The 288,358-nt window shown below is 35.4% G+C and overlaps 10 protein-coding genes and 2 long non-coding RNA genes across 17 annotated transcripts; 5 read left to right on the forward strand and 7 right to left on the reverse strand.

Moving 5' to 3' along the window:
• Positions 1–7,794: 7,794 nt before the first annotated feature.
• Positions 7,795–85,900, forward strand: LOC123542802 (protogenin B-like). Of its 2 annotated transcripts, XM_045328804.2 has the most exons (20): positions 7,795–7,977; positions 16,138–16,479; positions 31,757–31,901; positions 33,036–33,196; positions 33,665–33,796; positions 35,208–35,345; positions 40,577–40,731; positions 43,005–43,131; positions 45,396–45,533; positions 48,671–48,817; positions 50,716–50,910; positions 52,193–52,312; positions 53,474–53,659; positions 60,814–61,060; positions 63,323–63,450; positions 65,690–65,995; positions 67,110–67,224; positions 69,311–69,509; positions 71,197–71,340; positions 74,425–85,900. In XM_045328804.2, exons 1-20 carry the CDS (start codon positions 7,821–7,823, stop codon positions 75,385–75,387), a joined length of 4,245 nt encoding a protein of 1,414 aa, XP_045184739.2. In that variant the 5' UTR covers positions 7,795–7,820; the 3' UTR covers positions 75,388–85,900. The 2 variants fall into 2 exon arrangements, with proteins under 2 accessions (XP_045184739.2, XP_045184740.2); XM_045328805.2 differs by lacking the exon at positions 65,690–65,995 and having other exon boundaries at positions 7,797–7,977.
• A 7,673-nt stretch (positions 85,901–93,573) lies between these two features.
• Positions 93,574–135,436, forward strand: LOC123542761 (cytoplasmic aconitate hydratase-like). 2 transcript variants are annotated; one of them, XM_053531402.1, is made up of 23 exons: positions 93,574–93,635; positions 95,510–95,605; positions 96,717–96,885; positions 97,416–97,553; positions 104,627–104,812; positions 111,524–111,593; positions 113,142–113,325; positions 115,015–115,154; positions 117,423–117,594; positions 118,145–118,245; positions 119,162–119,290; positions 119,898–120,045; positions 121,893–122,028; positions 122,865–122,949; positions 123,617–123,773; positions 124,422–124,486; positions 125,834–125,893; positions 126,906–127,010; positions 128,560–128,702; positions 129,081–129,228; positions 129,861–129,983; positions 130,557–130,742; positions 132,432–135,436. In XM_053531402.1, exons 1-23 carry the CDS (start codon positions 93,617–93,619, stop codon positions 132,549–132,551), a joined length of 2,880 nt encoding a protein of 959 aa, XP_053387377.1. In that variant the 5' UTR covers positions 93,574–93,616; the 3' UTR covers positions 132,552–135,436. The 2 variants fall into 2 exon arrangements, with proteins under 2 accessions (XP_053387377.1, XP_053387379.1); XM_053531404.1 differs by lacking the exon at positions 104,627–104,812.
• Positions 98,243–125,755, reverse strand: LOC128551070 (uncharacterized). The gene is made up of 2 exons (XR_008368598.1): positions 125,347–125,755; positions 98,243–99,819 (listed from the first exon to the last, which is right to left on the reverse strand). It is a non-coding gene; the product is annotated as an uncharacterized LOC128551070 (long non-coding RNA).
• A 2,604-nt stretch (positions 135,437–138,040) lies between the features above and the next one.
• On the reverse strand, positions 138,041–140,559 carry LOC128551108 (uncharacterized). The gene is made up of 2 exons (XM_053531516.1): positions 140,042–140,559; positions 138,041–139,545 (listed from the first exon to the last, which is right to left on the reverse strand). Exons 1-2 carry the CDS (start codon positions 140,377–140,379, stop codon positions 138,189–138,191), a joined length of 1,695 nt encoding a protein of 564 aa, XP_053387491.1. The 5' UTR covers positions 140,380–140,559; the 3' UTR covers positions 138,041–138,188.
• Positions 140,560–148,287: 7,728 nt separating this feature from the next.
• On the forward strand, positions 148,288–185,361 carry LOC128551142 (cytoplasmic aconitate hydratase-like). Of its 2 annotated transcripts, none has more exons than XM_053531609.1 (2): positions 148,288–148,468; positions 185,136–185,361. In XM_053531609.1, exons 1-2 carry the CDS (start codon positions 148,343–148,345, stop codon positions 185,253–185,255), a joined length of 246 nt encoding a protein of 81 aa, XP_053387584.1. In that variant the 5' UTR covers positions 148,288–148,342; the 3' UTR covers positions 185,256–185,361. The 2 variants fall into 2 exon arrangements, with proteins under 2 accessions (XP_053387584.1, XP_053387585.1); XM_053531610.1 differs by lacking the exon at positions 185,136–185,361 and adding an exon at positions 149,305–149,461.
• Positions 149,664–152,345, forward strand: LOC128551143 (uncharacterized). Its single transcript, XR_008368649.1, has 2 exons — positions 149,664–150,393; positions 151,667–152,345. It is a non-coding gene; the product is annotated as an uncharacterized LOC128551143 (long non-coding RNA).
• Positions 153,048–159,478, reverse strand: LOC123542172 (uncharacterized). Its single transcript, XM_045327871.2, has 2 exons — positions 158,165–159,478; positions 153,048–157,678 (listed from the first exon to the last, which is right to left on the reverse strand). Exons 1-2 carry the CDS (start codon positions 158,500–158,502, stop codon positions 156,322–156,324), a joined length of 1,695 nt encoding a protein of 564 aa, XP_045183806.2. The 5' UTR covers positions 158,503–159,478; the 3' UTR covers positions 153,048–156,321.
• Positions 171,687–174,296, reverse strand: LOC123542914 (uncharacterized). Its single transcript, XM_045328962.2, has 2 exons — positions 173,784–174,296; positions 171,687–173,553 (listed from the first exon to the last, which is right to left on the reverse strand). The coding sequence occupies exons 1-2, from the start codon at positions 174,119–174,121 to the stop codon at positions 172,212–172,214; spliced, it is 1,680 nt and encodes a 559-aa protein (XP_045184897.2). The 5' UTR covers positions 174,122–174,296; the 3' UTR covers positions 171,687–172,211.
• A 3,830-nt stretch (positions 185,362–189,191) lies between the features above and the next one.
• Positions 189,192–212,273, reverse strand: LOC128550958 (uncharacterized). The gene is made up of 4 exons (XM_053531156.1): positions 211,699–212,273; positions 209,674–211,017; positions 190,629–191,034; positions 189,192–190,497 (listed from the first exon to the last, which is right to left on the reverse strand). The coding sequence occupies exons 1-4, from the start codon at positions 212,034–212,036 to the stop codon at positions 189,679–189,681; spliced, it is 2,907 nt and encodes a 968-aa protein (XP_053387131.1). The 5' UTR covers positions 212,037–212,273; the 3' UTR covers positions 189,192–189,678.
• A 24,345-nt stretch (positions 212,274–236,618) lies between these two features.
• On the reverse strand, positions 236,619–239,576 carry LOC123542430 (E3 ubiquitin-protein ligase TRIM33-like). Of its 2 annotated transcripts, XM_045328295.2 has the most exons (3): positions 238,993–239,576; positions 238,156–238,507; positions 236,619–237,498 (listed from the first exon to the last, which is right to left on the reverse strand). In XM_045328295.2, the coding sequence occupies exons 1-3, from the start codon at positions 239,328–239,330 to the stop codon at positions 237,151–237,153; spliced, it is 1,038 nt and encodes a 345-aa protein (XP_045184230.2). In that variant the 5' UTR covers positions 239,331–239,576; the 3' UTR covers positions 236,619–237,150. The 2 variants fall into 2 exon arrangements, with proteins under 2 accessions (XP_045184230.2, XP_045184229.2); XM_045328294.2 differs by having other exon boundaries at positions 236,619–238,507; positions 238,993–239,575.
• Positions 239,577–243,533: 3,957 nt separating this feature from the next.
• Positions 243,534–252,071, forward strand: LOC123542716 (uncharacterized). The gene is made up of 10 exons (XM_045328679.2): positions 243,534–243,665; positions 243,851–243,902; positions 244,491–244,585; positions 245,654–245,725; positions 245,997–246,096; positions 247,566–247,660; positions 249,143–249,211; positions 249,872–250,034; positions 251,268–251,581; positions 251,892–252,071. Exons 2-10 carry the CDS (start codon positions 243,851–243,853, stop codon positions 252,030–252,032), a joined length of 1,101 nt encoding a protein of 366 aa, XP_045184614.2. The 5' UTR covers positions 243,534–243,665; the 3' UTR covers positions 252,033–252,071.
• Positions 252,072–256,072: 4,001 nt separating this feature from the next.
• On the reverse strand, positions 256,073–273,956 carry LOC123542639 (fibropellin-1-like). 2 transcript variants are annotated; one of them, XM_045328574.2, is made up of 13 exons: positions 273,887–273,956; positions 271,660–271,730; positions 269,704–269,786; positions 268,994–269,065; positions 266,467–266,569; positions 262,869–262,963; positions 262,474–262,542; positions 261,593–261,761; positions 261,223–261,333; positions 259,573–259,683; positions 259,096–259,146; positions 258,003–258,113; positions 256,073–256,243 (listed from the first exon to the last, which is right to left on the reverse strand). In XM_045328574.2, exons 2-13 carry the CDS (start codon positions 271,724–271,726, stop codon positions 256,128–256,130), a joined length of 1,158 nt encoding a protein of 385 aa, XP_045184509.2. In that variant the 5' UTR covers positions 271,727–271,730; positions 273,887–273,956; the 3' UTR covers positions 256,073–256,127. The 2 variants fall into 2 exon arrangements, with proteins under 2 accessions (XP_045184509.2, XP_045184508.2); XM_045328573.2 differs by lacking the exon at positions 273,887–273,956 and adding an exon at positions 273,687–273,880.
• Positions 273,957–288,358: the final 14,402 nt, after the last annotated feature.

Raw genomic sequence — 288,358 nt, forward strand, 5'->3', positions numbered from 1 at the left:
ATGCGTTGGCCCAACGTTGGGCCAACGGCAGACTCTTCGTTGGCCCAACGAAGATTTCCGACGTTGGCCCAACGCCATTTTGCTAATTGGCGCAACGTTGGCCCAACGGTTGGTACACCGTTGGCCCAACGACTGGTATCCTACACTCATCGTTGGCCCTCCATTGGGCCAACAACTGATATCCTACACTCATCGTTGGCCCTCCATTGGGCCAACAGCATTCTTTCCGCTATCATCGTTGGCCCAACGCCATTTTGCTAATTGGCGCAATGTTGGCCCAATGGTTGGTACACCGTTGGCCCAACGACTGGTATCCTAAACTCATCGTTGGCCCTCCATTGGGCCAACAGCATCTTTTCGTCTATCACGGTTGGTCCAACGTTGGGCCAACTCTGTTTCTTCGTTGGCCAAAGATGGATGCCAACGCTTTCCCAACGATAACGAAATTGAAAAAAAGACTAAAACTAGCATTGTTTAATACATGTTTTATTTTCAAAAAGTTGTGATTTTGTTAACATTTAGCAAAAAGAAATCGAACATTTATTTAAAGTTTGTTTGCATTTTTCCTGAAGAAATATAACAGAATATTTCATCACTACAACATGTAAAATACTGATTCCAGTCTTTTATAAATTTAAATATTTTTCTTATTTCAGTCACTAATTAAATCCTACTAAAGTGAATTACTGTCTGTATATTAACTCATTATATATCCAAGTTCTGTTTGATTGTTTTCTTTTCTCACTGAAGTTGCAGCTTTTTATATTTTTATTTTTTCCTGTGTTCCACAGTGCTAGGCACTCCATTATTACTCCCTTGAACAGCACCCTGTAAAAAACACAAATCATAAAGTTGTTTAAACCATCTACGTCAAATTGATAACAATAACTAAAGAAATGCACATAAGCCTCTGGACATAAACTAAGTAAAATGTATGAAATTAATTTTTGTCTGTATTTAACCGACAAAAATATGTTAGAATTAAAAAGAAAATGAGTTATTTTATTTACAGAATTTAATACTCAACACAAGTGTCATCCGCCAGCTTTAGATATAAGTATTTAACATAATTATGTTCAAGTCATATGGATATAACATGCATACAGGATATAAAAAGAAATTCTGTATAAGATTCCACAACTTTATCAAAAAATATTTAAAAAAAAAAATATATATATATAATATTCTACTTACAGTTTATAGCTGGAAGACCGGGTTTTTGTTAAATCTAGACCTATCACATGTATAATAGTTTCCTTTACTTCACATGTCTATAAAGCTAGAAATTTGGCCTAGAGAGTAAAATTAACCACATTTTCTGGGATTTCTTACATAACTCGGGTTAACGAGAGTTCATGTTCTGGAATATTCAACAGATTTATTGTAAACATTTTATGATTGTATAAAATTAGATATTTGTTATAGAGTTAGTAAGGGATTTTTCAATACTTTTTTCACAATTTTTTCAAGGTAGTAGATTTGAAATAGTTCAAAATATCATTACGGCTGCAGATAAGTTTTTAGTTTAATTAGCCCAAATTTAACTGATTACGAATTGGTGCAGAAAAGTGTTTAATAATTAATTAAATATTGCATGTTACACCTACACAACCTGTGTTTACCTGTGGGGGCTTGTGATAAAACAGTGACCTGTAAAATATACAATTACTATATTATTTTTTCTAATTGACCAACGCTGGGCCAACGTTGGGCCAACGATGTTTTCTCTGTGTAAGTCTTCCTCTGAAAATCAATATCGGGCCAATGCAGAGATATCTGTGACTGAAATTTAAAGTTGGTTCAACGTTGGCCCAACAGATGTATTTACAATACTTATTAATCATTGTTGGGCCAACAGTGGCCCAACAACGATTATCCTTTGACGGTTTTCCGTCGTTGGCCCAATGACTTCATGTTTACAGGGGATGTAGTACTGTCATTTACCCGGAAAACATAGAATAAAGCCTGGATTCGGCGTACGGAATTTTATAAATTTGTGGCAACCTGTGGGTACATTTATTACAATGGCACTATCATTATCTTTCTAAAATTAAAATATGATGTGTTCCATCCAAACGTGAAGAAGTACCTTAAATATATTGCATGGTTCTGTTAATTGTATGTTATTCTAACACGATCCGATTCATTTTCCTATTAAACAAAGAAGGCAGAAAACAGTGAATTATTATACAAAAATCACTGTTCTGACGTCACAATTAAATACGTCATGGCGTCAAATGGCATAGCGGCGCGCTGGAAAAGAAACCGATTGAAAACGGGCAAACATTTAATGAATGTCGTCAAGGATGTACTTAAAAGTCCTTGTTTACGTGTTAGAATCGAAATAATATATCTCATTTAGTGATTTGCTCTTGAATAAATCATTGTTAGTCGTTCAGATGCGTATTATAATTCCTCCGCATCTGAACTCCAAACAATGATTTATTCAACAACAAATCACTGGATGAGATATATTATTTCTTAAATATAAACTATAAATATATTCATATTTTCAAATGTGAAATTCGGATCTAGTATATCTCTGAGATATGGCCTGTAGCTTGTATCCGCTCATATTTGTGTATGTTCGAATCCCCGCTCTGCATATTTTCCACGGTATTAATATACTTGCTTTGCTTTCATTTTGCGAATGTTTCTACTAATGTTTGCCACTTGGGCATTTTGGTTCTTGTGAGACATATCTATGCGAAATTTCTTCTTTAGAAAAGTTTAAGCAAGGGATGCCCGAGTATGTATACACATGTGTAATCGAGATTATAAGATATGGTTGTGAAACCCTTCACAATTTCAACAAAAAATATACAATATTTGAAATAATGAATATATTATCGACAACAGTTATTGTGACCGTGCTCACTGTTCGAGGTTTGTTCACTTTTGCACTATTGGTTACAATAATATCAATTCCACTGATCATGAGAACTGCAAATTGCAAATATGATATAGCCTACAGAAAAACAGTCCATAAGACGAATCTTGGACGTTTCGACCCCAAGACATTTCAACCCCAAGACATTTCAACCCCAAAATTTAATTTTCTTGGACAATTCGACCCCAAAGACATTTCGACCCCAAGACATTTCGACCCCTCAGAAATAGTTGTATGTTTTCATTTTATATTTCTTCCATTTTACATATTTTAGAAAATATGAATATATAGATCTATATAAATATTCTATTTTTAAATACATGTCAGTGAATAAACCGCGCTGGTCGGAAAGGATCGGCCGTATGTTTATTATTGGAACTAATTGAGTTATTTCTTCATGTTATTTTGATAATCTTAGAAGAAAATATATTATGAAAAAACAGTTTTTAAAAGAATTATATCATGTTTATATACGAATATAAAAACGTTTACTGCATTTATTGCCAAAGCACGAATAATGTCCTTTGATTAGTCCTGATAGAGTTTGATTGGATTATCACACCTATTGATTATATCAATTAATCAGTATATTTGTAAGCACACACAAATGACATGTGACAAACAATGTCTAACAAGGTAAGTGCAGTTAAATATGATAAGCTTTTATTTAATTTAAAAGCTAACAAAATTATGGTGATTGTGGTTCATCCACGAGTGCGCAAATTTCCCGTGCGCTCAACAAATTTTCAACTTCGTATAAAAACGTTTTGTGCATTTTATTTTCCTTTTGTAAATTAATTATTTATTTGAGATATGATTGAATTCTATCATAAACCCTAAAAATACGATTTATTAAAGAAATACCTGTGTACATTAGAATATTTTAGGACATGGAAATTCCGAATGTACAAATTTCCAGTGGGCACGCCGATTTTCAATCATGTACAAGACGTAACGCGCAGAAGTATTTTAATTTCCTTTTGAAAAATAATAATTTATGATCTATATGTTTGAATTCAGTCACAAATCACTTCAAAAATACCATTTGCTGAAGAAATACGGGTGTATTTCAGTTATGGCAATTTCCCGCGTGGTCGCCGAATTTCAATCTCTTATAAAATCGTTTTGCTTAAAGAATTTTATTTATCCTTCTGAAACTTATTATTTATATTATACACGAATGATTTCTGCAATAAACCCTACAAAAATACCATTTATTAATAAAAAAAAAAGGGTGTATTTCGGTAATGGAAATTTCCCGCGCGGTCGCCGAATTTCAGTCTCGTATAAAGTCATTTTGCGTGAACGCATTTTATTTTCCATTCGTATTTTATTCATTTATGATATAAATGATTGAATTATTAAAAAAAAACTTCAAAAATACCTTTAACTTACAAAATACAGGTGTATCCCGGTTATGGAAAATGTATTCCGGCGTATCCCGGTTTTTTAGGTGGATTCCGGTTTAATGTGTGACCGAAATCGCTTGAAGTTGCTTAAATCATACTTTTAAAATCATACATTAAATCACGTGTATTTGCTAAAATATTTAATATAGAAAAAAGTAATACGGCTGTCACATTTTCTTTACAGATATGAAATATGATAATAATTTTTTCCCCGTTTTTAACAGAACAGTACTCACATATTCTTACATTTTGCAGAAACGGGGATTTCGTGTTTGATATTTTACAACTGGAAGGAATGTCGTACATAGAAAAGAAAAGAGCAGTTTGTAAATAACAAAAATCATATTCTGTAAAGCAAATACTTTATGTGTGCGTCAAAATCGCGTACGAAAATAACATTAAATGCGAAAATAAGCAATATGTTGTTTAATTTCCTATTGTTTTCCTTACATTTTCGCCCAAATTAAAGATAATGTTGACACATGTTTATAAATATCCGATGTCACCACAATCGCTTGTTAATTGCAATGCGCACTGCAGATAAATGCACACCTGGGACCGTATTCATAAAGCATCGTAATTATAAGTATAAGAAATTGATTATTTACTTAAGTATTACTTAAGTAAGAAATTTATTTTACTTAAGTATATTTGTTATTCATAAAGCAACTTAATAAGTAATTCTTGGCTTTTATTGTGAACGAAAACATTAAAAAAACAACATTAATTTCAGACAGATACAACATGCAAAATTATGTTTAAAGTGCTTTTATCTGAAAAACAACACTTTAATCGTACTCACGACACCAGTTTGTTTTCTGACTTAAGTTATTTCTTACGTATCTTAAGTTTAAGCTGGTTTATGAATAGGACTTAAGTTTTTTACTTAGACTTAAGCTGAAATCACCCTAACTTAAGTAAAATCTTCAACTTAAGTCAAAACTTATACTTAAGATGCTTTATGAATACGGCCCCTGCTGTATATCAACAAACAATTAATCAAGGTGTGATAATCCAATCAAAAGATTACGTGTTTCTGATTATGATTTTAAATATCAATATAATGAAGATGATGACATCTTAAACTTCTTTGAGTTACATTATAATTATTTATATTTGGTTGAATCCCATAGAAATGAGATGCATATATCTTTCGAAAAAAAAGTCAAATAAAGATGAATAAATAAATAAAGAGGTATTAAAGATGTGACTTTATTAAAGTTATTTTCATAATTAAAATCGGCGAAATCGGCCCATGATTTAAAAATCTTTTCTTTTTTTTTTAATATAGCCGTGTACTAAAATAGTCTTTAAGATGATTTGAACATATAAATAAACACCAAGTATGAAAATATGTTATATGAAGGTTATTTTAAGATAGATAATCAGAACGATTTGTTCATAAATTATTTACGTAATAAACGCGGTTGATACATAAATCCCGTTATTTTAATAATTTATAAATGATGATTATTTCGGTATTGTTCGGTATTGTGAGATAAAAATCACTCATTTTTTCATATGCAGGCATGTACTTATATAGACTTTAAGAAATTAAAAAAAAGAATTTTAGAAAATAAAGAAATTTAGACAAATAGATCTATCTTCTGGCTCATTTTTGTAAAAAAATCTTATTTTCGCGAAAATAACCGTATTTTAACATTTTAAATTAAATTGGTAATTAAGCATTATTACATTTTGAAATTGCTCAATTATCTATAGATTAAAGCTTAATTATAATAATGGCGGCATTCTTAGATGTTTTCAGGCATATCATTGAATGGGGTCGAAATGTCCAAGGAGTTGGGGTTGAAATGTCTTGGGGTCGAATTGTCTCTTGGGGTTGAAATGTCTTGGGGTCGAAATGTCTTGCTAGCCATAAGACCAGCTTTCATTTGTAAGATTGCTTGTTTGTATGCAGTATATGATTCAGAAAGAAAAAAGATAAAAAAATAAATGTATCATTCGAATGTGTTGCCATTGGCCTTTCCTGGGCAGTGCCAAATGTGTTCCTTTATCCGTTCGTTTTATCCTCGCTGTAAGCCTGTGTACTTGTGCGTGCATGTGTGCGTGTTTCTATTTATGGTAGGTCTATTTGGCGATCTGTGTCTCTGGCTGTGTTTGTTGTTATAAAAAAAAGCACACAAATAAGTCTAATATTTCAAAAACGAATTTGATAATCTCATTAAGATGATATTGCTCAAACGAAGAACTTTCAATAGACATCTAACCTCCTCATGTTTTACATTTTATTGCATTTTTAGCATTTGAAACATTTTAATTTTTACGGTGTCGAATTTGAATTGTACGCTCAGGCGTTATAGGCGTATGCCCAAGTATCCCCCTGCGTACACATAACAAAAGTTCATAAAATCTTTAAAAAAAATCTTTAGGAGCAGGACTCAACAATGTAAAATAATATGCGAGATTCAATTCATGAAAGATTTAATGAAATGTTTATACCCCCTCCCCACCTCCACACCCATTACATCTAAAGCCATGTCCTAAAAGATATAGCCTTAACTGTCACACTACCTTAAAAGCTAACTCTGTATCTATTTGTTGTTTTTTTTTTTTTTTGATAAATGCTTAATGTACAGGATCCGCGATCCAAGCCCCCACGGACAAACAATTGCCTATGACAAGGCGGGTTAAATTTCTTTTTCATAGGCCTACAATTACATCATAATTTTCACTTCCTTTATAGTAAAATTGATGATTATCATCCTATGTAAGAAGTTGGAGATTTTTCATATTGAACTTCTAACCTTCGATTAATTGTTAAGTTGTTGTTTTTTTCTCGACACAAAAAAAAGAACAAAAATAAACAAACAAAAAAACGAAAGGGGTGTGGCTGAGGTTGTCCGCCTTGGTGGGAAGTTTGTCCGGGAGATTTTTGTCCTAATTCCATACCCGCATGAAAATATAAGAAACATGAAAAATGATGCTAAATTATCGATTCTATACAGAATGAACTGAAATTTGGATATATTCTGTAGGCCTTCAACAAATTGACCAAGAGGGTTTCGTCCTTGGGAAAAAATCCCGTGCAGTCCCGCTCAAGGCTGTTATTTCATTAAATAATTAAATAAATGTCATTAACATAAGTTATGAATGCCCTTATTTAAGTTGACTAGTGCATTCGCTTACGTAGTGTTGTCATTTCTCCTATATTTTCCATTTTCTATTCTTTCTATTCTACTTGACCTAGATACCCTGACAGTTAGCGGGAACGTTATAACTAAGCCAGCGACCTCAAATTGTATCTGCCGCTACTTTTATTGGTTGTTGTCCCTATTGAATTCAATATTCACTGCACACAGCATTTTCATGCCAAGGCAATAGATCTATATATACTCATCAGCATTTTGTTCCTATTTATTAATATATTTATAACGTATGAAATGCTTTCTTGAAACAAAATGAAACAAATAGTTTGTAAATTTATTGACTTTAATACGCGGGAGTACATCCCTGCCCTGGAACAGCCCGGCGCTGTGTATTGAATGTAAGGGGCATTTATGTACACAATACGATATAGAGGCCATCTTTTACGAAAAAAAACTTTGTGTTGTTTTGTGCATAAAAATCGGCCTGATGAATTCATTCACATGGATAAGTTATTTATTTATATATTTGCCGTTTGGACGGTGACACATTGGGTCCCAGTAATACGGGGTAAGAGCTTTTTTTCATCATTTTTCTACTGTTTATCTCGCCTATATCGAAAAACATGGCGTACTAAAGGTTAACCTTTTAGAATTATCGGTCGCGTTGACCGATGTGATTTTTCAGAAATTTCATTTACAGCTTGTAGTTGGTCGTGTTCTAATATGTGATAATAGAAAGTGTCTTTGTTAACTGGCATAAATGTACTTGATATTTTTGACCCAGTTACATATAGTGGGTTGTTTTGAAGCGAGATTTTTTTTTCGCCTCAAAGCCAAGTCATTCTGAAGATGTAGAGTGAGGGGCCCCATGTGGGGGAATATCTGAACTATCGAGAAATTCTGTAATCTATCAAGTTTTTAAGAAACAGATTAACCCCTGTTTAATTGCAATTCTGTTCAATATTCTATCGATGACCTTAAACAATGAAATTTTAAATCTGCTTGGTTTAGTAAAAATGGTTTGTTTGTAAACAACGTAGGATGTGTTCATAAAACCTGGTGATATTTATTTATTTAATAACATCAGTTACAAATTTGCCTGCTGTAATTGGGTACACGTCAAAATGTACTCAAACCAAAATGTACTTTAATGGTTAAATGGAAATGTTTATGTTTATTTTTTTTTAGTTTCTTCCACCCTAAATTTTTATCACTATATAATATTCTTTCTCTTTATGATTTTGATGAGCAAAACGTCTACGTCCCCGCAAGGGGTTTGACGGTTACAGAAGATAGATAGAAATGTAGGCTACCCAAACAAGTTGAGATGCTGTACAGTAAATGGGCCAGTTAAAAAACAAAACAAAAACACATAACTGCTTTTTTTGTTTGTTTAAGAATTGCTGTTTTTTTATGTTTTCAATGTTTAATTGTTATTCTGAAGTAATGCTGCGGTGGGTAAGATTTAATTAAGACCGACAAGTTAGCAAGCAAGTGTACAATGTAAGCTCATGTGATCTTCTGAACAGAATAACCAAAAATTCAGATTATTACATACTCATTTACTGAAAGCTCATTAAGTTTCAGTTGAAACATTAGATTCTTCAAACGAATTCTTGTTTATTTTTTCAATAAATAAGACTCTTTTTGCAGAAGATTATATTAAGTTTAGAAGTAGAAAAACGAAAAAATGCCAGAATAATTTCCCTTAAAGATACGATCAGAAATTAAACATTATGCAAGACATGAAGTATTTTGCAGTTTCAGATTTAGAATGTTACTTCGAAATGATGAAATTAACTGTGTCTTTTTTTACATCCATTGTATATATTATATTATATACAGTCAAACCTGTGTTAAAGACCACCTCTGAACAGAGACCACCTGGCTCTAAAGACCACATGTTTTGTTTCCCATTTTAACATTTACAGTGTAGTCTAACCTGTGAATAAAGACCACCTCCCAATAAAGACCGCATTTTGGCTCTCCCAAGGGTGGTCTTTATAGACAGGTTTGACTGTATATATCTTGTAGACACTTTTATATTTCAAAATGCCCAAGCTACAAGCTGGCTAGTGTTATATTTTGCAGCAGGTTCATACTAAGGCTTGTATTTTCTTAGACATCCAGAAAGGGAAGAGTTTATGTTGCACCACAGATCAGATCAAATAATGTAGATCAATGTGAAGACCAGCTATTCAAAATGGCCTGTCATTCATAGCAGACCTGTCTGTCAATCCGTCTCTAGTCTGAAAGTCAACTTTGCAGGGATGAGAATTTTCCACGCATTCGCGCATTTCCGCAGTTTTTATGAAGCCCTAGACCATTTTTGAGATCAGTATAAATCCAAGGAGAAAATTTGAGGGGAGGGGGGTGGGCGGTACCCTCTAGTCGTTCGACGATTAGCGATTATTCCTTTGCTGTAGTTGTATTTTGCGGCAGTCGAGCACCTGCTCAAAGGGAAACAACTCGTTACGTTAAGAGTTGTTTCCCTTCGAGCAGGTGCTTGACTGGTTTGCGTTTTAATACCTTTGAACCCACTGATTGGTTGAAAATAACTACAATGTTGTAAACCAGTCAAATATCTTACGGAAGTGAAAATTTTCAACAAATCGAAAACATGAAGAACAAATAAACAATCCACCAAAATGTCGTACAAAATATTGACTAAGTGTGACAAAGTTTGGATTAAGGATGTGGAAAGCAGTGTTAAAAACAAATTTGTATGGGGATGGATGGATAGAGAAATTGAGATTGTCGTGAACAATGATCGGAAAAAATTCAAAGTGTCCGACTTCGTTAGTAAAATTGACATACCTGGCAAAGCTCTGTGTACATTGTGTGACAGCTTAATTGCGTATATGGTGGAAGAGGTGTAAATGCCAAGAGAAGCATTTAAATGTATGGAAAAGGCCTTAACCCCTATAGTTTTCCGGGGGCTTTGCCCCCTGGTCCCCCATCAGGGTTTCACCCCTCGATCCTGAATGGGGGCCCTATATGGCCCCCAAACCCCCCACATAAATTTTCAGAGATTTTTGATTAAAGCCATTCTCATCCCTGACTTTGATAGTAGATGAAATTGAAATATGAGGTCATAACATTGGGTTGACGTCCATTCATTTTACAGTTTTTGATTTTCAGAGTGACCTTAAGACTTACTATCATTATTTACCGTTTGGACTAGTGGTTTGTAACTTGGCCTCCTAAGTGGAACTGTAACCATGTTAACTGCCTAATTCCACATTCTCATACGCAAATAACACTCAGATTTCTTAAGAAAAATTCTCTTTCGAACGTGATTGTGGTTTACCCTGTCAAGCCATTTCGTAAACCTTTGGGAGGTGATGTTACAGCCCAACTTACTGCAAATTTTTGGCTTTAAAATTTTTTATATGTAAGCTGGTATCTCTTTCAGCAATTCATAAGAGGGGAAAGTTCTATGAAGCAAAATTGTTGCCCGTTTCTGTACTTGTTTATGTCATTTTGTTCATTCAAGTAACATTGTTTTATAAATCATCTGAACTTGATCTATAGCTATTTATAAATGTCTCCCACCACACAGTGATGTGGGAGACATATTGATTTACTCCAGTCTGTCTGTCTGTCTGTGTGTGTGTCTGTCACAAAGCTTGTCCGCACTCTAAGTCGAACATTTCTCATCCTATTTTCACCGAACTTGAACAAAATGTGTTTGACCATAAGACCTCGGCCAAGTTCGATAACTAGCCAAATCGGTCCAGGCGTCTTGGAGTTATGGCCCTTGAATTACCAAAAGTTGGTCTTTTTACTCTTGTCCGCACTCTAATTCGAATATTTCTCATCGAATCTTCACCAAACTTAAACAAAACGTGTTTGACCATGAGACCTCGACCAAGTTCAATAACAAGCCCAATCGGTCCAGGCATTTTGGAGTTACGGCCCTTGAATTATCGAAAAATTGGCCTTTTTACTCATGTCCGCACTCTTAATCGAACATTTCTCATCCGATCTTCACCAAACTTGAACAAAATGTGTTTGACCAAGAGACCTCGGCCAGGTTCGATAACTAGCCAAATCGGTCCAGGCATTTTGGAGTAACGGCCCTTGAATTATCGAAAAATCGGCCTTTTTACTCTTGTCCGCACTCTAAGTTAAACATTTCTCATCCGATCTTCATCAAACTTGAACAAAATGTGTTTGACCATGAGACCTCGGCCAAGTTCGATAACTAGCCAAATTGGTCCAGGCATTTTAGAGTTACGGCCCATGAATTACCAAAAAAATCCGTCTGTTTACTCTTGTCTGCTCTCTAAGTCGAACATTTCTCATCTGATCTTCACCAAACTTGAACAAAATGTGTTTGGCCATAAGACCTTACCCAAGTTCGATAACTAGCCAAATCTGCCCAGGCACTTTTCATTTATGGCCCTTGAATTACGATTGGATCCACTCATCCAGACCATTTAATTGGATCCACTCGTCTAAAACATCTAGAGAAACTAACATTTTTCATCATCTAAGGGGCAGTTGTGGGAGACATGCGCTTTTCTCAAAAACATCTCTAGTTTTTATTGATTCCACATGACCAATTTTAAGGGCCGGCAAAGCTTAAAATAGAAAAAAAGCCTTTTAACAACATATTCTCATGAACTGTTTGATTCTTTACCAAACTGGGTCACATCCTTGTATGGACCTCTCTCAGCTTTGTGGAGATGCAGGGCTTTTCCCCCTATAAAGCTACCTCCAGCAAAAGGAACCATTCCCAAAGCAAACAGTTATGTTTTTTCCTCAAGTCTGAACTAAAAATTCTCAAATGATTGTTCGCGTTCAGGGTATTGATGTTTTACAATTGTTTTGCTACTTTTGTAAGTCTAAAAATTTGTATCAATTTAAATTAACAGTTACTTTCCTAAATTGATAGAGAAAAGGCTGGAGGTGCTTCTGTTTTGCTCCTTTGGGGCTATTTGATAGAGTTTAAATCAAATAATTCTTTATTCTAAAATGCTTGTTTCTGTTATAACACACTTAGGCTAAAATGACAAACAGAACAAACTAGAACGATTCCTTCAGTTCAGAATAAAATTCGATAGACAGAAATTTAATAAATGCTTTTGAGACTTTGCTACATATTTTATGGGTCACACATTAAACCGGAATCCACCTAAAAACCGGAATACACCGGAATACACTTTCTATAACTGGAATACACCTGTATTTTTATAATTAAAGGTATTTTTGAAGGTTTTTTGATATAATTCAATCACATATATCATAAATAATCAACATACCAAAGGAAAATACAATACGTTCACGCAACGATTTTATAAGAGATTGAAATTCGGCGACCGCACGGGAAATTACCATAACCGAAATACACCCGTATTTCTTCAACAAATGCTATTTTTGAAGTGGTTTATGACTGAATTCAAAAATATATATCATAAATGATTAATTTTCAAAATGAAATTAAAATACTTTTGCGCATTACATTTTGTACATGATTGAAAATCGGCTAGGGCACTGGAAATTAGCATATTCGTAAATGAATTCCCATGCCCTAAAATTCTCTAATGTACACCCTATTTCTTAAATAAATCGTACTTTTAGGGTTTATGATAGAAATCAATCATATCTAAAATAAATAATTAATTTACAAAAGGAAATTAAAATGCGCATAACGTTTTATACGAGGTTGCAAATTTGTTGAGCGCACGGGAAATCTGTGCACTCGTGGATGAACCACAATCGCCATAATTTTGTTAGATTTTAACTTAGGTAGGTAAATTTCTTTCGAGTTTCGATTTTTTGGTTCAAATTATTTCAAAATAGTCTTTTTAGCTCATCTGATTTTTTGAAAAAAAAAATGATGAGTTATTGTCATCACTTGAGCGGTTGTCGGCGTCGGCGTCTGCGTCGGCGTTGCCTGGTTAAGTTTTATGTTTAGGTCAGCTTTTCTCCTAAACTATCTAAGCTAATATATTGCTTTGAAACTTGGAATACTTGTTCACCATCATAAGCTGACCCTGTATAGGAAGAAACATAACTCCATCTTGCTTTTTGCAAGATTTATGGCCCCTTTTGTACTTAGAAAATATCAGATTTCTTGGTTAAGTTTTATGTTTAGGTCAACTTTTCTCCTAAACTATCAAAGCTATTGCTTTGAAACTTGGAATACTTGTTTACCATCATAAGCAGACCCTGTACATCAAGAAACATAACTCCATCTTGCTTTTTGCAAGAATTATTGCCCCTTTTGGACTTAGAAAATCAGTTTTCTTGGTTAAGTTTTATGTTTAGGTCAGCTTTTATCCTAAACTATCAAAGCTATTGCTTTAAAACTTGCAACACTTGTTCACCATCATAAGCTGACCCTGTACAGCAAGAAACATAACTCCATCATGCTTTTTGCAAGATTTATGGCCCCTTTTGGACTTAGAAAATATCAGATTTCTTGGTTAAGTTTTATGTTTAGGTCAACTTTTTCTCTTAAACTATCAAAGCTATTGCTTTGAAACTTGCAACACTTGTTCACCATCATAAGCTGACCCTGTACTGCAAGCAGCATAACTCCATCCTGCTTTTTGCAATAATTTTTGCCCCATTTGGACTTAGAAAATCATTTTCTTGGTTTAGTATTATGTTTAAGTATACTTTTCTCATTTATAAACTATCAAAGCTATTGCTTTAAAACTTGCAACAGTTTTTCACCATCATAAGTGGACACTGTACATCAAGAAACATAACTCCATCCTGCTTTTTGCAAGAATGATGGCCCTTTTTAGACTTAGAAAATCATGGGTAGGACACTATTTCTATTATACAAAAAAAATCAGATGAGCGTCAGCACCCGCAAGGCGGTGCTCTTGTTATGCTATAATATAATATTCCTTTATGAAATATTGTGTAACCATATCAGCTTCTTTAATTTGTTATTAAAAGCGAATGTGCATAAACTGACAGGTAAATGTGTCAAACGATAATAGCGGATATCCTACCTCTATGATTATTTATGATATGTATGATTGAATTATATCAAAAACCCTTCAAAAATACCTTTAACTTAAAAAATACAGGTGTATTCCGGTTATGAAAAGTGTATTCCGGTTTTTAGGTGGATTCCGGTTTAATGTGTGACCGTATTTTATTGACTAAAAGATTGTATTTTTTTGGGACGAAAGCTTCCTAAAATGTACAAAATCACTTGAAAGATTTCTTTCTATTGTAATTACCAACTAATGAAAAACATTCTCTAAATTTCCAAAAGTTGACATAAATTGGGAGGCATGCAGCTTTTACTCATTTAAACAGACAGATAACGGGAACAAAGAGACCTGCGAACTGGGAAAGAACAGTTACCCAACAAGTCTTTTTAAATTGATTAATTGATCCGTTATTGATAATGACATTTTGGGGGAAAATCTAAAGGTGTTAAAGCTAAGGATTTATAAGATGTCCTAGTTGCAGTGCTCGAAAGGGAGATGACTCTGCAATGTTTTTACTGCTTGGTTTTGAGGCAAAAATAGTTGTTTCACATCATGCAGGATGGTAACATACCATGAACTATTTAAGTATTAAGTTTGTGTGTAGGGGATTCTTAGATTTTTGATAAAACGTCATAGTCAATCATTTTCGGTCATATAATTAATATTTGCAGCCAGTTTCAGATTTATGCACTTATTTGATATTATGCATATATCTGTCTGATATTTGCTTTAGTGTGTAGAAATTAAACATTAATAAGCAACACAGTTTACCAGGGTTTCTTAACGCTCTGAAAGTCACTAGCATCTTATTGCAGAAACAGTCTTTTATAGAGTAATTCTAGACCAGTTTTGGTTAAAGTTTTGTTAAAGAGTGTCAAAATGCTTTGCTGCTTTTGGAAAATCTGAAAGCAGTAGAATCCTTCGTGTTGTGCACCTAGATTAACAAAAATCCATTATATTTTATTCAGCTTACTGCAGCGATTTTTTTTCCTTCTTTATAAAGTACTGGTAAAATGACCTTCTCCCAATTTAAAGTGTTTTTTTTTTCTCAATGTCCATTAACCCTTAGCCTGCTGGCGGCAAGTGATTCTGCCTTTGCGACCAGTGCAGACCAAGATCAGCCTGCACTTCCATGCAGTCTGATCACTTCCGTGCAGTCTGATCATGGTCTGCACTGTTCGCCATTTAGTCAGTATCTGTTGGTAAGCACCCCTTTTAACAGTTAATGGTACTGTCCAAATTGAAAGATGGACAAGTTCATTATAGAAATTTAGCAGGGTAAGGGTTAAAAAAAATCCCAAAAAGACAAAGAAAAATGGTCAAATTGTTATTAAAGTAGATTGGTAATTTATTGACTTGTATGCCAAACAGACCCTAACTTTGCAAATATTAATGATTGCTTGCAATTCTATGATAAGTACAGGCCTATCTGGGGCTTATATTACTGTTGGTTAGAAAAACCGAATGACACCAACAATTCCCAAATTGAGAAAAAATGCAGCGATTTCTCCCAGTTCAGTCGGTACTGGACCTTTTTCCAAAGCGTCCAAAAAAATCGCTGTTACAGTGTTCCAGCTAGCATTTAAAGTTGGGGTTGAAAGCTGAGTTTTTCTTGCTCTTTTGCACCCCCACACTAAGAGATATAAAACAGCTGTCTCCAAAACTGGGGGTGCAAAGTACCATTCTGGGGGTGAAACCCCCCCCCATTTGGGGGTTTCTGGGAACACTGTGTTACTATATGTGTAATGTATTCAATCTGTTTTCAGGGGTCGAGGCAGGGGACCTAAAAATTGGTTTGGCATTACGCCAGGGGCAACCTGCTAAAGTCATTGCTCAGAAGAACGGGGAACTTGTGCTCAATTGCTCTGTAGAACATGATACGGACCTTGGTGTTCTGACCCTGAACTGGACGAAAGATGATGCCCCAGTCGAGTTCGACCGCCGGGTTCAGAAGCTGCAAAATGGTTCCTTGTTTATAAGGCGAATAATTCATCGTCCGAAAAAGAACTGGACGGATGAAGGCCGATACAAATGTTTTGGAACAATACAGAAGGGGAATGAAAGAGTTGGACGGGTCATCGCTCGTGATGTTCACGTGCAAGTTGCAGGTGAGTTGCGCAAAAAAGAAATTTTTTATTTTACTAATTTTCTAAAAATATGCAGGAAAGCTCTACACCATTTACGATTTCTTTTGCAAGTGAGAGACAATATGTTTGGCAGTTGGGCATGATAGCTTATGGAAATTTCCCAGAGTTTTTCAATGGGTAGTTCCATAAATTTCATAATTTGCTAATTACAATATACCCTATAAAAACTCTTTTACCTGAATGTTAGTTATAGAAGTTGGAGGAATGGGGCTCAAACTTAAGACACCTGATTTACCATTTGACGACTATGTCTGCTCTCTCCGAACATAACACAGTTGCAGTGAAATCATTTAATTTCGTGGGCATGAATTTTCGTGATTTTGACCAAAATGGCTAATTCATGGGGATATGAATTCATGGATTTCATCTTTTGAAGATAAAATGAAAGGAAATTTTATTTGTTTGTTGGCACTTAATTTTGTAGATTGACGCAACCATGAAATCCACGAAAATATGTCCCCCATGAAAATAATTATTTCACAGTCTGTTTTGTATGCAAAATGAGCTACATGTACTGAAATTTTTCAAATAGTTTTTGTTGTCACTCTCTGCGTCACGAAAGCGCAGGAGCAGGTTTCTAAAAAGGTCATATATCAGTGGTTGGACTACAATTAAGACTGCAGTTATAGTGATATTACTGATTTATTTCAATGACATACGGTCAAAAGTTGTTGTCCCTAAGACTTTGAAAATGTCCCCATATTTTCCTTGCCAAGAGACTTGTGTCCCCACCATTTTTGATCCTCGGCAGAACACTGATTAACGTTGCATCATTCAACTTGCATGCAAGAATATCTCTAAAAATGCTAGACAAAATATTTTCAAACTATACAATCATGTACATCATGAGATAGGGTTTTCCTTACCAGGTAAAAAGCGTAGGATTACGTGATTTTTTGCAGTCATGTCCCCAAAAATCTTCAGGAGTGCGACCCCAGTGTCACGCAAAAAGTCCTTCGATAATTTCTTTCCTGTAGTTCTTCTTCCTTAGTTTAAAAGCAAGATGCTTTATACAGTACATTTTAATGAGCGTCTATGTGACTCGGATATCTTTTGGACTGGCTATCGTTTTCTTTGCCTTAAAACGGTTCTGTAATGTAGGAAACGCAGTCAACTGAAGTGACTCATCAAAATATGGAGTCGAAGAAACTTTCTTCGCAGTCTACGCCCCATTTTGCGAGTCCTGGTTTACGAATTGACTTTCACTGTTTTTATTCCATATTTTGTTGTTCTACAATACAGGACAAAACTAGTTAAAAATTGTCAACAATATTGAAAATGTCCCCCAAAATCATGTGTATGTCCCCTAAAATGCAAACCTAAGGGACATCATGTCCCCCAAATGAAAAATCCTAGGGAAAACCCTGATGAGATGACCTCACACTTCGTAACTCGGGTAACATTTTGGCAAAATTGTGCTCCTTTTTAGCTCAGACATTTTGATGAGAGATTTACATGTAAGGGTGTTTCTCTGAATAGTAACTGTTGTAATTTGTACCAGATGCTTTCAAAGTGTTCACAAGTCATAACCATTTTTGAGCTTGGTTCCTTAACTCCAACTGAAGTTTACAGAATTATTCCCCTTTGTTTTGGTAAAGCTTTTGTTTGGTTGATAATTATGATGTGGAATGGTTTCATAAGTCCATCCTGCTCTTGTTTTAATTTGGATTCTGTTTAAATCAGTTTACAGGAACGTTACGTACGGTAAATTAAAACAGCTTAAGACTGCACACTAGGACAACAAGATAGATATAAATACATCTCATTGACAAGTTGTAAAATAGTTTGCTAACAAGGCATTGTTCCGATGATCCCAGCACTAATTGGTGTTAATCCCCTGTCAAACACGCATTATTCTCGGTTCACGGGTTTAAAACATAATCAGCGGAGCACAAAGGGGTACATTGTAACATAGGCCTGTTTACAATCAAGATAAATCCTGTAATGATAATAATATGTTCATATTGACTTTTGTGTTTTGCCGATTTCCGTACCGGGCTTTGGCAATAAAATGTTGAATAAAAGAAATGTTTGTAGCAGAAACGTATATTGATCATGTAAATAAGATTGTAAATATATATTTGTAAAAAATACAAATATGGCATTTTAGTTGCCTATAAAAGGGTTTAAATATTGAAACCTGGTTCTTTTTTAACTGTTCTGTTACAGTCTATAGATTCAAATTAAAATACTGGTATGTTGATTTCCAGGTGTATCGTAATTTCCCAGTTTACGATTCTTGCCATTTGGATACGAGATTGATAAGACATATTCCAAATGGTCCATGTCAGCAAAATGTATCCAAATTTAGATTTATATCAAGCATTACTGTAAAGACATATTTTCCATTAAAAGGAAACTCTTATTTGTTCAAGACGTTTTACCCTCCTTTTTAGAATTACTGCTGTAACCTTTAGCCTGCTAAATTTCTATAATGAACTGGTTCAATTATATTCAATTTGGGCAATACCATTTATTATTCAAAGGGGTGTTCACTGAAAAATTTACTAGCTGAATAGGGAACAGTGCAGACCATGATCAGCCCAATCTGACTAAAGTACATCTCCTATTACGCTACGCATAGGATCTGACAACGAGCTATTGATGGCCTCGTTCTGACAACCCTTCCGCTAGCCAATCAAAGGCTAACTTACAACATTCTGCAAGCTTTAAAAAGCCTTGGTTTTTGATATCAACAATTTTTATGTCGAAAGATGTCAGATAGCCGGTTAGCTCAGTCGGTAGGGCACTTCCTTTGTAAGCGAGAGGTCCCGGGTTCGAGCCCTGGATTAACTGCAAATTTTTCTTACTCTTTGACATTCGAACAAGTTGTCTGATTGGTTCAAACAAAAATAGATTTTGCGAAAATAAAAATAGCAATACTGGAAATCCAAAATATACAGAAGACGAATGTGAATGGGTCGTTCTCAGATCTTCGTTTAGAAGATCAAGTACTTTAGTCAGATTGATGATCAGCCTGCATGGATGTGCAGGCTGATGTTAGTCTGCACTGGTCACAAAGGCAAAAACAATTGCCGCCAGCAGGCTAAAGGTTAAAAGGAGGTTCCAGGGCAGATAGAGCGTGTCTCCTCCTCCTAGTCTTATGGGATTAGAGAAACATGAACCTTAAAGTAATTTCATTTAAATGTTGGTGCTTTCTTCACAAACAGGAACATCTTCACCATATTTTGTTTCTAATCTTATTCACTAATAGTTTTTCTCCACACATTAATACAGCATGATTTCCCTTTCCCTACCCAAAGCTTTGACTGAAACTGCTATAAAGTACACAGTTATTTGTTTTCAGCGAATGTTGCCAGTTACGTGCACAAACTTAGTTGATACTATTTTTAGTTTGCACAATAATAATCCGTCACCTCCGTGCAGAAACAGGGTAACCACATCAATGTAAAGAAGTACATATCCAGTTTTTGTGCCGAGCTGACGAATATTGGGTTAATTATCAGCTGTTACATGCTGGAAATCTATTTAAAAAATTGCGTTTTATGCAACAATACAATTTGTTCTTCCAAAACAAGGCTTCAGGGCCGGCATTTATCAATTTTTTTTTGTTTTAAGTCTAGATATTTTAGTTTCAGGCATCATTTGTTTTTGCAGAAAGTTCTTTGTGATTAATTTATTATGATTAATTTGCGGAGACTTTGCATGGGGCTGTAGATACATGTAAAATGTTCCATTAAGAATTAGAACTGGATGTATTAATTACAGTGTTTTTCATCCATAAATAATAGAGGTGATTGTTCGCCATCGACCCATTGTGTCGGTTCGCCGTAAAACCCAACTCACTCACTCACACGCCATCGACCCAGTTGAAAAAAGGGTTAGTTTTCCCCATTTGTGGCAGAGAATCTTCCCAAAATGTACTCCCTCTCCCCCCATACCTTTTATAATTGAATTTGTATTATGCCCCCTCCCCCTCCCACCTCCCCTGATATCCTAATGAAAAGCCCTTTGTATTGGAAAAAACGATCTAAGCCTGAAGTTGAAACAGCAATGTGTTTTTTTCCAATGGTTTGACAGTAAAAAAAATGAAGGTCTGTAAATTGGGCTGAATAAACTAAGATACTATGGTTGGTGAATGCATATTTCGGAGCCCAAAATTGTTACAGTTGTACGTTGATCATAACAAATTAAATTTTATTTATATCTCGGTAAATTCTTTGGTACTGCTATGTTACTTTAATCTATATTGGCCATTGGTTGAACTTTGGCCTTCAGTTATTATGTCACATCTTAAATCTTAGAGTTGACTTTATTAGTATTGTTTATTCTGCCTCAAAAATATTGCATAATCTGGTTTATTGGGTTTTAGATTTGATAAAGGTGTTTAACCGGGTTTGGTAGTGTGTAGTTTTCGATACATTTTTGGTTACAACTCTAAAAGTCAGGGCTTTGTTAGTGTCTGGGCAAGTAAAAGTTGATATAGAGCAGGTAAAAATTGAATTTTTATTGACTTTCAAAATGGACCTGTTTCAAGTACAGTCGACACTCGGTATGTCGACTCGGATATGTCCAACTCGCTTATTTCAAAATTCCAGCTATCTCGACGACATTTTCAAGTCCCGTCCCAAAAAAAAATTCACAAAATATCATTTTAAGTCAAATTTCGATTATCTCGAAGTAAAATGTTCGATCCCTTGGAATCTGAGACGCCGAGTTTCAGCTGTAGTTATATAATTATGAGTAATTGCTGTTCATTTTAACATCACTGAAATTATAAAAATTACATAGGGCAACAAAAAAACTGTCTGGGCAAGTAAAATTAAAGGCAAACTTACCTTTAGAGCAAGTTTAAAGTGCCATTTAAAACCCTGAAGATAAGTTGTTGGCAAGGTTTAAAGCACTGGGTTATAATACAGTACTGGTTCCCAGTTCAGTAACTAGCACCAAAGGGAGAGTGCATTATAGATCTTTGGTGTTCGGTTACATTGTGTCTGAAATCATGTGTCCTCCATCTCTGATTCATATGGAGAAGTTGACAGTTACTGGTGGAGAATGGTAAATACTGGTAGAGAATCCTGGGGAACACTTCGGTTAGATTAACTGCCTGCCGTTACATTACCAAAGAACCCCCACAAAAATGGCCTTAAACTAAAACAAAACAATAACACTCATATTTAACATAGTGAACAGGAACCATAATGTGACTTCCTTTTACAGAAGTTTTTGGGATTTAATAATGCCCTCTCTTGCCTTGATAATTACAAAGGATGACTGCCTCACTTGCCATGACAGTATCTAGGAAAAACTGCCTTTCTTGCCTTGGCAATTTCTAAGAATGACTGCCTTTCTTGCTTTGGCAGTTTCTTAGAATGACTGACTTTCTTGCCTTTACAATTTCTAAGAATGACTGCCTTTCTTGCCTTGACAGTTTCTAGGAAAGACTGCCTCACTTGCCTTGACAATTTCTAAGAATGACTTCCTTTCTTGCCTTGATAATTTCTAAGAAAGACTGCCTCACTTGCCTTGACAGTTTCTAAGAATGACTGCCTTTCTTGCCTTGACAGTTTCTAAAAATGACTGACTTTCTTGCCTCGGCAGTTTCTTAGAATGACTGTCTTTCTTGCCTTGATAGTTTCTAAGAATGACTGCCTTTCTTGCCTTGACAGTTTCTTAGAATGACTGCCTTTCTTGCCTTGACAGTTTCTAAGAATGACTGCCTTTCTTGCCTTGATAGTTTCTAAGAAAGACTGCCTTTCTTATCTTGCCAATTTCTAGGAATGACTGCCTTTCTTGCCTTTACAATTTCTAAGAATGACTGCCTTTCTTGCCTTGACAGTTTCTAGGAAAGACTGCCTCACTTGCCTTGACAATTTCTAAGAATGACTTCCTTTCTTGCCTTGATAGTTTCTAAGAAAAACTGACTTTTTTTGCCTTGACAGTTTCTTAGAATGACTGCCTTTCTTGCCTTGACAGTTTCTAAGAATGACTGCCTTTCTTGCCTTGACAGTTTCTTAGAATGACTGCCTTTCTTGCCTTGACAGTTTCTAAGAATGACTGCCTTTCTTGCCTTGATAGTTTTAAAGAAAGACTGCCTTTCTTGCCTTGACAATTTCTAGGAATGACTGCCTTTTTTGCCTTGATAGTTTCTAAGAATGACTGACTTTCTTGCCTTGATAGTTTCTAAGAAAGACTGCCTTTCTTTCCTTGACAATTTCTAAGAATGACTGCTTTTCTTGCCTTGACAGTTTCTAAGAAAAACTGACTTTCTTGCCTTGACAGTTTCTTAGAATGACTGCCTTTCTTTTTTGCCTTGATAGTTTCTAAGAATGACTGACTTTATTGCCTTGATAGTTTCTAAGAAAGACTGCCTTTCTTTCCTTGACAATTTCTAAGAATGACTGCTTTTCTTGCCTTGACAGTTTCTAAGAAAAACTGACTTTCTTGCCTTGACAGTTTCTTAGAATGACTGCCTTTCTTGCCTTGACAGTTTCTAAGAATGACTGCCTTTCTTGCCTTGACAGTTTCTTAGAATGACTGACTTTCTTGCCTTGACAGTTTCTAAGAATGACTGCCTTTCTTGCCTTGATAGTTTCTAAGAAAGACTGCCTTTCTTGCCTTGACAATTTCTAGGAATGACTGCCTTTCTTTCCTTGACAGTTTCTAAGAATGACTGACTTTCTTGCTTTGATAGTTTCTAAGAAAGACTGCCTTTCTTGCCTTGATAGTTTCTAAGAAAAACTGACTTTCTTGCCTTGACAGTTTCTTAGAATGACTGCCTTTCTTGCCTTGACAGTTTCTAAGACTGACTGACTTTCTTGCCTTGATAGTTTCTAAGAAAGACTGCCTTTCTTGCCTTGACAATTTCTAGGAATGACTGCCTTTCTTGCCTTGACAGTTTCTAAGAATGACTGATTTTTTGCCTTGAATGACTGACTGCTTAGAGTAAAAGTTAGTCTAGACACTAGACTGATAATAATGATATTTCTACAATTTTCAATTTTTTGTCTTCTTTCAATTCATTGAGACAAAAGCCTGTCTATTGAAGAGATATTTTCTTAGAGATTATCAAGTGACTGTGATATTGGACTTTAGGATTTAGACTGGCTGTATTCACAACATTGAAAAAAAAATTAAAAACAATATCATAGTCTAGGAGCTAGACTAGGTAAGAGTTAAAAAAAGAGAGAAATATGTCAGTTTTATATTAACATGTATAATCAAACAAAACAAACTAAAACTATTCCTTTAATGTGGATTTAATATGGACATGTTACTGCAAATCAAATCTAGTAGTTTCAGAAACTATTTACAACTGCCAAAGTTTGATTATATACCTTTAGTAAACATACCAAAATTGACCTTAAGTTTACACTGTTGATCATGGTTATGTGATTATAATACCCAGTAGGTCAGTAACCTCATTCCTCACTCATAACTAGAAGGCCCAGCACAGGGAATCGGAGAGAGACCTTGAGTTGGAAAATATTCATGTGATACTTCATGCCCTTAGTGTTTATTCCAAGAATGCTTAAAACCTTTAGCCTGCTAAATTTCTAAAATGGACTGGTCCATCATTCAATTTGGGCAGTACCATTTATTATCTGAAGGGGTGTTCAATGAAAATTTACTGACTGAATAGCGAACAGTGCAGACCGTGATCAGCCTGCACGGACGGCCCGGCTTGGTCTGCACTGGTCTCAAATGCAGAATCACTTGCTGACAGCAGGCTTAAAGGTTAAGAAATTACTTCTCCATTTGAAATTTCCCATATTTTACATTTTGCAAGTTTTCGTAAGTTCATGAGGTCAAGGTGACATGAGAATGTTAATGTACTCCTTACAAATCTGTTTTTTTTTGTACTTCAGAACCATTAGTTTAATCATAATTTTATTGTTTATTCACACCTGCATACATTTCATTTATACACACATCCAGATAAATACATACAAATGGGTTGGTCCAAAAGTTATCCCAATGTTATCTAGGGCCGTCTCCAGGATAGGCTCAGAAGTTGTAATGTGTTATGGTTGTGTGATTGACTGTTGTAATGTGTTATGGTTGTGTGATTGACTGTACAATTACAAGATTTTAGTAAACTGCCTATTGTTTAATATTTTGAAGAATATGCATTTAAAGACCTGCTCCAGTCCTACCTTTTAACCTTAAATTGTCACTGAAAAAGCATGGAAATCCTGACTATGAACTACGAAATAAAGTGTGGCACATGGCTGTTAACTGTTACCTACTTAATCATGGGTTGCATACACACAGTAGAATTTGAATAACTGCGGAGCAGGGCTTTAAAAGAAGTTAAATAATTATTTGTTTAGATAACTGCTGTGAAATCATTAATATTCGTTGGGGACTAATTTTCATGGATTTCATGGCCGAGTCAATCCACGAAATTTAATTCTAACGAACAAGTAAAATTCCCATTCATTTGATGTTCAGAAGTTGAAATCCACGAATTCATATCCCCACGAAATTTCCGTTTCGACCAAAACCACGAAACCACGAAATTTCATGCCCACGAAAAGTACAGAAAAAAGAGAAATAAACAAACACACAAATGTATCATTGCTCAGTTTTGTCACTTCTAAGATGTTATGGTTGCCACTTAAGTTTTCTAAGATAGTTTGTACTACCTGTGCTTCTTAGTAAAGCAAAGAAGGTTCATATAACGGGGATCATATAACCAGGGTCCAATTCAGCTTCATTTACGAAAATGACACTGGTGTTGATAAAACAAGTCGAAATATGAACTCTAACATTACTGTATTATTTGTTGTATACATTAACAAGCCCCTGTTTTCATATTCTCTTTTGTAAAATTTAAATTTTAGCCTGCTGGTGGCAAGTGTCTGCCTTTGCCACCACGAGGGTTCAACGCAATAGGGGCGTATCTACATATGTTTAGACCAAAATCAGCCTGCAAGGATGGTCTGCACTGTTCGCTATTCATTTAGTACATTTTCTGTGAACACCCCGTCGTATAATAAATGGTACTGCTCAAATTGAACGATGGACCATGCAGTCTGTTTCAGAAATTTAGCAGGATAAAGGTTATGAACCACATAATTGCCACTGTGAGGGAATATTATGTTCTCATGGTTCAACTGCAATTAAGACATAAGAAATCTTATCAGGGGACAAAACTTTTTGAAGAAGACTTCCTGCCACATATGCCTGCAGGACTAGTGGCTTACCATTGTTTCTCGTCCTGCAAGAGTTAACTAGTCAGGACTGCAGTTTTTCGATGTGGGATATTTTTTTGCACTGTTCATGTACAGTGTATCGAATGCTGCACCTGACAATACAGAAAAAAGGTGCATAGTTTGTTTTACGTCATGAACTTCATAGCAACAAACGAGCACCTGCAAGTAGAGACTTGCTTCCTGTGTCATTTCGGATGCGTGATACATGCAAAATTTGAAAGTAATGGCCAATGAACAATAACATTTTGGAAGGGATACATGTTCATTCGAGTGAAGATGGTCTTGTTAATACAACATTCATTGCGTAACGATTTCTAACCCCAAAAAAAATGTATCTGTCCCCTGCTTATTCAAGAAAGTCTCAGAAGAAAAATGGACTGTTTCAGTACATTAGAGTATATATGTCTCCCACACCACTGTGGTGGGAGACATATTGATTTACTCCTGTCTGTGTGTGTGTCCATCCATCAGTCTGTCACAAATCATGTCCGCGCTCTAAGTTGAAGTTTTCTCATCCGATTTTCACCAAACTTGAACAAAATGTGTTTGCCAATTAATCCTCGGCCAAGTTCGATAACTAGCCAAATCGGCCCAGGCACTTCAGAATTATGGCCTTTGAATTACCAAAAATACTGATGCCTGTGTTAAGGTCTTGGTGCATGGTTGACTCAGATACATAATGGTGGTATGCCAATCTAGATGATTAGGCAGTTGTGGGAGACATGCCTTTTCTCAAAAGCAGCTCTCGAGTTTGTCTAATATTAAAAGCACATTCCAATTTCTTGCCCAGCCCAATGATCCCAATTTTCAATGAGGCCGGGCTTGGTTATGCCAGACAGTATTCCACGTGCAAAAAATTATGAATTATATTACATAATACAAATATCCATATTTTATTCCCCAAAATGAATGTACTGAAATTAATAATGACTGTAAAGTACAGGATAATTGCAGCAGTTTTGAGTTACTTCATGTCAAATACAAGTGGCCTTATCAGGAGAACCATTAATTATAATTAACATTTCAATGACTGATTCCACTGGTAAAAAGATTAACTGAAATACTATTGAAAAGTGGCCGACTTTTGTTTTTCTGTAATAAAATTATCCACATAAATAAATTATAATACTTTGTAATCTTATGGCTGTTTTTTTTCGTAAGCAGTATAAACTACTATTATTATAATACAATAAGCCTGCAATTTAAATCCTAATGCAAGAAAAATAAATTCTGACATAATTGGTGACAGAATAAGAGTCTGATGGCAGTTCATGAGATCACCCTTGTTTGGTGTGAAATATTTTGGTTTCAGTTAAAATTACTTTTATTGGTCAACTTTAAATTAAAAGTTAACTATCTGGAAACCTTTTTTGCCTGCTGGTGGCATGTGATTTTGCCTTTGCGACCAGTGCAGACCAAGATCCATGCAGGCTGATCATGGTCTGCACTGTTCACTATTCAATCAGTAAATTTTCAGTGAACACCCCTTCGAATAATAAATGGTACTGTCCCAAATTGAATTTTTAGAAATTCAGCATGGTAAAGATTTGAAACTGACATAACATTTAAACTTTCAGATGACCGAATGAGAATATAAACAGGTCAGAATAACTCTGTCTCACACTCATCATGTATTTAGTTTATTAATTAATCAACAGCATGCAGTCATTTAAAACTATGGCTTTTCCTGGTCAAATAAAAAATTGGGCCTGTTGGGACAGGTCAGGCCAGACCAGACCAGTGATAGGTTAAAATATATACAGGGACTTTACCCATAATTTAAGTTTACTTAGTCCATAAATAGAAAATATGCACTCTTATAATACAGTAACCCAATTTCCAAAAAAATAAGAAGTACTATACACTTATGATAAATATCAGCTTTAAAACCCATAAAAACTGGTGTGTTTAAAAAAGCGATATTGTTATTGTATATCGTTATTCCCGTACCCTCTATGGAGCCTCACGATGTTTTTCCTCACCAGGTCAAGAAAGTTAGAGTATAAGATGGTGGTAATTATTGGCTAGTTGCAGTTTTACTCAACTTGTTTTTTTTATAGGTGAATGATCAACCATTATGACCTTGTTTTAAAGTAAAAATATTTGTAAATCTGGTATGTCTTTACCAGCCTTAAGGCTAATAGTGATGGGGAGGAAGGTTGTGTTATTGGATTTCTAGATTTTTACGTTGATTTTTTTTCTATGCAAGTTAAGCGTATAAAACATTCGGTCCAAAAATAGAAACAGGGCTGCCATTTTGTATAGCTAGTGAGCGTGACCTGGTCATTTCAGGTCATGTGGGCTGAAGTCATTGCCGAGTTTCTATTGGTCAATAATCGGCTACATATAGAATTATTGGTTGGTTGTTGACCCATCCCAAATATCAGATTCTACAAGGGTTGGTTATTATCATAAATTGTGTTAGAGGTACACAATAGGGTTGAAACAGTTTATCAATATAAAAAGTAATAGTGACAGTGTACCTTTGACCGAGAAATTCCTGTAGTGTTTTCTCATTCATTGTTATCATTTGTTATTAAATCTTGATGGTAAATGTTTGATGTGTGTTGTTAAGTATTCATGAATGATTTTTTAAAAAACATTTTAATATCCACCTATTGATCTGTTTTGTTGTATAGAACAAACAATATTTTAATTAAAATGATAATAAGGTAAAAGATTGAATGAGTTGGGTTTTTTTAATGAGAAATCTTTGAAAAATATGTTTGTTAATTTAATATTTAATAAGGAATATAGAATACTATAGTATACAAGTATATAAAGGTTACTATTGGGAACATCCTTCTTCTTGTCGTTCGCGGTTGGGAACATCCTGTTTAAATTGCTATTTTAACTTTATCTATCTGTACTTGTCATATTTTTTTTTTTTTGAAAAGATGGAACATAATATGTTCTGTTGGGAACAATCGTTTTTCTACTTCATTGAAATTTTAAAATGTGCTGTTTTTAACTGAAGCATGTTAAGTACAATGTGGATATGATTGCTTGCTCCGGCCAAGTGGTTAATTAAGGTCACTTACTCGCTTTGGTTGAGAGCTCTAATTAGGGGCCTTTAGCCCTTAGGCAAGGAAGCCATCAAGCTATAGCTTGCAGAAGTTCAACTGGTCTACCTGCCATAAGGCCGGAAAAAATGCCTGTTTGAGCGCTTGGGGTCTTTTTTTTCAGCCATTCGTTGAAGATTTTGTCTGTTTGACAGTGTTACTTTATTATGACTAAAAAAAACAAGCCAATCATAGCAGATTCAGGTTAAAGTCTGGTGTCAGATTTCATATAGTTTTATGAACATTTTTTAGAGACTTGCAGAGTCAGAAATCAAAATAGCAAAATTAATGGTACCAAAAATGGTAAAATGTGACGAAATTAGCAGAGTCACACCTGTTGATAGGAATGTCATATCCATATAATTATGGTGTCTAGTTGGCTATACTCTGGTTATAATTGGAAGTATTTCATGTTACTTTCATGTCCATCCTTTCTCATTTAATGTTTTTTTCTCCACTTCAAGCTCATCATTTATACTGAAAAAAGCCTTAATTGCAGTAACTGGTCTACCTTTGTATTTCAGTATATTATTAATTTACCTAATCTGGAAGGTATTCTGGTTCTTGGAGATTCATTCATAAGGACTGTTACCCATGATTTAGACTTACAAAGTTTGTTGAGATCATCGATAATTTCTTAAGAAAACTGTTTTCTCATCTCAACAGAGATAAGAGATATTGTATGGCGGGGGTGGGGGGGGGGAGGTCTCCATGGGCGAGTGGTTAAGGTCACTGACTTCATATCACTTGCCCCTTATCAACGTGGGTTTGAGCCTTACTTGGGGCGTTGAATTTTTCATGTGAGGAAGCTGTCCAGCTGGTTTACAGAGGGTCGGTGGTTCTATCCAGGTGCCCGCTCATGATGAAATAATGCAATGGGGTGGGGGGCACCTGTGGTCTTCGTCCACCATCAAAGCTGGAAAGTCACCATATGACCTATAATTGTGTCGGTGCGACGTTTAATGCAACAAATTGTAAGTTTTTTTCAGAAACTGCTATTTGAGAGGATTTAATGGCAGAGGTATTTATTTTAAAGGACTCTAAGGAACTGATGCCAGTCTGGCCATGATTTTACACCCATGAAAATTATGATCATGATTGAAAGTGGCTGTTTAATAGTGTAGACTCAAAATTCTGCATAATTGGACTCCAGACCTGGGGATTAAAGATAAGTTCTAGGCTGGACTTGGCAAGGGAGGAGATTCAGGGTGGGCATGAAGGGTTTCAGCAATACACTGTACAGAAGATGACTTTGGTTAGTTTGAATAAGCCAGAATTTCAATAAGTCATTGAATCAGTACACAACTTTTTTTGTCATTAATTATTCATCACTAGAACCAAATACAAGGCAGATGCTTTTCCAGAAAAAACCCTGGTATTTCAATGGCTTCAGACAATAAATACATCTGCAAGTCAGAGATTTCATGTAGGGTCAGGGTGCAGGGATTTCACCCTTCTATAGTGATCAGAAGCCATGGTTACTTTTTCTATAGCAGATAAAGTTCTAAAGGGCCACCTCGACATTGCAACTTTCAACTTTTACTTCATCGATTAGAGAAACCCTGTTTACTGGTTTATTTTCACATTATTCATGCGTATTAAACAAATAAATTCTGTTTAAGACTATAGTTGAACTTTGTTGGCATGAACTCGAATGTTAGACTCTGTTAGAATGGGCCTCACTGTTCGTGAGAGGAACCGAAATGTGCAACACCCCTCACGCCCACGGGAACTTGGTTAATGAACCCCATGGTCACAATGGACCAAAAAGTACAACAGCACTCCATTCTTCACTAACTTCATTCTTTCTCGATTCTTTACTCGATTTTTTTGTTATTGTATTTCGCTCTCTTTTATAGTGAATTAAATAGTAAAACATTAATTAAGGAAAAGGATGAAAAAAAACTAAAATACTTCAACACTTAATTAAGTAATTCTGGGAGAACTGTCCAAAATATTTAAATCACAGTTTTCAAGAAAAAAGGAAAGACTGAAGCAAACAATTGCAAAATTTCCACGCCCTTGTAGGAAAAGTGTTGTAAGAATGCTGGCAACAGAGGAATAATCAATTTATGGAAATAGGTTACAACACTCATTGGAGGAAGGTTTTTCTTGTAATGGCTTTTTTTCCAGGGCTGCTTTCAGAGTAAATAGTGCTTGGGGTATTCTGAAGGGAGAAAATGTCATGGCTATTCTTGTATCCATACCTTAAAAATGGAAATGAAATGAATGGACTAGTTACTGCTTATTCAATCAGATCTGTAGCATGTTTTTGTGTGTGTGTGAAGTTTGGCTTTATTTTTTTTTTTATGAGATACGGATATTGTTTTAAGTTAATAATTTTTGTGGGGGACTAATTTTTGTTCTTTCATCAAACTACCTAACATAATCATAGTGAACAAATTGAATTGCCATTTGTCTTAAAACCACACATTTGTGTCCCTATGAAATAGCCAAACTGTTGGCCAAAATTACAAAATGTCTTGCCTATGAAAGTAAATTACACAGTATAATATGCCATTCCAAATTTCTCAAGGCGTGGGAGTAGGAAATTTTGAATTTATAAGAGATCTACATTAAATGTTGATATCATTCATGAGCAAAAACAACTTTATGCCTATTTTCCCTGCTAAAGTTGTTTTATACAGAAATTGCTGCTTATATGCTAACCAAGACGTTCTGAAAGTTTTATGATATTTCACATACAAAAGGAACGGTTTTCTTTTCCAAATCTGCAGAAAAATAAATATCCTATTTTATAACAATAAGGCATTCAGGGTGGCAAAATCTGATTTTGACTTGAACATTATGAATGTGTGGTGAAATTCTACTGAACTGTATAGGCTTATTCAAGTCAGACAATATATTTCACCACCACTGCCGGGGCCGCCATGTAAGATCCTTACCAGCTAATAAAACAACCACTTTTTTCCGTCTAGTATAAGTGAAGGGAAACTAAAACAGAACACTAATCATTTAACACTTCTTTATTTTCAGGGATGGAAAGAAAGTTTACTATAGAGCCACAGCCACAGACTGTGCCTAAAGGCGGTGTTGCCAGGTTCCAGTGTAAAATTCAGGCGATTCCACCTGCCATGTACGAATGGCAACGCGACAAAACTGTTCTACCTCAAAATGATAGGTAAGTTTAGTTTTCTGTATTTTGGAAGCTCACACATTCGGCTCAGCAGCGATGGGAGGATTTAGTTACATTCTTGTAAGACCTGTGCGGGAGGTCGCATCACACCAAAGACGTGAAAAATGGTTGTAGTAGGTTTCTCGCTTGGCAGTCAGCATTGAGAGGGTAGTTCTAGGACTGGTCGGCCTCGTGTCAGTGTAGAGTAACTGGGTGGGGTATCATGTTAAGTGTCTACAATGCGATATTCCTGTGAGGAGTACAAGAAAGTTGGGCATTGTGCTCTCTGCTTGAAGTAGACACTGTCATGGACTGGACCACTACTGAACCACTACTGAAATGGAGTCGATTAACCCTTACCCTGCTGAATTTCTGTGATGAACTTGTCCATCTTTCAATTTGGACAGTACCATTAACTGTCAAAGTGCAGGCTGATCTTGGTCGGCGCTGGTCGCAAAGGAAGACTCACTTACCGCCAGTAGGCTGAAGATTAACATACAAAGTTTGCAACAGTAAACTAACTTGATCATGGCTGTTTATTAATTTACAAAATGCAAACATAACTTTAGAAATAAAGATAAGACCCAATAAAAAAATTAGTGCAGTTACACAAGGGTGATACCAGGTAACAGGTGGATTTAGAATGCAGGAAAGTATAGATTTGATGTTGATAAATGTATCCTATTTCTAACACTTCCCTGTTTGTCTCCTGTTTGGTACATTTTCTAACACTTCCCTGTTTGAAAATGATTTAATTAGATTAACTTTGTCATATTTTATTTATTTCTAAGGTAATATACATTTAAATAATGTGAAAGGTGTCAAAATTCAGATTTATTTGTGTAGAAATGATGCTCTGTGATATTTAATTGCCTGTTGGTTTCAAGAAAAAAAAGTCCATATTAAGTCCTTTAATAGTACAAAAAAAGTACTTGAATAGTACTTGCATTTTTTCTTAGATCTGCAAATATTAGTAGTAAAAACATGTGCTATCATTTCAAAAGAGTTTAAAATTAATGCTCCATATTGTTTTAGCACTTTGTACTGATAATTGTAATCCCCAAAACAGTAGATACCTAGTTACTTTAACTGAAACTGGTTGTAATTAACAAAAATCTTTTTTTTTTCTTTTTTTTTCAGGTATTTAGTATTAAACTCAGGTATATTACAAATCACGGGTGTCACAGAATCAGATGCGGGTCTTTATCGATGTTATGCTACTCAGGGTTTACTGCACGAGTTGCCAGGTCATGATATAGAAGTAAAATACAGCGAAGAAGCACCATTAATTGTTGTCACAGGTATGGAGTTTTAATTTCTCTTGATAAATTAGGCCCTTCTGTACTTCGTGGAGTAAAATTATCTTACGCAATTTTTTTCCGTTGTAAATAAAAAAGGCAATCAAAATTGTAACCGATAATACAGATGGAAATTTTACCAATCCTACAGACCTACAACTGCATAAAGTCACATATTTCAGCATAAAAACCCAGCAGGTTTCTGTGTGACAGTGAAAAAAAAAATAATGAAAATTTTATCAGACTTAAGTTGGCAAATCTAAAAAGTGGAAATTATAAAAGTTGTTGCTCGAAACTCGTGCATACCTTTTATACAACACAAGATGGGTCTGTGAAAAATTATATGAAATTGCGATTTACTTACTAAGGTTGTAAGAATATGGCTTTTTTTTCGTGGTCAGAACTAAGAACTGTACAGTCAAAATATGATCTGTTGGCATTGTCATAGTCTATGTATTATTCTTTTAACAGATCCTGTTGGAAAGGAGGTGAAAGTTTTCTCAAGTACAAAGAATACTACAGCTCTTGTACGAGCACCGGCTCTTCTCGAATGTCTCGTTCAAGGGTTTACGGGTCGGGTTGAATGGCGGAGAGGTGACGACAGTAAGTTTGTATTTTTGCACTTGTAATTATTTTTGTTTTCAGACATTTTGCTCAGGTGTGTTTTTATGACCACCCTATGTCTGTTGTACGTCTGCGTCAGATTTTTACTGTAACATCTTCTTCTCTGAAACTTCTGGTCAGAATTGCACCAAACTTGGTCTGTAATATTCTTTTTATCAATATCATATGTCAGCTTTTCCTGCCGAAATGTAAAAAAATTCTGCTTTCTTTAACTCTATAAACAAGTCGGTTTGAACAAGGTCTCCTATTGTTTAAACGACGTCGACATCAAAGCTTTATTACACTAGTGTGTTACCGATTTAAGTATTTTAGTAATGGCTTTATTTCACTCAAACATGTGATAAAACAGTTTACCTTATCTGGCCTGCACTGCCACTGATCTATTTGAATAGTTCTTTTTGTGAACTACTGCTGAAGTCAGTTCCAACAATTACTGTCAGAGATTTAAGAAATGATATTATAGGAAGTAACTGAAGCAAATGAAAATCTGTGTGATTTCCCCACACTATGTCAGATTTATGTTGGAAATTTCAATTTTTGATGGGTAATCATACTTGTTTCTGGAAAAAGGTTCAGTTTTTGTCAGGTAATTAAAACTTTTTTTCTGAAAATAGGACTTCTGATGAAATTTTCAGGATAAACAGCTGATAGAAGTAACAGTTACACGTCAACATGCCAAATTGCATTCAGTTTATGAAGTTAGTCTCTTGCATAATTTATTTCAATGCTTCTACCAAAGATGGCTGTGCTGAGTACTAAAAACTATGGTTGGCATGAGCTGGGCTTATAATTATATAGAGAACACTTGGAAAATTATCTTGTTCAATTTCAAAAATGATTTCACATAAACCTTTCCTTAGGTGACATTCTGCCAGAAAAGTTAAAATCATAAATATAGCCCCAGAGAAACATGTTTGTTCTGTCAGGTTAGCGATCTAGGGCCATCATAACCCTCTTATTTGAACAGAACATGTTGGCGTTTCATGTTTCTTGTTTATGATGATAATTACGAATGACATAGGTAAGAAAATTACAAACAATAACTGTGAAACATATCACGTTCCAGCGTTTTCTCGGAAATTTTGTTTTTATGTTTTCTTTCTATGCCAAGGATATTTTAGTGTGTTAATTTAGTCCATATTTGGTTAAGCAAAGCTGAAACTTCTGGGGTAATTTGTCCGCTTCCTTTTCTTTCCAAGTTCAGAAAATTTATATTTATTGAAACCTCTCTGTCAAGAGCAACAACTCAGTAACATTTTTACATGTTGTTGGTTTTTTTTTCTCTGCTTTAGAAATTTAGACATCTTCCCTTTTAAATTCACATGGCAAGTCCTGCAGCTGTGAGATGTAGATTTTATTATACAAGAAAACAAAACTATTTCAATTTCAGAGCAATTGATACAGGCAAGCAGTCGTATAGAACAAATTGGGAACAATCTGCGCTTTGTCGAGACTGAATTATCAGACAGCGGAAAGTACGAATGTGTCGCTGGAAATGTCAGAGCGCCAATGACACTTAATATCATAAGTAAGGATACAGTTTTATGACAAATAAAAAAGAAATAACCCTGAAAGTCAGTACCATCAGACTTACATAAGATTGGTACAGGTGGTCGATCACCTGATGCAAGAAAATAAATTATACTCTTGGAAAACGTGAGATTGATGTTACCATAAATTGTCAGTGTAACAGTAAACCAAAGATCTGTTTAAGGCAATGACCTCCAGATTTTGGCTAAAAAATGATCTTTCTTTCAGATTGAAGTTTGGTCATATTATGAACATTAGAATATGAGTTTTTGTTTCTAAACTATTTTAAAAATTCCAAGTCAAGGAAAAAAGAACCAATACCGCTAAAAAGGATTTAGTGTTCAATGCGCGTTAAATATAGATATTTATAATTGAGGAAATGTACCTCCAGTAAAGCGTTACAAACGCTTTAAGATTTTCATTGTATTGAAGTAGTAAAAACAACTAATTCTTTTGTGTTTATGTAACAAATAGTCTTGTCAATAATTAAGTTTCAATGCATTCTTAAGAAATACAGCATTAATTTCCAGATATCTAAAAAAAATCTTATTTTTAGCTCGACTATTCGAAGAATAGTCTAGCTATTCTACTAACCCTGGCGTCGGCGTCGGTGTCGGCGTCGGCGTCCCACCTTGGTTAAGTTTTTGCATGCAAGTACATACAGCCATCAATTAAAGGCATATAGCTTTGAAACTTATTTTTTCTTTTTCTAGGTCAATTACCAACCTCTCTGGGTCAAGTCCCATAACTCTGACATGTATTTTGAGCAAATTATGCCCCCTTTTGGACTTAGAAAATTTTGGTTAAAGTTTTACATGCAAGTTACTATCTCCAAAACTAATGCAGATATTGATTTGAAACTTCACATGTGTCTTCGGGGTTATAAAACTAGTTGATAGCAGCAAGTCCCATAACTCTGACTTTCATTTTGGCCAAATTATGCCTCCTTTTGGACTTAGAAAATTCTGGTTAAAGTTTTGCGTGCAAGTACATACAGCTATTTCTAAAATGCATATAGATTTGAAACTTATTTTTTCTTTTTCTAGATCAATAACCAACCTCACTGGGTCAAGTCCCATAACTCTGGCATGTATTTTGGGCAAATTATGCCCCCTTTTGGACTTAGAAAATTTTGGTTAAAGTTTTACATGCAAGTTACTATCTCCAAAACTAATGCAGATATAAATTTGAAACTTCACATGTGTCTTCGGGGTTATAAAACTAGTTGATAGCAGCAAGTTCTATAACTCTGACCTTCATTTTGGCCAAATTATGCCCCCTTTTGGACTTAGCAAATTCTGGTTAAAGTTTTGCATGCAAGTACATACAGCTGTTTTTAAAAGGCATATAGATTTGAAACTTAATTTTTCTTTTTCTAGATCAATTACCAACCTCACTGGGTCAAGTCCCATAACTCTGGCATGTATTTTGAGCAAATTATGCCCCCTTTTGGACTAAAAATTTTGGTTAAAGTTTACATGGAAGTTACTATCTCCAAAACTAATGCAGATATTAATTTGAAACTTCACATGTGTCTTTCGGGATATAAAACTATTGATAGCAGCAAGTCCCATAACTCTGACCTTCATTTTGGCCAAATTAATGCCCCTTTTGGACTTAGCAAATTCTGTTAAAGTTTTTGCGTGCAAGTAAATACAGCTATTACTAAAAGGCATATAGATTTGAATCTTATTTTTTCTTTTTCTAGATCAATTACCAACCTCACTGGGTCAAGTCCCATAACTCTGACGTGTATTTTGGGCAAATTATGCCCCCTTTTGGACTTAAGTTACTATCTCCAAAACTAATGCAGATATTAATTTGAAACTTCACATGTGTCTTCGGGGTTATAAAACTAGTTGATAGCAGCAAGTTCTATAACTCTGACCTTCATTTTGGCCAAATTATGCCCCCTTTTGGACTTAGAAAATTCTGGTTAAAGTTTTGCGTGCAAGTACATACAGCTATTACTAAAAGGCATATAGATTTGAAACTTACTTTTTCTTTTCTAGATCAATTTACCAACCTCACTGGGTCAAGTCCCATAACTCTGGCATGTATTTTGAGCAAATTATGCCCCTTTTGGACTAGAAAATTTTGGTTAAAGTTTTACATGGAAGTTACTATCTCCAAAACTAATGCAATATTGATTTGAAACTTCACATGTGTCTTTCGGATTATAAAAAGTTATAGCAGCAAGTCCCATAACACTGACCTTCATTTTGGCCAAATTAATGCCCTTTTTGGACTTAGCAAATTCTGGTTAAAGTTTTGCGTGCAAGTACATACAGCTATTACAAAAGGCATATAGATTGAAACTTATTTTTTCTTTATTTAGATCAAATTACCAACCTCAACTGGTCAAGTCCCATAACTCTGGCATGTATTTTGGGCAAATTATGCCCCCTTTTGAATTTGAAAATTTTGGTTAAAGTTTTGACATGCGAGTGTCTACTCCAAACTAATGCAGATATTGAATTGAAACTTCACATGTGCCTTCGGGTTATAAAACTAGTTGATAGCAGCAAGTCCCATAACTGATATGCATTTTGGTCAAATATAGCCCCCTTTTGAACTTTAAAACTCTTTTGATATTTAAAACCTTTTGGGTAATAATTTTCCTGCTTCTGGGACAATATTTCGAATAGTCGAGCTTGGCTGTCTTACGGACAGCTCTTGTTTGTTTTGGAACGATCTGGAGGCCAGTGCCTTTAAGTAAGACAAAAACCTGAAACAGCCATTAGAAATAGGAGAAAAATCTCACTATTTCTCATGATTACTAGATAAAATTATGTTTAGCGATGAAGATTCACACTTCACTTGAAGTGTCGAGGACATTATTCAGGTGAAATGAGGTGTCACAAGAAAACACAAGTTAAGATTCCGTTGTATAGTATGCCTTTGGATGAACCAACAAAGAAGTTTTCATATATCAGGGGTCTAGCTAGGTCCTATTTTTTGGGAGAAGTCACTTCTCCCTCAGGCTGATTTAGGGAGAAGTGGGAAGATTTGCCTACCGCAATGCTGTTGAGTGATTCGAAAGGTGGCTGTAATTTTCTTGTTTTTAGATTAAGAACTTTTATGTGACTATTCATATTCTTAGTTTAGATCATTTCCTATACAGTGGTTATTGTTTCGTTACAAAATTCTGAAAAAAGTCGTTTTCAAAATGAAAATTCAAGCCGATGCTGTAAATCTAACCTGCCGGTTTTTGGTTATATCTTGTATGAAATGTTTATTATTAACACCGAGTCACCACCTCGGTGACCAGTATCTAACTCGAATAAAACTGAAAGTAAACTGTGTAAACTAGAAATACAAATTCAAATCAGTTCATAGATGGAAGTCAATTTAATGTAGTTAATACATTACTTTTTGTTCTTTTACCATAGATAACAAATAATTGGTACAGTAATCCATTATGGCATGTTAATCACATTTTTTTTACAAAAACTTTTATTTTTGCACTCGAACATGTTGACAATAAACGCAAAGTGTCTAAGACTTAACCGCGTCGCTAATTGGCTGAACACAATCTACTGGTGTATCGGATAATTATCCCCCGCCAAATGGGAGGGGGTATTGAAATGGGGTGGGCAGTCCTCTGCCTCCGTCCGCGCGATTTCTCTAACTACAGTAGAATTTCAGAACTAAATAAACATGAACAACATACGCGATGATGCCTCATTTTTTTTTTTGATTGGTCAATTTCCCTCAGAGTATTCCCTTGATTAATAAAAAATGCTTCTGCAGCCATTTCTCAGAACAACAAAATTTCATCAAATTTGAATAGACATGACCAAGATACTGCCTGGCCCGTCAAGTTTTTTGATAGTCATTTCCCTCAGATTTTTGCCCTTGATTAATGAAAATGTCGCTGCGTCTTTCTCATAACTAGCAGTAGAATTCACAACTTGAATAGACATAACAAGATACTGCGACGATGCCCTTAATTTTTTTCATTGTCAATTCATTTAGTTATTCCTTTAATTGTTTAAAATCCACAGAACTGTACATAACAAACCAACCATTTGGAAATTTCATAAATCTTCCATTCTTTTCCAGCACATTTATTAAAACATGGATTTGTGTACCTACACCTGTCACCACTACAGGCACCCCCTCCCTCCACCCCCCCCCCCCACCCCCATTTTTTTTTTTTTTTTTTTTTTTTTCATTTTCGTTTTCTACCATATTTATAATCACATGTAACTGTTGTATCCTCCCCCCCCCCCCCAAACAAACTATCAATTTAATGTATTAATACATTACATGTCGTTACTTTACCATAGAAACAAATAATGTGTACAAATTCCAATTTAATGCATGGTTAATCACAGTTTCTTTAGCAAAACATTTTTTTTGCACTCGAACATGTGACAATTAAACGCAAAGTGTCAAGACTTACGCGCCAATTGGCTGAACACAATCGACTGGTGTATCGGATCATTTGATTTGCTTTCACACTTCTTGGGAGAATCTCGCAAGTACCTGAAGTAGGCGGAGCTTAAATTATGCTATCGGCGTGTGTTTGTATATTGAACTCTTATTTTGACACTGTGAAAATTGCCAACAGCCCGGAAAGCGTTAATTAGCAAGTGCGGATATTAAAGAAAATCGGGCGACTTGCATTTCACTTTGAGGTTAGATTAAAGTTTGAAGTTCCAAAGCGCCTTTTTCGCTCAAGTCGCCCACTCGCGGGAGCCCTGATATATGTTAAGAACAGACCATGTATCTGTATACCCAGGACAATCACTTCTGTAAAGTCACGAATTACCAGAAGTGTGACTATTGTTATAATTAGCCCTATGAGTCTATAAATAGCCCTCTTAGTCTGACTGGTTGTGCATTATGTCGGGAATATTTTACTTTGCAAACCATAGTCTACTTGAAATATAACAAACTCTAAGCATCACAACTAAATCCAGTTTTGCAGTACTTGGTACTGGCAAGTAAGTTTAACCTATGAACGACATGTTACCTTATATTTTGGCTTATAAGACGCACTTGCCTATAAGACGCACCCCAGCATCGGACATGCAATCTGGTGTTTCTTTTAATTTCCTTGTTTCCACGCTAATAAGGTGCTTCCTACTCTTTGAACTGGAAATATGATTCCTTATAATGCTGCTTATAATTGAAAATATACAGTATGCCGGTTGAAGGTATTTTGGCTATTCACCATTTGGAATATCGAATTTTTAACATTTCAAATATTTTAAATTTCAGAAAAGCCTGTCATTATGGAGATAAGTCCAGGCCAGAGATTTCCGAGAGCGCAGTGGATATACTTGGATTGTCGCGCTGATGGTCACCCTAAACCAACTATTAGCTGGTTAAAAGATGGCGTCAAGCTCGACTTTGATCCAAAATATAATTACAGGGTAACTGTTTTACTATATCTGTATGTCTGTGTGGTTAGAGAAAAATGCTAAAGATAACATCTTAACCTTTAGCCTGCTGGCGGCATGTGATTCTGCCTTTGCGACCAGTGCAGACCAAGAACAGCCTGCACATGCGTGCAGTCTGATCATGGTCTGCACTGTTCGCTATTCAGTCAGTAAATTTTCAGTGAACACCCCTTAGAATAATAAGTGGTACTGCCCAAATTGAATGATGGACCAGTCCATTTTAGAAGTTTAGCAGGGTAAAGGTTAATGAATAAAAACTAATTTGAAAATATATCATTTCCAAAACCTTTCCATGTTCTGTAACGTAATAAAATGTATTAGCGGCAGATGGCCATTTCACTCTGTAGAATACGAGTCATGTTAAAATTAGCTGAAATGTCTAGGTCAGCAATTCTTAAATATGGAAACATCTGACACCTGAGGCATCTGCTGTCACATTGACAAAACAGCAAAAAAGGGCCTGATAAATGACAACTAGATTCGAAAAGTTCACATATGTTCAGTTATGGACTCCATTGGGATATTTTTCCATGCACAAGTTTTCATCGATAAAAAGCTGTCATGTCGTGTTCAACCCCAGGTATTTTTACTGTAAGAAAGGACTAAAAATTGATCACTCATTAGCAAAAAAAAAGAAGAAACAACATAAAAGAAAAGCAGTTATAAAGAAAGAAAATACATACTTCTAAACAAGGTGACGCCAGCGCATGAACCCTGAATGTAGACCAATAAAAATGCGATCTGTTTTCAAGTTTAGCCCTTGTACTTCCATTTTCATTACTTGAGGGAAAGGCCTTTGAGCCTGACCATATTTTTACCTGTTATTATTGGGCAGCCTCAACAGAGTGGTAAAGATTGCCGACTGAATCCCTTTTTCTCGCCGATGTAGGTTTTAAACTTTGCGTTATGTTGTAGAATTCTTTAAATTGAGAATATCATCCAGAAAGCTTAAGGAAGGTTAGTGGTTCTACATTGGTGCCCATCAGTGTCTGAAATAATGCTTAGAGGGGCACCTGAAGTATTTCTCCACCATCAGAAGGTGGACTGTTTCCATATGACCTTTAATCATTGAGGTGTTAGATCCTGCAAAGAATTAAACTGATTCCCAGGCCCAGTATTGGGAAAAATTATATGCAGATTGTGATAGGATTGTCTCAGGCCCAGTATTGGGAAAAATTATACAGTCTAACCTGTACTAACGGTCACCTCCGATCAGCGGTCACCTCCGTTCAGCGGCCATTTTATGATGCCCCCGACGGATTTTCCTCTATTTTATCACTTTATTCAGCGGCCACCTGCCGTCCGCGGCCAGCGGCCACCGAAATTGCCTCCCGACCGCCGTATTTAACCCCTTTCAGCGGCCATTTTTCTTCCAAAACGAATTATTTTTAGGCAATAATCGCCGAAGATACCCGATTTTGAGAAGCACGTGGTTGCTAAGTTTCGCGTGACTTCACCATAAGAATGACAAAATGACATGAGCTTCTCAATTAAAACTGATAACCAAAGGTGTAATCCCCTTTTGTTATGATCAAATGGCCAGTAATTATCGGCAATTAACGTGTCACCTCGTGTCAAATTTGTTGTTCACAGTTTGACCTCGGTTAAAGATAATACTCGATAATTAATTAGTAGCATAATATTTGTGATTTTTTATACTTTTGTCATCAAAATACTTTTAAATTTATACGAAATTGTGTTTGAAAAAATAAAAATAAACCGCTCTATCTTTTACGGAACGTAACGGCAATCTTAGATTAAGCGTAGACAATAAGCGCCGAGAGTAGCGTCCCTTACCAAAATGGCGAAAATTGTAAACAAACTTGTTTCGAACTTGGAAAATTGTCTGTAACAATTTTTGTAGTAAAAAAACCACGCCGGAGTTTTAGATTGCTAAGAATACCATTCGTATTGCGAAGGCAAATGCACGTCATTGTATCCTGGTAAAATAATAAAAGAAAACCTAAAAAGAAATGGGCCTAAAGGCTATAGACTGGTCAGAAGTCTGAAAAATACATATACTGGCTGCACCTCCGATCAGCGGCCACCTGGCTTAAGCGGCCAAATTGTCTGCTTCCCTTGGCTGGCTACTTAAGACAGGTTAGACTGTATGCAGATTGTGATAGGATTGTCTCAGGCCCAGTATTGGGAAAAATTCTATGCAGATTGTGATAGGATTGTCTCAGGCCCAGTATTGGGAAAAATTATATGCAGATTGTGATAGGATTGACTTGTATTTTTTTCAGAAACCAAAAGAAAACCAATTAGCGATCACACTGAGCCAGCCAGACAACTCTGGATACTATCAGTGTTTGGCCAGTAATGAGGCAGGATCTGTATCCGCTCTTACAAGGGTGCAAGTTTTTGAACAAGGTAGGTAATATTTCTTTATACCTACATTTTAGCTCAGCCGTTTGAAAAAGTAGGGTTCACACAGTATCAGGGTCAAAATTACAGTGAGACGTAAACACTGGTTCCATGCTTGCTTTCCTGAGTGATGTTGGCATCCAACAATTTTCAGTTTTCTATTTTACAGTTGTCAAATTGTGTTGTTATTTTGATAAAATGTCACTGATAAAGTTCCCATGATTGAGGGATGTTGACAGAAAGTTTGGAACAGACTTGTTTCATTCACAGAATTTGGATATTGTTGACAAAGTTACAGTTGGTGACAGCACAATAAAGAACATAGAGCTTCACAGCTCCTGGCAAACCAGTGACAATACGTTTCTTACCTCCTGAACTCGGGTTTTGAAAGATGAGATCTCATGGAAGCTGACACACTGCTCAAAATATTAATCCTAGAAATATAGAAAAATTAGTCTGGAAAATAAGGAAGAGGTCTTTAAAAAATCCTGAAATGTTTGGTCTGTATCTGTATAGGCCTTGAATTCCTGATTTGGTTCAGTTCTTGTATGTAAGCTGATGTCTCAGAAACCAGTTATGGGAATGGACTGAAAACTTCACTCACTTGTTCATTTTGATGAGCTGACATGCATTGTAAATCACTCTCCTCGTCGTCGTCCGTCCGTCGGTCCGTTAACATTTTCTCGTTATCGCATCTCCTCAGAAACTACAGGGGGGGATTTTGATCAGATTTTGTCAGAATGATGTATAGGGTCAAATATAGCCCCGCCTGGGGGTCACATGGTTTACATAGACTTATATAGGGAAAAACTTTGAAAATCTTCTTGTCCAAACCACAAAGCCTAGGGCTTTGATATTTGTAATGTAGCATCATCTAGTGGTTCTCTATCAAGTTTGTTCAAATTATCCCCCTAGGGTCAAATATGGTCCTGCCCCAGAGGTCACATGATCCATATAGACTTATACAAGGAAAAACTTTTAAAATCTTCTTGTCCATAACCTACAACATTCAAATTTGGACCACATGTACAGTTTTGAGTGGCTAGATGAACTTGACATGAATTGACATCAAATTTGGACCACATGCATAGGTTTGTGTACTGAAAAAAAACTTTGACCTTGACATTGACCTAGTGACCTACTTTCACAATTTTGAAGGTACAGGCTTTAGATTTTGACCACATGCATAGTTTTGTGTTCTGAAATGAAATTTGACCTTGATTTTGAACTAGTGACCTACTTTCACATTTTTCAAGCTACAGCCTTCAGATTTGGACCACATGCATAGTTTTGTGTTCTGAATTGAACTTTGACCTCAATTTTTATGTAGTACCTACTTTCACATTTCTCAAGCTACAGCTTTCAAATTTGAAGCACATGCATAGTTTTGTGTACCGAAACTTAATTGGTCACTGAATCCAAGGACTGTGATGACCTGGATTCTGACATAGATACCTACTTACAGGATTTTGAGCTAGTCTTGAAATTTGGAACATTCAAAAGTGGCTCAATGGTAGATGCCAAGATCACTCTGTGATCTCTTGTTATTATAAGAAATCCATGAATGTGCTGTAAGGTATAATAACAGTTACTATAAGAAATCCATGACCCTGCTGTAAGGTATAATAATGGTTACTATAAGAAATCCATGACCCTGCTGTAAGGTATAATAACAGTTACTATAAGAAATCCATGACCCTGCTGTAAGGTATAATAACAGTTACGATAAGAAATCCATGACCCTGCTGTAAGGTATAATAACAGTTACTATAAGAAATCCATGACCCTGCTGTAAGGTATAATAACAGTTACGATAAGAAATCCATGACCCTGCTGTAAGGTATAATAACAGTTACTATAAGAAATCCATGACCCTGCTGTAAGGTATAATAACAGTTACTATAAGAAATCCATGACCCTGCTGTAAGGTATAATAACAGTTATTATAAGAAATCCATGAATGTGCTGTACGGTACAGGTTTTTGGAGTGAAACAGGCGTGAATACATGGACCTCAGGTATATAAACTAGCTATTTATATTTAGGGTTCCAGGCTGTCAGAAATAAATGTTTTACATTAGGTATATGGGCATTTTATCCACCAATTTAGGGGCCCAGCCCAAAATCTAGGGGCCATGGGCTACTGGGCCCCTGCTAATTTATATCCCTGGACCTTAAATTTGAATTCATGGCCCTATGAAACAACTATTTTGACTTGCAATATGTAATTTTGTGCTGATGAAACTAAAAAGTAGCATATTATTTTTGCAGCGGATTCACCAAAAAAGCCGACAAACTTGACAGCTGTGGAAGTGACTAGTACCTCCATTTTGTTGACCTGGCAACCTGCTAAAGCCGCAAAGAATTCTAGAATTCTGGCATATTCTGTTCATTATAGAAGAGATGGTGGTAGGTTTCAATTCTTATTTTTATACGCCCGTTTGAAAAACGAGACGTATTATGGGAACGCCCCTGGCGGGCGGGCTGCTGGGCGGGCAGCGTCCACAGATTTTGTCCGGAGCATATCTTCTTCATGCATGGAGGGATTTTGATGAAACTTGGCACAGTTGTTCACCATTATGAGACGGAGTGTCATGCGCAAGAACCAGATCTCTAGGTCTAAGGTCAAGGTCACACTTAGAGGTCAAAGGTCAAATTCAAGAATGACTTTGTCTGGAGCATATCTTCTTCATGCATGGAGAGATTTTGATGAAACTTGGCACAATTGTTTACCATCATGAGACGGAGTGTCGTGCGCAAAACCAGGTCCCTAAGTCTAAGATCAAGGTCACACTTAGAGGTCAAAGGATACAAGAATGAAAACTTTGTCCGGAGCATTTCTTTTTCATGCATGGAGGGATTTTGATATAACTTGGCACAAATGTTCACCACCATGAGACAGAGTGTCGTGCGCAAGAACCAGGTCCTAGGTCTAAGTTCAAGGTCACACTTAGAGGCCAAAGGTCAGATACAAGAATGACTTTGTCCGAAGCATTTCTTCTTCATGCATGGAGGGATTTTGATGTAATTTGGCACAATTGTATACCATCATGAGACGAAGTGTCATGCGCAGGTCCCTGCTTTAGAATTACTTCCCTTTGTTGTTACTATAAATAGCTTAGATTGTAACTTTTTCATTACTAGTCGTAGGGAAAAATCGAGACCACTTTTCTGTAGTACAACATGCATGTTACATCCAATTTTGAGGTGTATTTTGACCAATCTCTACCTGGTAAGGATTTTTGTGTGGACTTACAATTTTTTTTTTTGGATTTTTTTTTTTTTTTTTTTAACTTCCCTTAGTTGTTACTATAAATAACTTATAGTGTAACTTTTTTGTAATTGACCGTAAGGAAAAATCAAGAACACTTTTCTGTGGTACAACATAGATGTTACTTTCAAATTTTATGTGTATTTTAGGGTATCTCTACCTGGTAAGGAGTTTTTATGTGGATTGAGAAAAAAACATAATAATTACAATAATTACTAAACAACCACAAAATTTAAATTCCATTTGCAAATACAGGTGCTAGAGTAAAGAAATTTGCTGTGACGGGCGTATATTGTGACATTCTGGCACTCTTGTTAGTGTATGTAATCATATGGAAATTGTCTTATCTGACTATGAAATGGTATGAAAATTGTATGACTAAAGAAAAGGATTTAAAAGCCTGATAAGATGAATTTGGTCAGAAATTTACGAAAAATGTAAAGTGCACAGCATGTGATACAAATAAAACAAAGAAGTCAAGAATCTTAAGTCCACTGAGAAAACTTCACGGAAGCCTTCAAATAAGCTTTAAATAAGTCTCCTTTTTTTAGCTCACCTGTCACAAAGTGACAAGGTGAGCTTTTGTGATCGCGCGGTGTCCGTCGTCCGTCGTCCGTCCGTGCGTGCGTGCGTCCGTCCGTCCGTAAACTTTTGCTTGTGACCACTCTAGAGGTCACATTTTTCATGGGATCTTTATGAAAGTTGGTCAGAATGTTCATCTTGATGATATCTTGGTCAAGTTCGAAACTGGGTCACGTGCCATCAAAAACTAGGTCAGTAGATCTAAAAATAGAAAAACCTTGTGACCTCTCTAGAGGCCATATATTTCACAAGATCTTCATGAAACTTGGTCAGAGTGTTCACCTTGATGATATCTAGGTCAAGTTTGAAACTGGGTCACGTGCCATCAAAAACTAGGTCAGTAGGTCTAAAAATAGAAAAACCTTGTGACCTCTCTAGAGGCCATATATTTCACAAGATCTTCAAGAAAATTGGTCAGAACGTTCACCTTGATAATATCTAGGTCAAGTTCGAAACTGGGTCACGTGCCATCAAAAAGTAGGTCAGTAGGTCAAATAATAGAAAAACCTTGTGACCTCTCTAGAGGCCATATTTTTCATGGGATATATATGAAAGTTGGTCTGAATGTTCATCTTGATGATATCTAGGTCAAGTTTGAAACTGGGTCATGTGCATTCAAAAACTAGGTCAGTAGGTCTAAAAATAGAAAAACCTTATGACCTCTCTAGAGGCCATATATTTCATGAGATCTTCATGAAAATTGGTCAGAATGTTCACCTTAATGATATCTAGGTCAAGTTCGAAACTGGGTCACGTGCCTTCAAAAACTAGGTCAGTAGGTCAAATAATAGAAAAACCTTGTGACCTCTCTAGAGGCCATATTTTTCATGGGATCTGTATGAAAATTAGTCTGAATGTTCATCTTGATGATATCTAGGTCAAGTTCGAAAGTGGGTCACGTGCCATCAAAAACTAGGTCAGTAGGTCAAATAATAGAAAAACCTTGTGACCTCTCTAAAGGCCATATTTTTCATGGGATCTGTATGAAAATTGGTCTGAATGTTCATGTTGATGATATCTAGGTCAAGTTCAAAAGAGGTTCATGTACGGTCAAAAACTAGGTCATTAGGTCTAAAAATAGAAAAACCTTGTGACCTCTCTAGAGACCATACTTGTGAATGGATCTCCATAAAAATTGGTCAGAATGTTCACCTTGATGATATCTAAGTCAAGTTTGAAACTGGGTCATGTGCCTTAAAAAACTAGGTCAGTAGGTCAAATAATAAAAAAACCTTGTGACCTCTCTAGAGGCCATACTTTTCATGGGATCTGTATGAAAGTTGGTCTGAATGTTCATCTTGATGATATCTAGGTCAAGTTTGAAACTGGGTCAACTGCGGTCAAAAACTAGGTCAGTAGGTCTAAAATTATTAAAATCTTTTGACCTCTCTAGAAACCATATTTTTCAATGGATCTTCATGAAAATTGGTCAGAATTTTTATCTTGATAATAACTAGGCCAAGTTCGAAAGTGGGTCACATGAGCTAAAAAACTAGGTCACTGTGTCAAATAATAGAAAAAACGACGTCATACTCAAAACTGGGTCATGTGGGAAGAGGTGAGCGATTCAGGACCATCATGGTCCTCTTGTTTTTTCATGTCAGTGGGCTTATACATGGGTAATGTTAACTAATTGAGCCGTAATCATATGATCTCTAGAACTATGCCTATTGTACGTCTTGTGTTCTTTCAGGTCCAAGAGAAGAAGTTGTGACACCAGTAACAGAAATTTACCTAGAAGGGCTTATACCATTTTCTGAGTACATAATCTACGTCTCTGCGTATTCCAGCACAGCAGGTCCCCCTTCAGAAAACCTCATCGTTAAGACATTAGAAGATAGTAAGTTTTTACGATTAATTCAAACAGACATTAAAAAAATCCTCACCTTGTGAGTCACTGGTTTCCTGCAATCTGACTTTACTGTATTTATCGTGTCGTTCATTATGCCCCCTTCAAAGAAGGAGGGGTATCTTGTTTTGCAGATGTCAGTCGGTTGGTATGTAGATCAGTTGGTTTCCAGATGATAACTCAAGAACGCTTGGGTCTAGGATCATGAAGCTTGATAGGGAGGTTGGTGGTGACCAGCAGATGAATCCTGCTGATTTTGAGATCAGTAGGTCAAAGGTCAAGGTCACAGTGACCGGAATAGTTAAACCGTTTCCAGACGATAACTCAAAAATGCTTGTGCCTAGGATCATGAAACTGAATAGGGAGGTTGATCATGACCAGCAGATGACCCCTTTTCATTTTGGGATCAAAAGGTCAAAGGTCAAGGTCACAGTGACCCGAAACAGTTAAACTGTTACAGATTACTGAATGCATTAAGGGGGGCATTTCTTGTTCTACGAGCTCTTGGTAACCCTTAGCATGCTGAACATGATTGATTCTGCCTTTGGGACCAGTGCAGATTATGATCAGCCTGCACATCAGTGCAGTCTGATCATGACCTGCACTGTTCGCCATTCATTTAGTATCTCTTTGGTATTGACCCCTTTTAACAGTTAATGGTACTGTCCAAATTGAAAGATGGACAAATTCATTATAGAAATTTAGCAGGATAAGGAGAACCATTCAAACAAGGTAGTATTTTGCAGTGGCCGTAAAAAAGAGAGATACTGTGAAATCATTAATATTCGTGGGGGACTAATTTTCATGGATTTTGTGGTTGAGTCAATCCACGAAATTTAATCCCAAGGAACAAGTAAAATTCCCATTCATTTTATGTTCAAAAGTTGAAATCCACGAATTCAAATCCCCATGAAGTGGCCGTTTTGACCAAAACCACGAAATTTCATGCCCACGAAATTAAATGAATTTACAGTAACACAAGATATTAATATATCTTGGTCTGACTGGAATAGTTCAATTATCTCTGGCAGAAAGAGTTCATGAACTTTTGAGACATTAAAACGAAGTTGTAATAAGGTTTTTTTCTATTATTCATCAACAGAAATCGGTTTATACCATCATAACATGACACAAAGTAATTTCAGGTTTTACTGAATTTCCAATTGGTGTAGTATTACTGCAAATTCAAAGATCTCTCCAAAAGGAATTTTTAGACATACTTCCATGGTTACCTCCCCTGAATACTCTGTTGTTATGGTTCCGCAAAGTTTTTTGTGCAGCAGCCGATAATTATATGTTAAGTTGATCATTTGAATGTTATACAAAAATAAATGGACAGAAACATTGTCTTTTGCTCCGCTCTATGACTACTATTGTGTGTGTCTCTGACTGTCAGAATTTTAAAAATAGTTGCAAAAATTGCACACTGTGAAATGGGACCTGAATAGGTTGAATGTCTAAAACTATCATGAACACATCATGTTTCATTTCATTTACTACAGATGCAGATGCTTATGGATTTTTAGGTATTAGGTACCTGTAGGTGGAGGAGGATGTGACTCGAGTTGGATTTGAACTCTCTACCTCCTGTTAAACTGACTGCTGAATATTTTAGCCTTTTGCCTGCTTGTGGCAAGTAATTTGTCTTTGCGACAAGTGCAGACCAAGATCAGCCTGCACATCCGTGGAGGCTGATCATGGTCTGCACTGTTCACTATTCAGCCGGTAAATTTTCAGTGAACACCCCTTTGAATGGTAAGTGGTACTGGCCAAATTGAATGATGGACCAGTCCATGTTAGAAATTAAGCAGGCAAAAGGTTAATTTCTATAAAGTTGTTATGAACAGAAATATGCTCCATTCACTTTAAATTTAAATGATTGTTTGTAGGACCTAGTAGGCCACCCGTCATCACATTGGAACCTCAGGTTAGGGCTGTACAGGTGAAGTGGGAACCCCTTCCACATAAATACCAGAATGGTATAATCTCACAGCACAAAATTTACGTGCGCCAGAGAGGTGCCCCGACCACAGAGAGGATCGAAACAGGAATCAGTGGAACAGCTACTTCGTACTTAATCACAGGTATTGTTTGTTGGTTTATTTGCTTTATTCAGTTTTAAAACACAGAAACACATTTCAGGGTTCCAGCTGTTGGTCGTCAATGGCGCCTAATGCGACAAAAAATAAATTTTGATGCCCAAAATGTTCAACAGACAAATTTTAGTGGGGCCAACAAAAAAATATGACAAAAAATTGGCAATTAGAATTTTCTCACAATGTAAAAATCTTACATTGTGCACCGAAATCGATGCAAGGTAAACGTCGCGCGTGATGGATTATACATGATGTGTTGTTTATTTCACCTGTATGACACTTGGATGAGTGTTTTCAGTAGCTAGTGACATTTTGGGGGTCAAATTATTTGTATAATTAGATTAACTGACGAGTTTAATTACCCAGCTGATTAGATAATTACACATGCATTGGTTAATGTTGTTTGTAGCAAAAATTAAAACAATGATTTTTGATGTCCCTGAGGCTGTTGAATGAAAATTAATTTCTAAATGATTTATATAAATTTTAATAACTATATACATGTTTGTTACTGAATGCCTGTAAGTAACTATTAAAGAGAAACTGACCCAGAGGAAACCCTGCAATTTAGGTCAGATGCCTACTTTCCAAGGTATCTCTGGCAGGGATGGGTACCTTGGTAGATTCTCTGACACCTCAAGACAGCTCGACTTACTGAGATGCCTCAGTACACCTTAGTAGACAGACACCTTAGTAGATTTTCTGACTCTACAAGAGAGCTCGACTTACTGAGTTGCTTTTGGCAAGCTTAAAGATCATTCATTGTGTCTGAAATTGTGTGTCATCCACCTCTGATTCGTGTGGGGAAGTTGGCAGCTACTTGCAGAGAACAGCTTTGTAGTGGTACAGGATCGAGAAACTGGCTAGGTTACCATAACTGCTCGCCATTACATAACTGAAATACTGTTGTAAAATGGCACTAAACCCAAAAGAAACAAAATAGCTGCGCAATGAGAAAATCAACCTAGTGGGTTTGCGACCAGCATGGATCAAGACCAGCCTGCGCATTCGCGCAGTCTGGTCAGCATCCATGCTGTTCGCTAACAGTTTCTCTAATTGCAATAGGCTTTGAAAGCGAACAGCATGGATCCTGACCAGACTGCTTGGATACGCAGGCTGCTCTGGATCCATGCTGGTCGCAAACCCACTATGTTGGTTTTCTCATGGCGCGGCTCATTAATGATTGTCCAAATTCATAATGCTTTGTTGGATGTCCTGAATGTATATTGTTGCTCTTGGTAAGTGTTTGAACTGTATTTGTAATTTGCAGGTCTTGAATCAGAGACCGAGTATGAGTTGCGTATGTTGGCAGGAACGTCGGTCGGCTACAGGGAGACCTTCACAGAGGAGCAATGGCCGTGGGTGTCTGTGACAACACTCAGCAATTCCTGTACGTAGTTAAGGGTTGTTTTTTCCCTAAAGGGTGTATGTGGAGTTGTGAACAGACTAGGGGAAGGGATGGGAGTGTGCAAGGACTAGGGAAGGGAAGGACTGGGTGTGTATTTGTGCAAAGGGAATTATAAGTTGTGTTTATTTTTTTTGTGGGGGGAGGGGGTGGAAACTGCATTGATTTGAAAGACATTTTCTGAGGGAAAAGACACTCTCAAATGGCCCCTGTTCTAGAAAGAAAACAAAATCTTGCATTATACTTGTTCTCTAGATGGTTACATTTCCACTATGTGCACTGAGACAAAGGACCATATATAAGATTTCAGATTACAAGGTGTCACAAGTATATGTTTATATGTAGACAGACATACAAGCTATAGCAGTCTGTTAGAGCTATATTTAAAGGCCCTTGTCTTTATTTATTTAAAGCTTAAAGACCTAATACCTGTTTGATCTGTTAATTTCATGAAAAACATCCTTCTGATGTTCTTTTAATGCAGAAATATCATCTTTGTTACTTTTTTGTCTCGAGGTTGTTTAGTGGAGAGGGCTTCAGTATACATGATATTGTGAAGTCATTGTTATTCATGGGGAGGGGAGTGTTGTAGGGGGGAGGGGAGGAAGGGGGACGGGTGCGGATACAAATTTCATTGATTTTATGGTTGCCTGAGTACACGAAAATTTAAAAAGAAGACATTAATTTTATCTGCAAAAGTTAAAATATTTAAATTCATTCACCCTGAAATAGCAATTTTGCCCCAAACCATGAAATTTTATGCCCATTAAATAGAAAAATTTCACAATATAACATTCATTAGAAATTTCATCACACTGAGCTTATTAGGTGACAGTCTTTTTCCCATGGTGCAGTATTTTCCCGTTATACCTCTGTACAAGTATCTACCTTTGTAAGCAAATTTTTTTTTCAGTTTTGGCTGCAACAGAGAAGCCATTTTTTGGCTACAAACTAACATGAAATCGTGCATTTTAATTTTTAGAGATGAATTAAATTCACAGTTAAAAAAAATCAAAATTGTTTAAGTCCATGAATATTGTTAATCCACGATTATTAGTAATAGTAGTATCATAGTACAGTATTTTACTCTGATGTTACTTGATTTTTTTTTTTTTAAATATTTAACATCGTTACTTCTTTTCACAGATGTACTTGCCCCAAACGTGCAGATCACACCTGTCAACAGCTCGGCTATCAACGTAACATGGACGTATGCAGATGCATACTCTATCAAACAGTTTATTGTTCAGTTACAGAAGATACCCGCTGGGGAAATACTGAAGAAGGAAACCCTACAAGCTCAATACAGGCATACAGTATTTGCACAACTTGGTGAGCTTTGTCTTCACTATCTACAAGAAAATCATTGTGAAATCATTCATATTCGTTGGGGACTAATTTTTGAGGTTGAGTCAATCCATGAAATATAATCCCAACGAACAAGTAAAAATCCCATTCATTATATGTTCAAAAGTTAAAATCCACGAATTCACATCCTCACGAAATTGCTGTTTTGACCAAAACCATGAAATTTCATGCCCACGAAATTAAATGATTTTACGGTATTAATTTTGATTAAACCATACCTAGTTAAATTTCTGTAATTAACTTGTCAATCTTTCAATTTGGACAGTACCATTAACTGGAAAAAGGGGTGCTTATCAAAAAGATACTGAAATGGCAAACAGTGCAGATCTTGATCAGACTGTAAACTTGATCAGACTGCATGGATGTGCAGACTTATCAAGATCTACACTGGTGGCAAAAGCAGAATCAGTCATGTTCAGCATGATTAGGGTATAAACAGTGAGAACAAAAAATGATTAAACAATGAAAGTATTAAATTTTGTTCATTTAAAATTCCTTTTTTTGCAGGGGTTAGGTGTGTGGGGGCGGCGATGGGATATGAATTTGTTGATTTCAGATTTTAAACTCAGTCTGGAAACCAGGCGAACTTGTTTAGAGTAACTGGTTAAAGCTATATACCAGCAACCTATATACTGTCAACCCATGTAAATCAAAGAAAACTGGCAATCTTTGATTTACTTCAGTGATAACAAACAGTTCCTTGAACTTACGAATTATATTATTCTGTTTGATTACATTTATTGGATAAAAGAAACAGATGTTGCTAACTTTCTGATGACACTACTGAGCGCTTTATCATTTTAGCTTGTCTTGTTTTATCAGAATGCTTTTCTTGATGAAGTCCAGATTACTTTTAAAACTGGGGTACATACGGCCAGAAACTAGGTCACTATGACAAATCATAGAAAGACCTTGTTAACACTCAAGAGGCCACATTTTCAGCTACTGTGAAATCATTAATATTCGTGGGGGACTAAATTTCGTGGTTAAGTCAATCCACGAAATTTAATCCAAATGAACAAGTAAAATTCCCGTTCATTTTATGTTCAAAATTTGAAAGCCACGAATTTATATCCCCACGAAATGGCCGTGTTGTCCAAAACCACGAAATTTCATGCCCACAAAATTAAATGATTTTACAGTATATCATTATGAATCAGTGTCAGAATGTTTTGTGTTTTTAGCCCACCATCATCAGATGGTGGGCTATTAAAATCACTCTGCGTCCGTGGTCCGTCCGTCCGTCCGTCCGTTAACAATTTCTTGTTATCGCATCTCCTCAGAAACTACTGGGGGGATTTTGACCAAACTTTGTCAGAATGATGTATTGGTACCCTAGTTGTGTCCCCCTGAAAATCAGACTGGTTCAACAATTTATGAGTGAGTTATGACCCTTTGTTTATTTCTATAATTTATATAGATTTATATAGGGAAAAACTTTGAAAACCTTCTTGTCCAAAACCACAGAGCCTAGGGCTTTGATATTTGGTATGAAGCATCATCTAGTGGTTCTCTACCAAGATGATTCAAATTATTTCTCTGGGGTCAAATATGGCCCCACCCTGGGGGTCACATGGTTTATATAGACTTATATAGGGAAAAACTTTGAAAAACCTCTTGTCCAAAACCACAGGGCCTAGGGCTTTGATATTTTGTATGTGACATCATCTAGTGGTCTTCAACTAAGATTGTTCAAATTATACCCCTAGGGTCAAATATGGCTCCGCCCTGGGGGTCATATGGTTTACATAGACTTATATAGGGAAAATCTTCTTGTCCAAACCACAAAGCCTAGGGCTTTGATACTTGTTATGTGGCATCATCTAGTGGTTCTTTACCAATTTTGTTCAAATTATCCTCCTAGGGTTAAATATGGCCCCGCCCTGGGGGTCACATGGTTCATATAGACTTGTATAGGGAAAAGCTTTTAAAATGTTCTTGTCAGTAACTACAACATTCAAACTTGGACCACATGTATATTTTTGAGTGGCAAGATGAACCTTGACATGAGTTGACCTTGATTTTGACCTAGTGACCTACTTTCACATTTCTGTAGCTACAGCCTTCAAATTTGGCCCACATGCATAATTTTGTGGACTTGAAAAAACTTTGACCTTTATTTTGACCTAGTGACCTACTTTCACATTTTTGAAGGTACAGGCATCAAATCTGGACCATATGCATAGTTTCGGGTTTCAAAATGAAATTTGACATTGATTTTGACCTAGTGGCCTACTTTCACATTTCTCAAGCTACAGGCTTCAAATTTGGACTACATGCATAGTTTTGTGTACCGAAAAAACTTTGACCTTGACATTGACCTAGTGACCTACTTTCACATTTTTGAAGGTACAGGCTTCAAATTTGGACCACATGCATAGTTTTGTATTCTGAAATAAAATTTGACCTTTATTTTGACCTAGTGACCTACTTTTACATTTCTCAAGCTACAGCCTTCAAATTTGGACCACTTGCATAGTTTTGTGTACTGAAATGACCTTTGACTTTTACATTGACCTAGTGACCTACTTTCACATTTTTAAGGTACAGGCTTCAAATTTGGACCACATGCATAGTTTTGTATTCTGAAATAAAATTATGTCTCCCCCAGGAGACATATTGTTTTTGCCCTGTCCGTCCGTCCATCCGTACGTCACACTTCATTTCCGAGCAATAACTGGAGAACCATTTGACCTAGAACCTTCAAACTTCATAGGGTTGTAGGGCTGCTGGAGTAGACGACCCCTACTGTTTTTGGGGTCACTCCGTCAAAGGTCAAGGTCACAGGGGCCTGAACATTGAAAACCATTTCCGATCAATAACTAGAGAATCACTTGACCCAGAATATTGAAACTTAATAGGATGATTGGTCATGAAGAGTAGATGACCCCTATTGATTTTGGGGTCACTCCGTCAAAGGTCAAGGTCACAGGGGCCTGAACATTGAAAACCATTTCCGATCAATAACTAGAGAACCACTTGACCCAGAATGTTGAAACTTCATAGGATGATTGGTCATGCAGAGTAGATGACCCCTATTGATTTTGAGGTCACTCCGTCAAAGGTCAAGGTCACAGGGGCCTGAACATTGAAAACCATTGCCGATCAATAACTAGAGAACCACTTGACCCAGAATGTTGAAACTTCATAGGATGATTGGTCATGAAGAGTAGATGAGCCCTATTGATTTTGGGGTCACTCCGTCAAAGGTCAAGGTCACAGGGGCTTGAACATTGAAAACCATTTCCGATCAATAACTAGAGAACCACTTGACCCAGAATGTTGAAACTTCATAGCATGATTGGTTATGAAGATTAGATGACCCCTATTGATTTTGGGGTCACTCCATCAAAGGTCAAGGTCACAGGGGCCTGAACATTGAAAACCATTTCTGATCAATAACTAGAGAACCACTTGACCCAGAATGTTGAAACTTCATAGGATGATTGATCATGAAGAGTAGATGACCCCTATTGATTTTGGGGTCACTCCGTCAAAGGTCAAGGTCACAGGGGCCTGAACATTGAAAACCATTTCCGATCAATAACTAGAGAACCACTTGACCCAGAATGTTGAAACTTCATAGGATGATTGGTCATGCAGAGTAGATGACCCCTAACGATTTTGGGTTCACTCTATGAAAGGTCAAGGTCACAGGGGCCCGAACATTGAAAACCATTGCCGGTCAGTAACTTGAGAACCACTTGACCCAGAATGATGAAACTTCATAGGATGATTGGTCATGCAGAGTAGATGACCCCTAACAATTTTAGGGTCACTCTGTTAAAGGTCAAGGCCACAGGGGCCTGAACATGGAAAACCATTTCCAATCAATAACTTGAGATCCTCTCGACCCAGAATGTTGAAACTTCATAGGATGATTGTTCATGCAGCGTAAATGACCCCTATTGTTTTTGGGGTCACTCCATTAAAGGTCAAGGTCACAGGGGCCTGAACATTGATAACCAGTTCCGATGAATAACTTGAGAACCACTTGACCCAGAATGTTGAAACTTCATAGGATGATTGAACATGCAGAGTAGATGACCCCTATTGATTTTGGGGTCAGTCTATAAAAGGTCAAGGTCACAGTGGCCTGTTCATGTAAAATCATTTTTATGCCCCCGAAGGGAGGCATATAGTTTTTGAACCGTCGGTCTGTCGGTCTGTCAGTCTGTCGGTCTGTCGGTCTGTCCGCATTTTTCGTGTCCGGTCCATATCTTTGTCATCGATGGATGGATTTTCAAATAACTTGGCATGAATGTGTACCACAGTAAGACGACGTGTCGCGCGCAAGACCCAGGTCCGTAGCTCAAAGGTCAAGGTCACACTTAGACATTAAAGGATAGTGCATTGATGGGCGTGTCCGGTCCATATCTTTGTCATCGATGGATGGATTTTCAAATAACTTGGCATGAATGTGTACCACAGTAAGACGACGTGTCTCGCGCAAGACCCAGGTCCGTAGCTCAAAGGTCAAGGTCACACTTAGACATTAAAGGATAGTGCATTGATGGGCGTGTCCGGTCCATATCTATGTCAACCATGGATGGATTTTCAAATAACTTGGCATGAATGTGTACCACAGTAAGATGACGTGTCGCGCGCAAGACCCAGGTCTGTAGCTCAAAGGTCAAGGTCACACTTAGACATTAAAGGTCATTTTTCATGATAGTGCATTGATGGGCGTGTCCGGTCCATATCTTTGTCATTCATGCATGGATTTTAAAATAACTATGCATGAATGTGTGGCACAGTAAGACGACGTGTCGCGCGCAAGACCCAGCTCCGTAGGTCAAAGGTCCTAAACTCTAACATCGGCCATAACTACTCATTCAAAGTGCCATCGGGGGCATATATAATCCTATGGAGACAGCTCTTGTTTGAAATAACTTGAGAACCACTTGACCTACAATCTTGAAACTTAATAGGATGATTGGACATGCAGAGTAGATGACCCCTATTTATTTTTAGGTCACTTGATCAATGTCACAGGAGCCTGAACAGTGACTTGAGAACCAGTAGGCCAAGAGTGTTGAAATTCAGCGGGATGACCGGACATGCCAAGTAGATGATCCTATTTGCAGCCAACCATCGGTGTCTCTTTGACTTTCGCTCCTGACCCCTATTGACTTCTTGCCTATAGGACTTTGCATTGGGGGAGACATGCTCTTTTTTACAAAAGCATTTTCTAGTTTGACCTTGATTTTGACCTAGTGACCTACTTTTACATTTCTCAAGCTACAGCCTTCAAATTTGGACCACATGCATAGTTTTGTGTACCGAAACAAACTTTGACCTTTACATTGACCTAGTGACCTACTTTCACATTTTTGAAGGTACAGGCTTCAAATTTGGACCACATGCATAGTTTTGTATTCCAAAGTAAAATTTGACCTGGATTTTGACCTAGTGACCTACTTTTACATTTCTCAAGCTACAGCCTTCAAATTTGGACCACTTGCATAGTTTTATGTACCGAAATGAACTTTGACCTTAAGATTGACCTAGTGACCTACTTTCACATTTCTGTAGCTACGGGCTTCAAATTTAGGACCACATGCATAGTTTTGTGTACCGAAACAAACTTTGACCTTGACATTGACCTAGTGACCTACTTTCACATTTTTGAAGGTACAGGCTTCAAATTTGGACCACATGCATAGATTTGTGTTGTGTACGGAAATGAAATTTGACCTTGAGCTAGTCAATAAGTCTTGAAATTTGGAACACTCAAAAATGGCACTTTGGTGGGCGCCAAGATCACTCTGTGATCTCTTGTTAAAACCTATATCAAGTTCAAAACTTGGTTTTCTGAGGTTTTCAGCTAGGTCACTAGGTCAAATCATTTAAAGTCATTGTTCACACTTTGTAGGCCACAATTTCTTCTTGATCTTCTTAAAACTGTTTCAGAATGTTTTTCTCTTTGAAATCTTAGTCAGGTTTAAAACTGGATTATCTGAGGACTTAAACTAGGTCACTAGGTCATATTATACAAAAACATTATTAACGCTCCAGGGGCCACATTTTCTACTTGATTTTCATAAAACTTTGTAGTGTTTGTCTCAATGATATCTAGGTCAAGTTTGATACTGGATTATCTAGGTAAAAACTAGGTCACAAGGTCAGATCAAAGAAAGACATTGTTAACCTATAGCCTGCTGGTGGCAAGTGATTCTGCCTTTGCGACCAGTGCAGACCAAGATCAGCCTGCACGTCCGTGCAGTCTGATCTTGGTCTGCACTGTTCGCTATTCAGTCAGTAAATTTTCAGTGAACACCCCTTCGAATAATAAATGGTACTGCCCAAACTGAATAATGGACCAGTCCATTATAGAAATTTAGCAGGGTAAAGATTAACTGTAAAAAGACCGCGTTTTCTTCTGACCTTCATAAGACGTGGTTAATGATCTACCTGATTTACATAAAACATGGTCAAAATGTTTGTCTTTATGAAATCTAGGCCAGACACGATACTACATCATCTGGGGTAAGAACTAGGTCAGGTGGGCGATTGAGTGCCTTCAGGACCATCTTGTGAATGCATTCACGTGATTTTAGAATTTTGTGAGATAATTGAATTTCGTGGATGTGAAATTTAGAGATTTCGACCAAATTGGCTTTTTCACGTGCATATGAATTTGCAGATGTCATATGTTTGAGATAAAAATGAATGGGAATTTACTTTGTTCTGGGATTAAATTTTGTGGATTGACCTCCATGAAAACCACGAAAATAAGTGCCCTACGAATATTGATAATTTTGTGGTATGACTTATACCATTGTTTTTTGAATAAGTAAGGACTAGGGGGCCTCTGTAGTTGAGTGGTTAAGGTCGCTGACTTCAGATCACTTGTCCCACACCGTTGTGGTTTCGAGCCTCACTCGAGGCATTGAATTCTTCATGTGAGGAAGCCATCCAACTGGCTTATGGAAGGTCAGTGGTTCTACTCAGATGCCCGCTTGTAATGAAATTATGCAAGGAGGGGGACCTGTGGTCTTCCTCTACCACCAAAGTTGGAAAGTCGCCATACGACCTATAATTGCGTCGGTGTGACATTAAACTAAACAAAAGAAAACAAGATTAAGAACTAAGGTTAAAATTAATCTGTCTTTCAGATGAGACTGCCTATTATGAGGTTAAGGTGATTGTACAGACATTAGATGGCCTGAAGTCAGAAGCAGTTGAGGAATTCAGTTCGTTAAACGTGAAAAAGCCTGCTGGTCCAGAATACCTGAAAGTGATAACGAAATCATCTGATAGCATCAGTGTAGAGTGGGAGGAGCCAGTATCTGATATTGAAATTATGTATTTTACTGTAAGATATAGGCAGACTGTAACAACAAACTACAAATTTGTTAACAGGTTTGTATTTGCCATTTATATGGTGATTTTGTCCTATTGAATTTTTGACAGTTTTGTGATGGTTTTATTTTTAGCTCATCTGATTTTTTGAAAAAAAATGATGAGTTATTGTCATCACTTGAGCGGTTGTCGGCGTCGGCGTCGGCGTCGGCGGGTTAAGTTTTATGTTTAGGTCAGCTTTTCTCCTAAACTATCAAAGCTATTGCTTTGAAACTTGGAATACTTGTTCACCATCATAAGCTGACCCTGTATAGCAAGAAACATAACTCCATCTTGCTTTTTGCAAGATTTATGGCCCCTTTTGTACTTAGAAAATATCAGATTTCTTGGTTAAGTTTTATGTTTAGGTCAACTTTTCTCCTAAACTATCAAAGCTATTGCTTTGAAACTTGGAATACTTGTTCACCATCATAAGCGGACCCTGTACATCAAGAAACATAACTCCATCTTGCTTTTTGCAAGATTTATTGCCCCTTTTGGACTTAGAAAATCAGTTTTCTTGGTTAAGTTTTATGTTTAGGTCAACTTTTTCTCTTAAACTATCTAAGCTATTGCTTTGAAACTTGCAACACTTGTTCACCATCATAAGCTGACTCTGTACAGCAAGCAACATAACTCCATCCTGCTTTTTGCAATAATTATTGCCCCTTTTGGACTTAGAAAATCATTTTCTTGGTTGAGTATTATGTTTAAGTCAACTTTTCTCATAAACTATCAAAGCTATTGCTTTAAAACTTGCAACAGTTTTTCACCATCATAAGTGGACACTGTACATCAAGAAACATAACTCTATTCTGCTTTTTGCAAGAATGATGGCCCTTTTTAGACTTAGAAAATCATGGGTAGGACAATATTTCTATTACACAAAAAAAATCAGATGAGCGTCAGCACCGGCAAGGCGGTGCTCTTGTTCTTCCTAACTTTTATTACTGGAAAGAGCATCGTTTACTAGGGTTGGATACCGGTTCCCGGTATCGGTACAATACCGAATAATCACTTCGAAAAGTACCGGTATATACCGTTTCGTAAAAGAACCGGTACCGATTTCGGTATTTCCATAAAAGTAAAAACAAAATTCTTACAAAATCTGCTGCAAAATAAAGCAGAAATTTAAGCAAATAGCGTAATAACGTGATCGACATTGTTTTTACTGTGATACCGCTCAGAGTAACCTCCCTTGACATGGAGAGCCAACCGTGCGAATGTTTCGTATGCTAAATATTCCCTGAAATACTTCTTTCCCCGTCATTTCAAACAACGTAAACCAATACTTAATTTCAAAATATATGACACTATTTTTCTTTGTAGTTTTCTTTTAAAACCAATGAAAAAAAATGATGTAAATAAAAAATTACGAGACTAAGCTGTAACCTACGTAAACAAATAATCGGTTTTCGCGAACCATTAGAAATAATGTTATTGTTGGAATGTTGGTTGTTTCAAGTGTTTTGAAGGTTGTTGTACAATTAAAAATGTGTTGCAAAGTGTTTCACTTTATAAACTTTACTAGTCAACCAAGTCGAAGATTATCATGAGTGAGAATGAGTCTGACTTGTTAGAGGGGTAGTTTGAAAGCTAATAAGTGTTCAGTTTAACAGTTCTAGACAGTACTGAGCTTTAAAAGCATTGCTACAGTGAGTGTATTCATAAATTTTAATTGCATAGTGAGCGAGGTATCTGCTCTAGATTTTTATTTTGGAAAACTAGTCTGTAAGATATGTTTATTTTTAACTCTTTCATAACCTAATACATACAACATTCCATTAACAAACTTAAAATGTTCATTTAACACAGCAAATTTTCATGTATATCTACTTACATAGGTGTATATAATACTAAGCGAATCATTGCTTATGTAATGTACTACAAAGCATGGTATCGGTATCGGTATCGTTAAAAATACCGTATCGTTTCGTTGGTATCGGTATCGGTATCGGACCGCTTCGTCCTTAACGATATCCTACCCTATCGTTTACTGTTCTTAGAATTTGTTTTTCCGATCCATATGCTTTTGTTCTTTAGAAACTTTATGTATTTGTTTATATGTGTATGCAGTAACGTATGCTAAAATCTTGAATAAGATATCCTGGCTGGTATACACGTTACAAGGGAATTCAAGTTGCAACATGGTATATGAAACAGTGAGTTGAAGACCAGTCTGAGAATACAGCCTGACCATTGGTCAATTTCAAATTTTTGCTGAGAAGTAACCAATCAGATGGTAGAGATTATAGACTTACAGATTTATTGTTTTATTGACAGTGACACTAACAGTGCGATGTTGGAGAATCTGAAGCCGTACACGGAATATGAGGTATCAGTACGCGCCAATGGCGAAAAACTAGTCAGTCAGTACAGCGAGAAAATCACAGTCTACACGGAATCTGGACGTAAGTTTAAAATTGATATTCATATTTTACATGTATTTATATATTTTAAATATTCTTAAGAGTGGGGTTTTATTCTTTTAAACTTTTTATTTAGGAAGTCTTCAGTTCGTTCGTTAGCGTGTGGTGGGTTGACTGCTCTACCTATATCTGTAATACTGTAAAAGCACATATTTTCGCTGGGTCAAAATTTCGCAAGTTTGAAATTTCAAGTATGTTCGCGAGGTTTAATATTCGCGAAATTGTAAAATGGTATCCTTCATTAATTTGAATTATACTAATAGTGTATATTTATGAGAGGATTAATTTTCGAGAGATGTAGGGCCTCGAGAATATAGCGAAAAATTAAACCCTTGCGAAAATTTCTCCTTTTACAGTTACGCCAATGAAATTCGGAGAGTCTGTTCAACATCAGTATAACATCAGTATCAAGCAAATGTTTTGATACTTCCATTATGTTTTATTAATGTAAATCATTTTCAAATTTATGAAGCTGTTCTGGATACATATGGCGAGATTCAGTTTTATATATTACTGTTATATCAAAGATATTTATGGGGAAAAATAATTTCCATGGACTTTGCAGCTGTGTCATTCCAAGAAATTGAATCACAATGAATCAAAGATATTTTCATTAAATTTGTATAAAAGACACTTGCTGCAGTTTCTTGTATAAGAGATGGGGCAAAAATTTCCCCAATAATAGAATTTGTTCAAAGTTTGCATATGAACACAGTTTCATGTTAGAAACAGAAAAATGCGAAAACAATCATAGGTCACAGTGCTTGTTTAGGAGTTATCTGCCCTTAGGACTGGATTTTTCTGCGCTTTTGCATATTCAAGGGTAGATAACTCCTGAACAAGCATGGTGACCTTTGATTTTTTTGTCATAATTCTGTTTCTAACATGACACTGTGTTCATATACAAAGTTTAAACAGATTCTATTATTGGTAAATTTTTTACAGAAAAACTGCAGCATACGTCCTTAAATATTTGAAATCTCTTATATCCACACAAAATGGTCAGTTTAGTTATAACCATAAAATTTTGTGCCAAATTTGAACAATTTGTTGCAGTGTTGATTTCTTTTTCTTTTTATTTTTTTTTTATTTTTGAAAAACGGGACATATTATTGTCGAGCCAGCTTGCGGAAGTGAAGACATAGTTGTCCAAATGGCTGTTCGGTGTATGTGCGTCCGTGTCTGCGTCCGTCCGGATTTGTTTGTCCGGACCATAACTTTGACATGCATGGAGCAATCTCGTTTATATTTGGCATGAATGTTAACCTCAGCAAGACGGAGTGTCATGCGCAAACTGCAGGTTCCTGTCTCAAAGGTCAAGGTCAAACTTGGAGGTCAATGGTTAAATTCAATAATGACTTTGTCTGGAGCATTTCTTCTTCATGCATGGAGGGATTTTGATGTAACTTGGCACAAATGTTCACAACCATGTGACAGAGTGTAGTGTGCAAGAACCAGGACCCAAGGTCTAAGGCCAAGGTCACACTTAGAGGTCAAAGGTCAGATACAAGAATGACTGTCCGGAGCATTTCTTTTTCATGCATGGAGGGATTTTGATGGAACTTGGCACAATTGTTCACCATCATGAGACGGAGTGTCACGTGCAAGAACCTAGAATTACTTCCCTTTGTTGTTACTATAAATAGCTTATATTGTAACTTTTTTATTACTGGTCGTAGGGAAAATCAAGACCACTTTCCTGTAGTACAGTATGCATGTTACATCCAATTTTGAGGTGTATTTTGACCTATCTCTACTGGTAAGGATTTTTGTGTGGACTTTTTTAAGACTTACTTCCCTTTGTCGTTACTATAAATAACTTATATTGTAACTTTTTGCAGTCATTTTTTATTTGGCATAAATGTTTGCCTCAGTGAGACAGGGTGTCATGTTGCCCGTGGGCATCTAGTTTAGATTGAATTTTAAAGTACAGATTGTGAAAAGAAAATTATGTGAAAGGCGAGAATATATAGCAGTGTTTCTTTCTCCTTCTGTGGACAGATCCCATATAAAGGACCTGTTCCCAATAACCAAAATCTTTATAAATTCCCGATTTGCTCATTTTCCGCTATTTGTATTACATATTTTCTTGACTATTTCACTTTGCACCTTTTCTTGACTCAAAAATTCCAAATCTGACCAGTTACGAACCGTTTCCCAAAAAAGATTGTTAAAAATGTTGTTCAGCAAAAGCAGTATGTGAACATGTCATACATTCCAGTGCCTTCGGAACCGCTGAGTGTACAGATACAAACTGTCAAGCCGGGAAAAGTTCGTGTAAACTGGCAGCCACCGGCACAGCCGAATGGTCAGATTAAATCGTACACAATCTTGTACACAAGCATGCCCAGTGAAACTGATGATTTATGGATTCGGGTCGAGAAAAACGGCTCAGAAAATACAGCCCAGATAACCATTACGGACATTTCTGGACAGCTGTACTATTTCAAACTGCATGCAAACACTGACCTTGGACCGGGAAAGACCACTCAGCATTTCTCGGTTGATCCATCAATACCCGTAACAAGTGAGTTTCTGTTGTACAGTTTGTTAGGGTATAGGAAAACAAGGGGAAAATTAGTCCTGGGAGAAAGTTGAGTCTACTTAATGCTGTTCCTTTTGGCTTTCTGGAAGTTTGAATTGGAAAATGATATCGTCCTTATGTTTCTGATTGTCAGCATGTGAATATGTTTTCCTACACAGTTTGCACCAGGGAAAAGGATGCCATACTTTGCTTTGTTGTTGTTGTCTACCAATTCACCCCCCCACCCCCCACATGGGGAATATAGTGTTTGAACCGTCCGTTCGTCAGTCCAGATTGCCTATAGCCCACATTAATGACCTCATTTACTTCATACTCTCAACAATCCTTGTGGCAAGACCTACAAACTAACCTATATATAGATGACATTGACCCTATATAATCTTCACCTTCAAATTTAAAAACGTATTAAGCAACATTTTTGGTCCTGCAGCCCTTATAAATGACCCAGTATATGTCGTACTCACACTCGACAATCCTTGTGGCAAGACCTACAAACTGAACTTTACCATCAGCCCTCCGTAGGCTCAGATTGCTTGCAGCCCACATTGCCTACAGTACACATTAATGACTTGATTTAGTTCATACTCATACTCAACAATCTTTTTGGCAAGACCTACAAACTGACCTATATATAAGTGACCTTGACCTTCATATGATCTTCACCTTAAACTTAAAACCTAAATAACAAACATCTTTGGTCATACATCCGGGGCAAGATTTTGCATTTTAAAAAGGCAGCTCTTTGTTCAATCATGTATTCTGATTTGTTGGGAATAGATACCTTGAGCATTGCTTAAGTACTTTGTCTGTCTTGATAGAAAGGGAAAGGAAAGCTACGAAAAAGCTAGGTCTAAGAATAAAATGGTTGCATATATTCTCGCCTGGAAGTTTCTTCTGACACAGTTGGTAGACCCATACCAATAGAAATCATTTTATTTCATCAGCATAAAATTTTGTTAGTTTGGGCTAAAACAACTATTTCTTTGAGCATTGAGTCCTGAATATCAAATTTTGAATGTAAATTTTATTATGTATTATAATTGCATATTATATTATATAATATTATATTGTTTAATCTGCATGATGAATTTTTCAGCTGGAAAGAGTGAAGACAACAAGCCTGAGGACCAGAAGCTAGGTATTATAATTGGTATCAGCATCGGAGTATTCTGTATCATCATCTGCATAATCATCATTTTACTGCGTCAAAGGTAAGTTTTGCCTAAATTTCTATAATGAACTTGTCTATCTTTCAAGTTGGACAGTACCATTAACTGTGGAAAGGGGTGCTTACCGAAAAGATACTGTTTTGAACAGTAAATAGTGCAGATCTTGATCAGACTGCATGGATGTGCATGCTGATCATGATCTACACTGGTCGCAAAGGCAGAATCGGTCGTGTCCAGCATGATAAGGGTTAAATTTTTCTGGCAGTTTGAGAAATATAAGCTTGTTTTCTTTAAGAAAGCTGGTAAATTTTCTGTACAATTATTCTGGTTGTCTGAGTCCTATAGGTTATTATACCCCCCACCAAACATGTTTGGAGGGGGGTATATAGGAGTCAGTTTTGTCGCGTCCCGTCCCAAAAACTATTATCTCAGTTATTACTAAATGGATTTGATTCAAACTTAAAATAGATGTTCCACCTTATCACCCACATCATGTGACACAAAGTGCATAACTCTGACACCAAGTTTTCATGAATTATGTCCCCTTTTACTTAGAATTTAAGGTTAATTTTGTTGTATTTTCACTATATCTCAATTATTACTAAATGGATTTGATTCAAACTTAAAATAGTTGTTCCACCTCATCACCCACATCATGTGACATAAGGTGCTTAACTCTGACATCAATTTTTTATGAATTATGTCTCCTTTTTACTTAAAATTTAAGGTTGATTTTGAGTATTTTCACTATATCTCAGTTATTACAAAATGGATTTGATTCAAACTTAAAATAGTTTTTCCACCTCATCACCTACATCATGTGACACAAGGTGCATAACCCTGACACCAATTTTTCATGAATTATGCCCCTTTTTACTTAGAATTTAAGGTTAATTTTGATGTATATTCACTGTATCTCAGTTACTACTAAATGGATTTGATTTAAACTTAAAATAGATGTTCCACCTCATCACCCACATCATGTGACACAAGGTGCATAACTCTGACACCATTTTTTCTTGAATTATGTCCCCTTTTACTTAGAATTTAAGGTTTATTTTGATGTATTTTCACTATATCTCATTCTGATTGGCTTAGAGCCAAAGGGAAGTAACCTTTTTTTAAACTTTTGTACTGAGTTTGTTCCCCTTAAATTCCAGGAATTAGTCTATTTTTAGAAATCCTATTTTTAGATTTTCAATATTTTTGGTATTTTTCTAACTTTTTTATTATCAGTCCTATGTAAAAAGTAAATACATGTTTCTGTGGTAACATGGGTCGGTAAGACTTTTTTGTATTATATTTTAGTGTATCTCTAATAGAGATTTCTTATATTTACCTCATCCCTCATCCAGGGCACATAATTATACTAGTATTACTTATATGTGGAAGCCCAGGATGAAGTACTCCAAAGATGAGTAAACTTCTTTTTAAGTATTAAGCTTTTTTGACATTTTTATATTATTTTTATTATTAGTATTTTTAAGATTACTTATGGTTGCCATTCTTCTGTGACAAGACCATATGGTGGGGGTATGAGTCACTCCTATGACAGTTCTAGTTGTGATTGATATTGTGGTGGTCCGAGACCTACAGGATAGTTACTTTATATTGGTCAGTAGGGTGGGACCAATAGGTTAGTTACTATATTGGTTCAGATGATCTGAGACCAATATGTTCAGTCATCTTAAGCTACATTTCAAACACTGATACTTGTGTTTAAGACCGAACAGACCAGTGGCCTTGCACTGATTTGGTTGCCTGAGACCGACATTTCAGTTTTCTTCAAATTTACCTGTATGAAGCCTAAATATCAGTGGTACTGGTATGATGTTCTCATGCTGAAATTTAGCATTTTCAGACCTTTATGTTGATATTATTCCTGTGGGCTGAGTTTATACAGGCTAAGTGTCTTATTCAGATTTAGCAGTCTGAGACCGATATATTTATATTCTTACATCTAATTGTCTAAGACCTAAAGGTTTGTTGCGTATTCATTTTTGTGGTCTAAAACCTGTAGGCTTTGTAATAGGCCTAAGTTATGGAATAGTGTACTTGTTAAGACAGTTAGTGATCCCTGTTGTGTTTTAGCTTTTACAAAGATAATTTTCTGTATACCCCCCCACAGGTGTTTTGGAAATAACAGCAATCCACAACCGCAAACACAGCCAGCTCGTTTCCACGGCAATGGACATATCCCAGGCAATGGAAACGGCCATGCTGTACATATGCATGAAAGTGAAGCAATGGTGGGCGGAGTAATGGAAATGGATGCTTATACTCCAATGCTGCATCATCTCCCAGAGAATGAACATTCAGACTCAAAGGTAACAGCAGTGTTTTTTCCCACCAATTTGGGAATGGGGCCAGGGCCTTTACAATTGGGAAAAATGCATTGGGAAAATGCCTAATTGGGAATTGTTAAGTCATATCTTCTGTTAAAAATTTCACATTTAAGAGAGAAAATGGCCATAATTTATCATTATGCATTAATTTAGCAACCTGTCTTGTGTTTCAAATGTTTATGGTTTTAGTTTTGTTTGAAAAAGTTGAAAAAAAAAAGGAAATATATTTAACTTTAGGAATTTTAGCCTTGAAATTGGGAAAAAAACATACTATTTGCCATTGGGATTGGGGCCCTATTTTGGCCCCAAATTGGCTAGAAAAAAAAACACTGAACAGCATATTTAACCTTTAACCTATGAAATTTCTAAAATGAACTGGTCCATCATTCAGTTTGGGCAATACCATTTATCATACGAAGGGGTGTCATCTGAAAATTTACTGATTCAATAGCGAACAGTGCAGACCATGATTAGCCTGCAAGAATGTGCAAGCAAATCTTGGTCTGCACTGGTCGCAAAGGCAGAATCACTTTCCGGCAACAGGCTAAAGGTTAAGAACAGTAAAATCATATTTTTGCAGGGCTAGAAATTTTGCTCTGTTCAAAACTTGAATCAGGATGCTTAGTAGAACGTTTGAGATAAATTTCCAATTTAAAAGTCATGATTTCTGTTTTTAGTAACACATTTTTATGCAGCAGATACACAGAAAATTTGATTTGTGAAATTTTTGGATTTTACTGAACAGAATTCAAGAACATTTACACCAACTTGGCGATTTTTTATGTGCGTAGACCCAGAGAAACAGAAATTAGTCCTGTATCTACAGTGTACTTTACGCTGTAAACTTTATATACAGCAAATGAAAAAATTACCCCAACAGCTGTTCCAGCAATAATATGCATGAAATGTTCGACTTGTGTTTAAAAATTTATTAAAGCAATATCAGTTGTGTCAAAGAAGTCTGTTGCCTCATTAAATGGGACATTGACCTTGATAAATGTGTCAGATGGGATATATATTGATCCTTGCCAAGTCTCTTTGTGGGTACAAGTTATGTGTATCATGTATTAATACACTTCATAGCAGCATTTAGTGAATATACATTTTCCTATCCTAAATTCACAAACCCACAGTGGTTGAAAGTTCTATAAAATTTCAGATGTAATATACATCCCTAAAACTTTTTTTTACAAGTAACTAACGACTTCTCCACATGATCCAGAATCGGAGGATGAAGAACTTCAGAAACATTATTTTCTGTCTAACCATCAAATAGAATACTGTAAAAGCGCATATTTTTGTGAGGTCAAAATTTTGCGATTTTGGAATTTTGAAATTGGTCGTGAAGTTTGATATTCGCAAAATTGTAAAAATGATATCCTACTTGAATTAGCATTATACTAATGGTGAATATTTACGCGAGGATTATTTTTTGTATGCTGTAGGGCCTCGCAAATAAAGCGAAAATTAAACCCTTGCAAAAATTTCTGGTTTACAGTATACACCTGGGTCAGGGAACAAACTTGTGACCTCTCTCTTCCTAGTCCTAATCTGTACCCACAGAGCCCACTGGACATGTAAAGTTAGATGTTCTGACTTTAGGGGAGCCTCTTCAAGCTGTACAAAATAAAATAAAAAAAGTAATCGGTGTGAAATATATCTTTTGCAGGGAGGTGGAGATAGTAATGTTATACTGACACCAAACGGTGCCAAGCTGAACGGGTTCGCATTGAGACAGAACGGTCTTGTGAATGGACAAATTCAGAACGGTCATATGACCTCATTTCTGGCTAGTCAGTACAAGGATCCAGAGGTAAATAGTTCTTATTTAGATTAACCTTTAGCCTGATAAATTACTACAATGGACTGATCCATCATTCAATGTGGGCAATGCCATTTATTGTTTGAAGGAGTGTTCACTGAAAATATGCTGACTGAATAGCCAACAGTGCAGACCATGGTCAGACTGCACTGCACGGATGTGCAGGCTGATCTTGGTCTGCAATGGTCGCAAAGGCAGAATCACTTGCCGCCAGTAGGCTAAAAGTTAAATACACATCAAATATCTGTGTGGAAATGGGGAATTATATTAGAAGTCAAAAGCTGTATGACAGTCTATTGGTGGAAAAGTTGATGTCATTTACGAATCACTTACTGTAAAAGCACATATTTTCGCAGAGTCAAAATTTCGCGAATTTGAAATTTTGAGTATGTTTGCAAGGTTAAATATTCGCAAAATTGTAAAAATGGTATCCTGCTTAAATTTGAATAATACGGTGAATATTTACGCGATGATTAATTTACGCGAGGACCTTGTGAATATAGCGAATATAACCCTCGCAAAAATTTCTGCTTTCACATCATTCTTCACTATCGGTATGTACAATTTCATGTGAGTAATCTATTCGGCTGACTCACTAAAGGTCTGTTTTTTAGCTCACCTGTCACAAAGTGACAAGGTGAGCTTTTGTGATCGCGCGGTGTCCGTCGTCCGTCGTCCGTGCGTCAGTGCGTCCGTGCGTCCGTGCGTCCGTAAACTTTTGCTTGTGACCACTCTAGAGGTCACATTTTTCATGGGATCTTTATGAAAGTTGGTCAGAATGTTCATCTTGATGATATCTAGGTCAAGTTCGAAACTGGGTCACGTGCCATCAAAAACTAGGTCAGTAGGTCTAAAAATAGAAAAACCTTGTGACCTCTCTAGAGGCCATATATTTCACAAGATCTTCATGAAAATTGGTCAGAACGTTCACCTTGATGATATCTAGGTCAAGTTCGAAACTGGGTCACGTGCCGTCAAAAACTAGGTCAGTAGGTCTAAAAATAGAAAAACCTTGTGACCTCTCTAGAGGTCATATATTTCACAAGATCTTCATGAAAATTGGTCAGAATGTTCACCTTGATGATATCTAGGTCAAGTTCGAAACTGGGTCACGTGCCATCAAAAACTAGGTCAGTAGGTCTAAAAATAGAAAAACCTTGTGACCTCTCTAGAGGCCATATATTTCACAAGATCTTCATGAAAATTGGTCAGAACGTTCACCTTGATGATATCTAGGTCAAGTTCGAAACTGGATCACGTGCCTTCAAAAACTAGGTCAGTAGGTCTAAAAATAGAAAAACCTTGTGACCTCTCTAGAGGCCATATATTTCACAAGATCTTCATGAAAATTGGTCAGAACGTTCACCTTGATGATATTTAGGTCAAGTTCGAAACTGGGTCACGTGCCTTAAAAAACTAGGTCAGTAGGTCAAATAATAGAAAAACCTTGTGACCTCTCTAAAGGCCATGTTTTTCATGGGATCTGTATGAAAGTTGGTCTGAATGTTCGTCTTGATGTATCTAGGTCAAGTTCGAAACTGGGTCAGTGCGGTCAAACTAGGTCATTAGTCTAAAAATAGAAGAAAAAACCTTGTGACTCTCTAGAGCCATATATTTCATGGATCTTCATGAAAATTGATCAGAATGTTCACCTTATGTATATCTAGGTCAAGTTCGAAGTGGGTCACATGCCTTCAAACTAGTCATGGGTACAATATAACAGAAAACACTTGTGACCTTCTAGAGCATATTTTTCATGGATCTATAGAATGTTGGTCTTGAAATGTTCATCTGATGATATCTAGTCCTAAGTTCTGTGGGTACGTAGCCATCAAACATAGGTCAGTAGGTCAAAATAGAAAAACTTTGACTCTCTAAAGGCCATATTTTCATGGATCTGTATGAAAGTTGGTTTGATATGTTCATCTTGGATTGAATATAGGTCAAGTTTGAAACAGGGTCATTGCGGTCAAAAAATAGGTCATTAGCTTCTAAAAATATGCAATATTGTGACCTCTCTAGAGGCCATACTTTTGAAATGATCCATAAAAATTGGTCACGAATGTTCACCTTGATGATATCTAGATCAAATTTGAAACTGGGTCCACATGCCGTAAAAAACTAGGTCTAGTGTCAAATAATAAAAAACCTTGTGACCTCTCTAGGGCCATACTTTTCATGGGATCTGTATGAAAATGGTTGATGTTCATCTTGATATACTAGGTTCAGATTGAAAACTGGGTCAAACTGCGGTCAAAAACTAGGTCAGTAGGTCTAATAATTTTAAAATCTTTTGACCTCTCTAGAGGCCTATTTTTCAATGGATCTTCATGAATATTGATCTGAATGTTCACTGATGAAATATCTAGGTCAATTTCGAAATGGGTCATGTGCGATCAAAAGCTAGGCCTGTAGGTATTAAAATAGAAAACCTTGTGACCTCTCAGAGGCCATATTTTATGAGATTTTCATGAAAATTGTGAGAATGTTCACTTGAAGTTCAAAACAGGTCACGTACCTTCGAAAACTAGATCATATAGGTCAAATACTAGAAAACACTTTGACTCTAGAGACATTATTTTTCAATGGTATTCATGAAAATTGGTCAGAATTTTTTATCTTGATAATATCTAGGTAAAGTTCAAAACTGGGTCACATGAGCTCAAAAACTAGGTCACTATGTCAGATAATAGAAAAAACGACGTCATACTCAAAACTGGGTCATGTGGGAAGAGGTGAGCGATTCAGGACCATCATGGTCCTCTTGTCTAACTCAGTGCCTGCCTTTGCCTGAGAAAATATCTAGAAAGGTGCCATACATCTTCTTGCTAGCATTAACCTTTAATTTCGGCATATGACGTAAAATCGTGTTGGTATGACTTAACGTATTCATAACAGAGACCTCAGTTAAAGTTACCATTATGTTTGACTTTTTGAAGGTTGTAAAAGGTGGCTTACAAATATAGGTGGGGTGGTTCCTGAACTGTTAATTGTTTCTTGTGGCATGGAAATATATTTTGATGTTGTGTCCCTTCTTACGTCTCACTTTATTCGTTACGGTATTTTTTTTTTCAGGAGAAACGTGGTCTAATAGCTGCCATGTTGGCGGGAAGTCACGAGCCATGTATGATGGCAAACGTAGCTGAGGAAAGCTTCAGCACGAGTCGGTACGAGGACCTTGGTTCACTAGACAACATTGACATGGGTAGCTCTGAAGATGTTATTCATAAAACATCTGGAAAGGAGTTGGAGAACAGTGGTGATGATAGCGGGGAAGGCAGCTTGACCGCTAGTAATAGAACATCTTCGGAATATGGGAGTTCTATTCCTAGGTCAGATACAACCGATACTGGTGATACAGTGGTGCATTGTGGGTCATCATCCCGGCATGATACGGGAATTGGTGGTGAGCTGTATACCAGTGTGAAAGACAGAAATGACTTGCCAATCGATATACCTCAGTCCTCGACAACGTGCGAGGACACATGTCATGATGGCGGGACATCGTTAAATGTTCAGGAATCGCGTGCAGTTTCGGGTTCAGTTTTACCTCATGATGGTGAAGATACGGTTATGTACTCACCACCAACCATTGCTACCTCAAATTCACTTTCTCAGGCTATCAGAAAGACTGACAATTCAGGGGCTGGTGAACCTCGCCGTGCCACTCGCAACGCGAGTGACGTGGCTGCGCCTCAGGTCATTTGTAATGGATCCTCACCAGAATTAAGTGCACAGTCAGAGAGGCGTCGACACCCTGCTACGAGCAATGGTGTTCCGCCTCAAATGTACACGCCAAGTGTGGTAAACGGATATCCCAGCAGTACTAACGGGATACCACCGCAAATGAACACTGCGAATAGTATGGTCAGTCGCCGACCTCAGGGACAAATTATTGGACTCAGTTCGGCAGAAAACAATCCCAATCAATCTCGGACCTCAAACGAGGCAGACTTTTATGTTGATTCGACACCTCAGGAGACTAGGCGGTCGGCAAAAGTCGACTCGTCACCTCGTAACGGTCATTTTCAAATCTAACTCTGGAATATCACAGATTCAAATAACAGACCTCGGATAATTGCACAAATTCAGTTTTATTGAACAAAAATGTTCTTATTTTCGTTGCCGCGTTTACCTCTTGTTGCCGTTACCTCATTATATACACATAGACCTGGACAGTTGTGCTTATTGCAAGGAATGTGACATTGAGCTCTCTTATATTCAGTAACTGTTATGCGGGTACTTTTAGATAATGTGTTTTCTTTTTTTAATTTAGTGTATTGCACATTATAACTATATTGTATCAGATGGATTTTTTTTTTCACAAAATATGTGCGACATTTATATATAACACAAGCATCTGAAGTGCTAGAAATATGTTTTTAAAGTGCAGAAATGGACTGCATAAGTGTATTATTAAGCCCAGTGTTTTATTAATATGTATATTGTTATTGAAGATGGTTTGTTTAATTGTTCTACATGTCAATTACGGTACAGATTTCGACATCGTTTACGGTACAGATTTTGACATTTTTTGCATGTAACTTGTTTAACTTTGAAGGGCAATTAATCATGTGGCAGAGGGTCTATGAAGTAATTAATCAAGTATGTTTGGAATAGTTACGTTTCTGTGAATGAGACATCTTGTTGAATCGTTAAAAATGCCAAATCTGCATTTTTGGCAATTTCAGAAAGAAAAAAAAATTAAAATGATTAAACCTAAGAATTTATACAGCATATCTCTAGGAAATGACAAATATAAGGTAATGATTTTATTAAATTAAGACTACCATCGATGGAAAAAAGAACTTGTAAAGAATCAAACTTATTTAAAATTCAGCTTTGGTATTTTGAATATACATTGTATTTAAAGACTGCAGAATTAATGGCAGCTATGTAGATTGTTGCTTTTTTTGATAAAAAAAGAAATAGTGTCAAATTTTGTGTAGGTTTGTCAATGTGAATGTAGGTCATGGATACGTCATGAAGAATACTGCCTGACCGAAGATGTGTAGAATAATTAAATGAATGCTATATGCTGTGTGTTCTGTGTTACGCGAGTTTTGGTACTTGTTAAGTATTTAAATATGTTGATATTATTTTCTCCCCATTAAGATATTTGGATTCATACACGAGATGAACGAAATATAAAACATCGCAAGGTGTTGATCGGCCCATGTACATTAACCCTTGTCCTGCTGAGTTTCTATAATGAACTTGTCGATGTTTCAATGTGGACTGTACCTTTAATTGTTAAAAAGGATACTTACCAAAATGATACTGACTGAAAGGCGAACCGAGCAGACCATGATGAGCCTGCACAGATGTGCAGTCTGATCTTGGTCTGCTCTGGTCGTAAAGGCAGAATCATTGCTGCCAGCAAGCTAAGGGTTTATGTAAATCATAAGCGTAGAAACATTGCATGAGAAAAGATTCTAAAGGACTTGAAAGTCGTTAATTATGAAAGTGTTTACTTGCAAATTGTAAAGGTTTTATTAAAAAGTCTGAAAAATATCTGGGATAGTGGTTGCTGCGAGACATGTTACATGGCTGATCAACTCCTTGCATCAAGAATGATCAAATATTAAATAGGGGAGAGAACTCTGGAGATGATTCTTCGAATTTTTGTGCATTGGTTGTCATGGTTACAGAAAAAGTTTTTGCTTAGAGAGTATCATCGAAAAATGAACAGTAAGCTAAGAAAGCAAAAGTTGTGTTGTTGGGGGAAAAAATCCTGTTTTTTTGTTGTTGTTTTTTTACAGAAATTTCATTAATTCTATCTTGATGTACAATGCAAATCTTAAGATGTGATGTTAAGTTACAGGCAAAGGAAAAATCTAAGTACCTGAATTTTTGAAGCAAACTGTTTCATTAATACTGACTAAAAAATCCTCTGCAGGAAAAATTTTGTGTTTGAGGATTCTAAAAATGTAATTTTGAATGGCTTCGGGTGTTAAAGTGACAACTGATGCACAGGGGGGAGGAGAGTTATTTTTAGAATAATCTGAAACCGGTGGAACTTCTGTTTTTTAGATACATTTAATCAAGGTTACATTTTTTTGAACTTTTTATGATAAAACTGCTCAAAGGCACTGTTCTTAGATCACTTATGGGAATCATATGAAAAGTTTAGTCTCTGCACCAAACACAGTTAATCGGAAATTGTGACCTAGTTAATAATCTCTAAACAGAAGGCATTTTGCTAGATAGTTCACCATAAATAATCTCTAAACAAAAAAGTAAATTTGTTTGTAAGGCAATACACCAAATTCTGAAGGAAATGTATTTTAGTAAGTTCTAAAAATAATTGCTATATTAAGTTCTGAAATAAATGCTTAAAAGTTACTATTATATATCTAAAGACTGTTACAATAGGCTTAGTATGTATATATATGTATATATATATATATCAATAATTAATAACTCTTTTATTATCTGAAATTAAACACTTAGGTTTGCTCTACAAGTACATATTGTGCAACCTCTATGGGGTGTACGCCACCAGTAGAGCTAAAATACATTTGTTCTTTGGTCTGCTATGCTCTATGATTTTTTCTAATTAGTTTAGAGACTATTTTTAGTATGAGGTAGTTTTTGGTTTAGAGACTATGTTTAGAAACTATTTTTAGAATGAGATAATTTTTGATGTAGAGACTACTTTTTTGTGATTCCCTACACTGTATATGTTCATTTATATTAACATTTTTAATGGAACACAGTTTCTCTGATATGAAACTTGAATGAAAATCTCGGTGTTTTTTTTTTTTTTAAGATATACAAATTAATTATTAAGGTTTTGATTTTAAAATTTACACTTGAGACCTTGAATTCACCCCTTTTCTTTGATTGCGTTGTGATTTTTTTTTACATGAATAAACTTTGAGCATTTTTAACAATTATCTTACCATGATCTGACTATGAAATTTTATGCATTTATACTGTTTTAAAAGATCTATATTTTAAATACTTACCTTTAGTTTAAAACAAGTTTTAGAACGAGTTTACATTATAATGGCGGGTCCTGTTTATTTTGATAAGTCACTAATTTAAATTACTGAGGTCTTGGAGTAGAAGTATTCTGTATTGACTTTTTTGTTTATTTTACGAAATGAGATGGTGTAGTTTTGCTCTTTAAGACCTCACTAAGGCAGATTTACCTCCTCTTTTTAACCTACATTTATTATATATACCATATGGATGCTGTTTTTCTGTTAAGCAATCATATTATATAACATGTATGACTTGATTTCTGTCCTACAATTTTTTTTTCTCGAAATATCAAGTGAAGATTTAAGGAATCTTAATTTTAGATTGAGTTCTTGGTGAAGTTATTTCAGGAATGGATCCAAAATTTCTGTCTGTGGAATCGCATCACCAATGTTACTATATATAGAAAACATTCTGCCAAAATCCTTCGGTAGGCATTATATATTTAACTCGAAAAGAGATATTTTACATGTTTTTTTCACATTTGGGCATTGCCCAATTTATACTTAATGGATTGAACTACATCACAATTAAAAGTACCTTACAGTCCCAAAAAGAGCAGTACAAGGACATAGCAAAAATTTGAATGCTAGACTTAAAAAATGATGCTGTTTTTACAATTTGTTAAAGATATTTTGCCCAATATTTCCATGCTTATTTATTCTAGGGGCTGCAGAGAAGCAGTTAACTTCATTTGAAATCTGTAAGTGTGAAAAAAGTGTCTGCAAGGTGCTTTTTTTTAGTGTGACCAAAGTTCATTTTGTAAGTATTTAGCATATGCACCCCAAGGGATCGGTACCTGGGAGTTACCCATGGGATCAGTACCTGGGAGGAATTCAGTGTATTTCTACCTCACTTGTCGCAACTCGTTCCGACTTAACTCAGGGAGGGAAGCATTTCAAAAGGAGCGAGATAGGTGGCATTTTTTTTTTTCACAGAGCTTTTCGCCCCCTTTTAAACAGGGCAGATGTAGCCCTGTTTTTCATCAGGGCGACATTAAATAAACCCCATTTTTACCAGGGCGGTACAATGGGGATTAGTCTTTTAAAATGTCAACACTGCATGTATTACATAGATAGAAGAAAAGAATTAAATTAGATGTTTTATGACCTTTTTGTGACCTTTTTATATATAACAGAAATATTAGCATGATTATGAACATGTCCGTCTTGGAAAGCTCATTCAGTTAGAGAATCTGATTTGCAGTCCAGGTGTTGAACTGTAAATCTTGTGAAGAAAAGTTCTCAGTAAGAAGTTTACCCGGGCCAAAGGTTATGAAAATGAATTTAAAGACCAGTTTAATAACCTAGCATCTGATCAGATGATTGTTAACTGATTCTTGAAATTGACCAATGACAGAGCTCTATTGTTAGACTGGTCCCCAAACTCGGCTTCTGATTGGTTGTGGTTTTTTTTTAGCACAGGTTCGAAATTGACCAATGGGAATACTGCATTCTCTAGCTGGTTCCAAGCCTCAGTTTACTAACAGCTGAGTCAGAATTATTAGGTTTAGTAATCAAGGGAACATAGTCAGATATGCAGATTGCTGTTCATGAACTAAAGTAGTTAAAAGATGTCTTCATACCCAAAAATGTAAGTGGGCAAATTCTTTTTCGGATAGGTACCCTTTTTCGGATGCATCTCATCTGGTTAGCTCTTCGAAGGAGGGACTTCATTTCTCAAACTTCATTTTACTCTCTGCTGATTGCAGAATATACATAGAATTATCTAAAAATTATCTGAACTATTTATATGTATGGCAAACCGGAAAAAAATGCATTTTAATAAAACTTCATTATTTTGTAAATAAATATGTTATCATTGACTTTTTTGTGAGTTTTTTTTTTTTCAAACCATTTCAGGGAAAGTCCTTAGTTGTATCATGAATGTGTCAATTTGTTGTTCCTTTATAATTTTAATGAAGAAATCAAGATTTTGTCAGAAATCTTCATTGTTCAACAAGTATTCTGGTATATGTGCTATCTTGTTATGGGGGGAAAATAAGCCTGCTCGTTTTTTCTCTTAAATTGTTGCCAGTTTGCTACTCTCAGTATTTTCCGGATTTTAAAATTCATGGCCATAAAAACTACTTTATATTTTCGCTTAAAAGAAGCATTATTAGGAGTCATTTTTCCAGTTCAGAGAGTGGAGAGCATTTCAAGCGTGTACTACAAGAAAATTAAAAGAAAAAGAAACCCTAGATTGCATGCCCGGCGTCCTATAAGCAAGTGCGTCTTATAAGTGAAAATATATGGTAAAAGAATATTAAATGCTAAAAACAGCGTTCATTTGACATTTAGACAATATTACGCTTATAAAAGATTCTTCTCAATGTTTATTTAGACTTCAAGGGCAGACACTTTTTCAGTTTGGTATTTTTTGTTCTTTTTGATAATCGGTTAGAAATTTTTACTGAAGTTATTGGTAATAGCACTTCCTGAAACTTACAGAAGTATGAAAGGTTATTAAACAAGATTTCCTGGTAACTATAGGGTTGTTTTTTTTTCCTAGGGCTGTTAAAACCAATTATGTTTAGTAGACAGTATGTCAGACCATGTGTACATTGGGATAATACTGATATATTTCATACCATTCCTAAAGTCAAGGTGAATTTATTTTTTATTTTTTTGCTATATTTGTTCATTGTGCATACTTGCGTATGGTAAATTCTGTGTAGGGTAAAGTACCAATATATTTTTGATTCGGAAATTAAGAAGCGAAGCACCTCCATTTGACACTAATATATTACCTCCCCCTTGCCCAGATTGGCACATACTGTAAGGATTCTTTCATGTGAGGAAGTTGTGGGACGGCTGTGGTTTTAGCTTTTGTTTGATCTACCTTTTCTGCAACAAGGTTAATCCCCTAATTTTTCACTTTGAATAGAAGACAGTGCAACTGATATTATTCGTCATTGTAAAAAGCTCGGAGGCCTTTAATATGAACATTTTGGATTTTCAAATTATGTTAATTAGTTTTGAATTTATGTTTTTGACGGAAGGTCCTTGGTTCTACCCAGGTGACCGCTCGTGATGAAATAATGCACTGAGGGGCATTCGGGGTCTTCCGCCACCATCAAAGCTGGAAAGTCGCCATAATGACCTATAATTGTGTCTGTGCAAAGTTAAACCCAACAAAATAAATAATTTTGATTTTGGTATTTTCTGTTATAAATTTCAGTCTGTTATGACACAGAAAATTTAAAAAGAAGTGAATTTGGACTATATTTTTGAAGGGATTACCGGTACTATAAAATTTTAGAACATCTATTTTAGCATTATATTAGCATTTCAATGCATATAACTTGTGAAATATCTGAATTTTCTTTTTGCATGTTTTTAATTTTGTCCAATTTAAAAGGTCATAGTTTATATCAAGGTCTCACAAAATTAAACCATCTTTCCCAAAAAACAAAACAAAACAAGGAAAACAAATCAGCAAACCCTGTAACTGATATGGTTGATCAAACAGTAAAAATAATATTTGAGGGGGTTAGGGGAGGGGGGTCATCCATATTTCGGGGTTTGCTTCTGCTACTACTATTTCGGATAGTCCCTGTATGAATAAACAAGAATTGGCATCAATAAGACAGACAACCCGCAACAGAAAATGGCAGTTTTATTAATGTACGATGTGTCAGATTTATCAGATGGTGTACTATTATATCATTGAATGACAGCCCTAGGGTGTTTTTTTTTCTTTCTTGTAGTTGTAAAACATTAAAGCATCTTTGTGTTTGTGTATAAGTATCATATAGTTTTTATAAATCATTCAATACCTACCTCTAATACTGTTTATTCATTTAAGTATATGGATTAGCGTAATGTGTACTCTGCATTCAGAAAATGTGCATTCTTTCTAAGATCTGATTCCTTTCAGATGCAAATTTTTTTTTTCTGTATTATGGTACTTACTGAGCGCACCATTACTTTAACATACATGATAGAATTTGATTGAGGGAAAAAACTTATTTAGGTGTGTATGGAGCACGCCTATATACTCGGTTCCAAAAGAAAGTGTGCACTTTTTAAGTTTAAATATTTAAAAAAAATTCCCCGACGTTTTTGTTTCATTTTTTCATACACTAACTCTCAGGTTTAACTCAGTATCTAAAATGCACACCAATTTGTTTACGAACTGATTTAAATTTTGGTACCAAACATAAGTTTCCATGAAAATAACCGAGAAAAAATAACAGAAAACTAAGTGCACACTTTCTTTTGGAACTGAGTGTATATATCAAAAATACTTTTTTTTTCTTTCTTTTTATTTGAAATCTGAAAAAAAAAATCTTTTTAAACACCTGACTAGAAATTGAAATTGACCCATAATGCAATGCCATTTGATTTGTGACTGGGTGATATGAAAATATATCTCAGAATATACTGGTTTTATGCAATATGTTCACCACGCCCATTTTCTCTATATTTACTGTAAATGAGTCGATGAATAATTTTCCTTAGAATTAGAGGTTTAAGAATTTCATAATTGTCAATTGTTATTTATACGGTAATTGATTCCCTGAAGCCTGATTTCGTTAGGATTTCTTATATACCTTTTACGGTAATGAAATATTAATTATACATGTCATATATAGAAACTTAATTTTCAGATGTTTTCATTATCCATGTCTTAGAATATAGAATAAAGCTAGAAAATGTATTCATAATGTTTTATTTAAATAAAACCGGTGTTTTATTAGTTACTGAAATTTTTTTTTATTAAGCATATATTTTTCTATGATGTACCATTTCTTAATGTGACAATACTGTGAGGAAAAAAAAATCTAACATGTTTTTACATCATTCTGTGGAAACGAAATTAATATTCTTGTATAAACTAGTGACTACAGTATTTAAAGAATGTAATGTCAGGTTTTATTAAAGTGATGCCAAAATGAAGTTTTATGTCATTTTTAACTGTAATAACTTATTCTACACATTTGGATCTTAAAGTGATATTATGTTTACTTAAGATTTTGTTTTTTTTGAAATTCAGATGTTAACAGATTATGTTTTATTTTGATGAAATGAAAAGAAAAAGGGATGACTTGAAAATTTTAATGAAAATAGAAGGAAATGGATGTCTTTAAAACAAAATGCTCTCTCCCTTTTCATTATGAGTTATACATAGCATAAGTGAAGTGATGAAATTAAGGGATCTTGCAATTTCATAGTTACATGTGTATACAAAAACTTACAAGTTAAACTTCGTTTGCTCGAACTTGACGGGACAGGCAAAATTCATTGGACTTATAAGTCAAACAATGAACATTGTACAAGGATTATGCTGAGACCTGACGATGAGTTCGAGCAAAGGGCGGAGCTGGAATTACCCGAGTTCAAGCAAACAAAATTTTACTGTAGTTTATCTGTATACAAAATATACATCATCTAATGTATTTCCAATAAATCGAATTCAGTTGCTTGCAGTACACTTACTACATCTGGGTTAGATTTTAGAAGTACATTTTGGACGTGTTTGTCAAAATTTTGCGTGATTTGTAATGTTTGAATTTTGACAATTCTGAAGCTTACTGAAATAAATTTATTTAGATGAGCTTAGAGTTTAATATGGATTTGACAGTTGTTGCCATACAGCAATGGAAGTTTGTGTTAAACAAATATTCTGGTAAGCATTTCTTTCTTTTGTAAAACTATGATCTTGAATATGCATTATCCATTTTATTGGACATTTACAAAAATTATGGGTTGAAAGCTAAATTGTTGTTGTAAAGTTTTTTTTTTTATTTCATACAATTTACAACATTTTGTGCATTTTACTACTTTGTACTGTAAAATCAGTTATTTTTCGTGTGACTTAAATTTCACAGATTTTGAGAGAAAGTTCCGTTATGCGAGGTATCTTCATTTTCGCTGTGAAATTGTACTATAATAAAAGTATTAAAACATGAGTTTTCCTAAAATACCGTATTTACCATTCTTTTAGGTGGTCCTTCTGTAAGACAGGTTGCTTTAATTACCTCAAAAAAGGCATTGTTTTGCAAGATCCACTTTTTAGACGAGGCAACACCTAAGGACTAATTTTTTTGAAAAAAAAAATCTTGTACTGTATATTTTCGCTTATAAGACGCATTATCGGGAGTCATATTTCCAGTTCAAAGAGTAGGGAGCATCTTATAAGTGTGTAATACAAGGAAGTTAAAAGAAAAAGAAACCCCAGATAGCATGTCCAATGTCTGGATGCGTCTTATAAGCGAGTGTGTCTTATAAGTGAAGATATAAGGTATTACATGGGAAACACCTCATCTGAACAGGCAAGTAAATATGGTAAACGAAAAGCTTAACTAACAAAAAAATAATCCCTTACGAATATAGCTGATTTTACAGTATTGTTCGAATCAGTTTCAGATGAGTGTCATCTCAGGGCAGGTTAATGGCAGGACGTAGAATTTAAGCATTACATGATTTCCTGTTTACACTGTTAAATGAATCAATTTTGTTAGTAGCACTGATATATCTGGCAGGAGAATTTTAAAACATACACATAGTGCTCACAGTTGTCATCTGGGCTGTAAGTATCTACTCCAAAAGTACACCTAGACAACTAAAGTATGTTAGTACAAATTGATTGAAATCACACTGTGGTAGTTAAACATGCTTTTCTCATTGTATAGAGGTAAACTGCATTTTTTTTTTGCACAAGAATTTAAAGAACTAATAGTGTAATAGTGAGGCTCATGTTTCATTTTGCACACACAAAACTGCACTGACATAAAAAAAAATAAATGTTAGAAGTTTGTAGGTCTTTTAAATGAAGCAGTAAATTTTATTTTTAAAAGTTATCTCCTGGATTATACAAGAGATCAAGCCTCAAGATTTGATGTGAAAATATCCAAAAAAAGAAGAAAAAGCTGAAACCTCCAGATATAATATTAAAAAAAATCAATTTAAAACAGCCAAAAACTTGTGTCTTAATGTTTTCCTGCCAGACATAACAATACCACTTTCAGTAACTCTTCATTATTTGTGTACGTTAGAAATAAATTATCTTGATACTATGTAACAGACTCTTTAACTAAATTAACTGTATACAATGTCACAGACTTTTCATTCAGTCAGTTACTGTAATTCATATAATGTCATTTACATTTCAGATATCCTTTGACCTAACTGACTTACAATAAATTTCTCTTGCCAATGCTATTTTTGAAGAAATTTGAAGCAAAAAAACTACAACCCCAAAACAATAACGTGTTCATGTTTTTGTTTATGAAGTGTTTAATTATTAAAGACCAAAAGTGTTGTTTTTTTTTTGTTGACAAGATATACTGTAATATTAAATATTTTATTTAGGTTGCTGACTTGTATACATGTTCTGCCATAACAAAGAAGTAAAAAATTTTTTTATAAATTTACGTTGCTAAAAATGTATGTACTTGAAGTAATTGGTGCCAGACATTTGTTACTTTTCACAGCAAGAGTTCTGTTATTGCTGCAGAAGAATAAGACAGCACTTCACAAACAATTACATGAAGGTCAGAGGTGAAGGTCAAAGGATAACAATCATTGTCATTGCCTGTAATAAAGGAATACTCACATAGCTTTGTGTTTGTCTTATTTCTTACCGAGTGTATCTGAATTTATTTATAGTTGATAATGGATACAATGTATGGGAGTAAAAATTGAATTCTCGATGACAAAAGTCAAAGCACTAGATACAGGTTTCAGTATCAGTGACAGTAATAGAAATAAAAAAAACACCCTGTTATCTATCATTTGCAAGTGCTACACATCACTTTCCCATTATGAAACTGAGAGAATAGGTATAACTCTTGCTCATTTGATAAATAATTTCTGCTATTTTCCAATACAATACAAAAGTCAAGGTCACAGTGACTTTGAGACTGAAAGAGGCTTGCTGATCAACTTCATTTCCAACCAATAACTGGAAAACCATTTGAACTAGAACCTTCAAACTTCATAGGATGGTAGGGCTTATGGAGTAGACGACCCCTATTGTTTTTTTGAGGTCGCTCCAACAAAGGTCAAGTTCACAGGGGCCTGAACATGTAAAACCATTTCTGATCAATATCTTGAGAACCACTTGACCCAGAATGTTGAAACTTCATAGGATGATTGGACTTGCAGAGTAAATGACCCCTATTGATTTTTTTGTCACTCAATTAAAGGTCAAGGTCACAGGGACCAGAAGATGGAATCCATTTCCAATCAATAACTTGAGAACCATTTGACCCGGAACCTTCAAACTTAAATAGAGTGATAGGACTTGCAGAGTAGAGGACTCCTATTGTTTATGTGGTCACTCCATCAAAGGTCAAGGTCACCGGGCCATCTGCCTTTCGCACTTTATTTTCGATCAATAACTGGAGAACCATTTGACCTAGAGCCTTCAAACTTCACTGTATGATAGGGCTTACAAAGTAGATGACCCTATTAATTTTGGGGTTACTCGATCAAAGGTCAAGGTCACATGAACATGGAAAACCGTTTCTGATCAATAACGTGAGAACCACTTGACCCAGAATGTTGAAAATTCATAGGGTAATTGGAAAGGTAGGGCTGATGACCCCTATTGATTTTTGGATCACTTGATAAGTTCAAGGTTACAGGGGCCAGAGATTGGAAAACCGTTCTGATCAATAACTTGAGAACCATTTTACCCAGAACCTTCAAGTTCAAGCTTCCTAGGCTGATAGGACTTACAGAGTTGATGACCCCTATTGATTTTGGGGTCACTTCAACGTAGGCCAAGGTCGCAGGCGCCTGAACATGGAACATTTTTTCAGATCAATTACTTGAGAACAACTTGGCCTACAATGTTGAAACTTCATAGGATGATTGAATATGCAGAGTAGATGAACGCTACTGATTTTTGGGTCACTCGATCAAAGGTCAAGGTCACAGGGGTCAGAACATGGAAACCCGTTTCCAATCCATAACTGGAGAACCACTAGGTCCAGAATGTTGAAACTTTTTATATCACTGAAAATTTGTTGAAAAAGACATTAAACCAGAACATACACACACTGTCTTTAACAAGAAAATGTTTTGGCTTATGGCAAACAAACTGATGTTGATCGCCTTCGTTTAGCAGATGGTGCATATTATTGTTGGTCAATTTTGTCAAATTCACGATGACCTTTAGACTAAAAACATTTTTACCACTATAACTTTGGGCATCAAACTTCGTAATTACTTGTGGGTAGTACGTAACCCCTATTAATTGCGGATATACGACATTATAGCATACCCTGCAACCTCCGAGAGACCAAACGGCTGTTTTTCAAATAATTTCTTGTAGCATATTAGTGTCTCAGTAACTACACTTAACAATTCGACTAAAAGAAATCACACTTGCCTCTTCCACTATAATTTCAAGAGGATAATTCTTGGTTTGATACAAATGTATTGTATTTCAGAAATTATCTCTTTTTTTCAACATGAGAATGCATTGTTTTGTCCTTCAAAATTGGAATGTGACAGTTTTTTTTTTGTTTTTTTTTACCAGGTTTCTATTTTACTTGGTTGTGCCTGGCGTTACTATCGTTCAGATTTACAGATCTATACCAAACTCGAGATCATTTATGTAGTTTATCTTAAGATATCGCCAGGGTCGATTTTTCTGTTACTAGAAATAGAAAATGTACTTACTCTCAATAATTTGAGTTGTTAAAAAATGAAAATAGACAAGTGCTTAGACAATATATTTTCAGTTCATTAACCAGGTAACAGGTCCGAGGAGCTGCATGACGAGGTTTCCAACTATACTTTATGCCTGCGCGTTTGATCCCATGGGCTTTGAAAATCCTCCACGTATACTGTGCTGCCTAACCTCTGATTCCAGTCTCACCAGGCAAGAGACATATCTTGTACCTTTGTGCTCGGTAACTGTTTCGCAGCAAGATTCCAAATCATAACCAGAGCATTTGATAATCCATGGTCGGATGATGTATGTACTCAATGCCTTTGCAAATGTTCAAGCATCAGAAGAAACATTAACCATTAAGGACCCGGCAAAAAAGTTCAGAAGACAAATCTGGAGGAATTTAAGAACTGCCTATTATAAAGTCCTCCGCCATAAGGGATGCTTGGTAAAGAAATCTATGTGTTTATTTACATGTACTTAGACTTCACAGGCATTCATCCTTCAATATGTGCCGTTAGACACAAACAAAGGAAAAAGCAACATAACTTTCACTTTTATCCGGTCTTAAATCAGCCTTTCTGGTGGCTTTCAGTATTACCACAATTTTTGTTGTAGTCCATTTCTGCACTAGTTCAATTCCAGCTTAATTGATGGCTTTCAGCATCACCACCAGTCTGGCTTAGTTACTTACAATTTTTGCCTCAATTTCAGCCTTTCTAATGTCTTTCAGTAACACCACTAGTTTTGCTTTAGTCTCTTCCTTTTCTGGTCTCAATTCCAGCCTTACTTGTGGTTTTCAGCATCACCCCAGTCTTGCTTTGGTCTCTATCTGTTCCAGTCTCAATTCCAGCCTTTCTGTTGGCTTTCAGTATCAAATTTCAACAAAAGAAGAAAAGTGGTGAGCTGGTTTGTTCTCAGTTACTGAAATGGCCACCGGCTTTCAAAAGCGGGTTATCCGTCTTTCAAAATCTTCTACCTCAAATGTAGCATTTAATGTGACGAATTTGTTCTCGGTACCTTGTAATTAATTTCTGTCCCGTCATTTAATATGACTCCGTATTTCTAAGAAGTTTGTTGCGTTTCATTTCACCTGCCTATGTTAGGATATCACCTTGTTTCCCATATTACATGTTACAACATTTTACCATCAGAGACTCAGAGTACTTGTGGATTATGCATTGGATGCGTTCTAATATGTATTGTTGCTTCTCGAATATGTTGGCCTATGGGACATGTGCATTCTAATATTTTTGGAGAAACAAGGAACTCATTCAGTCTAGACAAATGTATCTATGAAAATGTTCGTAGTTAGTTACGTTGTCAGGCATATAACGTTGACTTTTTCTCCTCCACTTTGTGGGGTGGGTTCGGAATCACACTTCAGGTATTCATGTGACCAGGCAATTCAGCTGGGTCATACAAGGCTGATGATTCTACCCACTCAGTGCTCGATCCTTCAAGAAATAAAGCCTAAAGCGGCACTTGGGGTCTCTAATCCTCAAAAGGCTGAAAAGTCGCCATATGACCTGTAGTTGTGTTGGTTTAACGTTAAACGCAACAAAACCTTTAAATCTTCTCAACGAGAGTAAAAATTCTCTCCACCTGTTATAAGCATTCCAATTATATTCCCTTTCTTCCAGGCCAACGCCAAATGGCTCAACATACTTCGCAACAAGTTAGCACTCGTACAACGCGTATGGACTTTCATTTTAGTTCAGAGACTGTTGCTTTCTACACAATTTTGTGGTGTTTCAAGGGGAATTATTTTCCTGTATTTAGTTGATTTTAGGTTCAATCGTACGATCTTTTCGAATTTGGGTGATGTATTACCTGATCTCATCCATGGAGATTTGTATTTGATGCCCTTTTCTTTATCCAGAGTCTTGGCCATTCTGAGATGAGTTTTCTTCTTTGCCATTTCCTCGTTTTGCCTCTTGCCGTTTGAGGTCATCGCCTCGTCATTGTTGTCTAGAATTCCCTCTGTTGTAGTTCTCTTGTAAATCTTCTTTGGTTTTCACAACTCATTCTAGTTTCCCCAAATGAATCGTCAACCGCTTAGCTGTAATAGAGACCTGGGTACATTTTGCTTTTCATCACAAAATATATTTTCTCTTATCAGACTGTGTAGTTGATTCCTACCTTCTCTTAGTTTTACCCTGCAATGTTTCGCTAGAATAATTTCTTAACAATCCCTTTACACAAGCTTCTCGACAAATTTGAAGTTTCGGATTTTCATTGACTTTCTAGCTGACCTATTGTAACTTGTGTGTGCTATCTGTTTCTATCAGGCTCTGCGTCACCTAATAGGTCGTCATTTTACGGACTTGTTCATGCAGCGTTTCACTAGGAAATTCCGGTCTGTCTGTATGGAACAGTTCTATGACAGGATTACAGTTTAGAAGATGATCGGCCTAGAGGAGTCGCTGTGACCTCTTAGGAATCCCAAGGATCTGTCCTTTGGCCCATGTGCTTCCTTTTTTGCTCTACAAACTCCCTTTACTTGTAACTTCTTAGATACGAATGTTTGCTGACGACGCTTCTGTCTACATGACAACTCTCCCTCTCTTACACCTACTGTTTACAGAAAGACCTCGCCTGGAGGTCTGGAAGAAAGAGTCGGATACAGAGTCTACTTTTTATTGCTTAACGTCACATCGGCACAATTATAAGTCATATGAGGAAGGCCCCAGGTGCCCCTCCATGTATTATTTCAGGCACGAGCGGGTAACTGGCTTGGTAGAACCACTGACCTTCCTTATGTTAGTTAGGTGACTTCCTCGCGTAGGGATATGAAGTTTATTCCATCAAGATGTTGATGAGAATCCCTACCTAGGTGTTACATTCTCAGAAGACCTCAAGTTCAGTAGCCACGTCACAAAGATCAACAGTAAAGCCAGCTCCACACTTGGATACTTGAGGCGCAATTTGAAGAACTGTCCACCATGTAGAAAGACCTCTTGCCTATCGTTAGTTCGATCAACACTCGAGTATAGCTCAGTCATGTGGAATCCTTACCTACAACAGGACATTAATAAGTTGGAACGAGTCCAGAACATGCAGTTCGTTTCGTATCAGGGGGCACACTTCAAGAAATGTTGTGTCACAAGAATGCTCAGGGACTTGCAGTTGTTTCCTTTATAATGCCGGAGACGTGATGCTAGGCTGGTATTCTTTTACAAGGTGGTCGAGGGGCTGGTGCCAGCTCTGGCATTTACTGCCTATCTAATCCCCCATTTCTGTTAAGTGACATATAAAGCCAAAACTATTCAGTGACGTGTGTCAGTGATAATATTATAAAAAGACAAGGCACCATTCATAGAAAGTGTTTTAAAACAATAAACTGAAAGTGTGAACTTTACAGACAGTCATTCTTTCTCAAAACTGTTATTCCATGGAATTATCTGGACACTAACACAGTGCACGTGCGCGCTGTGACAGCAAAGAATTCCAGACAGGTCCTCAATCATTTGGACTAAAGATTATATAATATCTTTCCCGCTGCTGAAAAGCTCTGCAGTGTATTTATTCAGACGCAGATCCAGTTTGTCTGGTTTTTTTTTAATAATTTTTTTATTTGACCTATTTTTGTGAGCGTCCCACAAGAGATCGTTTGTAATGCATATACATCAATGTATTTTCTGTGATAGCAGGTTCTATAATATGCTGGTAAGTATTGTGAGAGAATATGCTGTTTCCTTTTTGTGGCGTGGGTAACTTGACACTTGGGTGGATTGAATATCCCAGTCCAGCCCATTCCTTTCTAGATAATGTTTTAAGGTCATTCATTCTAGAGATTCGTAAGTAAATGACATGAATATTGCAGTGTCATCTGCAAATAGACAAAGCTTAAACTAGATATTTTGTGGGAGATCATCTGTGTATGCTAGGAAGAGCAGGGACCCAATCACTGAACCCTGTGGAACTCCAGAAGAGACAGGTATGTGCTATGGGCTTATATCGGTTAAGATTACGGATTGAAGCCGGTTGCCAATGAAGTTCTTAATCCATTTTAAGGTTTTGTCACGTATACCGTACCTGTGCATTTTAACCAGGACTTTTTTATGGCTCATTTAGTCATATATATTTTGCTAAACTCTAACAGGATCAGGTCAGTCTCTGGATTGTTTTACACTGGTTTGACACGGTCATTTACAAGCATAATCATTTAAGTGTCACATAGGACTTTTTTCACAGAAACCATGCTGTGGATGGTACAGAATGTTCGTGTAGGTATTTATGTACACCTATACATCTGAACTGGAGCATATTTTGGAAACAGTTTCTGATTATTTATTATTTATATTGTTTCGCATTCAAATAATCATATTTTGGCTGATTTGAAACAGTAAAATATCAATTCATTTCACTGATATATTGCAGTACTTCACTTCAACTTCAACTTTATACTGCCATAAAATCAATACTGATTACACTTGGCAGGCGCTTGTCAGGAGCAGTTATTAGTTTAAAAGTTCTGTTATGTGCATGGGGGTTAAAAGTATATATAGCATATACATATATTGCAAAGATAAAAGATCTACAGGTCTAATGTTAAAAACAGTATACATCGGTCTACAGCGAGCATACTCATGAGTCAAGTCTACCAACAAAAAATGGTAGACTTGGACTTGACTGGACATATATTGGAAGACTGTTCCATAGTCTGATGGTCCTTGAGAAGAAGAATGTTATATGGTAGTTGGTCTTAGAAAGTGGGATTAGATAATTAAGATTTCTAGTAGGGAGGAGGTGATGGTTATCCACTAAGTATGTACTACAAGGTTGGATCTTATTTTATAGAACATGATCAGGGAGGCATGGTTTCTACGTTGTTCGAGCGTTTTCTAATTGAGAGTATTGATCATGTCTGTGACACTACTGGCGTAACTGTAGTCAGTTTTTACATAACGAGCAGCTGACCTTTGGACCATTTTTACTTTATTTATTAAATATTTCTGTCAAGGACACCAGACTGTAAAACAGTACTCTACCTGGGGACGGACGTATGTTTTATAAGCAGTTTCTTTGACCTGTGTGTTATTGGTTTTGACATTTCTTTTAACGAAACGGAAGATATTATTGGCCTTGGAGGTGATATTGTTAATGTTGGGGGGAGGGTCCAGTTGAGATCCTTGTTTATAGTAACACCTAAGTATTTGGACTGGTCTTCTGATTTAAGTAGGGTATTGTGTAACCTGTAGGGGTAAAGGATAGGTTTTCTCTTCCTATGCATTCTTAGGATCTCACACTTATCAGGATTGAATTCCATGGCGCAATCCTGTTCCCATAACTCTAATAAGTGCAAGTCATGCTGTAAGCTTTCTGCTGAAGACTGAGATGAGATGGTAAGGTAGACAATAGTGTCATCAGCGAAAAGGAGGACCCTACTGTTGACACTATCGGGCAGGTCATTAATGTATGCAAGAAAGAGGCAGGGGCCTAGGACTGAACCCTGGGGAATTTCACTGAAAAGCACAAAAATAAAGGTGTATGTCAGTGTTTTTTTTCTAATTATAATTCAATGTCCAAGGATGCACGCGACATGTTATCTTGTCGGTGTTTACGTAGGATTTGGGTAAAAGACCTATTTCGATTGTGGTAGTTATTCGATAAAAGCAATGCACGTGACGTGATTTGTTGAAAGTTCAAAATGGCGGACAGCACAAGTGGTATGATAAAATATTTGAACCATTATATAATATTAAATGAGTCTTTGACAATTGTTAGATTTTCAAAGTGAGGATTTAACTGAAAAGTTTAGACGAGGAATACAGTATAATGAGTATTGTAGCATTTCAAACGACACAGGCCCTGTCGAGCCTGACTTTTTACCTTTTGACCTCGTTTTTGGACAGACCCGTATCTGTACCTAAGCACGTACCCACTTGCATGACTAATTAGCGGCTGTCTGTCTGATCATGTAGGGCCCTACAGTACTTTTGTACAATCGCCATCAGTTAGTGTGGTGTCATTTGCTCTTGAACAGCATGACCATGACACTTGTAAGTCTGACATTTTGACACTTGTGTCAGTTGTAAATTATAGGTCCCACTCCCCTAGCTACCCCTCCTAGATAACAGTTACAAGTTTGGCTCAATTGTATACCCAGTTTCAGTCAGATAAGTTGCACGAACATCAGTTCGGTACACATACTGGATGTGCCAAAAAGCCCAATCAAAACATTACAATGCATTTCAGTGTACTGATTATGTGGTCAGGATAGCCCGGTTTTGTATAGTCCAAATAATAGGACGTATAGGGACAGCGTGATACCTTTTGACTGTCACAGTTTCCGTCAGGTCCAAACCCAATTAAACTCCGTTGGGAATGTTTTCTGGTACATGTACAAAGTATTTGTAATGATTATATCTCTGATAATGAATTTATGTTGACATTAAAACATAAACTTGCCTCCTGGACATTTTAGCATGTAATACATTATTATGTGTTTTGTTTCTGTAATTTAGTGTCGTATCGGCAGTCTGTTAAATTGGTATTGAAATCGGTGTCAGGGTAGATATCTCCTTGCACCTGTCACATCATATATTTTGGATGATTTAAGTCTCTTATTTAAAATTATGGATTAAATTCAACCCATATGAAGTTTCAACAGGAATATTAATGTTTAATTTATTAAATCAACTAAGTCTGACCAGTATATTATGACTTTTTTGGATTTTTTAAAGTCTTCGTTTTCCTAACAGTAAAATGCAGATATAGGTAAGGCTTAGAGGGATGACAACTATAAAATATTAGATCATAAAGTAAGTCATCCCGATAAGCCAAATGAGTAAGGCTAGGTTTTGTATGACTCCAGCCCACCTGCTATTTAAGCCTTTTAAAAGAAACTGAGCTTGGTGCTGATCATGAAATTAGTTATTTTAATTTTAAAAATTTCCTTAAATTTACTATCGATGCCGTAAATATGAAAAGACAAAGTTCTAACTTCAGCTGTTTCAACACAATTTCCATGTCCAAGTAACATGAGAATCAGTCTGAGATTGGTGGATGTTATCAAGTCAAATTTATCAACAGAGCAGGACAGGGACGATAATCATTTATAGTTATAACATGTATACCCACTTCATAAATCTTTTTCCCGGGTGACTAAGAGGTCTAAGGTGCTGGTTTCTATGCTTGACATTTTTGTCATGGCTACGGGTTTGCTTCCCATTGTGAGCATTTTGTTTTAAATGTAATAAATTTAACTTCAGATAATGTTATAACATGTTGAATATGTAACAAAACAAGTGGAGGCAACGTTTGATGAAACAACGAGCCCAGTGTGCAAAAAAAAATGATTTGGAGGCAAAGCTAAATTGATAAACTATAGAAAATTGACTGTTCTGGACAATCGTGCAATGATGACACAGATGGCTGGTAGAAAATGCAAGCTACATGCGCAGCTTCTATTGACAGCACATATAATATTGCTATTCTTCCCAATTCAGTCGGTACCGGACCTTTTCCCCAAAAAAATTGTTGTGGTATAAAACAGAATATTCAATTCATTAGTTACTGTAGTTATCATTTCTACATGTAGGTACAAATGCCTTTGACAAGTTGAAGAAGTCTCTTACTGCTGGAGGTAAAGAATGGAAGTATTATAGTCTACCGTCCCTAGCAGATAAAAGATATGGTAAGTGAAGCTATTTTCCACATGTATAAAGAATCTCAAAATTCTTCTATATATAGTCTAACCTGACTTAAGCAGCCAGCAGGAGGAAACAGACAATTTGACTGCTTAAGCCAGATGACCGTTGAGGGGCAGCCAGTTTATTTATATTTCAGACTTCTGACCAGTGTTCAGTCATGAATTTAAGCCCGTTTCTTTTTCGTTTTACTCTTATCGTTTTACCAGGATACATTGACGTGCATTTACCTTCACAATACTAATTGTCTTCTAGCAATCATATGTAGGAGTCTTCTCTTATGTCTTTTTATGGTAACTGCGGTAAATAGCATTTTTAAGACACAGACTTCAGTAGCCAATAAATTTGATCTGAAAAGAGGTAAATTTGTCCTTGCACAGGCAAAACCTTGGTGTTTTTTTCTGCAATATTGACAGAAATGGAAGTTAATATAAATATATAGCCGTCTGATGTCTGTGTTAAAACGAAGAAAGAAAATGCAGCTATTTTTTTTTTGCCTTGATTAGTAATTGTCATTATTAGGACTTCCTCAGTTTTAACCCTTATCATGCTGGACAGGACTGATTCTGCCTTTGCGGCCAGTGTAGATCTTGATCAGCCTGCACATCCGTGCAGTTAATTAACAGTTAATGGTACTGTCCAAATTGGAAGATGGACCAGTCCATACAAGAAATTAAGCAGGGTAAGGTGGTATTTTCTTGCAGGTAAAGTGTACATTTGTCCAAAAACGTGCCAGGGATAGATAATCCTGTCTTTCCCTTGGGAAAACCTTGTCTAAAATAGCGTGCACTTAGGTGACGTCACATTGTACTAGCACTATCATGACGTCATAAACAATAAAACAATGCCAGGAAATACTCAAATCTGTTTGTTACCATGATCTGTTAAGTTGTTAACACAGTTTTGAACGTGATAGGCAAGAAAAATGATCTAATATGTCTGCCTATGTAACTTAAGACGGCTGTTTTCCCAATCCTAAAGACAGCTTGGATAAAAAACCTCTCTAACACTCGGTTTTTCATTCCAAACTGTACCTCGGGTAAGGAAAAACCCGTGTTACACAGGTAGACATGTAAGATCCTTATATTCTTGTTTCAGAAAAACTTCCATATTCTATACGGGTGTTACTCGAGTCTGCTGTTAGAAACTGCGATGATTTCTATGTCTACCAGTCAGATGTAGAAAAGATATTAGACTGGGAAGTAAACCAGTCCAGGAGTGTGGAAATCCCGTTCAAACCTTCACGAGTTATACTACAGGACTTCACGTGAGTAGAACTGTTTCAAAATAAAGCCAGTTTGTTTATTGTTATATTTTGAAAAATTCATTTTGTTTTGGAAATTGATGGGGTGTAATGATATCATTCAGATATGTGTTGTCCCATTACATAATTGATGAAAGTTGACTTTTTTTGAATACAAAAAGTACCAAGAACAAATTTATATCATTCATGGAAGTTTTAAATGATTATGTGATAAAAAGTATTAGATGCAGGGCCTGCCCTGACCAATAATTGGCTGTAGCCAAATAAAGAAAAAGCTGTTAAAATCATACAAAAATATGTTTGAAATTACAAAATGGACCATCAGATTTGTGGCCAAATTGAAAAATTTGTAGCCATTGAAAGTGGCATTTTATTAGCCATTGGCTACAATGGCTAATAGCAGAGCGGGCCCTGAGATGCATCGTGAAATACGTACTAGTTCATTCAAAAGACACGCAGTACTCTGCTGCATAGCTCATACATATTTCTGAATACAAAACTAATAACATGCAAGTATTTGTCAATATTATTAGAGGTGTACCAGCTGTCGTGGACTTTGCCGCCATGCGAGATGCAGTAAAAAGACTTGGTGGAGATCCGGAGAAAATCAACCCCGTCTGTCCTGCCGACCTAGTTATAGATCATTCCATTCAAGTTGATGTTTCCAGAAGGTAAGTTGATCTACGGATCGCAGGGTCGCGAGTTCGATCCTCGGGCGGGGCATGTGTTCTCCGTGACTATTTGATAAACGACATAAGTCCTCCACCTCTGATTCTAACCGTGTACTTTATCCTTTGATCAGAATTGGAAAAGTAGATTTGGTTTTGTGAACTTTTGTAATAAAAAATGTGCACCTTATCCTTTGAATGTAAGAGAACCGTGTACTTTATCCTTCAATTTGTAAGAGAAACATGTAGATCTACCTTATCATTTGATCAGAAATGGAAGAGTTGATTTTATTTTGTGAACTTAGGTAATACATAAAGGCCCAGTTGTACAAAACTTTCGTTAAATAGCTGAAGGCTTGTTAATTATTTTGTTAAATTTAACAAATGTTTTGAACAACTGGGCCAAAGTCTTTAAAAAATATATCAGTTTAGTATAGTGCTATTTTATAGAAGTGTCGTGTATTTGAAATGTATTCCTGAATAATTCTATAAAACAATTTTTCCTTTTTTTTCTTTGATTAGTAAAATTCTAATTATTCAAGCGGAATATATTAGCAAAATGTAATATGAAGTATCCATATTTTTTTTGCTTTAATTTTAGATTGAAGGATTTGTAGGTGGATAATAACTCTGAGAACAGTAAATCTGTATTGATTAAAGACTTCTGTTTTATTGTGACATCAACTTTGAAATAGTAGATTTTTATGCCCCCGAAGGGAGGCATATAGTTTTTGAACCGTCTGTCTGTCTGTCGGTCTGTCAGTCTGTCGGTCTGTCCGCAGTTTTCGTGTCCGGTCCATATCTTTGTCATCGATGGATGGATTTTCAAATAACTTGGCATGAATGTGTACCACAGTAAGACGACGTGCAGTGCGCAAGACCCAGGTCCGTAGCTCAAAGGTCAAGGTCACACTTAGACGTTAAAGGATAGTGCATTGATGGGCGTGTCCGGTCCATATCTTTGTCATCGATGGATGGATTTTCAAATAACTTGGCATTAAATTGTACCACAGTAAGACGATGTGTCCTGCGCAAGACCCAGGTTCGTAGCTCAAAGGTCAAGTTCACACTTAGATGTTAAAGGATAGTGCATTGATGGGCGTGTTCGGTCCATATCTTTGTCATCGATGGATGGATTTTCAAATAACTTGGCATGAATGTGTACCACAATAAGACGACGTGTCACACGCAAGACCCAGGTCCGTAGCTCAAAGGTCAAGGTCACACTTAGACATTAAAGATCATTTTTCATGATAGTGCATTGATGGGCATGTCCGGTCCATATCTTTGTCATTTATGCATGGATTTTAAAATAACTATGCATGAATGTGTGACACAGTAAGACGATGTGTCCCGCGTAAGACCCAGCTCTGTAGGTCAAAGGTCCTAAACTCTAACATCGGCCATAACTATTCATTCAAAGTGCCATCGGGGGCATGTGTCATCCTACGGAGACAGCTCTTGTTCTTAAAAATATTTGAATATTGTGGGTGGCATGGGTAAAATTTACAGGACTTTGCATGGAGGATCTAATACAATAAATTTTGAACTTAGAAATTCTTTCTGATTTTGCTGGAAGGCAAAATACTGTCCGGGTCACCTAAACTGTAACAAGATTTTTCAGGAATTATGGTGTTAATTTGCAAGATTATTTTAAACCTTTAGCCTGGTTAATTTCTAAAATGGACTGGTCCTTCATTCGATTTGGCAGACCATTTATTATATGAAGGGGTGTTCACGGAAAATTGACCGACTGAATAGCATACAGTGAGAACAGGCTAATCTTGGTCTGCACTGGTTGCAAAGGCAAAATCTCTTGCCGCCAGCAGGCTAAAGATTAAGGTCTATGAGAGTGGTAGTAGGATCTTGAAGCTACTGTAAAATCAATTTATTTCATGGGCATGAAATTTAGTGGTTTTGGTCAGAACGGCAATTTCATGGGGATATAAATTCGTGGATTTCTGAGCATCCTCCAAAAAAAGCAGAGGTTGGACTTGCATGAAATGGCTGGGTTTTCCAAAAAAAAAGCTTTTAGGTGCAGGATAGGGGCTCGATACTTTAGTTACTATTTTTATGCCCCCAGCATCTACTGATGCGGGAGGCATATAGTGATTGTCCTGTCCGTTAGTCCGTCTGTACGAGGTTAACCAAATGGGGCCGTTAAGTCTAGCATCAATACCCCTTACTAGAATGACTTGATACTAATGCAGATGTAACCTGTGACCATTCCTCATCTTCAGACATCACCTGACCTCAGTTTGACCTTGACCTTGACCTCGTTTCGGACTTAGTAGCAAAATCTCGACAAGGATGCCACTGGGGGCATCAAGCGTTTATTGAACGCAGCTCCTTGTTTTGTTGAAGACTTTGTAATTTGTCAGATACTGGGCAGAAATAAGATATACAGTTGAAAAATACCATTGTTTGCAGGCTGAATGTACCATATATAGAAGTAGAAGCTAGAAAATTTTTCTGTCATAACTTAAGACTTTTTGCTCAGCCAGAACTGCAAAAAGCATACTGTAAAACATGCATTTATTGGCACTTAAGAATATTTATTTGTCTTGTTTATTAAAAGTACTTTATCTGCAGAGAAAAAAGAAATTAATTTTGTGGGCATGGAATTTTTGTGGTTTTGGATATGACTTTTATGGGTTTCTATTTATGAAGATGAAATGGGTGTGAAAATTAGTAGATTTTTCAACCAAGAAATGCTAGAAAAGTACATCATTCTGTAGTCCTTCCCCACACAAACACGCAAATATTATTGATTTTTTTTTTTAAAAAAAGAGCAGAATAATATCTAGTGGTAAATATGTTATGTGTGATGTGCTAATGTATGTTTGCAGTATATTATTGGTACAACAGGATGAATTTTTAGCAATATTGCTGACTTAGGCTAAGTCACTTAGCTAATTTTTGTAAATGAATGACGGCAAAAATGATTACCCCCCTTTTGTTTAGGTTCTTTACCTTTTCCTTGTGTAGAATGTGTGTAAAGAAATATCTTTAATTTCATATTAATTTTATAACAAAAAAGCAGATATTTATAGGATATGTTTTTTATGCCCCCACTTTGTTGGGGGGGGCATATAGATTTGCCCTTGTCCGTCCGTCCGTCCGTCCTTCCGAGACTGTTGTGTTGCGCCTAGCTCCAAAAGGATTTGACGTAGAGTCACAAAACTTTACAGGAATGTTATTCAGCATGTGTAGTTGTGCACCTGGGGTTTCGCGTCCAGAATCATTCAGTCGTAGGAGTTATGGCCCCTGACTTTGTAAAAATTGGTCATTTTAGTGTTGTGTCGTGCCTAGCGCCAAAAGTATTTGACATAGAGTCACCAAAGTTTACAGGAAAGTTGGTCAGCATGTAGTTGTGCACCTGGGGTTTCGCGTCCAGATTCATCCAGTCATGTAGGAGTTATGGTCCCTGACTTAGTAAAAAATTGGTCATTTTAATGTTGTGTCCCGCGTAGCTCCCGAAGTATTTGACCCAGAGTCACCAAAGTTTACAGGAATGTTGGTCAGCATGTGAAGTTGTGCACCTGTGGTTTCTTGTCCAGATTCATTCAGTGTTGTAGGAGTTATGGCCCCTGACTTAGTTTAAAATTGGTCATTTTAATGTTGTGTCGCGGGTAGCTCCCAAAGTATTTGACCTAGAGGCACCAAAATTTACAGGAATGTTGGTCAGCATGTGCAGTTGTGCACCTGTGGTTTCATATCCGGATTCATTCAGTCTTTAGGAGTTATGTCCCCTGACTTAGTTAAAAAATGGTCATTTTAATGTTGTGTCGCGTGTAGCTCCAAAAGTATTTGACCTAGAGGCAAAAAATTTTTACAGGAATGTTGGTCAGCTTGTGCAGTTGTGCACCTGGGGTTTCGCGTCCAGATTCATTCAGTCATGTAGGAGTTGTGGCCCCTGACTTAGTTAAAAATTGGTCATTATGTCTCCCACCACACAGTGGTGTGGGAGACATATTGATTTACTCCAGTCTGTGTGTGTGTGTCTGTCTGTCACAAAGCTTGTCCGCACTCTAAGTCGAACATTTCTCATCCGATTTTCACCAAACTTGAACAAAATGTGTTTAACCGTGAGACCTCGGCCAAGTTCGATAACTAGCCAAATCGGTCCAGGCGTCTTGGAGTTATGGCCCTTGAATTACCAAAAATTGGCCTTTTTAGCTGAGCTTTTGTGATCACCCTTCGTCCGCAGTCCGTGCGTGCGTCAACAATCTCTTGTCTGCACGATAGTGGTTTCATTTATGATTTTATTTTAACCAAACTTGCACACAACTTGTATCACCATAAGATCTCGGTTCCTTTCTTGAACTGGCCAGATCCCATAATGGGTTTCAGAGTTACGGCCTCTGAAAGGGCCAAAATTAGCTATTTTGACCTTGTCTGCACAATAGCAGCTTCATTTATGATTTGATTTTTACCAAACTGGCACACAACTTGTATCACCATAAGATCTAGGTTCCTTTCTTGAACTGGCCAGATTCCTTTATGGGTTCTAGAGTTATGGCCTCAGAAAGGGCCAAGATTAGCGATTTTGACCTTGTCTGCACAATAGCAGCTTCATTTTTGATTTGAATTTAATCAAACTTGCACAAAACTTGTGTCACCATAAGATCTCAATTCCTTTCTTGAACCGGCTAGATCCCATAATGGGTTCCAGAGTTATGGCCCCTGAAAGGGCCAAAATTAGCTATTTTGACCTTGTCTGCACAATAGCAGCTTCATTTATGATTTGATTTTAACCAAACTTGCACACAACTTGTATCACCACAAGGTCTTGGTTCCTTTCTTGAACTGGCTAAATTTCGTCATTGGTTCCAGAGTTATGGCCCCTTAAAGGTCCAAAATTGGCTATTTTGGCTTTTGCAGCCATATAGAGACTTCATTTATGGTTTTATTTGATACAAACTTCCAAAATATCTTCAACAACAATAAATCTTAGATTCCATGACAAATCAGATCCAATTGTAGGTTCCAGAGTTATTTTATATCTGATTACCTCCCCTGATTGTAATCAAAATGGATTTATATCAGTAAGTACTTATAGTACTTATTTGAAATTTCATTATTGTCATTAGTTGGACTGATACAATCAGGGTAGATAACTATGGACTGATTTTATGTCAAAGTACCTCCCTTTATTTCAAATTAAAATGGGTATATCTCTGTAACTAATGAAGATACGGATATGAAATTTCATTTATGTCAACAGATTTATTTGGCAGAGCCTTCTTTTGTTCACTTACATATTTTTTTTTAATTACTTCCCTTTTACGTTACTATAAATAGCTTATTTTTAGTAACTTTTTTATTATTGGCCGTAGGGAAAAACCCAGACCACTTTTCTGTGGTACAACATGGATGGTACCTCCAATTTTTAGGTGCATTTTGACATATCTGTACCTTGTAAGAATTGTTTTTTCTTTTTGGTTAAATTTCTTCCCTTTGTTGTTCCTGTCCTATGGACTTAAATATTTTTACTGAGAACCTTCTTGTCCTCAAGTGCAATGATAACAGGTGAGCGATATAGGGCCATCATGGCCCTCTTGTTACTCTTGTCCGCACTCTAATTCAAACATTTCTCATCCAATCCTCACTAAACTTGAACAAAATGTGTTTGACCATGAGACCTCGGCCAAGTTCGGTAACTAGCCAAATCGGTCCAGGCGTCTTGGAGTTATGGCCCTTGAATTACCAAAAATCGGCCTTTTTACTCTTGTCTGCACTCTAATTCAAACATTTCTCATCCAATCCTCACCAAACTTGAACAAAATGTGTTTGACCATGAGACCTCGGCCAAGTTCAATAACTAGCCAAATCGGTCCAGGCATTTTGGAGTTACAGCCCTTGAATTATTGAAAAATCGGCCTTTTTACTCTTGTCCGCATTCTAAGTCGAACATTTCTCATCCGATCTTCACCAAACTTAAACAAAATGTGTTTGACCATGAGACCTTGGTCAAGTTGGATAACTATCCAAATCGGTTTAGGCATTTCGGAGTTACGGCCCTTGAATTACTGAAAAATCTGCCTTTTTACTCTTGTCCGCTCTCTAAGTCGAACATTTCTCATCCGAACTTCACCAAACTTGAACAAAATGTGTTTGGCCATAAGACCATAGCCAAGTTCGATAACTAGCCAAATCCGCCCAGGCTTTTTTGATTTATGGCCGTTGAATTACTGATTGGATCCACTCGTCCAGACCATCTAATTGGATCCACTCATCTAAGCCATCTAGAGACACTAGACATTTTTCATAGGGGCAGTTGTGGGGGACATGCGTTTTTCTCAAAAACATCTCTAGTTTTAATGTTGTGTTGCGCGTAGCTCCAAAAGTACTTGACCTAGAGTCACCAAAGTTTACAGGAATGTTGGTCAGCATGTGCAGTTGTGGACCTGGGGTTTCGCGTCCGGATTCATTCAGTGTTGTAGGAGTTATGGCCCCTGACCTAGGAAAGAATAATTGCCATTTTAATGTCATGTAGTGGGGGCATCTGTGTCCTATGGACACATTTCTAGTTTTAAGTATGTTACTAGCATATCTTTTACTGAAAGAACACAGAATGTGATATTTTCGTAACACAGGTGAAAATCTATGATCTGGTGTTTTTCACTTCATTTTGTAAAAATGGTTTTAACCAAATTTTACAAATTTGGCTTGCACAACATGTGAAAATATATTTGAATATTTTCACTGTGAAGTAACTAGATATATGTGTCACTGTTCGGTTTCTGTAATGAACTGAAAATCATTTGAGCCACACCATGAGAAAACCAACTTGCAACCAGCATGGATCCAGGCCAGCCTGCCCATCCACGCAGTCTGGTCAGGATGCGTGCTGTTTGCTTTCAAAGCCTATTGCAATTAGAGAAACCGTTACCGAACAGTATGGATCCTGACCAGACAGCACGGATGCGCAGGTTGGTCTGGATCCATGCTGGTTGCAAAGCCACTTATGTTGGTTTTATCATGGCACGGCTCATTTAATAAAAATTCATCCTGTTATACAGTACTAGACGACTATATTTTCCCTTATTATTTTATATCTTTTGTTTTTACAGCAACCTTGTCAATTCTCCCAACCCTGGCGGAGGTCAAAAGTCATGTCAAAGGTCAAATACAGGTGCAGCCTTGAAGGTCAAGAGTCAAGGTCAACCCATTGCACCGTGTGACCTGTGTAAAGGCCAAGGTCGTGATTTACCTATTTCAGATAAAGTCTGTCCCTTTCACGGAGAAAAAACTCCTGGGTGGGTAGAAAGAGAGATTAGAGTTTTATCCTGATTGTTGTGGATTTAAGGACAAAAGACTAATATGAAAGAAAGAAATCAGTGTTAGCTGGAACTGAGAAATTTAGTTGTAGAGGATTAATAAGTTAGAATATTTTTCATTAAGCTTGTTTTAATTTAGGATAATTTTAAGGGGAGGACGAAGCTTCTTGTTGGCAAAAACAGAAAACCTCTCTGACTTTTATGTGAGGGTTTTTTTTTTTACCAAGATCTATAGGAGCTCAGAACTGTAATTTTAGTGGGGGAATAGCTTGGTATTTTGGCAAAGGGGAATAAAAACATGATGTAAAGTCTTTTTTTGTTACAAAAATTGCATGATTTGAAAGAAATTTTCTGAGGGGAAGAGATTGTAAATCCTCCCATTTATAGAAGGGAAAAAGGGTCCTGTACATTACTATTCTGTACTCTGTACCAAAGTTATACTACTGTTATAATCCCTGTTAAAGCATATACATGTTTGTAAGTTTGTAGCTGTCTTTATGGATGGAGTTATTTCAAATGACATTGTTCAAGACATACATGTATTTAGATTTAAATTTTGTTGTTACAAGGTCAAGGTAACATTTGAAGATCCCTGTAATGTGGATCCTTTCTACTGTACAAGGAGGTTTCTGGTAATATTATCAAAGGTTAACGAAGCCATTTTGTCTCCAATTTACAAGTCTGGAACAGTTTCAAGGTCACTGTGGTCTAGATATTTTACTCAGTACTGACATCCAAAACATTTCGGATCATCGGATGCCGTCAGGAAATCGCCTTATGGACAGATTTTTAGATAAACATGGATAAAAAAGATAAGCGTTTATTGATACCGTGTTCAAAGGAAGGCTGAGGTCAAATTTAGCAATGACCATCAAGCTGCAAAATCAACATGTATGATATTAACTGTGTCACAGTGTGACTTACCATTTAGTAAACCAAACACAAATTAAGCTTGTCGAAGATACGTTAATACATTTACTGGTTGATCCATTTATTCCAGGATTTCTCTTTCGATATTAAACAATACCATTGATATAAGACGTCATTTTAAAGAACTTCAAAGGCGGTAATAGAAACTTCTAACCCCTGCTAAATTTCTAAAATGGACTGGTCCATCATTCAATTTGGGTAGTACCACTTATTATTCGAAGGGGTGTTCAATGAAAATTTACTGACTGAATAGTAAACAGTACAGACCATGATCAGACTGCACGGATGTGCAGGCTGATCTTGATGTGCACTGGTCGCAAAGGCAGAATCACTTGCCGCCAGCAGGCTAAAGGTTGAATTGTGAAAATATCTTTATTAGTTTTGCATTTATTGTCAAAGAACAGTTTTGATGGGGATATTTTGTATTCTAAATTTCAGCCATTTCTAACACCCTTTTTAAAAAGAAATTTAATTTTGACTATTCGTGAATGGATCATTATAAAACTTTCTGGTTGTCTTTAATTAACATTAAATAACATTTCCATGAAAAATTGAAAAATTTTGATACTATTTTTAGCTCGACTATTCATAGAATAGTGAGCTATTGTACTCGCCCATGCGTCGGCGTCGGCGTCTGCGTCCGCGTCCGCGTCCCGATTTTGGTTAAGGTTTTGTATGTAAGCTGGTATCTCAGTAACCACTTGTGGGAATGGATTGAAACTTCACACACTTATTGACTGTGACAAACTGACTTACATTGCACAGGTTCCATAACTCTATTTTGCTTTTTTACAAAATTATGCCCCTTTTTCGACTTAGAAATTTTTGGTTAAGGTTTTGTATGTAAGCTGGTAACTCAGTAACCACTTGTGGGAATGGATTGAAACTTCACACACTTATTCACTGTGATGAACTGATCTACATTGCACAGGTTCCATAACTCTATTTTGCTTTTTTACAAAATTATGCCCCTTTTTCGACTTAGAAATTTTTGGTTAAGGTTTTGTATGTAAGCTGGTATCTCAGTAGTTACTAATGGGAATGGATTGAAACTTCACATACTTGTTCACTATCATGATTTGACATGCACTAAGCAAGTCCCATAACTCTACTCTCTTTTTTTTCAATATTATGCCCTTTTTCGACTTAGCAGTTTTTGGTTAAATTTTTGTATGTAATCTGATATCTCAGTATCCACTAATTGGAATGGATTGAAACTTCACACACTTGTTCACTGTCATGATCTAACATGCACTGTGAAGGTCCCATAACTCTACTTGGCATTTTTACAAAATTATGCCCCTTTGACTTAGCACTTTTTTGTTAAGTTTTTGTATGTAAGCTGGTATCTCAGTATCCACAAATTGGAAAGGATTGAAACTTCACACACTTGTTCACTGTCATGATATGACATGCAGTACAGAGGTTCAATACCTCTACTTTGCATTTTACAAAATTATGCCCCTTTTTCAACTTGTATTCATTCAATTGACAAGGCTGTTGAATAGTCGAGCGTTGCTGTCCTCTGACAGCTCTTGTTTTCTTAGTTGTGATTTTGCTTGATTTTACACAGGAAAGAATACACTTTTTTGCCATAAAATCTAAATTATTAAAGAAAAAAAAAAAAAAAAAAAAACAAAAGACATTGTAATTCCTCCCTTGGATACCTTTATAATGATTATAATTTATTTAAAATAAAATCTGGATTTTACAAAATAAACCTTTTCATACTGGACAGGATTGATTCTGCCTTTTTTGACTAGTGCAGATCTTGATCAGCCTGCACATCCGTGCAGTCTGATATAACCTACACTGTTTGCCATTCAGTCAGTATCTTTTTGGTATGCTTACTGTTAATGATACTGTACAAACTGAAAGATGGACAAGTTCATTATAGAAATTTAGCAGGGTAATGCACCTGTCAATATTTTGCCCGCCCAGGGGGGCGGCGGGCCGACCCGGGGGAATTTGACATTTTAAAAATTTTGTTGTCTAAATCCCCACCCTAGGGACAACCTTTTTTGTCTAAATCCCACCCTAGAGCCTGGTTGGTACATCAAATGTTTGTCAAATTCCCGCCTGTCGGGAATGGTCTTCTGTCTAAAGTCCCGTGTATGCCCGCCGCTCCCCCGGGCGGGCAAAATATTGACAGGTGCATAAGGGTTAAAGCTGCAATTTACAAAAAACAAAACCATAAAAAAACCTGTTATGGATAAGGTTGATCAAAAAAAGAAATTTGCTTTAAACATGTTAAAAGGGATGGATTTTATCTGGAAGGTTACACAATACGAAAATTGGTCTTTTGTTCTTTCCCTTCAGTCAGATTGTTTAAAAGTGATATTTAAAATTTATAATGAACTTGTTGAAATTTTAGATTACAATGAATTGATATTTTATGTTGGTGTTGTTAAAATTTTGTATTTTTTTACAAGGTTTAGTACAAAAAAAGTTGTACTTTGCCCATGTTTATAAATATATTTGGCCTTGCTTTTGTACAAAGTATTTGTTTTTGCATGACACTTTGTAAGAAGAGCTTGTTGTTGTCTAGGCTTTATTATTATTTGTAGGAATGTATTGCTGTTTTTGCTCCCTGAAATTTCACACACGAGTTACAGAACACCTGCTATCAAGATATTGATATCAATACATTGTTTCTTTGCAATATTTGAGAATATTTGGAATTGAGAATAGAAATAATTTTTTGGGTGGGTAACTAAGTTTTACATCTTATCCTAAATTCTGGTTGTCAATAAATTTGTTGGTATCAACTTAAAAAAAATGAAAAAAAAGTAAATGAGCCGCGCCATGACAAAACCAACATAGTGGGTTTGTGACCAGCATGGATCCAGACCAGCCTGCGCAATCTGGTCAGGATCCATGCTGTTCGCTTTCAAAGTCTATTGGAATTAGAGATATTGTTAGCAAACAGCATGGATTCTGACCAGACTGCATGGCACGGCTCAAAGCAGGAAATTAGATCTCTGTTTTACTTTGTTTACTTTTATTTTCTTGTATTATTTTTTGGCTGCAGATTCAAAATGAAAATGTCATGGCCATTATCTTTTTTTGGCTGCAGATCCAGAATGAAAATGTTATGGTATTATTTGCTGTGGATTCAGAATGAAGATGTCATAGCCATTAAATTTTGACTGCAGATACACAGTGAAAATGTCATGGCCATTTTTTTTTTTTTGGCTGCAGATACAAAATAAAATGTAATCGCCATTACTTTTATACTGCTGATACAAAATGAAAAAGTCATGGTCATTACATTTTGGCTGCAGATTTGGAATGGAAATGTCATGGCCATTAAATATTGACTGCTTATACAAAATAAAAGTCATGGCCATTATTTTTTTGCTGCAGATACAGAACAAAAATGTCATGCCATTTTTTTAGGCTGCAGATTCAGAATGAAGATGTCAGGGCCATAACATTTTGCTGCAGATAATGGATATTTTGAAAGTAATCATTAAAGACGTTTAATATAGCATGATGTTTTGTTTTGTACAGACATTTAATAATTTTGTTAACGTTTGTCTATTTTTAGCATGACTTTTGACACCGCGACTTGTATACCTACCATATTTACTCATCAATAAGACAAAGTTTTTCTCCCTGAAAGTCAGACATAATGTGTTGCCTTGTCTTATAAATGAGTCAGTGCCACTAACATAAAGTATATAATTTATAAAAGAGTCTGGAATATAGTGCCGATTTTTAAGTAATTGAAGGAACCTGTCCTATGAGTGAGTCAATGTCATTGATGTAAAGTATTTATAAAATGGTCTAAAATATAGTGCTGATTTTTAAATAGTTTAAGGAGCTCATCTTATAGAAAGATTGTCTTATAGATGGGTAAATATTGAACTTCTGTTCTGCCTACCTACACCCAGTCTTTCTGTTGTAAAATAAATCTTAAGGTGGTGGACCCATAATTACAGCAATGTCCGTTCTTATGCAGTTATGGCATTCTCCGATTGTTATGATTTTTATGGATGCCAAAATTGCAAATGGAGGACACCCTACCACACCAGAATTGCTGATTGTCATACGGGTCTATTACCTTAAAGCCCTGCTCCACGGCTATTCAAATTCTATTGTGTGTATGCAACACATGATTACAATAGGTAACAGTTAACGGCCACGTGCCACACTTTAGCACACAAAACCACAGTCCGGTATTTTATATAGAATTTTATATAAAATAGACTCTTATTTTGACAGGCGTCACTGTTCATAGTCAGGATTTTCATGCTTTGTCAGTGACAATGTAAGGTTGAGAGGTAGGACTGGAGCAGGTCTTTAAGATGTGCTTTCTGTGGAATCTTCTTGAATCATATTTTTCAGGTTAATATGTAAAAAATAAGTGACCTTGTCCTGCAGATAGATCACCTTTCTCCATCCAGCTGGCTTACGGAAGGTCGGTGGTTCTACCCAGGTGCCCGCTCATGATGAAATAATGCACAGAGGGGCACCTGGGGTCTTCCTCCACCATTAAAGCTGGAAAGTCGCCATATGACCTATCATGTGTCGGTGTGACGTTAAATAAAAAAAAAAAAAAAAAAAAAAAAAAAAAGATCACCTTTCTTGTGCTACAGGTTTTATCTGTCCCTGTTGCTTCAATGTTTGTGTAAAATGGCTAAAGTATGAACAATCATCCTATGAAGTTTCAACATTCTGGGTCGAGTGGTTCTCAAGTTACTGACCGGAAATGGTTTTCAATGTTCAGGCCCCTGTGACCTTGACCTTTAATGGAGTGACTCCAAAATCAATAGGGGTCATCTACTTTGCATGTACAATCATCCTATGAAGTTTCAACATTCTGGGTCAAGTGGTACTCAAGTTATTGATCGGAAATGGTTTTCAATGTTCAGGCCCCTGTGACCTTGACTTTTGACTGAGTGACCCCAAAAACAGTAGGGATCATCTATCTTGACCTATCTGTAATCTTTTCCACCAGCTCATGCTGTGTCCAGCCTATTCCCTATGAAACTTGTCGCATCATTTTGCATGTTTCTTTTGTATACGCTTCCACTTATACTGGTCTCAATGATTTAAAATCATCTCAAAGTGTCACATGATTTTTTAAAACCTTTCCATTGCTGTTTTATGGAACAATCAGTTTTCGTCAAGTTTAAGGTGATTTATGTAGGATTTATGTGGGGAGGTTGATATGAGCCATGCCATAGGAAAACCAACATAGTGGCTTTGCGACCAGCATGGATCCAGACCAGCCTGCGCATCCGCGCAGTCTGGTCAGGATCCATGCTGTTCGCTTTTAAAGCCTACTGCAATTAGAGAAACCATTAGTGAACAGCATGGATCTTGACCAGACTGCGCGGATGCGCAGGCTGGTCTGGATCCATGCTGGTCGCAAAGCCACTATGTTGGTTTTCTCATGGCACGGCTCATTTATGTAATACTATGATAAACTGTGAAATCTTATTATTTAACGAGCACAAAATCTCAGGGTTTTTACCATAATGGCTATTTCACGCGGATATGAATTTTTCCGTTCTAAAAATTCTGATTTTTAAAAGAATGGAAATTTTACAATTTCGATTAAATCAATGGGATAATTATAATTTTATGGTTTGACCCGATCAAAATCCAGAAAATTAGTCTTTCAAGAAAAATACTGATGAAAAACTGGCGTTTAACACAACAAAATCAAACAACCATCCATTCATACTGAAACGAATATTACTGCATATATATTTATTTCATTTCATATATTTATATCACCGTCTATTTCAGTGCGGATGCACTTGAGCAGAATCAGATGCTGGAGTTTGAAAGAAACAAGGAAAGATTTGTCTTTTTAAAGGTCAGTGTATTAATTGAAACTGTGGTATATCAACTTAACATTTTTTGTAAAACGTGAGAGAATTTGATATTCACATACATGTGGTTTTAGTTAAAATATCAGTTTCTTGGGGATGTAAATCTTGCGGATTTCCATGCTTGAGCATACTAAATTAACATTTTATTTATTCACTGGCATTTAATTCCAGGGATTGCTGTTACCACAAAAAAAACAAACAGAAATAAGTCCCCCATAGATAATAATATTTTCGTTACGGTAATATAATAAATTTTATTTCTCATTTGTTTGTAATGATGAAAAGAAAAACCTAACGAAAAACATTTTGCAGACAGCAGGTACAGAAATAGTGCAATAACTCCGTGATATAACAAATTTCTTTACAAGCATTAGAATGATCTGAAAAGAAAAATTTAAGTTGAGCAACGTGTAAATGTTTAAGATAAGAATTACGAAAGGAAGTCAAATCCATTTATTCTTGCAAAACACATTGAATCTGGGCTATAACTTCTGTTTATGAAATCATTCTAATTCTGTAGACAAGAAATTACGTGGTTTGGGCTGTTTTGTAAGAATAGGACTTTGTGGATTTTTAGCTTAACATTAAGAAAAGAACGAATTAGAATTTTTATACCCCCACGAAACGAAGTTTGAGGGGTATATTGGAATGAGCTTGTCGCTCTGTCTGTCTGTCTGTTGGTCGGGGTAGGTTTTCATGGTTTCCGGACAATAACTCATGAAATCTTTTCAGATTTAAATAAATTTGGTACACTGGTGTAACCTCATTAAGTACAGGTCATGTTTGACTTTGAGGTTAGTAGGTCAAAGGTCAGGGTCATAGTGACTGGAATAGTTAAACGGTTTCCGGATGGTAACTTGAGAACGCTTGGGCCTAGGATCATAAATTTTGGTTCAGAGGTGTAACATCATTAAGTACAGGTAAAGTTTAAGTAAAAGGTCAGTAGGTCTAAGGTCACAGTCACAAGGACCGGGAACAGTGAAATGGTTTTCAGATGATAATTTGAGAATGCTTGGGCCTAGGACCATGAAAATTGATAGGGGGGGGGGGGGGGGGGCTTTGTGGGTGGAGGCGGAGTCATGACCAGCAGATGACCCCTGTTGATTTTAGGTCTGTAGGTCAAAGGTTAATGTTACAGTGACCCGGAATAGTTGAACCGTTTCCAGATGATAACTTGAGAACGCTTGGGCCTAGGATCCTGAAAGTTGGTTAGAAGGTTGTTCTTGACCAGCAGGTAACCCCTATTGATTTTGACATCAGTAGGTCAATCAACTTGGATCTTGGCTTACTGCTGTGACAAAGCCGTTTTGTGGGGATATAAATAGTAACTCCAGTGACAGCTGAAGTTTTGTTGTATTTAGGTAGTTCTGCACTTTCAAATCAATTTTTTTCTACAATGCAGAATTTAATGCTATCTTCATTTTTCAAAACATCAGAATATACTTAGAAAATTCTGAATTGATTTTTTTAAAAGGAAAAGTTGATACTTTTTATGACTTCATAAATAGCATCTTGTAATCAATTTATTTCAGTGGGGAGCTAATGCATTAAAGAATATGTTGATAGTGCCACCAGGATCTGGAATTGTTCATCAGGTGAACCTGGAATACCTTGCCCGGGTCGTGTTCGGTGAAGAAGGTGTGCTGTACCCAGACAGTCTGGTTGGAACCGACTCCCATACCACTATGATAAATGGCTTGGGAATTGTTGGGTGGGGTAAGTAGATTTGATTTCAAGACATTGGTTGGTGTGTCTAAACATAGATTTTATAAGGTGTATGGAACAGAGGTTGCACAATATTCCATAGATATGGCCGAGCGGTTTACTTTGCTGACATTGAATCACTTGCTGTCGGAATGTGGATGGACCTGCCGAGTTAGCTGCCTAAACTCTTGGAGGGGTACCTTGTGTGTTCCTCGACCATTAAAAGCTGGAAAAATCATCATCTGACCAACATTGTGTCTGTGTGGCTCTCAACACAACAAAACAACAGAGTAAATTTTGTAGACTACTGTTTATTGTACATGACCAGCATTTTAACAATAGTTATAGGTTCTTTACATCTAAAATTTCATCATTATGCAATACAGGTGAGGGAGAGTAGGAGCATAGACTTTGTTGTTAGGTTGTTAGGACAATCAATCAGTTGTTGCTTCTGGAAGTTGTGGGATATAAAACTACTGTTTATGTCAGTAGTTTCTATATGTCTAGTAGGTGTGGGGGCAGGGCTTTTAAACATGGTACTAGAGAACTTTTGGGGACAGGTACCCATACCCTAAGGAAGGGGAATTTTTCATCGTTTTAGGACAAAAAGGGGAAGTTTTTAGCCATATAATATGTTGCTACTTTTCACACTTATTAATACTGTTTTCAATCATTTCTAACTAATTTAACTATATTGCAGCAGTAACCTTCCTTAGAGGCTCTACAATATAACTTGAAAGAGAGTAAATGTCTAGTTGTGTCAAACAACCTATTATCAGGGGAATTTTCTTCTGAGAAAGGGGAAAAAAACATATTATTTTATGAGAGGAATGGGGCCCATATTTGGCCCCAAAAACAGCCAAACGAAGCCCTGCTTTATGGTGGTATATAGAAGTAGAAGCTGGGATGTTGGGTCAGTCAGCATGGGATACTAAGTTACTGTCTATTTCAGTAATTTTTACTTTGTGCCTTGTAGGTGTGGGTGGTATAGAAACAGAAGCTGTAATGTCAGGTCAGTCAGCATGGTGCTTCCAAAAGTTAAAAGGAATACCAAGTTTCTATTTTTATCAGTAATTACTACTTTGTGTATTGCAGATGTGGGTGTGTGTGGGGAGAGGTATAGATGTAATCTGGAGATTGTTGGATATAAAGTTACTGTTTATATCAGTAATTTCTACATTATGTCTTGTAGGAGTGGGTCACATAGAAGCAGAAGCTGGGATGTTGAGCCAGTCATCCAGATGTTGCAGGATACTGTTAGTTACTGTTTATATCATTAATTATGTCTCCCCCATAGGTGGGGTAGGGGAGACATTGTTTTTGCCTTCTCTGTCCGTCTGTCTGTCCGTCTGCATAAAGCTTGTGTGGCTTTCACAGGTCAGATTGCTGGCCGGATCTCGACGAAACACAGGAGTGATCAGAACCAAGCCTAGTTGTGCATATTGCCGGCACGTTGGGATTGGCTGCACAAAATGGCCGCAAGAGCTAAAGATAGAAAAATCTTGTCCGCTTTCACAGGTCAGACTACTTGACAGATTTCGACAGAACTTCACAGGGGTGATCAGTACCAAGCCTAGTTGTGCATATCGCTGACACATTCCTCTTAGCTGCACAAAATGGCCACCAAAGCTAAAGTATACATGGGGGGAAGACATATATTTTTGTGACAAAAACACCTAGTTCCTACTTAATGTCTTGTAGGTGTTGGCGGTATTGAAGCAGAAGCTGTGATGTTGGGTCAGTCAATCAGCATGGTGCTTCCAGAAGTCGTAGGGTATAAACTTACCGGTGAACCAAATCCATTGACCACTTCTACTGATATTGTCCTTACCATCACCAAGGTAACCAGACCAACTAGTTTCGTGTTTTGCCTGTTCAGGCCAGTTTATTCGATGATTGGTAGTAAGTTTTTAGTCACTATTGACATAGAAGAAGCAACACACTTATGACCCGAATGGACTGGAATATGTTCAAGCTTTGATGCAAAAATTTCGAATTGTATTAAAGAAATAATTTATAGCATAACAGTGTTTTAACAATATTTATACATAATTGGCAGTTACAAGTTGGGCGTAATAATTTTTAAAGACGTATAACAGCCTGAGTGAGTAATTAGTGTTCAAACACTGTTTTGCTATAAATAATTTCAATTCTAATATGTCTTTTATTGTAAAATTAATATTGTTATGATAGAATTGTTTCTTTGAACATGCATCGTGCCAAATGGTAGGTTGTCATGTTCCCTTGTTTATACACATCAGGACTGGAAATATTAATATGTATAAAATATTAGAATTTAATATAAATGCTTTCTTGTACATGCGTATTGTTATATTACTCCTTTGTGCAAGTTAGTTAGCATGTTTGTCTTTTCGTAGATCAGTTTGCCTTCGATGAAAATTTGAGAATGCTTAGGCTTAGGGACGTTAACCCTTATCCTACTAAATTTCTATAATGAAATGTCCATCTTTCAACTTGGGCAGTACCATTATTAGCTCGACTATTCGAAGAATAGTCTAGCTATTCTACTCACCCTGGCGTCGGCGTCGGCGTCACACCTTGGTTAAGTTTTTGCATGCAAGTACATACAGCTATCATTTAAAGGCATATAGCTTTGAAACTTATTTATTCTTTTTCTAGGTCAATTACCAACCTCACTGGGTCAAGTTCCATAACTCTAACATGTATTTTGAGCAAATTATGCCCCCTTTTGGACTTAGAAAATTCTGGTTAAAGTTTTACATGCAAGTTACTATCTCCAAAACTAATGCAGATATTGAATTGAAACTTCACATGTGTCTTCGGGGTTATAAAACTAGTTGATAGCACCAAGTCCCATAACTCTGACCTTCATTTTGGCCAAATTATGCCCCCTTTTGGACTTAGAAAATTCTGGTTAAAGTTTTGCGTGCAAGTACATACAACTATTACTAAAAGGCATATAGATTTGAAACTTATTTTTTCTTTTTCTAGATCAATTACCTACCTCACTGGGTCGAGTCCCATAACTCTTAACATGTATTTTGGCCAAATTATGCCCCCTTTTGGACTTAGAAAATCCTAGTTAAAGTTTTACATGCAAGTAACTATCTCCAAAACTACTACAGATATTAAATTGAAACTTCACATGTGTCTTCGGGGTTATAAAACTAGTTGATAGCACCAAGTCCTATAACTCTGACATGTATTTTAGGCAAATTATGCTCCCTTTTCGACTTAGAAAATCCTGGTTAAAGTTTTGCGTGCAAGTACATACAGCTATTACCAAAAGGCATATAGCTTTGAAACTTATTTATTCTTTTTCTAGGTCAATTACCAACCTCAATGGGTCAAGTTCCATAACTCTTAACATGTATTTTGAGCAAATTATTCCCCCTTTTGGACTTAGAAAATTCTGGTTAAAGTTTTACATGCAAGTTACTATCCCCAAAACTAATGCAGATATTGAATTGAAACTTAATATGTTTCTTCGGGGTTATAAAACTAGTTGATAGCACCAAGTCCCATAACTCTGATATGTATTTTGGTCAAATTATGTCCCCTTTCGAACTTAAAACTCTTTTGATATTTACATTTTGGGTAATAATTTCCTGCTTCTGTGACAATATTTCGAATAGTCGAGCTTGGCTGTCTTATGGACAGCTCTTGTTTTTTAAAAGGGGTTCATATCAAAAGGATATTGGCTGAATAGCAAACAGTGCAGATCTTGACCAGACTGCACAGAAACAGGCTGATCATGATGTGCACTGGTCACAATTGTGTTCAGCATGGTAATAGTTATTAATGTGCCCATTGTCACCAGGACTAGGTGATCATTGTCAGTCATAGTCACTGTGAACTTTTGCCTGAAAACAGTTTCCAGTAATGATTCTTGTAAAATGCTTGACTAAGCCTGTTGTAGGTAAGTGATTCTGCCTTTGCGACCAGTGCAGACCATGATCAGCCTGTATATCCATGCAGGCTGATCATGGTCTGCACTGTTCGCTGTTCAGTCAGTAAATTTTTAGTGAACACCCCTTCAATTAATAAATGGTATTGCCCAAACTGAATGATGGACCAGTCCATTTTAGCAATTTAGCAGGGTAAAGGTTGAATTATTGTCTTTCTAGCATTTACGTTCTGTTGGTGTGGTTGGAAAGTTTGTCGAGTTCTTTGGACCAGGTGTGACTGCCCTTTCCATTGCTGATAGAGCTACGATCTCCAATATGTGCCCAGAATATGGTGCTACAGTTGGGTTCTTCCCGGTGGACGATAAAAGTTTGCAATATCTTAGACAGACAGGTGAGTCTTTTAACTAGGACGACCCCTATTGTTTTGGGTCAGTAGGTCATAGGTGAAGTTCACAGTGACCTCCAGGCTGAAAACGATTTTAGCTCAATAGTTAAAAAAGGCTTCGGCTGTCAGTCTTTTAGAATGGTTGCCTGTAGTTAGTAGTTTATATCTGAGGTCTTTTGATGTTACCATTTTTACCACAGACAAGGTAAGGTAATTAGGGTTTGATTGTCAAATTCCTGATGGGATGGTTTGTCATATATTTTTGTGACTTAACATATTGTATGTCTTAGTAGCCACGTTCAAAGCAATATTTAATTCAGTAAAGTGACCTCTATATTTCCTTTACCGGTACTTAATATAGTTAAATAAAATAAATAAATCATGAATCTTTTTTTTTGAAAAATACCCGTGTGTCCCGTTCAAGGTAAACTACTCTTTCTAAGCCAAGAAAAACAACAAAACAATATATTATATGCACTTCAGTTTTAACAAAGACTCCACGTAGTTGCATGTTTGTGAAATAAAATAAACTTTTCCAATTGTGTTATTTTTTCAGGGAGAGAGGAAGAGAAAATTTCACTCATAGAAGCTTACCTCAAAGCCAATAAAATGTTCAGGAACTTCACAGATGCAGCAGAAGATCCTATCTTCTCTCAGGTACACTGAACTACACTGAAGTCATTCCTCGAAAATACAGGACTATTTTTTGTAACCACTGTTTTAACTTAGTTTAGACTGCAATTGAAAATATATTTTAAGCAGGATTTGGAAGAGCTTTGTTGCAGATTTGTCGCAACGTCATGTAACGTCGCTTTTGCACAAAATACCTAAGATTATTAATACAACGTCACTTCCTATGTTTCCTAAGTTGATCAGAAGTAATAAAGGGAACAAACGGTACACACCACCTTGTGCATTCCTGATCTTGTCCTCACTTACGTAAAGTGTTAGGTGGGGCTCTGTTGAATTGTTAAGTTTGCTGACTTCAAATCACTTGCCTTCACCTCTAGGCTCAAGTGCTGGGTTTGACATGTTAGTAAGCTGTCTAGCTGGCTAGAGGGAAGTAGCATAAGTTGATTGTACACCTGTAGATACCATATATACTGTAAAAGCACGATGTAAGGCCTCACGAATATACCGAAAATTAAACCCGCGCGAAAATTTCTGCTTTTACAGTATTACACTCATATATTTCTGTAATTCACTGTAAAACATGATAAAAAGATATTTGAGTCATGCCATGAGAAAATCAACATATTGGCTTTGCGACCAGCATGGATCCAGACCAGCCTGCGCATCAGCGCAGTCTGGTCAGGATCCATCCTGTTCACTAACAGTTTCTCTGATTGCAATAGGCTTTGAAAGCGAACAGCATGGATCCTGACCAGTCTGCGCGGATGCGCAGACTGGTCTGGATCCATGCTGGTTGCAAAGCCACTATGTTGGTTTTCTCATGGCACGGCTCAATTATGTTAAAGAATAACAGGATTATAACATTTCATTTATGTAAACATTTATGTAAAATATCTGAATATATAATTGTATTTAAAATTTGATATAAATTATTTGATAGGTTATAGAGTTGGACCTGTCTTCAGTGACTCCTTGTTGTTCAGGACCAAAACGACCACATGACAAGGTCACGATAGCCGACATGAAAACGGACTTCAGGGATTGTCTCAATAACAAACCAGGATTTAAGGTAAGTCAGTCTGGAAATGTTCCAGTTAGAAACCTGACTCAGTTGTTAAGGCAGTTTGTCAACTTCCAGCCTTGCTTTTAGTGATATGTTTACATAATAATCACTTGTTAACATAATATTCCAATCACTAATCTGTTAATCCAGTAATGCTCCAAGAGCTATTATATTGTTTACAGAAGGTTGCAGTCACTAATTTGTTGTTCTGGGAATGTTTCTAATGTTGCTAATTTTTGTTTTAGGAATGTTCCAATCACCAATTTTCTGTTCAGGATAATCTTTTTATTAAGGAAACATATTCACAAATCCACATTTAAGTTTTTAGAGATTGTTCCAGCTAGAAAACTGGTGTTCCAAAGAATGGATATTTTGTATGTCTTTAACCTTTACCCTGTTAAATTTCTATAGTGAACTTGTCAATCTTTCAGTTTGGAGAGTACTATTAACTGTTAAAAGGGGTGCTTACTAAAAAGTACTGACAGAATGGTGAACAGTGCAGATCATGATCAGACTGCATGGATGTACAGTCTGATCATGATCTACACTGGTGGCAAGGCATAATCAGTCGTGCTTAGCATGAGAAAGATTAATTTATACTTTCTTTATTTAGGGATTTGGTATTCCTGAAGACAAACAGTCTACAACAGTACCACTGGTGTTTGATGGGCAGGAGTATACTCTAAATCATGGTTCTGTTGTCATAGCGGCAATAACAAGCTGTACCAATACTAGTAATCCTTCTGTGATGTTAGGAGCAGGTATGTCCGTACCTTAATGCTGTAAATAAGTATTTAATGATCGAAAGATGTAAAAAATGGTACTAGCAGCTTCCTCGCTTGGCGCTCAGTATTAAGGGGATAGTGCTAGGACTGGTCAGCCCGGTGTCAGTCTAATGATGGAAGTACATTCTGTGGTCATAGCGGCAATAACAAGTTGTACCAATACTAGTAATATTCTTCTTTGATATTAGGAACAGGCATGCCTGTACCTTAACTTTATAATTATGTCTCCCCCAGGAGACATATTGTTTTTGCCCTGTCCGTCCGTCTGTCCGTACGTCACACTTCATTTCCGAGCAATAACTGGAGAACCGTTTGACCTAGAACCTTTAAACTTCATAGGGTTGTAGGGCTGCTGGAGTAGACGACCCCTATTGTTTTTGGGGTCACTCCGTCAAAGGTCAAGGTCACAGGGGCCTGAACATTGAAAACCATTTCCGATCAATAACTAGAGAACCACTTGACCCGGAATGTTGAAACTTCATAGGATGATTGGTCATGAACAGTAGATGACCCCTATTGATTTTGGGGTCACTCCATCAAAGGTCAAGGTCACAGGGGCCTGAACATGGAAAACCATTTCTGATCAATAACTAGAGAACCACTTGACCCAGAATGTTGAAACTTCATAGGAAGATTGGTCATAAAGAGTAGATGACCCCTATTGATTTTGGGGTCACTCCATTAAAGGTCAAGGTCACAGGGGCCCTAACATTGAAAACCATTTCCGGTCAGTAACTTGAGAACCACTTGACCCAGAATGTTGAAACTTAATAGGATGATTGGTCATGCAGAGTAGATGACCCCTAACGATTTTGGGGTCACTCTGTGAAAGGTCAAGGTCACAGGGGCCTGAACATTGAAAACCATTTCCGGTCAGTAACTTGAGAACCACTTGACCCAGAATGATGAAACTTAATAGGATGATTGGTCATGCAGAGTAGATGACCCCTAACGATTTTAGGGTCACTCTGTTAAAGGTCAAGGCCTCAGGGGCCTGAACATGGAAAACCATTTCCAATCAATAACTTGAGAACCTCTCGACCCAGAATGTTGAAACTTCATAGGATGATTGTTCATGCAGACTAAATGACCCCTATTGTTTTTGGGGTCACGCCGTTAAAGGTCAAGGTCACAGGGGCCTGAACATTGATAGCCAGTTCCGATCAATAACTTGAGAACCACTTGACCCAGAATGTTGAAACTTCATAGGATGATTGAACATGCAGAGTAGATGATCCCTATTGATTTTGGGGTCAGTCTATTAAAGGTCAAGGTCACAGTGACCTGTTCATGTAAAATCATTTTTTGGAAATAACTTGAGAACCACTTGACCTACAATGTTGAAACTTAATAGGATGATTGGACATGCAGAGTAGATGACCCCTATTTATTTTGAGGTCACTTGATCAAAGGTCAAGGTCACAGGGGCCTGAACAGTGACTTGAGAACCACTAGGCCAAGAGTGTTGATGATCCCTATTGCAGCCAACCATCAGTGTCTCTTTGACTTCCGCTCCTGACCCCTATTGACTTCTTGCCTATAGGACTTTGCATTGGGGGAGACATGCGCTTTTTTACAAAAGCATTTTCTAGTTTAAGTTCTTTATGGCAGGAGTACATGCTGAATCTTTGTTCGCGGCCTTAACAGCAATAACTTGCTGTACAAATACAGTTGAAACTCGATATGTCCGCTCGAGATGAAATTACAATAGTGAACGGAGGGGCACCTAGGGTCTTCCTCCACTGGAAAGTTGTCATATAACCTATAATTGTGTCTTGCGACGTTAAACCCAACAAAATTAATAAATATATTTTATTATTCAGGTCTTCTAGCTAAGAAGGCAGTTGAAGCTGGTCTTTCAGTGAAGCCATACATTAAAACAAGTCTTTCACCAGGAAGTGGAGTAGTCACTTACTATTTGAGAGAAAGTGGGGTAACACAATACTTGCAAAAACTTGGGTAGGTGTAATTTTTGTTAGAAATTTCCAGTTCAATAATCACTCAGAATTTAGATTTTGTCTGGAAACATAAGACAAACTCCCATTCAACCAACGTAGGGTTAAATGTTTTGTTAGTTTTCAGTTCATGGAGTCCTTTCATTAAGGATATCAAATTTAAGTACAACCTTTAACGATGATAACTATAAGAAAAAAAATATTGCAAGTCAAATTTGTTTGCCTATGAGTTACTCTTATATTTTGTGAAAAACTATGTATCTGCCCGCTTAGCTCAATAGGTAGAGTGTCGGTCTATGGATCGTGGGTTCATGAGTTCAGTCCCCGGGCGGGGCATATGTTCTCCTTGACGATTTGGTAAAAGACATTGTGTCTGAAATCATTCGTCCTCCACCTCTGATCCATGTGGGGAAGTTGGCAGTTACTTGCGTAGAACAAGTTTGTACAGGTACAGAATCCAGGAACACTGTTTAGGTTAATTGCCCGCCGTTACATGACTGAAATACTGTTGAAAAACGTTGTTAAACCCAAAACAAACAAACAAACAAATATAATCATGTGCTTATTCTTTTCATTGATAATATATTATTAGTCCCCAACTGGAACATAATATGTATCAACCTAATGCTGAACAATATATGTCATTGATTCTATAGTCATATACATGTATGTATTTTCAGACAATTCTCATACATGCAGAGCTACATCTCCAGCTATATTTAAAGTTTTATATGAAAACGTTTCTGGCACATAAATCAATTTTTATGAATTTTTGATGTAAAAATTGGAATAAATTATAAGAAAAAAAACCCAAACAGATTATATAACATTTATTTACAGGTTTGACATAGTAGGATATGGATGTATGACGTGTATAGGTAATAGCGGACCATTGCCCGAACCTGTCTCAGAAGCCATAGAAAAGGTAGGATGTCAAAAAAACAATCAAATGTATTGGGCCTTGATCCCCAGCCAACAGTCGAAACTAATTGCTTATAGTTTTGATTGTTGACCAGTAATCCATTTAATACATTTTTAGCTTGACTATTCAAAGAATAGGGTTTTCTATCCTACTCGCCCCGGCGTTGGCGTGAGCATCACACAAATGTTAAAATTTGCTTACCACCCCAAATATTTTCAAAGTCCATTGAGATATTGCTTTGATATTTTGCATACTTGTTTACCATCATGACCCCAGTCTGTAAAAAGGAGGAGGCAACTCTATCAAGCATTTTGACTGAATTATGGCCCCTTTTCGATTTAGAATATGCTTATAGTTTTAATCATTGCTTATATTATACTATCAAGCACGGAGAATAGTCGAGCGCACTGTCCGTTGACAGCTCTTGTTATTACATACCTTCAGAAATAATTTTTCCAGCAGTTTTTTTCTTCTCAAGTTTTGACCAGTCCAGCAGACTGGACTGCGATTTATACAAGAATTCATATATTAAGTAACTAATTAAGACTTGTTAAATGTTCTTCTTTCTTACTTGCGTGTTTTCGAAACTTTGTAAAAGCTTCCTCTTAAAATTAGGCAAAAGAGTCTCTGTGAATTTTAAGAAATAAAGATTGTTGTTTGTCATTTGCAGGGTGATTTGGTAGCCTGTGGTGTACTTTCTGGCAATCGGAACTTTGAAGGACGTATCCATCCACTCACTCGCGCCAACTACCTTGCCAGCCCACCTCTAGTTATAGCCTATGCTCTGGCTGGTAGAGTCAATATAGACTTTGAAACAGAACCTCTAGGTTAGTGAATATATTTAATTTCTTTACTGTTATTTCTTGTGGTAAGAAAAAAAAACCAACAACTAATTATATCTTCTTTTATGTGGAGGAGATGCATGTACATGTATATTGAATTTGTGCTGTCTGTCAATTCAGCCATCTGTCTGTCTGTATGTCATAAAAATTGACCAAAGCACATTTTTGAAACTAGTGGAGTTTTAGCTAAAATTTGTAGGAAGCTAGTTTCACATTTTTTTGCATTTTCTGGTTGAATGATTTTTGGCAGTTATGGCCCCTTAAAGGTCATTTTTTGATAAAGTTTGTCTGGACTACTTCTCCATTACTGATTCGATTTTAAAGAAATGTAACAGGATTTGAACAGTACAAAGCCTGGTTTGCGCAATTATTACACATTGAAATGATTTTTATTGGAGTTATTGGGAGTTATGGGCCTTATAAATGAAAAATACTGTATGTTTGAATTTTGTGTTTCTGCATAGCTGGCTATTTTATATGTATAGAGATTCAAGGAATTCAGATTTAAGGACAATGATTGAGCATTTTATTCCTCGTTCTAGCTTAGTCTTATGAATTTTGGACAGTGTGAAATCAGTGAAAATTATTCCCCAATGAATGATAATGATTTGACTGTATGTTTGAATTTTACAGGTACTAATCAAGAGGGTAACCCAGTGTTTCTCAGGGATATATGGCCGTCTCGAGATGAGATTCATGTAAGCAATCAGTTACAGAATTTTTTACAATTTATTTCAGTTTGTGGATTGTGTCTTTTTATATGCCTACATATATTTTTGTCGCAATTTTGGAACATTTGCATTGTAAGATATGGGAATTCAGTGAGCATAAGATACTTGAATTCAATAAGCGTATCTTTAGAAAATTGCCATTTTCTTATCCAATCAGAATAGCTGAAATCATCTTTAGATTAAATGGTAAACAACAATTGGTTGGAAAAAAATGTGTAAAAAGGCAAACTTGTCATTAATAAAATTGCAATTTTCGCATATTTTGTATCTACTGGAATAAATAAATTGGATTTTTTGCCCATAATTGTAGTATCATTTCACAATAAAAGACTGGTCTTTGTGGGTTTGCCATCTTAAGTAGTCAGTGTTACTTTATGACGGATCATAGGTAATAAATAAATAGAATAGACTACTTCCTATTTTGCAAAATCTTATATTATTTCCTGTTTATGGTTTTCTGTACTTTAATGTGAGGTTTATGGAAGGTCAGTGGTTTTACCCAGGTGCTGCTTGTTTGTTTCAGAGGGGCATCTAGTGTCTTCCTTCAACCATCTAAAGCTCGAAAGTCACCGTATGACCTGAAATTTATAAAAGTCTAACATTAAGCCCAACAAAACAGAACAAAAAAAAGGTGGAAAAAACTTGATTTTTATGCCCCCGGCATCTACTGATGCGGGAGGCATATAGTGATTGTCCTCTCCGTACGAGGTTAACCAAATGTGACCGTTTCGTCTAGCATCAATACCCCTTACTAGAACGACTTGATACTAATGCAGATGTAACCTGTGACCATTCCTCATCCAAACATCACCTGACCTAAGTTTGACCTTGACCTCATTTTGGACTTAGGTTGCTTTAAATGGGCCATCTCTTGGTTAACCAAATGGGACCGTTTTGTCTAGCATCAATACCCCTTACTAGAATGACTTGATACTAATGCAGATGTAACCTGTAACCATTCCTCATCTTCAGACATCACCTGACCTCAGTTTGACCTTGACCTTGACCTCATTTTGGACTTAGGTTGCTTTATATGGGCCATCTCTTGGTTAACCAAATGGGACCGTTTCGTCTAGCATCAATACCACTTACTAGGATGACTTGATACTAATGCAGACATAACCTGTGACCATTCCTTATCTTCAGACATCACCTGACCTCAGTTTGACCTTGAACTTGACCTTGTTTTGGAGTTAGGTTGCTTTGAATCGACAAGGATGCCACCGGGGGCATCAAGCGTTTATTAAACGCAGCTTTGTGTTTAATGGTTGTTTTAAATAAATATGTCTAATAATGATTACTGGTTCCTTGCAGAAAGTGGAAAATGAGTTTGTGATACCATCCATGTTCAATGAAGTCTACGCCAGGATCCAGGTAATATTTCATCTCATTTTACTCTGACAGTATCTAACTATAGACTTAGTCTGTTACCTTAATGAATAAAACAAAACCATTCTTATTTTAAAGATGCTGTTTGGAGAAATGAGAATTCAGTTTTACCATGCAGAGTGTCTTTGATTTTTTTTATGCAGATAGAAAACCTGTCTTCTCTTCAGCATGGTACTGTGAAATAATTTAATTACATGGGCATGAAATTCCTTGTTTTGACCAATATGGCTGTTTCATTAAAGTAAAAAGCAAAGTTTATTGTTTAACATGGGTAGTCGATGAAAATTCCCACCTGGAATGGATGGAACAACTTGTTTCCAGCAAAGTCAGGCGGCGGGTGTCATTTTTAACTCCCTGGCATCCAGTCTAGGCAGATACTGCTGGAAACGGTACGAATTTAAGTAAATCACCCAGCATTGAACACTAGTTGGGATATCAGCTGCATATGAGAATCAAATTTGGACAGCTGGCGTTGTAGTCCAACCTGCAAACCACTGTGTCACTGATGCCCTATTCATGAAAATTAACCCCCTTGAACATAAATGATTTCACAGTATGTTTCAATATACATTTTGTATTTTACTAGAATTATTTAAAATTAAAATTGAATTATTACATAGATTTTCATGGTGAAACCAGCCTTTATGAAAAGGTATTAAAGAAAAATGTCTTTCTAGCCCTTTGGTAATCCAGCTGAGGGAATAGAATTCTGCCATGAGAGAAAGTGATCCAGCTGGCTGATGGAAGTTTGGTGGTTCTACCCTGGTGCTCGCCCATGATGAAATAATGTACAGAGGGTCACTTGGGGTCTTTCTACACATTAAAAGCTGGAAAGTCGCCGTATAACCTATAATTGTGTTGATGTGACATTACACAAAATGAAAAAAAATCCTTTGTTACTGTAACTATTACTAAGCCAGAAAGATATTAAAATAATGAAAATGTAACAGACATTGTAGAAATGAGTTTAAAAATGTTGATAAACTTTGCATTACAGAAAGGCAATGAGCGCTGGAACAAACTTGATGCCCCAGAGGGAATCCTGTATCCATGGGATGCCAAATCTACATATATACAGAGCCCACCTTTCTTTGAAACTATGGTATGTATTCCATTAGGGTCGACTCTTCTTTTATAGTTGATTCTCTTTCAAAGTCCATTCTCCAGAGTCCATTCAGAGTTAATTCTCTTCCCAAAGTCCATTCTGCACTAAGTGTCCATTCCATTGATTGTATAATTCAGTTTGGCTTAAGCTGGTTCTATTGGTGTGAGACCTAGCCTGCTAATATTTTGCATGGTCATGATCTTTTGTAAGATGAGGTAAATTTTTTTCGAGTCGGCAAGACAAGTAACAATACAACATAAGCACTCCAGGTGCTTTTGAACCGAAAGTTTAAAAGATTTCTTATATGTTTTATTATGACATACAGTTGTTGTTAAAATGACTTGGCTAGATTTTCTGCATCTCTTTCTTAGTTCAAACCTGATTGTCAAAATGTACCTAAAAGGATGCATCTCGAGCTTTGTTACTACCATATATTTGTGCTTATTAGATGCACTCACTTATAAGATGCCGGACATGCATGGGGATTCTTTTTCTTTTAATTTCCTTGTAGTACACGCTTATATGATGCTCTCCACTCTTTGGACTGGAAAAATGACTCTTTATTCTAACACGATCCGCAGCAATTGTTATATAAACATATAGCGAAATCGCCTATACATGAATCTGTGATAAAATATGGTTGGCTGTTACATTTCACCCCCTATGATTGTAACATAAGAGATTCTACTTCAGTTCCATTACATACGAATTATTTCAGGGCCAAATCGTTGAAAACAGCATTTCAAAAGCATAAATATAATAAAAAGACATACTGACTTATGTGTAGGTCCGTAAAACACGTTCTTATCTCTACGAGCGAATTCAGTTAGCTCAATTATGAATCAGCGGTGACGTCATAAATGTATGACATAAGTATGACGTCATAATGATGTGACGTCATATAAAAGTTAAGTTCGTCACTCGTAACAGGGTCAACTCGCCTAATTTGATTATTCTGTTCATAATTAGTGTGCGAGCTGTTAGATTACTAATTTATAAATACTTCTCAAAATTCTGATAAAAAAGAAACAAATATCTATACGTTCCATTGGCTATGCAACACTTTCTAACCATAGGGGGTAAATTGTAACAGCATATGACCCGAATGATGTATTACGCTGAAAATGTAGTACTGTAAAATGCGAATTATTTGCGTTGTTAGAATTGAAATAATAAATATGTTCCAATAATTTTATCAATTAATAAAACATGGGCAGTCGTTTGGATGCCAATAATTAAATAACTCGTGCTACGCACTTGTGATTTAATTATTACGCATCCAAACTCCTGCCCATATTTTATTAACTGATAAAATATAGGAACATATTTATTATTTCTTAAATAATGCGTCTAATAAGCGAAAATATACAGTACTTGCAGATTTTTATGCTTTTTACTTTAAATTGAATACAAAGCCTGTGTGCTTGGGCATTTACATTATATTCAGTTCACACATGACAAAAATGTAAAATTGAATTTTATAGTGAAGAACTTGGGATATTGATGGGGAAAAAATGTTGTATATTCTAATCAACTTTCATTACAGACAAAAGAATTGCCAAAAATTCAAGGTATTAAAGATGCTTATGTGCTTCTGAACTTCGGGGATTCGGTGACTACAGACCATATATCACCTGCAGGAAGTATTGCCCGAAATAGTCCTGCAGCAAGATATCTTGCTGGTAGAGGGTAAGTGTGAGTTAATCATTGCAAAATATCAAAGTTACATAGGCCTTGTTATTTACAAGTTCCTTTTGATGAACTTGGAAATGAATGTAACTCGTGTAGTATTCTTCTATAAAATGGCCACCTAAGTTATTACCCACATACCCTCCCCACACACACATAACATCAGATGAAAGTTTATTTTTGGTAATGTAGAACTTTTGAAAGAGTTGTTAGTAGTTAAAACTCTATATGTTAAACAGAGTTAAGCGAGCCAAGAGATTAATTTTTTACCTTCATTCAAAGCTGATGTCATTGAAACAGGCATTAACATTTACGATATTTTTAAATAAAAGAAAAAGGTTGATTCATTTTACTCAGTAATTGTTGGTTAAATTACAGCTTAACACCTCGAGAATTCAATTCATATGGCTCAAGACGAGGGAATGATGCTGTCATGGCCAGAGGAACTTTTGCAAATATTCGTCTTGTCAACAAATTCCTGTCGAAGCCAGGAGCCAGGACCTTACACCTGCCAACTGGAGAGGAGGTGTGTACAGACACTGCACATTAGCTGCTGTGAATCAAAAGATACTGTATATTTTCACTTATAAGACGCACTTGCTTATAAGATGCACCCCAACATCGCACATGCAATTTAGGGTTTCTTTTTCTTTTGATTTCCTTAAAGTACAAGCATATATAATGTTCCCAACTCTTTGAACTGGAAATATGACTTATAAGACTTATAATCCGACTTTGGTAGAACAGGTAATGGGGAAAATCTGGCTTTCCAGTTTGGTAAGCTGACTACGGCTATTGTTACTCAGCTAAAATACTGTTTATAAACAGCACTTAACTTAAATAAAATTATTTAGAAAGGTTTCTTGTTATTGATGTTGATATGCTGTCTGTCATGGACTAAACTTAAAATAAGTTGCTCCATCCGCTTAGTGCGACAACTATCGTCCACTGCCCACATTAAATTAGAAACCTTTACTTTTACTTAAAGGTTTTCATAATTATATGAATTGAGCTGTCGGGTTACTATATGACGTGAATAGTGTTGTCAGGTTACCATATGACATGAATTGTGTTGTCAGGTTACCATATGACATGAATTGTATATTAAATTCTCCCTACCACATGAATTCTGTGATTTGACTTACGTTTTATTTACAGATGGATATATTTGATGCTGCTGAGAGGTACAAGTCTGAGGGCAAACCGGTGGTCATCCTGGCAGGCAAGGAGTATGGATCTGGCTCCTCTAGGGACTGGGCGGCAAAGGGGCCATGGATCTTGGTATGCATTCTTCTTCATATAATGACTTGAACAAATAAGTAGGAAATACGATGGTAACAGGGTAGTAAAATTTGAGAAAATATTGCTTTGGAGTTGTATGTTGTGAATTATATAAACAGTTGAAAGAAATAAGGGGTAGTACCAATGTAGAAAAATTTAGAAACTATTACATCACCTTTGGCGAAACACACAATTCTGGATAGTTTTACTAGTTTGAAATTGGAGCTTCTGTTCAAGCGAAAGGGGCCTCTGTGGCCGAGTGGTTAAGGTCTCTTGACTTCTTATCACCTGCCCCTCATCAATGTGGGTTCGGGCCTCACTTGGGGTGTTGAAATCTTCATTGTGAGGAAGCCATCAAGCTGGCGTATGGAAGGTCCGTGGTTCTACCCAGGTACCCCGACTGTGATGAAATAATGCATGTAGGGGCATCCGGGGTCTTCACCATCAAACATGAAAGTCGCCATATGATCTAACTTGTGTTTGTGCAACGTTAAACCCAACGAAATTTTTGAAGCAGAGATGTAGCGGTTTTGAAAACTAGTACAGTATATAGGAATCTTGGATTTTTTTCAGGGGGTTAAAGCTGTGATAGCGGAAAGTTATGAGAGAATCCACCGAAGCAATCTAGTTGGTATGGGTATAATACCATTCCAATATTTAGATGGTCAGAACGCCTCGAGTCTTGGGTTGACTGGCAAAGAGACTGTCACAATTGATCTACCGCAAAATCTACAGCCTGGTCAAACTGTTGATGTTAAGGTAAGTAAACGCTTGGTTAAATCATTAGGTAGGTATTTTGGACTATCAGAGTTTTGATTTGGTCAGAGCACAAAATCATTTTTATGCCCCCAGCATCTACTGATGCAGGAGGCATATATTGATTGTCCTGTCCGTCCGTTTGTCTGTCTGTCCGTACAAGGTTAACCAAATGGGACCGTTTCATCTAGCATTACTAGAATGCAAGATACTAATGCAGATGTAACCTGTGACCGTTCCTTATCGTGAGACATCACCTGACCTCAGTTTGACCTTGACGTTGACCTCATTTTGGACTTTGGTTGCTTTATATGGGCCATCTCTTGTTAACCAAATGGGACCGTTTCGTCTGGCATCAATACCCCTTACAATAATGAATTGATACTTATACAGATGTAAACTGTGACCATTCCTCATCTTCAAATATCACCTGACCTCAGTTTGACCTTGACCTCGTTTTGGACTTAGGTGCAAAATCTATCGACAAGGATGCCACTGGGGGCATCAAGCGTTTATTGAACGCAGCTCCTTGTTTTTCGAGAAAATTGAAAGTGTACAGTCATCCGTTGATAGTTTAAATTGGTCATTTGAACACATTTGTGACATCAAACAGTTGATAGTTTATTAACAAAAACTTTTGTTTTTGCGCTACCACTTTTTAGTTTAGGGGAATGGGTTGAGAGGCACTTTCATTTGCCCTTGTTCAGTGTTCTATCTGCTGATCTGTCAGTTTGTCTGATAGAACTGGTGTGGCACATATCATCAGGTGACATAGCATCACGAAACTTTAGAGAAATGTTTTTCCAGCATGTTAAGTTGTGCCCTTCAGGTTTTATGTTGGATGTCACTCGGTAAGAACAGACTGACTGCCCTTGACTTAGTCAAAAAGTGCAAAAACTACCAGACTGTTTTATGTCATTAGTATCTCCAAAAGTAGTTGACTTTGAGTGATGAAATGTATTGATAACTGTTACTTAGCATGTGAACTTTGCACCTGGGGTTTCGTTTCAGAAAGACAAGACATATCCTTTCCGCAGCCTTAACGTACTAAAACGTATTAGCGTCTGATGGCCCTTTCACGCTTCCGTAGAAACAACATTTATTACACGAAACTTATTTTGAAAATATTTCTGAAATGTCTAGGTCTGCAGCTCTCAAATACGGTTATATCTTACATCTGAGGCATATACTGACACTCCAGACAACATCAAAAATGACATTTTGAGCAATTTGATGAAGTTCCAAAATTATCAATGTACGCTTGGTCCGTTACGGACCCCTGTGGGATTTGTGTTTATCCAGAGCTCAAATATTTTTTCATAGATTAAAAGCTGACATGGTGTACTAAAGCCCAGATAATTTCAGTTCGTAATAAAGTGCTGAAAATTGGCTCCCCAATAGCAAAAAAAAAAAAGAAGAAAAGAAGTCCACGCGCATACATTTAGACGGGTGACCCCTGACTATCTACGAATCAAAATGTGGCTTTCGTTTTCAAGTTTAGCATTTCTACTTTCATTTTATTTACTTCCGGAAATAGCTGAAGGTCGAGTGACGTCATTTTCTGTGTTGTCAAAAACATACATATGCCTGGCGAGCTTGCATAAATAAGTGCTGGCCGTCCTAAGGATATAGCTATGGTAGGTGACTTTGAAATCCATTTGAAATCTGAAATATTGTTTTTTCTTGTTTCAGTTGAGTGGCGATCGGACATTCCAAGTAAAGACACGTTTCGACACTGAAGTGGAATTAGTATACTTTAGAAATGGAGGCATCCTCAACTATATGGTCAGAAAAATCATTAATGCCTCCTAGACGTTAACGGTGCTAAATCAAAAAATAGGCTAGATGATTCCTAGTAATTACAATCCTAATAAAAAGTGGTGAAATTGTGTCATATTTTCCATTACTCTCTAATTGTGTTATATAACAATTTATAAAAGGGCTTTAAATTGATGGCATTATCATGGCCGAATCTTGGTAGATATGTGTTGTGAATGTTCATTGTTGACCGGATGTTAAAGAACTTTGTAATGGAATTTATTTCTATGAATTCTTTTTCTTTCTTGAAAAACTGGAACAGTAGCTCTGAATCAAAATCAGTACAAGACATTGATGATATATGTACACAGATTATTTTGATATTTTTACATTGATAGAAGCTATCTAGATGTAAAATGAGACATTTAGAAATTAATTTACTGCTACTGAAATGTATCAAGAGTTTCTTATATTTTTAGCGTGAGCTTTATATGAAATAATGTAATTGTATATTTGTATTATAAATTGAATGGATGAAATTTGATTTGAAATTCCTGAATGATTATATAACTGAATCCATTGCAGTATTTTATTTCATTGCGTAAATGTCTTATAAATGTGTAAATTAATTATTTCATTTTTTTTGGTGTAAATGTGTTGCTATGAACATTATGAAAGTGATGTTTACTTGAACTTGTTTGAAGATATATTATGCCCAAATAGAAGAAAAAACATGAACAGTAACTACTTATTCTCGAAATAAACAGGAAATAAACTCATTTGAGTGTATAAGCAATACTGAGATAGGTTAAAATAGTTCAAACTAAACATGGAGGCCTCCATGGCTGAGTGGTTAAGTTTGCCGACTCCAAAATCACTTGCCCCTCACATATGTGGATTTGAGCCGCACTAGGCGTTGAAGTCTTTGTGTGAGGAAACCATCCAGCTGGCGTACGGAAGGTCAGTAGTTTTAACCAGGTGCTTGCTCTTGATAAGAAATGCAAGGAGGGGCACCTGGTGTCTTCCTCCTCCATCAAAGCTGGAAAATCGTCACATGACCTATAATTGTGTCAATGCCACATTAAACCCAACAAAAATTAAAAAAAAAAAAACAGTATAAATTATCATTACCACTAAAATAACTGCATTTTATTTTCAAATTAGTTATTACATGACATTTAATTCTTTACATGCAAAATTAGTTTCTATATCCGGCCAAGTTAGATATATTTGATAAGGTTTTCCTACATTTCAGGTTGATATGTAATGATAAAATATATTGGTAAAATAACTATGTTAGATGACTTGACTTAGTTTAAATGAAACTTATCATTTCAGATGCACCAGGTTTAATAATAACTTTGTGAGATTACTAATATTTAAACTTGATTTAGCTGGGATGATAACTATCATTTCAAATGCATTGGGTTTAATAATTAAATATATAACATGAAATGATAACTTGATTTAGTTAAAATGATAACTATCATTTCAAATGCATTGGGTATTTATAATAACTATGTAATATGACTAATAACTTGATTTAGTTGGAATGATAGCTATCATCTCAGATGCAACTGGTTTAGTATTAGCTATATAAGACTAATTAAATGGATGTAGTTTTTGTATTTTTTTTTGTGGGGATATATATACATTGCATTGAAATAGAAAATGTCGCAACATATCACAATTTGAAATAATTACAAAAAGTTTTCCATCAGACAAATAATTAAAAAGAATACGATTTTGTAAAGATTCTTTGTAGTAATAACATTTCTATAAAAGCTAAGTGAAAACTAATAATTCTGTAGAATACTTGTGTAATAATAAACTTTTTATAAAAATTGTAAGTGAAACTAATAATTCTGTGGAATACTTGTGTACTAATAACATTTCTATAAAAATCTTAAGTGAAAATTAATCATTATTTTGATCGAAAAATGATTATTTTGTAGAGTATTTAAGTATTAATAACAAATTGGATACTTTGAAACACAGCTACAGATTAAAGCCTAAATTTAATTTCCATTTCTTTCTAGTGCACATAGACCAATGGTATAATTCACTGAAATTCCTCATTTTTTTCATATTATTTATGGTACATAATGTGATTTGGAACTGTTTCAAAATTAGTTTCCTTTTTGTTTGCTGTATTTACTTAATTTCTAAATCATGATTGTGTATAATTGGTATTTAATTGGATTTAGTGAAACTGCATATGTCTTTATTGTCTTTGCAAAAAATAAACAGGCATTTGGTGTATACAAGAAACATACAATATTTTATTACACGCATTTCAACATAGACATTTTAAAGTAATAAACCATGTGTGAATTAGGACCATCTGCATGAAGACTGCTTTTAGCTGGGCATTAATTTTCAACATTTTTATTTGATTACTTTATTCACATATACAAGTTGTAATTGTATTAAGTTAGATGTTGTTCTGTGAAAAAGAGCCTGTTTGAATTTGTCATGTATCTATAAAGAAATGAAATAGGAAACAGATACATTTCTAATACCACTGAATTGAAAAAAAGAGAGGTTGATTTGCTTCCACAACTCATTTTTTATGTAAATGAGATGTAAAATCTAAGACTTTTTGTCTGGTTTTGCGCCATAAAACCCCAATTAACAATAGAAAATCAAAACAGATTCTTAGCACTAGAAAAATGTAGAATTCTTTATTTGTAGAGAAAACTGAACTTTCCATCAAATATTGTTGTAGAAGTATAAATAGTGTTTAAGATGTAATGAATTTTGTGTTTGTATGGTCATTTATTGTAAGTGGATTTAGAAATACGATGCATTGTATTCAGAGTTATGGAACTTCTGTCTTAAATGTTAGTAGTTTCATCTGTATTGTTGCCCTTGAAACAATATTTGCTGTGGATAAAATCCATACATAAATTTGATTCAATAAATTGATTATTTATGCGCATACTTTTTGTCTTTATTTGAAGTCATTGATGTTAGTTTATTAAAGAAAACTAGCCTCACATGCAGTAAAATTCTGTCCACCAGTATTATTTGTGTGTTGAGCTGACCTAAACATTGTGAACTTTGTAAAATCTAAGTTCAAGGGGCCCGTATGAACGGGCACCTGAGTAGAACCACTGAACTTGCTTAAGCCCATTTGATGTCTCCCAAACACAACAGAAATCTACAGTCTAAACACGATGTCGAAACCAGAGATGTGAGGAGTAAGTGATTACAAAGAAGCAACCTTAACCACTTCACGGGATCATTTTTTGCAGTTGCTAAACTGAAACCAAACCACTGAAAATAGACTTTGGAGAAAACATTTTTGAAACGAGGTTTAATCCCAGGGGTAACACTTATTCAATCTCTTGCACTTCCGGTGATATTTCATTCAAGTGAGGATCACGAACGACAACTCTGCTCGGAGATTGACACTTATTATGTCTCCCACCACACAGTGGTATGGGAGACATATTGATTTACTCCAGTCTTTGTGTGTGTGTGTGTGTCTGTCTGTCACAAAACTTGTCCGCACTCTAAGTCGAACATTTCTCATCCGATTTTCACCAAACTTGAACAAAATTTGTTTGATCATAAGACCTCGGCCAAGTTCGATAACTAGCCAAATCGGTCCAGGCGTCTTGGAGTTATGGCCTTTGAATTACCAAAAATCGGCCTTTTTACTCTTGTCTGCACTCTAATTCGAACATTTCTCAACCAGTCTTCTCCAAACTTTAACATAATATGTTTGACCATAAGACCTCAGCCAAGTTCGAAAAATAGCCAAATCGGTCCAGGCATTTTGGAACTACGGCCCTTGAAATATCGAAAAATCGGCATTTTTACTCTTGTCCACACTCTAAGTCGAACATTTCTCATCCAGTCTTCACCAAACTTACACAAAATGTGTTTGACCATGAGACCTCAGCCAAGTTCGATAACTAGCCAAATCGGTCCAGGCATTTTGGAGTTATGGCCCTTGAATTACCGAAAAATCCGCCTTTTTACTCTTGTCCGCTCTCTAAGTCGAACATTTCTCATCCGATCTTCACCAAACTTTAAAAAAATATGTTTGGCCATAAGACCTTAGCCAAGTTCGATAACTAGCCAAATCCGCCCAGGCACTTTCGATTTATGGCCCTTGAATTACTGACTGGATCCACTCATCCAGACCACATCTAATTGGATCCACTCGTCTAAACCATCTAGAGAAACTAGACATTTTTCATAGGGGCAGTTGTGGGAGACATGCGCTTTTCTCAAAAGCGTCTCTAGTTATTCTTGTTTAAGCAACAACAACATACTGAAAGTCATCTCTTCGTGGCGGGAAAATACCTGCAGTTGCCCATTGGAGATTACTTAAAATTCATACTTGTGAAACAAGCGGCCTCAGTAAGCCAGTGTTTGAGGTCTTGGGGGAACATGTAATTCCGTAACAGTCATTTCTTGATAATTCGTAAAATTTATGGGTGCTCATGTTAAACCAAAATGTGTTGGACTCCGAATTTTATTCAGCAAACAGAATTATTTACTTTTACAATAAATTGAGACTATAAACATGTTAAAAATCAAAACTGAACAATTTCAATAGTGTTGAGAATATAAAGAAATCTTATGTAACTGTATAAAACATGCAGTAGATAGTTGTGAAAATATAATATCAATGAAATCAAATAAACATTGTACACATGATGCGAGACATTTCAGCTGAAGAGGAAAATTTAATGAAAAACTTGGGTCACATATACTTCTGATATCACATTTATGACTGTTCATCCGTTTCGACAAAAGTTGATGCGTTTGACCGACATATTGTACTTTATATCTTACATGTGATTAAATAAATACTGACCAGAGGCAATCATCCTATTAAACTTTATGACAAACTGTTCCTTAGTTATTGAGAGGAAACGTGTTTTGGTCTTAAGGACTCTGAGGCGTTAACATACTGACCCTGATAAAGGGATCATTTACTGACCATAGGCTGTCTTCCTATGAAATTTGCGTTCTTTATTTAATGATCGGAAACTGTTATCAGTCTTGAGGTAACTTTGACATTGAACTTTGGCCTAGTGATCCTTCAATAAAATGAGCGTATATGCTAATCTTAATTAATCATCGAAAACACCAAATGGTTTAAGAAATGATAGACCGACAGACCGACCGACAGACAGTTCGTCTTCGATTGGGGTATGATAAAATAATGTTCTGTTATGAAAGTCTCATAAAAAACTGTAATAATACATCAACAACACCTTTAGTATAACCTCAGGTTACGTCCGATATTTAAACTTGGTCGACCATTACACTTTGCAAAGTATAGAAATGAACAAATTCATTTATATATATATATATATATATATATATATATATATATATATATATATACATTTTGTTCAGTAAACACATGTGATGTGTTTTTTTACTGTGTTCTGTTAGTCCTTGTTTTAGTGAAGTAGGGCAATTGATTATACACTGTCAAAATGTCATGTGCGTCAACTATTTTGCATCTTCGATGACATGAAGCGATATGACTGGAATTGTTATAACAGACAATCCCAAAAAGTCACAGTTCATCAATATTATGGTATATCAGACTTACGTGTCCACACTGATATAATCTCCTTCTCACCTTTATCCTGAAGCAAATCTAGTAATACACAAAATGAATAAGACACCGATGATTGTTAATGGGATATATTTCTGACCTCAGGCTAGATCAAATATGTGAATCTTGTCGCTGTTGCTGATGGTAACGACTAGTCGTTTCTGACGTTCATCAAAGCATACTGACCAAATACAATCCAACCCGTACGAATTTCCTACAACCTCGCCAAGCAACTTACCGTCTGTTCCAATCTGAATCACGTTGCTTGAACCCCATCCGCAAACAAACATATTTCCTCCTCCATCAGAACATGCCCCTTGTGGTGAACTAAGTATTCTGTCAGTGAAGCTTGAGATATATGTACCTTCCTTATTGAAAGAAAGTAGTCCGTTCAAAATATCAGAAACGTACACTTTTCCGCTGTATCTATCGAAAGTGACATGTCTGTTGTTATGAAATATATCGTTCCCTTTATTATCATGGTTAACAACTCTGATGAGTTTTCCAGATAAGTTATACATATACAGTGTTTTGCGTTCATCAGTGATATACATACTTCCTTCATTACAGGAAATGCCCCAGCATGAATTGTTCAGTTTAACCTGTCGTATAATCTTCATCTGATCACGAAGGGAGATAAACTGGATACTTCTGTTGACAAGACTTACAGCAGCTTCTTCCTTGTTAACACAACATACTGCTCTTGGACGGTCAGGCATACTACAGTTGTCAGCGACCGATTCTGTTTGTAAGTTAACTCGTTTTAGGGAACTGTTATTGTAATCAGTCAGAAGCAAGTTTCCATTATCATCAAAACAACAGGACCAAATGTCACATGCACGTTTGTCACTCGGAATATTTATATTTTGCTCACGCGTCCTTTTTATTCGATAAAGTGACTGTACAGGGATGGTGCAGCTTTTAACATGTCTTTTGACCTCTCCCAGTGACTCCATCTCTGAAAAGAATTGAACAAGTTTTGGATCACCATGAAATGCAAATGATGTTTTGTTTTCTCTTGTAAACGTGTATGCATCTTTAGATATGTCTACGAGATCTTTGTGTCCGAGTTTCCCAGAAACAAATCGCTGTGCTTCGTTACTTCCCGACGCTTGCAGAGCGGAAACACGTTTCTGCAGTCTGCTTTCATATTCTGTTATTTTCTGCTTTTCTTCTTCAGATTCACCCCAAAGCTTCTTGTGTTCATTTTCAATTTTCTGTTTTGAAGCATTTTCAAGTTCATCAAGAAGAATATCTAGCTCCTTTCTCTGCTTTTTCATTTCTTCAAGGGCCCTTTCCTTTGCTAAATCTATTTCTGAGATATCTGTGTCTTTTTTCGTTTTGATTTCTAAGCAGACATTAATCAGGCGGTTAAGTTCTTGGATCAGTACATCTGTTTCTTTGCTCGCTCCGCTCTTTTTAATGACGTCTGTTATACTTGTTACTGAATCACATGACCTAAATAGATACTGATTCATATCTAATAACATCAATACCATATATTTTATACATGTGTATTAAATTAAAGCATTTAAACAAGTTTAAGTAAACATTTACCTGAATTATTTAACATTTTATTTGTTTATATTGATTTTAATTGTTTTATTAGCATAAACATGTTATATATATATTATAACCAACCAACTCGCAGTACTAAATGTTTTATAAAGGACTGGTAAAATGCTGATATCAGTTTATAATAGCTATTGCTGGAGTTTACAGAACCTTGTTGATTAATTTACAAATGACATAAATGATATAGGTGTAACTCAAGATCCAACATAAAGCCACATTACCTGATCGGACTTCATTTCCATTTCATTACTGTTACATATCACTAGCTTCTAAAGGAAGAAATATTATCTAATTTATTCGTATCTTGTATTCGGATAGGTAAATCGTGCCCAGACACTCAGACGTTAGGGACTGATACGTACATATACAAAGTTAATACCTGTGATTTTCAGCTACACATGATGTACAACAGACTTCATCATGGTCCCGACAATACATGTCTATTAGCTTTGTCTTATGATTGTAACATCTTTCCGTCGGCACCTGCGGCAAATTTTGCTGATGACTTGACGAGCTAAAATCGGCTCTGTTGAGGAGTTTATGTCCTCTCATAGCGGGAAACATCTTGTGCATGTCCGTACATGATTGACAGTAATAATCCTGACATTCCACACAATATCTTACAGCTTCCCTATTTTTGTTCTGTTCCGCACAAGGTGAACATGTGAAATCAAATATTTCATCTGACGTATGTACATGAAGTCCTCCAGTTGCCATTTTCTTGTTATCAACAAATATTTTAGCTTTTTCAAAACGTAGCTTTCTATTACAAGATCATTTAGTTTTGTGTAACACTGTGCTTGATGAATGTAGAATAGCAGGCGTATCCTTTCATAAAATCCGTTTAAAAACTTAAAATATTCAACACATAATTCGGCTTTACAGCCATTTATTTGTTTGCTCTAGTTTAATCTTAATAGAGTAACTTCGGGTATATTCGACACCTTAAGCATAAAAACGGTGAAGCAATTTTCGTTTCATAATGATCGGTGCGAACATTTCATGAAAACGAAAGTAGACCTTTTCTGCGTCTTCGGTATAAAACGCTGCCCAGTGTTTGCATCTACATCGTCAATAGGATGGATATTATTCTGATTGTTGTCGTCGTGTAAGTTCGACATCTTTCGGGCAAATTCGGCACCCTGGTGGAGTTTTAAAAAATATACACTGAAGTTGAACATTTATCTTTTTTATATAGCTACATTAAAAACAGAAAATGTCGCAACAGACATGACACAACAGTTTTTATGCTGACGAGTAGGCTCTAATTTTTTCAGATTTCATAACTCGATCAAGCTATAAAAAGTAAAACAAAAACATAATCTTTATTAATTGTTCAGCAGATTATACAAACGCCGGCTAATTGTTTCAGGAAACAATATAATACAGCCTCATTAATTATGTTTATTTATTTATTCGCTGCTGCCTTCTTTTTTGACAATGGTACCATTTTCTACCATCTGAACGGTGGGGGCAAGTTTTGATGGGGAGTAAGAGCTCTGCAACACTTCGCACGAATTTGTCTGGACATTTTAATCTCAAATAAGGTGTATTTGTTACCGAAACCTGTGGGTTACTCGGCTATGATTGTTTTAAATAACGATGATATGTTCTTATTATATCCTATTCAATATATTTTACTTTGCACGAATTTTGATTGTCTATTGATAATTAATTGTCATAAATTCGTACTGGTCCCAGATGTAAATATGTGCACGCTAATTAAATGTACAGGTGCTTTTTTAATGCACAAATCAGTGACGTAATTAGCGACGTCAGCTTAGGTTAACATACTTTAAGAATCTGCGTGGACAAAATTAGGAAAGCCTGGATATGGTTAAAAAACACACTTAAACCATTTGTATGCCGTAAATATCCTTTAAAGATGATATAATCGAATAATTTTGATAGTATGTCGAATTTGCACAACAGTGTTATATATTGTCGTGCAAATTCGTCACCCCTAGCCAAGGTCATGCTTGGAAACCGGGGAATATTATTTGTTTCTAAATATCAACATCAAATATATTTCTGTTTGTATTTCAGTTAAGTAAAGTCAAAATGCAATTGTAAGAATAGTTTTACATACCTTAGCTCCGCTGACCATTCTTACAGAAAACTGTAACTACGATTTTCGTTCAAAATGAATTTGAATGTCGAAGTTACCCGATGCGCGTATCGGAAAAGGAAAGAACACCTGTGTGATCAAAATGTTCTCATGATGTCATATATAAATATGACGTCATATAAATTACTTAAGAAAAAATATTCAAGGACATTATGGGTTTTTCCACGTGGATATTAATTCAATGTGTCGAATATACACGACTGTCGAATTTTCCCGAAGTTACTCTACTTCCGTGTTGATAAAGGTCATATTTCTAAATCAATATCACGTCTATACCCATTACAATACGGTTGTACACGGTATCACGGTTTAAAAATATGTAAAGAAATATTAGTTGTCTAGTTTCAATTTTACACTGTGTTTACAGAAATATATATTTAAATACTTATGTCACATAGATAATTAACCTTATAGTATATAATACTTATTATAACATCTCCTTCTAGTTTGTGGAAATTTGTTAAAGCACCACATGTCTCCATTTGCTATGATGGCATATTTCTGCCAACCACATATCCACTTATTTATGTAGACAGTTTTCTCTAAAATCTCACATATCCAGTTATTATCTGGCAAGTGGCAAAATTGCGTGTTATCCAGATAATTAAGTTAACAGGCCAAAACTGCCTGTTAGTGCCCACTTCTGCCATCCACATATTTACATAAATAAGTAGTTATTGTGAAAGTTTTCATGATATCCAGTTAATATTCGTACCCAAATTGACGATTAATGGCTAGACTTTTCGTCCCCTATACGGAATTGTCACGGTATAGAATATTGAAACGGAGAGAAAGTGTACATATGTAGGCGGCCGGGTAGCTCAGCCGGTAGAGCATTGGAACGGTATTCCGAGGTCCCTGGTTCGAGTCCCAGCCTGGCTGCACATTTTTCTCATCCTGTGACATTTGGCGCCAATCGTAGGGCCATAACGGCATCACACTGGTTAGTCTCCGACACCTGTAATTGCTTGATTTATAAAGTACCGGCTGAAGTTTGAAGACGAATTTCATAATGGTGGGGAAATATGTCACGGTATAGAACTTGAATACCAGTACTGAAACGGGGAGAAAACTGCAGGCGGTCGGGTAGCTCAGTCGGTAGATTACCGGAACGGTATTCCAAGGCCCCGGGTGTGAGTCTGGGTCTGGCTTCACATTTTCTCACCCTGTGACAGAGTGTATATCCACCTTATCCACTACCACCACCCCTAATTCATTTTGCCTATAGATAGGATTTGGAATTGTAATTTTGATAGTTATTATGCCTTATGAAGTAGTTTCATTTATTCCGTAATGATAGGGTGCGATTACAGGACATTGCCAATCATAACTAACTATACCTAGTAAACGTAAGTGAATATGTGTATGGCAGTATTGGGCACTAACAGGCAGTTTTGTCCTGTTAAGATACTTAAGTGGATACAAGCAGTTTTTTCACTTGCCAGATAATAACTGAATAAGTGACATGTTTACGAAAAATTTCGAGATAAATAAGTGAATATGTGGTTGGCAGAAATATGCCACCATAATTTGCTTATATTGAACTAAAGGTTGTTTTGTCTAAATCTTTTGTCCGCCATGTTGAGTGATATTTAGGTATAGTGTTTATAACGTTTCACCATGGGCCATTAAGGCTTAGTTCAAATATGTATTTGTATATGTCGAAAACTGAATAAAACGCCTTCTCATAAACATCCGACGGTCAATTTTATATTCTGTGTGGTATTATTTCTTGATTTAGAAGTGGAATGTTCTAATTCTGCTGATAGCAAAGTATAATTCTGGACTGGGTTTTAATTTTAGAGAGCCCTAGTATCACCCATGTACACTTTTATGACGTAGCGTTCTCTGCAAGTGTTGTTTTGAAAATGCTTTGTTTTGGATTTCGGCGGTCTGTGTATTGGTATCGTATGGTCTGGTTTTGTATGCCATATTGTCACAAGTTGTGGGTGAAATTTGAAAGATATTTCCACCTTACAAATAGAATACACAGCTTCGTTTAATTTCATGTACTTTTCATACTTTACAAATATCATTCACGCAACATCACATGAAAATCAAGTAGGCCCTAAACTATGCCATCACGCTCATCATCATGTCGTTAATTTATTGCTTTTAGAAATAAGTTGTATTTGAGATTTATAGATTTCTGACATTAATTTACTATTGAGAAATAACGGTATTATGTTTCTCTCTCCGTTGTTTTCCTCGAAGATGTTATATCAATTTATGTTTCGTTCGTGGTTAAACCAGTCGCGTTTATTTAACCATATAATTCACTTTATCTAGAATTTTTTTCAGTTTAACCCTCAAATCTGGAATTTCAAGCTTTATGATGGTATCGACCTTCTTTCGATTGGTTTTAAGACCACCAGAACTAGTTTCACAATTATGCTCAGTATTTTCATTTTGACTCTATTATCGGAACATTTCTGAGCCTTTTAGATCATAAAAATTTCGAAATGTGAAATAAACAAAGGCAGGGGTTAAATAAATCGATAACTCTAATACTTGATACATACAATCACATCACTAAATGAACTAGGACTGTCACTAGTGGTTATTTGTAGTCCCATTTAAATAATACTTTTTCTTTTCACAGCGCCTTCCATTTTTTCAATCCAGCAGATTATTTTAGCTTTTCTAAGGAGCAATGGATTTATTAAACTTTCCTCTGACATTGTACATGTATCATATCAAATTGAATTACTACAAAGAAGTTGAACATGTTAAATCGAAACAAAAATGTATGTATTGTTTAGGTTGGCGTGGCCCTTATATACAGGGACTCTCACCCTGTATTCATGAATCAGGAAACATCAAGCCGTAATAATGAATTGAATGAACTGGCACGCAGAAAAGTGCCATTCAAATATTCCAAATTTAAATGTAAACACAAAGTCACCGCATCCGAATGTTCAAATGAAGTAAGTAATTATACTTAAGTTGAGCACTACCACACTAATGCATCAAGCACCACTTCAATCCGATAATATTATAATACAAAATTAATTCAGAATTAACAGTTCTATCAATTCTGTATTCACTATATATTTCAAGAATTTTAAAGGTGAACTTACGTTTTTAAAGGTGTAGCACCGTTAAAACAGAACTGTATGTCCTTTTTACTAAAAAAATAACCTTAATTCATCTTAAGATAGCTGTATTATTTTTAAGGTAGCAGTTTACAGACAGCAATCTGCATACATTTTAAAGTAGCAGTCCTAAGGTAGCGAGTTTTATATATTTTAAGGTATTAATTTAATAGGAAACGAAAATGAAGTAAAATAAGGTGTCATGCATCCTTAGCCAGCACTACAGACACTATCTTTCGGTTCAGCCTGTGCTGGAAAAAAACCCCAAGAATATATGACATTATACATTCCTTGTGAAAATGTAGTGGTGCATGTTTTACTCAGCTGAAACACTCGGCACTCTAATGTCACACATTCAAAATCAATCAGCACAAGAGACGTCACTGACTAAGGAGAAGACACAAACAAAGGATAATGGACTATTTTAATAAAGTAAAGGTTCTGTTATATTGTTTAGTTTCTTTTAATGAAGACTGTGCTATTCTTTAATTTAAGTTCCCAGTTGTATGGGCAATAAAAGTTGAAATTTCTATCTATATTTTTTTAGTTTCTCTTGAAAATAAAACAGGGGGAGTGTTGGTCTATAAAATTTAGTTTCTTTTAAGTGCAGACTGTGCAGTTTTTTAATTTTATTTTCTACTTGGGTAGTAACAGTTGAAATTACTATCTATTTTTTTTAGTTTCTCTTGAAAATAAAACAGGGGGAGTGTTGGTCTATAAAATTTAGTTTCTTTTAAGTGCAGACTGTGCAGTTTTTTAATTTTATTTTCTACTTGGGTAGTAACAGTTGAAATTACTATCTATTTTTTTTAGTTTCTATTGAAAATAAAACAGGGGGAGTGTTGTTGATTAAACCGTATCGTATTAACACAATAAACTAATGATAGTCCATCCATCTGTCGGCTACCAGTTTCTCTATTTCAGGTGCAAGGTTTGCTAATACCACCTTACAAAAATATTTTAGCCTTGTGTTCAGACACTATGAAAACTTAAATACCAGTCTGCTGTATTAGAACACATATCCAAGAAACGAATGTAACCATGTAGCCTGCTGATTATTCTTGATTTTCACAATATTTACATTAATATTTCATCCCACTCCTAATTAAATAGCTAATAAATGAAATGGCACATACCTCTGAACAGTTTCAAGTGACATTTTTACTTTTAAATTTCTATATCATGACACACAGTCCATTTCTATAATGTATCCTTTCTTGGCGGATTTTATCCGAACATGACTACAATACGGCGCAGTGTTCACAGAGGCTGCATGCACATTTCACAGTCTAAATAGATATTTCTAAAGAAAATTTGACAATAATAATTAGAGCAAATAGCAATGAAATCATAATAAAACCATGCAATTCATAATACTTTAGATAAACTCGATCATTTCTTTCGTCTGCTTCATTGCAAAATATCAAAGTTACATAGGCATTGTTATTTACAAGTTCCTTTTGATGACCAGTTTAAAAGTATGAAAATATTGTAATAAGTTAAAAAAAAAATAATTTTTAGCAAATTCGCAAACCTTGGTAAGTCGGGTTGTGAACTTGGAAATGAATGTAATTCAAGCAGTATTCTTCTATAAAATGGCCACCTAAGTTATTATGGAAATTTGAAGTTAATACACACCCATCCACATACCCTCCCCCCCCCACCCCCCGCCCCAAACACATAACATCAGATAAAAGTTTATTTTTGGTATTCTAGAATTTTTGAAAGAGTTGTTAGTAGTTAAAACTGTTAAACAGATTTTTGCGGGCCAAGAGATTAATTTTTTACGTTCATTCAAAGCTGATGTCATTGAAACAGGCATTAAATTTACGATATTTTTAAATGAAAGGAAAAGGTTGATTAATTTTACTCAATAATTGTTGGTTAAATTACAGCTTAACACCTCGAGAATTCAATTCATATGGCTCAAGACGAGGGAATGATGCTGTCATTCGCTGTCCAGAGGAACTTTCGCAAATATTCATCTTGTCAACAAGTTCCTGTCAAAGCCAGGAGCCAGGACCTTACACCTGCCAACTGGAGAGGAGGTATGTACAGACACTGCAACATTATCTGCCGTGAATCAAAAGATACTGTATATTTTCGCTTATTAGACGCACTCGCTTATAAGAAGCACCCCGACATCGCACATGCACTTTAGGGTTTCTTTTTCTTTCCTTGTAGTACATGCTTATATGATGTTCCCCACTCTTTGAACTGGAAATATGATTTATAAGACTTATAATGCGACTTATAAGTGAAAATATACATTTTGACAAGTTATTTGTCTTTTACCTCAAATTCATGTGGGGAAGTTCTACTTTGGTAGAACTGCACAGGTAATGTGGAAAATCTGGCTTTCCAGTTTGGTAAACTGGCTACGGCTATCGTTACTCAGCTAAAATACTGTTGAAAAACAGCATTTAACTTGAATAAAATTATTTAAAAAGGTTTGTTATTATTGATGTTGATACGCCGTCTGTCATGGACTAGACTGAAAATAAGTTGCTCCATCTACTTAGTGCGGTGACTATAGTCCACTGTCCACATTAAATTAGAAACCTTTACTTTTACTTAAAGGTTTCCATATATGAATTGTGTTGTCAGGTTACCATATGACATGAATTGTGATGTAAATTCTTTGTACCATATGAATTCTGTGATTTGACTTAAAATCCATGAAAGTAGACAAATTTTGTTTTAAGTGTGTATGTTATATTTACAGATGGATATATTTGATGCTGCTGAGAGGTACAAGTCTGAGGGCAAACCGGTGGTCATCCTGGCAGGCAAGGAGTATGGATCCGACTCCTTTTGGGACTGGGCAGCAAAGGGGCCATGGATCTTGGTATGCAGTTCTTCTTTAGATAAGGACTTGAACAAGAAATACAAGATGTACAAGAAATAAGATGGTAACAGTGTAGAAAATTCTGAGAAAATACTGCTTTAGAAGTGTATGTTGTGAATCATACAAACAGTTGAAAGAAATAAGGGATAGTACCAATGTAGAAAAAATTTAGAAACTATTGCATCACCTTTGGTAACACAGACGTTGTGGATAGTTTAATTAGTTTGGAATTGGAGCTTTTATTGAAGCAAATGCCATTGGGTCTTCTGTGGCAGAGTGGTTAAGGTCTCTGAATGTGGTTTCGGGCCTCACTTTGGGCATTGAATTCTTCATGTGAAGAAGCCATCCAGCCGGTGTATGGAAGGTCTGTGCTTCTACTCAGATACCCGATTGTGATGAAGTAATGCTCGTACATGTAGGGGCATCCGGGTCTTCACCATTGAACATGAAAGAACATGATTTAATTGTGTTTGTGCAATGTTAAACCCAACGAAATTATTGAAGCAGAGATGTAGAGGTTTTGGAAAAGGAATCTTGGATTTTTTTCAGGGGGTTAAAGCTTTGATAGTGGAAAGTTATGACAGAATCCACCGAAGCAATTTAGTTGGTATGGGTATAATACCATTCCAGTATTTAGATGGTCAGAACGCCTCGAGTCTTGGGTTGACTGGCAAAGAGACTATCACAATCGATCTACCGCAAAATCTACAGCCTGGTCAAACTGTTGATGTTAAGGTAAGTAAACGCTTGGTTAAATCATTAGGTAGGTATTTTGGACTATCAGAGTTATGGTTTGCTCAGAGCACAACATTTTTTTAGAGAAAATTGAAAGTGTACAGTCACCTGTTGATAGTTTTTATTGGTCATTTGGACACATTTGTGACATCAAACAGTTAATAGTTCATTAAGAAACAAGTTATTTTGTGTTACCACTTTTCAGGGGAGTTGGTTGAGGGGCAGTTACATAAAATTTTGCCTTTGCTCTGTGTTCTGTCCATCAATCTTGTCAGTTCGTCAAACGGAACTGGTGTGGCACATATCTTCAGGTGACATAAAATCATGAAACTTTAGAGAACTGTTTTTCATTGTGTTTGGGTTTTGTTTGGGACTTCACTCAGTAAGAACAGACTTTCTTCCCTTGACTTAGTCAAAAACATAAAAAAATGTACCTGTTTTAAGTCAAGAGTACCTCCAAATATTTTTGTGAAATTATGGACCTTGGATTTTGTTTAGGATTTCGCTCAGTAACACTAGACGTATGGGTGCCTTTGTGGCTGAGTGGTTAAGGCTACTGACTTCAAATCACTTGCCCTACATCAATTTGGGTTCAAGCCTCACTTGGGACGTTGAATTCGTCATGTGAGGAAGCCATCCAGCTGGCTAACGGAAGTTTGGTGGTTCTACCCAGCTGCCCACTCATGATGAGGTCAAAGCTGGAAAGTCGCCATATGACCTATAATTGTGTCGGTGCGACGTTAAATCCAACCAAAACAAAAAAAAATAGACTTACGGCTGTTGTATGTGACTTTGAAATCCATTTGAAATCTGAGATATTGTTTTTTCTGTTACAGTTGAGTGGCGATCGGACATTCCAAGTGAAGACGCGTTTCGACACTGAAGTGGAATTAGTATACTTTAGAAATGGAGGCATCCTCAGCTATACGGTTAGAAAAATTCTAAATGCCTCCTAGATGTTAACGGTGCTAAATCAAAAATAGGCTAGACGATTCATAGTAATTTCAATCCTAACAAATTGTGTTGAAAATTAGTCATACTTTCCATTACTCTCAATTTGTCTTATATAACGATTTATAAAAGGGCTCTAAATTGATGGCATTATCATGACCGAATCTTGGTAGATACGTGTTGTGAATGTTTATTGTTAACCAGATGTCAAAGAATCTAAAACGGAATTTATTAGTATGAATTCTTTTTTTGTTCTTGCTAAATCTTTCTGAAATGGTCTTAATCAAAATTAATTAAAGACATTGATAATGTATGTACACAGATTTATTTTGATATTTTTTTCATTGATATAAACTGTCTTTTATTTTGATATTATTTTCATTGATATAAGCTATCTAGATGTAAAATGAGACATTTAGAAATTGCCGGTAATTTGCTGCTTTTGAAGTGTATCAAGAGTTTCTTATATTTTTAGCGTGAGCTTTATATGAAATAATGATGTAATTGTATATTTGTATTATAAATTGAACGGATGAAATTTGATTTGAGTGTTGTCGTGAAGCAATTCCTGAATGATTATTTAACTGAATCCATTGCAGTATTTTATTTCATTGTGTAAATGTTTTATAAATGTGTAAATTAATTATTTCATCTTTTTGGTGTAAATGTGTTGCTATGAACATTATGAAAGTGATGTTTACTTGCACTTGTTTGAAGATATATTATGCCCAAATAGAAGAAAAAACATGAACAGTAAACTACTTATTCTCGAAATAAACAGGAAATAAACTCATTCGAGTGTATAAGCAATACTGTGATAGTTTAAATTAGTTCAAACTAAACATGGAGGCCTCCATGGCTGAGTGGTTAAGTTTGCCGACTCCAAAATCACTTGCCCCTCACATATGTGGATTTGAGCCGCACTAGGCGTTGAAGTCTTTGTGTGAGGAAACCATCCAGCTGGCGTACGGAAGGTCAGTAGTTTTAACCAGGTGCTTGCTCTTGATAAGAAATGCAAGGAGGGGCACCTGGTGTCTTCCTCCTCCATCAAAGCTGGAAAATCGTCACATGACCTATAATTGTGTCAATGCCACTTTAAACCCAACAAAAATTAAAAAAAAAAAAACAGTATAAATTATCATTACCACTAAAATAACTGCATTTTATTTTCAAATTAGTTATTACATGACATTTAATTCTTTACATGCAAAATTAGTTTCTATATCCGGCCAAGTTAGATATATTTGATAAGGTTTTCTTACATTTCAGGTTGATATGTAATGATAAAATATATTGGTAAAATAACTATGTTAGATGACTTGACTTAGTTTAAATGAAACTTATCATTTCAGATGCACCAGGTTTAATAATAACTTTGTGAGATTACTAATATTTAAACTTGATTTAGCTGGGATGATAACTATCATTTCAAATGCATTGGGTTTAATAATTTAATATATAACATGACATGATAACTTGATTTAGTTAAAATGATATCATTTCAAATGCATTGGGTATTAATAATAACTATGTAAGATGACTAATAACTTGATTTAGTTGGAATGATAGCTATCATCTCAGATGCAACTGGTTCAGTATTAGCTATATAAGACTAATTAAATGGATGTAGTTTTTGTATTTTTTGTGGGGATATATATACATTGCATTGAAACAGAAAATGTCGCAACATATCACAATTTGAAGTAATTACAAAAAGTTTTCCATCAGACAAATAATTAAAAAGAATACGATTTTGTAAAGATTCTATGTAGTAATAACATTTCTATAAAAGCTAAGTGAAAACTAATAATTCTGTAGAATACTTGTGTAATAATAATTTTTTTTATAAAAATTGTAAGTGAAACTAATAATTCTGTGAAATACTTGTGTACTAATAACATTTCTATAAAAATCTTATGTGAAAATTAATCATTATTTTGATCGAAAAATGATTATTTTGTAGAGTATTTATGTATTAATAACAAATTGGATACTTTGAAACACAGCTACAGATTAAAGCCTAAATTTAAGTTCCATTTCTTTCTAGTGCACATAGACCAATGGTATAATTCACTGAAATTCCTCATTTTTTTCATATTATTTATGGTACATAATGTGATTTGGAACTGTTTCAAAATTAGTTCCCTTTTTGTTTGCTGTATTTACTTAATCTCTAAATCATGATTGTGTATAATTGGTATTTAATTGGATTTAGTGACACATCATATGTCTTTATTGTCTTGGCAGAAAATAAACAGGCATTTGGTGTATTTAGCATTTACTAGAAACATACAGTATTTTATTACACGCATTTTAACATAGACATTTTAAAGAATAAACTATGTTTGAATTAAGACCATCTGCATGAAGACTGCCTTTAGCTGGGCATTAATTGTCAACAATTTTATTTGAATACTTTATTTACATATACAAGTTGTAATTATATTAAGTTAGACTTAGTTCTGTGAAAAAGAGCCTGTTTGAATTGTCATGTATCTATAAAGAAATGAAATAGGAAACAGATACATTTCTAATACCACTGAATTGAAAAAAAGATTTATGTAAATGAGGTGTAAAATCTAAGACGTTTTGTCTGGTTTTGCGCCATAAAACCCCAATTAACAATAGAAAATCAAAACAGATTCTTAACACTGGAAAAATGTAGATTTCTTTATTTGTAGCGAAAACTGAACGTTCCACCAACTATTGTTGTAGAAGTATAAATAGTGTTTAAGATGTAATGAATTTTGTGTTTGTGTGGTCATTTATTGTAAGTGGATTTAGAAATATGAGGCATTGTATTTAGAGTTATGGAACTTCTCTTTAAAATGTTGGGAGTTTCATCTGTATTGTTGCCCTTGAAACAATATTTGCTGTGGATTAAATCCATACATAAATTTGATTCAATAAAATGATTATTTATGCGCATACTTTTTGTCTTTATTTGAAGTCAGTGACGTTAGTTTATTAAAATGAAATTAGCCTGACATACAGTAATATTCTGTCTGCCAATGTTATCTGTGTGTTGAGCTGACCTAAACATTGTGAGCTTGGTAAAATCTAAATTCAAGGGGCCCCTATGACCGAGTGGTTAAGGTTGCTTTAAAATCACTTGCTCTTCCCATCCCTGGGTTCGACATCGTGTTTAGGTTGTAGATTTCTTTCATGTTGGGAAGCCATCCAATGGGCTTAAGGAAGTTCAGTGGTTCTACCCAGGTGCCCGTCCCGGACTGAAGTAATACCCGGCAGGGGCACTTGGAGTCTTCCCCCACCATGAAAAGGTGGAAAAGTCGCTATAATATCTATAATTACGTCAGTATAAATTCATGACGAAGAATTTCTTCATACGAATGATCCAACTATACTTTCTATATGTCTGCAAGGCTCACAAAGTTGTTAAAGGTCAGCATTTAAAACTGATACAAACGTGAAGGCAGCCGCACATACCTAGATAGGAATGTAATTTAGAAAGAGGAACCTTTGTGCAGTTTTAACTCGCTCCCTTAAGCCTTTAGACTGATTTCTGATAAAATATATTACGTAAACAATCCAGCACAAAGATCTTAAAGGCATTGACACATTAAAAGAATGCATAGCAAAGCTCTACAGCAGTGTATTTATGATGTATATTTATATATAAACATATAGAAGACAACGTAAACAAAATACACAGAAACAAAATGTGCCACCACCTTGGATTGTTCAGTAGCATATAAAATCACTGGCGGAACATAACATGTTGAATGAATATATTCCAATGTTCTGTTCTAGAAGTGTGCCAACCCCAAAACAAAAAGCATAAAACAAAATGACTTTTCTTTTAAAATGAAGTAGTTTTTATCTAGAGTTTTACATTTATATGAATGTAGCATGCAAGCGATCATTTGCAGTCTCCAAACAGAAACCAAACCACTGTAAATAGACGATGAAGAAAACATTTTTAAAACGATTTATTATTCAGAAAGGTAGAATGAATTTAGGATGACAGAATTTGGCTTTGGAGATTTGTATAATGTGGGCTACATTTAAATGGTATTTCCCTCGAACCAAATTGGATCAGTAGTACTTGTCACACGCTTGCGGTTGAATTAAGAAGTAGATTTAATACTTTACGATGACTACGGAGTTGACTTCGTTAACATGAGAACTCATAAATTTTATTATTAACAAGAGCTGTCGGAGGACAGCAACGCTCGACTATTCAACAGCCTTGTCAATTGAATGAATACAAAAGTTGAAAAAGGGACATAATTTTGTAAAATGCAAAGCAGAGGTATTGAACCTCTGTACTGCATGTCATATCATGACAGTGAACAAGTGTGTGAAGTTTCAATCCTTTCCAATTTGTGGATACTGAGATACCAGCTTACATACAAAAACTTAACAAAAAACTGCTAAGTCAAAGGGGCATAATTTTGTAAAAATGCCAAGTAGAGTTATGGGACCTTCACAGTGCATTATAAATCATGACAGTGAACAAGTGTGTGAAGTTTCAATCCATTCCAATTAGTGGATACTGAGATATCAGATTACATACAAAAATTTAACCAAAAACTGCTAAGTCGAAAAAGGGGCATAATTTTGAAAAAAAAGAGAGTAGAGTTATGGGACCTGCTTAGTGCATGTCAGATCATGACAGTGAACAAGTATGTGAAGTTTCAATCCATTCCCATTAGTAAGTACTGAGATACCAGCTTACATACAAAACCTTAACCAAAAATTTCTAAGTCGAAAAAGGGGCATAATTTTGTAAAAAAGCAAAATAGAGTTATGGAACCTGTGCAATGTAGATCAGTTCATCACAGTGAATAAGTGTGTGAAGTTTCAATCCATTCCCACAAGTGGTTACTGAGTTACCAGCTTACATACAAAACCTTAACCAAAAATTTCTAAGTCGAAAAAGGGGCATAATTTTGTAAAGAAGCAAAATAGAGTTATGGAACCTGTGCAATGTAAGTCAGTTTGTCACAGTGAATAAGTGTGTGAAGTTTCAATCCATTCCCACAAGTGGTTACTGAGATACCAGCTTACATACAAAACCTTAACCAAAATCGGGACGCGGACGCCGACGCGGACGCCGACGCATGGGCGAGTCCAATAGCTCACTATTCTATGAATAGTCGAGCTAAAAATGACTTATGGATTCCAGATTCCTCCATGTCCTCGAACAATGGCTTGCTGAGGTCGCTTGTCTGTCTGTCTGTCTGTCTCATCTTACGACTCTTCATGGCGGGGAAAAATCACGTTGCCCTGTGGAGATTATTTTTAATTCATCTTTGTGGAACAAGCGGCCTCAGCAAGCCATTGTTCGAGGACATGAAGAAATCTGGAATTCCATAACAGTCATTTTTTGAATAAAATTTATGGGTTCTCATGTTAAACCGATTGTGTTGGATTCCGAATTTTAATCAGCAAACAGGAAACTTTGGACATACTCTAAGGTTTAAACAATGTTGGAAGCAAACTTTGTTTAAATAGGAGCTGTCTGTTTGTAAAACACATTTGCCACCACGATGGCCTATCAGTGACAAGTGAATACGTTATTATGTATATTGTGACCTTTGACAAAATGACGTCGAAACAACGGGGTTCTTCTGAATGAAGATTGACAACGGAAGCATTCTCAAATTATTGAGTGGAGACCGTTTTCAGCTTGAAGACCAGTGTGACCCCGACGTTTGACCCACTGACCCCATAACATGGAGGAACCGTATTCGGTCTTGAGGTCGCTATGATCTTGACGTTTTACTTACCAACATTAGGTGTCCTCTACTGACCAAAGGCAATCATCCAATGAAACTTGATGACTATAGCCCAAACTGTTCCTCAGTTATTGCGTGGAAACGTGTTTTGGTATTGAGGTCACTGTGGCCTTGACCTTAGACTATCCTCCTATGAAATGTGTTCTTCAGTGAATGAGCATTGAGCGGGAACCGTCATCAGTCTCTTGACCTTTGACCTAATGATCTTCGAAATAAAAGAGAGCATATGCTGACCATAAGTAATCATCGTGTAAAGTTTGACCGATGTAAAACTAAGCAGTTTCTAGTTATTGATCGAAAAAATACAATTGGTTTATGTAATGACAGACCGATTGACTGACAGACCGACAGCTCTTCATCAAAGTGGGTATGATAAAATAAAATAATATTCTGTCAAAAGCTGTAATAACGTGTTAACTGGGTGTAATATCAGGTTACGTCAGATACTTAAATTGGATCATCATCATTTTGTAATAAATTATGGGAGACATCCTTACAATCATGAAACTAAGGTATTTAAAACGGCTAAATCATTTACAGGCATTCTTTGGCCATGGGATTCCCGTATAAAAATAAACTAAATATGTTGAAATTGTCGGCAGCAGTCATGTTACTACGTAAGATTATTTTGAAATATATATACATGTTTGCTAGTTTATACAATATAATATGTACAACGAGTTACTAGTATCTATATCATTTCATAAACAACACAAAACATCAGTGGCATAATGCACTACACAGATGACAATTACATATTGCAAAGTATAGAAAATGAACAAATTCAAGTAATATGTACATTTTTGTTCAGTATACACTTGTGATGTATTTTTGTTCGATCTTTTTTCACTGTGTTCTCGTAGTCCTTGTCTTTTAGCGAAATAGGACAATTGATTCTACACTGTGGAAATGAATGTAAATGTCATGAACGTCAACTATATTGGATCTTTGATGAAATGAATCGATATGACTGGAATTGACAATCCCAAAAAGCTGTCACAGTTCATCATTATTATGGTATATCAGACTTACGTGTCTACACTGATTCTGATCTCCTTCTCACCTTTATCCTGAAGCAAATCTAGCAATACACAAAATGCATAAGACACCGATGATTGTTAATGGGATATATTTCAGACCTCACTTTAGATCAAATATGTGAATCTTGTCGCTCTTGTTGATGGTAAGGACTAATAGTTTCTGACGTTCATAAAAGCATACTGAGCAAACAGAAGCCAACCCGTGTGACTTTCCTACAACCTCACCAAGTATCTGACCATCGGCTCCAACCTGAATCACGTTTTTAGAGCAATATCCACCAACAAACAAACTTCCTCTTCCGTCGGAACAAACACCTACTGCTGTATTAAGTATTCTGTCAGTTAAGCTCGAGATATATGTGCCTTCCTTATTGAAATAAACTAGTCCATTGCTAAAGTCAGGGACGTACACTTTTCCGCTGTATCTATCGAAAGTTACATGTCCATTGCTATAAAATATAGCTTTCCCTTTATTATCATGGTTAATAACTTTGATGAGTTTTCCATATAAGTTATAAATATAGAACTGTTTGTCTCCATCAGTGATATACATATTTCCTTCATTATAAGCAATGCCCCAGCATGGATGGTCAAGTTCCACTTGTCGTGTAATTTTCATCTGATCACAAATAGAGATAAACTGGATACTTCTGTTGTGCAGACAAACAGCAGCCTCCTCCTTGTTAACACAACATACATCTTTTGGACGGTCAGGCACAGAACAATGGCCAGTGACCGATTTTGTTTGTAAGTTAAATCGTTTTACGGAAATGTTCTCGTTATCAGTCAGAAGCAAGTTTCCCTTGTCATCAAAACAGCAGGACAAAATGTTACATGTACGTTTGTCAATCGGAATATTTACATTTTGTTCATATATCCTTTTTATTTGATAAAGTGATTTTACAGGGACAGTGCGGCATTTAACATGTCTTTGGACCTCTCCCAATGACTCCATCTCTGAAAAGACTTGAACAAGTTTTGGATCACCATGAAATTCAAATGAGGTTTTTTTCTCTCTCGAAATCGTGTTGGTAACTTTAGATATGTCTACGAGGTCTTTGTGTCCGAGTTTCTCAGATACAAATCGCTGTGCTTCGTTACTTCCCGACGATTGCAGAGCGGAAACACGTTTCTGCAGTCTGCTTTCGTACTCTGTTACTTTCTGCTTTTCTTCTGCAGATTCATCCGAAAGATTCTTGTGTTCATTTTCAATTTTCGTTTTTGAAGCATTTTCAAGTTCATCAAGTAGAGTATCTAGCTCCTTTCTGTGCTTTTTCATTTCATCAAGGGCCACTTCCTTTGCTAAATCTATTTCTGAAAGATCTGTTTCTTTGGTCGTTTTGATTTCTAAGCAGACATTAATCAGTGTATTAAGTTCTTGCATTAGTGCATCTGTTCCTTTGCTCGCTCCGCTCTTCTTAATGACATCTGTTATACTTGTTACTGAATCACATGACCTAAATAGATATCGATTCATATCTTATAACATCGATACCATATAATTTGTACATGAATATTAAGTGAAAGTCTTTAAACATTTCAGACGTGTTCTTACATGATTTATTTAACATTTTATTTGTTTATGTTGATTTAAATTGTTTTATTAGCATAAACATGTTATATAACCAACTTGAAGTACTAAAAGTGTTATAATAAGGACTGGTAAAATGCTAATACTAGTTTTTTTAATATCTATTGCTGGTGTCCACAGAACTTTGATGTTTAATTTACAAATGACATAAAAGATATAAGTGTAACTAAAGATTCTAATATAAAGCCACATTACCTGATCGGACTTCATTTCCATTTCATTTCTATTACAGACCTATGCTCCAAAAGGAAGAAATATTATCTAATTTATTCTTATCTTGTATTCAGACAGGTAAATCGTACCCAGACACTCAGACGTTAGGAACATATACATACAAATAAAAAGTGAATACCTGTGGTTTTCAGCTACACACGAAGTACAACAGACCTCATCATGATCCCGACAATACATATCTATTAACTTTGTCTTATGATTATTACATCTTTCCGTCGGCACCGGCGGCAGACTTGGCTGATGACTTGACGAGTTAAAATCAGCTTTATTGAGGAGTTTATGTCCTCTCATAGCGGGGAACATCTTGTGCATGTCCGTGCATGACTGACAGTAATAATCCTGACATTCCACACAATACCTTACAGCTTCCCTGTTTTTGTTCTGTTCCGCACAAGGTGAACATGTGAAATCAAATATCTCATCTGACGTATGTACATGAAGTCCCCCACTTGCCATTTTCTCGTTATCAATAGATTATATTTAAGTGTTATCAAAACAAAACTATTGCGTTATTGTTTAACAAGATTATTTAGTTTTGTATAACACTTTCTACAGCAGACGGTTCTTTTCCTTAAATTCCAGTCTAAAAGTTAAAATTTTCAACACATAATTCGACTTTACAAACCATTTATTTGTTTGTTTTAACTTCCGTGTTGACAAGGGTCATATTAATGGCTGTGACTAAATACAGAGTTGGTGCGCCTGTGATATATTACAGACTCCGGTATATACCGGATTAACTAAATTTGAAAGAAAATATCTTAAATGTATATATTTTGTAACCATGGAGACACTAACCCTAACCTCTAGTCAGTTTATTATGCATTTTATACACTAAATGCGTGCGGACATGCAAAAAAATGAGTAATTTTGCCGTGCGCTCCAATTGATAATAATTCCGCGCATGCCCAGAACGGCTGCACCAACTCTGCAATGAGAAACATTCAAATCAATATATTACGTGTATACCCGCTGCAATACGGTACACGGTATCCCGGTTGAAAAATATGTAAAAAAGAATGAAATATAGATAAGTTGTCTGGTTTAAATTTTATCATTGTGTCTACAGATATATGTGTTTAAATAATCATGTGACATAAATAGCCTACGATCAGTTTTACATTCTGTATGATATTATTTCTTAATTCAGATGTGGAATGCTCTAATTCTGCTGATAACAAAGTATAATCTCTGACTGGGTTCTAATTTTAGAGAGTCCCGTTATCACCCATGAACATTTTATAAGGTAGAATTGTCTGCAAGGGCAGTTTTGAAAATTCTATGTTTTAGATTTCGGCGGTCTATGTATTGGTATCATAATTATGGTTTGGTTTTATATGCCATATTGTCACAATTTGTGGGTGAAATTTGAAAGATAGTTTGACCTTACACATAGAATACACTGCTTTGTTTAATTTCATGTACTTTTTCAATGGTATAAACAATATTTTACAAATATCATTCACGAAACTTTACATGAATATCAAGTAAACTATGCCGTCACGCTATTTCTGTTGGAAATAAGTTGTTTTGAGATTTATAGATTTCTGACATTAATTTACCCGAAGGTGTACTATTTTGGAAATATTTCCTAAAATTAACAAAACATTAAGGGTTTCGAGTGGTTTATCGTCTGATTTACCACGGTTCAGAGTTCAGATGTGTACGAATTGAACCAAGAGGGCGTTAGCCCGAGTAATTAAATACTGAAGCATCTGAACGATGAACCGTGGTAAATTAAGTAATACGATAAGTCACAAGAAGGCCTCGATTGTTTTCATTCTGACATGCTCATTGACATAAAATTAATAAATATTATGCTGGACTTCATTTACTCAAGGGGTAATGTAGTCAGACGTCCTGCGTCAATTTGACGTCATAATTGACGTCATAATGCTTTCTTACCAGTCCGCGCGTCAACTGTTGTTTATCGCAGAATATACAGAGCTTGATTTCCTTCTTTGTTAACCTGAAATCAATTCGAGTCATGTTAGAATAATGTATTAGAACATATATAATAATCTTTCATAATTTTATATTTCTTCAACTTCATAATATTATACTGCTTCAACTTCTACGTAGATATACTATTTAGAAATAAGGATATGTTTCTCCCTCCGTTGTGTTCTTTGAAGATATCATATCTATTTATGTTTCGTTCGTGGTCAAACCAGTCGCGTTTATTTAACATATAGTTCACTTTATCTAGAAAATTCTATTTAAAGTTTAACCCTCAAATCTGTATTTTCAACCTTTATGATGGTATCAACCTTCTTTCGATCGGGTTTAAGTTCATCAGACCTAGTCTCACAATTATGCACTAGTCAGGTTTAGAACACTAACCATTGGACTATACACAAGGAGCCACTTTTTCGAGCATTTTTGTGTGCTCTTCTCCTCACACCAATATATCATCTACTATACATGTGCTATTGGAACCTTTAAGACAGTCAAAGGTTTCTCTTTTGAACAAATCCGCGCTAGACTAATACTAAAGGGTAGCCTTAGAATTCTGTACCAAGAAAATGGAGATGACAATGTCGTAAGATATTAACGCATGTCATCAGACTTACAACGCGAACAGTCAAGCGTAGAAAACCATGATTGTCTGCTAAATTTTGCTGTTACGTCATTCGCAGTCTGTGTAAGGTAATTCTAAATTTAAATTTGCAAAGTGCTTAGTTCTGCCCCTTGTTTTCTCGTTAGGGCAAACCCCTTATTTTAGCTGGGCTGGGGACCATACGCTGCTTTTCATGGAATTACACGCTGGTGTATCATTGAAGGTTCCGTGTGTACCGCCGTATGAACACATCTGCAGATGTCTCTAAATTCTTTTGCGCTGTCCCTATTGAGCTAAGCGGGCAAGCTTTTATGGCGATCAAGCGCAAATTAATTTAGGGCTGCCACTTATATGCGACAATCGCCTAGTTTGAACATATTGAATATATAGAACAAGTTTCTTTTTTTACATTGATACGATCGTTTACTGATTTATAAAGGACAAATGTATATCTTTTTGCAATTTAACATTTATTGAGAAACAGTGTACGCGTACTAATGTACTTCAGTTCAATGTTCATATTGTCCACGAAGTTTATAGAGCCAGTAATTTCATTTTGACTCTATTATCGAAACATTTTTGAGCCATTAATATAATAAAAATTTCGAAATGTGAAAGGCAATAACGACAGGGGTAAAACAAATTGGTAACTCTAATTCTTAATACAGACAATCACAACACCAAAGGAACTAGAGCTGTCACTAGAGGTTATTTAGAGTCCCATTTAAATAAAACTTTTTTTTCCAAAGCGGGTCCATGTTATAATCCAGCCGATTATTTTAGCTTTTGTAAGGAGCTATGGAACTGTGGTGCTTTTTATTATATTAAACTTTCCTCTGTCATTGTATCATATTATATTGAATTACTGATTTTAAAATTGTTAAGTCTAAACAAAAATGTGAATATTCAGTACTAAAAGAGAGTTAACTTTATAAATATTCCTTATAGAGTCATGGTTCTTTTGCGTTTGATTTTCAGTCAATGACATGTTTTACTATGTACTCTGTAAAGTTACGCCCCTTCAGTGGAGTAAAAGTTACCGCATTCAAATTAAAAGGATAAACATGTCTTAAATTTTTGATTTTTACTCAAAGTAGCATTACATGTATAGAAGGTCGTGGAGGTATTTTCTTTTACCTTGAGTGATTTAATTATAAACGAGTTAAATTGTCATGCGGCTATGGAAAGTTAATTAATTCATCACAAGTCAACATTATTTTTTAAAGTTTGGAGAAGTGTTACACTTAATAAAAGCAATAAGAACAAATACTGACTGGAGCGTATGAACAACAGTTTATTAATAAATAGTGACTTCTGCTGCTATAATGTCAACAAGGTTAGCTTCAAATATAATTGTCTAGAAGCTACCTTAGTGTGTTTTTTTCGTGCTTTATCTGCACTTACGATAACTCGTATCTTATCTATTTTTTGAAACAGGTTAACCATTGTAATTGCCAAAATACTGATATAGAGTTTTAACAAAAATATCTAATATTCTTTATCAATTGTAAATCCGGTTGCTATTTTTGGTCATAACGACCAGTCGTGTTTGAAGCTGATCAGATCCCCATACACTTGCGGTGTGCCTACGACCTCACTAAGCATTTCATCATATCATTCAAACTAAAACACGCTTCAAAAACCCCGTCAATGCACTTATTCTTCCATCACTATGTGTTCTAACTGCTGTAACATTTTCTTCGTGACGTATTTACCTTGCTTTTCGGAATAAAGAAGTCCGTTATGCATGTCAGTAACATACAATGTTTTAAAATATCTATAGAAAGCGCAATGTATATTGTCAGAAGAATATAATTTCCTAAACTATCATGTTCAATGAATCTGAAATGTTTTCGTGATATGAACTACCTCTTGTCCCGTCAGTGACATACATATTTTAATTCTGCAATCAAGACCCCAGCAGTAGAGGTCGTGCAATAGCTATTTTATCACTGATGGAATCAAACAGGATTCCTCCGATATCAAACGTACAGCAGCCTCCTCCGTGTTAAGACAACATACGTAAGACCGCCAGTCGTATTGCAGGGGTCTCCGACTGTCTTAGTTTGCCTGTGTAGTTGTGTATTAAATATTTGAGTAATATGCATTTATGGAAAGTGCAGTGACCTAGATAATTGAGTGGTGGAGTTGGAATACAGACGTTTAAAGATTTAAAGATTTATAGTTACATTCTGAAGCGTTGTTATAAATTTTGTAATATTTTAATGTGTTTACTAAGGAAATGTAATAGACCGATAGCAGTTTTAACTTACTTGTTTATTGCAATTTACTAGAGTATGTACAACTTTTTGTCACTGGATTTTATTTCAGTTCTTTCCCAATGTAGATTCATTGCATTTTAAAAAGACTTTCAAAACAATTATAACGATTTCAAGAACATATTTTGTAGATTTTATGTTAAGATAAGTGTATTCTTACACGATGGGAGAATGCACAAAAATGAGTACCTGTGACATGACGTCCAGCATACCTCCTCATGGTGCCTTCTGTGTTAACAATACTGGTGAAAGTCTTAGATATCGACCTGATAATGTAAAATTGGCCTTTTGAGTAGTGTCATGTCATTTTAATAAGTACATGTTACTGCTTGTAACGGTACCATCTATACTAAATTGCACATAAAGGTGAGAAAGTTGTAGTGCTTGTCTACGTATTTATTGAACAATCCTCGTAGATCGTCTAAAGCTGGCAAATATTCTGTACATGAGTGACAGTAAAAATTCATTCAACATAATATCGTTCGGTTTCTCCACTTCTATTTTGTTTGGCTAAAGTTGAACACGTGACCTAAAATATACTCCGTTGTACTGCATTTAAGGTTTTATTTGTGATATGTTTAATGTTTACCAATCTCACAAAATACTAAAGTTAAGAAAGTCAGCTACATCGTATTATGTTATTTATGCAAAGTTTAGCATATAAATAATAGTATTCAAACAGTTAATAGTGCTCTGAAACAACTTAACAAAGTCCAAAAAGAAAGTTCTCCCTGGAAAAAAATCTAATGGTTATTAAATTAAATTTATGATAATTAGGGCTATCAACGTTGCATTTTCCAGTGCTGCATGAAACGTGCCTACCGCTCATGAAGCTTGAATTAGGAATACTTTTGAAAGAGCTCCATTGGTTTTCAGTGAAAAACAAGGTGCAGCACAAGGTTTTGACTCACACCTTTTGTGTTGTACACGATCAGATAACTGCCTATATAATGGATATGACCGATGTGTTTAAACCAAACAGAAACCTAAGATCACAAGACACGCTGTCAATGGTTTCACATACATGAAAGTGCGGAGAAAGCATTTATCTGTGACAGAGGGCGAATTGATTCCAGTTTACTTACAAAAACATGATATATGTCTTAACTATGAGTCGAATATAGCCGAATATATATATTCGACTCATAGAGAAGACATGTATCATGTTTGTTTCTGTAGTTAAGAAGAAAGTATATGCTTTATGACAAGCAAAGCAATGTGTAAAATATATTATTATTATTATTATTATTATTATTATTATACCACATTTATATAGCACTCTTTTCATGCACTTGTACACGTTCAAAAGTGCTTTACAGAATAAATTGCAAAAATACAAACAAATACGTATACAAAGATAATGCATTCCACATTAACAAAAATCATAAATGAAAACAAGTATAATTTAAATAAAACAAGATAAAAAAAAATAAATGTATCGGTCAGTTAACAAAATATTGTACAAAGAAGTGGGTTTTGAGCAGGCTTTTGAAAGCAGCTAGCGTGTCAGCTTCCCTGATCTTGACAGGAAGAGAGTTCCAAAGCTTTGGAGCAGTGCACGAAAAGCTGCGATTGCCATACATCATGGTATTAGATTTTGGCATAACCAGTGACAGCGTGTCTTGCGATCTTAGGGTCCTGACCGGTTTATACACTTCTAGCATATCCCTAATATAGGCAGGGGACTGATTGTGTAACGCCTTAAAGGTGTGGGTCAGAACCTTGTACTGCACCCTGTATTTCACTGGCAACCAGTGAAGCTCCTTCAGAACCGGTGTTATATGATTGCGACGGGGCGTCTTAGTGATTACGCGAGCTGCAGTGTTCTGGACATGTTGCAACTTGTTAAGTGTGCTGTTTGGTATACCACTTAACAAGGCATTACAGTAGTCTAACCGTGAAGTAACCAGGCTGTTTATAAGGGTTTTTTGTGGCATCACTGGTAAGATACCGTCTGATGTGACCTATTCTGCGAAGTTGTGCATATCCAGCCCGGCACACCGAGTTGACTTGTTGTTCCATATCCATACCGCTGTCAAATACTGCTCCAAGATTCCTAACACATTTCGTGGATTTTATCACAGAATCACCGACCTTCACAGAAACGTCATCAATGTACTTGGAGTTACGCTTTGATGTCAATAGCATTACCTCAGTTTTGTCAGCATTGAGCTTCAGCATGTTGGAATTCATCCACGAGACAATTTCAGTCAGACAGCTCTCAATGCGGCGCAAAGCTTCACTTCTGGCCACAGCCTCTATCGGCTTAAAAGATAGGTATAATTGAGAGTCATCAGCGTAGAAATGATGAAGAAGTCCATGACGTCTGCATATGGCACCCACGGGTTTAGTGTACATGATATAGTTCTTTGGACCAAGCACTGATCCCTGGGGCACACTGTATTTCATCAACGTAGGCGTCGACAACTCACCATCAACGCATACAGTTTGATAGCGGTCACTAAGATATGATGACATCCATGCAAGTGCTTTGTCTGTGACTCCAAAATGATGTTCGAGCCGGTGTAACAGTGTTTGGTGATCAATCGTGTCGAAAGCCGCAGAAAGATCGAGTAGCACGAGGACTGTTACAGAATTTTGATCGAGAGATGTGAGGATGTCATTCTGTGCCTTTATCAAAGCCGACTCAGTTGAATGAAACTTTCTGTAAGCAGACTGCAGTCTCTCATGTAGCTCATTTTCACTCAAGTGCCGCTCAAGACGCGCATCTACTACCTTTTCTAAGATTTTTGAAATGAAGGGGAGGTTAGATACAGGCCTGTAGTTTTTGAGAATGTTTGGTTCAAGACCTGGTTTCTTAAGCAGGGGTCTTATCCTAGCACTTTTAAACTCTTTTGGTACATAACCTAATTCCATTGATGTATTTATGATGTTTGTTATCAGCGGCAAGAGCTCCTCGAGACATTTCTTCAGAAGCCATGTTGGTAAAGGGTCAAGTTCGCAGGATTTGTTTGGAGATTTTTGTATAATTTGTTCTACCTCTTCTGTCGTTGTAGGAGCCAAATCAATAAGACAGTTTGCTACTTCTTGGTGTTCTGGACAATGCAAGTCTACTGAATCACGATCAGTTTGGCTATGCGAAATAATATCATTCCTAATGTTCTCAATTTTCTCGATGAAAAAGTCACTAAACTTCTGCGCAAGTTCCTTTGGTGATGTGTTAGAGGGACGGGAAGCATCTTGGCTGTCTCCTATATTGCTATAGAGGAAAATCCTTCTATTTTATTTCACTCACAACAGAGCAAAGACGTAAATCTGGTTGGTCTTAGTGACAGTGACAACTAGCCGCTTTTGGATCTCATCAAAGCAAACCGACCAAATACTTCCCAACTTATATGCTTTTCCAACAACGTCACCAAGTATTTGACTGTTATCACCAATCTGAATCACGGTACCTGTACCACGGCCGCCAACAAATATACTTCCTTTTCCGCCAGACCATGTACCTTGTGCTGAAACAAGCCTTTTATCAGTAGAACATCTTCCCTTCGCTGCAGGCAATTTCGCAGCAAACATGGCCAAATTTTACTTGTCGCGTTACTTTCAGCTTACCACGAATGGAGACAAACTGGATAGTTTTGTTATCCAGAGTAACGACAGCCTCCTCCTTGTTTATGCAACAGACAGCAAACGGCTGGCTTCGCATTAGGCATTTGTCAATAACTAACTGTGTTCGTAAATTTAAACGTTTCAGTGAAGTATTGTTATAATCAGTTAAAAGCAAGAAACCACAATCATCGAAACAACTGGACGTGATTTTACATATAACTCTGTCACTTTGAGTATTTACATTTAGATTTCTCATGGCCTTGACTTCATAAAGTGTATTCATTGGACCAAAAAGGCACTGACCATGCCTTTTAATCTCTCCCAGTGGCTCAATCTCTAGCAAACTTTGACGTATGCTAGGATAGTCAGTAGCAAACTCAAAACTTGTCATCTTATTTTTTAAAATCGTGTTTGCGATTTCGGATATTTCTACAAGATCTTTTTGTCCAAGGTTTTCAGAAACGAATTGTTGCGCTTTGTTACTGGTAGAAGATTGAAGTGAAGAAATACGCTTCGTAAGCCGGTTTTCAAGTTCCATAGCTTTTCGCTTCGCTTCTGCAGATTGATTCAAAAGCTTCTTGTGATTATGTTCAACTTCTATTCTTGAAGTGTTTTCAAGTTGTTCAAGCACAGTTTCTAGCTCTTTTCTATTGTGTTTGATAGCATCATATGCCCTTTCCTTTGCTAAATCTATCTTTGACATATTTTCATCTACGCCTCTGTTTATTTGTAAGCAGACTTTATTAAGACAACTAAATTCTTCTATGAGTGTATCTACGTCTCTTTCAGTTTCTTCTCTCTGCTTGACGACATCGGTTATACTTGTTACCGAGCTGCATGGCCTAAATTAAAAATGTTCGATACACTTATTGAACATAAATATTTCATTTGTGACACCAACATTGCATGCATCAAGTACATTAACACATACATGTGTAAGGGCGTTTTATTTTATCAAGATGTTTTGTTTTTGTATATATTTCTAGGTCATTCCTCATTCAACTTTTTAGTAAGTGTTCACATTCGCGCTTTAAATGGCTTCATGACGGAACTGGTAAACACTATATCTAAATTATGGGACACCATAAAATGAAGTACACTTGAACACACCTATCAAAAATAAAAAGTATGAATACAACTTCATGTATTTCAGTTAAAACTATTTAAGAAAAAATGTTTCATCAATATATTTACGTTTCAGAATGCCAACATATATATTTGAAAGGTTTTCCAAGAAATTGCAATTAACTGACAGCAGATTTTAACAGTCAGTCATATTTCTTTTGACTGCACTAATAAGTAAATGTGAACTAAGATTTACATCAAAACTACACTATATTTACGTAAGGGCTTCTGACATAAATTTTGTATGAACAGCCATATATAGACAATACAATATAGATACCTGTGATTTTCAGCTACACATGATGTACAACAGACTTCATCACGATGCCGACAATACAGATCTATCCGCTTTGTCTTATGAACGTTACACCACTCCGTCAGAATGGTTTGATGTCCGGAAGTGCTAAAATCGGCCTTATTAAGGATTGTGCGTGCTCTCATGGCGGGGAATATCCTGTGCATGTCCGTACATGATTGGCAATAATAATCCTGACATTCTACACAAAATTTCTCAGTTTCCTTATATTTGTTCCGTTCCGCACATGGAGAACATATGAAATCAAAAATCTCATCAGACGAATGTCCATTTAGACCTCTTGTAGCCCTGTCTTTGTAACTTATAATGACTAAGTTGCGATCAAAACGTAATGATTTTGCTACAGGTTCTTTCAGTTATGAAACAAATGTCATATGTGACTTATGAACGTTTCTTGTCCTTAAAAGCATCTTCAAAAGTCATTCAATAGATCGGCTTGACAACCGTGTATATGTTTACCTTAGTTTAATGTTGATAACGGACATTTCAAAATCAGTATACCCATAAACTGACTATATATTTGTCTTATTCAAACAAAGAGAATTAGTTATGTTTAGCGGTATTTTAGGTAAAAAATCAACTACATATTTATGCATATTTATGTCATCTTCAATATAATAGTTAAAAGAAAGATTACATAAAGCGTGTCGATTGGTCTAGGCCGCTGATTTTAAAAGACTTGCCTCTCATTTATAGGAACGGTTCGCGGGACTATTCTATAAAAACACAATTAATATTTTCATGATTTTTTTTTAATTTCATGTTGACTATCGACCCTTTTGTAGTGTATTTGTGTAACAATAACATGTCTATAAAATGTAAGTGAAAAAAAGTGATTGTGATGACTATCTATCTATCTAATAATAATTATAATAATAAAATTAATAATAATAATAATAACAATAAATAAATAATAAAATAAATAATAAAATCAAAGTGAAATATTATTTTATTGTGTGGAGTATTCATGTGAATTAACTGTAGCAATCTAAGTGAAAAAATATAATTGTATAGAGTGTTTACGTTATACATGTAATAACTTTTCTGTAAAACTCTGCACATTGTTCACAGTTTGAGAAGGCTACTTTTAATTGTCAATTAATTATCTGTGATTTTATTTGAATTATTTCCTTCCTGTACACGGCTTATAACTTTAATTAACTGGAGGTAGTTCCTTGAATAAAAGCTCTTAGGAAATCATGTTGATCAAATTTCCAAATATTTATAAAGAAAAGTAATAGAATGTAAAGACATCTTTAATATTTACCCTGCTAAATATCTAGAATGGACTGGTCCATTATTCAATTTGGGCAGTACCATTTCTTATTCGAAGGGGTGTTTACTGAAGATATACTGACTGAATAGCGAACAGTGCAGACCATGATCAGACTGCACTTACGTGCAGGCTGATCTTGGTCTGCACTGGTCGTAAAGGCAGAACCACTTGCCTCCAGCAGGCTAAAGGTTAATACTCATGAATTGATGAATTGAAAAAGCCCAACAAATTGTAAGCAACGGAAAACTGTTGATCATGTATTCTATTAGAATAAATTGAACTTTCAATTAAATATAATATTGTAAAATAATGAATAGTATTAAGATGTAATGAATATTGTGTTTGTTTGATAATTTTCAAAGATTTGTAAATACAACGAACAAAGTCTTTACTTGTGGAACAAATCCCTACATAAATTTGAATCACGAAACTAACTATTTATACGCATACTTAAACTTTAAAGTTATTGTGGTAAGTTTATTAATTTAGGAAGTGAATAATTTCATCAACCGATAATTTCTACTTACCTGCAAGGTTCTTAGCTAAAACTGTCGAATATAATCAGTATTTTAAACAGACACCAGCATAAAACCTAGAAAGGAATATAAATTTAGAAAGAGGAACCCTGGTGCAGTTATGATATACCCAAGACGCCTTTAGATATTTTTTTATTGAACATATTAATAAAAACAAGCGCAACGATTTTAAAGGCACTGGCGCATTAAAAGAAAGCATAACCTAGTCCTAAATGCAAAGCTGTACAGCAGTGTATGTATGATTGATATATAAACAAATACACAACGTTAATATAACAAAATTAAAAAAAAAAGAAAAAATCACATAGAAACACCCCCTTTGAATGGTCAATAGCATGAACACTGCAGACGGAATATAATGTGTAATGAATGTATTGCAATGTTCGAGAATAACAACACAGTATAAATAGAAATTGTTCCAGTATGCTAAGATTATAATATGCAATGGTTTCAGAAAGGAAAGTCAATAAACCGCAGGAAGTAGAGAAACTCGTAAAAGTATATGTACATATAAGGAAGAAACAAAAATCAAGGATATAGATCCGATAAAATCCCATTCTGACACTGCAGCCATCTATAAACAAAACCCTGTAGCATTATATAGATGGATATGTCTATGATTCAAAGATATCTAAGGAAACTTATTGAACTCTGTATCCTTCTATTTTTGATAAAAGTTGCTTGCACAAAACGTGACAGTGTGTCACAGATTTTAAGAACTGCACCATGTCCAAACAAAAATAAAATGCATTTCTGTTATATAATTTAGAAAATATTTATCTACATTTTGATAATTGCGCGATTATAGCATGATCGGGATCATTTTGCAGTCTCTTTCAGAAACCAACAAATATGTTAATAATAGTCGTTGAAGACATTTCTAAACGAGACTTTATTCAACTTATTATTAAAAGTTATCTGATGACTCATCGTGGTGGGAAAATACTTCCAGTTTTCCCTAACAGATTATTTATCTTGGTTGATCAAGCGGCGTCCAGCAAGCCAGGTTCCGAGGTCATGAGGGAACCAGGAATTTCGTAAAAGTCACCTTTTTGGAATAATCCGTAAAATTTATTGGTTCTCATGTTCAACCGAATTGTGCGGATTCCTAATTTTGATCAGCAAGTAGGAAACATAGGGCAGGCACTAAAGTTAAAACAATATTGGAAGCAAAGTTTGTTCAAACAGGAGCTTTTGTAAAACACATTTGCTACCTCAATGGCCTGTCAGAGACAAGTGAATACATTATTTTGTATGTTGTGACCCTGACCTTTGATAAAATGACGTCATTAACAACGTGTTCGGTCTGAATGAAGATTGACAACGAAGCATTCTGAGATTATTACTAGGAAATCGTTTTCAGACTGAAGTAACTTCTTCATGATATGAAGGTAACCTCGATGTTTAACCCGAACAGTTCTTTAGTTATTGAATGAAAACGAAGTTTGGTCTTAAGGTCATTTAGCCTTGACCTTTGACCTACTGACTCTAAGAAGTGGTCATCTACTGACAACTGGCTATCAACGTATGAACTTTAATTATTCCAAGCCATTGCGTTCTTTAGTTAATGAGCGGGAACAATTATAATTCTCAATGTCACTGTGACTTTGACCTTAACCTAATGTCCCTCTAAATGTTAGAGAGTATATACAAACTACAGGTAAACATCGTGTAAAGTTTGACCGGAGTAGATCTAAGCAGTTTCTAGTTATTGAGCAAATAAACCAAATGGTTTAAATAATGACAGACCGATGGACTCGCAGACCGACAGCTATTCTTCGAACGGGATGAAATAAAATAAAATAATATTTTGTTGTTTTTTATAGGTTACGTCAGATATTTAAATTTGATCATCATTGTTTTGTAATGAATATGGGAGGCAAACTCACAGTTATGAAGCCATCTAAGGTAGTAATGCACGAGTTATTTAAAGACTTTTTTGGCCATGGAATTCCCGGATTAAAATAAACTACATGTGTTGGAAATGTCGGCAACAGTCATGTTACCATGAAAGTGTATTTTAAAATATATATACATGTTTGCTATTTTATACAATGAGATATATACAAGGAGCTACTGTATCATTTCATAGACAGCATAAAACAGCAATTTATAATGCAGTACACAGATGACCATTTTGAAAAGTACAGACGATAAACAAAGTCATGTATGTACATTTTTGATTATTTTACACTTGTGATGTATTTTTTTCGATTTTTTGCCATGTTGTCGTAGTTCTTTCCAAGTAGTGGAATTGTGGAATTAATTCTTCACTATGAAAATGAATGTTAATGTAATGAACGTCAATTATATATATTCTTTGATGACATGAATCGATATGATTTGCATGGAATCGGTGAGTTATATGCAATCCATAAATGCCGTGTATTTATGCTCTATCAGATTTATGTAGATGAGTTTTTGTGTTCAAACTTATCCCTTTATCTAAAGCAAACATATAGCAGATCTCTAAGTGAACAAGAAACGTGTTATATTTCAGAACTTACTCTAGATAAAATAAATAAATCTCGTTGCTCCTGCTGGTGGTAACGACTAGTCGCTTTTGACGTTCATCAAAGCATACTGACCAAATAGAACCCAACCCGTACGACTCTCCTACAACCTCGCCAAGCATCTGACAATCGGCTCCAACCTGTATTACGTTTCCTCCCCATCCACCAATAAAGACACTTCCTCTTCTATCGGAACATACACCTACTGCTCTATTGAGTATTCTGTCAGTTAAGCTTGAGATATATGCACCTTCCTTATCGAAAGACACTAGTCCCTTGCTAATGTCAGAAACGTACACTTTTTCGCTATATCTGTCGAAAGTAACATGTCTATTGCTATGGAATATATCTTTCCATTCGTTATCTCCGATGAGTTCTCCAGATAATTTATAAATATACATTTTTTTGTACCCATCAGTGATATACATATTTCCTTTATTATAGGCAATGCCCCAGCATGGATGGACCAGTCGAACTAGTCGCAAAATCTTCATATTATCACGAAGGGAGATAAACTGGATACTTTTGTTATCCAGACTAACAGCAGCCTCTTCCTTGTAAACACAACATACTGCTCTCGGACGGTCAGGCATACTACATTTGCCAGTGACCGATTCTGTTTGTAAGTTCACTCGTTTTATGGAACTGTTGTTCCAATCAGTCAGAAGCAAGTTTCCCTTATCATCAAAACAACAGGACCAAATGTCACATGTCCCTTTGTCACTCAGAATTTTTATATTTTGTGTATGCGTCCTTTTTATATGATACGGTGAATTTACAGGGACAGTGCGGCGACTTACATATCTTTTGACCTCTCCAAATGACTCAATCTCTGAAAACATTTGAACAAGTTTTGGATTACCGTCAAATTCAAATGATGTTTTGTTTTCTTTCAAAACCGTGTTGGTAACTTCATATATTTCTACGAGATCTTTTTGTCCAAGTTTCTCAGAAACAAATCTTTGTGCTTCGTTTCTTCCAGAAAATTGCAGAGCGGAAACACGTTTCTGCAGTCTACTTTCATATTCTGTTATTTTCTGCTTCATAAATGCAAATTCATCCGAAAGCTCCTTGTGTTCATTTTCAATTTCCATTTTTGAAGCATTTTCAACTTCGTCAAGTAGAGTATCTAGCTCCTTTCTTTGCACTTTCATTTTATCAAGGGCCGTTTCCTTTGCTAAATCTATTTCTGAAAGATCTGTTTCTTTGATCGTTTTGACATCTGAGCAGACATTAATCAGTGTGCTAAGTTCTTGGATTAGTGCATCTGTTTCTTTGCTCGCTGCGCTCTCCTTAATGATATTTGTTATACTTGTTACTGAATCACATGACCTAAATAGATATTGATTCATATCGGATAACATCAGTACGGACTATTTTGTGCACGAGTACTAAATGAAGTTCAAGTATTTAAAAAGAAATTATTTTCGGCGTGTTATTACATGAATATGTAACATTTTATTTGTTTTCTATTATACAGACAGTACAGAAATATGTGAGTTATAAAAATCTTGTAAAACGTCTTATAAGCGAATTCCTCTTATAAGCGAAATTATACGCACCTGTGATTTTCAGCTACACAAGAGGTACAACAGACTTCGTCATGATCCAGACAATACATGTCTATCAATTTTGTCTTATGATTGTTGCATCTTTCCGTCGGCACCGGCGGCAGACTTGGCTGATTACTTGGCGAGCTATAATCTGCTTTAAAGAGGAGTTTATGTCCTCTCATTGCAGGGAACATCTTATGCATGTCCGTGCATGATTGACAGTAATAATCTTGACATTCCACACAGTATCTTGCAGCTTCCCTATTTTTGTTCTGTTCCGCGCAAGGTGAACATGTGAAATCAAATATCTCATCAGATGTGTCGACGTGATATCCGCCAGAAGCCATGTTTTTAAGGTTATATAAAGTCAAACTTTATTTCAATTCAACAATTATATAAAAATAGTTTTCCAAATTAAACTCCTATGATCTGGCTTATGTTCCAACTAGTATAAGCTGTACATGGCCATATATCTCAACCAGAATAATTGATTTTGAACTTTAACAGATAAGTTTGATTGTTCGGTTTATAAAACACGGAAGAAAATGAAGCTATATTTAATTGTTTTCAATTACAGGAAGATCTACACTTTAAATTTGAGTGATCTGCTTATTGTTCATATTTGCCGTTTGCAAATCATCGCCGGATGTGGTTCGTTGCTAAGATTATACATATGATCGAGACTTACACAAATGATTTTCAATATCATTCAGATGTTGTGTTCTGCGTCTGGCCTTCAATATTAGGGATTCAATATTGGTCAAAGCATTAAGTGAGCCGATGATCGAAGTTCGAATCCTTACACATAACATCACATGAAAAATTGAGGATCTCAAAATTATAAAAAATGATATGTTAACTTGATAGCATGGCTTGTATAATATATCATGAAATAAGACCAAAACTTGCAAAATTCAGTATTAAAATTTTCTTTCATTTACGTATTTTTCGTAAATGAATTCGACATTCTCCGGTGAATATGCAAATGATTTTTGCTTTGACCGGAGGATGCCGAAATACAAAATAGAGGATATGTAATAACACGGAAATATAATGGAGTTATATCTTCTGAAACTAAGCAAACAAGGTAAAACGTAGAAATACGAATGTATCTTTAAACGTTGTAGAAATATTTTATAATACAGTATCATGTTAAGAAAGTAGAGACATATTAACTATCTATATCTGCTTACAGCTTTGTTTGTACTTTGTTGAGCTGAAACGGTTATTAATTTCTCTGGAGGAAAAATACCCTCTCTTGTATAATGCCAGGTAACCTGATTTATCTTGAAAGAAACGTAGGTTTTGGACAAGAAAGCTCAGCTGCATCCTAATATGATGAGTTGAATTGAGGCGATGATGCAAAAACGATTTGAGGACCGTAACAACTAGGCAACAGCCGTCTAGTTTTAACAGTTGAACATATATTAGAACAGTCCTGTTTAAAATTGATACGCTAAATTACTGAATTATACATGTATAAGGTAAATATACGTTTTAATTTGCACTTTGCAATGTAATATTTACTAATAAACAGAACAACAAGACCACTCTTAAGAAACTCATTAAAGGTAATTGACCAAATGTACCCTTAAAGTCTGCTAAGTGCCTACAAAAGACAAACGAAAACTGGTATTGTAGGATAACGGTAAGATATTGGGAAGATTATGTTCGATATATGAACTGTGTTTTGTTTTAGGAACTTTATTGAATGATTTAGTATAAATATATCATAGGTCTTTTTGTAACAAGGATGTCTGCATTTTCCTGAACAAATTGGATAATTATTTCTACTTTTGTTTTCTTTTTTAAAAGTGTAACATTATTTTACAAAATAATTTCTTATATTCCTGCATCTTAGCAGTTAGTTATTGCTTACAGAAATATCAAGTTCTGCATAAACACAACAAGATATTTCGGTTTTAATTACATTACATCAGTCGAAATGGCCGTAATTGTGATTTCATAACACCGCCCAGTCGCGGACCTACCTGGAGAGAATACCGTGTAGGTGGATTTGTAGAATTTCCGTACTGTGACATACATATGACTTTTTCGGCATACTCTACCATGAAGATTGACAACGATTATTGAGCAGAAACCATTTTTTTGTCTGAAGGTCAATGTAACCTCAGCCTTTGACCTACTGCGCCAAAGTACGCAGGAACTATCTGCGGTCTCGTTGCCATTCTCATCCTCCTGACTTTTGATTTGTCAACCACAGAAACTACAGGGGTCATCCACGGACCAGATTCAATTATCCTAGGAAGCCTGACGACCACAGGTCAAAGTGTTCTTATGTTATTGAACGGAAATTATTTTTCGTCTCAAGGTCACAATGGCCTTGATCTTTGATCTACTGATTCCAAAACAAAAAGTGTCCTATGAAATTCGATGATTGCAGGCTAAATCGTTCATTAGTTATCGAGCGGGAACTATTAACGGTCTCAAGGACAATGTAACCTTAACCTTTATTCTATTAAACCCTGAAGGTAATAGACAAGAGCTACTGACCACAGGCAATCATCGTTTAAAATTTGACAGATATAAGAGTAACAGTTTCTTTGTATTAATTGGAAACCAAATAGTTTACTTACAGACAGATCGACGGACCGACAGACCGACAACTCTTCTTCTGTCATTTTTTTCTAATTTAAAAAGTTGAAAGTCCCATTAACAGCAGTGATGATATTCCGACTGGGTGTAAACGACCATCCTTAGCATAATCTGAAGATATGTAAATTACTTACCACTTACTGTGGTCTGGAACAGCAAACTGCTGAGCACATTCTGCAGAGATGCCCGCGAACCAAAGAAAAAGCGTGCGGTCAAACAGCACCCCAGTGAAAACCAAAGTGCACGACAAGAAGGAGGACCTGAAGAAGACGGCATCCTTCATTGCTGGATCAGGGGTGACAGTGTAGGCGGCGAACGCCAAGAAGAAGAAGTACTTAAATAGGATCATCATCATTTCGTAATGAATGTGGGAAGCTTATAATTATGAACCTGAGATACTTTCACGGCTTTAAGAACCTGCAGTTGCGGACAAGTCATTAAAAATTATTTTTTCGTCATGGGATCCTTGTATCAAAATACATTTAGATTAAATATCTTGAAAGTGTCGGCAACGGCCATGTTATCATGTAAGGTTATCTTATGTTATAATACATAATTGCTATTTTATACAATATGATATACAACGAATTACTAGTATCTATATCATTTCATAGACAACATAAAACATCAGTGGCGTAATGTACTACACAGATGACCATTGCATTTTGCCAAGTATAGAAGATAAAAAAATTATATATGTACATTTTTATGATGTTCTTTTGTTCGATCTCTTTTCCCCGTGTTCTCTTAGTTCTTGCTATGAAAGGGAAATAGGGAAAATGCCTACATACAAGAACTGTCAAAAGTGAATATCATTTTGCAAAAAATGAATGTAAATGTCATTAACGTCAACTATATTGGACCTTAGATAAACGAATCGATATGGCTTGAAATTGTAATGGAGACAATTCCAAAATGCTTATCGTGGTTTGTCAGCATTATGTATATGAGTTAAAGTTCACATCTACAGAGAGCATATACTGACAACAGACGATCATCGTGTAAATCCTGTCCGATGTTAGACTAAGCAGGTTCTTGTTATTGATCGGAAACTGCTTGGTTTTATAACCGATAGACCCTCGAACCGAGAGACGTCCGACAACTCTTGTTCGAAGAGAGTATCATCTATAGAAGTTCACATCATCGTTTGAATATCATGTAATATGCTTACTTTTTCTTTCATATTTCGGTTGATAAGACTGGAACTAATTATTGACAATAATAAGTCCTCTCTCTCTCTCTCTCTCTCTCTCTCTCCCCCTCTCTCTCTCTTTCTCTCTCTCTCTTTCTCTCTCTCTCCCACTGAAAACTAGAGACACTGCTAAATATTTGAGTGTCACACTAAGTAAATACAATTATCTCATTTGGTCAGAATATATTGATAACATCACATCAAAAGCAGAGAATTCACTTAGATACAGCAGAAGGGGAATAAACAAAAAAAAAACAACAGCTTACAACACAATGTCCGCCCACACCTTAAACACTGCTCCTCTATAAAAATGAGACTAACATTTACATGTCTTCACTTGGTACCAGCAGTGTTCCAAAAGATTGGAGGACGGCTATCGTTGTCCCTGTATACATAAAGGGCCCACGAAGCAAAGCCAGCAATCACAAACCTATTCTCTTACTTGCAATTGCTTCCAACTGATGGGGCATGTTTTAGTATCAAATATTATTAATCATCTAGACAATAAAATTTGCTTAATTCCTTCCAACATGGCTTCCGCTCAAAGCACAGTAGTTGTGAATCTCAATTTTTATTAAATTTTAGTCAAGAATTTTTGATTACCTTGAAGCTAGTAAATAGTCAGATCTAATAGTAATGGACTTTATCAAATCGTTTGACAAAGTCGATCACAATCGTCTGGTCTTTTAATTTTAATTTCAATTAGGTATATATAGAAAAACATCCATGTAGGTTAAATATTTCCTTTAATACAATACGAACACAAAAGGTCTTCAATCAGATATGCCACATTTGGTATCAAGGGTACCCCAAGGGTATGTCCTTAGGCCTTACCTTTTCTTAACATGTCCGTCACCTGCCAGGCTCACTTAAAAGCACCGTAAGACTCGTTGTTGATGATACAGTAGTTTATCTCACTATAAATATCATGCATGATTGTGAGACTCTCTAGCAGTACCTCCATAAATTAGAGCTTTGGAAAAAAGACCCGGTCAAAGGAGTTGAATTCCGATAATGCGAAGTGATTAGGGTATATAAAAAGAAATAAAAAAACATTGCTTTTCGCAATAAGCTACATATCCATGAATTTAAAAACTATAAAAATGCTTAATATTTAGGCGAACCAGCAGTGTTAGATCGCAAAAAAGACAAACAAGACCCTAAAATACATGAAAAGAAATGATCAAACAAATGATAAATGTACGAATTTAAGAAACTCCGTATAAAACATGTTCAACCATAATTGGAATATTGCTCAACTGTTTGGCATTCAACAACCTCTAACATATGGAATTAATAGAGTAAGAAAGGCTGCCTCCAGATATGTTCAAATCAACTATGTCTGTAGATGAAGCATCACAGAATTGTTAACTGTACTGGCAAACGTTAGAAACAAGGAGAATTTGCACATCCTTAAATCCTTGATTCTTTTATATAAAATCCGTCATTCCATTGGGGTTTTTTGTAGATCACCAGTACCGGCTAGACTCTCAGGACCTTCATTTTTATATTCCCTCCTCTCGCACCCATTATCACAAGAACTCAATTGTTCCCCAAGAACCATTAGACTCTGAAACAACCTACCACATCATGTTAAATCTAGTGCTACTCTTAATGAGTTCAGGAGTGGCCTGGATTGTTCAAACCTGAAATATCTGTTTTATCATCTTTTAACCTGTAACTTGTAATATAATAGTGCTGATTTTAATATTGCACACTAATTTGTGTTTTCAGTGAAAGCTTAATCATCAGTGTCGACCAGACAGTCGCCTCCCAGTCACAGTCAGTCATTGACAATGGGGACTATCTAGTTCTGGCTAACATAACTTAACTGACACTGTTTTTATTTTCTGATGGTCGCATTCATTTAGTTATGACGAAACCCCATTTGTTTAACTAACCAGTATCAAACCGCAACATCTCGCACAGTCTCTCGTGAGAAACTCATGATGTCATGCAACAGTTCAGAGCATGTGGTTATTCTTGAAAATCAGTATCAAAATTTTACCTATTTATGAATTTAATATAATCACATAAAATCCATAAAACAACATACAATTTCTCAGAAAATGTCAATAAATAAGGATTCTCAACAGCCTATTGTTTTTTCAAAATGAAGAGTACCCTGATCAGGTGACAACTGCAATGACGGACAAAATACTGCAGACAGGGGAACCAATTTGAAACTTGTGTTCAAATTATGTTGCATGGATTATTTATGTCAGATCAAAAGGAAAATTTATTAAAAATATTGTATAGTAAAAGGTCAGTCCATTGCATCTGATAAAATTATAGCATGGCAGACTTCTAGAACGATTCCTGGTTAGGTGTCAGTACGGGATTCATTTTAGCTCAGAGATCCGTAACAGCATATTGTATAAACATCTTTGAGCTGAACTTTTAGCTAGGGACTACTGTGCAGATGTAGACAAATTGATTGTGAAACGTACGGGACCGTAATACGAGCCACGCTAAATGATTGTTCGTACGGGACCGTACAAAGAGCCACGCTAATCTATTTTAAGAAACAAAACAACAACATGTCTAGCACATTCGTATTGTATTTTCTGGTAAACTGTCTTTCCTTTTATTTAACAGGCTTAATTTTATAACATTAATGCATTTGTAGCGTGCACGGTCTAGCTCAGTATATTAAATATAATATAATTTTCCTATGGGCTTCCTTGCCGAATGATTGGAAAACAAATGATTCTTAAAATGATTGGTGAAATATAAAAGAATTAATACTAATCAATCTATCTCAATTTAACTGATGACGAGCACTCAAAATTCGTGGATGGGATCTCTTGTAGTATGGCGATTCACAACAAACTATGCCTAAGGTGAATACCATACATTAAGATTTTACCTAAATACCACCAGATGTCGAGTTCCTATCGTCGTGGAACTTAAACGGAACGCAATGTTCTGAGTAAGAACCCAGACTATGATAGGAGGTCAAGAACCCGATAGTATTTGGCAATTTATTATATTATTTATTTTTCAGCGATGTTATTCAGTCGGTAGCTTGGCAGATTCTTTAATATATTTACTTTGACGTTGTTGACTCCACGGTAGCCAGGCAGGTTCTGATCTCTTCGTGGCGCTGTCCCGGTATTTATAAGCTTTTATCCAATTGTAATTAATGAGCGCTCAATGATTATGACAAAATCAAGCTCCTTAGTACATTGATAATGGAAGTGCGTAATTTGTCCTTAATTTGTGTATTTTCCGTAATTAGAGCCTAAAACTATCGTAATTAACGTGTCAGTAGATAGAACTTTGTTTTCTAGGAATTCATGAAAGATTAGTGCTTATTTCATTTAGTCTATCATCTAAAATATTGGATTATGACGGATCATCGGCGGTTCGAATATGATTGGGTCTAACTATTCTAGGTACGAATCATAAGGTATGCGGTGACTAAATTATATCAAACATCCTGATAGAGGCATCTCGCCACATTGCCCTCTCCTCCGAGTTCATGCGCCCTGCATGACATTTAAAAACTTATCATTATATCTTTATATTCATAAATTACGACACACAAAAATGCAAGGTATATCGAGGCATTGTTTCAATGTTTCTATCTGAAACAAATGCATATATATAGATAATATCTGTCCTTAAATCTTAAGTTTTATCAATTACATAGCATATTGAAAGTCAGTTTTTCTAAATCTCAGACTGTTATCATATTTCAAAGATGATAATCAGAATCACATGTTCATCAGCTCTTCCACTGAGATCTAGCCATTATCGTCAACGTAAAAGTTGATACTTGATGAATAAGGTTCATAAATAGTTTCACTATGTTGCATTTTCATATGCTTTTTCAAGTATGCAAGTTTTAACATAACTTTATTACATATGTTACATGTTCTCTCTAACTCTTTCTTCTTTGAACACTCGACAATATGGTTTTCAAACATTATACCTTGTGGTATATGTGTCCTGCACACTGGGCATATTGGCAAAAGTTGACGTTTCTTCGTCTTGTCCGCCATGCTAATATCTTTGCAAACATCTGTATTTTGTTAGGAGTCTACGTTTTGGACTTTACTGTTGCTGTCTGTATGAACCTTTCTTTTCCTACGGCGTGTCCGTCTTTTATTCGGTTCATCAACTTGTCCTGGCTGACCAACTTGGTAACAACCTATTCTTCCTGAGCAGAACATGTCGAATGTTTGTCCACGGATTTTAATCTTATTGTGTACAATGTCTATGCTCACATTATGCATCCGCATGAAATCAAGGCCAAGTACCACGTCCATGTCAATCTCTGCAACTATGACAGTAGTACGGCAATATCTGTTGTTACCAAATAAAATTGACAGCTCTGTCTGTCCTTTGACTTTCAAATAATGCCCACTCGTTGATGAACTTGGAAGTCAAATTCTTTCAAAGTGTGATTATGCTGAATTGAGCTCCACAATTTGTCGGATATGAGAGTCAAAGTAGCTCCCGTATCTATCAAACAATCTACTGACTTCCTGTCAATACTTGTTCTTGCATATAAACCTGATTTTCGCACGCTTGGTTTATTAAATCTGCCGTCATCTCTATTTTTGTCTGCCTCCGATCTTAGTTCTGAGCTGCCTGGCTTAAAATTATAATGAAACTCTCGTTTTCTATACTTGGGAGGAGAGTTTGTAACACCCGAATTTGAATGATGGTATCGTCTTTTCGATCTATCTTCATTTGCTCGATGATAAGGTGTTTGTCTGTATTTATCTTGTTGTACTCGTCGTCTATCATAACTGTATAGTCTATTCATGGATCTATCTTTAGTCTTATTGTATTGTCCTTGGCGTTTCAAACTATCTACACTATGTTTAAGATTCAAAACTACGTGTTTAAGATCTTCAATTTCTTTTGACTGTCCCTCATTTACTGCGCTGCTAAAGATTCCCTCTTCTTTCTTTTCTGCCCGATAGAAGGCCTCCAACTCCACTGCATGTCTGACGGCATCGTTTAGATCCGTAGGCCTGGCCTGCTTAATCTTGAGACGCATTTTTGAACTCACAAGGGCGTCGATGAATTGTTCCTTAGCCAGGGTCTCCCGAACGTCGGCTGGGGCATTAGGATATGCCAAGTTAGCTAGACGTCGGATATCCTGTCCAAGTTCGGCCATTGACTCTGTAGCTTTCTGTTGTCTGTCTCTCAACTGAACCCTATATAACTCGGTTTGATTTCTCGGTGAAAACCTATCTTCTAAAGCTCTTATTAATTCATGATAATCCGTAGTCTTTGAATTAAGGGTTGCCAAAAACTCCCTGGGCTTGTCCTCGTAGTTATACGGATAGATACAAGCCTTTCTTGTTATCATCCCAGCCATTTAAAGTAGCACATGCATCAAAGTGTGCCTTATAATCTGTCCATGCACTTGTCCCGTCGTATGTGGCTGGCTTCACCAAAGTCGTCTTACTTGAGCTTGATATTTTTGTATCATCACTTGAATCTAAAGTTTGCTTATCCTCAATTTTTTGGTGGATGGTCAACCTTTTTTATGCGCTCCGTCACAAATCTATCTGGTTTTAATGACTCTTCTTTATCTTCTGATGTAGGTGTTTCTGGTAACAGACGTCTAGGTTTTAAGGGTCCTTTATGTATTGTAGATAACCCTTCATCAGGTCTACCTGGTGGTATCATTTCAAAGACATACTTTTTATCACTCTGTATTGGGGTTGAGGTGCCAATATCACTCAAGGTCTTATCTATTTCTTGTTGTAACTTTGAAATCTCTCGTTCAAGTATCAAAATCCTATTTTGTCTTTTCAACCTCTCAACCATGGTTTCGTCGTGATGGGACAACACAAAAGTGTGCTCAGCCATCTTTTAGCGTGAATAAGATAGCCTATATGAAGCTATGAATATGCCCCACGTTGGGCGCCAAATTTTGTAGCGTGCACGTCTAGCTCAGTATATTAAATATAATATAATTTTCCCCATGGGCTTCCTTGCCGAATGATTGGAAAAACAAATGATTCTTAAAATGATTGGTGAAATATAAAATAATTAATACTAATCAATCTATCTCAATTTAACTGATGACGAGCACTCAAAATTCGTGATGGGGTCTCTTGTAGTATGGCGATTCACAACAAACTATGCCTAAGGTGAATACCATACATTAAGATTTTACCTAAATACCACCAGATGTCGAGTTCCTATCGTCGTGGAACTTAAACGGAACGCAATGTTCTGAGTAAGAACCCAGACTATGATAGGAGGTCAAGAACCCGATAGTATTTGGCAATTTATTATATTATTTATTTTTCAGCGATGTTTTTCAGTCGGTAGCTTGGCAGATTCTTTAATATATTTACTTCGACGTTGTTGACTCCTCGGTAGCCAGGCAGGTTCTGATCTCTTCGTGGCGCTGTCCCGGTATTTATAAGCTTTTATCCAATTGTAATTAATGAGCGCTCAATGATTATAACAAAATCAAGCTCCCTAGTACATTGATAATGGAAGTGCGTAATTTGTCCTTAATTTGTGTATTTTCCGTAATTAGAGCCTAAAACTATCGTAATTAACGTGTCAGTAGATAGAACTTTCTTTTCTAGGAATTCATGAAAGATTAGTGCTTATTTCACTTAGTCTATCATCTAAAATATTGGATAATGACGGATCATCGGCGGTTCGAATATGATTGGGTCTAACTATTCTAGGTACGAATCATAAGGTATGCGGTGACTAAATTATATCAAACATCCTGATAGAGGCATCTCGCCACACATTGTTTGTAGAAATGGCATCGAAATGCAAAATGTTTGTAAATTTCTGCATTTATCCGCCGTCTTTACACAAAATCCTATCACGGCCGATCAGCCATTGTTTTCGACGTATTTAAATTTTCGTCACGTGACACTGTCTTCGTTGGTTTACGGAATTCGGCGAAGCCTGGCGAGTGAATTAGTGACCAGCTGGTCATTAAATATTTTATGGTTTTATATCCATTCGTATCTCAACAATATTTGGCCATCCAAGTCTAACTAACGGGCGAATTTGTTCATTAGACTGTCTTCTCCAAATCTACAAAATTATTTGCTTTATTTTAACGGTGATTTTTAACAGTATTATAACTTTAAGAAACATTTTTTTTTTGCGCTACCACTTTTTAGTTTAGGGGAGTGGGTTGAGAGGCACTTTCATTTGCCCTTGTTCAGTGTTCTGTCTGCTGATCTGTCAATTTGTCTGATAGAACTGGTGTGGCACATATCATCAGGTGACATAGCATCACGTAACTTTAGAGAAATGATTTTTCAGCATGTTAAGTTGTGCCCTTCGGGTTTTATGTTGGATGTCACTCGGTAAGAACAGACTGACTGCCCTTGACTTAGTCAAAAAATGCAAAAACTACCAAACTGTTTTATGTCATTAGTATCTCCAAAAGTAGTTGACTTCGAGTGATGAAATGTATTGATAACTGTTACTTAGCATGTGAACTTTGCACCTGGAGTTTCGTTCCAGTAAGACAAGACATACAGCTGTTTTAGATGACTTTGAAATGCATTTGAAATCTGAAATATTGTTTTTTCTTATTACAGTTGAGTGGTGATCGGACATTCCAAGTGAAGACACGTTTCGACACTGAAGTGGAATTAGTATACTTTAGAAATGGAGGCATCCTCAACTATATGGTTCGAAAAATCCTAAATGCCTCCTAGACGTTAACGGTGCTAAATCAAAAATAGGCTAGATGATTCCTAGTAATTACAATCCTAATAAAAAGTGGTGAAATTGTGTCATATTTTCCATTACTCTTTTAATTGTGTTATAAATTGATGGCATTATCATGACCGGATCTTGGTAGATATGTGTTGTGAATGTTCATTGTTGACCGGATGTTAAAGAACTTTGTAATGGAATTTATTTCTATGAATTCTTTTTCTTTCTTGAAAAACTGGAACAGTAGCTCTGAATCAAAATCAATACAAGACATTGATGATATATGTACACAGATTTTTTTGATATTTTTACATTGATATAAGCTATCTAGATGTAAAATGACACATTTAGAAATTAATTTACTGCTATTGAAATGTATCAAGAGTTTCTTATATTTTTAGCGTGAGCTTTATATGAAATAATGTAATTGTATATTTGTATTATAAATTGAATGGATGAAATTTGATTTGAAATTCCTGAATGATTATTTAACTGAATCCATTGCAGTATTTTATTTCATCGCGTAAATGTTTTATAAGTGTGTAAATTAATTATTTCATTTTTTGGTGTAAATGTGTTACTATGAACTGTATAAAAGTGACTTGTTAAAAGTTATATTTTGCCCAGATTGTATAGAAGAAAAAACATGAACAATATAACTACTCAGTATCTGTGTCAACAGGAAATAAACACATTTTGAGTGTATATAAATGGAATACTATGTGGTAGGTTAAAATAGTTCAAACCAACCAGTCACCTGCTGCCGGCACACATGGTCTGCACTGTTCGCTATTCAGTCAGTATATTTTTAGTGAATATCCCTTTGAATAACAAATGGCACTGCCTAAATTGAATGATGGACCAATCCATTTTAGAAATTTAGCAGGCCAAAGGATAATATATGTATAACTAAATGTGGTATAAATTTGCATTACCACTTATAAAAACAGTCAGTCATCTTAGTTAAACTAGATTTAGTTTAGTATGATGACTAATAGTTAAACTTGATTTAACTGGGATGATAACTATCATTTCAAATGCATTGGGTTTAATAATTAATATATAACATACGAATGATAACTTGATTTAGTTGAAATGATAACAGTCATTTCAAATACATTGGGTATTAATAATAACTATTAATGACTAATATCGTGATTTAGTTGGAATGTTTACTATCATTTCAAATGCATTGGGTATTATGTAAGATGACGAATAACTTAATTACTTTCATCTCAGATGCAACTGGTTTAGAAATAGCTATATAAGGCTAATTAAATGGATGTAGTTTTTATATTATTTGTGGATATATATATGTATATGTACATTGTATTGAAATAGAAAACCTCACAACATATCACAATTTTGAATAAATGCAAATAGTTTTCCAGTAGACAAAAATAATTGAAAAGAATATAAGAATATGATTTTTTAAAGATTCTATGTAATAATAACATTTCTGTAAAATTCTAAGTGAAAAATAGATGATTCTGTAGAATACTTGTGTAATAATAAAAGTTCTATAGAAATCTTAATTGAAAATTAATAAGTATTTTGATCAAAAATGATAATTTTGTAGACTATTTATGTTATACTAACAACTTGGATACTTTGAAACACAGCTACAGATTAAATGCCTCAATATTTTTATGTAAATGGGGTGTAGAAACCAACTTTTTTAGTATTGTTTGGCGCCATATAGCCTGTACTGTGTTGGTGCGCCATAAAACCCCAAGTCCCCAGTCAACAAGAAAAACTAAACAAACAGGTCCTATGCACTGGAAGAATGTAAAAATGTATATTTGTAGAATAAACCGAGCTTTCCATCAAATATTATTGTAGAATTATAAAGAGTGTTTAAGATGTAATGAATTTTGTGCTTGTATTGTCATTTATTGTAAGTGGATTTAGAAATATAAGGCATTGTATTTAGAGTTACGGAACTTCTGTCTTAAATGTTAGTCGTTTCATCTGTATTGTTTCTCTTGAAACAATATTTGCTGTGGATAAAATCCATACATAAATTTGATTCAATAAAATGATTATTTATGCGCATACGTTTTGTCTTTATTTGAAGTCAGTGATGTTAGTTAATTAAAAAAACTAGCCTCATATACAGTAAAATTCTGTCTACCAGTATTCATAATCCCCCGCAACAAGTGGTGGGGGTTATAGGAATGGTCTCCGTCTGTCCGTCTTTCCGTCCGTCTGTCGGTAACACTTCTGTGTCCGCTCCATATCTCCTAAACCCCTTGAAGGATTTTCTTGAAACTTGGGTCAAATGATCACCTCATCAAGGCGATGTGCAGAACTTATAAGTCAGCCTTGTCGGCTCAAGGTCAAGGTCACAACTTAGGGTCAAATGTTTGAGCCTTCCATTTTGTGTCCGCTCTATATCACCTAAACCTCTTTGAAGGATTTTTATCAAACTTTTGTCAAACAATCATCTCGTCAAGGCGATGTGCAAGACTTACGAATCAGCCATGTCGGCTCAATGTCAGGGTCACAACTGAAGGGCAAAGGCTTTAGCCTTCCATTTCATGTCCGCTCTATATCTCCAAAACCCCTTGAAGGAATTTTATAAAACTTTGGTCAAATGATTACCTCATCAAAACGATGTGCAGAAATTATGAGTTGACAATGCCAGCTTAAGGTCAAGGTCACAACTAAGGGTCAAAGGTTTGAGCCTTCCATTTTGTGTCCACTCTGTATCTCCTAAACCCCTTGAAGGATTTTCATCAAACTTAGGTCAAATGATCACCTCATCAAGAACTCATGAGTCAATCCTGTCAACTCCAGGTCAAGGTCACAACTTAAGGTCAAAGGTTTGAGCTCTGTATCTCCTAAACCCCTTGAAGGATTTTCATGAAACTTGGGTCAAATGATCACCTCATCAAGACGTTGTGCAGGATTCATGAGTCAGCCATGTCAGTTCAAGGTCAAGGTCACAGCTAAAATAAAAGGTTTACCCTTTCTATATCCATAGCAGTGGCGGGGATTTAGCTGTCTTGTTTGTGTATTGGGCTGACCTAAACATTGTGAACTTTGTAAAATCTAATTTCAAAGGACCCCGTATGAATGAGTGGTTAAAGTTGTGTCTTTTTTAATCACTTGCTCGTCACATTTTTGGTTCCGGCATCGTGTTTAGGCTGTAGATTTCTGTCGTGTTTGGGAGACATCCAATTGGCTTAAGGAAATTCAGTGGTTCTATCCAGGTGCCCGTCCCGAACTGAAGTAATACCTGGCAGCGGCACTTGGAGTCCTCCCCTACGATGAAAAGTGGAAAGTCGCCATATTCCCTATGATTGTGTCGGTATAAATTCATGACTTGAAGAATTTCGTCATACGAGTGATTTAACTATACTTTCCATATGTCTGCAAGGCTCACAACTAAAGATGTTAAAGGTCAGCATTTAAAACTGATACAAACGCGAAGGCAGCCGCACACATATAGACAGGAATGTAATTTAGAAAGCGGAACCTTTGTGCAATTTTAACTCGCGCCCTTGCGCTGTCAGATACTTAAATTTGATCATCGTCGTTTCGTAATGAATATGGGAGACATCCTCACAGTTATAAAACTAAGGTTCTTGCACGACTAAGTCATTTAAAGGGATTCTTTGGCTGTGGAGTTCCTATATAAAAATAACAATATAATTGCAGGTTAAGTAAGATACTAAAACAGAATCATCGTTTAGTAAAGACTATGGGAGGCATCCGCACAATCATGAAACTAAGATACTTAAATGGCGATAATAAGCATCATTTGGACACAAGTCATTTATAGGCATTCTTCGGCCATGGAATCTCCGTATTAAATTTAAATGAATATGTTGAAAGTGCTGGCAACTGTTATGTTACAATGTAATGTTATTTTGAAATATATTCACATGTTTGCTATTTCATACGACATGATATATACAACGAATTACTAGTGTCTATATTTTTATATTATTTCATAAACAACAACAACAACAACAACAACAACAAAAAAACCATCAGTGTCATAATGCACTACACAGATAACCATTACATATTGCCATGTATAAACCATGAACAAATTCATATAATACGTACATTTTGTTCAGTATACATTTGTGCTGCACTCACAGAATTTGCTCGATATTTTTTCACTGTATTCTCGCATTCCTTGATTTTAGTGAAATAGGGCAATTGATTATACACTGTCAAGAATGTCATGAGCGTCAACTATATTGCATCTTTGATGACACGAATTGATATGACTGGAATTGTTATAACATACAATCCCAAAAAGCTGTCAACGTTCATCATTATTATAGTATATCAGATTAATATGTCCACACTGATTCTGATTTTTTCTCATTTTTATCCTGAAGCAAATCTAGCAATACACAAAATGCATAAGACACCGATGATTGTTAATGGGATATATTTCTGACCTCACGCTAGATCGAATATGTGAATCTTGTCGCTGTTGTTGATCGTAACAACTAGTCGTTTCTGACGTTCATCAAAGCATACTGACCAAATAGAATCCAACCCGTGCGACTTTCTTACAACCTCACCAAGCAGCTTACCGTCTTTTCCGATCTGAATCACGTTTCTTGAAATCCATCCGCAAACAAACACATTTCCTCCTCCATCAGAACATGCCCCTTGTGGTGAACGAAGTTTTCTGTCAGTGAAGCTTGAGATATATGTACCTTCCTTATTGAAAGAAACTAGACCATTTCTAACGTCACAAACGTACACTTTACCGCTGTACCTATCGAAAGTAACATGTCTATTGTTATAAAATATATCATTACCTTTACTATCATGCTTAACAACACTGATGAGTTTTCCAGATACGTTATAAATATACACTGTTTTGCCTTCATCAGTGATATACATACTTCCTTCATTACAGGAAATGCCCGTGCATTGATGGTCAAGTGTAACTTGTCGTGTAATCTTCATCTGATCACAAAGGGAGATAAACTGGATACTTTTGTTGAGCAAACTTACAGCAGCTTCTTTCTTGTTAACACAACATACTGCTCTTGGACTACCAGGCATTCTACAATGGTCAATGATCGAAGCTGTTTGTAATTTAACTCGTTTTAGGGATTTGTTATTGTAATCAGTGAGAAGCAAGTTTCCATTATTATCAAAACAACAGGACCAAATGTCACATGCACCTTTGTCACTTGGAATATTTACCTTTTGTTCGCGCGTCCTTTTTATTTGATAAGTGTCTGTACAGTGATGGTGCAGCTTTTAACATGTCTTTTGACTTCTCCCAGTGACTCTATCTCTGAAAAAACTTTAACAAGTTTTGGATCACCATGAAATGCAAATGATGTTTTGTTTTCTCTTGAAAACGTGTATGCAACGTCAAATATTTCTACGAGATCTTTGTATCCGAGTTTCTCAGAAACAAATCGCTGTGCTTCGTTACTTCCCGACGCTTGCAGAGCGGAAACACGTTTCTGCAGTCTGCTTTCATATTCTGTTATTTTCTGCTTCTTTTCTGCAAGTTCATCCGAAAGCTTCTGGTGTTCATTTTCAATTTTCTTTTTTGAAGCATTTTCAAGTTCACCAAGAATAGTATCTAGCTCCTTTCTCTGCTTTGTAATTTCATCAAGGGCCCTTTCCTTAGCTAGATCTATCTCTGAAAGATCTGTTTCTTTGGTAGTTTTGATTTTTAAGCAGACATTAATCAGGCTGTTAAGTTCTTGGATCAGTGCATCTGTTTTTTTGCTCGCTGCGCTCTCCTTAATGACATCTGTTATACTTGTTACTGAATCACATGACCTAAATAGATATTGATTCATTTCTTATAACATCAATACCATATATTTTGTACACGAGTATTAAATGAAAATCTTTAAACAAGTTTAAGTATTTCAAAAGAAAACATTATCTTAGATGAATTACGTTACATTTTATTTGTTTATATAGATTTTAATTGTTTTATAAAAATAAACATGCTATACAGCCAAAACCAAAATTTTGACCCACTTATAATTTGGAAAATCTTCAAAGTGTGAAAGTTAAATGACAGTTCTTAACTTGAATTATATAAAAGTCCTGGTTGGTTCTGAAATTTTCTACCACAACATTGATAGCGTTTAAACAATATCGAATACACAGTCCAATCAATATGACATTTTCTACCGTCAACACTGAGAGAGAAAAAGGTATATAAGTAATAATTTTAAGCTGTATTCTTAAAACAAAAAATATATTTGTTATATTTATAAAATTGAACGTCGTACAGAAGAAAAAGGACACCCCTCTGTCAATTAAAAATGTCCTTAATACCACACAAAAGTTGCGGATGTGATATATATAGCACAGTGATGGAATAGCGATTCTAAATACATACAACTCCGTTACGGAAGTGATAAAATTTATGACGAAAAGAAAACATAAACCTTACCAATATTTTTTTCTTCTGGCATGGAAACATGGTTTTGAAACTTTATCAAATGTTTAAAACCGTTGAATAAAAAACAATAAAACGAGTAGTCGACAGATTAGAGTACTTCCGTGCAGTGCTAAAGTATTAGAAACCTGTCACCTAACATAAATTCAAAAACAGCACATTTCATTTAAGAGACATCCCTTGAAACATTTCCAACAGTTACCCCCATAAGACTAAACAGCAACTAAACTAAACTACCAAATATGGCATTTATACAAAAACTGTACATACAGCTTGTAAAGGAAGTGATAATACGTTACGGAAACTGTGTTACACACATAGTCCTATATTTAAACTGCTGTGTGTAACAGATTACTGAGCATAATATAAAAATGTCAGGGTTCTTTAGAAACAGTTCAAATGATAAAGCTCTCTCATTAGGCAGGGTTTCTATCCTTATACAAGTTATTCTTGATTTTCTTGTCTTTTCTAAATAATCAATTACTATGTACTCGTCTGTTTTCCTTTATCTTTTTTACATCTTGGACGAACGGGAGTTTGATTTAATCAGAATTTTTTCTCCAGCCATGTCATCATACAACGCAGCCATCCACCTTTCTCATCCCGCAGACAGATTTCTGTGATTGTCAGTAAGAGTAAAAATTGAATTTTTCGGTTACTTTTCTGATATCAGTGCGTTTGTCTTCCATTCTCTGGACAATTCCAATTCACTTTATAATGTTTATAAACCTTTCCTTACTAACATTTTCTGCGTTTTAGTTTGTCACATCAATGTTCGGACGTTCAACATTCAACAGTTTGGATAATAAAATTTGTAAAGATCCTTTGAAAGCAAAGAAAGCAGTCAAGCAGAAAGATAGCAGACTCGGTTCAAATGAGTCTGTTCAAACCATTGTAAGTTATATGTGCAACTATATCTTCTCTGCACAGGGAATAAAAATAGTCAACTTTTTCAAATACAAAAGGAATTTCAGAGAAACCTAATTACAGTAAAATAAGTCTAAGAAAATCTTATTTCAACTACATACATGATAACAAAATTTCTATGTAACCTCCGTAACATATCTTCTTCGTAACAGAATTAAACAAGTACATGTATTCGTCAAAAGCGCATTTTTAAAAAAAAATAAAATTAATATATAAAGTTTCAAGTATTACATAATGAAGAGGACATTACTGAAACCAAAGGAGTCATATTGGGCGCAGGGACAAGGACAATATCAATTCAGTCAGACAAAGTATCCCACCTTCGTAACTGTGTTGTGGGGAAAATAAAGTTCTGTATCACTTTTCTACGGAGACAATAGTTAGAAAAATATATATTTCTTGAATCTGAGTCAGTTTTGTCATGTCTCTTTCGCCAAACTTTCATGTATGAAATTTAAATGTCGCACTGGAATTTACGAAAACGTTATCTCTTTCGTAACGGACACGTTTAAAGGGTCATATTTATTGCAGCAATGTATGTTATGCATTGTTTTACGTTCATTTTAAACTGGAAAGGCAGAGAAAACACATTCTAACACCGTAAAACGTAACCACATGCTCCTCATGTATTAGATTTTCTTTTGTTATATTTATGAACTTATCTCATTCACTTGAAATACTGTTCTGTCAATAATTCTTAATTACACTTAAACGTCTTTGCAGATTAGCCTCTGCTTCCTTCGAGTGGCACTTGTAAAAAACCTTTTTGTGTTTTTCGCATTTCAATAGGCTTTTAGAATTGCTAAGATGTTATGTTACGGAAGGGATAAGTTACGGAAGAGATACAATTATTTGAATAATTGATAACCCTTCGATACCTTGATGACATGTACTGAAAACAAGCCTTCATACTGATGCATTCAAGGTATATGATACAGACATAGAGGGAAAACACCATTGTTATCACGGATATTTGAAGAAGTCCCTGTTACGCAGGAGTAATTTCAAATCGCAACAAAATATAGATGAACTGGAAACGATTTTATCAGAAATATTTACCCATCAAAAAGTAACTAGGGAGTTATTTTGTTAACGTAGAATCATTTACAACAGTTTTTATCACTTTTGTCACATCTATACCTGTTTCAAAATACTTTGTGAATATATTAGTTCATATTACGGTAGGTGAGTACTGTTTTGGGCATCAGTAATATGTATTACCAGGATGAATGCATTTTGTGCTTATGCTATTGAAAATGTCCTTCCGCAATTACAATGAACCCTCTTTCAAAATACTGCATGTAGGTTTGGTGCACAGATGTACTCCTGTGCTATTAACAGAGTTATTGTTTGGTTCAGTATACTTGGCGACATAGTAGAAATGAGCAGAATGCTTATATTTTACATCCTACTGCACATAGAAAGTAGAAAATAGATCGACTGAAGGTATAAAAATACAAATCATTTACCATTGCTAATGTAAGAACTTCTTTAAATTTCAATGTAATTTATTCATCATGTGCTTGTAATAGATGAACAAGAATGCAGGCGACAAGGAATTTTCTAAAGTGGGTCAAATGCTTGGTTTTTACTGCATATAACCAACTTGCAGTACTACTAACTGAACACAATTGATTCATATCTAATAACACCTATACCATGTATTTTGTACATGAGTATCAAATTTTATAGAAAATATTTCAGACGTGTTCTTACATGAATTATTTGTCATATTATTTGTTTACATTGATTATAAATTTCTATATAAACATAAACATTTTAAACAACTAACTTGCAGGACAAAACGTTTTATAAAGGACTGGTAAAATTCTGATACTAGTATTAGTTTATAAAATCTATTGCTGGAGTGTACAGAACCTTGGAAATTTATTCACAAAAACATAAATGATATAAGTATAAATAAAGATTCTAACATAACGCCACATTATCTGATCGGACTTCATTGCCATTTCGTTTCTGTTACAGATCTATAGCTTCAAAATAAAGAAATATTAATATTGTTATGTTGTATTCAGATAGGTTCAAATAGGCAGACATACAGACGTTAGGGACAGATACATACAAATTAAAAGTCAATACCTGTGATATTCAGCTACACATGATGTACAACAGACCTCATCATGATCCCGACAATACATGTCTATTAACTTTGTCTTATGATTGTAACATCTTTCCGTCGGCACCTGCGGCAAGTTGTGCTGATGACTTGAGCTGAAATCGGCTTTATTTAGGAGTTTATGTCCTCTCATGGCGGGGAACATCTTGTGCATGTCCGTGCATGACTGACAGTAATAATCCTGACATTCCACACAATACCTTACAGCTTCCTTATTTTTGTTCTGTTCAGCACAAGGTGAACATGTGAAATCAAATATCTCATCTGACGCATGTACATGTTGCCTCCCAGTAGCCATGTTCTTGTTACCAACAAATAATATTTAAATGTTATCAAAACTATTGCATTTTTGTGGAACAAAATCATTTAGTTTTGATAATATATTTTATAGCAGACGTTTCTTTTCCTTAAAATCTACTTTAGAAGTTCAAATATCCAACACATAATTCGACTTAAACCACTCTTTTGTTTGCTTTAGTTTACCCATTATACTTCTCTGCTGATAACATCAGTATCTCGTCTACTCGTATACCCGCTACAATACGGTTGTACATATTAGATCACAGTTGAAAAATATGTAAAGATGTATCAAATATATAGATCAGTTGTCTACTTTGAATTTTGTCATTGTGTCTACAGAAATATATATTTAAATAATTACGTTACAAAAGTATCTTACAATCAGTTTGATATTTCGTATGGCATTAATTTTTTTATTTAGAAGTGGAATGTTCTAATTCTGCTGATATTACAGGACTTGGTTCTAAGTTTAGGGAGCCCCGCCATCACCCATGTACATTTTTATGACGTAGCGTGGTCTACAAGTGCAGTTTTAAAAATTCTATGTTTTAGATTACGGCAGTCTATGTATTAGTATCGTATGGTCTGGTTTTGTATGCCATATTGTTACAAGTTGTGGGTGAAACTTGAAAGATATTTAGACCTTACACATGGATTAAATATAGCCTCGTTTAATTTCATGTACAATTATATAAATGGATTAAAGCATGTATAATAAATATCATTCCTGTAACATCACATGAATATCAAGTAAATTGCGCCGCCACACTTATCATCATGTCGATAATGTATTTCTGTTGGAAATATATTGTTTTTGAGTTTTATAGATTTCTGACATTACTTTACACGAAAGTGAAAATATTTCCTATAATGTATCGAAATATATGTAAAACTCTTTTATAGACTATTCATAATTTTATAGTTCTTCAATTTCCACATGGATATAATACTCAGAAATACATGGTTAAATAAACGGGATTGGCCTAACGATGAACGTAAATTAAATTGATATTACATCTCCGAAGATAAAAACAGACAGGACAGAGTAACATGTCCTTCATTTATCCTGACTCGCAATTCTGCGAAATTAATATTCGTGGGGGACTAATTTTCGTGGATTGCTTGGTTAAGTCAATCCACAAAATTTAATCCCAATGAACAAGTAAAATTCCCATTCATTTTATGTTCAAAAGTTGAAATTCACGAGTTGATATCCCCACGAAATTGCCGTTTTGACCAAAACCACCAAATTTTATGCCCACGAATTGAAATGATTTTACAGTAGTACGTAACAAAATCTATTGAAACCACTATATAAGTATTTGAAATAAAGCACACAACAGACAGAAAAACATGCTCTTTATTCATCTTGACCCGCAATTGTATGTAACTAAATTTTTTAGAACAACCTTGAGATATGTAATGAAAAAACAAAACATTAAACAGGTAAACATGTCTTTTATTCAGCTTGACTCGCGATTGTACGATACTAAGTTTATTATAACAACCTTGAAATATGTAATGAAAGAACAAACATAAATAGATCAACATGTCATTTATTCATCTTGACTCGCGATTATACGAAGCACTAAGTTTAACAACCTTGATATATAAGTATTCATCTTGAATCGCGATTGTGCTTAATTAAATTTGATAAACAACCTTGAAGTAACAGAGAAGAATGTGCGTTATTCATCCTAGCTCGAAATTACTTAGCTCTGAAAAATAAATGAACTTCTTACAAAATAAAGTGTACATTCCCTCAGATTTTTAAATACGTCAAACCAGTTTATTATATCTGTGATAAATGCTTGATATATCTGCTGGCCATACATAGAGCTCGGGATGTTGAATTCTTCATATAGGGAAACCATCCAGCTGAATTTCGGAAGGTCGGTGGTTCTGCGCAGATGCCAGCCTGTGACGAAAAATTGCACGGAGGAGCTCCTGGGCTCTTCCTCCACCATGACAAGTTGAAAATGGATAAAACCAACAATAATACATTGAACTTCATCCTTGCTTTTAAACATTACTGCTTGCAAGATTGTTTGAATTCGGTTGAGCTGAAAGTCACCTTGGAGGAAATAGACCCTCTCTTGTATAATATCAGGTAACCTGATTTATCTTAAAAGAACCGTAGGTTTTGGACAAGAAAGCTCAACTGCATCATAATATAATGATTTGAATTGAGGGGATGATGCACAAACTAAATGTGGACCGTTACTACTAGGCAACAGCCGCTTAGTTTTAGCAGATTTTACTGACAGTTGAATATACCAAAGAATAGTTTTGTTTAAAATTGGTAAAATCAATTGCTGATTTAGGTAAATAATAATTATATATTTTTAATTTGCATTTTGCAAAGTAATATTTACTAGTTGTAAACAGAACAACAAGACCTTTCTTAAGAAATTCATTAAAGGTAATTGACCAAATGTGCAGTTAAAGTCTACTCCGTGCATACACAAGACAAACGGAAATACTGGTGTTGTAAGATAACGTAAGAGGGTATGAAGATTATGTCTGATATATGTGCTGTGTTTTGTTTATGAAGTTTATTGAATGATTTAGTATAAATATAGCATATATATTTTTCGTAACAAGGTATCTGTATTTTCTGAAAAAAAAAGAAAACAAATTTTACAAAATAATTTCTTATATTCCTGCATATTAGCAACATATCAAATTCTGCATAAACACAACAAGATATTATGTTTCTTAAGTACATTAAATCAGTCGAAATTGCCGTCATTGTGATGACGTTATAATACCGCCCAGTCGCGGAGCTATCTGGAGATAATACCGTGTAGGTGGATTTGTAGAATTTCCGTGCTATGACATAAATATGACTTTTTCGGCATACTCTACCATGAAGATTGACAACAATTTTTGAGCAGAAACCATTTTTGTCAGAAGATCAATGTAACCTCAACCTTTGACCTACTGCGCCAAAAGACGCAGAAACTATTTGCGGTCTCGTTGCCATTCTCATCCTCCTGACTTTTGGTTTGTCAACCACAGAAACAATAGGGGTCATCCGCTGACCAGATTTAATCATCATAGGAAGCCTGACGACCACAGGTCAAAGCGTTCTTATATCATTGAACGGAAATTATTTTTTGTTTCAAGGTCACTATGGCCTTGACCTTTGATCTACTGACTCCAAAACAAAAAGTGTCCTATGAAATTCAATGATTGCAGGCTAAATCGTTCATTAGTTATCGAGCGGAAACTATTATCCGTCTCAAGGACAATGTAACCCTAACATTTATTCTATTAAACCCCGAAAGTAATAGACAAGAGGTACTGACCACAGGCAATCATCGTTTAAAATTTGACAGATATAAGACTAAGCAGTTTCTGTGTATTAACTGGAAACCAAATAGTTTACCTACCGACAGATCGAAGGACCGGCAGACCGATAACTCTTCTTCTGTCATTTTTTTCTGATAAAAAATGTTTAAAGTCCCATCAACAGCAGTGATGATATTCCGACTGGGTGTAAACGACCCTCCTTAGCATAATCTGAAGATATGTAAATTACTTATCACTTACTGTGGTCTGGAACAGCAAACTGCTGAGTACATTCTGCAGAGATGCCCACGAACCAAAGAAAAAGCGTGTGGCCAAACAGCACCCCAATGAAAACCAAAGTGCACGGCAAGAAGGAGGACCTGAAGAAGACGGCATCCTTCATTGCTGGATCAGGGGTGACAGTGTAGGCGGCGAACGCCAAGAAGAAGAAGTACTTAAATAGGATCATCATCATTTCGTAATGAATGTGGAAAGCTCATAATTATGAAACTAAGATACTTACTCGGCTTTAGGAACCAGCAGTTGCGGACAAGTCATTTAAAGTTATTCTTTTGTCATGGAATCCTTGTATCAAAATACATGTAGACTAAATATCTTGAAAGTGTCGGCAACAGTCATGTTATCATGTAAGGTTATTTTATGTTATAATACATAATTGCTATTTTATACAATATGATATATACAACGAATTACTAGTATCTATATTATTTCATAGACAACACAAAGCATAAGTGGCGTAATGTACTACACAGATGACCATTACATTTTGCCAAGTGTAGAAGATAAACAAATTTATATATGTACATTTTCATTATGTTCTTTTGTTTGATCTTTTTTTCACCGTGTAGGGCAAATGACTACATACAAGAACTGTCAAAAGTGATATCATTTTGCAAAAATGAATGTAAATGTCATAAATGTCATCTATATTGGACCTTAGATAAACGAATCGATATGGCTGGAATTTGTAATAGAGACAATTCCAAAATGCTTATCGTGGTCTGTCAGCATTATGTATATGAGTTAAAGTTCACACCTATAGGGAGCATATACTGACAACCGACAATCATCGTGTAAATCCTGTCCGATGTTAGACTAAGCAGGTTCTTGTTATTGATCGGAAACTACTTGTTTTTTTTTTTACCGATAGACCCCCGAACCGAGAAACGTCCGACACCTCTTGTTTGAAGAGAGTATAATAAAACGAAATGACATCTCTTCTTTTTCCAAAAGATGAACACCTGTGGTAATATTGGTGATAATATTGCAAGGGTGCTAAAGACCCTCTCAGCATAATCACAGGTAACGTAAGATACTTAAATAGGATCACCATCAGTTAGTAATGAATATGGGAGGCATCCTCGCAATCATGAAACTAAGATACATGGCGTTAACAAACAGCAGTTAGGCACAAGTCATTTAGCATTCTTTGGCCATGGAATCCCGGTATCAAAATGCACAAAATATGTTGAAACATTGCCGGCAACAGTCATGTTACCATGTAAAGTTATTTCATAATATTATGCTTGTTTACTCTTTTATACAATATAATATTTACATGTCATAGACAGCACAAAATCAGTGGCATAATGAACTACATAGATGACCATTACATTTTTCAAAGTATAGATGATATGTACATTTTCGTGATGTACTTTTGTTCGATCTTTTTTCACCGTGTTCTCGTAGTTCTTGCTATTAAAGTGAAGTAGGGCAATTAACTACATACTACGTACTGTCAGAAGTGAATATCATTTTGGAAATGTCATAAACGTCAACTATATCAACTGGAATTTGTAAAACAGACAATTCCAAAATGCTGTCGCAGTTTGTGTATCATGGTCTGTCAGCATTATGAATACAACTTAATGCTCACACCGATCTCTTTCTAGCCTTTTTCTTCTGGAGCAAACCTGGCAGAACGCCAAATGAACCAAGCACTGATGATAATAAACGGCATATATTTTAGACCTCACTCTACATCAAATATGTTGTCTATCTTGTCGCTGTTGCTGATGCTAATGACTAGTCGCTTACTTTAAATCAAATATGTGAATCTTGTGACTGTTGCTAATGGTAACTCCTAGTCGTTTCTGATGTTCATCAAAACATTCTGAGCAAATGGAACCCAACCTGTGCGACTTTTCTACAACCTAACCAAGTATCTGACCATCGGCTCCAACATAAATCACTTTTTTGGAGCCATACCCACCAACAAAGACACTTCCTCTTCCGTCGGAACATACACCTACTGTTGTATCAAGTATTCCGTCAGTTATACTGGAGATATATTTACCTTAAACCAGTTCGTTTCTATTGTCAATGACGTACACGTTTTCGCTACATCTGTCGAAAGTAACATGTCTGGTCTGCAAAAATATATCATTCCCTTTATTATCATGGTTAACAACTTTGATGAGTTTTCCAGATAAGTTATAAATATACAGTTTTTTGTATCCATCAGTGATATACATATTTCCTTCGTTATAAGCAATGCCCCAGCATGGGTGGACAAGTTTAACTTGTCTTGTAATCTTCATCTGACCACGAAGGGAGATAAACTGGATACTTCTGTTAGTCAGACTAACAGCAGCTTCTTCCTTGTTAACACAACATACTGCTCTTGGATGATCGGACATTCCAAGTGAAGACACGTTTCGACACTGAGGTGGAATTAGTATACTTTAGAAATGGAGGCATCCTCAACTATATGGTCAGAAAAATCCTCAATGCCTCCTAGACGTTAACGGTGCTAAATCAAAAAATAGGCTAGACGATTCATAGTAATAATTTCAATCCTGGTAAATTTTGTTGAAAATTTGTCATATTTTCCTCTCTAATTGTATTATATAACAATTTATAAAAGGGTTCTAATTTGATGGCATTTTCATGACTAAATATTGGTAGATATGTGTTGTGAATGTTTATTGTTAACCAGATGTCAAAGAATCTAAAATGGAATTTATTAGTATGAATTCTTGTTTTGCTCTTGCTACACAGATTTATTTTGATATTTTTTTCATTGATATAAACTGTCTTTTATTTTGATATTATTTTCATTGATATAAGCTATCTAGATGTAAAATGAGACATTTAGAAATTAGTATACTTTAGAAATGGAGGCATCCTCAACTATATGGTCAGAAAAATCCTCAATGCCTCCTAGACGTTAACGGTGCTAAATCAAAAAATAGGCTAGACGATTCATAGTAATAATTTCAATCCTGGTAAATTTTGTTGAAAATTTGTCATATTTTCCTCTCTAATTGTATTATATAACAATTTATAAAAGGGTTCTAATTTGATGGCATTTTCATGACTAAATATTGGTAGATATGTGTTGTGAATGTTTATTGTTAACCAGATGTCAAAGAATCTAAAATGGAATTTATTAGTATGAATTCTTGTTTTGCTCTTGCTACACAGATTTATTTTGATATTTTTTTCATTGATATAAACTGTCTTTTATTTTGATATTATTTTCATTGATATAAGCTATCTAGATGTAAAATGAGACATTTAGAAATTACCGGTAATTTGCTGCTTTTGAAATGTATCAAGAGTTTCTTATATTTTTAGCATGAGCGTTTTATGAAATGATGATATAATTGTATATTTGTATTATAAATTGAACGGAAGAAATTTTGACTTGAGCGTGATCGTGAAGGAATTCCTGAATGATTATTTATCTTTATCCATTGCAGTATTTTATTTCATTGCGTAAATGTTTTATGTAAATTTACACGGCTACTAAACGCTAGCGCCACCACCAAATTGTGGTGATAAGGAAAAGAGCTATCGACATTTCCGTGGTGCAGCTATCGCCCGTTTCTACTTGTAAACAAGTGAGTAAAATTTATATTTTATCTTATTTTTTATTGATAGAACTTTTTCGGAAATCAGAGAATGTAGTTCCGTGTAACAACACTTTAACTACAGGCTGGCTGTAATTTCAAATTGTGGTGCCAGGAGCTTTTCTCCCGAACTTGACAGTGACACATTTTTATATCGGCCAGTATTCGAGCACCATTCTGATGAATAGACATACTGTAAGAACATATCTGTACATGCAAAAGGTGTAGAAATGATAAATAATCATATATGCACACACCATGAATAATAGAATCTCCGGTTAGAAGAAATATACCAGTATTTTGGTGGCGCTATAACTGTAGTGCTGGCGCTATACAGTAGTGGTGGCGCTGTTACGGCATTCAATAATACAAACTGCTGACGCATCCGGAACAAAACAAACACCAATATTCTCTAATTGGTAATTTTCCTGCAAGGAATTATGTTATTAAAGAAAGAAAAACACGATCATAGTTTATTTACCCTTATGAAACATTGTCAAAAAAAACAAAAAAACAATAACATAAAAACGCCTCGGTAGCCTAGTGATCGAACGTCTGCTTCAAGTGCGGGATGTCGTGGGTTCGAGCCCCAGCCGCGTCATACCAAAGACGTAAAGAAAAGGTACTAGTAGCTTCCTTGCTTGGCGCTCAGCATTAAGAGGATTGTGCTAGGACTGGTAAGCCCGGTGTCAGTAAAATGTGACTGGGTGGGGTATCATGCCACGTGTCTACGGCGTGATATTCTAGTGATAAAGTTGGGCATTGTGCTCACTGCTACAAGAAGACACCGTCGTTTATATGACTGAAAAATTGTTGAAAAAGGCGTTAAACCCGAACACGCACACACACGCAAACACACACACACACACAAGAAAAAAAGAGAACAAAATATTCACCGACCCTTGGGACTTTTGTAGTCTTAGTAAATATTTTCCTTTGTTTAAAATGAAGACGTTAGGGATGTTACATATATCTCATTTCAATTCATGCATGACCAGACCGAGTCTGCTGTCATGTTTGTCGGTTTCAGTCCATGCTTCCAAAGCATCTTTTCACAAAATATATCACATTGTAAAGATAAATGATAATCTCAAGTGGCACCGCTAGACCGCTCACGTAAATTGAAAGATCCACGTATTTACATTGTAACAGACAGAAATTTTACAATTAATTCAAGTCCTCGATTTCAACAACCATGAAAAGCCACGCTATGGGATTTTCATACATTATAGCGCCACCACTTTAAAAAATAATGGTGTTTTTTCTTTTTACTGTGTTTTTCGTAATTATTTGGTGTGCGGGATAACGTGTAATTCTTTTCCACACCATTTGCATGCGCAGGTATGTTCTTACAGTGTGTCTGTTCATCGGAATGGTGCTCGAATACTGACCGATATGAAAATGTGTCACTGTAAGATTCGGGAGAAAAGCTCCTGGCACCACAATCTGCATCATATTTTAATGAAATTACAGCCAACCTGCAGTTAAAGTGTTGTTACACAGAACTACATTCTTCGATTTTCGAAAAAAGTTCTATCAATAAAAGCATAAAATAAAATATAAATTTTACTCACTTGTTTACAAGTAGAAACGGGCGATAGCTGCAGTACGGAAATGTCGATAGCGCTTTTCCTTATCACCACAATTTGGTGGTGGCGCTAGCGTTTAGTACCCGTGATTTATTATTTCATTTTTTGGTGTAAATGTGTTACAATGAACTGTATAAAAGTAATGTTTACTTGCGCTTGTTAGAAGTTATATTATGCCCAAATCGTATAGAAGAAAAATCATAAACAAGAACTACCCAGTATCTTTGTCAGCAGGAAATAAACACATTTGAGTGTATATGTAAATGTATAACTAATAAACATAGTATAAATTTGCATTATCACTTAAAAAAAAACAGTCAGTTTTTAACCAAATGACTGTTATTACAAGACATTTAATTCTCTACATACACAAGTAGGTTATATATTTGGCCAAGTTAGGTATATTTGATAAGATTTTTCAACATTTGAAATTAATATGTAATGATAAGATATGCTAGTGAAATAACTGTTAGATGACATGATATAGTTTAGTATGATGACTAATGTTTAAACTTGATTTAACTGGGATGATAACTGTCATTTCAAATGCATTGGGTTTAATAATTTAATATATAACATGAAATGATAACTTGATTTAGTTAAAATGATAACTATCATTTCAAATGCATTGGGTATTAATAATAACTATGTAGTGACTAATAACTTGATTTAGTTAGTACAATAGCTATCATCTCAGATGCAGCTGGTTTAGTATTAGCTATATAAGACTAATTAAATGGATGTAGTTTTTGTATATTTTGTGGGGGTATATATACATTGCATTGAAATAGAAAATGTCGCAACATATCACAATTTGAAGTAATTACAAAAAGTTTTCCATCAGACAAATAATTAAAAAGAATACGATTTTGTAAAGATTCTATGTAGTAATAACATTTCTATAAAAGCTAAGTGAAAACTAATAATTCTTTAGAATACTTGTGTAATAATAAATTTTTTATAAAAATTGTAAGTGAAACTAATAATTCTGTGGAAGACTTGTGTACTAATAACATTTCTATAAAAATCTTATGTAAAAATTAATCATTATTTTGATCGAAAAATGATTATTTTGTAGAGTATTTATGTATTAATAACAAATTGGATACTTTGAAACACAGCTACAGATTAAAGCCTAAATTTAAGTTCCATTTCTTTCTAGTGCACATAGACCAATGGTATAATTCACTGAAATTCCTCATTTTTTCATATTATTTATGGTACATAATGTGATTTGGAACTGTTTCAACATTAGTTCCCTTTTTGTTTGCTGTATTTACTTAATCTCTAAATCATGATTGTGTATAATTGGTACTTAATTGGATTTAGTGACACATCATATGTCTTTATTGTCTTGGCAGAAAATAAACAGGCATTTGGTGTATTTAGCATTTACTAGAAACATACAGTATTTTATTACACGCATTTTAAAATAGACATTTTAAAGAATAAACTATGTTTGAATTAAGACCATCTGCATGAAGACTACCTTTAGCTGGGCATTAATTGTCAACATTTTTATTTGAATACTTTATTCACGTATACAAGTTGTAATTGTATTAAGTTAGATGTTGTTCTGTGAAAAAATGCCTGTTTGAATTGTCATGTATCTATACAGAAATGAAATAGGAAACAGAGACATTTCTAATACTACTGAATTGAAAAAAAGAAGAAAGATTTGCTTCCATAACTCATTTTTTATGTAAATGGGGTGTACAATCTAAGACTTTTTGTCTGGTTTTGCGCCATAAAACCCCAATTAACAATAGAAAATCAAAACAGATTCTTAGCACTGGAAAAACGTAGAATTCTTTATTTGTAGAGAAAATTGAACTTTCCATCAAATATTGTTGTAGAAAAATAAATAGTGTTTAAGAGGTAATGAATTTCGTGTTTGTGTGGTCATTTATTGTAAGTGGATTTAGAAATATGAGGCATTGTATTTAGAGTTATGGAACTTCTCTCTTAAATATTAGGAGGTTCATCTTTATTGTTGCCCTTGAAACAATATTTGCTGTGGATAAAATCCATACATAAATTTGATTCAATAAAATGATTTTTTTATGCGCATACGTTTGGTCTTTATTTGAAGTCATTGATGTTAGTTTATTAAAAAAAACTAGCCGCACATACAGTAAAATTCTGTCCGCCTGAATTTTTTGTGCATTGAGCTGACCAAAACTTTGTAAGCTTGGAAAATTTAAATTCAGGGGGACTCTGTGGCCGAGTGGTTAAGGTTGCTGACATGTAATCACTTGCTCGTCACATTTGTGGGTTCGACTTCATCTTTATGTTGTAGAAGTTTTTCATTTTAGGAAGCTATTCAGTGGAGTGGTTTTACACAGGTGCCCGTCCCAGTGTGAAATAATACACTATGGGGCACTTGGAGGCTTCCCCAACCATGAAAAGGTGGAAATTCGCTATATGAATCATAATTGCGTCTGTGTAACTTCACAATAGGAAGAATTTCGTCATACGAATGGCCGAACTATGGCACTTGGAGGCTTCCCCAACCATGAAAAGGTGGAAATTCGCCATATGAATCATAATTGCGTCTGTGTAACTTCACGATAGGAAGAGTTTCGTCATACGAATGGCCGAACTATGGCACTTGGAGGCTTCCCCAACCATGAAAAGGTGGAAATTTGCTATATGAATCAAAATTGTCCTCTTCTGATTTATTTGGGGAAGTTGACAGTTACTTGCGGAGAACAGGTTTGTACTGGTACAAAATCCAGAAACACTGGTTAGGTTAACTACCCGCCGTTACATAACTGAAATACTGTTCGAAAACGGCACAAAACCCAAAAACGACAAAAAAAACAAAACAAAACAAAACAAAAACAACAAAAAACAACAACTTAAAATACTATAGGTATCATAAAAACAACACATTTTATTTAAAAAATAACTTTTCAGATACCTAGTCGTCAAATCCATTAGTATCAATTCTACATATTTAACTATGATATCCAAAAAATGTAAATCCCGTCTTTAAATATATTTTTATAAAGCCACAATGTTAATATCTTAAATGTTAAAACTGGTAATTATTTTGTAACTAGGAAATACGGGAATGTTTTTCATGAATATTTAACCTAGCTTCTGCCATATCCTCAGACAACTTCCTATTTAAAGCATCGTGGAAGGTTCAAGCATTTTCATATATCATCAAGAATAAAAAGATTTTGGAAAAAAACAACAACAGAATAACATAGACTCAAAAATAATGTTAACACCCTGTTGATGAAATCTAGAAAAACAACTGAATATGAATAACATACTGATATATATGATGCCGTGTTGGAATACATGTAACTTATTTTCATTACAGTAAACTATGAGTCATCAATAAAAAAATAAAATGAAGCATAATGAGGAATAACATGAGCATAATATTATAAAAACAAGTTATTCCAACATGTTGAATCTTTAACACGTAATTGTTACCAAAGGCAATATATGTATATAAACCACAGAAAGTATACTGTATATATGTATATGTATATGATTGATGTGTACACAAAATAATAAACAGACAACAATATTTATTAATATATTCCATGTCAAAGGAAATTTGTTGAGATTTTATAACTTTTGATAAAAGTTGCATGCACAAAACGTGATATTAACAGTATCAGAGACTCTTAGAAGTGCAGCATCCTCAAAACAAAAACAAAATGCATTTTTTTCTTTTATAAATAAGCAAATTTGATCTACATTTTTACATTTATATGAATTAAGCATGCAAGGGATCATTTGCAGCCTCTTTCAGAAACAAAAACATTGATAATAGACGCCGAAGAATACATTTTTAAAGAGGTTTAATTCCAGGTTTAAAACTAATTATTGTCGACTCATGAACAATGACATATTGAAAGTCATCTGACGACTCTTCATGGCGGGAGAATACCTCCAGATGTTCCCAGGAGATAAAATTCATCTTGTTGATTGGAGGGTGGATGGGGGGGGGGGGGGGGGAGCGGGGAGGGCTCCATGGCCGAGTTGTTAATGTCGCTGACTTCAAATCACTTGCCTCTCATCGATGTGACTTGGAGCTTTACTCGGAAAGTTGAATTTTTCATGTGAGGAAGCCATCCAGCTGGCTTAAGGAAGGTCGGTGGTTCTAATCAGGTGCCCGCTCGTGATGAAATAATGCACGAAGGGGCACCTGGGGTCTTCCTCCACCAATAAAGCTGGATAGGCACCGTATGACCTATAATTGTGTCGGTGCGACGTTAAACCCAACAAAATAAATAAATATCATCTTGATGGATCAAGCAGCCATTAACAAGCCAGTGTTCGGGGTCATGAGAGAACCTGGATTTCCGTATCGGTCACTATTTTTAATAATCCGTAAAATGTATGGATTGTGTTGGATTCCAAATTTTAATCAGCAAACTGGAAACTAAAGGCAGGCTCTAAGGTTTAAAAAATGTTGGAAACAAAATTTGTATAAATAGGAGCTGTTTATAAAACACATTTACCGACACGATGGCCTGTCAGAGACGAGTGAATGCGTTATTTTGTATGTTGTGACCTTGAGCTTTACCCAAATGACGTCGAAACAACGGGGTTCGTCTGATGATTATTGTGAGACCGTTTTCACCTTGAAGGTCAATGTGACCTCGACGTTTGAACCACTGACCCCATAACATGGAAGAACCTTATTCGGTATGGAGGTCGCTATGATCTTGAATTTTTACTTGCCAACATTAGGTGTCCTGTACTGACCAGAGCCAATCATCCTATGAAACTTGATGACAATAGGTCAAACTGTCCTCAGTTATTTAGTGGAAACGTGTTTTGGTATTAAGGTCACTGAGAATTTGACCTCTGACATATTGACCCTTATAAAGGGATCATTTACAAACCATAGGCTATCTTCCAATGAATTTGGCGTTCTTTATTTAATGATTGGAAACTGTTATCAGTCTTGAAGTTACTTTGACCTTGAACTTTGGCCTAGTGATCCTCCAATAAAATGAGTGTACATGCTAACCTTTAGTAATCATCGAAAAAACCAAATGGTTTAAGAAATGATTGACAAAAGGACCGACAAACAGAAAGCTCCTCGCTCGTCTTCGAAGCGGGTATGATAAAATAATTTTCTGTTAAGGAAGTCACATCAAAAACTGTAAAAAACACCCTAAGTATAATCGCAGGTTACGTCAGATACTTAAATTGGGTGATCATCGCTTCGTAATGAATATGGGGGACATCCTCATAGTTATGAAACTAAGGTACTTGCACGACTAAGTCATGTAAAGGCATTCTTTGGCCTTGGAATTCCCGTATGAAACGAAATAAAAGCGTCGGCTACAGTCATGTTACCACCTAAGGTTATTTTGAAATATATATACATGTTTGCTAGATTACACAATATAATATATGCAACGAGTTACTAGTATCTATATAATATCATGTCATAAACAACATAAAACATCAGTGGCATATTGCATTACACAGATGACCATTACACTTTGCAAAGTATAGAAATGAACAAATTCATATACAAATGTATATACATTTTGTTTAGAATACACATGTGATGTTTTTCACCGTGTTCTCGTAGTCCTTGTTTTTTTAAAGAAGTATGGCAATTGATTATACACTGTCAAAAATGTCATGAACGTCAACTATATTGCATCTTCGATGACATGAAGCGATAAGACTGGAATTGTTATAACAGACAATCCCAAAAAGCTGTCACAGTTCATCATTATTATGGTATATCAGATTTACGTGTCCACACTGATACTGATTTCCTTCTGATTATTAATATACCCCATTAACAATCATCAGTGTCTTATTTATTTTGTGTACTGCTAAATTTGTTTCAGGATAAAGGTTAGAAGGAGATCGGTATATTTCAGACCTCACCCAAGATCGAATATGTGAACCATGTTGCTCTTGTCGACGGTAACAACTAGTCGTTTCTGACGTTCATCAAAGCATACTGACGAAATATAACCCAACCCGTGCGACTTTCTTACAACTTCGCCAAACAGCTTTCCATCTGTTCCAATTTGAATTACGTTTCTTGAACCCCATCCGCAAACAAAAATATTTCCCCCTCTATCAGAACATGCCCCTTGTGGTAAACTAAGTATACTGTCAGTGAAGCTTGAGATATATGTACCTTCCTTATTGAAAGAAACTAGACCGTTTATAACGTCACAAACGTACACCTTACCGCTGTCGAAAGTAACATGCCTATTGTTATAAAATATATCATTCCCTTTATTATCATGATTAACAACACTGATGAGTTTTCCAGATAAGCTATAAATATACAGTGTTTTGTATCTATCAGTGATATACATACTTCCTTCATTACAGGAAATACCCCAGCATGGGTGGTCAAGTGTAATTTGTCGTGTTATCTTCATCTGATCACGAAGGGAGACAAACTGGATACTTCTGTTGATTAGACTTACAGCAGCTTCTTCCTTGTTAACACAACATACTGCTCTTGGACTGCTAGGCATTCTACAATGGTCAGTGACCGAAGCTGTTTGTAAGCTTACTCGTTTTAGGGAATTGTTATCGTAATCAGTCAGAAGCAAGTTTCCCTTATCATCAAAACAACAGGACAAAATGTCACATGCACCTTTGTCACTCGGAATATTTACATTTTGTTCACGTGTCCTTTTTATTTGATAAAGTGACTGTACAGGGATGGTGCAGCTTTTAACTTGTCGTTTGACCTCTCCGAGTGACTCCATCCCTGAAAAGACTTGAACAAGTTTTGGATCACCATGAAATGCAAATGATGTTTTGGTTTCTCTTGTAAACGTGTATGCATCTTTAGATATGTCTACGAGGTCTTTGCGTCCTAGTTTCTCAGAAACAAATCTTTGTGCTTCGTTACTTCCCGACGCTTGCAGAGCGGAAACACTTTTCTGCAGTCTGCTTTCATACTCTGTTATTTTCTGCTTCTCTTCTGCAGATTCATCCGAGAGCTTCTTGTGTTCATTTTCAATTTTCTGTTTTGAAGCATTTTCAAGTTCATCAAGAGTATCTAGCTCCTTTCTTTGCTTTTTCATTTCATCAAGGGCTGTTTCCTTTGCTAAAGCTATTTCTGAAAGATCTTTTTCTTTGGTTGTTTTGATTTCTAAGCAGACATTAATCAATGTGTTAAGTTCTTGGATTAATTCATCTTTTTCTTTCCTCGCTCCTCTGTTCTTAATGACATCTGTTATACTTGTTACCGAATCACATGACCTAAATAGATATTGATTCATATCTATTAACATTAATACCATATATTTTGTATTGAGTATTAAATGAAAGTCTTTTAACATTTCAGACCTATTCGTACATGAATTATTTAACATTTTATTTGCTTATATTGATTTTAATTGTTTTATTAGCATAAACATGGTATATAACCAACTTGAAGTACTAAAAGTGTTATGAAGGACGGTAAAATGTTAATACTAGGTTTTTAGTATCTATTGCTGCAGTCTACAGAACTATGGTGATTAATTTACAAATGACATAAATGCTGTAAGTGTAACTAAAGATTCTAACATAATTACTTGATCAGACTTCATTTCCATTTGAGTCGTGCCATGAGAAAACCAACATAGTGGCTTTGCGACCAGCATGGATCCAGACCAGCCTGCACATCCGCGCAGTCTGGTCAGGATCCATGCTGTTCGCTTTCAAAGCCTATTGCTATTAGAGAAACTCTTAGCGAACAGCATGGATGCAGAACAGACTGCACGGATGCGCAGGCTGGTCTGGATCCATGCTGGTCGCAAAGCCACTATGTTGATTTTCTCATGGCACGGCTCATTTCATTTATGCATTAATGTTCAGATCTATAGCTATATTGTTATTCTAATTTTGTATTCAGATAGGTAAATCGTACCCAGACACAGACAAATAAAAAGTTGATACCTGTGATTTTCAGCTACACACGAAGTACAACAGACCTCATCATGATCCCGACAATACATGTCTATTAACTTTGTCTTATGATTGTGACATCTTTCCGTCGGCACCTGCGGCAAGTTTTGCTGATGACTTGACGAACTAAAATCGGCTTTATTGAGGAGTTTATGTCCTCTCATGGCGGGGAACATCTTGTGCATGTCCGCGCATGATTGACAGTAATAATCCTGACATTCCACACAATACCTTACAGCTTCGCTATTTTTGTTCTGTTCCGCACAAGGTGAACATGTAAAATCAAATATCTCATCCGACGTATGTACATGCAATCCCCCAGTTGCCATTTTCTCGTTATCAACTTATATTTTAGTGTTATCAAAACGAAACTATTGCATTATTGTATAACAAGATTATTTAGTTGTTTTATAATACTTTCTGTAGCGGACGTTTCTTTTCCTTAAAATCCAGCTTAAAAGTTAAAATATTCAACACGTAATTTGACTTAACAACCACCTATTTGTTTGCTTTAGTTTACCCATTATACTTCCTAGCTGATAACGGTCATATTACAAAATCAATATATCACGTGTATACCCACGGTGAAACACCGTTGTCTCGTTTGAATTTTATCATTGTGTGTACAGAAATATGTACTTAAATAATTATGTCCTACGATCAGTTTTATACGGTGGCGTGTTTAGGACATATGTTATTTTTTTTAAGATTAAATTATCACGTGCGCACGACATCTTATCTTGAGAGATCAACATCTTATTACGTGTGCACGACATCTTATCTTGAGAGATCAACATCTTATCTCGTGCGCACGACATCTTATCTTGAACAATCAACATCTTATCTCGAGCGATCAACATATTATCTTGAGCGATCAACATCTTATCTTGAGAGATCAACATCTTATCTCGTGCGCACGAAATCTTATCTTGAGCGATCAACATCTTATCTTGAGCGATCAACATATTATCTTGAGCGATCAACATCTTATCTCCAGCGATCAACTTCTTATCTCAAGCGATCAACATATTATCCTGAGCGATCAACATATGATCTTGAGCGATCAACAAATTATCTCGAGCGATCAACATATTATCTAGAGCGATCAACATCTTATCTCGAGCGATCAACATATTATCTTGAGCGATTAACATATTATCTTGAGCGATCAACATCTTATCTCCGGCGATCAACTTCTTATCTCAAGCGATCAACATATTATCCTGAGCGATCAACATATAATCTTAAGGGATCAACATCTTATCTCGAGCGATCAACATATTATCTTGAGCGATCAACATCTTATCTCGAGCGATCAACATGTTATCTTGTGCTCACGACATCTTATCTTGAGCGATCAACATCATATCTTGAGCGATCAACATATTATCTTGAGCGATCAACACCTTATCTCGAGCGATCAACATATTTTCTTGAGCGATCAACATCTTATCTTGAGCGAACAACATCTTATTTCGTGCGCCAATATCTTATCTTGAGCGATCAACATCTTATCTCGAGCGATCAACATATTATCTTGAGCGATCAACAATTTATCTCGAGCGATCAACATATTATCTTGAGCGATCAACATCTTATCTTGTGCGATCAACATCGTATCTCGAGCGCACGACATCTTATTTATATATATTAAGGCCGTTTGTGTGTGCATTTAGGTCATCAGTAAAACATACGGACAAGTTGTTAATTAGGGTCCCGCCTATTCCGCTATTATTTTAACTTCCCACAAGTACATGTACACGTTTATCACATCATTTGGGAGAGCAATGCATATAATTGGTCATCCTACCTTCAAAATCAAATGAACATAACCAATGATGCATACTGCATGTTAGAAAAGCAACAAATTTCAGTTCGACTGATAAATTCGCGCAGAAAAGTTGCATGCATGAATTAACGGAAAACAAGGAAATTCTTTAATATATGGGCGAAGCCTACATACTATTTTTTTGTCAAAGACTTCAATTTATTACTTTGCATGATCAATGTTTTTTGCTGCCTTTTTTTGTTATCATTTTGCGTATTTAAATTTCAAACCCTGCAAACATGTGAAACGGGTATAATCGAAACAAAAACACAAACGGTGGCAGCCGTATGTTTTTACTAATGATCTGAATTCACACAAAGGTCCTTAATATATATATTGATAAGATGACCGAGAAAATATGTTGATCGCTCGAGATAATATGTTGATCGCTCGAGATAAGATGTTGATCGCTCAAGATAGGATGTTGATCGCTCAAGATAATATGTTGATCGCTCAAGATGATATGTTGATCGTTCGAGATAAGATGTCGTGCGCACGGGATAAGATGTTGATCGCTCGAGATAAATTGTTGATCGCTCAAGATAATATGTTGACCGCTCGAGATAATATGTTGATCGCTCGAGATAAGATGTTGATCGCTCAAGATAAGATCTCGTGCGCACGAAATAAGATATTGATCGCTCAAGATAAGATTTCGTGCGCACGAAATAAGATGTTGATCGCTCAAGATAATATGTTGATCGCTCGAGATAATATGTTGACCGCTCGAGATAATATGTTGATCGCTCGAGATAAGATGTTGATCGCTCAAGATAGGATGTCGTGCGCACGAAATAAGATGTTGATCGCTAAAGATAATATGTTGATCGCTCGAGATAAGATGTTCATCGCTCGAGATAATATGTTGATCGCTCAAGATAATATGTTGATCGCTCGAGATAAGATGTTGATCGCTCAAGATAAGATGTCGTGCGCTCGAGATAAGATTTCGATCGCTCAAGATAATTTAATTCTAAAAAAATAATTGCATTTCCTAAACATACCACCGTTTTAACTTCTGTATGGTATTATTTCTTGATTTAAAAGTGGAATGTTCTAATTCTGCTGATAACAAAGTATAATACTGGACTGGATTTTAACATTAGAGAACTCCTGTATTACCCATGTACACTTTTATGACAGCGTTGTCTGCAAGTGCTTTTTGAAAATGCTATGATTTAGATTTCGGCGGAGTATGTATTGATATCGTATGGTCGATCGATCTGGTTTTGAATGCCATATTGTAACAAGTTGTGGGTGAAATTTGAAAGACCGTTTGACCTTACACATAAAATACACAATTCCGTTTAATTTCATGAACGTTTTCAATTAAACCAGATTTTACAAATATCATTCACGTAACATCACATGAATATCAAGTAAACTACTCCGCCACGCTCATCATCATGTCGTTAATGTATTTCTGTTGGAAATATATTGTTTTTGAGATCTAAAGATTTATGACATTACTTTACACGAAGATGTACTATTTTGGAAAATATTTCCTATAATCATGTATTGAAACATATATAATAATCTTTCTAGACTATTCACAATTGTATACTTCTTCAATTTCCACGTAAATATACGATTGAAAAATAAGGATATTATGTTCTCTCTCCATTGTGTTCTTCGAGGATGTTATATCAGTTTATGTTTTGTTTGTGGTTAAACCAGTCGCGTTTATTTAACCATATAATTAACTTTACCTGGAACATTCTTAAGTTTAACCCTTAAATCTGTTTTTTTTCAAGCTTTATGATGGTATCGACCTTCTTAATTTCGATTGGGTGTAAGACCACCAGAACTAGTCTCACAATTATGCATTATTCGGGTTTAAAACATACACAACTGGACTGTGCACACATAAGCACTGTTTCGAGCATTTTATGTGATCTTCTCCTCACACATGTATATCATCTACTATACATGTGAAATTGGAAAAAGAGTCAAAGGTTTCATTGATTTGTCTTTTGAACAAATCCACGCTAGACTTAATACCCAATAGTAGCTTTAGAATTCTGTACCCAGGAAATAGAGATGACAATGTCGCAAGATATAATCGAACGTCATCAAGCTTTCGACTCTAATAACAAAGTGAACAATCAAGCGTAGAAAACCATGATTGTCCGCTAAGTTTTGCTGTGACATCATCCACAGGTTGTATAAAGTAATGGGGCCCCATAACCCCAGATCCCCTTTCTGGATTCCAGTTTGTTTAGTTTTGCCCATTGTTTTCTTGTTTAGGACAACCCCATTATGTTAGCTGGGGTCAATACGCCGCTTTAGGAAATGGAATTACACGCTTGTGTATCATTGAAGGTTCCATAGGCACCGCCGTATAAACACATCTGCGGAAATCTATAAATTGTTTTGCTCTGTCCCTATTGAGCTAAGCGGGAAAGCTTTTAGGGCGGTCATGCACAAATTAATTTAGGACTGTCACTAATATGCGACAACCGCCTAGTTTAAACATATTGAACTACTTTCCTGGTTTACATTGATACGGTCATTTACTGATTTATAAAAGACAAATGTATACATTTTTGCAATGATACATTTATCGAGAAACAGTGGACGTATACTAACGTACTTCAGATCAATGTTTATATTGTATTTGAAGTTTATAGAGAAAGTAATTCCATTTTGATTTTATTATCGAAACATTTATGAGCCATCAACAGCATAAAAGTTTCAAAATGTGAAAGACATAAAGGCAGGGGTAAAACAAATCGATAACTCTAATATTTAATACATGTACAGACAAACACAAAACTAAATGAACTAGAGCTGTCAGTAGAGGTCATTTATAGCCCATTTAAATAATACTTATTTTTTCCACAGAGACTTCAATTTTTTTAATCCTACAGATTATTTTAGCTTTTCTAAGGAGCTGTGGAACTCGTGCTTTTTACTATATTTACCTTTTATCTGTCATTATATCACATCATATTGTATTGCTGTTTTGAAATTGTTAAATCTAAACAAAAATGTGAATATCAAATACAAAAAGAGAGATAACTTCATAAATATTCTTTATAGAGTTATGGTTCTTCTGCGCTTGATTTTCTGTCAGCGAAATGTTTTACTAGGTACTCTTACATCCCTTCAGTTGAAAGAAATGGTACTGCATATTACTTATAATGATATTTGCGGACGACACCCCCAGACATTTTGTCCTCTCATTCAATCTGAAACATGTTTCTAGAACCAACGAAGCACTTATTCGTCCATCAGAATGTGCACCAGGTGTTGGAAAATCATTTTGTTCGTGACGTTTGAGATATTTTTACATTTCTTATAGAAATAAGGATGTCCTTTATGCATGTCAGTAACATACAATGCTTTAAAATATCTATAGAAAGCAGAATGTTTATAGTCAGAAAATATCATTTCCTACACTATCCTATTCAGTGGATCTAGATAATTTTCGTAATATATACTACCTATTGTTCCCGTCAGCGAAATACACATTTTTGTCGCTGCAATCAAGACCCCAGCATTAGAGGTCGTGTAATAACCATTTTATTACTGATAGAATCAAACTGGATACTGCTGATAGACAGTCGGAGAACCGTGCGTTATGACTGGCGGTCTCATGTATGTTGCCTTAACATGGAGGAGGCTGCTGTATGTGTAGTTGTTTAAGGAAATATTTGAGTAATATGCAGTTATCGAAGGTGCAGTGACCTAGATGATTTAGTAGTGGAGTTGCTAAACATTGCATGGAGTACGGGCCACAATTAAATGAAAAAACTTCTGAAGATTTCGAGATTTCTAGTTATATTTCTGAAGTCTTGTTTAATATTTGTTTTAAATATTTTACTAAATTTTTAATCTTTTACTAAACTTACTTGTTTATTGCAAAAATGGTCGTACTTAACTAGAGTTATGTACAACAACTTTGTTTCATTGGATATTATTTCAGTTCATTTCCTATGTATAAGTATTGCATTTTAATGTGAAGGAAAACAAAGTTCGATCTTAAGATATAAACTTTCAAAAACATTTTGTTTTCGATTGCAAAAATATTTAATATAATTTTTTATAAATGTTTAGACAAATGTATTTTTACATGATGGAAGAAGACAAAAATGTGTACATGTGACATGACGTACATCATACCTCCTCGTGATGACGACAGTACATATCTATTCATTTTATCTTATCAACACTGGCGGAAGTCTTAGATGTCAACTTAATATTGTAAACTTGGCTTTATTGAGGATTGTCATTCTATATCAATAATTATACCTCACATGTTGGGGGTGGGGAGGGGATTGTGGGGTGGGGCTATAGAAGAGTCAGTTTTGTTGCGTCACATCCCGTCCCGTCGCGTCGCGTCCCGTTCGAAATCTATATCTCAGTTATTACTAAATGGAGTTGATTCCAACTTAAAATAGATGTTCCACCCTATCACTTCATGTGACACAAGGTGCATAACTCTGACCCCAATGTTTCATGAATTATGCCCCTTTTACTTAAAATTTAAGGTTAATATTGATGCATTTTCACTATATCTCAGTTATTACAAAATGGATTTGATTCAAACTTAAAATATATGCTCCACCTTACCACTTACATCATGTGACACAAGGTGCATAACTCTGACACACAATTTTTCATGAATTTTGCCCTTTTTTACTTAGAATTAAAGGTTAATTTTGATGCATTTTCACTATATCTCAGTTATTACGAAATGCATTTGTTTCAAACTTGAAGTAGTTGTTCCACATCATCACCCACATCATAACTCTTGTACCAATATTTCCTGTATTATTCCTCCTTTTTGCTTAGAATTATATTTATATAGTGTTTTGATACACTTTATCTGTACCTCTCTAATTATTTGATATTTTTAATACAGACTCAAGCTATTGTGCAATATTCATCCACCATTGGAGTCATTAAACACTCCAGTGACAGTTCTTGACAGATTTAAATGTTTTTGGTACACAGGTGTAACATCATAAAATACAGGTAAAGTTCGACTTTGGCTACAAACCACCAATTATATATGTAGTTATGGCCCTTTTCAACTTAAAATTTGTCAGACTCATGGTTGCTGGACAATAACTCACAAAAGGCTTGACAGATTTAGATAAATTTTGGTACACATGTGTAACATCAAAAAATACAGATCAAGTTTGATTTAAATTGCACCTTCGTTCTTGTGGCCATGTCTTTGTTGTGGTTGCCATTCTTCTGTGACACGATGGTATTGTGGGGGTATTCGTCACTCCTGTGACAGTTCTAGTTACAATTACAAGTGGACATGTTACTGCTTATAACGGTACCATATATACTAAATAGCACATAAAGGAGAGAAAGTTGTAGCGCTAGTCTAAGTTTTTATTGAACAACCCTCATATATCTTCTAAAGCTGGCAAATATATTCTGTACATATCGTACGGCTTCTCTATTTCTATTTTGTTTCGCTCAAGGCGAACACGTGACCTCAAATATACTCCGTTGTAGCCATTTTAAGTTTAACTATGATGTTTGTTTAATGCTTACCAATCTCACAAGAGATTAATGTTTAAAAAGTCAGCTACAGCGTATTACGTTACCTATGCAAAGTTTAGCACACAGTTTATAGTAATCAAATAGTTAATAGGGCTCTGAAACAACTTAACAAAGTCTCATCTACAGATTAAAAAAAGTTCTCCCTGGAAAAAGTTTTTTTAACGTGTATGATATTAAATGTGTATGATAAATAGGGGTATCAAAGTTGCATTTTGCTGTGCTACATGAATCGTTCCTACCACTCATAAAGCTTGAATTAGGAATACTTTTGAAAAGATAATTAAGTTGACCAGGATTTTTAATTATAAAAAATGATGTAATAAAAACATTGGCGCGATGTTGTCTCACGCAGAGCAAAAACATCTTATGGTGGCTCTCAAGTACCTAAATGTCTTGACGGTGTTTGATCACGTCGCGGTTTTGCAATTCCACGAAATATATTGAAATACGCCTACATTAACCATGAATAAATACCAGTAATGATTACAATAAACAGACGCTAAATTTTAGAAAGAACGCCAGGCAATTAAGAAGAAAATGGAAGTTGGTGAGTTGGCATCAAGTTGCAGTCCAGAACACGGCAGCTCGCGTTATCACTAAGACGTCCCGTAACAATCATATAACACCGTTTCTGAAACAGCTCCGTTGGTTTTCAGTGAAAAACAGGGTACAGCACAAGGTTTTGACCCACAACTTTAAGGCTGTACACTATCAGTCCTCTGCCTATATAAGGGATATGACCGAAGTGTATAAACCGGCCAGAAACGTAAGATCACAAGACACGCTGTCAATGGTTATGGCAAAGACTAAAACCGTGATGTATGACAATTCGTTCACTGCTCCCGTGAAGACAGGGAGACTGACTAACTGGCTGCTGCTTTCAAAAACCTCTTAAAATCCCACTGCTTTGTAAAACATTTCCTTTTTCCTGTTCATATCACAGCGTAGGGTAACCTAGGGTCACTTAAAATAGAAGAACGGAAAACCACAGATCGCTCAACACGACATAAACAAAAATGTCACAGGCCCAGTTTGATTGAGCATGTTTATAGACGGTAGTGGAAATGCAAGCTACCGCTCACGCCCTCTAGGCCCGTTTATAGACGGTAGTGGAAATGCAAACAACCGCTCACGCCCTCTAGCCGCGATTTAAGCAGAACTCAACAGTTACACATGTTATAAGTACCAGAATATAATTTAGTGTGCTTAATCAGTTAGTCTGTCTAAATTATATTTCACTTTCATTCATTATTTTGACTATTACAAATAAAACAGGAACAGTATCAGGATGTTACTATGAAGAATATCTAATACAAGGTTTAGGGTTAGGCAATCTTTAAGTTTCATGTGGCGGCTCTAAAAAGTCTTCCCGTACTTGAATTCAGTGTTGTTATATTTTCTGGTCCTTTGGGATCATGAATATATTCATTCAATAGTTGTTTTATAGAGTTCCGCTTAAGCCTACCCTAGAGAGTGTGAAAGATGTTGCACATTTCATTACTTCTCATGAACAGACTCAATCAGACCGAATCTTTTTATACTGCTTGGTTGCATTCCATGCTTCCGAAGAATATTTTAACAGATTGTATTGAATCAGATATAAAAGAAGTAATATGTTTGTTATAAATTCACTTTAGGACATTCTTACACAAAATGAACCTGTGACATTCTTACACAAAACGTACCTATGACATTCTTACACAAAAAGAACCTGTAATTTTCAGTACCACATGACGTACAGTAATCCTATCACGATCCCAACAATACAGTCTATAAACGCTACAATTACTCGTCGGCAAGGATAACAGGCTGGGCTGTTGCATTGACTGGCTAAAGTATGCCTGGTTTCAGAGTTTATCTTCCCTCATTGAGGAGTACATCTTTTTAATGTCCGCATATCTTAAAGCTTCCATTTTCTTGTGATGTTCGCATATGAAATCAACATCGAACATTTGGATGTTTAGAAGTTTTATAGGCCTGTCACCAGAGATCATGATACGATTTTCAGGCAGACTAACAGTGTTTACGTCACGGATATTATATTTTGATATGAGTGTTTTTTTTTTGTATTTTAATTAAGTTCTTTACGTCTCCTTACTGCACACCAGCACTTATACATAATTAATCTGTGTGTATGTAAATTTTGAATAACATGAGACCATTTTTTAAAAAAATACCCAATCTACAGTTGATCTTCGTCCGCTTGAAATCGGAAAATCGAACACCACCCTTCACACCAGTACATTGTCCGATCCCAGGAAACTCTCTGCATACTGTTTATTGTTCGACCCCGGTAATTTCAAAGACTGATAATTCGACCTCACTTACTCGACCTTGGTCCCGACATACGGTTTTTAGCGCATTTCACACCTTTCCCTCACACATACAAGACTCGTGTCAGAAAGTCACCTTCGTTAATTACATTCCCTAACTGAGCCTGCAACAGTTTTATTTTTGTCGTGTTGAGCGACCTGTGGATTTTCCACTTTTTTCATTTTATCGGTGTGTATGTTTGACATCTTGTGGGAATTGAAGTTGTTTGCATTAATTATCTATTTTTCTTTCTTTGCATTAATGTTTTGATCTTCGTTACCTTCTGTTTTTTATCATGGTTGACTTTGCAGCATATAAATATTTGAATTGACACCTTCAAAAGAATCAAAGTCTGCTACGTCAATTATGTTTCAGCATATTTTTTTATCGCCGTGTTACACGTTAGACCGTTATCATTAACAAGTAATATTATAAACCTAGGTAATTTGCAACGAATATCAAATAACTCATTGTTGTTTGATATTATTGAAAAATTAGAAAGAAAACAGTTTTCATAATATTATATTTTATTCTGAATAATGCCAAATAGGAACTAAAATGTACTCTGGGAATGCAATTAATATCGATAAGAACACGATAACAGGAGTTTTTAGCCTCGGTAGTCTATTGACAGAAAGTCCTCTTTGAATGCAAGAGGTCTGGGTTCGATCCCTGGCCTCGTCATACCAAAGACGTACAAAGGGTACCGGTAGCTCCCTTACTTTGTGCTTCTCTTCTCACTGAATACCACTAACTAAATGTCAAGAGTGATTAATAAAAGCTGCAGAATCACAATCGACCTAAAAATAAGATCAAACTGAAACAAGATTAACATACACGAACATTCGTACTGTTTCATAATTGCATATATACTCAAATCTCTGTTTTCATGTCTCACAAATCAGAAGTGAAATTTTAGTCTTTTTAACTGATTCGGACCAGGGAAGTTATATTTTCTCTCTCTCTCTCTCTCTCTCTCTCTCTCTCTCTCTCTCTCTCTCTCTCTCTCGGAAACTTAACTGGATCTCGAGAATATATTGAATATATATATGCTATATGACAAGCAAAGCAGTGTTGTATAAAATATATTGCTATAGAGGAAAATCCTTCTAGTTTGTCACTCACAACAGATCAAAGACGTAAATTGATTGTTTTTGGTCACAGTGACAACTAGTCGCTTTTGGATCTCATCAAAGCAAACCGACGAAATACTTCCCAACTTATATGCTTTCCAACAATATCACCTAGCATTTGACTGTTAGCACCAATCTGAATCACGGTACCTGATCCCCAGCCACCAACAAATATACTTCCTCTTCCATCAGAACATGTACCTTGTGCTGAAACAAGCCTTTTATCAGTGAAACTTGAGATGTATTCGCCTTGCTTGTCGAAAGAAACAAGTCCTTTATTGATGTCAGTAGAATACACTTTGTCGTGATATCTATCGAAGGATACATGTCTAAAGCTATTATTTCCAACATTATCGTGGATGAAGTTAATGATATTTCCAGATAGATCATGAATATACAGTTTTGTGTCTCCGTCAGTGACATACATCTTCCTTTCGCTATAGGCTATGCCGCAGCAAACATGGTCAAGTTTTACTTGTCGCGTTACTTTCAGCTTAGCACGGATGGAGACAAACTGGATACTTTTGTTATCCAGAGTAACGACAGCCTCCTCCTTGTTTACGCAACAGACAGCAAACGGTTGGCTTCGCATTAGACATTTGTCAATAACTGACTGTGTTCGTAAATTTAAACGTTTCAATAAAGTATTGTTATAATCAGTTAAAAGAAAGAAACCACGATCATCGAAACAACTGGACGTGATTTTATATACAACTCTGTCACTTTGAGTATTTACATTTAGTTTTTCCTTGGCCTTGACTTCATAAAGTGTATTCATTGGACCAAAAAGGCCCTGACCATGCCTTTTAATCTCTCCCAGTGACTCAATCTCTAACAAACTTTGACGTATGCTAGGATAATCAGTAGCAAACTCAAAACTTGTCATCTTATCTTTTAAAATTGTGTTTGCGATTTCGGATATTTCTGCAAGATCTTTTTGTCCAAGTTTTTCAGAAACGAATTGTTGCGCTTTGTTACTGGTAGAAGATTGAAGTGAAGAAATACGCTTTGTGAGCCGGTTTTCAAGCTCCATAGTTTTTTGCTTCGCTTCTGCAGACTGATTTGAAAGTCTCTTGTTTACATGTTCAGCTTGTTTTCTTGAAGTGTTTTCAAGTTGATCAAGCACAGTTTCTAGCTCTTTTCTATTGTGTTTGATAGCATCATATGCCCTTTCCTTTGCTAAATCTATCTTTGACATATTTTCATCTCCGCCTCTTTTTATTTGTAAGAAGACTTTATTCAAAGAGCTAAATTTTTGTATCTACGTCTCTTTCGGTTTCTTCTCTCTGCTTGACGACATCGGTTATACTTGTTACCGAGCTGCATGACCTAAATTAAGAATATTCAATACATTTATTGAACATAAATATTTCATTTGTTACACCAACATTGCATGCATCAAGTACATTAACACATACATGTGTAAGTGTGTTTTATTTTTGTATATATTTCTATAGGTCATTCCTCATTCGACATTTTAGTAACAGTTCATATTCACCAAGTTCAATGCTTTAAATGGCTTTATGACGGAACTGGTAAACACTATATCGAAATTACGGGACACCATAAAATGAAGTACGCTTGAAAACACTTATCAAAAATAAAAAGTATCAATACAACTTCATGTATTTCAGTTAAAACTATTTAAGAAAAGTTGTTTCATCAATATATTTATGTTCCAGAATGCCAGCATATATATTTGAAACGTTTTCCAAGAAATTGTAATTAACTGACAGCAGATTTTAACAGTCAGTAATATTTCTTTTGACTGCACTAATAAGTAAATGTGAACTAAGATTTACATCAAAACTACACTATACTTACGTAATGGCTTCTGACATAAATTTTGTATGAACAGACATATATAGACAAAATAGATACCTGTGATTTTCAGCTACACATGATGTACAACAGACTTCGTCACGATGCCAACACTACACGTCTATCCGCTTTGCCTTATGAACGTTACACCATTCCGTCAGAATGGTTTGAAGTCCGGAAGAGCTAAAATCGGCCTTATTAAGGATTGTGCGTGCTCTCATGGCGGGGAATATCCTGTGCATATCCGTACATGATTGGCAATAATAATCCTGACATTCCACATAATATCTGTCAGCTTTCGTATATTTGTTCTGTTCCGCACATAGAGAACATATGAAATCAAAAATCTCATCTGACGAATGTCCATTTAGACCTCTTGTTGCACTGTCTTTGTAACTTATAATGACTAAGTTGCGATGAAAACGTAATTATTTTGCTACAGGTTCTTTCAGTTATGAAACAAATGTCATATGTGACTTATGAACGTATCTTGTCCTTAAAAGCGTCTTCAAAAGTCATTCAATAGATCGGCTTGACAACAGTGTATATGTTTACCTTAGTTTAATGTTGATAACGGATATTTCAAAATCAGTATACCCATAAACTGACTGGATATTCGTCTTATTCAACCAGAGAGAATTAAGTTATGTTTAGCGGTATTTTAGGTAAAAAATCAACTACATATTTATGCAAATATATGTCATCTTCAATATAATAGTTAAAAGAAAGATTACATACAGCGTGTCGATTGGTCTAGGCCGCTGATTTTAAATGACTTGCCTCTCATTTATAGGAACGGTACGCGGGACTATTCTATAAAAGCACAATAGATATTTGTATGAATTGTTTTTAAATTTCATGTTGACTATCGACCCTTTCTAGACAGTAAACTTGCGATTTTTTTTTCTAATAGACAACATATTCGAAAAGTTATAATTTTGTAGTGTATTTGTGTAACAATAACATGTCTATAAAATGTAAGTAAAAAAATCTGATTGTGTTGACTATCTATCTATCTATCTATCTATCTATCTATCTATCTACCCAATCTATCTAATAATAATAATGATTATAATAATAAAATTAATAATAATAATAACAATAGATAAAAAATAAATAAAATCAAAGTGAAATATTATTTCATTATGTGGAGTATTCATGTGAATTTACTGTAACAATCTAAGTGAAAAAATATAATTGTATAGAGTGTTTACGTTATAATAACTTTTCTGTAAAACTCTGCACATTGTTCACATTTTGAGAAGGCTACTTTTAATTGTCAATTAATTATCAGTGATTTTATTTGAATTATTTCCTTCCTGTACACGGGTGATAACTTTAATTAACTGGAGGTAGTTCCTTGAATAAAAGCGCTTAGGAAATCATGTTGATCAAATTTCCATATTTTTATAAAGAAAAGTAATAGAATGCAAAGAAATCTTTAATACTCATGAATTGATGAACTGAAAAAGCCCAACAAGTTGTAAGCAATGGAAAATTGTTGAACATGTACTCTATAAGAATAAATTGAACTTTCAATTAAATATAATATTGTAAAATAATGAATAGTATTTAAGATGTAATGAATATTGTGTTTGTTTGATAATTTTCAAAGATTTGTAAATACAACGAACAAAGTATTTACTTGTGGAACAAATCCCTACATAAACTTGAATCACGAAACTAACTATTTATACGCATACTTAAACTTTAAAGTTAATGTGGTAAGTTTATTAATTTAGGAAGTGAATAATTTCGTCAACCGATAATTTCAACTTCCCTGCAAGGTTCTTAGCTGAAACTGTCGAATATGATCAGTATTTTAAACAGACACCAGCATAAAACCTAGACAGGAATATAAATTTAGAAAGAGGAACCCTGGTGCAGTTATGATATACCCAAGACGCCTTTAGATAAATTTTTTGATTGAATATATTAATAAAAACAAGCGCAACGATTTTAAAGGCACTGACGCATTAAAAGAAAGCATAGTCCTCAATGCAAAGCTCTACAGCAGTGTATGTATGATTGATATATAAACAAATACACAACGTATACAAAACAACAAAAAAATACATTGAAACACAATATGCCACCACCTTTGAATGGTCGGTAGCATGAACACTACAGGCGGAATATAATGTGCAATAGATGTATTGCAATGTTTGAGAATTACAACACAGTATAAATAGAAGTTGTTATTACATACTCGTTTCTATTCCCCGTTAAGTTACACTGGTACCGAAAACGTCAATATTTTTCCATACACTGACGCCTGAATTTCATATCGGGTGCGTTAATTCAGTGTGTGTTTTTGCACTATTTTTTTTCTATTTAGTTCAGTATTGTCAATTCTATTCAGGCTATTGAATATATTTATGATAATTACATAATATTTATACGTGTAGATGCGTATGTAATAAAAAGGTTATTATCTTTGCATCGGGAAATATGCACTCGTTCTTCAGCGGAAGAATATTGCGTCCTAAAGTCGCGCAATATTTCCTCTGAAGAACTCGTGCGTATTTTCCGATACAAAGCTAATAACCTATAATTCCAGTATGCTGAGATTATATAATGCAATGGTTTCAGAAAGGTAAGACAATAAACTGCAGAAAGTAGAGAAATACTCGCAAAAGTATATGTACATATAAGGAAGACACAAAAATCAAGGACATAGATCCGATAAAATCCCATTCTGACACTGCAGCCATCTGTAAACAAAACCCTGTAGCACTATATAGATGGATATGTCTATGATTCAAAGATATCTAAGGAAACTTATTGAGCTTTGTATCCTTCTATTTCTGATAAAAGCTGCTTGCACAAAACGTGACATTGTGTCACAGAGTTTAAGAACTGCACCATGCCCAAACAAAAATAAAATGCATTTCTGTTATATAATTTAGAAATTTTTTATCTACATTTTGATAGTTGCGCGATTATAGCATGCTCGGGATCATTTTGCAGTCTCTCTCAGAAACCAACAAATCTGATAATAATAGTCGTTGAAGACAATTTTAAACGAGACTTTATTACCAAAAGTTATCTGATGACTCATCGTGGTGGGAGAATACCTCCAGTTTGCCCTAACAGATTATATAAAATTCATCTTGGTTGATCAAGCGGCGTCCAGCAAGCCAGGGTCCGAGGTCGTGAGGGAACCTGGAATTTCGTAACAGTCACATTTTTTTGAATAATCCGTAAAATTTATTGATTCTCATGTTCAACCGAATTGTGCGGATTCCTAATTTTGATCAGCAAGTAGGAAACATAGGGCAGGCACTAAAGTTAAAACAATATTGGAAGCAAAGTTTGTTTGAACAGGAGCTGTTTGTAAAACACATTTGCCGGCTCAATGGCCTGTTAGAGACAAGTGAATACGTTATTTTGTATGTTGTGACCCTGACCTTCCTTTGATCATATGACGTCAATAACAACGGGTTCGGTCTGAATGAAGATTGACAACGAAGCATTCTGAGATTATTACTAGGAAATCGCTTTCAGACTGAAGTAACTTCATGATATGAAGGTAACCTCGATGTTTAACCCGAACAGTTCTTTAGTTATTGAATGACCACTGGCTATCAACGTATGAACTTTAATTATTCCAAGCCAATGCGTTCTTTAGTTTATGAGCGGGAACAATTATCAGTCTCAATGTCACTGTGACTTTGACCTTAACCTAATGTCCCTCTAAATGTTAGATAGTATATACTAACTACAGGTAAACATCGTGTAAAGTTTGACCGGAGTAAATCTAAGCAGTTTCTAGTTATTGATCAAATAAACCAATTGGCTGAAATAATGATAGACCGATGGACCCGCAGACCGACAGCTCTTCTTCGAAAGGAATGAAATAAAATAAAATAAAATAAAATAATATTTTGTTCTTTTTTATAGATTACGTCAGATACTTAAATTTGATCACCATCGTTTTGTAATGAATATGGGAGGCATCCTCACAGTTATGAAACCATCTAAGGTAGTAATACGGGCTTAACAAACAGCAGTTATGCACGAGTCATTTAAAGACTTTCTTTGGCCATGGAATTCCCGTACTAAAATAAACTACATGATTGTGTTGAAAGTGTCGGCAACTGTCGTGTAACAATGAAAGTGGATTTTAAAAATATATATACATGTTTGCTATTTTATACAATAAGATATATACAAGGAGTTACTATATCATTTCATAGACAGCATAAAACATCAGTTTATAATGCAGTACACAGATGACCATTTTGCAAATTACAGATGATTAACAAAGTCATATATGTACATTTTTGATTATTTTACACTTGTGATGCACTTTTGTTCGGTTTTTTACCATGTTGTCGTAGTTCTTTCCAAGTATGGAAATTAATGTAAATGTCATAAACGTCAATTATATTGAATCATTGATGACACGAATCGATATGATATGGCTTGAATCGGTGAGTTATATCCAATCCCTAAATGGTGTCGCAGTGTATAATTATTATGGCCTATCAGATTTATGTATATGAGTTTTTGTGTTCACACCGATCCCTTTATCTGAAGCAAACCTAGTAGAACTCTAAATGAACACGACTTTGATGACAGTAAAAGGGTTATATTTCAGAACTCACTCTAGATAAAATAAATAAATCTCGTTGCTTCTGCTGATGGTAACGACTAGTCGCTTTTGACGTTCATCAAAGCATACTGACCAAATAGAACCCAACCCGTGCGACTCTCCTACAACCTCGCCAAGCATCTGATACTCGGCTCCAACCTGTATTACGTTTCTTCCCCGTCCACCAACAAAGACACTTCCTCTTCCATCGGAACATACACCTACTGCTCTATTGAGTATTCTGTCAGTTAAGCTTGAGATATACGCACCTTCCTTATCGAAAGAAACTAGTCCCTTGCTAATGTCAGAAACGTACACGTTGTCACTGTAACTGTCGAAAGTAACATGTCTATTGCTGTGGAATACATCTTCCCATTTGTTAACTCCGGTGAGTTTTCCAGATAAGTTATAAATATACAGTTGTTTGTATCCATCAGTGATATACATATTTCCTTTATTATAGGCAATGCCCCAGCATGGATGGGAAAGTTTAACTTGTCGCGTAATCTTCATCTGATCACGAAGGGAGATAAATTGGATACTTTCGTTATCCAGACTAACAGCAGCCTCTTCCTTGTTAACACAACATACTGCTCTTGAACGGCCAGGCATACTACAGTTGTCAGTGACCGACTCTGTTTGTAATTTCACTCGTTTTATGGAACTGTTGTTCCAATCAGTCAGAAGCAAGTTTCCCTTATCATCAAAACAACAAGACCAAATGTCACATGTCCCTTTGTCGCTCCGAATATGTACATTTTGTTCATGCGTCCTTTTTATATGATAAAGTTACTTTACAGGGACAGTGCGGAAAGTAAAATATCTTTTGACCTCTCCAAATGACTTCATCTCCGAAAACACCTGAACAAGTTTTGGATCACCATAAAATGCAAATGATGTTTTGTTTTCTCTCAAAACCGTGTTGGTAACTTCAGACATTTCAACAAGATCTTTGTGTCCAAGTTTCTCAGAAACAAATCTTTGTGCTTCGTTACTTTCCAACGCTTGCAGAGCGGAAACACGTTTCTGCAGTCTACTTTCACACTTTGTTATTTTTTGCTTCTTTTCTGTAAGTTCAAACGAAAGCTTCTTGTGTTGATTTTCAATTTTCATTTTTGAAGCATTTTCAAGCTCATCAAGAAGAGTATCTAGCTCCTTTCTCTGCTTTTTAATTTCATCCAGGGCCGCTTCCTTTGCTAAATCTATTTCTGAAAGATCTGTTTCTTTGTCGTTTTGATTTCTAAGCAGACATTAATCAGTGTGTTCAGGTCTTGGATTAATGTATCTGTTTCTTTGCTCGCTGCGCTCTTCTTAATGACATCTGTTATACTTGTTACTGAATCGCATGTCCTAAATAGATATTGATTCATATCTAATAACATCAATACGGAATATTTTTTATACGTAAGTATTAAATGAAGTTCAAGTATTCAAAAAGAAATTATTTTAGGCGTGTTATTACATGAATTATGTAACATTTTAGTTGTTATATATAACTATTATAAAGACAGTGCAAAATTATGTGAGTTTGAAAAGTCGTTTAAAACGCTAATATTAGGTTTTCAATATTTGTTGTGAGAGTCTATAGAACTGTCTTGGCTAATTTACAAATGACATAACTGCTACAGATGTGGATTCGAGTTCGAAATAAAATTCATAATGTAAAGTCGCCTCACCAGATCGGACTTTATTTCCATTTCATTACTTTTATAGATCTAAAGCTTCGAATGGAAGAAATACTGTTCTCATTTTGTATTTACATCGGCAACTTTATACAGACACGCGAAAAAGAGCCACTGATACATAAAGATGCAAAGTAAATAACGTATATTTTCGCTTATAAGACGCATTATTAGGAGCCATATTTCTAGTTCAGGAGTTTGGAGCATTTTATAAGAGCTTACTACAAGGAAATTAAAAGAAAAAGAAACCCCAGATTGCATGTCCGACGTCTTATAAGCGCGTGCATCTTATGAGCGAAAATATACGGTACCTGTGCTTTTCAGCTACACACGATGTACAACAGACTTCGTCATGATCCCAACAATACATGTCTATCAATTTTGTCTTATGATTGTTACATCTTTCCGTCGGCACCGGCGGCAGACTTGGCTGATGACTTGACGAGCTAAAATCTGCTTTATAGAGGAGTTTATGTCTTCTCATGGCGGGGAATATCTTGTGCATGTCCGTGCATGATTAACAGTAATAATCCTGACATTCCACACAATATCTTACAGCTTCCCTATTTTTGTTCTGTTCCGCGCAAGGTGAACATGTGAAATCAAATATCTCATCAGATGTGTCGACGTGATATCCACCAGAAGCCATAGCTTTTAAGGTTATATAAAGTCAAACTTTATATCAATTCAACAATTATACAAAAATAGTTTTCCAAATTAACCTCCTGTGATTTGGCTTATGTTCTAACTTGTATAAGCTGTACATAACCATATATATCAACCAGAGTCCAAACTATCTATGCAATAGTGTGATTACTTATTGCTGTTGAACTTATACAGAGTACTTTTACAAGTTTAATTATTCTATTTATAAGAACAAGGAAGAAGATGAAGCTATATTTAATTGTTTTCAATTACAGGAAGAACAACACTTTAAATTTGAGTGATCTGCTTATTGTTCACATTTGCCGTTTGCAAATCATTGCCGGATGTGGTGCGTTGCTAACATGTAAAGAAGTTGCTAAGATTATACCTATGACCGAGACTTATACAAATGATTTTCAAAATAATTCAGATGTTGTGTTTTGCGTCTGGCCTTCAATATTAGGGATTCAATATTGGTCAAAGCATTGAGTGAGCCGATGATGGAAGTTCGAATCCTTACACATAACATCACATGAAAAAATGAGGATCTCAAAATCATAAAAAATGATATGTTAACATGATAGCATGGCTTGTAAAAAGTATCATAAAATAAGACCAAAATTTGCAATATTCAGTATTAAAATTTTCGTTCATTTACGTATTGTAGCGAGCTAGTGGCCTTAAGAATTTTAACTGGTAGCGTGAATAAGATTACCTAACCCAACGACACCCGGTAGCGTTGTATTGTGTCAATGGATTAGGATATCTGATCTGAGTATACATGTATTACGTCTGTAGACTGAGTTGAATGTGTCTAAGTAGATTGTGAGGAAACTTCGACAATCTGGATCTATGTAGACTACGAATGACGTGAAGACAACCTGGTGTTGACTATGATTGTAGCTCTGGCTTTGAAGTTCTGCGTAGACTAAGGCAACAAGATCACCTTGGTATATGTTGTGTTGGCTCTTTAAAGGACTTACAAGAATTACTCAGACAGCAAGAATTAGTCTCTGTAGGGCATTTGGGAAATGTACTACACTTAGCAATAACTAATTATTAATAAGTGAATACAATAGAATTCTATAATATAAAATGATTTATTTATTTACTCCCCAACAAATACCCAATGAGTGACTAGAATTCTCGTTTCAACAAAGTGAAAATATCACAACAATAATAACACATACATGCGGTATCTTATAAGACTTACAATGTCACAAGCTTCAAATAAAATACGCGAAAATGCACGGTCAGGCACTACTAAAAATATCACGTGAAAATACAAGGATCTGTCAACAATTAACAGGACAATAAATACAGTAGTCTATAAAAAACAGTTCTCTTAAATCTGTAGTGCACAAATCTAGACTTTTAAATTCTCTTTAAAATACTGTGAAAATTCTATCAGTCAGCCTTAAATGTTTAATACAGAGTAAATAAACAGTCTGATATTCGAGACTGATTAAAGAATTAATGACCTTAAAAGATTTCTAATTTATTGTGATAAATATGGTAGCCGGCCTTGAACTCTTAGAAATAAACTTAATCTGAATTTCTGATGTCAACTAACAAGAATTTGCCCTAAGATGTTTTTGAATTGTGGAGACCCCGAAAATCGGGAACAACGGGTGTATATACCCAAGACCTGTGCACTAAAAATAAAAGTGGGTACGCCGCAAATTTGTGCGGGTACGCAAAAATGCAACAAATGCACCAAAAACAAATGCGTACAAGACGCCAACGTCATTGGCTAAAAATGTACACAAACAAAATTTGCTCACTGGCAACCAGTATTCAGAGTCGGCAACCATAATTTACGATAAAATTGCACTAAAGTAATTAGACTTTAGCTTGATTCATTAGAAATTATGATAATCTATCACATTCTTACAGCATAAGTCCTTTTGTAGCTCATCTTTCTGTCTATTCGCATTCAAAACAGAAGTGGTGACCTTCTATCGTTGCTAAGGAGAAAGATACCGTGACACCGCTCAATAACAACCCGGAAGTGAATGTAAATTTGTAAACAAAGCAAGATTTCCTCGTTAATACATCTGCTAAGCAGTTAAATACATCATGACCTGAAGGTAGTAAATGAGTCTCACAGAAATGATCCAAAGATTACAATGCTACCTGGTTCATTATGCTAAAATCGATCTCTAAATGGACTTCACAAATTCGGATACACACGTTCGGATAAACAATAAACAGCTTAAAATACCTGACATAGCATAATTTCTACACTAAATTGGTATCATATGCCATACATCAAAGTAACAAAAAAAAGCATGTATAGTACAATATCTCGGGCACTACATCATTTTTCGTAAATGAATTCGACATTCTCCGGTGAATATGCAAATGATTTTTTGCTTTGACCGGAGGATGCCGAAATAGCAAATAGAGGATATGTAATAACACGGAAATATAATGGAGTTATATCTTCTGAAACTCAGCAAACAAGGTAAAACGTAGAAATACGAATGTATCTTTAAACGTTGTAGAAGTATTTTATAATACAGTATCATGTTAAGAAAGTAGAGACATATTAACTATCTATATCTGCTTACAGCTTTGTTTGTACTTTGTTGAGCTGAAACGGTTATTAATTTCTCAGGAGGAAAAAGTCCCACTCTTGTATAATGCCAGGTAACCTGATTTATCTTGAAAGAAACGTAGGTTTTGGACAAGAAAGCTCAGCTGCATCCTAATATGATGAGTTGAATTGAGGCGATGATGCAAAAACGATTTGAGGACCGTAACAACTAGGCAACAGCCGTCTAGTTTTAACAGTTGAACATATATTAGAACAGTCCTGTTTAAAATTGATATGCTCAATTACTGAAGTATACATGTATAAGGTAAATATATATGTTTTAATTTGCACTTTGCAATGTAATATTTACTAATAAACAGAACAACAAGACCACTCTTAAGAAACTCATTAAAGGTAATTGACCAAATGTACCCTTAAAGTCTGCTAAGTGCCTACAAAAGACAAAAGAAAACTGGTATTGTAGGATAACGGTAAGATATTGGGAAGATTATGTTCGATATATGAACTGTGTTTTGTTTTAGGAACTTTATTGAATGATTTAGTATAAATATATCATAGGTCTTTTTGTAACAAGGGTGTCTGTATTTTCCTGAAGAAATTGGATAATTATTTCTACTTTTGTTTTCTTTTTTAAAACAACAAGATATTTCGGTTTTAAGTACATTATATCAGTCGAAATGGCCGTAATTGTGATTTCATAACACCGCCCAGTCGCGGACCTACCTGGAGAGAATACCGTGTAGGTGGATTTGTAGAATTTCCGTACTGTGACATAAATATGACTTTTTCGGCATACTCTACCATGAAGATTGACAACGATTATTGAGCAGAAACCATTTTTTTTGTCTGAAGGCCAATGTAACCTCAGCCTTTGACCTACTGCGCCAAAGTACGCAGGAACTATCTGCGGTCTCGTTGCCATTCTCATCCTCCTGACTTTTGATTTGTTAACCACAGAAACTACAGGGGTCATCCACGGACCAGATTCAATTATCCTAGGAAGCCTGACGACCACAGGTCAAAGCGTTCTTATGTTATTGAACGGAAATTATTTTTTGTCTCAAGGTCACAATGGCCTTGATCTTTGATCTACTGATTCAAAAACAAAAAGTGTCCATTGCAGGCTAAATCGTTCATTAGTTATCGAGCGGGAACTATTAACGGTCTCAAGGACAATGTAACCTTAACCTTAATTCTATTAAACACTGAAAGTAATAGACAAGAGCTACTGACCACAGGCAATCATCGTGTAAAATTTGACAGATATAAGACTAACAGTTTCTTTGTATTAATTGGAAACCAAATAGTTTACTTACAGACAGATCGACGGACCGGCAGACCGACAACTCTTCTTCTGTCATTTTTTCTAATTTAAAAAGTTGAAAGTCCCATCAACAGCAGTGATGATATTCCGACTGGGTGTAAACGACCATCCTTAGCATAATCTGAAGATATGTAAATTACTTACTACTTACTGTGGTCTGGAACAGCAAACTGCTGAGCACATTCTGCAGAGATGCCTGCGAACCAAAGAAAAGTGTGTGGCCAAACAGCACCCCAATGAAAACCAAAGTGCACGACAAGAAGGAGGACCTGAAGAAGACGGCATCCTTCATTGCTGGATCAGGGGTGACAGTGTAGGCGGCGAACGCCAAGAAGAAGAAGTACTTAAATAGGATCATCATCATTTCGTAATGAATGTGGGAAGCTTATAATTATGAAACTCAGATACTTTCACGGCTTTAAGAACCAGCAGTTGCGGACAAGTCATTAAAAGTTATTCTTTCGTCATGGGATCCTTGTATCAAAATACATGTAGATTAAATATCTTGAAAGTGTCGGCAACGGTCATGTTATCATGTAAGGTTATCTTATGTTATAATACATAATTGCTATTTTATACAATATGATATACAACGAATTACTAGTATCTATATCATTGCATAGACAACACCAAACATCAGTGGCGTAATGTACTACACAGATGACCATTGCATTTTGCCAAGTATAGAAGATAAAAAAATTATATATGTACATTTTTATGATGTTCTTTTGTTCGATCTTTTTTCATCGTGTTCCCTTAGTTCTTGTTATGAAAGGGAAATAGGGAAAATGCCTACATACAAGAACTGTCAAAATTGAAGATCATTTTGCAAAAAATGAATGTAAATGTCATTAACGTCAACTATATTGGACCTTAGATAAACGAATCGATATGGCTGGAATTTGTAATGGAGACAATTCCAAAATGCTTATCGTGGTTTGTCAGCATTATGTATATGAGTTAAAGTTCACATCTACAGAGAGCATATACTGACAACAGACGATCATCGTGTAAATCCTGTCCGATGTTAGACTAAGCAGGTTCTTGTTATTGATCGGAAACTGCTTGGTTTTATAACCGATAGACCCTCGAACCGAGAGACGTCCGACAACTCTTGCTCGAAGAGAGTATGATAAAATGGAATAACATATCTTCTTTTTTCAAAAGACGGAGAGCTGTGGTAATATTAGTGATGATATTCTTTTTCAAAAGATGAACAACTGTGGTAATATTGGTGATAATATTGCAAGTGCTAAAGACCCTCTCAGCATAATCACAGGTAACGTAAGATACTTAAATAGGGTCACCATCATTTAGTAATGAATATGGGAGGCATCCCCGCAATCACGAAACTAAGATACATGGTGTTAACAAACAGCAGTTAGGTACAAGTCATTTAGCATTCTTTGGCCATTGAATCCCGGTATCAAAATGCACAAAATATGTTGAAAAGTGCTGGCAACAGTCGTGTTACTATGTAAAATTATTTTATAATACTAGTATTATACTTGTTTACATTTTTATACAATATAATATTTACATGTCATAGACAGCACAAAATCAGTGGCATAATGAACTACACAGATGACCATTACATTTTGCAAAGTATAGATGATAAGTATTTTTTCGTGATATACATTTGTTAGAACTTTTTTCACCGTGTTTTTGTCGTAGTTCTTGCTATTAAAGTGAAGTAGGGCAATTATCTACATACTACGTACTGTCAAAAGTGAATATCACTTTGCAAATGTCATAAACGTCAACTATATTGGACCTTAGATAAATGAATCGATTCCAAAATGCTGTCGCAGTTTATGGTTATCATGGTCTGTCAGCGTTATGAATATAAGTTAATGCTCACACCGATCTCTTTCTAGCCTTTTTTTCTGGAGCAAACCTGGCAGAACGCCAAATGAACCAAGCACTGATGATAATAAACGGGATATATTTTAGACCTCACTCTACAACAAATACGTGAATCGTGTCGCTGTTGCTGATGGTAATGTCTAGTCGCTTACTTTAGATCAAATATGTGAATCTTGTCGCTGTTGCTGATGGTAACGACTAGTCGTTTATGATGTTCATCAAAACATACTGAGCAAATAGAACCCAACCTGTGCGACTTTCCTACAACCTCACCAAGTATCTGACCATCGGCTCCAACATGAATCACTTTTTTGGAGCCATACCCACCAACAAAGACACTTCCTCTTCCGTCGGAACATACACCTACTGCTGTATCAAGTAATCCATCAGTTATACTGGAGATATATTTACCTTCCTTATTGAAAGAAACAAGCTCGTTTCTGTTGTCAGTAACGTACACGTTTTCGCTACATCTATCGAAAGTAACATGTCTGGTCTGGAAAAATATATCATTCCCTTTATTATCATGGTTAACAACCTTGATGAGTTTTCCAGATAAGTTATAAATATACAGATTTTTGTATCCATCAGTGATATACATATTTCCCTCATTATAGGCAATGCCCCAGCATGGGTGGACAAGTTTAACTTGTCTTGTAATCTTCATCTGATCACGAATGGAGATAAACTGGATACTTCTGTTAGTCAGACTAACAGCAGCTTCTTCCTTGTTAACACAACATACTGCTCTTGGACGGTCAGGCATACTACAGATGTCAGTGACCGATTCTGTTTGTAAGTTCACTCGTTTTATGGCATTGTTAGTCCAATCAGTCAGAAGCAAGTTTCTCTTATCATCAAAACAACAGGACCAAATGTCACATGTACCTTTGTCACTCGGAATATTTACATTTTGTTCATATGTCTTTTTTATTTCATAACATGTTTTGACTGGTGCACCGTGGCATTTAACATGTCGTTTGACCTCTCCCAATGACTCCATCTCCGAAAACACTTTAACAAGTTTTAGGTCACCATAAAACTCAAATAATGTTTTATTTTCTCTTGAAAACGTGCATGCAACTTCAGATATTTCAACGAGATCTTTGTGTCCGAGTTTCTCAGAAACAAATCTTTGTGCTTTGTTACTTACCGGCGATTGCAGAGCGGAAACACGTTTCTGCAGTCTGCTTTCATACTCTGTTATTTTCTGCTTCACATTTGAAGATTCATCCAAAAGCTTCTTGTATTCATTTTCAATTTTCGTTTTTGAAGCATTTTCAAGCTCATCAAGAAGAGTATCTATCTCCTTTCTGTGCTTTTCAATTTCACCAATGGCCCTTTCCTTTGCTAGATTTATTTCTGACAAATCTGTTTCTTTGGCCGTTTTGATTTCTGAGCAGACATTAATCAGTGTGTTAAGTTCTTGGATTAGTGTATCTGTTTCTTTGCTCGCTGCGCTCTTCTTAATGACATCTGTTATACTTGTTACTGAATCACATGACCTAAATAGATACTGATTCATATCTAATAACATCAATAACGACATATTTTGTACATGAGTATTAAATGAGAGTCTTAAAAGAAGTTCAAGTATTTAAATAGGAAACATTTCAGATGTGTTTTTTATATGAATTATGTAACATTTCATTTGTTAACATTAATCTAAAATGTTTTATAAAGATTTTGCAGAATTATGTAATTGATAAAAGTCTTGTAAAATACTAAATACTGGGTTTTCAATATCTGTTGTTAGAGTTTACAGAACATTTTTGGCTAATTTACAAATGACATAAATGCTACAAATGTGGCTTCTGGTTCGAAATAAAATCCATAACGTAAAGCCGCATCACCAGGTTGGACTTTAATTCTATTTCATTGCTTTTATATATTTAAGAAATACCGTTTTTACTTTGTATTTAGATACTAGATAACTTTACCCTGACACTCAGACAGTAGCGGCTGATACATAAAAATGCAAAGTGAATACCTGTGATTTTCAGCTACACACGATGTACAACAGACTTCATCATGACCCCAACAATACATGTCTATTAACTTTGTCTTATGGTTGTTACATCTTTCCGTCGGCACCGGGGGAAGACCTGGGTGATGACTTGACGAGCTATAGTCGGCTGTATGGAGAAGCTTATGTCCTCTCATTGCGGGAAACATCTTGTGCATGTCCGTACATGATTGACAGTAATAATCCTGACATTCCACGCAATATCTTACAGCTTCCCTATTTTTGTTCTGTTCCGAGCAAGGTGAACATGTGAAATCAAATATCTCATCCGATGTGTCGACGTGATGTGCGCCAGTAGCCATTTTGGTTTGTCTCCCTCTTTAAAGTTACATAAAGTCAAACTTTATATCAATTCAACAATAGTACAAAAATCGTTTTCCAAATTAAACTCCTGTGATGTAGCTTCCGTTCTATATAAGCTACATATCTGACCATATCTATCAACCAGAGTTTGAAATAATGATATCCTTAAAACAGTGTTACATAAAACAGTGTTCTCACTTATTGCTGTTAAAGTTTAACATATAAATTTAACCATTCTATTTATAAGAACACGGAAGAAAATGAAGTTATATCTAATTGTTTTTAATAACAGGAAGAACTACACTTCAAATATGAGTGATGCGCTTATTGTTCACATTTGCAGTTTGCATATCATTGCAGTGCAGTATGGGTCGCTGCTATAATGTAAAGAAATTGCTAAGATCGTACATATGATCGGGACCTATAAAAATGATTTTCAAAATAATTCAGATGCTTGTGTTTTGCGCCTGGTCTTATGTTTTAGAAATTTAATCCTGGTCAAAGCATTTTTCGTGAGCCCATGATGGAAGGTCGAATCCTTACACATAACAGTCACAATATTTGTTGATATCAATATGTGCAACAAGTACGAAATTTGCTGCAAGATGCAGCTAAAAGAAAGTCCGGACCAAACAAAGCAGTGTATGTAGTGCTGATAGAACAGGAGGTGATATAACGATGCTGATGATTTGTTGTAGACCATAGGCAAACAGACAATCTGATGGAGTTTCATAAATGTTGGAAAAAGAGGCATGAAATCACAGTTTGAAAGGAAAACCAAATCCGGCTATTTAGACTTAACCTTAAACTATAAAACTACAAAAGTAAGATTAAGGACGTAAAAAAGTCCTTGGTAAAATTAACAGAATTTTATGATAAATACTTAGAATACATGTCAGTATTTGATATTTTTATTCGTGTGTTTGTGAAAGTTACAACTTCAGTTTTTAATGTTAAACTATAAAAGCATTGAAAAGTTAAGAAGAATAAGTGATTATTAAATAAACCTGGGACGACCATAAGTAACTGTAAAAGGAAGTAACTTTTAAAGAAATAGTACGTAAATTACCAAAGACGTAAATATCTTTTTCAAATAACTGCATAGATATTTTGATCTTTTTTTAGTTAAAGAAATGGACACCTATAACAGAATGGCTCGGACAATTCACACCTTCAAGCATGTCTGGAGTTTGTCATTTGTATCATGTAACAATTTTATACGAATGGTACTGATAAAATCAGTATCTTTAATCACATTTGCGTTGTGCGATTATAAAACGCGCAGATGGGTTATTTGCGTGAAACACTTGCGCAGCTACTGCCGTTATCGTTATGCAAATTACGCAAACGGTAATTAGTGTAACACACTGTATAAAATAATGATTATTATTTGGATACGCTAACATTTAAAACAATATTGGTAAGCCATCAATATGTACTTTAGAAAAGCTCATTCATATGTTTTAGAGTCTATGGATCAAAACTATTTCTTTCTGGCACATTTATCAAACTAAAAGGGATTTTCCAAGTGATGTCTTTCTTCTCTTCTCTTTGATTTCTAACCTGTCTTATGAAACTTTTTTTTCTCGTCTGAGTGTTTAAAGTTGATGTCAATATTATGGGCCAGGCCAGACATTAAAAATGAAAATCTGATATATTGCAAATCGAAAGGATAAAATCGTCATTTTCGACATTACACTGACAAAAAAACCCACCACAAATAGATAATAAAGCGGTTTTTATAGTAATGCCGATAATTTCACATGGAAGAATTGAGGATCTCAAAATCATAAAAAATACAGACAGACACTCAATAGTTATTTCTTCATAGCCTCAACTTTTAATGTATATAAATACATGAGGCAAAAAAAACCCCTGTGACTTTTGATTATATTTACGCTAAGACTTTAAGCTCCAACATGTATATCAGGACAATAAGTAGACAAATTGACAAAATAATGCAACATAGTGCAAAAACCTTACATTTATTACAAAGGGGAATAACGAGTATTGTACCGTGAAACTGAAATGCAGTAGTAGTTACCCTTTAATTTAGATATTACTATATACATTGATAGTTAAATTATACGCTCTGTACGAGTAAACATTAATTACAAGAATGGAATGCTGCACGGAACTGGAATTTCATTTAGGAAAAAATTTAGAAGGGCCTATTATCTGTTTCGCAGTTCACGTTTTGGCGTCAGAACTTCGATCAAGGTTCCAATTCCGCTATTGCCTGGTTCCTAATTCTGTTATACCTAAACAAAACTTGAAACTAGGAACCAATTTCAGGCTTACATTTTGAAAACCATAGTTTATTCTTGCACACGTACTTTTAAAATTGAGAATCCCAAATGGAAATCTTAGAAGACAGCTTAAGGCACGTGCGACAACATGTGTGTTGACATTTTTTTGACTTCAAATAGTTCGGCATGTAAACCATTAACCTGATTTAGCCAATTAATAGCGCATCTCCTGAATACATTCTAACATAAACATGTATATACCATACACATGTATCTAGCATTTACATGTATTACCGATATGAATTTCGATATTATCAAGACGTAAACTTGGTGAGTTGTAAACATTTTCATTTATACCGTGTTTGGTCGGCCTGTGGTTTTCTACCTTCTTATTTGATTTTCTTAAGGTTTCAAAATGGTACTTACTATTAACTACATATCGTAAGCTTATTAAAAAATCATAACTATTCCAGTAATGTTAAAGACATTGAATTTAGCAAAATAAGAAATGGTGAGTTAGCTGGTTTGTTCAGATTATATTCTATCTTTTGCTTGGATGATTTGACAGTCTACAGTGTAGAATGTTGCGTATTTCATAACCTCTCATGAACAGACTCAAGCCGAGTATGCTTTTATTTTGCTTGATTGCATCATTCGCTTCGAAAGGATCTCCGTATATAGTTCTATAATAGAATTCGTTTAGATATACATGCACATTTATTTGTGTGACAAAAAGATCGTTCCTTAAATTGCTGCTCTTTAACAAAACTACTTTCGATAGGTTCTACGTACTGCTTTCCCCTTTATTATGCTACGTCATTTGCAAACAAATCAAGTGCGCTACAAACGAGCTATTTAATCACATCTTGTACGTATTTAAAGCATTGATTGCATTCATATTTCGTTAAATCATTTTAATTCTTCTGTTTATGATGCACTTTCGCTGCTTAAAGCTTTATTTTAACAGATATCAATAAACGCTTATTGTTTGCATTTAATAAATATTATACGTACATGTATAACCAGTCAATGTCAGGACGGCGCTCATTAGAAATTAATGTAAGTATTTTTGTTCAATCAGTGGACGTTTTACATAGTTATGTTCAGTAGCACTACGCATTTCCTAGAAGAACTTCCAGTGAATAAGAAAGTTGGCGCATGCGCAGATCAAGAAGCAAGTCAAAGGACTTGGCTTCTCTTAAGGTGACTTTCAGTTCGCAGTTGGAGTTCAAAGGAGACAGATCAGATAATAATTAATTATTTAGTCAATCATTTGTTGCTAGGACTTTGGGACGTCAGTGCCAAGTAGACAATGTTAAAGCAAACGAAAGGCATTCTTTAGCTAGATATATTGATTATTGAAAGGCATTACAGGCCCGGTCGCAGTACTCTAGTGGCATTTTGAGAGTCTTATGTGGCTAATCATACTAGTTGCACATGGACTTTAGGCTGATATTTCTACATAGAACAAATAAGGGCATTCTGTGTCTTTATTGATCAGCTTAGGTCATGACATTCTGTTGATTATTTAATACATTATAGCTACTGGCATTTCAAATATCTTCTTTAATTATTACTTGCTGCTTTTATAAACTAATCTTTTCCGAATATTTTCTTTTATATCATTAAGCAGATAGCTTGAGGAAAAAATTATATAATATAATAGTTGTTGAAATTTTATATGAATTTCTCTACAAAAATCAATTTGACAAGCAGTCATTAAGAAAATTATATATACGGCATTTTAGGTACTTTTAATAGTGTTATTGCATTCTGATACTTTTTCTTGTCTTTTTATGACATTAATTAGTGTATTTTTATTTATCTAGACCGCTCGGATAAATAAAAGCACCCACAGAAATTTGTTACATTGTAAAACTTACTTAGTGTCACACAGTTTTACTCTTATCATAAAATAACAGCCCACTTACCGTACTTCCAACTGAAAATACATTACCTAGGCACTATAGTACAGTGCACTTCATCTTTCTTGTATTTAGGCAATATATCTCTCCAACAAATTTAGCACATGTCATTTTCACAGTGTTTACAATCGGATTATTTCTCTCACTATTTACTGAAGAAGTAAGTTGATCTTTACTTATAGTTTTTATGTTTATAGTGTTGTTTAACTTATTAGGATTCACATTATGTTGTGGAACACAAACTATATTTATTTAATTAGGCAACTCTCTACACTTTACAACAATTTTGATTGTGCATATGTAAGAATTCTCTTAATATGAATCACATTTATTTATATTATTTAGATGACTGTAAACATACTGCTCCTCGGCGTTGTAACAGCACTATTTTCAGAAGGTAAATATATTTTCTTAATGATTGTTACATTAGTGTTAAACACGTTTTCGACTTTCATGGCAAAAGTAATTAACAGGTGTGAAGATATATGCTTTGTATTGAATATTATTTACATTTACGCAGGAGAGTGTGTAATTAAAGTTTACCTTTTCTCATCAAAAACAAAGAGCTATAAAAATAAATAGATCGGCAACTTGAAAGGCATATAGAGCAAATCTCGCCAAGATAACGTGAAAACTGAATGAGATCTCGTTTACCGGAAGTGACGCATTCTCCACTCGCCATTTTGTATGCGAAAGAATGTCATGGGCAATTATTCATCGGTAACTTAATTATCACCGTATGACCACGCTTTTTTGATGGTAAGAAATGTGTACATGTATTTTGTGTCTTAGCACTATTTCACATTAAACTAATGTTGTTTTAGAAGCTACCATGTGTTTTAAATGAAGTTTTAAAGGTACATATTTACGCTTCACTTAGATAACGCTGACACGAGACCACACGAGATTACAGCCAGTTGCCATTCTGTGTATTTTATATTTCTAAATTAAAAAAAAGATATACTAATGCAACATTTACCTTTAGAAATTTATTTGGGCGAGGCATTGACATGTCTACATTGTAATGGTGTTTATCAGCCAAGACATTGTCGAGCAGTTGTTGATTGCTTCAAAGGAGAAGTTAGTATAAAGTTTTATGAAAAAAATGGCTGCATCAAGAATATCATTCTGGTCATCAAATGATATTATAACCGTCTATGTTAATAATATAATTCATTATTATACCTCTCTTTTGCCTACAATGATAAAATTCCATTACCCGAAAAAGAGATGGTTTAACTATCAAAAACATCTTCAACCTTTTTTGACACGTGCCCAAGCGAAAGTGACTGTCAGGTCATGTGACCGCGTTGATATTTTGAATGTCATATAAGGGCAATTAACTGTTTCAACTTTTAGCCATACGATTGCCTCCCTTGTACACATATATAGTAGTGAACTCACTATTCAGTGTGTACACAGGCGATTACCGCGCTAAAGATGAAACTGTTATATTAAATGAATCAAAAACATTTTTACACATTTTTATGTACTGAATTTTGTTCGGTATGATACAAAAGACCGACGCTCTCCCTACTGAGCTAAGTGGGCGGGCGCCCAGAAAAAAAGTAACATTACCCTTCTTATCTCTAATTTGTATATGATGTTATTTAAACAAGATTTGTATCTTATTTTCTGCAACAGAACCTAACTCTCAGAACTTATATCTGTTGTTATTCATATACATGTACAGATATTAGTAACATTATTCTTAGAATTTGTATCACTATGTTTTATTTGCAAAGCAATGTTTTATGATGACATTCAAGACTATCGCTATACAAGATATTTTCAGTATATAATGTTATCATAGGGTCAGCTTAAAATTGACCTTACCAGTGTTCTAGGATTCTGTCCCAGTGCAAAGCTGTTCTCCGCAAATAACTGCCAACTTTCCCGCATGAATAGAGGTAGAAGGCAAATGATTTCAGACAGAATGGCTTTTATAAAATACGCCTTGCCCGGGATCGAGCTTACGACAACGCGATCCGTAGACCTGAGCTCTTTCTTTTGAGCTAAGTGGTTGGGCTATCACCTACCGCAAAGGGCCAGAATTTATCACAATACTAGATAATATAAAGTCCAAGAAAGTGCAGTCTTGAAATGTTCCTGTATAAAGAAATCCTCTTTAGAAAATATCTTATACAGTTGTGTGGAGTTGAAAAGGTGCTAAACAACTACGGGGACTTTGTGTACAATCTTGGCTGTGTATCTGCAGCGGTAGGTACCAACTTAGAACATGTAAAAGAAAGCAATATTTTACCAACATGTATTTTCTGAAAATCCTTAAATCTTAAACAGGTAAGGACAATTTGTACCGAACAATATTTACTGCATGCGTACTTCTATTATCATTTTAAGAAGTATAAAAACATTCATGCTGTACACATAAGCAATCCTCAGAATGAGAGAATTAAATGTTAATACTAAATAGACAAATTTAATTATGAATACAGAATTACTTACGGCATGCTTTTTTAATTATGTTAAGGAATGTAGCAACAATCATGCCGTAAACAAAAGCAACACGGAGGCGTGCAGAAATTGCTGCGAGTCGGATCTGTGCAATTCTGAAGGTTGTGGAGAGCCAGGTAATATGACATTTTAATTGAATATAATGGCGAACGTTACATGAGTTTATGTTTTAATTGGATTTTTTTTACAGTTTATACTGTTTAAGGCTTATAGGGACTGGACTCCAGTTTACTCCACTTTGGGTTAAAATGAGTTGGGTTTACAAACATATTGGAAGAAGAGTGTTTCTTTTTTAAATGTTAAGAAAATGCTAAATCAATAAAACAAATAAATGTATGAGACGGCACTCGAAATATGGTTGCTTAGGAAGAAAGCTTTCCTACAATATTTACCAATTCACCATGTTAAGTACCATTTATATAAAGTTTTATAAGTAAAACATCTTTTGTAACTCGTGTTTGAGTTTTAAATGGACAATTTGGTAAAACCAACTTATTCTCATCTGTTTCTATAACATATTATCTGTCCGTTAGTAAGTTTCAATGTTGTCTTAAAAGATATAGCAACAATGTTTTTATATCTCAAAAGTGTCTTTTTTCTTTGTTGTCGAACGATCTGGAAGCCAGTCCCTTTAAGTGAACATTGTCCTTTATTTGTGTACTGATTTTTGCTACAATAACTTTTCTACACGCCCAAGTTGTTTGTGATGGTTCATGTTTTATTGTCAGGAAGGTTATATTGCACACTGGTCGTTCACGTTGTACTTACTTTTCTTATTTCCTATGAAACTTGCTGATGTTATTCATACTATATATTTATATTGTTCATTAGTGTGTGGTACATGTACTGAAATTAGGTCTTTTTCAGCTTTATATTTTCACATATCTGACGTTTCCAAACTGTCCACACTTTCGTTTTCGTAATACAATTGCAGTCTTAATTTACAATTTGGCAGTGTATTTCATAACGAGTTTGAAATACCTGCAGGTTCAAATTGTTTGTCAAAATTATCCTCTTTTTCATTATGTTGCCTTTAATAATGATTCTACCCCGGGATCTGTCTTTGCCAGTAGTACTAGTTGTACCTTTATCCAGTTCTTAAGTTTTGCAGCTGTAGAGATTTGTCTTGGCGTTGTTAACTAAAATTAACGAAACAAATATGAGCCGTGCCATGAGAAAATCAACATAGTGGGTTTGCGACCAGCATGGATCCAGACCAGCCTGCGCATCCGCGCAGTCTGGTCAGGATCCATGCTGTTCGCTAATGGCTTCTCTAGTTGCAGTAGGCTTTAAAAGCGAACAGCATGGATACTGACCAGACTGCGCGGATGCGCAGGCTGGTCTGGATCCATGCTGGTCGCACACCCACTATGTTGGTTTTCTCATGGCGTGGCTCATATATACGAGGACCCTTTGGAAGCATAGAACCTACGCAACAGAATAATACATTGTAGCGGACTGGGTATAATTGATTCAGTTCTTTAGACGTCAGTAACTGTGCAATACTCCATACCTCCCAAACATCATACCCCCCACCATAAGCAATATTTGTCTTTTTATGATTAGTATGTACTTTCACATATAGGTTATCCCGTGTCAAGAGGCCCTGTCTGTTACAGCTGTTCAGTTTATAGAGAAGGCCGACACTGCCACAACATAGACTTTTGCAAAATTGGAGAGGTACATGTATATCTTTGCTTGCAGTATACGAAGCAGATTAACTATTGATTATGAATACGTTAGTAACAATACCAACTTCCCACAACTAAATAGTTACATAGATACATTATAATTCCATTAGGTAAATAACAACTTCACGCAACGAAACAGTTTGTTTGTTTTGGGTTTAACGCCGTTTTCAACAGTATGTAAACTATGTAATGACGGGCAGTTAACCTAACAAGTGTTTCTGGATTCTTAACCAGTACAAACCTGCTCTTTGCAAGTAACTCCCAACTTCCCAACATGAATCAGAGGTTGACATCAAATGATCTCAGCCACAATTTCTTATATCAAATCGTCACAGAGAAGACCGAGCTTACGACTCCGCGATCCATAGATCTATGTTTTTCCTATTGAGCTAAGCGGACGGGCCTACAACGAAATAGAGATAAACTATGATTCCGTAAGGTACAATATCAACTTTCCGCAATGAAACAGATGAATTATGATTCAGTTTAGTATTATACAAAATTCCCACAAACATGATTATTTCCCCTCGTACATGTACAACGACTCGATGTTTCTTTGGGATTAAGGAATACATGGAGGAAACTGTATGACAGAATTCCATTTAATTCAGTTCATGGCCGTAAGGGCGCGTAAGGGATGTTGCACATTTCATAACCTTTCATTAACAGACTGAATTAAACTGCTCTGTTACCATTTCTGGGCCCGTATTCATAAAGCTCCTAAGGGAAAATTTTCTCTAAGGGACTAATTTAGGGAAAAGTTCCAAAGCATTTTGTGGACAATCGTCGAGATATTTGGAATGTCTAACAATATTGTCTCATAGAGTCTGGCATAGTAATGAAGATTATTAATAAATCTTATAAAGTTTACACTTTTCTTTTGTGCTATGTTGTTTAGGAAATTTTACAAAGTTAAGGATTTTCCTAAGTTTTTTCCTTAGGAGCTTTATGAGTACGGCCCCTGATCTCCCTAGATATATCATTTACATGTAGTACAGAATAAAGCTGTTGCATTAAACAATTTCTATTATGTTATGTTATGACTGTTTTTTTTTTTTTTCAACTGAATTCCTCATTATTGTAACGTTTGCTTATCAGATATAGGTATGTAGAAATGATAATAAAATTATAATAAAAGTAAAAGTGTAAATGCAGTTTGTAAGGAAAGGCCTTCGCAATTTTCTTTCCCCTCATCCAATAAAATGTAAACTTTAATTGTTCTTTCTTTGCTATAAAGCAATCTTTCACGATGAAATAATACTTGATGTAAAACTATATATGATGCGCCCATATTTGTCACACTTTATAAACTCATAACAAGCTGTTTTTAATACTGAAAAAAAAATGTAGTTGAATAAATTGAAATTGGGGTTTCATCGTATTTCATTAACTATTTATTTGTTTCTTGCTCATTTTCATAGCCAAAACAAATGGTGTTTACCTTTATGAAATATTTAGATATTGTTTTCAGATGTGCCTATTTCAAGAAACAGTAGAATTTGGAGACTCGATTATAACAGTTCAATGTACCAATGCGCATGTAAGAAATATTGTAATCATCTGCTGAAAGATTTGGGAGGACTTATTTTTGTCAGTGTGTGTTAGATATACTTTTGAAAAGTCTATATATAATAGCGTATTTCTGAATTTAGGATGTAACTCATGAATACTTATCAAAATGAAAACATCATAAAGTACAGTTATTCCATATTGATACTCTAGGATGGCAGGTGCGCGTTTTGGTTTAAACTTTGAAATACTTTCCGAATACTGAAAGATTTCCATTTGTATTAATTAGCAGCACACTGAAGCTTTATGATATAGCAATAATGTGTGCTTCAAAATGAAACTTTCAATTTACATCGTTGGGATCAAATCTGGAAACCTACGTTCACCATTTCTTAAAATCAGGGAAATGTTGGCATTTGTCTTTCTTTTCATATTTGCAACACATGACATACATTCGTCTCAGTGTAGATTTTGGCGAAGACTTTATGGATCTGAATGAAGCCAAGTACTCTGATATTCATATCTACACGCAAGTTCATATTGATTTCTTCAAGAATTAACTTTAAGTAATTAAGGATTACTAATTATATACTTTTAAAAAAGGTTACCTAAATAATGATAACTATAAATCGACCGGGACCATAACTCAAAGCTGCTCACTGCCATCTTATGTTTTACTTATTGCTTTAAGTCCTGTCAGGAAAAAGACCATTCTATACTAGTGGGAAGAAATGCAGATTACAAACAAATGGATGCACGGACAACAGAACAACATATTTGCGAGGCATGCTGCTCTGACGACCTCTGTAACAAAGACTGCAATACTGCTCATAAATCTGGCAATACCTTTGCCGGTATGTATATCTTTAAGAAACGATGTATAGAAAAACACCGTGTTTTAACTTTATTAATACACGGAAAGAGGTTTTACGTTCACGGAATAATAACCTGTGTGAATTATTCTGGCGATATATAAACAATTTTGGGTGTATCAGCTTAAAAAAAGCACGATTTTGCAATACATTATTTCGATTCTATAATGCCCTTAATCTAAAACAGTAGACAAAATACAGTAGCGCTCTGTCTTGGTCACAACAAAAACATTGACGTCATCGCACGTTAACGTAACGTCATTTTAGCGTCTGTGCAGGCTGATCTTGGTCTGCACTGGTCGCAAAGGCAGAATCACTTGCCGCCATTAGTCTAAAAGTTAATATCTATTCCAAGTTTCATTTGTTCATTATATGAGCCATGCCATGGGAAAACCAACATAGTGGGTATGCGACCAGTATGGATCCAGACCAGCCTGCGCATCCGCGCAGTCTGGTCAGGCTCCATGCTGTTCGCTTTTAAAGCCTATTGGAATTGGAGAAACTGTTAGCGAACGGCATGGATCCTAACCAGACTGCGCAGGCTGGTCTGGATCCATGCTGGTCGCAAAGCCACTATGTTGGTTTTCTCATGGCACGGCTCATATGTCGTAAACTTTGCTGTAAATAATTTGTACTTTTTCAAATGTAATATATTTTTTATGTGTTTCATTTGAGACTTCTTTTACTTTGAGTATCGAAATTTCAGATTTGTCATGTTCAAGATTCAAGTTTAATGGTATGAGTTATTTCGGATAAATTTCATCTTTTACTTCAAAACACGGGAACCACAGTTCAGAAACCCTTGGAACCAATAACACACTTTTGTTGCTATCATTTGTTTTCGTTAACATGAAATAATTCAACAATCCTGTACGTTTAGTAAATAAACTTTCCGTTTTACATTTTACATGTCTATGATTCGTTTCAAGTTCCTTCTTGGTTAATTTGTATTTCACAAAATATGTAAGTTTGTACATCTATGTCTAAATCCTTCCATTGAAGTGAAAACAAAATATATAGTTAATTGACTATGTCTGGGCAGAGGCTTTTTATTTTTGTAACATGTATTTGTATAAACATGTGTTCAAATTACAAATGAGAATAATCAGGTTTCTATTTAGTAAAATACGTTATAAGAGAAATGACACATTTGGACAACAAAAAAAACAACAAAAAAACACACTGTCCAAATTCGCGTTTTTGTATATTTAATAGTTGAAACTACCTCATCAACATTACCCACAACTACTAAAAGCACAATGTGGACAACTAAAAAACCAACAGCTGTAACAACAACAACAACAACAACAACAACAACAGCAACGACACGATCAAGTAAATCTCCGTATATAACTACAACTACACCTTCAACGGGTCATTCTTTTCAATCCACAACATTTGGTGTTATACCTACTACGGTCATTGGTGGTAATAGCGTTCTTGCTATATTCGGACCAGATATAGTTACATACATGCGCTTTAATATAACACGTGTTGTCCGTGGCAAAGACTGGAAATGGGGTGAACAGGTTTGATGCTATTCTATCTACATTTATTTATATTATTTGACAGGTTGCGCCTGTACGAATTTTGTTAATATCCAAGGACCAATTCGCATGTTTAGCCTCATAAGGTATAAAAGAGATCTGATATGCTGAACGTATGTATTTTAAAGCGAGCAAACCTCAGCAGGGACATAAGAGTTAATATGTATAATCTCGCACAATAGATCATATAGTGTTGTATCTTTCGGTCATGTAATCTAGTCGGGCAACCGTTTTAATGATTACATGTTCATGATGGATTTTCTACATGTTTGTCGTTATTTTGCTTTTGTAGGACGGCCATACAGCTGGAACAATAACAAAGTGGGATAGCACTCCACATTGGGTAGATGTTGAATGGGACAGCGGTAGCAGTAACAGCTACAGAATGGGGGCTGAAGGTGGAAAGTATGACCTATATATAGTGTCACTTTAAAAAAGAAGAAAAAATAAAGTATGTAAAGAAATTGATCATTTTTAGAAGTAATATTTCCGATTTAAGTGAAATTACTGCCCTTCACAGTAAACAAGATCTGTATAGAAAATTAGTAACCTAAGCATGAATTAATAGCAGTAGAAAAAAGTACACTGTTTTTTGTTATTGGAGTGCTCTATGACGGTATATTTCTTTTACAAAACACAAGAAGAGACAAGATCTTATACATATATACCGGTATTTCAACGGTAGAAGAAGATCGCCTCTCGACGCATTCCGAAATTCTGCTGAATTAACTCCGTAGATCTATCAAATACATTTAAACTATCCATATCTATTGCAAATAGCTTTTTTATCTAATATTCTGTCCTAAGCAATGTATCGCCAAATGCATTGAAAAAAAAACAGACACGTCACGTTTGTTTAATCCAGTACAATAACGCTTCTTCTAGTCATATATACACCAAAGCTGTAATTAGCGAGGAAAGAAATTCTTGAATATTGAACTATTTCCCAATTATTTACATTCAAGCATTAGAAAGTGCTAAAACAGAATTCGCAGTAAAACATAATTAACAACACTTCTATCTTTATAGCGACCAAATACAAAAAAAAAATGGTTGTTGACATTTTGGCATGAACAACGTAAACTTTTCTTAACATCAGTTTTAAATCGAGAATGACACAACAGAAGGCCGACCATTGAGTTACTTGGATTTCATTCACGAATCCTTAAGCCCACACCATTCCGTATATTCATTGTAAGATATTTCAAATCCTTATTGCTGTTGTTTTCATAATAATAACATATGCCTGCGAGGAAAACTGCAGTAGTCTTAATGGTGTAAGTTTTCTTTATCGGTTGAGGAAGTGATACAATGAGGACAAGTTCGATTTAAGATACACTAAGGCCCTGAGGAAAAGTCTACTATTGAATAGTTTCGAATAATTTTCATAATAGCTCATATCGGACTTAGCCCATAAAATTAATGGTGTTGCCTTTCAACAAATGAACACTCCTTTCTTAAGGCGTAAAACAACAATCACGACATCGGAAGCTGCACGTACCCAGAAGACCACGGCCGTCAATAATTTCATGTATGGCAAAACGAAAATAATGTGTTGATAAACCTGTCAAGCATTTCGTCTCTTTAGCGCAAAAAGTGAATAAGTCCTTATTTAAGTCAATGGAGTTATCCATTTTTTGCATTGAGTTGAAGATTAAATTCAATAATGGATAAAATAAATATGAATAATAAAAATTCAATTATTAATATTACTAATTAAAATCATTTAGTTTTTTGAGTCCCTGAAAAATATAGTATTTGAAACTGGTACAATTACATCTATAAATATAAAATTAGCACAGAAGCAAATGCGTTCTCTGACGATGTCAAAGGTACATGTATCAACATCCGGAATATTGGAGAACAAATTTTAATTCGACTGTTTGTTATTTTTAAATGATAATAACTCGATATTTCTGTCATGGTATATTATCTTCCTTTTCTTTAAAACGTCAAACAAATTTGAAAATTATATATAAAAAGATCATTTAGAAATATAGAACTACCTAAAAAGAAATATAGCAAACGCTGTTCAATGAAGTTTGTTCGTGTGAGGCAAAAACATGTGAATACACTCATGTTCACTAGCTCAAGCTTAAGTGAAAATCTTATACAGAGGAAAATTGAATTGACTCCGCTATTTGGAAGGCCAAAAAACATGACAAATAATAAAAGATAAAATGTTTTAAAAAAGTCTTTCAAAAGCATAGAACGCAACCAAGCAAAATAATAGCAGACTCTGTTTCACTGAGTCTTTTCTTGAGCCGTTACGAAATGTGCAACACCTCTCGCGCTCGCGCAACTCTATTGCACTTCTATTTAATGGACTCAGAAATCCCGAAGGACCAGAAAATACAACAACACTGAATCCAAGTACGGAACTGCGGGGAGAACTTTTACAGCCGCCACACGGTACTTAAATATTACTGATGTGTTTTTGTAGCACAGAACACAACCAAGCAGAATAATAGCAGACTCAGTTTTGGTAGAGGTAACAAACCTCAAACGGATATCAATTTAACATTTAACACAAAACATAATTTCAATATATGATTCAAACCATGATGGAGTGCAATCCACAGACAGTTTATGTATAAAATTATATGAGCCGTGTCATGAAAAAACCAACATAGTGGATTTGCGACCAGCATGGATCCAGACCAGCCTACGCATCCGCGCAGTCTGGTCAGGATCCATGCTGTTCACTAACAGTTTTTCCATTTCCAGTAGGCTTTAAAAGCGAACAGCATGGATCCTGGCCAGACTGCGCGGATGCACAGGCTGGTCTGGATCCATGCTGGTCGCAAACCCACTATGTTGGTTTTCTCATGGCACGGCTCAAATATGGGCTACGACATTGTACGACATCAATCTGTATTGGCCAAGACAACAAAATGTCACAAGGGTAGTACTCACCCGGGCTGACCCTACTTTCACTGATTTTTAAGATTAGGAATAATTACAAATGTATTGTTTTGTCTAGTAGGCTCAAGTTTTAAAGGGAATATACTTCTTTGATCTTAACCTACAGTCAAAGTCGGTAATACAGCATCAAGCTGGGAGTGTGGATTAATAGTCAAGATGATTAAAAGCCGAATTTGGAAGTATTCTAAAGATATGTTTTCTCATTTGCACGACATAAACTTTCTTATGGCTTAGAAATAGAGTTACTGAGAGACACGAATTATCTTAAGGTAGAGACTGAGATTTAAGTATATACTATATGCATCTTTCCCTAAAATATCTTGTCATTGAATGTAAAGATCCCCACCAACTGTATTATCAACTGAACTTGGTAAAATATTAAAACTAAATGTGTATGTGTATTTGCTTTCACAATCAAAGGTTATGTAGTCACAGTTATTTTGAAATTTTTAGTTTGGATACCAGGTCATATTATCGCCAGTTATACGTTTATTGAGGTTTAGTTTATACATAATTTATTTTAGGTCGATTGTAAAGGAAGTTCTACAATTTATATTAATCACTCTCGACACCTCATTCCTGATGGAATCCATCGCCACGAGGGTATGACAGAAGAGGCCAGTTTACCCTTTTAATGCTGAACGCAAGCAAGGAAGCTACTGGTACCATTTTTTCTCGTCGTTGATATGACGCGGCCGGGGATCGAACCTACGACCTCCCGCACTCGAAGCGGACGCTCTACCACTAGGTTATCGAGGCGGTTAAAGATGTTTAACGTAACAGACCATTGTTAATAAATAGTCATCTATATTTCAACGACAAAATTAAACAGATGCATTGTAGTAGATATTTTTTTCTAAAATAAATTTGGACAAATGATCTGTGTAATGGTTACCAACTTAACGATTTTGTTTTCGCAACTGGAATGAAATAACAAAACTATCTTCGCAACTAGAATTAATCAATACAAATCTATTAGAAACTAGAATGACCAACGTTCTTTAAAAACCATTATACATTTTAGTAACAGTTACTGTTTCTTTGTAAAATGAGTGACAACTGAGTGACAATTTACCTCTAAATCTTAGAGTGTAACCCCAATTTTGATTTCAAAACAACCGCTTTGTAAGTAGAATAAAACCAATTATATGCCTTAGTTTTTAATAGCAGTTAGCCGGATCCATTGTAGAACCACTGAACTTTCATAAGCCAATTGAACGCTTTCTCGTGTATGATTTTCATTATCCGAGTAAAACTAAAACCCAAGGTATGCAAAGGATTCATGTACGTATTATAGAGAAAAAAATCAATAATGTATATAATACAGAAGGGTAGATTCCCCGAAAGCGCGGAGCACCTAAATACAGCCAGAGAGCCATGCATTGCAAAGTAGACCCTCATTCAGTGAGGTTATTTTCTGTGACACCGTAATTCATTCACAGATGTTTCACCAAGGCTGTTTCTGCGAAAATAGACTTGATCGTTATACGGTTAATTTAGGCGACTTTAAAACATTGGTTCTAATGCACATTAATATGAAGACATTGATCTTAAACAGCTGTATTTATTAAATGGAACTGATACAGATATAATAATTCAAGATTTAACAAAAGCCACAGTAGTGCATACAGCCCCCATTCAAGGCATGGGTCTTATCTTGACACACTATAGATGCGGCAAGTTTACAAGTTGAAGGCACAGTTTTGTCCACACAAGGAGCTGAAATATAGAAAATAGGTGTACTTTAGATGCGACAAGTTTACAAGTTGAAGACGATCTGTAATATAGACGCGGCAAATTTACAAGCTGAAAACCGAGATGTATCTACACATTGAGCCAAAATATAGAAACAATTGTAGAGTATTCGCATTTTACAGGTTGACGATTGAGTTGTGTCCACAAAAGGACATACAAATAAAACATTTGAATCGTGAAACTTTGCGGGTTTTTTTGTTATATACATATTGAATGGCTTGCTGACCAATAGTAAAAAGGTAGTCTGGACTACTGACCTGTGATTTGGACCTCGGGCAAAAAGTTTTGACATTTGACCGGTAATTTGGACAACGGGCAAATAGTTTTGCAAGTCGGACTTCGGGCAAAAGAGTTTAAAAAATAACCAACTCGCGATTTAGTAAGTGTTTTTATAACATTACATCAGAAATACATTTTCATAATTGTTGCTTTAAGGTTTAACTTTAGCCCACCAATCTTTAGTGTTCAGTTTTAGACCAGTCAAGACACAAACTATGGACCGGCGAACTGTATAATGAGGTCCTATGACTTTTAGGGCAGATATGAAGGTTTGGAATATTTATACTTTGTATGATGCATCAGAGTGTTCTAAAGTGATTTCCTCGAAAACACCATATAGGTTACCATGTGTAAAATATTTTTGTCGTAAGGTGCAGTGAAACACAGCGGTGCTCCGTAAAAGCAAAACGTACATTACATAATATATAAAACGTCTCTAAATTGGATTGGATATTTTTCTCTTCTTCACTGGTTTTAAAATTAAAAGTAGTGTGTATTGTGTTTGTTTGATTGAGGGTTGGATCGAGGTGCGGCTAATGATATGTGTGTTTAAAAATGCAAATCGCACAAATCATAATATTGAATAAATGTCTGGCGGTTTTCATTTTTAGGATTAGATTCACATTGCAATAAAATCTGTAAAAAGATCCTTTGGAAGCAAAGTATGCAATCAAGAAGAATTATAGCAGATTCGTTTTGAATGTCTGTTCATGAGAGATAATGAAATGTGCAATATCTCTCCAGCATTCTAGCACCGGCTTAAGCTGAACTCTATTACACATATATTGAATGGACTTCATGATCCCAAAGTCTGAAATATACAAATTTTATAAGGCACTTGATAAAATAGAAATATATGGGAAAAATTTGAAACCGAAAACATAGAAAAGGATTTTTAGATATACCCATCTACGTTGGCAGGAATGGACCCAGGATTTGGGCACAGTGGCGGGGACATGCTCCCTCAGAAAATCTTTGGCAGGATTTTTCTTAGCTGGCAAAATGTCTAACATACAACAATAAAATGTCAATCTCATTTTTCTAACGATCGACCTTATTTATATTCATGGCAATGCTATAGCCACAAAGTAAATACTGGATAAGAACCTATTCATTTTGAGCAACTTAATGTTTCGAAAGAAATGTGAACGGGTCCTAATTGTTTTAACGTTTAAAAAAGCTATAAGTGCCCAAAGACATACCATGAAAGAGAATATAAAATCTCCAGAGTTAAAAAGTGAACTAAATTGAATACAATACCGGTATAGCATGAGTGATGGTTTCTTATAAAATCTATTGCCATGTGCATTCTACAAGCTAAAGACTGGAGCACACACATTTGAATAATATCCTGACACCAAAGCCCTTTAATGCTAAATTGTAATATTTGGAATATTTGTCCGGAAAAGAATCGTTTTGGATTAATAAATAACAAGTAACTTACAACTTGAAGTATCACAGGTGTCACCAGTATAAGAAGAGTCACAATTACATTTAAATCCATTAACGGTATTCTCACAAAGACCATGCATACATGGACTAGAAGAACAGTGATCTGAAAATACAAACGTAACATTAATATTTACGTTTCCGCCAAGGCTCTCACGCTGAAACAGTAATACTGGCTTTAAAGCTGTCAACTATAATGCTAGTGAAACCTACAATTGTGGATAAGGCAGGATCTGGAAAATAAGCAAAAGCGCTTATGAGTTTAGAAACCATTTTGTGCGCATATTATTGATATGCGCTTACTGATAAAAAACAAGGATAAATATCCAACAGCAAAAGCCACTTTCCAGAAACGCAGCCATCCCGAACCTTAATCCAGCACGCGCCTTGGTCAGGGGCAAAACCATCAATGGGGGAGCTTAAACCGGCTTTTGGTGCACCAAAACCTAACTCTTACCTCCACCAAGTTACAAATTCACAGGACAGTAAAATTTAAAGTTATTCCTGCCAGGCGAATCACTAAGACACACAGTAGCCTCAATTAAGTAGACATGTTAATGTAGAAAACAAAAACGCTCTTATAAATGTATATAAAAAGCAATTCTGAAGAAAACGTATGTGCTCAATGCCTTTGCAGAAGACAGAGCAACAAATGAAACACCTATAAGGGCCCGACAAAACAGACCAGAAGTGTACCACCAAAACAGCTCAGTCCCGATGAGATGTAAGAACTACCTTTTATTGAGAATCATAGAATTACGATATTTTTATTCGCGTAGGACGAATTTTCGCGTATTTCGCGCTAGGACCGATGTGCGAATTTAAGACCGCGTTATTATTTTTTTTAATTATATGTTTTCATATTGTACTCGCATATTGATATTGTCATAAAAAGAGAGATTTAAATCTAGAAATGTCACCAGAAACTCCCAGGGAAGAATAATATCCATAAATTGAGCGAATGACGGTTAAACCCTATAAGCTTACTTTCGGTGTATAACTCTATTCAAGTATGCACTTATTTATCAAATTGATACAGTATTTGTAAATAAAACATGAACATTATTCATCTGATGTAAAAAACATACCTGTGACATTTGTTGTTCCATTGCAGAGACCCGATAGACAGGGATCTGTCACTTAAATAGAAGAAAACATTAGCTATTGTAAATCAATGACTGTTTTTTTTTCAATCCTAGACAACGTCAATGCTTCGTGGGTGTAAAAGTATGCCATTATACAGAAATATAAACTTGCAAACTGTATTGTAAGGCATTATTAACACAGCCGATTATTGGCATGCATAACTGTACTCGTATTTTACCGCATTACATGTATAAGCAAAGTCGATTACCGGAAAGCCTAACTGTATTTCATCAAATTATGTACAAAACCGATCACTGGCATGCATGCATAACAGTTTCTTCATCGTATTATAAGCACAACCGATCACGGACATGATAACTTTATGTTATCATATATGAACACAACCAATCAATGATGAGTATAACTTTATTTTATCCAAATGTGAACGTGATGCATGACTGTTCTAAGGAAGCACTTACTATTATCACAGAGTTGACCTTCGTAGCCTGTATCACATACACATACATATCCTTCTTGGTTTTCATAACATTTTCCATGAACACAAGGATTATTGTAACATTTCCCCATATCTAATAAACAGAAAGAATAATGTATTTATGCCTAAATCATTTCTATACAAACAAGCGTTTATGTGTGTTTCAAGTGGTTTGTAAGTCACATTGACACAGTGATGGCGGTTTCCAGTACAGTCTTAACAAATATTGTAAAATACCACTTCAGCATTATTTCTTACGCGGGGTGCGACTGAGTAGCCATGCATCAAACCAGCCTTGTGACCTCAACGTTTAAACAACATGTTTATGACTAGCCTGTGGGTAACCTTATCTCTTACCAACCTTATGACGTCTTACATACCTGTGGCTAGCGTAAAGGTAAGCTTGCTTCAGACTTCGGGCCATCTGTATGACCTCTTAGATTAAACAATATATCTACGCCTAGCCTGTGAGTGACCTAGCCTCAAGCCAGCCTTATGTCTTCTAAGACTAAATAATAAATTTGTGGATAGCCTGTGGATTACATTGCTTCAAGCCAGCTGGATTACCTCTTTAATAAAATATTACTATGAATATAGTATATGTCTGGCTAGCCTTAGGGTAACCTTGCTTCAGGCAACTTGTAAGAAATGTAAGATTGTAAATATATCTGCCTCAATCTGGCCTTGTCATTTCCAAAACTTAACAATATACACGTCACATGTCTTTATGGCTAGCTTGTTGAAAACCAAGCTTCATGCCATATTTAATATTAGTCATATAACTGGGAGCAATTTATTTAGATTTACTATGCTACTATGCCGTTGGCACTATCAATTACAATAAAAAGACAATAAAAATATATTTATAGAAAACTATGTGTGAATGACTGAACTATAACAACGGGAAGGAAACTGTAATAATGTGATACCAACCAGTTTTATCAACATAGGCGGAAAATGTATATATGGTTGATTATTCCGATATTCCAAATATGGCAAAATAACTCATTTCAAACTTTGATCATTGAAATTTAAACTGCACCATGAAAAATCCAGCATAGTGCATTTGAGGTTTTTATTATTTATATAGGCTTTTAAAGCGGATGCGCAGGCTGGTCTTGATCCATGCTGGTCGCAATGGCACTATGTTGGTTTTTTCATGGCGCGGCTCTATTTTTTGTGTTCCCAAGCCTTTACTCCCCTATCTTCTGTATATATTCATAAACTATATAAGGTGAGAGAACAAAAACTGGCTCAAATCCTGTTGATGGCAAATGTTAAATGGAGAGTGAATGTGTTTCAACGGACAATGAATGAGTCGAAGAAATAAAGCGCGTTTCCATATGCTCCCATATTCCAAAGGAAAGATTAATAAAAACTACAGAATGCAAAAGGAAAGGCATAGAACATTATACCTAATCGCTTAGCATTAAAATCTCCACCTAGGTATATACTACTTGATTTAAGTTTTTGCTACTTTAACATACTGGCCATTGCAGTTCAAACCAAAGAGCTATAAAAATTTTATACTTCTTTGTTCAAACTTACACCAGTGTATACCTTTGGACAGTTATGCTAGATTGTACTTTTTGCTCGGAGGAGTATCACAATATGCCAGTAAGAAGTAACTTACAAGTATCACAGGTGTCACCAGTATAAGAAGGGTCGCAATTACATGTAAATCCATTCACGGTATTCTCGCAACGACCATGCATACATGGACTCGAAGAACAGTGGTCTGAAGCTATAGAGCATATGACGTTTCATGCGTTTACATAAAATAAACAGGTACGCTATTACAACATTTAACTGATTATATTGTATGCTTTTGTGTTATTGTTAAGTAATTTTGTCACGGTTTTCTTTAAATCGCCCTGAAACAGTGATACATACTTTATCAATTGTGGGACTTGTAATGCTTAAAGCGAACAAATTAAATCATTTCGATATACACATGAATAGTCGTACTCGTGTTGTATAAAATGTCATCTGACTTAACGCACCTGAGGCATGTGTTGTTCCATTACAATTTTTATTGCATAGATCAGTATCGCAACATTTACTGCACACGTGCTCTGTCATCGAGCGTAGAGCAATATCACTTTGTTCCTGGACGCTCGTAACATCCCGACCGATAATAGACGTGGCTTCTTGGTAATCGTGTTTACATTCCTTAACAAATACATTGTATAATAAAAAATAAAATCTGGAAAGTGGATCCCTCGGAAGCACCGAGAACAAAGCAAACAGTGAAAATTGCAGACTCGGTTTTATTGAGTCTGTTCATGAGCAGTAATGGAATATGCAACGCTGCCTACGCCCCCTAGCACCGGCTTAAGCGGTATTCAATCTTCAAATCTTCAAAAATTCAATGATCCCGAAGGACCAGAAAATATAACAACACTGAGATGAAGTCGGGAGATAAAGTTACAATTATAACAGTTACTGTCGTTTCAGTTACGCACTGCATCAATTAAATACCAAAGGAACTAATTATGAAATGAGCGACAACCAATTCAAGGTAGTTGCCCGCATTAACAATCGTTAATTTCCGTGAATTTACGTTCGTCTATTGCGTTTCAGCATTTCTTGGTCATTCAAACTCAAATAGCTCATACATGCGCATGGCCTTCGGTTCAGGCCACAGAATGCCAACATCTCAAGCGCAGAAAAAGCAATTGTTATTACAGGTCCACTACCACAAGTACATCTTTATAACAGATAGAATTAACTTTGTTCTTACTTAATAGCATATAAGTACCATTAAAAATCGACCTTTCAAAAAAATATAGGCTATCTGAGTAAGGCTGAGTGTGGTACATGCAATGCAAGATGTAAACAGCATTGTAAATGTAAATTAAACGCAACAAAATAACATACTAACCAGCAAGCTGGAACAACCGATGTTATACAGCGTGTCTCCAAACTCTCGAATGACTTCATGTTTGCAAACCTGAAAAATTTTTTTTTGAGTTTTGAGTATGCAGTCATTAAGCGAAGAAAGTTATTGATAGCAATTCCAAAATATAAAAGTATTAATTGAAACTTGCAATATCCTGAAATAAAATGGGCAATCGAAACATATAATACCATGGAATGAAATGATAAATTGAACTTGCAATACCATGAACTAAATGATAAATTGAACACGCAATACGATAAAATAAAAAGATAAATCGAAACTTGCATTAATTTACAATGAAATATATTGATAAATCAAAGCTTACAATACGATGACATGACTTAAATAATAAATCAAAATGTTTAAAAAGTACTTACGTCGCCTGGTTCGCAAAACTCAATGGTATGGCAAGAAACAGGATCTTTCTGCAAAGAGCAACTAAGACAGACTGGACCTCTATTTATTGGATATCCTGTATTTCAAGTCACAAAAGATTTTATGGGTAGTATGTAATTAATGTTACAATACATTTTGTAAATAACATGTGTATTTAATGTCACACTACATTTTGTGGATATCATGTGTTAAATGTTACAATACCTTTTGTAAATACCATGCATTTAATGTCACACTACATTTTGTGGATATCCTGTATTTAATGTCACACTACATTTTGTGGATACCATGTAAATAATGTCGCACTACATTTTGTGGATATTATGTATTTAATGTCACAATACTTTTAGTAGATAGCCTGTATTTAACGTAGTAATACATTTTGTGGATTTCCTGTATTTGATGCACAATGCATTTTGCGAATAGCATGCATTTAATGTCACACGACATTTTGTGGATATCCTGTATTTGATGTCACAATATATTCAGTGGATAACCTATATTTAATCTAACATAATGTTGGTGGATATTCTGTATTAAATGTTACAATACATTCTGTGTATAGCCTATATTTAATGTCACAATACATTTTTGGATATCCTATATTTAATGTCACAATACAGTTTTGTGAATATCCTGTATTTAAAGTCACAAAATATTTTATAGATAGTATGCAATTAATGTTACAATGCATTTTGCGAATAGCATGTATTTAATGCCACACGACATTTTGTGGATATCTTGTATTTGATGTCAGAATATTTTCAGTGGATAGCCTATATTTAATGTCACAATACATTTTGTTGATATCCTGTATTTAATCTCACAATAAAGTTGGTGGATATCCTGTATTAAATGTTTCGATACATTTTGTGGATAGCCTATATTTAATGTCACAATAATTTTTTTGGATATCCTGTATGTCACAATAATTTTTTTGGATATCCTGTATTTAATGTCACAAAACTGTTTTGTGAATATCCTGTATTTATTGTCACAATAAATTCTGTGGATATCCTGTATTTAATGCCACAATAAAGCTGGTGGATATCCTGTATTTAATGTTACAATACATTTTGTAGATAGCCTATATTTAATGTCACAATACATTTTTTTTGGATATCCTGTATTTAATGTAACAATACTGTTTTGTGGGAATACTGTATTTAATGCCACACTAAAGTTGGTGGATATTCTGCTTTTAATATTACAATACATTTTGTTAAATCTCTCCACGTACCTGGATTAAGTGTTGTTATATTGTCTGGTTATTGGTGGAGGTAGATTACTAAGTACATTCGTTTTTACCAAAAAATAGGGCGATGCTAGAGGCTCTGAGGATGATGTACCTTCCATTACCTTTCATGAACCGAGACACTTATTATGTTCATTGGTTGCGTTCTGGACTTTCACCGATTTTATTTGCTATTTTGGAAGCATAGGTTTGAAAAAAAAAATAATCCAACGATAATAAAGAATTCTTGCGATACAGGTAAAGTAAAGATGTGTCTTCTTCACGTAATATTCGTACAAAATTATGCAATTGTTTTTTTCAAATATAGAAACGGAGACAGACCAAGATAAGTAAAACGAATACCATAAACCTTTATCACATTTTAGGCCTCTAAATTACAATAATGGACTGGTCCTTCTTCCATTTTGGGCGGTACCATTTATCATTTGAAGGGGTGTTTACTGAAAGTTTAATGATTGAATATCGAACAGTGAAGACAATAATCAGACTGCACGGATGTGCAGACTTATCTTGGTCTACACTGGTTGCGAAGGCAGAATCAATCGTGTCCAGCATAGTAAGGATTAAGTCGCTGACTTTCAATCACTCGCCCCTCACCGATGTGTATTCAAGCCTGGCTAATAATGTTGCATTCCTCATGTAAGGAAGTCATCCAGGTGTATTATGGAAGGTTGGAAACTACTGATAAATCACACTCCGAATAGAGAATTTCTGTTACCGCAGGAATATATTGTAATGTCTTAAACAGTCTGAAACTGCTGATAAATCACACTCCGAATAGAGAATTTCGGTTACCGCAGGAATATATTGTAATGTCTTAAACAGTCTGAAACTGCTGATAAATCACACTCCGAATAGAGAATTTCGGTTACCTCAGGAATATATTGTAATGTCTTAAACAGTCTGAAACTGCTGATAAATCACACTCCGAATAGAGAATTTCGGTTACCGCAGGAATATAATGTAATGTCTTAAACAGTCTCCGGATTTGGTTTGCAAATCCGGAATTTTCGCAAACTCCGCTACCTTTAATCTTTTTAAACATCTAACAATAGTTTGGATCTCATAGAGAAATAATTGGCCGTTTCCCTTTACATATCTCAAACAATGGGACGACTTCAAAATTGGTCCTCCCAGAAATAGAATTTATGAAAAAAATCCCTTGCAAGCACAGAATACATCCAAGTCATACCCGGTTTGATTGGGTATAATGCTTGGTGATTTGTGCAACACGCCTTGCACCCCCCTGTCACTATCTAAAACGGAACTGTATGATACAGATACACAGAAAAAACTCTATGGTCCCAAATCGACCAGACAATATAACAACATGGAGACCGTGTACGGAGAGACATTTTTACACCAGCCTTACCATAACTATTTATCAGTAATAGTGTCAGTGCTTATAGATATACTCGCCTAGAATTCAGAACTTTAAAGGCATATTTTGCGTATAATGTTTATGTGTATAAATAGTGTTTTGTCTTAAATTTAGGTACGCATTAATTCTCCCGCATTGAATGTACGCACGCACTGAGTGTACACTATAAAACCTATGTTAACCCTAACCTTTATTATTATTATTATTATCATCATACCAGATTTATATAGCGCCCTTTTCATGATCAATTTCACGTTCAAATGCAGCCACACAGGGCGCATAATTCATCCTCTACTAGTACAGACACAGAGCGATCTGACCAGAGGGACAGAGTGAGACAAAGCCCCCACGACAGAGAGATCAGAAATCAGATACAGGCTTGTCCGGCTAACTTAGCCTAGCTCGTTGCGAATAGACAGCATGGTTCTTTAACGTGCCCAGTGTATAGCACTGATACACGCAAGGATTGCCTGGGTTCCTGACCAGTACACTCTAGTTGGGTGGGAAACACTGAAAAAGCGTTTCTGAAAATTCACGAGTAGATGCCGGGGATCGAACCCCCGACCTCAGGATTGAAAGGCCAGTGTGCAATATTCAATACATGCGTACATCCAGTAGGGGCGATTTAATGTTGGCAGCTAACTTTAACAAAATCAGCATACGATTGCTGCTAGATACACTTTACATACACAGTAAGTTTATATATGTTAGATTTATACCTAACGAATTAATACTTTACTTACTTTTTACAATTACTTGCAAAGCTGTATTTGTTAGACAAAAAGATTTTTACCTACAGAAAGGTAAAAAGAAAAAAAAAACGCAATATTTTCATTGGTCAAAAGCAGTCACATGATGTCCCCTTTTAAAATATCATTATTGGTTAGGCTGTTTCTTGATTTTAAATAATCAGAAAAAAGTTTATTAGAACAAATCAGAATACCGGGCTCTCCACATCCTTGGGCATTACATAGGTCTCCCTGGCAGCATTCCAGACAAACTTCATTATTTGATCTTTTATGATGGGTCGACGTGTTTTGACAAAGCTGTAATTGCAAATAAACAGTCTTTTACCTTGCACCAGATTAATATAGAAGGAAGGAAGCAATTTATCATGTTTACTAAATGAAATGTTTAATTGGAGTAGAAAGGTATATTTCAAATTCAACGTTTTGACATAAAGAGCTGAAATTGTATAAAACGTAATTTCTTTATGATGTAATTATGTATTTACAGAATGACTAATGAATATTGATTAAAAATGGCAAACGTTGTATTCCTATCGTTCCCTTTAGTGTAAACAGTATTCATTGACATTTCTAGTACATAAGTCACAAGCATGCACTCAAAATAGTGGAGAGTATCTGAAAACAAGCAGTTAGTATGAACGGTCCAAATGTGAAGATTTTCATTTGAAAGGTATGTGTAATTATAGTAGGTATGTGAGATTATTCCCAATGGCAGGAGTAAGGTTCGGTATCCATTGCATCGATTTAACTTTCTCTAATTCCTCCCTTTGTATGTTTTCTGCAGACCGATCAAAGTCGACCCCGATTATTTTTGTGTATGTGTTTTTAGGGTGGGTACTGACAACTTGTCTTTGGAGACTTTGTCTCGAAATATATTTGTTCTGTGACATTCTGTGTGTTCCCTCTTTGCTTGGTAAAGATTTTGTTCTGTGACATTCTGTGTGTTCCCTCTTTGTCTGGTAATGTTTCTGTTCTGTGACATTCTGTTTGTTCCCTCTTTGTCTGGTAATGTTTTTGTTCTGTGACACTTTGTCTGTTACCTTTCCTGCTTGTCTAGCAATGTTTTTGTTAAATGACATTTTGTGTGGTCCATGTTTGTCTGAATATGCTTTTGTTCTGTGACATTCGGTGTGTTCCCTGTTTGTCTGGTAATGATTTTGCTCTGCGACACTGTGTGTTTCCTTGTTGTCTTGTATTGTTTCTTTCCTGTGACATTCTGTGTGTTCCCTGTTTGTCTGGAAATGTAAATGTTTTTGTTATGTGGCATTCTGTGTGTTCCCTGTTTGTCTGGTAATGTTTTTGCTCTGTGACACTCTGTGTGTTCCCTTGTTGTCTTGTATTGTTTCTGTTCTGTGACATTCTTTGTGTTCCCTGTTTGTCTGGTAATGTTTTGTTCTGTGGCATTCTGTGTGTTACCTGCTTGTCTAGTAATGTTTTGTGATGTGACATTTTGTGTGTTCCCTGTTTGTCTGCTTATGCTTTTGTTATTTAACATTCTGCGTGTTACCTGCTTGTCTAGTAATGTTTTTGTTATGTGACATTGTGTGTGTTCCCTGTTTGTCTGGTTATGCTTTTGTAATGTGACACTCTGTGTGTTCCCTCTTTGTCCGGTAATGATTTTGTTTTGTGACATTCTGTGTATTCCCTGATTGTCTAGTAATGTTTAGGCTCTTTGACACTCTGTGTGTTCCATTGTTGTCTTGTATTGTTTCTGTTTTGAGACATTCTGTGTGCTCCCTGTTTGTCTAGTAATGTTTTAGCTCTTTGGCACTCTGTATATTTCCTTGTTGCCTTGTATTGTTTCTGTTTTGTGACATTCTGTGTGTTCCCTGTTTGTCTGGTAATATTTTTTTGTTATGTGACATTCTGTGTGTTCCCTGTTTGTCTGGTAATGTTTTTGCTCTGTGTCACTCTGTGTGTTCCCTTGTTGTCTTGTATTGTTTCTGTTCTGTGACATTCTGTGTGTTCCCTGTTTGTTTGGTTTGGTAATGTTTTTGTTCTGTGAACTTGTGTTTCCCTGTTTGTCTGGTAATTTTTTTGTATGTGACATTCTGTGTGTTCCTGTTGTCTGTAATGTTTTTGTTATGTGACATTAGTGTGTTCCTGTTGTCTGTATGTTTCTTGTTTGTGTTCCTTGTGTTGATTGTTTCTGTTCTGTGACATCTGTGTGTTCCTGTTTGTTTGGTAACTTTTTTGTTCTGTGACATCTGTGTGTTCCTGTTTGTCTGGTAATTCTTTTGTCTGTGACATCTGTGTGTTCCTTTTGTCTGTAATGTTTTTGTTGTGTCTCTGTGCACTCTGTTGTGTGTTCCCTCTTTGTTCTGTTGTTTGTTTGTTTTTTGTCTGTGACATCTGTGTGTTCCTGTTTGTCTGTATTTGTTTTGTCTGTGACATTTGTGTGTTCCCTTTTGTCTGGTAATGTTTTTTGCTCTTTGGCACTCTGTGTTTTCCCTTGTTGTCTTGTAATGTTTTTGTTACGTGACATTGCGTGTGTTCCCTGATTCTCTGATAATGTTTTGTTCTGTGAAATTTTGTGTGTTCCCTTTTTGTCTGGTAATGTTTTTTTGGTATGTGACATTGTGTGTGTTCCCTGTTTGTCTGATACTGTTTTTGTCCTGTGACATTGTGTTCCCTGTTTGTCTGGTAATGTTTTTGTTCTGTGACATTTTGTGTGTTCCCTTTTGTCTAGAAATGTTTATTGTTATCTTATAATTTTCTTACCAAACTTGTTATACATCCAACATTATAAACATGAACTCCATAGCTGTTGATAACTTCCTCTACACCACATACCTGTAAACATAATGTTCAAATACCGTTAAATAATTCGTGTTCACAATTCATATAGTATACTATAAATATGATGCTCTTGTCTGACATTGAATGCACTCTGTCCAAAATGTATATCTTGTACAAAGTTACATACGGTCGTTACACTAAATGTTTGCGTGATTTTGTTCTGTTTTAAGAATGAATATCAATGAAGCCCTCTCTGTGGCATTCTAGTATTGGAATATGATCATGTTTCATATAATATAATATATAAGAAGATTTTCTTTTGTGAAACAAGAAATTTGCTTGATTGATCGCACTGCATATTTTACAAGTAATTCTATCAAGAATAACTTTACTCCAACAATATGATACGTATTATCTATTAACCTCCAGCCTGCTGGCGGCAACTGAACCTTACCTTTAGGACAAGTGCAGACCAAGATCAGCCTACACTTTTTGATCAAGGTCTACACTGTTCGCTATCAATAACAAATGGTATTGCCAAAACTGAATGTTGGACCAGTCCAGTTTGGAAATTTAGCAGGGTAAAAGTTAAGTATTATTAGAAGTGTAAATAAAAGATATTAATAATGTTTTACAAAATCTTAACGTTAAACAATACATTACACAGTGAAAAAATACTATTTTATAATTACCTCACCTGGGTTACATTCTCCAACGAACTTGCAATGTCGTGGCTGAGAAATACCACTACATTGTAAACAGTGGAGCGATAATGCTGTATAAACAAAAGATGTAACAAAACAGTAATGCCCCCCCCATAATGGGTTTGTCGCACTTTCAATATTGTGATTACTATGATTCTAATCAACTAAACTCCAAAACGTTAGGAGTCTTCTACTTCATAAGCCCAGTCAAACAATCAAGTTTGTAGACATTTGGTCAGTTGTTTCTTAGGTTATTAAGTAGAAACGGGTTTCAAGATTCAAGTCCCTGTTACCTTGACCTGTGACTTACTGACCCGAAAACACTAGGATTACTTCTTACATCCAACCACTCTATCAAGTTTGGAGGCTCTGGAGAAAGGGATTCTCAACTTACCGTGCAGGAAAAGTTTTCAATGTTCAGGTTCCAGTGACCTTGACCTTTGACTGACTGACAGCCCAAAATAGGGTAGCATGTTCTTGATAATCCCAACTATGCTATTAGGTTTGAAGGTTCTTTGTCAAGGGGTAATAAATTTAACTGAGAAGAAACCGTTTGCAATGTCCTTGACCTTTGATTACTAACTCTCAAGACAGTAAGAGTCTTCTACTTTATAAGCCTTATCAGGCCATCAAGTTTGAAGGTTCTCGGTCAAGTAGTTATCATTATATAACAGAAACTGTTCAAGTGTTGGGGTCATGCTATTAAGTTTGAAGGTTCTATGTCAAGTGATTCTTAAGTTATTGAGCAGAACATTTTTTCATGGTTTAAGTCATTTTCTTTTTAAGCCAAATTATGCTTTTACGTTTAAAGATTGTTGGTCAAGGGGTTCTTAAGTTAGTTATTGAACAGAAACGTTTATTAAGGCTCTGTGGCCTTGACTTTAACTTAATAACCAAAAACAAATGGAGGTCATCTACATTATAAACCTAATAGTTCTGTCAAATTGGTCAAGTGGTTCTCAAGTTATTGTCCGGAAATAGTTTTCGAGGTTCAGGTCCCCTTGACCTCTGACATATTGACCCCCAAAACAATTAGGGTAATTTTGTCCGTAAGCCCAATCATGCTGGCAAGTTATAATTTCTGGGTCAAGAAATTCTCAAGTTCTTGGGCTGGAACCTTTCTCTCTTCCGACCTACTTAACGACCGACCAATCTACCAACCAACTCGACAGACAGGTGCAAAGCAATATACCCCGTCTTCAAAAGGGGGCACAAAAATACGGCATACATATAGTCACGTCCGGCTGGTTGACCTGTAATTACACTTGACAATTTCCGTGTGATTACGCATATCGTAGGAAATTCGGCATCCTTCGGAAGAAAATGTAGCTCAACGCGCTCATGCCTTTTCATAAAAACCGTAGAATGCCGAAATGGCATACTTGACCTTCAATACAAACTCATTTAATTTTATACTTTACACATTTACAATTTATTATCATGCGACATTCAAATACGCATACTCAAGTTTTATTGTCCGTTTATCAGTGCTAATTGTAGGTATCCATTATATACATTTATCACATGTTTGAAGTCGCGGGAGTGTAATAAAGCCATTACATAAAAATGATAACACGCAAGTGTAATAAAGCGTCGACGTCGTTTATGGTACAGGAGACGTTGGTCAAATTGACTTGTTTATATAGTAAAAGAAAGAACACTTTTTGATGTTGCGACAGGAAAAGTTAACATGTGATAAAAAGAATATTACATATGTGACTTTCCACATTGAATTTATTAAACTCCTTGAATAAAATTGATAGCATGCTCGGCAGTGCCTCGAATTTTATTATTTTATTCAACTCGTTTAATAAATTCAATATGAATAGACACTCATTTCATATCCTCTATATCAAAAATGTGTTTCTGACTATAAACTTTAAATGTTCAATAATTTTGTTATCATGTTATTAATGACAAAATAAAAACGCGTTGTTTTAGTACCTCCATGGATTAGTGGAACAAGTAGGAATAATGTTGTCCAACCCATATTTGCTGTCTTTGTTGACATGCGGCTGTAAAAGTTACATCATGACATCATAAATAGAAACTGAGAGACATTTTGTAACAAAAATAGTACTAAGCTATATAATTTATATCAAGCAAAGTATTTTAAAAGGAGTCAACAAGACGGAACACTTTAAATGATGATCAAATTGTTAGCACTCAGACAAAACAACAATGCCGCAAGTGGATTCGTCCCCCAAAATTAAGGCAGGAATTTCACCACTTGATTTCCCCAAATTAATGTTGGAATGTCGCCACCGGGTTCTCTCCCTCCCCGCAAAATAATGCTGGGATGTCGAGATATTGCTGCCTGTAATTCAAAACCCAACATAAAGCTAAAGTGGTAATATATACTGACTCAACCACAAATTCAACAAAAATAAATCCCATACGAAAATCAATGTGTTTACGAGGGGCGTTCAATAAATAAATTAAATGATACTCCGTGTGTTGTTCCGTAACCGGTGGTTATTTTTGAATGCGGTTTTCAGCACATAGAGCAATTTATTGAAAACAAAATATCGTACTAATGATAAAAATCGGTAGATTCAAAGTTAAAATATAACCATTTGAGTGAGGTGTACTCGGGTATACTGGACCATAGCAAAAATAATCATAGGTTTGTTCTGGGCATCCAGGGTCTCAGAATATAATAGAATAACTTGTAAAATCACAAAATTCTTTCATTTTTCTACGAGGTACAGCAATTTGTGATGTGATTGAGTTTGTTTTTAACTACTTATTGCGTTCTTCATTTTACAACACAACTAAAACATCTAAACTGGAATGAGTCTCGAGAGCGATTAATCTAAGTTGTAAGAACTTGTTTCGCAATCGAGAATTAAGAAATTAGTATCAACTTAAAATACAAGAATTCTTTTAACGATGAACATCACACCTGACAGAACTGCAGAGGCTTACTGCGCTCAACTTATCATTTTTTGAGTAAATATTTACATACTCCATTCTGTTATCATTTTTTTTATTTTAGTTTTCAAATGTTTATGTAAAGATGATGATTTGTTTTTACTGTTTAAACTGAAAATTGAACTACACTTCTAGTTGCTGAATAGTAGAATTAAGGAATTGCATATTACAATCTCAATATTTTGGAAATAAAATGGTCCAGTATGCCTGAATACACCTCACTTAAATGATCATATTTTTACTTTGAATCTACTGATTTTTATCATTCTTATGGCATTTTATTTCCAATAAATTGCTCTATAAAGTACTAAAACCGCATTTAAAAATAACCACCGGTTACGGAACTACACACGGAGTTTCATTATTTATTGAACGCCCCTCGTATATTATCAATCACTGCATACAGTATCATTTACTGTCAGTGATACAGATTTGCCAAAGTTCCTGTACGCTGTTTACTGGTTTTTATTTTTTTCCACACAAAACGGAATATAATTTTATTTACACTTTCTTCTTTATAGCATATTTCTCTATTCAATACTGGACGAGACTATTATACAGCTATGCTGCATATATTAAAATGAAATGGAACTTTAATGTCGTGTGCATCTTTGTATCTTTTTTGTTGGATTTAACGGCGCACCGACATAATTATAGGCATATGACAACTTTCTACCTTTGATGGTGGTGGAAGACTCCAGGTGCCCTTCCGTGCATTATTTTATCACGAACGGGCACCTGGGTAGAACCACTGACCTTCCGTATGCCATCTGGATGGCTTCCTGACACGAAGAATTCAACGCCCCGAGTGAGGCTCGAACCCACATCGGTGAGGGCAATAGATTTGAAGTAAGTGACCTCAACCACTCGGGCACGGAGGCCCCTCATCTTTGTAACGTCGCGAGACAAGACGTCTGACGTCATTTTCGTTTACATGTGTATTTGCCCCATTTTGGTTACAAAATGCGTATTTCAACCTAAATATTGATAAAACATAAAAAAATGTGTTTGTTTTTCGTGATAATGGAATGTCTAACCTTAAAAATATGTAAATCCCTCGCTTCTCTTGAGATTTATTCCTTTTTGATGAAAAATGTTTACCATTTCCTCTTAAAGTGTTTCTGATGAGTATTAGTTATTTTAATTGAAATGTCATATTAACTAATAAAATCAAAGTGTTTGATTTTGATTAAAATGGTACGGCAACCCTTAAGTTTATATAAAACAGTCATCTCACCTCAAAAATCTGTAAATATTAAAGGAAATAGAAAGACACGACTAACTATACGTAGATAAGAAGAAGTAAATTTAGAATTTTAACTTCCTTATTGGGACCGTTTTCAGTATACACTTAACAAAACTTAGCCCCACTATGTGTTTTAATGTTTGTACTTTTTCCTAATTATCTGTTTGTTATGTATAGATATACTCGTATGTTGTTTCCATATTAAAACATAAAACCACTTTACCGCCAAAACAGTTACCATCGAACCGTATATCTACAACAAGTAATATAATATTGTAATATTATATAAGATTTTGCAAAATATCGAGGGGTTGGGGAGAAGGGGGGAGGGAAAGGCTGGGGGCGTTGAAATAATTGTTTTTAGTGTATTATGATTTGCTATAAAGGAAGGCAGTTCTAATAATTCGATATTGAATATCCGTCTTGAAGAAATGGACACAAAATGGAAAATATCGTGCGATTTTAAGTTTCTATCTCTCAAGTAGTAGACTAAGAGACAGGTCGGTATGTGACAAGTCAGCAGGTAAGACAAGGAATTAGGTAAATGTGTCGGTATGTGACAAGTCAGCAGGTAAGACATGGAAATGGGTAAACAGGTCGACAGTTGTATATATTTATTTATATATTTCCTCCGAACAAAGTCTTATTTAAAAGTAATTGTTTAATATACACTATTAAAGGCGCTCATATTTCACTAAATATTTCTCTTTTTGGTGTGACTTTGGATGAAAACAGGTCTTTTCATCTATTTGGCCATGTTTTCATCCCTGGTCCAATGCTCGTGTCTGTGGTTTCGACTCTTGTTTTTACCATATTCATATAAACATACTTGTCTAGTTGCAGACATGTCTGCCAACCAACCTGTTACTATGGATATGTTTAACCAATCTCTATCTGTCCGCACGACATACGCGTATATTTATTATGAAACATTTTCTACAAGATCGGTTTACATTTCATGACGGGGCCTAGGGGTTCATTTTTTTCAAAGTTTACACCTTCTTTAAAAGAGCCTTTTATAGAAGGGCTAATTGATAAGATGGCACTTCATGTACTAATTTAAGATATTTATAGCACATTTCTGACCTGGTCAACTGCTGACTTCGTCACGACCTTATCTACGGATATTTCATATAGAAATAAGTTATCTGTGATATTTTAAAGTAGGTTAATTATATTGATTTGTTTTTATTACTGGTCTGGGATAGCAATATGTAAAAGGTGTACATTTCTATGCTTCCAAAGGATCTTCTTACAGATTGAATTTATTTATTGTCTATTTTGTCTTCAAAAAGTTTATGTTCTATCTCTAGAAAGAAAATACCAAACTTTGAAAGAAATTGAACAAAAATAGTTATGGATAAGTGTTTCATTCTGTGAACAAATTACTGAATTATTAATGAAAGAAATAAACAATTGGGCTAGAAATTTGCTTGATTGAATACTTAGTTCTAATAGGTGCTACTTATGTTTGTCAAGTTAAGATTTACATGATATAGAGGATAATTGTTGGTTTCGGTGTAATATCACGTTATAATTTCACCGAGTGGGCACCAAAAGCGATATTTTCTTGAGTGGCGCAGCCACGAGTGAAAATAACAACTTTTGGTGTTCACGAGTGAAATTACCGTGATATTACATCGATACAAACAATTTTTCTGTTTATTTTATGTCTAAAACTCTACTTTTGTTGTGTTTATTTCAATAAAATGTCGAAATTTGCGGGAAACTTTATCAGGAAGCATCGCAAAGATGACGTCATTTTAACGACGTCATCGTCATATTGTTTCCGGCTTTCAGTACGCTCGGTAAACTTTTTGACGTTAATCCGGGTATCAGATTTCATAATTTTCACTGGGTGGCCAGTGAGTTTAACAGGATATAATTCACCGTTATATTTCGATAAACCACCGAAAAACATAAAATAAATTGAATTAATAGCGCGAGTATGAGTATTACGTTGCAATGTAATATTCTGTTTACATTAAATTTTGTGATATGTAGTAAACAAAATTGTTACATATTAAAACGGCATAATATGAATATTCATTAAGTATTGTTATCATGTATTGTCCATAATTTGATGACAACTTTGACGGTCATTGCAGCCATGTATAAAAAAATAAGGGAAAATGTCTAAAACGAAGAGTCATGTTAAAATGCATCCACCAATACAGTCTATATAGGTCGACAATTTTAACTTTTGGGGACATGAACTTTTTGGTGTGATATATTTAGTATCTAAAGAAATAAAACATAGAGAAAAGTCCTCAAAATATCATGGCACATTTTTGAGATATTACGTCTGGAATTCTGAAGTAACCTGTAATACGTATTGTGACTGGTACTGTGGACAATAATGCTGTATTGTTCTACTACTGGTATAGTTTGGCATAAACGTGTTCTTCGAATATCAGGAAAAAAGATATTTTAAGATTTCTAGCAAGTACTGGTAGGCTAGGTTTAGTATTTTACCATCTTTGTTAAGAAACATCGTGGTGTCAAAATTCAGAAAATAGGTGTCAAAATTCAGGACATAGAATTCTACCTTAGTTTATACAGACATATTTCTGAAACAAACTCTCTGGCATTGGAGTTATAAGGGGTTTCAACACCAAACATGTGTATCTCAGAGTCAGAAACAAAACAAACAACATTCATAGAGGATTCGTAAAAAAGAATGTATTTCAATCTTACTGCAGATGGGTGAGGTACTTGATATATTGCTCGGAATTCATAAACAGTTACGACAATTAATTATGATCTAGAACTGTATTTTATTTAATGCATGCATGTTTAATTGATTTTATTTAGATTGTTTAATTTAAGTCTAAGGGAAGCTACCCTTAATCACCTAATTTTCAGACTTTGGGTTTGGTTTCTTTTGAGGACATTTTTCCAGCATACTTAACTAAAGATTATAAATCACCAATAAAACTTCGTGTTGAAATTAGGTTCAGGCTCTGACATTATATTTAGTGATATAACCGGCCTAATATAACTCACCGTGCAAGGGAAAATGCATTCGTTGTTCTTTATAAATACGTTATTGATAAATATGTCACAACGTTAAAATAAAAAGGATTCCGAAGCAAACTACGACTATGTTGATTTTCCGGTTTGATAGGTTTAAGTGCTAGAAAACCGGATTAAGGATTCCATACATTTCCATGATAAATACACATTAAATGTATTATAAAATCTACAAGATGAATCTTTGAAAGCATAGAATGCAACCAAGCAAATAAAAACTGACTGAGGTTTGATAGAGGTAATGACATGTTCAACAGCCATCCTGCCCCTGTTCCATTATTTCGCAATTGCATTCTTACGACTTTTAGCCGTAACAAATCAAAGAGCATAGCATTTTATGACGAAAAATCCCAATTGCCTGTGGCGGGTTTCGAACCCGGATATTTGAAGCACTCCGTATGATTTACTAGTTAGTATCTTTCAACTTTGACCTAAATATTATAGCTTATGTCTATTTTAATGCTGTAAGACGAAAATAAATGTTAAATTCATTGTCTTTTACATTAGACTATGTATATATATCATATTGTAAATGTTCGTTAGAAACAATAGTGTTAACCCGCAATCGTTAGTACTTTTTTATAACTTTCACTTTTCTAATTACAGATTTGAGGAGTAATGGAACAGTGCCTTTCGGCCGCAGAGGTAGTCACTGCGTTAGCAAGCTGTTCTCAATGATTTGATGTTTGATTGAGAACATGGGGAAAGTCCAAACTTTCAAACGCATGCAATGTCCCGTCAAAATGAGCAATTAGCAAGCCGGGAACCAGCTTACCTGTCACTCTTTTTAAATGATATTCCGCGCTGTATGTACTGCACTGTATACTCTTTAAATGATATTCCGCGATGTATGTACTGCACTGTATACTCCTTTTAAATGATATTCCGCGCTGTATGTGCTGCACTGTATACTCTTTTTAAATAATATTTCGCGCTATATATACTGTATACTCTTTTTAAATGACATTTCGCGCTTTATGTATTGCCCTATATACTCTTTTTAAATGATATTCCGCGCTGTATGTACTGCACTGTATACTCTTTTAAAATGATATTCCGCGCTGTATGTACTACACTGTATACTCTTTTTAAAATGATATTCCGCGCTGTATGTACTGTACTGTATACTCTTTTTAAATGATATTCCGCGCTGTATGTACTTCACTGTATTTTTGTCGATATTGATTATCTGGATTTCTCTTTTAACCCTTAGCCTGTTGGCACTGTATACTCTTTTTAAATGACATTTCGCGCTATATATATTGTATACTCTTTTTAAATGAAACTTCGCGCTGTATGTACTGCACTTTATACTCTTTTTAAATGATATTCCGCGCTGTATGTACTGCACTGTATACTCTTTTTAAATGATATTCCGCGCTGTATGTACTGCAATGTATAAAGTTTTTTAACTGATATTCCGCGCTGTATGAACTGCACTGTATACCCTTTTTTAAATGATATTCCGCGCTGTATGTACTGCACTGTATGCTCTTTTTAAATGATATTCCGAGCTGTATGTATTGCACTGTATACTCTTTTTAAATGGAAATTTCGCGCTGTATGTACTGCACTATATACTCTTTTTAAATGATATACCGCGCTGTATGTACTGCACTGTATACACTTTTTAAATGATATTTCGCGTTATATGTACTGCACTGTATTTTTGTCGATATTGATCATTTGGATTCCTCTTTTAATCCTTAGCCTGCTGGCAGCAAGTGCTTCTGGCTTTGCGACCAGTGCAGACCAAGATCAAACTGCACTTCCATGCAGACTGATCTTGGTCTGCACTGTCCGCCATTCAGTCAGTATCTTTTTGGTAAGCACCCAGTTTTCAGTTAATGGCGCTGTCCAAATTGAAAGATGAACAAGTTCATTATAGAAATTTAGCAGGGTAAGGGTTTAATCTAATCTGGCTAGATCTGTGAATAATAATTGATGGTTATGGATTAATTGATCTAAATCAAAAGCAAGATCCCTGTCACAGAGAGGTAACTGTTTTTTTTATTTGACCCAGTCGTTTGTTTGCTAATTGGTTTGCTGCATGTTACTTTCTATTTTATCAACTTTATAGCTGGCTATATGTGGCACATAATTTGATTGTCTAGAAAGTCAATGTTGATAATGTTCAAAATTAGCCAAAACCTTTTCAGTTTCAGTTGCATTAACCTTTAGCTTTCTAAATTTCTAAAATGGACTGGTCAATCATTCAATTTGGGCAATACCATTTAATATTCGAAAGGGGTGTTCACTGAAAATTTACTGACTGAATAGCGAACGGTGCAGATCATGATCGCAAAAGCAAAACCATTTGCCGCCAGCAGGCTAAAGGTTAAAATGTAACAACAAAAAACAACAACAACTGTTCTTGTTAACATTCGTACATGTACGGTGTTCCGTTAGGACCAGCGCATGTTCCTTGTGAAGGCGAAGTGCGAAGGTAAGACAGTACGATGGCGAAGCGCGACAGTACGATGGTGATAACATGACAGTACGATGGCGAAGCGCGATAGTACGATGGTGACACTACGATGGTGAAGCGCGACAGTACGATGGTGAAGCGCGACAGTACGATGGCGAAGCGCGACATCATCATCGTACTGTCGTGCTTCACCATCGTACTGTCGCGCTTCGCCATCGTACTGTCGTGTTGACACAATCGTACTATCGCGCTTCGCCATTGTACTGTCGCGCTTTGCCATCGTACCGTCGTACTCTCGCGCTTCGAGTTCACACGGAGCGGGCGCTGGCCCTAACGGAACACCGTATACATGTCATACGGATGCTATTTAGACAGAATTCAGTTCACATCATGTTTGCTATACTATTTTAGTCATCATATTACCTAAATTGTGTCGCCATGAGACTATCCTTCTCCACCAAAAATGTTTTTTTAAGGACAGAAAATAAGTAATATAAATACCCAGACTAGAAAACAAATACCAGTACATACAGTAACTTCGGTAAAATACAAAAAGTGCAAACTCCACAGGTGTAAATATAATAATGCTTTGGACTGTAAATTGATTTAGCTACAAACTTAATGAATGATTGAATTCCGTTGATAAACAAATGTTCTATGGCTCAACTTGCAATAATTAATAGATACAAGACAGACGGCGCAAGATGAATTACAAACGGAACACAAAGTGCGATTACAAAGGCTCTGGATGAGTTAAAAAGACAATATTTGTCCACACAAACAACCCAAACTAGTGTTCAATACTGTGTAATGAGTGGAAATACGTGTAAATAGAAATTACCTCAATATTCATTAGAGACGAATGCATAACAAATATGACAACGAGAATGACGGACTTCATTTTCGAATCATGTGAACAAGATATATTTAAATTTATAAACAATAAAAATAAAATTATATAAATGTGAAATATGATTTGACAAATACTAGGAAGTATCACTAAAAGAGATTAATACCCATCTTATGTATTGATTGAAAACGTTTTTAAAGTTACAGATAATTTCTATTGCATCCAAATACGTTCTGTTCAACGTACCTTTCATTTTCAATCTGGAATATTATTTTTAATGTTTACATCCAACGTTGTATCTAGCTAATGTACTGTATTTCTTTCAATGGATTAACAATTATTGTCCAAATGCTTAAAAAACTGAAATGTTAAGTACACGGTGGGAGTTAATTGTATTACATGTAATTTCTAGTCATCTTTCACTGTACAAGTTATATTATATTCAATAGTGTTAAGTAATAAAACCAATACTGGAGATAACTATTATTCAGGTAAGAATCAAGGTCAGTGAGCCTTTTAATTCTTTTTTGACGTCATTTGTGGTATCAAACTACATTGAACTCAATTTAATTTTAATTTCATCGTCTCCAAAATTACAAACATGAAAATGTTAGTTCAATTTAAAAAAGACAATTTTTTTTAGAATAAAGTAACAGTCAGTGTTATTTACTTTATGTCAAATTTATTTATTAGCCAAAAGGTTTATATGAAATTCAATACAATATTTCATAGGTTCAGCTCTTTTTAAGATAAAACAACAACAATTTTGTATAATTCTTAAAGTCTAAAGAGGGAATTATTTTGTTTAAGGTAAAAGGCAGAGGTATGGAACTAAATGTGTAAACTTGCACTTTATATAAACGTTGCAGGGTTGTGTGACGTTTCAATCCATTGAATTTACAGGTTTCAACAATATTTGAAATTTTCAACCGCAAAAAGGCAAACAATGTTGTCCAAACAATCAAGAGATCTGTTATAAGAACTTGATTTTAAGATAACTACCCCCACTCCGAAGACAGGCGGATATTGTTCTGTCGTTGTCCGTCCGGCTGGAAATTAATAATAACCGGTATGGGTTTCAGGGATATAAGAAGAAAACAGTTCGGGAAGGGCGGTACTTGACGGACAAAGGAATTCTTATATAGGCCCATCCAAATAAGAGATTTGTGTGATGATAATATAATAACTGGATGAAAAAAATACGCAACAACAATTAAATAAACAACAAGACTAAATTAGGAAAAGTGGTTAACCGTTAATTTACAACACATATTAGGATAAAGGCTACGTAAAATGATATTAATTTAATGAAAATATAATTTGGGATGCTCACTAAAAGGTAAAGCATATATATAATTTACTCTGTAACTATCAAAAGTATAGTGGTTCTTAAAACTTGTCTTTGTAATACACTATTTACTGCTAAAACTCACAAGTTTCAGTTAAAGTATTCACAGGAATAACAATGCAAAATGTATTTTAGAAGGTGTCATAACTACAAATTTGAGACATACAGTGAAATGAATTCAGCATCGAAACGTATATTGATTTCTAACATTTTGCCTACACAAAGTAAGGCTTTTACTAGAAATAAATTATAGACATTCGAAAAAGTAATGAAACGTTTACAATAATAAAACAATGCAGTTCACCATCGCCATGGCAACATTCAAATAAAATACAAGTACGATTAGATTCGTATGATATTTAATGTTTACAACATAAAACATTCTTTATATCAGTCCTAAACCGTGTACCACTCAGGCAATATACAAAGAAATTCAGGGCGGCATTTAAATCAGATACGAAAAGTAACAGGTCCGTTGCCATGACATAAATATTTTGCGGTATCTGGTAGTCAGACAGAACTGTTGTCATGAAAACCAAGTTGAACGGCGACATTGTGATAATAAAGACAAGATTTGCCGCTAACAGCTTTACTGTCACCGGATTTTTTCGGCTTTTGTTTTTGTCATGTTTCTTGACTGACACTTGACTGACACACGAGCCAACTGGGTAACTATGACAACCGAACCAATGAAAATTATTGCAAATGGTATCAGAAATGACATACAAAAGTCCCACCATTGAATCACTTGGATTCCATATTGGGCTCTGTTTATCCACCAAAGTCCATATTCATCACTGTAGAATATTTCGACAAGTACCGTGAAAGCAATTGTGTTGATAGTGATAAAAGATGTACATACGACTGCAAGGGAAACTGAAGCCGTCTTCACGGAACATGTTGTTTTTATCTTGTGAGGCATTGTTACACTCAAGACCCGCTCGATTGTAATACAAACTAGGATCCAAGAAGAACAGTGTAGGACCGAATAATTCAGAGCAATTTTCACAGTAGCAAGGATAGGGCTAAGGCCAAAAATACTGACCCTTTTGACCCAGTAAACCCATCTGTCTAAAGGCAAAAATATAACAAGTAGGATATCAGAAACTGCAAGCGTCTGGAAGAACACGGACGTTGACGACATCCGGTTGTGCTCCATTTTCATCACAATCAAAATCATGATGTTACCGAACAAGGATGTACGTACCAAAACGAAGAGGGCCTGGTTTAAAGCAGATCGAATGTTATAAAAATCATCAGTGTAAAATGAGTAGCTTTCATTGTTGAATAAGGATATGTATGAAATACCATCTGTAGTATTATTGGCATACATGTTTGAAACCGGCTGTAGTAATAACACTTTACTTATAGGTGTCCGCTAGTCAAGTACCTGAAAATATACAATACACTTACTTGTGTAGCTTATTGCATTAAACTCTAAAAGAAGTAATAAGAAAATAACAGCAATACGATTAAACACTAAATCTCACCACAAAATCCAGACAATTTATTATTTGGTTTATTATAAAACAGTACAAAGGGATAGATATTAGCATAACAATTATTATCTCCCATTGTCCTCAGACTTTACGCATTCTAATTCTTTTGCACGCTAATGTCTCTGTATACATAGGCGTAAGAGCTATATACGCACAGAATTTTATTAGAAAAAGAAAGAGATTACAACAAATAGTTTGAATGTTACGTTTTCAAATTTGATGGAAAAATTACAAACCAAATACAAACATACCGGAAACTCCTGAGCCTCCTCGTAAAACAACAAAACCTTAAATGTCCACTAAAAAAGAACTAAAGTGACAAATGTAAACTATAACAGAAACAAATGGTAAGAAGTACCAAACGCAAAACATGGCTGCAACCTTATATATACGTACTCTACATTTAATGTAAAAAAGGAAGATGTAAATGATATTATTTCAATCACTAGAAAAAAGCAATTAACAATTCATGTAAATCGGATAAACATTTGCTAAGGGTTAAACGTATATTAGTGAATAATATGAGATATAACAAAATCAAAAGTTCATTCAATAGACAAAATGACATTTAATTTCACGTAGAAAGATGTAAATGATATAATTTCAATCACTAGGAAACAGCAACTAATAACTCATGTGAATCAGATAAACATTTCCTGAGGGTAAAACGTTTATTACTGAATACTAGAAAGAGATATACAAATAATAGATAAATGTTCATTCAATAGGCAAAATGTCATCGACCTAGGTACCAGATTAATGTTACACAGTACCTCTTAATGTGAGTACTGATACAAACTACTCGTTATTGATGGGTGTGGGAATTTAGCTAGAGCAACCAGAACAGCCAGAGTAGCTAGAAACAAACCCTAACATTAACCCTAACGCTAACCTGGCTACTCAGGCTACTCTGGCTGCTCTGGCTAAATTCATGCACATGTTATGGATACATCAACTCTGTCTTGGTGGTACATTGCATATCATGAAAATTGCTTTGTCTGTTGATAAATATACAACACAACCTCATAAAACAAAACTTAGAAAAGGTGTGGAAAGCCTATTGTATTGCAGTGCATGTGAATTTTGCAAGTGGAATTCAAATGTTGTACGAAAACACTCCCTCACTTAGTTACATCATTTTAGCAAAGCACTTCTGCACGTAGTCTTAAAACATGATACACGTACCGATTATTGAAATTAAAAAAGCAACAACTTTTGAATAAGACACAAGGCTGTAAAGCACATTATTCTGCTTTAAATAACGATTAATTTTTAATACTCATTAATCTTTGATACGTAGATGTGCCAAAAAGACCGGGGACAAAGCCACGTTCCAAGTTACAAGATCGATGATTTAAAAAAATCAAACCCAACAGCATTATTTTTATGTATGCACCGATGATTTACATTTTTACAGAAAAACATAGACAACGTTAACAACCAGACAACATGTATAAAACAAACATTACAGATCTGGTGCCGTCGTTCTGCGATGTCCAGAAGTGATTATCAATCGGAGCGCACGACAAAAATACGCAAATGTTTGCATGTCCGCACGGATTAAGTGTATAATATGTATAATGTACAGTATAACCATGGTTACAAAATATATACATTAACGATACTATTCATTCCAATCGTTTGAATTCGGTATATACCAGAGTACGTAATATATCACAGGCGCATCAGATCTGTTTTTACTCACAGTCAAAATATATACTGTGAGATACAGTCTCGTATTGGTCTTTGACTGAAGCACCATCGTGGAGCTGTACATGTTAAAGCTGTGCAAAAAACCTCGCTCTGATCACCAGCCATGTTCCAAAGTTCGGACGGACGGACGGACGGACGGAGAGCATTCCTTTAATCCCCTGCCGTGTTCAACCGGTAGGGGACTAAGCATCAGACCAGTCCTCTACTTGTGACACAATAAAAAACGAAAGCGGCGTATCGTCAGACTGTACGAATGCTAAACAACAAAAAATAACAAACATGCGGGATGTCTTAGAATTGTTTTCATAATCTCTTTTGGTGAAATGTTACTTAATTTTACCAAACACAACTAGAAGATTGCTATGACCCCAAGGTTTGTAAACACAATATCCAAAAATGAAGTTTTAATATACATTTTCACCGAAAGTGTGCTTGAAAAATATATATAGATTTAAGAATTGTAAAACATAAACTAATTTGAATTGCGAAAGATAGAACAAGCAGCAAAGGACCACAATATGACATCGCAATGGAACGGACAATGGCAAACGTGGAACTCTTTTACATAGATATTGAATTGACTCCATGATCCCAAAGGACAAGAAAATATAACAACACTGAATCCAAGTACGGGGAGACGTTTTACGGCCGCCACACTTGTATACTCTTTTACTGTTCTACCTACCAAATCCACTATAACAACTACTACAGAAATAAATTCACATAATCACAGGTTCTCATGGAACAATAAACCAGAAAAAATAAAATGGAATGTACACGTCGCCGATTATGAAAAAGGAGAACTAAAATTAACGGACATCCAGTGTTTCATAGCTTAAGGCATACTTGATCAACATACTTATTTCAGATAAAAACAAAGGAAATGGAGATGATTTATGAATAAATATTGGATAAAATGGGAAAAAACTTATATTTGATTGCGAAAGACAATGAAAAGCAAACAAATGGTAAAAAATTCCTACGAGATAACCTAACTTCTTAGTTCAAAATAAAAACGGAATATAGTCTAGAATCTGAAAAACAATCCAGGAAAAACTATTTTCTGGAAATGCTAGCATGAAAAAAGCATAAAATATATTGAGCAATTATTTCATTTTAGAACAAATATAATATGACAGATTCGAAGAAATGAATACTCTATATCGAAAACAAAAACAAGACTACGACTTCTTCTCAGTGTTGTTATACTTTCTGGTCCTTCGGGATCATTGATTTCAAATCATTTAGATTTGAAGATTGAATACTGCTTAAGCCGGTGCTAGGGGGCGTAGGCAGTGTTGCAGATTCCAGTACTGCTCATGAACAGACTCAATCAAACCGAGTCTGCAATTTTCACTGTTTGCATTGTTTTCGGTGCTTCCGAGGGATCTACTTTCCAGATTTTATTCATTGATTACTGTAAACTGGTGTTAAATCTGAAAATAAATGGAACAAAACGTTTTAAAATGGCAATTTTAATTGGAAACGGATATCCACATTCAACAACAATCGAAACGCTATTGAGACATTTCGAGTACAGATTCTTATTAAAGCGGGTTAATACCAACCAATACATATCTCTTTACATGTAAATTATTACCATCAACCCTCAGTAACGTCTGTAATATGAATAATGAAACTGTTGAAAAGTTATTCTGGGAATGACACATACAGAATGTATGGTGCAGACTTATCAGTTTTTTTTAATCTAAAGGCTTAAACTATTGTTTAAGTTACATAGATTTTTGATTCTGCATTCTTGACAACTGAAAATGAAGTTTTAAGCTTTGTTTTAAATCTTTGCAAAATCGTTTAGAATGAAACATAGGAAAACAATTCCAACTTTTGAACCTTCAGAATTTTTCTCAATAATAGAATAGCAGTAGAAAAAGAAATTGCACTAGTAAAAAAACCAAGTTAGACAATCACAATCTGAAATGGTTTCACTAGTTCCTAGCACATATAATAAACCATAAAAACCTCTTAACCGCTACCCTGCTAAATTTCTAAAATGGACTTGTCCTTCAATTTCAATTTGGACATTATCATTTATTATTCAAAGGGATGTTAACTGAACATTTACTGACTGAATAGCGAACAGTGCAGACCATGATCAGCCTGCACTGGGGCTCCCGATAGTAAATGGTATAGATAATTTGGACCTAAAACGGAACTTTAAGCTTTAAGTTTCTAGTGATGACTGCTTCCTAACTTTGCCGTTCATAATCAATAATAAGTCTCTTATACTTTTTACATGGAAATGGTTGTGTTCTTGTTCGTTATTTTATATATTTTTGTTATTGACAATGTACTAAACATAAGTTTATATACATCGACATTTTGGACTATATGGGATAAACATGTTGTCGTTTTTTTCTGCCTGAATTTGATGGATGTGACATAATTATTTAATTATGTTGGTGATTAACATAGGGTCATATCATTAGAAAATGTAAATAAAAAAAAAGTTACGAACATAATCAACTAAAGTTTAACGGAAAGCACATAACAGATTGTTTCACGAGGAAAATAAAAGTAATTTACCAAACAAAATTGTAGTTTGAAAAAAAAAATAACGAAAAATTGCTCTGAAAACATCTTCCTTTTTAACTGAAAGAACAATTTTAAATATATGACAAAGAGAGAAAAAATGAATATAAAATGATTTTAAGTCATTCTAGTAGCAGAAATAACCAGTATTTTTATTTTGATATTGTCACATCTAAAAAGTAGAAACTCCATATGTCAAAATATTCATGCCAGAATGATAAATATATAAAAATGGATTGACTCCTGTATTGACCTGTTTCATTTCTCAGTACATTTAAGTGAGGTTTTGCTATGCATCATTTGATATCAGTTTAAATAAAAAAAATACAAAAGAATAACTTGGTATCATTCGGCCCTCAATGGTCGCTTATATAGAAATATGCTGCGTGGGAACCGGTATTCGGCCAGGAATAGTTTCCGGACAAGTTAATGTGGGAATGTGCCTTCGTGTTTCCAATGTTCAAAGAATTTCAACTCATGGAATGTTTAAAACATTGTTGCTTTAATTCTTTAAACCATTTTTTAAAAGTTAAATCAAATAAATTAATGGTTTGAATAAATTAAAAACATGCAGCATTTGCTTTGGTCAACCTCGTGTATTTATATGTTTCGTTAATATTTTAACTTGTCAATGTTTTTTAAAACTTTTTACTTGTATCAGCTGGTGTACTTATTAACATTAAAACAGAAAACGTATTATAGGCTGCTTAAGTTGAATTGTTGTTGATGGATATCAGATAATAATTGGTTTGTTCTGTCATTCCTTTCTAAAAGGGTCATGTCACATTAGCGTAAGGGACTGAAAGAAAGTTTATGTTGTGTACGTAATTGTCGCAACAATTTCAAGGAAAAATGAAAATTTAGGTTTACAAATCGCAATATGTTTGTAACTGTTTGTAGCGAAACTTTCATTGGAAATCAAATACAGTCAAACCTGTATTAAGCAGCCAGCAAAGGGAGCAACACAGTCTGGCTGTTTAAAGCAGGTGACGGCTTAAGATAAGTTAAAATTAGCACAATCAAAGTGGGAATGCTAAAGGCA

This window comes from Mercenaria mercenaria, chromosome 19 (assembly GCF_021730395.1).
Source record: "Mercenaria mercenaria strain notata chromosome 19, MADL_Memer_1, whole genome shotgun sequence".
In the NCBI taxonomy this organism is placed as follows: Eukaryota; Metazoa; Mollusca; class Bivalvia; order Venerida; family Veneridae; genus Mercenaria; species Mercenaria mercenaria.

Bases quoted from the DNA above. Each gene is read 5' to 3' on its own strand.
- LOC123542761 (XM_053531402.1), top strand. The intron at 120,046-121,892 runs GTATGTCCGTAC...TTTATTATTCAG, and splicing joins TTCTGTGATGTTAGGAGCAG to GTCTTCTAGCTAAGAAGGCA. The intron at 127,011-128,559 runs GTATGTATTCCA...CTTTCATTACAG, and splicing joins CACCTTTCTTTGAAACTATG to ACAAAAGAATTGCCAAAAAT.
- LOC128550958 (XM_053531156.1), bottom strand. From the start codon at position 212,036: ATGGCAACTGGGGGATTGCATGTACATACGTCGGATGAGATATTTGAT. The intron at 191,035-209,673 runs GTGAGGTCTGAA...ATATCTATTTAG, and splicing joins GTTCACATATTCGATCTTGG to GTCATGTGATTCAGTAACAA. The intron at 190,498-190,628 runs GTAGAAATATTT...AAGACATGTTAA, and splicing joins AACTCGGATACAAAGATCTC to AAGCTGCACCATCACTGTAC.
- LOC123542716 (XM_045328679.2), top strand. From the start codon at position 243,851: ATGACTGTAAACATACTGCTCCTCGGCGTTGTAACAGCACTATTTTCA. The intron at 244,586-245,653 runs GTTAGTATAAAG...TATCTTATACAG, and splicing joins TTGATTGCTTCAAAGGAGAA to TTGTGTGGAGTTGAAAAGGT. The intron at 247,661-249,142 runs GTACATGTATAT...TATTGTTTTCAG, and splicing joins ACTTTTGCAAAATTGGAGAG to ATGTGCCTATTTCAAGAAAC.
- LOC123542914 (XM_045328962.2), bottom strand. From the start codon at position 174,121: ATGGCTTCTGGCGGATATCACGTCGACACATCTGATGAGATATTTGAT. The intron at 173,554-173,783 runs GTGCGTATAATT...ATATCTATTTAG, and splicing joins TGTGTAGCTGAAAATCACAG to GTCATGTGATTCAGTAACAA.
- LOC123542172 (XM_045327871.2), bottom strand. From the start codon at position 158,502: ATGGCAAGTGGGGGACTTCATGTACATACGTCAGATGAGATATTTGAT. The intron at 157,679-158,164 runs GTATTCACTTTT...ATATCTATTTAG, and splicing joins TGTGTAGCTGAAAACCACAG to GTCATGTGATTCAGTAACAA.
- LOC128551142 (XM_053531609.1), top strand. From the start codon at position 148,343: ATGGGTATAATACCATTCCAGTATTTAGATGGTCAGAACGCCTCGAGT. The intron at 148,469-185,135 runs GTAAGTAAACGC...TTCTTATTACAG, and splicing joins GTCAAACTGTTGATGTTAAG to TTGAGTGGTGATCGGACATT.
- LOC123542430 (XM_045328294.2), bottom strand. From the start codon at position 239,330: ATGGCTACTGGCGCACATCACGTCGACACATCGGATGAGATATTTGAT. The intron at 238,508-238,992 runs GTATTCACTTTG...GTATCTATTTAG, and splicing joins TGTGTAGCTGAAAATCACAG to GTCATGTGATTCAGTAACAA.
- LOC128551108 (XM_053531516.1), bottom strand. From the start codon at position 140,379: ATGGCAACTGGAGGACTTCATGTACATACGTCAGATGAAATATTTGAT. The intron at 139,546-140,041 runs GTATTAACTTTG...GTATCTATTTAG, and splicing joins TGTGTAGCTGAAAATCACAG to GTCATGTGATTCAGTAACAA.
- LOC123542639 (XM_045328574.2), bottom strand. From the start codon at position 271,726: ATGTCAACAAAGACAGCAAATATGGGTTGGACAACATTATTCCTACTT. The intron at 269,787-271,659 runs GTACTAAAACAA...TTGTTTATACAG, and splicing joins TGTTCCACTAATCCATGGAG to CATTATCGCTCCACTGTTTA. The intron at 258,114-259,095 runs GTATGTTTTTTA...TTGTATTTTCAG, and splicing joins TGGAACAACAAATGTCACAG to ATCACTGTTCTTCTAGTCCA.
- LOC123542802 (XM_045328804.2), top strand. From the start codon at position 7,821: ATGTACACAATACGATATAGAGGCCATCTTTTACGAAAAAAAACTTTG. The intron at 16,480-31,756 runs GTGAGTTGCGCA...CTTTATTTTCAG, and splicing joins TGTTCACGTGCAAGTTGCAG to GGATGGAAAGAAAGTTTACT. The intron at 61,061-63,322 runs GTTTGTATTTGC...TTTTATTGACAG, and splicing joins AACTACAAATTTGTTAACAG to TGACACTAACAGTGCGATGT.